The sequence below is a fragment of the Mustela nigripes genome, chromosome 3, assembly GCF_022355385.1.
Source record: "Mustela nigripes isolate SB6536 chromosome 3, MUSNIG.SB6536, whole genome shotgun sequence".
NCBI lineage: Eukaryota > Metazoa > Chordata > Mammalia > Carnivora > Mustelidae > Mustela > Mustela nigripes.
This window is the reverse complement of record NC_081559.1, coordinates 139,926,999-140,142,080: the sequence shown is the minus strand read 5'-3', so window position 1 is coordinate 140,142,080 and position 215,082 is coordinate 139,926,999. Positions and strand designations below refer to the sequence as shown.

Here is a 215,082-nt window from a genome sequence, read left to right as displayed (position 1 = left end):
CCAAAGAAATACAAACTATTATAAGAACATACTATGAGCAACTCTATGCCAATAAAATTGACAATCTGGAAGAAATGGATGCATTTCTAGAAACATATAAACTACCACAACTGAACCAGGAAGAAATAGAAAGCATGAACAGACCCATAACAAGTAAGGAGATTGAAACAGTCATCAAAAATCTCCGAACAAACAAAAGCCCAAGGCCAGACAGCTTCCTGGGAGAATTCTACCAAACATTTAAAGAAGAACTAATTCCTATTCTCCTGAAACTGTTCCAAAAAATAGAAATGGAAGGAAAACTTCCAGACTCATTTTATGAAGCCAGCAACACCTTGATCGAAAACCAGACAAGGTTCCCATCAAAAAAGAGAACTACAGACCAATATTCTTGATGGACACAGATGCGAAAACTCTCACCAAAATACTAGCCAATAGGATTCAACAGTACATTAAAAGGATCATTCACCACGACCAAGTGGGATTTATTCAAGGGCTGTAAGTTTGGTTCAAGATCCAGAAATCAATCAATGTGATACAACACATTAATAAAAGAAAGAACAAGAACCATATGATACTCTCAATAGATGCTGAAAAAGCATTTGAAAAAGTACAGCATCCCTTCCTGATCAAAACTCTTCAACGTGTAGGGATAGAGGGCACATACCTCAATATTATCAAAGCCATCTATGGAAAACCCACCACAAATATTATTCTCAATGGAGAAAAACTGAAAGCTTTTCCGCTAAGGTCAGGAACACGACAGGGATGTCCATTATCACCACTGCTATTCAACATAGTACTAGAGGTCCTAGCCACAGCAATCAGACAACAAAAGGAAATTAAAGGCATCCAAATCGGCAAAGAAGAAGTCAAACTATCACTCTTCGCAGATGATATGATACTATATGTGGAAAACCCAAAAGACTCCACTCCAAAACTGCTAGAACTTGTACAGGAATTCAGTAAAGTGTCAGGATATAAAATCAATGCACAGAAGGCAGTTGCATTTCACTACACCAACAAGACAGAAGAAAGAGAAATTAAGGAGTCAATCCCATCTTCAGTTGCACCCAAAACCATAAGATACCTAGGAATAAACCTAGCCAAGAGGCAAAGAATCTATACTCAGAAAACTATAAAGTACTCATGAAAGAAATTGAGGAAGACACAAAGAAATGGAAAAATGTTCCATGCTCCTAGATTGGAAGAATAAATATTGTGAAAATGTCTAGGCTACCTAAAGCAATCTACACATTTAATGCAATTCCTATCAAAGTACCATCCATCTTTTTCAGAGAAATGGAACAAATAATCCTAAAATTTATATGGAACCAGAAAAGACCTTGAATATCCAAAGGAATATTGAAAAAGAAAGCCAACGTTGGTGGCATCACAATTCCGGACTTCAAGCTCTATTACAAAGCTGTCATCATCAAGACAGCATGGTACTGGCACAAAAACAGACACATAGATCAATAGAACAGAATAGAGAGCCCAGAAATAGACCCTCAACTCTATGGTCAACTAATCTTTGACAAAGCAGGAAAGAATGTCCAATGGAAAAAAGACAGCCTCTTCAATAAATGGTGTTGGGAAAATTGGACAGCCACATGTAGAAAAATGAAATTGGACCATTTCCTTACACCACACACGAAAATAGACTCAAAATGGATGAAGGACCTCAATGTGAGAAAGGAATCCATCAAAATCCTTGAGGAGAACACAGGCAGCAACCTCTTCGACCTCAGCCACAGCAATATCTTCCTAGGAACATCGCCAAAGGCAAGGGAAGCAAGGGCAAAAATGAACTATTGGGATTTCATCAAGATCAAAATCTTTTGCACAACAAAGGAAACAGTTAACAAAACCAAAGGACAACTGACAGAATGGGAGAAGATATTTGCAAACGACATATCAGATAAAGGGCTAGTGTCCAAAATCTATAAAGAACTTAGCAAACTCAACACCCAAGAACAAATAATCCATTCAAGAAATGGGCAGAGGACATGAACAGACATTTCTGCAAAGAAGACATCCAGATGGCCAACAGACATGAAAAAGTGTTCCATATCACTCGGCATCAGGGAAATACAAATGAAAACGACAATGAGATATCACCTCACACCAGTCAGAATGGCTAAAATTAACAAGTCAGGAAATGACAGATGCCCTCAAGGATGCGGAGAAAGGGGAACCCTCCTACACTGTTGGTGGGAATGCAAGCTGGTGCAACCACTCTGGAAAACAACATGGAGGTTCCTCCAAGTGTTGAAAATAGAACTACCCTATGACCCAGCAATAGCACTACTGGGTATTTACCCTAAAGATAAAAATATAGTTATCCGAAGGGGCATGTGCACCAGAATGTTTATAGCAGCAATGTCTACAATAGCCAAACTTTGGAAAGAACCTAGATTTCCATCAACAGATGAATGGATAAAGAAGAAGTGGTATATACAAACAATGGGATACTATGAAGCCATCAAAAGAAATGAAATCTTGCCATTTGCGACGATGTGGTTGGAACTAGAGGGCATCAGGCTTAGTGAAATAAGTCAAGCAGAGAAGGACAACTATCATATGATCTCCCTGATATGAGGAAGTGGCGATGCAACATGGGGGATTAAGGGGGTAGGAGAAGAATAAATGAAACAAGATGGGATTGGGAGGGAGACAAACCATAAGTGACTCTTAATCTCACAAAACAAACTGAGGGTTGCTGGGGGGAGGGGGGTTGAGAGAAGGGGGGTGGGGTTATGGACACTGAGGAGGGTATGTGCTATAGTGAGTGCTGTGAAATGTCTAAACCTGGGGATTCACAGACCTATACCCCTGGGGATAAAAATATATTATATGTTTATTAAAAAAAGAAAAAAAGATTTAACTGAGTAGATCAGAGGTGATATTATTCAGTGTAAGAATCTACAAGAATTAACCATCTACCTTTTATCATAACTGTATCAAGGGCACTTAACAAAATATCTTGTCTAATCAGATATCTAAAATTATTTTCAATTTGAATTTATCAAGTGATAATCATATAACACTCGGGGGTTCAAAATACTATTTCACAAAAATCCGTCATTAAAAACAATTCTAGGGGCGCCTGGGTGGCTCAGTTGTTAAGCATCTGCCTTTGGCTGGGGTCTTGATCCTAGGCCTGGGATCAAGACCTGAATCGGGCTCCTTGCTCAGCTGGAAGCCTGCTTCTCTCTCTCCCACTCTCCCGGCTTGTGTTCCCTCTCTCGCTATGTCTCGCTCTGTCAAATAAATAAATATAATCTTTAAAAATAAATAAAAATGAAAAATAAAACCAATTCTATTTAGATAACATTTTGATGCCAAAACATTTTTTTTAATGTTCTAATACTTTGTTGCATACCATTAATAACATGGAATCTTGGGAAAGTTACTTGATAATAAAATAATCTCTCTGTGAATAATGACATAACTTGCAAATCCAACATTTGTAAACAATTTCTTGAGCCAGAACAAAGGAGATTGGGAAAATATTTCTACTGTTCTAAAGTATTTTTACTTTTTATATTGTGGGGAGTGGATCTTCGACTTTTTGCCCGCCCATACTCTGATATTCTTTTATATATTTGGAGATTTTCCCACCTAATGAGATAGATTCTTAATTCACATCATGTTCTTAAATTCCTTGCTTTATTGCATTTCATTACAGAGAACTGCTTAAATAGAATGAAGAGGAAGAGAAATGTTGATTGTAAGCTAGTTATGGAAGTTCCGATCTGTTTCTACAGATAGAGAGGTTTCTACAGAGCAGTTCCTGATCTTCCACCAGGATTTAAAGTTAACTTTCCTTAATTCCTTTATCTGTTCTTCTCTCCTGGAGCTACATATTTTCCCTACTTTATTTCTGAACATATCTCTTTCAGTAGACTTACCTCCTTAAAGATGGAAAATGATGATTTGATTCATCTTTGTAACTTTCAAACTGCTTATTCTAGTAAATACATAGTAGATACATAGTAGATGTAGATACATGGTAAATGGTAGATAAACATCAAGGCATGAAGTAATAAACGAATGAGGTAATGAAAGGGAGATAAAGATGAGGTGCCTGGGTAGCTTGGTCAGTTGAGCCTGGGACTCTTAATTTAAGCTTGGGTTATGATCTCAGGGTTATGAGATTGAGCCCTGCATCAGAATCCATGCTGAGTGCTGAATTTGCTTGAGATTGTCTCTCTTCCTCTCTGCTCCTATACTCTCTGTTTATAAAAGAAAGAAAGAAAGAGAGAGAGAGAGAGAGAGAGAAAGAAAGGAAAGAAGGAAGGAAGGAAGGAAGGAAGGAAGGAAGGAAGGAAGGAAAGAGAGATACAAGAGAGATACAACTCATGTATCTGGGGTTTGGTTGTAAACATATTCTCTAATGCTGTTTGACCCTCACTGCTGGGAGGGTGACTTAACTGATTATGCCTTTCCTTTTTCAAAAGTAGTCCAGTGTTAAAGGGAATCTCTTGCCATTGGTGGAAAGTTTTTCTGTGTAGAGAGATAATCAAACATCCCTAAAATTAAGCACCCTTAGAATCAAATATCAGGGGAGCCTAGGTGACTCAGTCAGTTAAGCAGCTGCCTTCGGCTCAGGTCATGATCCCAGGGTCCTGGGATCAAGCCACATGTCAGTCTCCCTGCTCAGCACAGAGCCTGTTTCTCCCTCTCCCTCTGCCTGCTGCTCTGCCTACTTGTGCTCTCCCTCTTTCTGTCAAGTAAATAAATAAAATCTAAAAAAACAATAAATAAATAAAGAATCAAATATCAGTACAACTGATAGTATGATTACAAACTTTTGAGGAACTGACAATATGGTAAACTTAAAATAAGAACAGAGATGGAAGCCAAGTGTTTGAATTTAAAAAACAAAAACAAAAACTGCAAAACACATGTTCCAGTGATTTAATTAGATCTATTTATAAGTGACCTAAAATCATTTGAAATGCTTGCAATAACATTCAAATAATCACTTAAAATATTACGCACCATATTATTTACATTTGTATTTTAGGAGATAAATGGAATTTTATCTGTATTTCTCCAGATATTTCAGAGAATTTTTCTTTCAGCTTTTAATTTATGAATGCGAAATGCAGATTGCACTACTGAAACAATAGACAACTTCCCCGCTTATTGTATATTACCTATATGTGTATTCAGTTTAATGAAAGACAAACCCTATGACAGGCATTGCTGTTGTCTACTCCAAATCAATCTTCCTTCTTCTTAGCCCTGATTTGGTTCAGGAATCTATCCCATCTACAGAGTCATTACACCTCTAGGGAAGGTCCTCATCCTAAGCATGCTTAAATTAGTTGTGATTAAAACTGTAGATTAATTCTGATTGTCCATTTACTTTACCAGAGGTAAGAGAAGTCATAAAATTTTATAAAATTTTGATCAATGAGGCAGGAGGGAAAATAATCTAGATGGCTTCCTTGCTCTTAAAAAGAGCTACAGAGAAAGAAATCATCTGTTTCTTTTGAGGAGCATGCAAACATCAACACTGTCTTGCGATCATTGGGAAAAAACTGACACACTGAAGAAAGTGAAATGGGAAGTTTAAAAAGAATAAATTTTAGACGCACCTGGGTGGCTTAGTGGGTTAAAGCCTCTGCCTTTGCCTCAGGTCGTGATCCCAGAGTCCTGGGATCGAGCCCCGCATCGGGCTCTCTGTTCAGCAGGGAGCTTGCTCCCTCCTCTCTCTCTGCCTGCCTCTCTGCCTACTTGTGAGCTCTGTCTGTCAAATAAATAAATAAAATCTTAAAAAAAAAAAACAACAAATTTTTTTAAAATTGTGATTGAATCACTGAAGTAACTAAACCTATAGTTGCCCCAATTTGTTACATGTTTCTTATAATTTATGAGATTTTTGTCATTGTTGTGATTTTCACTAATTGCAGACAAAAGCTTTCTCCCAATCTTTATGTTATATACCTACTAAGAAATATGATATTTGAGGTAGAATGAGTGGGGAAAGAAAAAATATAAATTTCACTCGATTTATTTTACTGAATAAAATTCCTGAATTTTATTTTCCATAATGGTAATCAAATTTTTCATAATCACTTTCTTCTTTGACATGATTAATGTAAATTTTAATATATTCACTTAAAGAAACTTAAAATTACATTTTAAAAGCTTGACATTGTGGAACCTACGTGGCAAGGTTGGTTAAGCAACCGACTTTTGTTTGGGGCTCAAGTTGTGATCTCAGGCTAGTGAGATCAAGCCCCAGGTGGGGCTCTATAATCATGGTGGAGTCTGCCTGAGATTCTCTCTCTCTCCCCCAATTCCCTGGCTACACACACACACACACACACACACACACTTACGCTCTCTCTTCCTCTCTCTCTAAAATAAATAAGTAATTTTTTTAAAAAAAATTTGACATGTTCCACAAAACTATAAAATACGTTTGTTTTGCTCTTGGACACCAAAAAATACAATCTGATCATTTTTTCCATAGTATTTGTAATCTATTTTTTATTTAGTCATTAGTTATAATGTTCTGATCTGTCTTGTTATTATCAGAGTTTCTTTCTTTTTTTTAATTTAAAAAGAAATTCTGGTTCTGTGAAAAGTTTAATTTATTAAAACATAATAAATGTACATCTAACTTTAACCACAATTTATGAAAATGTACAAAAATTAGATATGCTGTTTGACATTTATAGTATCAGGCTTTGCAAGTATCACATTTAAAACATACCTACTACAATTCTATTTATCATCTTCTATATAATGTATATGTTCTATTTTCAAGAGATAGGTGTATGTAATTTTAATGTCAACCTCAGAATCACCAAAAAGTACCCTGGCAATCAGTGGAAAGGTTTAATAGGTTTTCTGTCTTGTTCTTAATTTGCTGAAATTACAAAATCAATACTTTCAGTTGTAGCTGCAGTTACCCGTTTTACTGCTTTAAGATAAAGTCTACAAGAAAGTAACCTTCACTTTCAATTTGTAGCTCAGAACATCAGGTTGTTCTTGGCCACTAGTTAAATAGCTTGTTCTCTGCCATCCTATATAAGATATTCCAAATGTGTTGTGGTTCCATTTCCAAGAAGATACATACTAAAAGGAACTGTGATTAATACAGAACAAGCAGAAATTAAAAGTTTTACGCTTTCCTTCTTCCCCTTTCTCTTCACAACATACTGATGCCCCTTTATTTCTTGAGCTCAAGCTTTAAGCTCATCTGAATTCTTACTATGCCTTCCAACTCTGAATCTTAGATTGGCATCAAATGTCCACAAACACTTTCCATCCAAATAAGAAATAGTCTCATTCTGTCTGAACCTGGTTTTACCCTTAAGATTTTTGTTACAAAAACACACTCCTGCCACTTTTAAGATAAGGAAATTCTTCCAGTCAGAGTCAGGTTAATACAAAGTAGACAAGTAAGTACATTTCTATGATTTTAGTTTGAAAAAAATATGATAGATCCAACAGTCACTTTAAAATGTCATACATATTGGAAGTGACAAAGGGATTTTGAGTATTAAAGCTATTAATTTTTTTTGTTGTAATAAGTCTCAATAAACATGGACAAAATCACTACTGAAATGCTGGTTTTATAATGTTTATCACATAGTCTTCATGTACACTGTTTTTCATTCTAAGACCTACACTCTATGTATAAAAGGAGTAAGAATTTGGAGTGCTTAACTCAAATGATTTTTTTTTTCAGGCTTGAAATTCAGGAATGTTCTGTTTCAGGCTATTTAGTAGAAAAGGAAAAAAATTCCAGAAAGAAGTGAAGATTCCTCCAACTTTGGCTACAAACACATGAGGTTTTGTTGTTTCACCAGTTCATGACCACTCTATCTGAACTACAAAAATAATAATCATATCCTATTTTAATTAATCGGTTTACATGTTGATCTGTTTTAATAGACTATAGTTCTTTAAGGAAAATAGTGTCTTATTCATCTAGCACAAAACTCTTTAACACAAAGCCCTCAGTATGTTCTCTGTAATACTAGGAAAGAACTCTTAAAAACTTGAATTAGAATTGAAGTCATGATAAACTTCTCATAAACCTAACGTATAAAAACTAATAATAATTTAAGATTGCCACTTCTAATTCTATTGAAGCAGGAGACTGAAGATGGAAAGCCCTGTCATAGAACATATGACACAAGTACATCATTTTATTTCATTATTATAGTTTGGACAGTGATTCTTAGAGTATGGCTTTTGATCCATTGGTGAGTTCTGAAATTGATTTAGTAGGTAGAATCCAGCATTATTTGTCTCCATAGGATGGGATGGAATGGAATGGAATAAAACAATAGAATGGAACAGAAAAGAAAAAAATAGAATTCAGTAAAGTAGAATAGAAAATTTCAAGGTGTACATGCTAAAGGTGATTATCATTACACTTCTGTAACAACTCGTAATCACTCATATATTTTTCTATGTACTAGTTGCAATTTAAAATTTATTTTTAACTAAGGGCAGTGGTCCAAAAAGCTTAGGAAAAAATGTAGTTAGAATGTGAGTTTGGCTCTTCTGTTAGCGCAGATAATTTTGGTTTTCACCCCAAAGGCATTTGTTTATCTCTCATCTAAAGGTCTGGAAGTAAACAATCCAGGACTAACATGGCATCTCCACAGGATCAGTTCCTGTGCTCCTCCTACTTTGTTGTCTTGCTGTCTCTGGAGAATTGCCCTCAACCATGTGATCCAAGATGGCTCACTTCCATGTCCACATTTCAATCGTTAAGAGAGAAAAGAGGGAAATAACAGAGCACAACTCAAAGTTGTCCACAGTTTTTTATTCACAGCAGATGCTATATGTAGTTCCAAGAGAGACTGGGAAATATGATCTATATTTTGGGCAGCCAGAGAGCTAGCAAAACCCCAGAGTTTAATTACTGTGTAAGATGGAGAGAGAGAAATTTGGGCACAGAGAGCAGTCTTGTCACATTTATGTTTGGTAGACAGAAAAGAAGGACATGACACAACTCAGATTTTACTATATCCAACCAGTTGTATCAGCCTAGAAATTCAACCCTGCCTTGGCTTCTCTTGCTTTACTCTCCTTTGATCTCCTGGTTAGTTTTTATTAAGAATACCATGTTTGGGGAAGCAACCTCTAAGATGGCCCTCAATGTTCCATACCTCCTGGTATTTATGCCTTTATGTAATGCCCTCCCACTGAAGGCTAGACATAGTGATTTATTTATGGCCAATAAAATATGGCAGAAATGATAGCATGTCACTTCTAAGATAGGTAATAGAAGAGAGACAAAGGATTCTGTCTCTCTCTCTCTCTCTCTCTCTCTCACTATCAGTTTCTCAATGGTTCACTCTTGGAAAACCATATCATGAGCAGCACTATGGAGAAGCAGTCAAGAACTATTGCCCCCTGCCAACAACCACATAAGTGATCTTGGAAGTAGATTCTCCAATCCCAGTTAAGTCTCTAGAAGTTGCAGCCTTTGCTAACAAGTCCACCATAGTTCCATGAGATACTGTGAACTAGAACCGCCAGCTAAACTGCACCCAAATTCCCTACCTTCAGAAGCTGTCCAAGATAATAAAAGGTTCAAATTTTCTGGCAAATCCACAAAGTGAGTCCTAGTTTTGCAAATGTAAACCAGAGATCAAAACAAAAATGACAAAGAAAGAAAAAAGGTGGAAAAAGAAATACAGAGGAGCTTCAGCTCTAAGGAATTAATCTCCTCTACTGAAAATACAAAAAGGTGAGCATGTCAAGCATATACACTGATTTTCTAAATATTCCAACTGCATGCAGATGCAAACGATTATTTTTCTCAAATGTGCATGGATGTCTTTTTATCAGATCTTTAGACACCTGAAAATCTCGAGAACACTTGTTGTTCTCTTTACATTTGAGGAAGGAGTGGATCAGGTTAGATGAAACTGAACCTAGATAGCACCACTGACGTTGTATAAATGGTATTATTTTTAACTGTAAAACAAAGCATGCAGAAAAGTCTTTTTCTGATTTTTGGATTTTTTCTGATTTTCTGATTTTTGGATTATATATGCTATTGAGGCAAATGGACATGACCATGCATTTGTTTTTTAAAAACCAGAATTTCCTTTGAAATATTTAGATATTAGATATGCAAGATATTGTCCATTGTTACTTGACCTCCATTCTCTTTCTTTTTTACATATTTTCCAATAGCACAGAGGCTAAGATGCTAAGAACTCCATAGTCTAGACTCTCTGGCAACTAGGGTTCCATCAGTTAGGTGCTCATGCACGAGATTGAAAGGCACTAATGAGATGAAAGCCACTGTATTTGTTTTTATTGTTACATAACCAACTGCCAAAATATTGAGCAGCTTAAAACAACAAAAATTTGGGGTGCCTGGGGGGCCCAGTCATTAAGCATCTGCTTTCAGCTCAGGTCATGATCCCAGGATCTTGGGATGGAGCCCTGCATCGGGCTCCCAGATCAGTGGGAAGTCTGCTTCTCCCTCTACCACTCTCCCTGTTTGTGTTCCCTCTCTCACTGTCGCTCTCTGTCTCTCTGTGTCAAATAAATAAATAAAATCTTTAAAACACACACACACACATTATCTCACAGTCTCCACGAGTACAGATGAAGCTGCAGATGAACTGAGTTCTCTCACAGTGTTGAGATGGGATACATTCAAGGTGTCGAAGAGAGGTACCTCACCGTATCTTGGCATGATTTAATTAATGAAGTCCTTGCTTTCTCCTGGCTGTCAGCTGAGGGCTGTGGTTAACTCTCAGAGGCTGTCTGCTATCCCCTGCCATGCCACCTCTCCACAATGTTACAACATGGTTGTTTATATTTTCAAGGCCAATATGGCAGCATGAATCTCTCTGCCTTTTTTTTTTTTTTTTAAGATTTTATTTATGTGTTTGAGAAAGAGAGCACAAGTGGGGAAAAGAGCAAAAGGAGAGGGAGAAGCAGACTCCACACTGGGCAGGGAGCCTGACATGTAACTTGATCCCAGTACCCTGAGATCATGACTGAGCTGAAGCAAACACTTAACTGACTGAGTCACCAAGGTTCCTCTCTTTCTGACATTTTTAAGAGCTCACCTGATTTGGTTAGAAGCACCCAGGACAATCTTCCTTTGATTAATTCAAAGTTAACTGATTGGGGTTCTTTATTACATCCCTAAAATCCATTCAGTCTTATAACATAACATAATCATGAGAGAGATATCCCATCATATTTTAAAAGTTCACTCACACCCAAGAGGTGGGGATTACAGGAATTGTACAACATGGGGCTGAGCTCTTATTAGCTGTCTTAGAGTTCTGTCGACTATAGCCAACTACTCTTTGTTTTTTCCTTCTGGCAAGGACCATCATGGAGACATGAATGTTTAGACAAAGTTGTGGTAACCCAACTCAGCATTCCTGTGTCTAACCACTAATTTTGTGAATGTTAAAAGACATTTTATCAGCAGTAGTAATGGCAGCAGGAACAATGTTTTGACTTCTAAAATCCAGTGGATGTGTTATACTCTTCAACACATGTAGCTACACTCTGACTTTCACTACACCACTCCATCCGGAGATCTTATAATACCTGAATTTTAATACTAAATTTCTACTTAGGGATGCCTTTGTGGCTCAGTTGAGCATCTGCATTCAGTTCAGGTCATGATCCCGGGGTCCTGGGATCAAGTCCCACATCAGGCTCTATAAGGAGCCTGCTTCTCCCTCTGCCTACGTCTCTCCCTGCTTGTTCTCTCTCTCTCTCTCTCTCTCTCTCTCTCCCTCCCTCCCTCCCTCCCTCCCTCTCTTTCTCTCTGGCAAATAAATAACTAAAATCTTAAAAAAAAAATTCTACTTAAAATACTCTAATGTTTCTGAATTCTGACCCAAAGCTAGGATGATATATTAACACTGCCGACTTTCCTGAAAAGAGGCAAGCCATGGGGAAGAAAGTAACAAGGGAAAAGGGAAGCCTTATACAGAAGGAGGAAAGAATAGCCCCTCCTTTTAAAGCATGGAGATGCTTAACAGCATTCCTGATGCTTGAAGGAAACTGGCATCTATTGGATGCATAACCATGACCCTAAACCTGTGGGCTATGAGAATTGCTAGGACTAGAAGGTGGTTTTATGATGCTTACAATTATAATTCCTTTTCCTTACACTCACATTCTCAGAGAAGCCTTGATACTCTGACCTCAGATAAATGGTGGAAAATTCAACAAGAATTTGAGAATTTTTTAAAAGAAAGTAGTGAAGGGAAAACAATATTTCCTGTAAGGCTGGACTGGTGGTAATACAGTAGCCTAAGGCTTGCCACAGGTCCATGACTACAGAGGGCTTTTCAGTGGCAGGACAGAAAGAGGCCATTATCCCAGTGAGACTCAGAACCCCAGCAAAAGGCATACTAGAGTACAGGCTGATAGACACCACACAGAACTCCCTCTGGATAAATCAGAGGATAAGGAAATCAAGACAAAGAGGATTCAGGAAATACCACCACAATTTATTGAGGCTTAGTCACATTTTGGCCATACTATACAAACTCCAAAAAATTTTGACTCCTTGAGTTGGACTCAAAACATAGCATTGTTGATCATTTTATTTTTAATAAGCATAAGTCAGAGAATAAGTTCTTCAAAAATGTTGTGATCCATTTGGTCTTTAATTACATTACATTGCCCCCATTGACACTGTGGAGCTATATAACTGCAAAGTACAAGGTCAAATATGGTGGGAGAGTCCTAGTATCCATAATAGTCGCCTACATACTCACATTCAGTGTGGGCACAGCCAGAGGATGTGAGGGAATATCATTCATATGTTCATGTTACAGTATACTGCAAAGGGGATTTTGGCAGGTGTAATTAAGATGTCTAATCAGCTGAGATCATGAAGTGGGAGTCTGTCCTAAGTGGGCTTCATCTAATGAGATTAGCTCTTATAAGGAAGTCTGGAGGTTGGAGGCAAGAGAAATCAGAGAGATTACAAGCAGAATAAGGGTTCAACTTGAGGGAGATTCTCTCCTGCTGACCTTGAAGATGGAGAAACTTTCTGGAAATGAATGCAGGTGGCTTCTGGGAATGAAAAGCAGCATCCAACTAATGAGCAACAAGGCACTGGGACCTCAGTCCTACAGCCTTAGGAAGTCGCTTGTGCCAATGTTGTGAATAAGTTTGGCAGACAACTCAGAACCTCAGAAGAGACCCTCACCCTAGCTAATATCTCCATGGCAGTTCCTTGAGAACCTGAGCAAAGAACTCAGCTATGCTATTCCTAGTCTTCTTATCTATAGAACTGTGAGATGATAAGGGAGTTTTTGCTTTAGACCAAAACATTTTTGGCAATTTGTTACACAGCAGTAGAAAACAAACACAATTATTGTTACTAGTTAATTAAAGAAATTACATTCTTAATATACAGCCACACTGGTGGTGTGGGGATACATATTGATCAGCATCTAGGAGCACCATTTCAACAGAGAATAAAGCAACTACAGGACTTTTAAAAAATAAGTGTTGGGGCACCTGAGTGGCTCAGTGGGTTGAGCCTCTGCCTTCAGCTCAGGTCATGATCCCAGGGTTCTGGGATCGAGTCCCCACATCAGGCTCTCTGCTCAGCAGGGAGCCTGTTTCCCCCTCTCTCTTTCTCTGCCTGTCTCTCTGCCTACTTGTGATCTCTGTCTGTCAAATAAATAAAAAAAATCTTAAAAAAATAAAAATATGCTGAGTGAAATAAGTCAAGCAGAGAGAGTCAATTATCATATGGTTTCACTTATTTGTGGAGCATAACAAAAAGCATTGAGGACATGGGGAGTTAGAGAGAAGGGGGTTGGGGTAAATTGGAACGGGAGGTGAATCACGAGAGACTATGGACTCTGAAAAACAATCTGAGGGGTTTGAAGTGGTGGGGAGGTGGGAGGTCGGGGTACCAGATGGTGGGTATCATAGAGGGCACGGATTGCATGGAGCACTGGGTGTGGTGAAAAAATAATGATACTCTTATACTGAAAAAAATTAAATGAAAAAAATTTTTTAATTAAAAAAAATTTAAAAAAAAATAAATAAATAATAAAAATAAAAAATAAGTGTTCTTTGTGCTGAGGACAAACACGGACTACTGAAAGAGAGTGAGAGTTTGAGAAAAAGAAGCAAAACAGCTTGTGTTAACACTGAATTGCCACCACTCCCCTAAAGAAGGAAGAGAAGTATGTACCTCCACAAGAGAAATATACTAAAATTTCCTGCAGGGTCTGCCTACAAATCTATACACTCTAAAATAAAGTCAACCAATGATGCACATGCACCCAAATGCACAGTTCTCAGAATGAGTCACCTACAGTGACCTTTAGAAACTAAATTGCCCCACTACAAGGACCCATGCCCCCGTTAAGTGTATTCAACTCCCAAGGCTATGAATGACACACCGATATCTCTAGATAATTGAGGGAAATATGCATCACAAAAGAGAGCTATAGAGTAAACACACAAAATAATTGATGTTACAAGAAACAGATTATTCAGAAAATGGATGAATTTGAACCCATGTCATCAGAGAAATGCAAGATACTTTATAAGACAATGATGAGTTGCTTTATCAAATGATTAAGTAAAAGACAAGACAGTCTTTTATAATTAAAAATATGATTACTAAATTGTAAAATTTTTAAAAACAGATATGTGGGCTTAATGATGTCAAAAAATAAAATCAATAAATTATAAGTTAAGGAAATACTCAGAACACAGCAAAATAAAAAGAAGCAGCTATGAAAGGTATTTGGGGAGAAAAAAAGAGCATGAACTCGCTATCCAGGAGGACTACTATTCTCTAATAAGAGTTTCAGAGTTAAGAGCCTTAAAAATAGGGAGAAAGAATCAATTGTGAGAGAAGAAATAATATTTGTAAGCCAAAGAATTCATCAAAATGTGTAAAGAAATAAATGTTCCAAATGTGAATAGAAGTTGATATTTACTAACCATGGTTGAAGACTTTAGCCCAACTCTTCCAGGCATGAGTATATTTCAAGAACAATATAAATATTTTAATTAACAATTAATAGGAGAAATTGCTTACTCCATCTGAGGAGTAAAAAAAGCCTTCATAAGTAACATATAAAAGACAGAACTCAACAAAAGGAATATTAATGAATTATATTTTATGACATTTTAAATGACCATACACTAAAGGATAACATTGAAGTTTTATGAAAAATAGATGTATTACATATTGGAAAAATTATTATTCTCCAGAATTTGTAATGAATTTCTATAAATGAGTAACAACAACAATAAAAGAAAGAACCTATATTGAAAAGACTATAATGGTCAATAAATACTTTAAAAGTCTATAAATCACTAATTAGCAAGTTCATTATTTGTGTTTCGTTTGTTTAGCATTAGATTAGATTAGCAAAAACTAAGTATATACATATATTTATAATATCCAAATATGCAAATGAATTCCCCCCAAGCCTTTGTTATGTCCTCTGACCTGACTCTTAACAGAGGCACTTGCCCATGGATCTGCACTGTCTTGCCCAGCTCCCTACTTGCTTGGTTCAGCCTACTTCCCAGAGTGCTTCCTGCATGGCCTGCTGAATGGCAAGTTGTTCCTCTCTCTTCTAGGACTTGTGAATATAATAAGTCTCTTTCACTTTAATCCCTCTCCGTGGTGTTATTCCACATTCACACCAGACTGATCATCAAAAAATAACATTTTTAAGTAATATAATTATTCCTTACAATTCATATACTTCAGCAGAATAATCAGAAATACTCATAAAAAGCAACTCATAAGGATGTCCACTATAGTTTTGTTTATAATAATGAAAAACTGGAACTCAACATGAGGAACAGCTAACCTAATTATGATTTGTACATATGACAGATAATAAGCTTCTGTTAGAAAGAATGAGGCAGAGCTATGAATACTGGCAAGGAAACATCTCCAAATTATGATGAAAAAGGCAATGTGCAGAATAATTAATGTAAATGACTACATGTACTTTTCAACAAATATTCTTATGTATTTCTCTTTCAATCTCTGTCTCCCTGTTCCTGTATATTTACTATATTACGTTTGTATATTCTACCTCCATAGGAAAAATATGTATTAATTAGTCAATAAGTTAATGATGCTTATTTTGGGGTCAGTGAATGATATCTGGGAAGATGGAAAAAGTATTTATAATTTATTATATAAATTTTATTTTGTTTGAGTTTTAAAAGAAAAATATCTACAAATTGTCCTGCAAATAAAGGCAAATTGCCAAGGTATACATTCGTCCTACCTACTATAGTAGTATTCAATGGAGAGATCTGCCAAGACCAGAAAAGTAGCCAGTAAGCAGGTCCCCAATACCCATTTATTCTTATGCAGCACGTAGAGCTCCATTAAGGCTGTTTATCAGATTCCAGGTGAGAAGTCCTAATAACTCAGGCCATGTGACTTCTTAGTTGCGGAAAACTAAGTAGGGAACTAGTTGCAGAAAACTAAGTAGGGAAAACTCAGCTTCTCACCTGGTCACTCAGGGGATTTATATTTCACTCAAAAGAAATATGGCCTGTCAGAATCTTCAATCCTGCTTTAAACCGAAACCTAACTGATTGCAATTTGGGCCAATAGTAACTGGCCTCTCCTCATTCTAATGAAGCAATGGGGTCCAAGCCTTGCTGTTGCAGCTAAATTATATAGCAAACTGGTTGCAGAATTCACTATATCAGCATTCTTGCCTACAGAAGCAAAAGCTCAAATCTTGAGATTGGGTAAGTTTGGTTGCCTTAAGCATTGAGATGTGACCTATTTCTATGGAGTTTTGTAAAAGGTCATATTCTTTTTTGAAGCTAATCTTCAGGAAGTTAGTCTTGAACAATTGCATTAATTTTTATATATATTACTTGTGTAACTAGTCTATTATGAAAATGTGATTTAGAAGCAAGACAATAATAATTACCTATTGAATTTAGAGAGAGTAAGACCAATGATGAGTAATTAATCTATTCTGAAAATGTGATGTAGAAGCAAGATAGTGCTAATTACCTATTGAATTTAGAGATAGGAAGGCCAATGGTGATCTTGAAGAAGTTGGTGGCATAATAGATAAAAGTCTGATGTCTTGGGAGAAAAAAGTGGATAGTGAATAGGGAATGTATAAAACTATTTTAGAAATATGACTTTGAAGAAGGAGTAAGAAGCAGACGATTCTTACTCAAGGTGTTTGAGTGGATAAGAACAAATCCAGAAAGACCATTTAAATTGTGTATAATGAGGGTGTAGGAGAGGCTGCAGGGTACTTGAGTGGGAGTAAAATGAGAACAGGCCAGAATCATGCAAGGGACGGAATGATCGATGAATGATGATAGTCCATGGACACAGGTGTGGCTGGAAGAAATGTCTCCGGAGAGGAGAATGAATCCCCTTTCCACTGTAGCAAGAAGAAAGGGAGAAAGAAGGTGCAGAGACCTGCATCGTGTAGATTTTTTAATGATGAAAAGTTGAGGGAGGTCCTATCTGACAGCTTCCATTTCACCTGAAAAGTTGAAAGAAATTCATTTTTATTTCTGAAAATCAAAAGAAGAATACTTACTTCGACAAAGAAGGTATCTGAAACAGTTTGCATAGAGAGAAGAAAACCACATGAATGAGGGTAAGAATTGAATTTTCCCAGCACAGTTCCTCGTGAATACAAGTGTCAACAACTTACACTATTGTGTTATTTCCTCAACAATGTGGCCCAGGCTGCATGCAGATGTGGAAAAGAGAGACACTTGGATTGATTCAGAACTGGGAATCTTCCAGTTTTGCGTGAGGGGAAAGCCATGAGCAAATGGTATCCATAGGATTCGGTGCATAGAAAACATTCAGTAAATTGTAACCTCTATGACAATCAGTGGAATGAAGCTTTCCAAAATGATCTATAAACCAGTGTGGCTAGAGTACGAGCCAAAAGGTCAGAAAGGGGGATCTACAGAATTTGATTTCAGGGTTAGAGTTGTTTCAAGGAAGAGCAAAATAGAGTTTGGTCATCAGATACATAGCAAAAGTAGTGGAGGACGGAGAGTTACTGAAGGTGAGGTGGATACTCAGTACTCTTAGAATTCAACTGTGGCACATACAAAAGGTCCAGAACTTGCGTGTGACTATTTCCTACTGTTGTAGGTCTTGGAAATTGGTGACAGAGATCATCATAGTTTTGGTATTCTGGGATTACCTATTGTGTGAGGGCCCTGGATGTGAGGGGTAATGTTTCATCTTGCTCATGCCTTTTTTTCTTATTCTGATGATCTGTAATTTGGTTCCCTTCTCAGGAACAGTAAACTTCTTAGAACATTTGATCAAAGAGCACCATGCCATTTTGAATTCCCTCACACCAGAGTACCACTAATATTTCAGGGCTCAGTATCAGCAGTGGAACTCTTATATCATATCCTTACAAGTAGAATGACTTTATTAGTATAAAAAATGAATGTTAATAATCCATTTCTTCTGAATTCTCAAGGCATTTTATCTGTACTCCCCTCACTAAATTCACATGTGGTATCATAATTTTTGGAGGAGTCTACTTCTCAAGTTATTGTAAAATAAGGCAATTATAGATGTGGCCATATGTTTTTGTATTTTATTTAAACTTAATGAAGTGCTAGGCAAGTTTGGCTCTATGATGTATCAATCTATGTTTGACAAAGTAGGACTATGGGGGGAATACCTTAAATTTTATTAACTTTAATTTCATTTTTTCAGTGTTCCAAGATTCATTATTTATGCAGCACACCCAGTGAAATACCTTAAATTTAAGAGTTTTGAGACACAATGGTCTAGATTTTTCTGCCAAAAATTTACAGCTGTGTAGATAGGACAAAATTCAGTGTACCTTTAAGGTATATAAGACTAGAATCTCTAAGCAGAGAGCCTCGGCAAACCATAAAGTTTTGACAGACACCTTTAAAGACTGGAAGTAATCACATGGATTGACAGTGGTGGTTTTAGACTTGGAGATGACAACAGTGAAAACAGACCAAAAAAATAGAGCTTATTTGTTCTGTTACAAAATTCTGAAGGAAGAGAAGCAGCAATGACAAAATTTATTTTTTAGTGTACCATTTACCATAATTTTAATGGAACCTAAGAATTGACTTGCTTAAAATGTAAACTCAGACTAAATCATCTAATCTTGACAACACTAGAGCCATTTGTTTCAATTCAGGCTGAGAAAAAGTCAAATTGTTTGTCTACAAAATAAACAAGTGCCAACCAATTCCATGACCATCATTCATTCCAGTTTGCTGTGATTGGTTCGTCCATGTTTTCAGCACACTCAGCTCAGCAGGCTCAGACTCCCAAATCTATATTTAATTTAAACAGTGCACCATCACACAGAAATCCTTCAACAACCTGACTACTGTTTAAAAGGAAAAGGAAAAAGCTACTTTTTACCAGAAGCACTTTATTGTTTAAAAGAAATGATAACAATTCCAAATAAAATTTTTTTTTCAATTCAAGAAGAATATTCTTTGACAAAAAGCTCTTTTCTTTCATTCTTCATCTTCACAGAATTAGGAGATGCTTGCATTTTAATTTAGTTTTCATTTAACTTCATGAAGAAAATGTGAGAAAAAGTCCTGCCCAAGATGTGAGAACCAATAGTAGACTTAGTTAAACATTTGAATTTGGATTTTAAAACTGAATCAAAAAGTCTTCGCATTTTTTAAGTGGTCATTTGGTCTATTGTTCATTTCTATTTCCTGGTAGGAAAGAGAGTATAAACTCAGCTATTTGGAGACATTTTAATGAAGGATCTATTAACGGAGGTGTAATTGATTTTCAAGGAACGTAGGAGAGCTGTGGAAGCCGCTCTAGTTCTGAAAAGGCAGTGGGGGCAGAATGACTGGAGCCCAGTGGGAACTGGAGGCACAGAGGGGTTTCTCAAGAGGCACTGAAGCCTTAGGGTCACAGAAGGACAGTCACTGCTGCCCAGAGCAGGAGGGAGCAGATAAAAATACTCACACTTCTCCCCATCACCTCTCCCATGCTTCCATTTCCTACTGACACATCCCATCAGCTGAAAACAACCAAAACTCAGAAAGTAGGGGAGACTGGGTGATGCAAAACCGGTGTCATATCCTAGGGATGAAAGTCAGGAAGTGTGAAGATGGCATCTGGAATACAGGCAGAGAATGACCAGGACAATATCACCACACAATGAGTGGGAGTTTCAGTGCATTATGAAACAGATGATAGCCATTCAAATGCAGACTCTGTCACTTAGTAGTTTTATAGATTTGTGCAACCCCTTTCCCTCCTCTGACCCCCTCCCCAGTTTTCTTTCATAAAGATATCTGCAAAATGTTTGAATTCTTGAAAAAGGATTTTTTTAAAGAAGATTTTATTTATTTGAGAGAGAAATGCACAGGGAGATGAGTAGACCAACAAGCAGACCACGCTGAGCATAGAACCCCAAAAAGGGGGCGGGGAGGGGGTAGTGCTACAGGTGGGGCTCAATCTCACAACCCTGAAATCATGAACCAAGCTGAAACCAAGAGCCAGATGCTTAACTGACCTAGCCACCCAGGTTCTCCTTTAACACAGGATTTTTAAAATCTCCTACCGTTAGATTTTAGAGGTGGGTGAATAGTATTTAAAAAGAAACTAAATACTGACCTCCTGGGGTTAAACACTAAGAAAATAAAAATAACTAAAATGCTCTAGAGATTATATTAGTCGAAGCAAGCACAACTTTGTCAGATATCAGGGCATCAATGACACCATAAACATTTATGAACACATTACTGTAGTATCCCAGGAAAGGGAAAAAAGTAAGCCTGTGGAGCATAAACTTGTCGAAAATTGGGTAATTGTTTAATATTTTATATTACAGAAGTTGAAAAGTGTTTGGGGGACATGCCTTGAGAATTTGGAATGATGGTAGGCACTACAGTGGTATGAAAAACAAAAAACAGTTTAGACCTAATTTCCCTTCAAGAAGATGATAGTGTAGTTGGGGAAAGAAAATATAAAAAGTAAATACCATAAATTTATCATCTGTAATCCAAGAAAGATGACCAAAAGGCTGTGCAGCATAATCTCCTCAATGGATTAGAGAATAACTATGAGAACTGTTCAAATGAACACAGCTGATAGGTAGGCAGGGAAGACAACATTCTAGTTCATGTAATATTACAAGTGTAAGTAATAACACAGATGAGCAGAGGTACCATCAGAAGTAAAATTTTTACTAAAGAGAACAATTTGTTTTAAAAAGAGGCTGAGGTGAGGCTGGACACAATATGCATGAAGGAATGCACGATTAAATTATTCACGACCATAAACAACAAGGCAAGTCATCTCGCTTTCATCTGATAAGCAATTAGGAGCTATGAAATATTTTGGAAATGGATAATAATCTGCTCAGGTGTTTAGTCATGATAACAAAATGGCATGGAGAGCAGAAAACTAGCAGGGAGACAAGTTGAAAGGCAACTGCAGTTGGTCCTAGTGTGTAATAACTTCCAGAATCAATAGAGTAGTAGTGGGAAGAGAAATTTGAGTTATCAGAAAGAAAAAACAATGATTTAATTTAACAACTAGGAAAGAAGAGGAAAACGGAGGAGTCAAAGACGATCCTAACCCTTCTGAGTTGGGAAGATCATGTTAGCGTTCTTTAGATGCCACTTTTGGAGAGGCATTTTAGAGGTAAACACAAATTCAGTCTTAACTAAAGACATTCAGTGATAAGTATGCATGAAATTTAGAAAAGTAAGTTCAGATTTTAAGAGACAAGGAGCATCTAAATGTACACGGTGTGGACAGACAGCATGGACATGCTATTTGAAACAATAAGATGACAAGTGGAAAGTGTGGAGGGAGAGGAAGTGCAGAGATGAACAGGGCAGGCACAGTCCATGCAGAGCAATGCTAAACACGTGTTTTTTGATGATCTGGACAATGCACCAAACGAACTTCTAGACGGGTCTGATAAAATCCTGATCTCGGCTAGAACACAGGCTCTACCGAAGAAGGTAACGGATGATTACTATAGCATCTACAATTTTGCAAATGTAGTGGACTGTGCATTCTAGCTGTAGAATTTGGGGCTTCTAACGAAATTATTATTATTTATCAAATTTAAACAGACAACCTAAGGCTTCCTAGGTGAGGCAGATGAATGAATATTGTAACTGTAGTTCTTAAGTATATAATTGAAATAAATACATTGATTTCCAAAGAAAAGCTATATTTTAATAAATGTAACATGGGATATCAGTGGCAAGGTTATCCCTTGGTACATTAAGTTGAACCACATGAAAATGCAAAGAGCCCAAATAGCTGAACATTAACAATTTTGTATTTTTCACCTATAATTTATATTCATGTATTTAACAGATCTCTAAATTTTAAATTTTAAGTTAAGAATATTATAATAAGCCAAGTAAAATTTTCCCAGTTTTACTTTATTTGTAAAAAATATTCTTTTTTCAACTATATTTAAATACAAAAACAATTTCTATAATAAATTATATTTGACTTGAAGCATAAGAATCATAAATGACTTCTAATACAGAACAGAAAAATGAAGATTTGGTAACTATTTTTAAATTTAAACAAAATGTGCAATTTAACAAGTAGTAAAAGCAGAGATACAACTTTGTCCACTTAACATTGTGTCCACCTCAATCTTATTAACATGATTATTACAAACTGTATTATACTCTGTATTCTGTGGACACAAAGCCAGTTTATTTAAATGTATTGAATTACTAAACAAAGGAACAAAAATGACTTCTAAAATATTGATCTATTTTTAAAGTAGATTGGACAGTTCAGTGTGAGCACATCATGAAGCTTAGGACAAAACGGATTTTCTTCTTTCAGGGCAGACGCTATCATAACGTACCTGCTAAATGCATGCATTTGATATAAGAAAATTATGGTAATGTGACATTCCTACTACATGATGGAATATTCTTTTAGATAGTGAAACATATTAATAACACACATGATAGAGTTCTTTTGGTTCTTGACATTTAGAACCAAATTTTTCAAAGATTGTCCTTATTACGTATGTATGTAGTTAAGTATAAACACACCACGCATAAAAACAAATGCCTTTGCTTCAATAGTTTGGCACAAGTCAACAGGTGATCACAATTCTCCAGTTCCTTTAAATACAAAGTCTTTAAAGAAAAACAAATGAAAACATTTTTGAGAAATTATTTGCACTGACATAACCTTTTGAGATAAGGCTGTCTTCCTTTGTGATAAAAGTATTTGGGACAAATAGAAGGGTAAAGGACTACTCAAATTATAACACAACATTGTCTTCTGTTAAAAGCATGTAACAAAACATTTACTAGGAAAGTGTATGATTGTATATAGTCATGAATACTCATTGGCCTTTGTATGCAGACTTAGCTAATATATATGCATGCATGTATATATAGATATATATATTTAACTTTATTCAACATAGAAATATATATATTACGTGAGTAAAATTAAATGACATACAAAGGAAGTAATTGTAAAAGTTTTCATGTAACGAATCTGACCTCTTTGAGACTGTTGTGAATTTTATGAACTCACTCCACACAAATAAGCCCACTTGCACATATATGAAGCATTCGGCATGTCATTTCAGGACAAATGCACTTCTGGAATCTCATCACGAAACCCTGCATCTGCTGCTTAAATTCTATGACTTCGCAACCTTGTTGTCTTTGTAGATTTGTTTTAGATGGCATTGTTACTTTTTAAAATAAAATGTTAAATTGCCTCATGTAAACGATTTTTATGTATTCATCATTAATACTGATTACAAATTGCCAAGAGGCAACTAGAGTATAATAACAGAGAAGCCCAGGGGCACCTGGGTGGCCCAGTCATTTAAGTGGCCAATTCTTGTTTTCGGCTCAGCTCAAGATCCCAGGGTCCTGGGATCCAGTGCTACATTGGGTTCCATGCTCAGCAGGGAGTCTGCTTAAAGATTTTCTCTCTCTCTCATTCTGCCCCTTAACTCTCTCACTTTCTCTCTCTTTCAAATAAATAAATAGGTCTTAGAAAATAAATAAATAACACAGAAGCCCAATTCTGGAAATCAGACTGCCTACACATATGAATCTCACCTCTCCCAGTACTGGGTTCATCACTAAGTCATTTGACTTCTCTGTGCCTCAACTACCTCATCTTCCAGCCATAAGTAAAAAAAATCATAAACCATGTTAAGCATGTAAAATTACAAAAAAAAAAAAAAAAAAAAAAAGCCCTTAAAAGTGTGCCTGGTACTTGAAAACATCAATCATGGAGAACAATGACTATTTTCTAAAGTCTATCCCTTAAAGTATTGATATGGTTGCTGCTCTGTGTCTTCTACTTTAGCCATTTTCTGAATTATCTTTCTCATATTTTATTGCACCCCATTCCTCTAATTTATAGGTCATTAAAACTTCTAGTTGTAGTGGTCGGGAAAAAATGGGGTGAATTTCTTTGTTTGCTTTACTTTGCTTTGCTTTGCCAAGTATCATGCTTCCATGAAATGGATTTCATGAACTGAGTATAGTCGTGATGGTAATTGGCATATTCAACTGCTAAATGTGGCAAGGTGAATTAGCCATGTGCCCAATATTATAGATTATGTTCCCTATCCACAAAGGTAAATATGTTTTATAATAAAAAAAGATAAGATACTCTCGGTTATAAAACAGTGACACTCAAGTTTTTCTTTATCTGCTTCTTGGAATTAACAAGTTATTAGAAATTTTAATAATGCTAATGCCAACATTTGATGAAAGCTTGAAATTGGCTACTGGCATTTGATAATTGGCTTACTAATATAAGAAATTAGATAAATGCTACCTTGAATCTTGTGGTAGATTCCACATGATTAATCAGCACAATATGGAAACAATGAGTCTGAAGCCAAACAATTTGGCTTAAACAATATATATTAGGAGCCTGGTACAAAAATCAATCTCTAAACTGGTTCCCATTTTCATTAAAAAAGAATTTTAGTAATACACACGAGTTTAATAGCTCCACAGCATAGATATTTGCTCAGAGAGTGTTATAAAAAGGAAACTAGACTGGAAAATCAGGGCACCACAATCCTGGATAAAGATATCTCGGAAATGTTTTCATTTTCCTAAATCTCAGTTTAGTGCCTTACACTATAAAGTGATATAATTTGACTAGACTTGGGTAGCAAATAGGGGCCAATGTCTATTTTAATCAATTAATGATAACTTCCTAAAGTGCTATGGTAAGACTCATTTTTAGGCTCTATTTTCATCTGGCCAGAGGGAGAAGAATGTCATGGACAAAGATGGAGGTAGTGGTTGCCCCTATGTCCTATTTTTACTAATGCAGAATTATATAGATAAAGAAGCTCCTTAGTAGCTCCAAAAATATGCATTAATTGCCATGGTCATCCTTAAAATTATCTATCATAATACTTTCTGGTCCCCTTGTTTTACAAATAAATTTTAACTATAGCATTCAACTGAAATGTACTTGACCTGATGAATGAATGAGTACAATTCTGTGTTTTAAACAGAAATCTTCTTTTAAAAAAATCCAAATTATCCAAAATGACTTGGTTTATATCACAAGAAAAATACATAAAACTATGCTTTGAAACTTGTTTGTTAGCACAATTGGCATCTGATTCTTCCAAGTAACAGGGCATACATGAATGTGGGTTGTGAACACACTGGAAATGCTGCTGATCCCATAGCTTTTTCAGAGCAGAGGCCATGTCTTAGTTAACTCCGTGTTCCTCCCTAGGGACTGACACATAAACGATCTGCAATAAACATGGGCAGAATCATACTTTTCAACTGTATCCAGTCACTATAGCCTTCAGTTCAAACATATATTGAGCATTCATTTATTCTGGTAAAAAGCAGTGTTAGGTACTGCAATGAAAACTTCTTTTCAAATCAGTTATTCATTCTTTAAGGTCTTTTTTAGGATCAAAAACATGAAATGAAATGTCTTACCATGATTATGATTTCCAATCTCTCACGGTAAAGCACAGTGGAGAGAACATTATATTATAAGGGCCCCTGGCCTCTAGTCCAATAGGCTTCCTATCTTCACGCAGGGCACAGCTTGGATTCCTCAGGAAGTAGGCTTGAAGATGGTGGTTTGTGTGTAGAAGGGTTATCCGTGAATGCCCAAGGGATCAGCCCCTGTGCAAAGGAAAGTGAGCAAGAAACAGTGGGCAAAGGGAGAAGCTGAGCTGTGATGGCTCTCCACGGAGGTTTCACCCCATTTTATGGAAAGTTCTGGAACTGGGGTAAACGTTAAGAGTTGTCCCAAGCTGAGGTTGATTCTCCCATGGTTTTTACTGGCATAAGTCTCTCCAAAAAGGAAATGTGGCCTTGGGTCGCAAGCTTCTGTTCAGCAGAACGAATCTGCTTTGGGGTGGCAGCTGAGGCCTAGTTCCTGCACCACTGGCATCAGGGAAGGAGCCAAGTCCTTCCTTTCTGAAGGGGGCTTGCATCATGTGTCCCTGTCTGCTGTGGTTCTCTCTTAACATAATAGAATTGCCTAAACCCAAGACAGCATAGTCACAAAGACCATCAAATCATATGCTTGGCCATTGTTTCTGAGAATTCTGGGAGAAGGAACATCCGCTGTTAGTTGGTTCTTTGGTATAACAGTCCGTTTGCAAGGCTTGGTGCAGATTGTGGATTGCACTGGGCTACATCTCCAAGATGGCAGGAGGCACGGGGGCTGAATCAAGCCTTCATCCAGCTTAGCCAGGCTTGTCGTGGTGACAGACTGTGTCTGCCCACAGGAAGGAATCGTCTTGCCATCTGTCTGCCATAGGGTCAACATATCCAGCTCTTACAGAAGTGCTGTGTGTTTTAGAAAGGGCTCAGCCTTTACTGCTATTCTCACTTACATATAAACACTGTGAACACATACATAGCCTGTTTTATTCCTTTTCTCTCCTCTTTCAGATGTTAACAATGCTTATGTTGGCAGTGGCGAAAGAATTCCACTTCTGTACTATCAGCCTAATGGGTTGCATATTGTCAGGAACTACTATTTAGCAACATATACATTACATAAGACCTTTCTTATTTATACCTCCACACAAAACAATGCCAGAAGAGATGAGGCAGCCTAGAATGAGTTTCATTAATCAACTTAAGCATTCTGAGCTGTTGTCTGGTTTTGAGAACACCTGACAATTTCCAGTGCTCAATTCCACAGGCTTAGGAATTTATAAAGTAAAATTTTGCAGGAAAAATATTAAGTGGTTTATTTTTATTTGCATTAAAAAGTCAACATTTTCATGAATCATTCTAAAAGTGTTCCTGTTTAATCGTATTTATTGTCATAAATTTTCATCTGCATTTCTATTTGACATACTGCTGGCTGTATAAATAAAAATAATAATTAAGTAATAATGATCACAAAATAATTCCCAGAATTTTGAAAGTTTACATCTGTGTTCTCATTTGTTTACATATATGAAATTACATACAGAGACAACCCATTTCCAATGTTCAATTCAAATCAAAGAGTATTTAGGTAACAGCGCCACCTATTGCCATAAAGTTAAAGTAACCGTATTTGTTACCATGCCCTTAGCATTTGATTTTACAATTCTTAATTTTTCTGTTTCTGTCTGTTATCCTAAGTTTTCATTTTCATTTCAAACTAATAGATGATTTCAAGTAATATAAATATATGAACGCTTTCAAGAAAAGTACATTTAATAAGATAAATTTATTTGAAGGTTTAAATACAAAATGGGTCAATAACCAATATTAAAATAAAATAATTTAGGTTTAATTTGTTCTCTGTCTTTGAAAGCCAGCATCATAAAAAAGCATGGCATAAATTTGCATTTTAATTAAATTTCATATCAATATCAAACATCAATAATAGGTCTTTGATTTCATCTGTAACAAAATGTACTATAATATATTTAAAATAGATCACTGAAAAAAGGAACTATAATTTCCTCTGCTGTGATAAAAATTGTGACTTTCTTTTCAAAAAAATTGTTCATAGCATTAATTTGGATTTATGTAAAAACATGTAAACTAGTTCATGCATTTTATTTCATTGTTTTTATTTTATAAAATAGTTCAAAATTTACTACACATACACATTCATACAATTAATATCAGTTGCCCATTTTCAAAAACATGTATATGAATATCTTTCTGAATAAACTGAATTTTTAATATGTATAAAAATAAAAGTTTATTTGCTTAATTAATTCTGAAAGACTTCACTCATTTAGATATATTATGATATTTTCTGTTTATTGTATGTTAAACAAACTGCATAAGACTGCATAAATTATAAGACTGTCTAAGAATTAAAAAAAACAATTATTGAACTTTCTAGCAGCAAAGTCATGAATGAAATTAATTTTTTTAAAAAGCAGAATTTTCTTTTAATCTCCCCAAATGAATTGTGGTATGAAGTGGTATTTATAGAGTCTAAAACTTAAAGTTACCTTAGATGAACAAAAGAACAGTTAAATTTTAATATATGCTTCTTGGTTCTTAGGGAACATATCATAAATCATGTATTTCTAAAACCTAATTATATAGATGGTTTTCAAAATTACAATGACTTGAGTTTGTTTATAATCTTTGTAACTTAGATCTAAAAATTATTTCAATTTTTCAATTGTGTCTTTTAATTTTCATATTCAGTTACATTGAGCTGTTTTGTTGATTATATATGTTTATATGAAAAATGGTGATATTCTTGAATCATCTAAAATTGTGCTATTTAAATTCAAAATAAACTTTATGAATGCCATGTACAGTCTGAGTATGCTGAAATATTGAATTAGTTTAGTATCACTGTTCGTATAGCTATGGATATGTTTAGAAGACATTCAAGTTTAGTGAAAATATGACCAATTACATATGTAGGAGAGTAGGAAACATATCTTTTTTTTCTAGGTTCCAAATAATTTATGCTATGTGTAAAAATTTAACAAAACATCTTGCAAAACAGGAATTTTGCTCACAATAGCTAGCACAGTTCTTGGTACACAGTAGGTGTCAAATACTATCTACTCAAGGTTAAAAGAATAAATACAATCACTATGTGGCCTTAGAAGGATCAAAAACTTTTTTTTTTCTCAATTTCAACTCCCCTGTGTATAATTGCTTTTCTTATTTGATGTAATTAATTATTGTAAACACAACTCCCTTTAACTATAGATTGTTTTTCGGAAATATGTTAACCTTACAAGACAACATATATTTTGAGGTCAAAAAAATTGGGGGGACAGATCTGACTATTGTTTCAAAAATCTGTTTCCTACCATATTAAAAAAATACTTTTAAATTGTCAGTTAATGTCTTCACAGACTTTTTAAAATTCCTCATCTTTGGAATAATTATTATATTTCAACTGAAAAAAATAGAAATAACATAAAATAGAAGGATGAGACTAGGGGAACAGTGGAAATGTACCAAACATTTTAAAATATCCTCACCTAGCTCTGTATAAAGCAGTACATAAGAGACACTGCTTAGATAAAACATATATTATTGTCCATAAAAGTAAAGAACATTGATAATATATACCGGAAACAAACAAACACACAAAAACCCTGCTTACTTGAATAAAATAAATACACACGACTGCACATAGGCAGAACCTGATAATTCTTGCAGTCTGAGCGGTTTGGCTTATTTTGTGCTGTCGGAATTAAAACAAGTATTTTGTGTAAAGATCTTCAAAGTGTTGAATTTGAATGTTGGGGTCATGCTTCTTTATATAAGATTGTCATTAAGGTATAATTCAATCTGGAATAAGTACGAACAGAGGTAGGTAATTAGGTCTAATGTTGAATTATTTGTCTTCGCTTCCCCACGTAATTTCCTAAGAATGCAGACGAGGAATGTAAAGATAATGGCTGTCCCCCAACCACTCACATCACCGTTGTTTTTATGTCTTAGCTTGACTAGATCATTGCTTTAAATGAGCATCACAAAACCAATGGAGCTTTAGTCTCTGCGTTACCTTCTCCTCATAATCATTTTCAATTTATTTTTTTCCTTGCATGTCATCATTTTAATGTCAATCTTTCTTTTTCTTTTCAATAAAATGAAATGATTAAGTAATTCTGCCTTTTGCACGATTAAAGATGATGGATAAGCTTGGGTGGATAAATATCAAGGCTCCTAACAGAATCTGTGCACCTCACATGTCCGAATCCTTCCAGCTTGCTCACTGTTAATGACAGGAAAAATTAGCATGTCTCTGGATAGCCTAAGAAGAACCAGAAGATAAGGAAACTGTATCATCTTTTCTTAGTAAAATTTAAATCACTTTCTTTCCTTCCTTTCTTTCTCTCCCTGTATCTCTCTCTCTCTTTCTTTCTTTCTTTTTGTTGTAATTAATCCCTAGCATAAAGAGTAGAATTAAATTATATAGAAGTCTTAACCACAATGCAGGTTCATATAAAACTAAAAAAAAAAAAAAAAAAACAACTAAAAAGTCAGTAGTTGTTAATAATTGCTTAGTAAGTACATAGGTATAAGCCAATATATGATAGAGAGAAAATATTAATGCAAGGATATTTAACAGAATCATTAATGACATAAAATAATGATTGCTCTAAAAGCACTATTTTGGTCATTTCATCATAATGTCTTAAAGGGCAAATACAAATAAAATTAACAGTAATTACTATTTTAGTTTTCAGAACTCCTTTATCTTTTGGTTTTCACAGTTTGCTCAGCCATGTATCAGAAAGAAACTATGACAAGAGAACACATATTACATTGTCATTGCTGCTAGATACAAGAACTGTAATAATGCTAAAAATTTATGTTGGGGCCTCCTGAGATTCAGATTTCTTTTTTTCATGTAATGCTTAAGATCACAATTTATTTTATTTTATTTAAAAATTTTCACAGACTCACCCATAGTTTCCTTAGTCAACCTTAGTTTTATAAAATGAAAACCACTGGTCTCTGAGCAGAGGCCTGGGCTAAGAGTAAAACACGCCCCACATCAGTTTGCCAAACAGGACCACACAACAACATTTCCCGACCTAAGTTTTGTAGACATCTGTATCATGGTAGTCTTGTATCCCTTTTTTGACAGAAGAAATTACTATTCTCTGATTTTTCTTTTTCTTTTTTTTTTCTTTTTTTTTTAGTGTGTTCTGGATGGCAAAATTTGGGCCACAAAATGCTAATTCCTAACCTAACACCATGACAGCAATCACGGCCATCACAAGGATGGAATAAAGAGAACAATCTAACATCCAAGGGTATGAGTTTCTCATCAGTGCCTGGCAGACTGCCGTGAAGGCTTACAGTAATCCCATTGGACAGCCCTGGTTGATGAAGCCTGGGAACAGGCAGCCACAATGTAGGGAGTTCACAATTGCAAGCATTTGTCCATAATTTAAAGCTATACGAGAAGTGGAGAGTATTCATCTGAACAACAAGCTGTAATTTCACTGGAGTAACATTTACACAGTTTTTAACCCATTAACTTCTTCTTCCCTTATGCGCGCTGACTTTCTTGTTTTAAAAAATACCTCTCTCCAAAAGGCAACATGCAAACACCTAACACAAGCTTATCTGTTAAGCCGTGAAAACCTGCCATAAGAATAAAAGCTTTTTGTTTGGAAACAGCATCAGTGAGTGACATTTCTAAATCTAAAACTTGGCAGTTTTTTGATAGTTTCCTCTTATGTGGTGCTTTTAGTACTTGAAATTCGTTTTTAGCATATCACAAGCATATCTAAGCTGGTATTTAGCATTTCTTTTTCTTTCTTTTTTTTTTTTTTAATTTTCATTTGAGCTGGGTCTGACCATGTATTACTTCAGCCTGAGATATTACCAAATGTAATAATTTAAGTAACTCCAGCTTTGCCATTCCCATGAAACTGAGTGTGTGTGTGTGTGTGTGTGTGTGCGCGCGCGCGCACGCAGGCATGTGTGTATGGGTGGGGAGTTCCTCCATGATCTCATGGAAATATATAAACCTTGGCAACTCACATTTTATTTGCTTCTCCTATTACCTCAGAAATCAGGCAACATTTTAAAACAAAGTAACAATGTGGTGGGGCACCTGGGTGGCTCAGTGGGTTAAGCCTCTGCCTTCAGCTCAGGTCATAGTCTCAGGGTCCTGGGATCAAGCCCCACATCCCACATCGGGCTCTCTGCTCAGCAGGGAGCCTGCTTCCCCTCTCTCTCTGGCTGCCTCTCTGCCTACTTGTGATCTCTCTGTCAAATAAATAAATAAAATTTTAAAAAAAGAATGTGGTTTTTTTAAAATATCAAAATACAGAATGATAGTTACTAAATACACAAAGCATTTCTTTTAAGAATACCAGCAGTTAGATTATCTATCAAGTCATTTTAAATAGAAAAGTTTGCCATCATCTAAAGCTCAGAATTGGATAGTTAGTGCTGCTTTCTCTTCTTTATAAAAAAATCTACGATTTTGTCTTTACCTCCCCTTATGTTTTTGCCACAACATCCTCACATGCATACATGTTACTATCAGAGCACATTTTACTTGCTATCCTAGCTTAAAAAAACTACTTCGAGTATCCAGCCTTTACCCAGTTTTGAAGAAAATCTATTTTTATCTCTCTAGCAATAGCTACTTCCTTCTACCACTATTCCTTACCCCATCTTACTCCTTCCATTTGAAACCATCGGGAAGTAGGACACCTGGGTGACTCAGTTGGTTAAGCAGCTGCCTCTTGGTTTTGGCTCAGGTCCTGTGTGATCTCAGTGTCTTGGGAATCAGGCCCCTTGTTGGCCCCAAGTTGGGCTTGGGCTCTGCACTCAGTGGCTGATCTGCTTCAGAATTCTCTTCCACCTGCAGCCCCTCTGCTTGTATGTACTCTCTTCTCTTTCTCCAAAATAAGTAAATCTTTAAAAAAATAAAGTAAAATCATGGGGAAGTCTTATGATAACTAGTATTAGAATCTTTTACACTTTGGTCTCTTGGTTTCAATTCTTTCTCAATAAATTCATTAAAAGCTATAGTAATTTTGGTTGCCTGTTAAGCCAATCATTTTAAGGACATCAAACCTTCCATTTGAAACCAGAACATCATCTATATATTGAAGTAGCAATAAACAGAAAGAAGATCAGCAAACTGTTTAAAAGTTAAATATATGACTGGGGCAAAGATCACATTCTCTACTATCCATCGCTTCAATATCCAAGTACAAGACAAAGGGGAGACAGTCATTAAACCACAGCATGCCCGGTCCCCTCTTCCTCCTGAACCACCGTGCTCTTTTTCTGAAGCTGTCACATACATTGTGGTTATTACACCAATATGTCTGTGACATATGAAGAAGCAATTTTTTATTCATATCTGATTGAGAATTCTCAAGAATAGCCAAGTATTAATGCCAGATGGCTCTAACTGTGGCATTTCTAATTACTCAGCTATTCCCAAATTACCCTTTAGGAGTCAGGCTTATGCCTATAGTTCTCCAAAATCTATTTATTATACCAAAGGTCTTCAACAAATATTTGCACATTATCAAGTTAAATTCAGACTCCTTACCTCAGCACTCACAGCCCCCACTGCTCTTTCTTCCTTTTTAAACTTTGTATTGTAAAATAAGACACAGATTTGGAAAACCACACACAAAAATAGTACTGCTGAGTGAAATATTATAAGGCAAACACTCATGTGATCCCACTCAGGTCCACATACAGGTTTGTCCACCCAGAAGCTCCATGACATGCTTCATTCCAATGGGAGCCATTCTCTCTGCATTTCTTTATGGTTTCATCACCCAAATATGTGTGCAGCCCTTGTCACTATAATACTCTTTCCAAAATTTTAATTTGGTATCTTTTACATATAAAAAAAAAAAAAAAAAACAGGGTGCCTGGGTGGCTCAGTGGGTTAAAGCCTCTGCCTTTGGCTCGGGTCATGATCCCAGGGTCCTGGGATCGAGCCCCGCGTCGGGCTCTCTGCTCAGCGGGGAGCCTGCTTCCTCCTCTCTCTCTACCTGCCTCTCTGCCTACTTGTGATCTCTGTCTGTTAAGTAAATAAATAAAATCTTAAAAAAAAAAAAAAACCCACCTCATAATCCCCTGTTCTCCCCTTTTTTCTATACAATTTTTCGGGTGAAGAACACACAACTGATGGTATCTTCAAGAACCCACAAACACATGACCTGAGTTTAGAGTCTAGATTTGCTGATTGAGTTCTCACCCTGCAATTTAACATTGTCCTCTGTCCTTTAGAGTTCCTGAAAATTGGCAACACTATGCAGAGACGCCATCAGTCTCAGGATTGATTTCTTTGATGGTGTGTTCTTCCAGGAAGAGACACAAAGTACCTATTCATTTTGTAATGTTTGCAGTTTGAAATGCAAAATACTTAGACCCACTCATTTATTAAGGATTGCAAAATAGTGATATTCTAATTCTATCATTTTGTTTTCACTTATTACGCGGAACAATTTCACAAGAAGGCTCTTTAGGACAGCTGATCTTGAAAAGCTGTCTCTCCATTTCCAGAGATGTCTGGATGTCTGGCTTTGGCTTTCAACCAATATAAGTGCAGTGGAATTTATGATGTTTTGTTTAAAACCCTAAACTCTCTGGTGACCCCCCTCCCAACCCTAAGGCCAGTTTATTTACTGAGAGTTTTCAGCTGGCATAACTATTAAGATAGACTGAGTGGTTATGTAACCAGAGGGGTATTAGAGACCCCCTGGAAACTTCCGCCTTGAACTCTTCTGAGACCAAATTCACTGCTCAGAACTTGGTGGTGAATCAAAAGGTGAAGTATATCTGTCCCTGAATAAGAATCATGGAGAGCTTGCACCTGAATGCCTCTTCATCTCAAATGCCTACTAGCATTCTCTTTCTTTTCATTTGACTTTAGATAATAACCTTAAATGAGCATGTTCTCTTTTGAGTCTTAGGAGTCTTTTCAACTATCCAAAACTAAGAAATACTTTCAAAGTCAACTCCTTTCACCTACTAGGTTTTTTTAAAAGATGTATTTAAGGGCGCCTGGGTGCTCAGTCAGTTAAGCAGCTGCCTTCAGCTCAGGTCATGATCTCAGGGTCCTGGGATCAAGTCCCATGTCAGGCTCCCTGCTCATTCTTCTCCCTCTCCCTCTGCCTGCCACTCTGCCTACTTGTGCTCTCTATCTCTCTGTCAAATAAATAAAATATTTAAAAAAAATATTAAAAAAATTTAAAAGATGTATTTATTTATGGGGGGGGGGGTAGAGATAATTCCAAGCAGATGCCCTGCTGAGCCCAGAGGTTGACAATGGGGCTGGATCTCAGATCCCAGATCATGACCTGAGTGAAAACGATCAAAAGTCTCAGGCTTGGGGCCCCTCGGTGGCTCAGTGGGTTAAAGCCTCTGCCTTTGGCTCAGGTCATGATCCCAGGATCCTGGGATAGAGCCCCTCATCGGGCTCTCTGCTCAGCAGGGAGCCTGCTTCCTCCTCTCTCTGCCTGCCTCTCTGCCTACTTGTGATCTCTCTGTCAAATAAATAAAATCTTAATTTTTTTTTTTTTTTTAAGTCTCAGGCTTAACCTACTGAGCTACTTGGACACCCCTCATCTGCTCCTTTTTTATATGATGGTTTAATTCATATGTAAGTACAGGACAAATTTGATTTCTTTCCTTTGATTTAACCACTTTTCAAAGTAGTGAATTGGTTCTGTTATCTTCAACAGGCAATCAATTATGTTTTTTTAAATATATTTTTAAGTTTGTTTAAACATAGTTAACAAGCTTAGATTAATTTCAATGTTTACCCTTTTATTTTCTTTATTTTTTGCTGAGCCTTTAACTACCCTCGTTTTATTAAGAATCAATCAACAGTAAATTATGACTAGTGATTGCAGTTATTTTCAAATATTCACAGGGACCCTGCAAACACCTTTCAGAACTATTAACGACACTTTTGCAAAAACATTTGATGGCAAGACACTTTTCATAAAATGTAATGAAATGATAATGGTGAATGGAGGTAAGATGCTTCAGTTACTTAAAGTGCAGTCAAGGGTTTATCTCCATACGTTCTACTTTGCATTCCCCTTAAGTTCTTCCACTTCTGGTCTGGACATAATCAAAATTATGGCCTACCCTTCCCAATGAGGCCTGTCATCCTGAAAGCATGAGCTTGCATTTGTAGAGTAAGGGTGCCACTGAGGCTAGCTGGGGTGGATATTGGGACGGTACTGAAGCTAGGAAGTAAGGCACACATGGTCAGTGCAGGGTGCCCACCTTGCTACTCATTGGAATGACCTTGGGAACTCCGTAGGTCCTAGAGCTTAGATCTCATCCCTAGAACTTCTGACTCAATTAGTCCAGGGTCTCAATGTTTACCCTTTTAGAAGCTCAATTTCTCTCATTTGTCCCAGTCATCTTTGATGACTGTCATGCTTTTTGGTGTATCAAGATGCTCTAGAGTTATCTTTTGTATTTCTCCTCTGCCTGATTTAGTATCATCCATCAGCACAATCTGTATCCTGGGAATGCTCATTCCTGCTGGGTCAGCCATTGTCTTTAGGTCTTTTCAGTGAACAGAACTAATTAATAAATAAATATTTTAAAATGCTTTAAGAGTTTATACTTCTATTTTGGACTCTAAGTGAGGACTATAGGGTGTTTACTTAGCCTCTTTTATGTATATCTTCTCCAGACTGAATATACAGTGAACTCTAATGGATATTTAGGACGTTTATTTTTAGAAGGAGGGAAGTTACAGATGTTTGGAATATAGAGGATTCACAAAGATCAGGACAATAACCCAGACCTTGTCACAGGTGAGGCTTTACCAACCCTATGTACAAATGAATGGGAATGAGAGTATTGTCTCTGGAACCTAAAAGGATAGACAATTATGTAGAGTCAGTCATCTTGTTAAGAAATATGATCATGGTCATTGGACACAGCCAGTTCAAGAAAAACTTGCAGGGAGGAAGCCAGGAATTATTACTCTGGTCTCACTCTCTTTCCTCCTGATTTCCTTCTCCTGGCAAAATTCATGTTAATCATATTGCTTTAGAACCTGTTTTTTATACTTTCTCTGTTTGTTAATAACTATTCTTCAAAAGCAGTATTTCAATTGCTGAAAGATATTCTGTCACATGTATATCCTGCAAATAATGTACTCAAATAGTAAATATTTAATCACTTTTTCTATTAATTTTCTGTTATTACCAAAATAGTTTTTTCTGCTATTATAAAAAATATATATATGTAGCTAATTGTTTGCATAGGCTTGTAGCTCTACTTTGGGTAATTTGTATAAATACAAATGATATTCCAAACAGTATGTACATTTTTAATATTTGGGGGATATTTTGTAAAATCACTCTCTTGAAATATAGTACAACCTTGCACTTCCTCCAGCAATATTTTTTTTTTCACACCCTGATTAAACATGTGGGCTTTGATGTAAGATTTCCTGGCATCAAAACCTGACTCCACTACTTGCTGGCTGTACAAGTCAAGTTCCTTAACCAGTCTCAGTCTCATTGTTCTATAAATAGAGATGGTAGTTATGGTATCTTCTTATAGGTTAGAAAGAGTAAACAAGATGCTGAATGTCTAAAACAGTGTCTGGCATATAGAAAGCAGTCGATAAATGTCAGTAGGCATTTAACTCTAAAAGCACTTCTTTGCCAATTTGATAAGTACAAAAGTTCCTTATTATTTTAACTTGAATTTCTTTAATAATCAGCTTGGATATTTTTTCACTTCCCTCTAGGTAATTTAGGTTTATTCTTTATGAATTATTTATTTATGCTTTTTACACATTTTTTATTTTGGTGGTAATTATTTTAAATATTAAGAAAGTCATCTATATATTAGAGATAGTTTGTATATTATATATATTTTAAATTATTTTCAGGTTGTCATTTGGGTTTCAGTTGGACATTATAGGTAATTGATTCTGTAAGTTTTTTTAAATGATTTCTGACTGTTGTCATGCTTAGAAAGCCCTCCACAACCCCAAATTACATAAAACAGCTTTAGATTCCACCAAAAAACAGACTCTTAACTATAGAGAATATAGTGATGGTTATCAGAGGGGAGATGGGTGGGGGAGTGGGGGCTAAAGAGGGCTCTTGCTGTGATGAGCACTGAGCACTGGGTGTTAGATGCAAGTGTTGAATCACTAAACAATACACCTGAAACCTAATAAATTGTTTTTCTTTATATAGCTTTTTAGTAATAACAGTATTATATAACTTGTATACCTATGTTTTGAATGCATTGGCAAATAATTTAGATATAAGTTGTGAAATAGGGAATCTAAACCTCATTTTTCCAGATGACTAAGACCTACACTAATAACTTTTTACATACAATATATGATCTTATCCTGGATTGGAACTTTATTTTAGGTGAAATTGTTTATATAAACACAGGTATAACTCAGGGCTTTCTATTGTTTCACTCCTATGCTTATACTTTCTTACACATGTGAGTATATAGTAAGGTGAAGATGCCTTTATAACTCTTATTTTTAGCAATTTAATTGAATATTTTATAAAACAGTATATTTTAAAGTAACTAGGTCATAATTCATTTAAGTTTCCATGAAATAATTTATTGAAAGTCACCAACATTTAAGAGATAAACCCAATAATATTAGACTTCATTGTATGTATTTGGGATAATATTTTATGAAACTTACATTGCCTGTGTGTGTGTGGGGGGGGTGTGTCTGCATGCAGATCAATTCACATGCTGAATATGCTTCATACTGTAGGTTACAACAAAAAAAGAGTAAAAATCACTGCTGTGATAGTATTAATTCTTTCAGATAATACTAGAGTATTTTTTTTCAAGTTCCAATGCCCCCTACCAAAATTTGTCCATATGGATATTTACTGGCATTTTGTTAGGGATCACCATCTTTACAAGGCAGTTTTGTCCAAAGTAGTTTGCAAGACATATCCATTCTCATTACATTTTAGCATTTTTCAACATGTTAAAGAAATCTAATTAGAGCTAATATGGATTTGTCTTCTGTAATTTCTTCTCTGCATCTCCCTGAATTTTGTTCACTGCTAGGCAATGTAATATTCACTCACTGAATTTACAACTTTCCTTTGCATCAAGAAAACCTTATTCCAGAGGTGCTGGGTGGCTTAGCTGGTTAGGCAACAGACTCTTGATTTCAGGTCAGGTCATGATCTCAGGGACCTGAGCTTGAGCCTGGCATCTGGCTCCAAGCTCAGTGTGGAGTCTGCTCCAGATTCTCTCTCCCTCTGCCCTTCCCCCTCTCCATTCCCCCACAGTAACCTTCTCATCGGGCTTATATGTGCACACATTTGTTCTCTTTCTTTCAAATAAATAAATAATCTTTAAAAAAAAAAAAAAAGCTTACTCCTTTAATATGTAGGTAAGAGCCATTTCCCTGCCAAATTAATGGGTAGCATACCCTGGACCATTTTTATCCTGAACTTTAAAATGCAGTTGACATATCACTGAGAGTTACAGGTAGCAATGAAACATTTGTCTACACTAAGAAATTGAAGAGTAAAGCTTTCACATACCACCTGGTGTTATATAAGCCATGATAGGAAAACAATGATAAGATTATAATCTTTTTCAAGCTTATTCAGCATTCATAAATTAATAGTCTCAATTTTAGAGATAGATAAATAAATATAGTTATATATAAAATTCTTTATGGTATCCTTAGCAGCACCAAAACCTCATATCAGCATGTAATATGTGCCTGAAATGTGCTCGGAACTCGACATGCATCACCGTATTTAAACCCAGCCCATGAGGTTTAAATCTCTATTGTACAGCTGACACTTACGAGGTTATAAACTCACCTAAGTACACAAAACTGGAATGTGGCAGATCCAAGGTCATAAAAAAGAGTTGCTCACTCTTGTGCACTACAAAAGGAGCAAGAAAAAGAGTTATCTTATGGATTCCATCGTTTTGGAAGCCAACAGACAGAGAGATTCTTTTTCCCAAGTCCAGAATGTCCTTGCAGCACCTAATGGTCTCACTGAGAGGACTGGTTCCTGATTCTCTCCTAGCCATCCAGCTTCCTTTTGTAGCAGCTGGCCCAAGTTCAATGTCTCTCTTTTTTTCCTTTTTCCTGAATTCCCATTTTTCATTCATGTAACTTTTGAGAGAATAAATGATTCATCTAGTTGTACTTCATATACAAGACAAAGCAAGACAAGTTGAATGTTTTCATTTTTCACTTTGGGGAAAAAAATAAGCTTTTAGTCAAATCAACTTAAGAAACAGCTTGAATTGCAAGATAATACTGCTCCTGTAAGTAATTGCTTATGTGCCTGTCCTATTCATAGTGGAAGAGCTATGATTTATGAACATTTTTATTTAAAGTATAATCTTGGATTTATTCCAAATAATTGTCATCTTTGAAATGTTGTCAACCTTGCTAGCCACAGGGATGCCAGAATTAAAGTATATATCATCTCACCACATGGTCCGCCCATTGGGCTCAAGTACGTTTTTATCCGCCTTTCTTTTATCGCATATTTCCTTGCTTCACATTTATATTTAATCCATTGGCTTCTGTGATTTCTTTTATACCAGAGAGTATGTGAAACACAGGAGAAAATGAGTAGACATATTCACTTAGCAGGAGCTTTCTCCCTGATTCTCTCTCTCTCTCTTTCTGGCTGAAACTCCATTAGGCAAAAGTGCCCCTGGTATTAATCTAAGATGATTAGCTGTGAAGTGGAACACAAAGGCAAGCCTGGGGTGGAGCCATCTGAGGGTAGGAAGACACTTTAGAGCAAAAGGATCAAGAAGAACATGAGTTTAAGAGGAAAACTTTCAAATAATAATAGGCACAGGAAATAATGTTAGCTACAGCTGCAAACCAAATGGGAGAAGAGATCCACCAGGGCAGAGATGAATACCGGCCTCGCAGAAGCTGTGCGGCGAGCCCAGAGACCACCATCGCCATATTGCAGTTCAGTTGTTCGTCCCTCCCCTTCCCTTTCTAAAATTGTCGTAAAATTTTAAGTACTTGTTTTTCCTCCTACATCCCATCCACATCTTACTCCTGTGTCTTGCCTAACTTGCCACTGATGTTGTGTTTAGGCAGCACTGTTTATTGTATATATCATACACTCCCACAAATTAGAAATTACAGACTCTCCCTTGCAATTCTCTTAGGGAATGGATCTAGTTCCAACCAATACTAATTTATCAGCCATGACGCGTTTCACTTCTAGACTCTTAACAAATAAGAGTGTGCCATGTCCATCTTCCCAGGGAAAAGGTCACATTACAACATGTAAGAACACGATGGCTCGCCAATGAAAGAGCATCTCCAAGGACCGGCATCTGCCTTCCCATGAACAATTATTAAAAGTTGTATGTTAGACTTTTGTGGTCCTGAGGTCAATTTGTGCCTAATATAATTTATACATTAAGCTATATTTTATTTTATTCTATTCTATTCTATTTTATGGGGCGAGGTACTGTTATGTATTCACTCAACAAATACACACAGGGAGGAAAAGAAGTCACCGCTCTCATAGAACTATCACTCTAGTGGAGGTAAAATGCAATGTAGTACAATGGTATGATGTTAGCTGATTGTATTTTCTCCAAAATGATCATAGATATGTGTGATTTTTCTTAATTTGTATTTATTTATTTATTTATTTATTTATTTATTTCAGTTTTTCATATGAGTATAGTTGGCACACATGAAGCTACATTTTAACTAATATGTACATTGGTATTCATTTTTAACATACAAATTAAACGGACAGAATGCACGCTGGTCATGTATTAGGAGACTAGGATTTTACTTCCATCCATTCGATGTTCCTTTAAACAATGTGTATAGCGTTTCTACAGTATTTTAAATCATTGTTTCAGATATGCCCTAGGAATAGTCAATAAGAGAGATCCCTGTTCTCAGAAAAATGGTAAGATAAAAATTAGGTAAACAAATAAATTAGTGATGTAATTTTAAAAATTAATGTTTGGTTAAAAACAATGCCAGTATTAGGTAAGAGACCTAGGTTGGGGACTGTTCAACTGAATAGTTAGGGAAGACCTCTTTGTCTTAGAGTCAGACAGAGTGAAATAAAGGAGCTAGTCCAAATATTTCAGAGAAAGGTCTTGGGTATAAATGATTTTAGTGAACTAAGGAAAGGAAAGAAATACAACGTGATTAAACCATCAAAGCATAGTGAACCTGGAAAGAGTAGAAGTATCTGAGGCAAGAGTATGTAGTAAGAATTAGAAATTTTTTTTAAAAATTCTGTATCAGAGAAATTTAAGTAGGGAAACTTATTAATCATGTTTACATTTTCCTAAGTTCATTCTGGGCATCATGCAGATAATGGATATATTTTTAATGCAGAACTGACCGGATCACTAATAAATTAGATGTGCAAAGTGTAGAAATAAAGAGATCAGTAAGAGCTCCTAGGATCCAGATCCATGGTGATACCATTCGCTAAGAAGGAGAAACCTGGGAGAAGTACTTGTTTCCAGATGGGATTTATGATACCAATTACACATCCAAGTGGAGTTGTTTAATAGGAAATGAAATGTAAAAATACAGAGCACCGTGGAAAAGTTACAGTGAGATAAAATTTGGGAATATTTTTATGCAAACTTCATTTAACTTGATTTGATTAAGATCGCTTAGGGAGAAAGCTTCGAGAAGAGTCTGCTGAGGATAGAATCCTGGAATATTCCCGTATCTGGTAATTCAGAGTCTTATTTCCTCAATCTCTTACTCCCCCTCAAAGCAAACTACTCAAAGTTGCTAAAAGCTTTGTCTTGAGAGGATCCAAAGGAGTGATTCTAGTGAAAATTTCAGGTATGGTGGTAAACTATTGGGAGAAATAAAGTCAGTAGAAGAACACTTTTGAAAAATCTATAAATCATGCTGTTTAGGTGGTTGCTCACTCTATCTGCAGCCCAGTCCTAGCTATGAAATAGTTACCTAACTCAGAGAATCCTCATCCTATGGCTCTACATAGGGAAAGTAAGAGCAAATGATCCTTTAATACATACAGGGCATACAATCATAAATTTGAAATAAATTATCACCATGCCACAAATCTTGATTGGGTTTCCACAAATAGCCCACTAGTGAAATATTCACTTGGCTAGTCAAGGAAGTGATAAGGGGGCCACAGAAATGAGTAATTGTTCCAAAAATGATCTGACCTAGTTTGTTACATGGCTTGGGGACATCACTCAAATTTTCTGTCTGTGTTTTGAAGCAAGTGCTTTGAAATGATCAGCAGCATACGTTCCATTTGCCATCTTTGTGGCCTATTTTCACAGAGAAACAACCACCATTGCTTACCAGGTAACACAGGTAGAGTTGTTACTGGTAACAAAAGGGACATTAGGGACAGAAGCAAAAGACGTCACAGTGAAATAATGATGTTCCACTCTTGAAAAGCCATGGCTGAATTCCAGAATACTAGCCATCAGCCTTTCTCTAGCACTGTAAATACTGTATCCTGACAAACCAGAGAAAGTTGCTAAATAAAATGCTTGGATCACAGTCTTAATTAGCGATTTCATGAAGGATCTTGAATTGTTTGAGAAGGAGAAAAATGATTCACTCTATTTTGGTAATTTCTGGAAGTCTCTTATAAATATACTTAGCAAAATTAGACTCACAGAATAGGTGTGGATGGGTTTAATTCGTCATGAGTGATCTTAATGCACAGATTAAGTGTTGCCTACATTGGACTGCAGTGGAGTATGTCGTCACCATTAGCAATTTGAGGAGGAATAAAAACAAAGGAAAAGGGGGCAAGTAGAATACTGTAAGAGGGCAAATGTATCTTCACCTTAGATCAAGCCTTGGCTCTTGGGATCCAGCAGTCTTCAGATTCATATGAAACATAGGATCCTGCTACTCATTGTCCCTTCTCCAAAGTTTTTCACATCCCAACACTCCCAACACGTGCCTAATTTACTTAACGTTCCACGAGACTTACCGTGTTTCTTTTTTAAATTTTATTTCCCAGTTATATGTCTCACTCTGGGGGTTCTCCATTTTCTTCTGCTTTTCCAGCTTGAATCAAGCCAGTTGGGTATTGGGTGACTTTGAGTGTACCAAAGTTTATATCTATTACCAGTCTGAGAAGCCAAGGTAATAACTGGGTTTAGCTTGATGAATATGGTATATCCAGTCACTTTGTCTTGCATTTATATTTAGAATTGTTTTTGTTGTTGTTAGCTCTAGGCCTAACACAGGGCTTAAATTCATGACCCTGAGATCAAAAGTTTATGCTCTACTGACTAAGCAAGCCGGGCACCCCTAGATTTTTGTTTAATTTTGACTGAACTTTTAAATATCAAACACCTTTAGATAGTCATCCAATTAATCAATTTATTTATTAAACATTTATTGAGTACTTATGCTATGCCAGGGATCCCCTTATGATATGCTGGATATAAAGCAGTGAGCAAAATAAATATGCTCTAGCCCACAGGCAATGTGTGGGCTTCTATGGAAGTAGGCACTATACAAAAATTTTTCAATGAAATGAGATGACTGTTATGTACAGAGTGATTCTGGAGCTCAATGTAACTATCATCAGGAGCAAATCAGGTCCTGCAGAAGACCTGTGGGAAAACGAATCCCAGACCATCCCCTGCATAAGACCTGTGGGAAAACGAATCCCAGACCATCCCCTGAATTCTGATTCACACTGATATAAATTCCTGACTTTCAAATAAATTAATATGATTAAATTCTTTGTCTTCAAGGCAGTCTACCAGAGCATCTCTTGACATACCCAATATGTACACCTTGTTTTCCATTCATGTAAATCCTGAATACATAATGTCAGACACAGTAGAAATATCATAGAGTAAGGATTGTCCATTAAAATTAGACATTAATGTAGTTTCAAACCAAATGCTAATCTACACTTTGTTGAAAAAGGTTCTTGAGTCACATTTGAGATCAGCAAGAAGAGGATCACTTCAAGTATAAGTGATGTGAACATAAGAAGAATAACTCTTATTTGCCATCTCTGTGCTACACTGAGCACACCCTTTTGGACTACATGGAGAACACCTCTCCAAGACTGAATTTCTTGATGGTTAGGGCGCTACTCATTTCTGCATTTACCTAGGGGTTTAATCATTGTAAATGGGAAAGCGATTGTAAACAGCCTCCCTCCACTGAGAATTATCACTAGAAAAATTCTTTTGTTATTTAACTCTATCCCCCATTTTTTAAACAAATGGAAGAAAGCTTGTTGGGTGTTTCTTGGAAAATGACCTATTGCTCCACTCTTCATTACCAGGTGATCAAACTGCACCTTCTTAATTCACACGATGTCTCTCACATTCATATATTGATGTCATTATTTTCTAAATTCATACTGCACCTAGAAAAGATGGAAGCACCAAATGCAGAAAAAAAAAAGCTAAATCCATTTGGCAAGGTATGACATATATGCAATAAAGCAGACGCTCTTCTACTTTTTTTTTTTACTGAATTTATCCAACAATTGAAGTACTCATAGGATAAAAATTCATAGAATAGAGAAAAGGAAGAAAAAATATACATTTGTGCTCTAATAAACAACATGCAACTACTTATAAAACCTCCAAGTTCTGATAGTTTTCTCTCCATTAAAAACATTTTATTGGTATGAATGCATAATAATTGAATTTTTCACCTGAACAAAATGGCAAATTATTGCGATGTTTATTCTAATATGATTTTCATCGTTTCTTAAGGAAAAAATGTTTCACAATTTTCTCTTTACCAATACATTTCTTGGGTCTTTCTCCCTCAGTGCACTGTTTGTGCTGAGCAACTTATCATTTCGCATGCTTATTTGGCACTTCCCTAAGAGCTTATAAAAAGCCTTTCAAATAATCATTCAACCAGATTAAAATTTTAGAAGAGAATGCAATCGGTAGTTTTGTTGGGGATAGGGTGAACAACATTAAAAGAAAATTGTTAATGTTGTCTATACCACTTACATTGATTCATGGTGAAAAATGTTTCTTAGTTTATTGCCTCCATCTGAACAGCAAATCTATGTAGAAAATCTGATCAAAGCACACTCTTTAATAATGCATCATGTCTCACTATTGACATTCTTAAGTTGTGTTGACTTTTACAACACTGGTAATGGTAGGAGAAGCCTAACGTTAATAAGTAGACTGATATTTAAAATATATATGCTCCATCTGAGTATTTGGAAAGTCATCTGAATGCTGTCTGAGGTCAAATGAGAAAAAAAAAATCTCTCCCAATGGCTGATGGAATAAATGTAGATGAATGTAGAAGAGTGTTTGTCTCTATGAATTTTCTTCTCATTGAGTAGAAACGTGTTGCTGTGTATCAGAGTTGCACTTTAGCTGTTGGGTACCCAGTGGACTGGTCATGAAGTGGCTGATTTGTGAGTGGTGAGTTTTCTGATTTCAGCACTAGAAAAGGTGTTCCAAGAGTGTTGTCTCCTCGGTCGGTATTCTAATAACCTTTCAGCACTGAATTGAGATAAAGCAATGGACGCCACTAATAGAATTTGCTTCAGGGAGGCCCATGGTGAATTGCTGACTTCACCATGAACTCTAGTGATGTAGGACACTAAAACAAAGCTGTAGTGAAGGAAAGAAAAGTGAATAGAACATAAAGAGGAAATACAATTTTTAAAAAATTATTCTGCATATGCAGAGACTATAAAATGGTATGTGATCTAACATACAACAATTTTCTGCATTCAATCCACTGTCCTCTTGGTTAAATAAGCACTATGGCAATGCACATGTTTCTATGCTGCTTTGCAGTACTTAAGATGGTATTATACATTATAATAAACAAAATGCAGGAATGTCACAGTTGGCTAAATTCCTATCAATTATGAACTTAATTTTTACACACATTTAATACTTATCTCATTTCAGACTTTGCTATACTGAGAAATTTTCTTTTAAAGAAAAATGGTTTATACAGTTCACTTCCTGCCATAATCAAGGTCTTTCTAACCTGATATCTGAAGGTTATGCTTCAGTGAATAATTCAGTAGGTTAGTGAAACTCTGGCAGCAAAGAAAGTGCTAATCTTAGATGGAAGCTGTGAGGGATATTAAGAAACAATTGCAAAAAGTGACATATTTAATAGAGAAAGATTACGCCGTGCTACATCTATTTAATTTGAATTGATAAATTTTGCCAGTATTTTATGAGATGCAGACTAGAAATTATGTGAAACTTCAGAGTGTCACTTGAGTCTAGGAGAGAGAATAAAGACCTTAAAAATATTTTATTGTGATTTGAAAGACTTTTGGACCACTGAAGAGAATTTTGAAGAAACTGAAAATAAATTCACTGTAGGACTCTATTCATTTGAATTAAAAAAATAAAGGATATAGAAGGTGATTGGCCAAAAAATACATAAGGTATGGAATCAAAAAGAAATCGTGTCAGATGAGTCCTTGAAATCAAGGAATTCCTTCTGGACTGTGACTGAATGCAACTGGCTTCTCTCTCCATTTTTCAAGGGAAATGTAGTTGATCTGGCTGAGACAAGTCTGAAATTATGAATAATTGCAAGTGTGAAAATGATAGTGGGCAGTTTGTGGCCTTAATCACTAAATAGATCCGCATACGAACCCATCTTTGACATTTATAATTATCTTTTGCTATGTGTTCGCCTGACAGTATTTCTAAAAAAGAAAGCATAAATTCTTCTAGTGCTTAATCTAGCAGTAGTTAATTTAGGAAATTTAAAATGGAAAATTTATTAACGAATTAACTTGAACAGTATTTATGTGTGGGGAAAGATATCTAGTATAAAACATCTCAGAATCCATTCTCCCTACTCCGAATATATTCCATGAAAAGTAGGATTCCACATCGAATCAGCTTGAGGGAAATACATAGTGTCTCTTCTTTTTGGCTATTCACAATATAATTTAATGAGTTATAATGCCTGAAATGTCTTGCAGGTAAACAAACACAATTTTTAAAAATATATATTAACCAAAAATCATATTGCTTAAACTTTCACTTTCCAATTTTTCTTGACTTCCATATTCAGTCCTCTTCCATATAATTAATACTATTAAGATCCTGCAGAAGGTAGTTTTTGAAAATTTCTCCTTATATTGCTGAACATATATTGTATTGAAATTCCTATGTTTAAGTCACAACCTTCAATATGATGGTATTTCGAGGTGACCCCTTTGGAGACTAACTAGGTTTTAAACAAGATCTTGAGAGTAAAGCCCCTCATGATGAGATTAGTGCCCTCAAAAAGTGGGAGAGATATCAGAGCTCCCTCTCTCTGTGCACACATTCCCAGGAAAGGCCAGGTGACTCACAGCAAGAAGGTAGCTATCTTCAAGCCAAGAAGAAGTCTCTCACCAGAACCCAGTCCTGCTGGTACCCTGATCTTGGACTTCCCGACTCTAGGACTATAAGAGAATAAATGTCTCTTGTTAAACCACCCAATCTATGATATGTTCTCCTAATAGCCCAAACGGACTGAGACAATTGATTTATCATTTCTCATTTTATGTCCCATTTTATTCATATAGTATCCTTGGATGACCAAAGTTTCTTCTCTCCTCAACCCATACAGGGACATACATCGCAATCTTGTAAAAGGTAAGGCCTTTTAAAAGTGGAAAGCACAATGGCCTTGCCATTTTTCTTAACATGCAGGTTTTGCTGCTATGTATCTTGGAATAATTTCCATACGGACCATAGTCTTCTCCCCTAAGGCTTAGTATAGAAACTCTACATTATAAAAATTAACTAAGTCACCTTATATAAAAATTTAGAACAGATTCTGTAGTCAGTAGACAATTAGTGTGTGGTAGGACATCATTATGATCATCGTTACAGCAAATATAAGAGCCAAACCTAACAACTCAACTATTACTAGTACGCATGTGTGTGCTGTAATAATACCACAGCAGCTTTGCAGTACAGCGATATAGCAGGTCGTGTTAGGAAAGAAGTGTGCCGGTTCCCTTTCCTTCCTAGCCCTCTGGCAGATTGAGAGAGGTAACCTTGCCTACCTAGTTACTGTAACAGATGCTGTCAGTGCCTTTTCTCACACCCGTGGACCTTAACCTTTCAGGATGCTCCTGCCAAATTCTGGTCTCCATACTGTGGTCTATGGCCCAAGTATGCCTGAGTGGGCTTTTGATCTTGGACATGGCCCATATGAAGCAGGTTGGACATACTGGTGAAATCAGTTATCTAGCATCCTCATTATTCTTTAAGAAGTGACTCTTAAGGATGTAAGGGCAATCTGGCTGTGACTTTTGTCACCCCATTGATCATTAATGTTGATGCGGCTGATCTGGCTGGTCAGGCCCAGGTTGCCTTCCTCCCTCAGCACTCCATGTGCCTTCTTCCTGAAGTTATATGCTCAAGGGGGTGGTGGGAAGCGGGTGACCTTTCCTGATAGAGGAGGACCAGGGAGCTGATCTTCTATCAAGGGTATAGGAGTAGCTGTACTCCCCTGCTTGAACCTCCAAACAGGCTCTCAAGGTCCATTTGGAGGAGAATGTAGGGTAGTCAAGCTTCCAAGTCTCCAGACACATCCAAATGAGGTGCTGCATGTAACAGCGTGTCTTTCTTGAAGAGAAAGAAAAGGAAGGAAGGAGAGGAGGAAGGGAGGAAGGAAGGAAGGAAGGAAGGAAGGAAGGAAGGAAGGAAGGGAGGGAGGGAAGACTCTTGAAAGTTGAGTATAAATCTCCCAGTTCACTTGCCACTGAGTGGGATAGTTCTGAGATAAGCGCACTTCCAAATTTCCTTGAGGGAATAAACTCACTTCCTTACTTTTCCTTTGGTAAACACCAATTGTTTCATATTCCAAGCATCTATTTGAACTTGTAGCTTTGTCTCAAAGTCTGCTTCTAGGAGAATCTAACTTCAAACAACTGCAGCTCCCTTGGGTGAGTAGGAGGCAGCCCTGATGTAGTTGTGACACACACACACATAAACAGTTTCCTCAAAGCTGCTAATTTTTTGATCTGAAGTCTAGGCTTGTGACTGCAAAATTCTTATGCGTACCAGTTGATTCCATTGCCTTTTCCTGAAAAATCTTCAAGACTTATTTTCTGAGAACATTATAAAAACTACAAAACCAAAAATGAACTAGCTGGGAACTGAATATACACTCTATGCAATGGGAACACCAACTATAATTGACCTTGACTCTGAAATCATTTCAGATCCATGAATTCCACCCGGGGAGAGCTTTACAAATATCCTGAAACTTCTAGGGAAAAACACAAATTTGTATAATCACCTGTGTCTCTGGAACCATACTTCCATTCCAACCTCCTCAATTTATATAAAATTCCTACTCACACAAATTAGCAATAAGTGCAGTGACTTTAGTGAATACTGGCAGAGGTGGGAAATGAGAAATAGTTTGTTCTGTAACAAGAAAGAAGCCATTTTTCTCTCCCAGAGCATTGCACAACTCATTGTCAAAATATTACCTGGCTACTATAGCCTCTGCATTATAGAACATTCTTTACACTGTAACAGATATTACCCTCGCTTTACCTAAAGTCATTCGCTAAAGTATGCATCTCTCATGCCGCAATCTCTCTTCCTTTCTCTTCTCTTTATACCTCCTCTTTGACAACCAAATTATTTGTTGCCTAGACCCTCAGAGATTCACCATCTCCCCCAAAGTCACTGCAAGAAATTTTCCTCTCGAAGAAGAATAATTCTAGTTCTACTTCTATACTGTCTACTTTACATATATAATGTTTATGTTTATGTAAATAGAATAACAACCACCAAAATAATGGGTTTTGTAATTACTTATCTCTTCTCACTCTGCCAGAGTTAATAACTCTAGTTAAATTATAGTGTTCAATACAACTTTAGAAGATAAACAAGTGAATATTGTTTATTAGTTACTCGTTTATTGTATCTGCATGAGAAGCAATACATAATATTGAAATTGAAATTTCAAAGAAATCCATGTATAGAAGAAACTACTTTTAAAAATTCTAATTCAAACTAAAATTGATATGAAGTATTATAAAGAAGTCAGTAATACTTCTGACACGACCAAGTGACATGGCAAGCATTACAAAGGTAGTGTTTGACTGAATGAAATTTCTAAACTATTTCCCTAGGGTAATGGCGATGTTTTTGTTTTTGTTCTTGTTTTCGTTCAGTTCGGGGCTTGAACTCATGACCCTGAGATCATGACATGAGCTGAGATCAAGTGTGGGATGGTTAACTAACTAAGTCAGCCACCCAGGGGCTCCTATGGTATACGGATATATTTAACAAAGAATGGCTGGGGTAGTGTTCATCGTGATTCAGGTTCTATTTTATTTATTTTGAATGTTATATATTTTTAAAAAATATTTGATACTCCTAATTGTACTGTTAAATTTATTTTATCAGAGCTGATATACGAATTTCAATTAGTTGTGACTCTGCACTTCACCAATTGTTCAAAGTTTAAAACTGATCTTATTAGGGAAAGTTACTTTGCCCTACTTATTTTTCTTGTTCAATATGCCATACACACCTTTGCAGAGATACACAGATAGAAGATGGTAGATGATAGGTGGATAGCTAGATAGATAGGTAGAGAGAGAGAGAGAGAGAGAGAATTAGTTTCATCTGTGGTACCCTTTCAATATATTATCTTCCATATTTCTACTTTCAAAATGCCATCTTCTACCCTTCTCTAAAGTGAGTCACCTTCTGCAGTCTACTGTAGATTTGAAATAAAGAGAATAAACCCCAAACTAAGTACTTCCTCAAAGAGGTTTTCCCTTTTCTTATTCCATGGTGATTTATTCTAAGATTCTTATACCGTGGGCCCAAAATTTCTGAAACCATGACTAAAAATGACTTTCATGCTGCTCTACTAAACTTTCGTTAGCTAATAATTTTTGGATACTTATTCAGTTACATTAGATTGCTTCGAAAGTTGGAACAAGAGAGGGTGAAGGTCATAGCCATCCTCCAGAATGCCTCACGGTGTCAGTAGTTATTCATTTACCAAATGTGTATGGAACATTATGCCAAGATTCACATAAATGAAGACCAAATGGATTTTGTTTTACAACAAAAGTAAACTTTATTTTTTACTTCTCCATCTTCAGAGTGAATACAGTAAAGTACCCACACAGATATTAAATATTAAAACATTTATCTTACGTGGACTGAATGAGCCACAGCCTAATTTCAAACTTCGCCATCAGTGCAACTTTTTCAGAGGCTAAAATAATTATGCAAAATCTTCTCCATCTGTGTTTTGCTTCCTAACTTGACTTTTCCAAAATATTTTCCACATATTGGCTAATTTTATCCTCACAGTAAATGGATAGATTATGTCATTGCCCCCGAACTCATCAATGAAGTAATAGACAGATGAGAAAAACACTTGGCCCTTAAGGATAAACATGTTCTTTTCTAAGCTTCCATTCCAGTCCCTCCCATTTTGATTATGTCCCCATCACCCGGTTGGCTATGAACAAACGGTTCTATGGAGAAGTAGTGACTAGGGAACCAGTCATTCAGTTGTAGACTTCAACTATCCAACCATTATCTTAAAGCATCTGTGCTTGCACCTTTGTACCAAGTAAAACACTCTGCCAACACATCTCCCCAATCACTGCTATTGATAGAAAAACAAACAAAAGAATGACCTATCAGACTTTGTCCAAAATATGTGATTCAGTGGCTCTGTTTAGACACCACATAGAAAGGACATTTGTCTTGTAAGATACCAGCCTTTCCACTTCTGCCCTAAATCCTGTAATTTTCACTTACCTTCTATTTCATTTCCTCTCCATCCATCCATCTCCTCACTTCTGCCTTCAAGCGCACCCAAGACATTTACTATTAAAGAAAAAAAATTCAACACTGTAGCTTCCAACTAGTATGTATTTTATTTTTCCTCTCATTGTGTTTTCAAAACTTAACTTTCCACGATCTGTCTCTAGATAAACTTTAAACGATATGTTTTATAAATACTTGAATGTATCTAACATTTCAAATGTATTAAATAGCACTCAGTGAAAAATACATCTTTCTCCCAACAACTGCCCATCCGCTTTTCCTAGAGGCAATCACCCTTTTGCCAGGGTACAGTCCCGAAGGTAGTCTAAAGGCATTTCAGTATATATGTTTATATCCTGATTGTTTTTGACACAATCAATTACATACAATGTGTGTTGTTCCCAGAGTTGGTTTTTTTTCACCTGATATTAATTACATTGAAAGCTGTCACATATCAGTACATATCAAAAGGCCTAGGTTTATTTTCGATGTTTCTTTTATTTGTCTGTTTGCTTATTTGTTTTAATAGCTGCTCTGTTGTCACTGTGTAGGAATACCACAATTTATTTACCTGTTGATGAGGTATCTCAAAGTTTTGATATTTAATAATATGGCAAAGGCTATACTCTGTAGACATCATTGCTCACATGGGCAAGTAGTACATGTACCAGATAAATATCTAGGCTTAAAATTTCTTATTTAAAAATAGAAAACAGGTGCCCCTGGGTGGCTCAGTCAGTTAAGTGTCTGCCTTTGGCTCAGGTTATGATCCCAGTCTTCTGGTATTGAGTCCCGCATTGTGCTCCTTTTCTCCCTTTGCCTGCCACTCCCCCCTGCTTGTGCTTTCTTTCTATCTCTCTGAAAATAAAATAAAATAAAATAAAGTCTTAAAAAAAATAAAAACAGGGTGCCTGGGTGGCTCAGTGGGTTAAAGCCTCTGCCTTCGGCTCAGGTCATGATCCCAGGGTCCTGGGATGGAGTCCCGCATCAGGCTCTCTGCTCAGGGGGGCGCCTGCTTCCCTTCCTGTCTCTTTGCTTGCCTCTCTGCCTACTTGTGATCTCTGGTGTCAAATAAATAAATAAAATCTTTAAAAAAATTTTTAAAAATAAAATAAAATAAAAAAATAAAAACAGAACAAAAAATTCTTTTAATCTTTTCTCCCAGTGTACTACTGAGTTATTCTATGCTTTAGTCAAAACAAATGACTCACTAATTACTCATCTTCACAACCTTCTTGCTTGCCTGCCTTTCTACTGATACTCATTTTGTGCCCTTTTCTTTATTTGCCCTGACCACAAATGCCACAAATCTAGGTTATCTTCTTTTTAGGTAACCAGACTTCCCCTGCTTCCTGAACCGTTCTCTAATCCTTCATTCATTGAGAGCACCCCCTTGCTTCCTGAGACCTCCGTGAACCCTTGTTGGCAATGAACTCTCATGATGACTTACTAGCCTCGACTTTATAATGTAGTCATTTGTATTAACACTTCAGTTCCCATCTGGTCTTTCAGAGGGCAGGCTATACCTTTTCTGTTTGCTTGTTCCTTAGTTGCACTTGAAACAGATCTGTATATTTAATAGACTCAATAAATGTTGGATGAATATTCACATTATTAAACAAATGAATGAAAATGAATGGTCATACATATTGGGTTTAGATATGGATTTCCTTGTAGTATTTGAGAACAAACATATTCTTCATGAAGAAGGATCTCTCTGACTCATCATGGCTTGAGGAAGTGTTGCTTTCTCTGCATCCCCTCCGTTGTCTGTTTTTTTTTAAAGATTTTATTTATTTATTTATTTGTGAGAAAGGGAGAGAGAGAAAATAGCAGTTGGGTGAGGGGTAGAGGGAGAAGCAGATTCACTGTCAAGGTAGAAGCCTTACATGGGGCTCAATCCCCAGACTCTGGGATCATGACCTTAGCTGAAGACAAATGCTTAACCAACTGAGCCACCCAGGTGTCCCATTATTTTAGGGTCTATATTCTACTGGGGTTTGGGAAAAAACCCTGGGTCTCATGTAAAGCAAACTACAGAGGTTCTGATTAGTTCTGTGAGAATTCTACAATTAAGAGAACTGCTATCATAAGGCACTGCTAACCTCCTTTGCTAGACCCACTGTACAAATAACAGAATGTGAAATCTTATGAGGTAAAGCTCTGTCATTCCAAATAGACAGCCCATGGAGACTACTTTCTTAGCTCTGACTCAAAGGATCGGGTCAATTGTGCAATCTTCTAAGTATTAGGAAGGTTTCAAAAAACAAGTTTAGACATTCTCAAATTTTGTAGGAAAAAAAGATTATTCAAAATGTGGTTTATAGGGTATTGTAGTATAGAAAAAAGACCGATGAATTATAAATTATAATGAGGGGATCTTGTCCTAATTTTACTCCTTTCTCACATTGTCCCGGCCCTTTTCCTCTCTGTCCTCCATCTTCTCATTGAATAAATAACGATTTAGCTAGAAAATGTGAAGGTCCATTTAAGTCCTAATGATCTATTTAGGAGTGGGAGCTCTGCAGATAGAAAACCTGCCTCCCAGATACAGTTCTACCATTTCGTGCTAAGTGAGTCTTGGCAAGTTATTTAAGTCTCTGAGTCTCTGTTGCCTTATTTTATTTTATTTTTTTATTTGGAGCTAATGATGCCTACTTTACACAGTTATTTTGGGGTTCAAATAAAATAAAATAAGGAAAAACAGTTATAAATTTAAAGTTATTCAAATATAGCTCTTATAACAGTATCATTATTTCCTTCTCAATTATGAATAGAGACAATTTTCATTCATATTGCAGTGTTTTTTAGGTAGCATATGTGGTGAATAAGCCTGATGGGATTTTTTGATGATAATGATCAATTTCCACAACTTCTGCACTATTTTATGTATAAGATTTAAAATTTTGAGAAAGTCACATTGTCTTTTATCCAGAAGCTTTCAAGGCTTCTGGGAAACAAACAAAAAATTGGAGACAGAAATACATGATAATATAAAAGTGTCAAATACCGTGCAGGAAAATTTGAAAATAAGCCAACTAATGTCAAGATGTGTTAGACATTTCCAGATTCCATATAGTCGCTGCCATCATCGTCATCATTATCACCATCATCATCATCTTCGGTAACATTTTACATTTGAGCTCCAGATGTGCTCGCTTCGGCAGCACATATACATTTGAGCTCCAGACATTTTCTTAAGGATTTTGCATGAATTAACTCAATTAAGATTGAAATCAGGTATATATCATTTTAATTTTGCTGGTGAAATTATGAGGAATATCTTCTTTGATAGAAGTCACATTAGTGATATCATCATTTTAGTTCCCCAGAATCCATTTTATAATCTGAGATTATGAGTGTAAACTACCTAGCTCTTGATTTGCTGAATCACAAAAAGCACAACTTAATAGTAAGAATTAGTCCAAGTTCACAGAAATGAAATTCAGTCTTGACACTTTCTGGTTACTCCTATGTTTTCAAATATAACATGAAAGGAATGAAAAGAGAGAGAGTATGTGTTTGTGTGAGATGAGAGGTCTACAAAGCAGAAGAAAACATTAGGAAAAATTACTTGAAGGTTCATGATGATTTTTGTCCCTTTAAGATAAATTAAAGAACCACTCTTTTGAAATTATCATTGCTGAGGAAGATGAATATTGATGTTGATTGCAGTTTGGGGACCATTATCAATGATAATAGTGGAGTCAGTACCAACACAGTATTAGCACGTAGCATTAATGCATGAAGGTATTTCTAAGCATCAAAAATGTAAACAGGATGTGTTATCCAGTTACTTTCTTTTTTTTTTTTCTTTGACTATTTGCATGTCTTAAGACTGCCAAAAAAAAAAGGAGAAAATATTGAAGAGATGTTCATTATAAAGTCCACGTGCCTATTCTGAAACAGGTATAGTATGTAATTGTTTTTTGTTTCTTTATCCAAGTGAGAAAATTGACACTATTTGTCTTTCTGAAGATTTATTTTATTTGGTTATAGAATGCAACATTTTCAAAATCAGTAACATTTGTCTGTCTTCCAGTTAAGAACTAAATGAAAAGTCTAAAATCGTCAACATTATTATTGCACTAATGCTACCAACTGGAAGCAATTTGAAATTTTGAGAAACTAACTTGCCTTAAATGCTTTGGGCTTAAATAGCTTTTAGAATCTAAGGTCAATTATATCACTGATTTTAACAACATGGATTGGTCAAAGACTCAAATTGGTAAAGGTTGTGTTTCACTGAGCATGATTTATTTACTTTCCATATACAAAATTCTATTTTATTTTAAAAATAACAGGCTGCTTGACATATGGCCGGTTAAAGTTACCGTGAGCATGGTAATACAGAATGAAAGGACCATCCACACAGATAACCACAGAGGAGAGAAAACTATTTCCTCAAACCTCAAAGACATTGAATTCATTTACATATGATCAAATGTACTTAATGGGCTTAAACAATTTACCCAAGCAAAACAATTGAGTTTCCTTTGCTTTTGTGTGTTTGTTTGTAGGGGACTTTGGTATAGATGCCTTCATTTACAAATGAACCTTTGTATGTGTATGCCACAAGAGATGAGAAGTGGTATTGTCGGAGAGATCCTTGAACTTTAGGATTCTATTTCTTGGGAAGGGAGAAAGAAATCCTGTCCCCCAAGTGTTAGTTGTTGTGCTTGGTAACTCAGAGCTTCACATTAAACTTGCTCTTGAAATCTTGCCATCCCTTGATTTAAGGCAGTTATAAGTCCTTTGTTTTAAGCCTGGTTTGTTCTTAACCAGGAAAGAACATCCTTCTGCCTGAAGAATTTAAAAGTCCTGGTTTCCTGGAAAGCACTTGAATAAGATTCACAGGAAACATTCTGTTCTCTAGCAAAATAAGAAAGAAGGAGGAAATAAAATGCTTAGATTTCTAACAGTATGTAATTAATATTTTCCCATGAAACAAGCATCCACATGAAAGACCAAAACAGAAAGGAGTCCTCTTAAGAGTACTTCTTTTATTTCTTGCTTTTTAAAATAAATTTCTTAACTGTGTATGTTTATAGAATATGCATAAGTGACATAAATTGCATTATATAAAAATGCTAATATAAATTTAGGTATGTGCATATGTATATGTAATTTCTCTATATCTACCCATCTAGATGGATGTGTTATCCATATGGATAGATATACATAAAAAGAGAGGGATCGAGAGAAAAAAGAGGAGAAGAGTGAGAAGAAAGCAAATAGAAGGAAAAAGGAGAGGAGACAGACCTTTATGACTCGGGGATCTTGCAGGATCTGGTAACCACTTCATTTGCTTTCATACCCTTTGCTTCCTAGCAGTCATAGAGCTAAGTGGAGCATTCTTAACTGACTCAGAAAAAAGGAAAATCTCCTATCTCTTTTCTAACCCCTCCAATTAAATCCCTGCCAACAACCTGTACTTAGTCTCAAAGCATCTGTACATAATGCTGGGGATTACATTTAACTCTACTCTGGAATTGTGAATATTCATTCAACTGTATTTTCCCATAGATAGAAGGAGATTATAAAAACAAAATCAATTCAATCAGTAGTCTTTATTTTAGAATCTGTAATAAAACACAAAAACAAAAAAAGGAAATGTAGATGGATATAAAATAATATTCAAGAAAACTATAGGCCCACATAAGAGTATTATGAAGCAACAATTAGGGTGTGCATGTTCAAATTGTGAAAATGAATATTTCTTTCATAGAGCGTCATAAATGTTCAGGTTGTTCTAAACCTAAAAAAAATATATAATTTTATCTCCACCTAGTGGATACTGATGGTAAAGCAGGGATAAAAAATAAAATCTAAGGAATTCCCACGGTATAATAGCAAAGCAGGTTTGCCATAAAAATCTTGGAAATGGACACCAAATTGGTTTATGATATCTTGAGGAATTCTAAGGGATACGAGGGTACCTGTATGTTTTATTATTATTATTTTTTTAAATCTGGGACTGGATTATTCTCTCTAGATGTTAGAAAATAGTCCCTGCTCCTCATTTTGGGCAAGGGGTCTTGGCTGGGCAACATTAAACCAACTTTATGGTTTGCACATTAGAACAGTGTATTGCAACTTATCTTATATAGGAAAACATGAACTCTAAATAGGATTGAGATTGCTTTATTTGATTTGGTGGCTATTTGGGTGGGCATTGCCTCAAATTTTTGTCTAGAGAAAATAAAGAATTTGATGACAAACATTGGGAGCTGAAGGGAATTCTCCATAAAATTAAAAAAAAAAAATGAAAGAAAGAGATCCTTAGATTTCATTAAGGATCTGCTTCTTAGACATTATTTTGACGGTTATGAAGGAAAAGCTGAACATTCAGGCATACCCATCTAATATCAAAGATTTAAGTAGGGGTTATTTGGTCTAACTTAATTTCCCTAAAAACAAAAACAAAAACACATTTTTTTAACCAGCAAAAGCATTTTTACCCAAAGAGGAAATGAAAAATTTTATTTTGGCTTTCTCCTTTAAGTGTTCCAGGGAATGTTATAAATATTTAAAAGCTGTGATTTACGGCTGTAAGATCGAGAAGTAGTGGACTGAGGTAATCTGCACCATGTAATATATTTAGCACAATAATGTTCATCACAAAGACAGATTTCTGGAGTATGTGTTGAGGGGAGGGTAAAATGCACTTCCTGGAAAGCCAAAGAATAGATGGCATTAAAATACCATGATTTCTGAACACTAAAAAAATGTACACTAAAATCAATCATTGCTAGAAAACCAAGATCATTGGTGGTTTTTAAAAAACTAAGGAAGGACCCAAACTAAGAAAGACTTAAAAAATCAAAAATATTGTTTTAAAAATATAGGAAGAGAAAAAAGAAAAGAAAGAATTTTTTAGCATTGAACAGTGAAAACTATTGGTACCTATAGATTTTTTATGATATAGAGGGATGAAGACTGATAATTGAGTAGATCTCTACACATGTAGGAAGATACATTAATACTAGCAAACATTATTCAAGAATACAAAAATTATACCACTTAAGCTGTAATTACACATAGAAAGTAAAATAAAATAGCAGCAGAAAAATAAATAAAATTCCAAAATAATCCAGCAACAGATCCTGAAGATTTGTTTTGCTTGTGCTTTGTTGGTTTCTTCATATTGCTCTTTGTTTTTTGGGGTTTCATTTCTCAAAATTCTTATATACTACTTATTCCATTCTTTTCATTTAGAAATGTTGTGGCACATGAGTGGTTATTTCAAAGGTCAGGTTTTCTAAAACATACTTTCATTGGATAGTTTCAAATAAAACTAAAATAAAACTTCCTATCCAATTCTATTTTTCCTTTGATTGAAAGTTAATTTATAAATCCATACTATCCACCATCCTATTTATTTTTTGCTATTTCTCACAATCCTTTCCTGGCTTTCTATTTAGAAAAGGTTTTGGGTATCATTTTCACAATGTTAGCACATTTAATTTCTCGCTACTTTATTCTATTATTTTCAAAATTAGCATTAAAAACAATTTTCTAATTTAGTGAAACATTTTTTAAGAATCTTGAAAATGTTAATAAAGATTCCTCTTTTAAAACACTGTAATTGACAAATATTATCTCCAAAATCCAAAATTGAGTTATGCATATCAATATTTAGTATAATTTTTCTGGCCTATGTCATGATAGCCGAGAAAGCTAATTTAATCTCATAGTTGCTTTCTGTGTGTAATAACAGCAATGAAACTCTTTCCTATTTATCCCTGCACATGTTTTTGAAATTTTTCCTAGGCCTTCTCATTTCTTGTGAAACTAAATATAGACACTATGGCTGCTGTTGTCCTTCTACTAAAGATTTAAATTTAAGAAATAATAAATGCCTGTCTAGACAACCCTAAAATTGTTTTAGTTACTGATGTATGGATGACTGATAAATGTCATCTTTTCTGCCTGCAGTGCATTTTGAATCTACTCTACTGACATTTGTCTATAGCTGACCTGTGTCTACATTTTAGATTTACATGAAACGTTTAAGTTTTACAACTCTTAACTTTCAATTTCATTGTTCCTACTCTACATCCAATACAATAAAACAATTAGATCCTCTGCCATGTTTCTTCTTTCTCACATGGATATTTTTAATTAAACCAGCAGGGAAGATTGTAATCAAACGAAAGGCAACGGAATTTACTTCATCCCTTACCTAGTGAAACAATTATTAAATTCCCTAGCTTCATATTTCTCATACCGATAAAATTAAATCTGCAGCTCAGCTAGGAAAGGCAAAAGGGAAAAAAAAAAAAAAAAAGGCAGTTCCAAGTAATCAAAGTCTATAGGTCTTCAGAACAATAATGCAAAATATATAACTCTGTTGTCTGGGAAATTGTTAGCTTACTCCTGTAGATATCATATCAGTTTTCCTCATTTTCACTTTATTGGGAAGTGTTCCTATATTTTACACATAATAACAGAACAGTAGCCCTTAGAAATGTGGTTATAAGACCTAATTAGGTTATTCCTGAACAATGTTTTTATAGAATAATGGCTTACCTTGAGTTGACCCACGAGTCTACTGAAAGAAATAGTTTTCTTGGCTTATGTTATATTATGAACAAGAAATTATCAAGAGCATGAATACGAAGAAGAGTTTTTCAGGCTGTATGTCTATGAGTCTTTGTTAGACATCTCATTACCCTGATACACTGTGACATGTGACATTCTTACTTTTCACCCTTTGCACTATTTACAATGCTGGAGAAGTTAAGAAATTTATGTAAAAAACAATCATCCTTATATGGAGAAAATAATTTAATTCCTAGCCAATAAAGAAACAAAGGCTGAGTGGCTATAGAAGTGATCACTTCAGGAACATGAACAATGATTGCTGACAGCCTTCCATCTGATTTAGGTTTGCACTAGACATTTAGCTGGCAATGGTCAGTGAAGATGTTCTTTCCATGTACGTATTTCGTTTAAAGAGCTTATCTCAAATGTATCAGTATTTGTTTCCATCACTTGGCTGTGAGATTAAGATCAGAAAACATAACGTTTATAGCCATCAAATACTTGACTTAGGTAGGCACTCAAAGAATGTTAAATGAATTAATGAATTAATTAATATTAAGAGAATGAAGACCCATAGGGGTAGGTTAAATGTTGATATTGTTACTGAATCCAGACTCTGTCATCTTTAACATTAAAATATCAAAAATGCTTGTTAATTTTCTGTAGGATCCTATAAAGAAACCTGAAAGTCATAAATGAGATTAAGCAGCAGATAAAAGCACAAAGACCCTGAAAACAAAGGGAGAAAAACGTTCTAAGTGAAAACTGTGTGAGATGAGAATACTGGATGAGATAGAAAGAAGAAAGATTACACGATTAAGATGGATATGATTTTACAACATTTTGATTATGAATTGAAGGTTTAAACTATGCTAATGAAGGAACTTAATGAAAATTAGGCTCTCCTAACTTCATGATTTTCCTTTATGATTTATTTTGTTTGGATTTAAAAATGAATCCATTTTCTGTGAGGAATGCAGACTCTAATTTATGAAGTGATTTATATGGGCAGATGCAGACGACGTTGACTGAAACTGGTATTTGGTCAGGGATCCAGGAAATGGAGTTAGATCTGTGGTAAATGTGACTAGAGTCAATGCAAATTTTACAGACAATATAATTAGTAAGATGATAATGATTTTTGAAAGCAATTTACAAAGATAAACTATGCTATCTTGTACTGTTTGGAATATGGATATGGATATAGGAAATCAAGAATAGAGTGCAAAAAAGTAAAAGGAAATCTCAGGGGGAAAAAAACGAATATTCCCCAAAGAGGATATAATAAAAGAAATTTTTAAAATGTAGGTGAATCCAGTATTACTCTCCTTAAAGGGATTATTACTATCTTCATTAATTTCCTTAGTTATTATTTTTCATCAATTTCTTACTTATTCTCTACTAGTTAACATAAATGGAACGTAGAAAAGAAGTCCCTACAGTCTGAATAGGTAATTAATAAATAAGAAGATAAAGTCAATAAATTTATCCAGAATGCACTACAGAGAGATTAAAACAAAAAAATATAAACAAGACTTTGAAATATCATGCCCAGAATGCAAAGATACTAGAAATACCCAACAGATGATATAAGTTTAACTTTTGATATGGCGGAATAAGTTTTCAGTGGACTGATCTCCCTACAGCTATTTACTGTTATAAACTCTGGGCAAAATACCATGAAACAACCACCTTATGGGTTTAAAGAGTGAACAAAAGCAAGCCTGTTTAGGATGAGATCAGAGACTTGGAAATAGAAACTCTCAAGGGGTGATTGCCTGTCCTTGTGGCTTTAGCCTGAGGGCAGGCTGAACTAGCAGTGGGGCATAGCTCCTAGAGAATTTCTGCCATCTTTCTGGCCTCAGGAAAAGGAAGACAGGACAACTAGAGAAAGCCAGAAAGCAAGGGAAGAATCTGCACAAGAGAGATCCAAAAAAAGGGAACCCACTTCTCTATATAAAAATCTGTTCCAGTCCTAGACTCTAGACCCAGCATATAAGAAGTCCATAAACCTCCCAGCTAATGTAAATGCTCAAACTGAGCTGCCCACAGCAGTTGGAAGAGAGTTTGCTGTTTGAGTCTAACCACATTAGATGACAAATCAAAAGTGTCATCTTTTTTTGGAGGAAGCTAACAGAATCCAGAGACTCTACAACCTAATATTCAAAATGCAAATAATGCAATCCCAAATTGTTGAATACACAAAAAACTCAAGAACCATGATTTGTTCCAAAGACAGAAGATAATCAACAGCAACGACTGTGACATGGCACACATGTTTGTACAAGAAGAGGATTTTAAAGCAGCTGACATAGCTCTGCCACGTTGTTCTAAAATTTCAGAATAAACTCACTTAAATAATATTCACTGAGCTCGTACATGATACCAGTCACTGTGTACAATAAAGCAAAAAGAAATAGCTGGTCTGTTTTTTCAAAGAACTCATGACACAGTGGTAAGTCGAGAGAGTGTCCTACTGTTTAAGGGTGAGTGGCTCTGAGTGTATCTGTTTAACAGAGGGCAAAAATGTCAACAGAGTTGAGTTGTTGAGGTGTGATGCAGCTGAAGTCCTAAAAATGGGAGTGGGACGCGGAGAGTGGTCCCACTTCAGAGGGTACTGAAGAACGCAAAGGCTGTAGTATCAAAGGGAAATGGTAGAGACAGGAAAATTCACATACAGATAGATAGGATAGATAGATGAACCGTGGAATTGATCAGGTCCTCTGGTGTTAACTGCTGAACCTTTCTTATGAAAATTGATAAAACCAATGAGTTGTGGCTCTCAAGAATGTCTCTGTTGTGATTCTGGGCAAGGTCCTCACATTCTGTTATTCTGCCTTTCGGTCATCTAACTGATTTCTGTCTGCCTCTCCTGTAATAATACCAGTAAAATACACTTGCAGAGAATTATTTTCTAAGTTTATATATGTTCAACAGTAATTTTTTAAAACTAAAACATTTGTTATAGACAGTATTTCCAAAGCTCCAGCCATTCTGTTTCTCCTCACTATGTACACTTGTCTGTAAGTTCCAAGTCCCAGTGTGCTGGTTGTGGATGACTAGGACTTCCCGGGAAAGCCTTCGTCTAGGTGCTGATGCGGGGACAGAATTTCAGAGTCCTCCATGCCTCTCAGCAGTTTGTGAACAGCTGCTCCTACTGATGCTGTTTGGAAAAAACTAACGGGGAAATCCTATCCTTGCATTTTGCTTTGCGTGACCTACATTTCTCCTAATGGCTCTGATCTGATAAAATCGTCCAAATATTACATAGGGGTTAACTATTTATCCCTGTGAATATGCAAGTTAACCGAATCTTCTTTAGAGCGCATAGCACAAATATAAATACCACTTTTTTCCAGACCAGACAAATATCCCCCCACAGCTCTCCGGAAAGAACTAGAGGCAATTGCATATGAACTGAACAGTGGTCAGTCTTCAGTCAGATATTTAATTCACTATAAAAAGATGACTTTTTCTTCTTTTTTTGCTGATTTAGCCTGCAGAGGTAAAGTTATAGTTTATTCAGAGGATGTTTATCCTGTATTAAAAGATGGAAGTGATAAGAAGATAAACAGAGCAAAGGAGAAATATGGTATGCACTTTTCTTGCTGATTTATTTTTATTGCTTTGGGTTTCATCATTTGCTTGGTTGTGTTATAAGGTAAGTAATTACTTAAAACAGTGGGAATGGGGTATCTGTTCATTGCTCCCTCTGATTCTGCAGTGATCGGGGATGTCCTAAGACAGTGGGTACCCTAAGATGGCTCATAACCTGAGAGTCCAAATAAATATTGCCAGACCACTGTTTTACATTTGTTTAAATAAGGAAGATGCTGGGATCTATAGGAAGAAGAAGGGGAAACAAAGAATTGTTTGTGGAATACTCTAATGCTTTGAGGAATGTACCTCCAAACTCCAAGCTCCAAAGGTACACTTTTTCACTTAGCAGAAGACTAGAATTTCCTAAGAAAAGACGCTAACGTAACCGTTGGTGAGGAGCCAAAGCTCGTCCTAAGTATTCCATCTTCCCACAATTGACAGAACTTCCCGTGAAGAAAGTTAAGGAAATACAGTTTTCTTCAGCCTCTTACATTTCTGGTCATGTTTAAGCATCTAGAGAACATTGAGTAATTCCCATACTGCTCCTCCCATTAAACCAGTTCCCATATTTTCAGCATTAAGCCTAGTTGTCTGACCTCTTTGACAAATATTACTTCTATGTCTCATAAGCATAAATATGACGACTTTTTAAAAAGCTTCTTTACTTGCTCAATATACACACGGGCATTAAAAAACATTAGACAGCTACGAGTTAAGCTTATATTTGTCAGTTTTCTCTCTTTCTTGTCTCTCTCGCTCTCTCTCCCTCTCTCTGCCTCTCTGTCTCTATCTATCCTTTTTCTCTTTCAGCAATCTCTTCTTCTTCTTCTTCTTCTTCTTTTTTTTTTTTCTTACACAAAGCCCTGTGTCAGAGCACCTTTCCCCGGCTTCAGTGTTATATGCTAATCCTCTCAGTAAGATTTGTCCCAGCCTTACCTACTCCCTTGAGACTTACCTTTTGGTATTATGTGCCTTTGGAATAATAGTCATGGATCTGATGAATAATGATGCAATAGGATATGTGTAAGTTCCTCGATAATTTATTTGTATTGTTGAATTGATTGATGTAAATTTTCGACCAGGTCCACAGTGTTTTGTTTTATTTTGTTTTTTTCTTCTAATGGGTAGAACATTTCAGATCTCTTAAGTACACCAAGTAGAAAATTTGCAAATACTTCCTTAAGTAATTATTTATCTAGGTAATGAGAATTAAAAAACCTGTCAGATATCTCTATATAAATGCTGGTAGGCTATGATTAAGAATCATCTGTGGATACCATTTACTGTCTTTGTGCTCTGGGAAAATCATAAAGCCTCTCTAAGTCTCAGTGTCCTCACTGTAAAATGGATATTAATGGTACCTACTTCACAGAAGGGTTTGAGTCAAAGGGGAAAAAATAACGTACATAAAGTACTTAGTACAGCATGTGAGAAATAAAAGATTTATAATAAATATTATCTACGATTGCTGTTGTCTTAAGTCATCATGAAAATAATCAAGATCTCCTTGGTTTTATGGCCTAATTTAATATATTCTGTATTCAGATATTACAGAATACAGAAACAGAAGAATTTAAAATGACATAATCTTTAAAATATCTCCAAACTCTAGGGTCTAATGACTCTATAATTCATACAAGTATGAATTACCCTTGTGAATAAGCTTCCAGTCAAATACAACTCTAAATACAATATTATTAATTTTTTTTTTTTTTAGTTTTCTCTTTTTCTTTGTAGATGTTTAATGGAGACGTGATGAAACTCAAAAACAATGAGATTCTAGGGTCAATTTTCTTAGTTTTACTTGAATATTAGATAAAACAAATGTGGGGGTACCTGTTTATTGATGCTGAGAAAATGAAACTAAAATCACCATTGAAACAAATAGAGGTCGATGATTTCCCCATCAGGTTAGATGACATCATTGTTAAAGATCATTTCTTTGGGGATGTGTTTGCTGTCGAGTCCTATTGACATCAGGGAAGATGCCTTCATTATCTGGTTGCCCTGACTGAATGCTCATGCCGTGAAACTTAGAAAATGTTTCTGCCAGTACACAGCAACAATTTGATGATTTTAATGTTTTTGCTCTTTCAAAACTCAGATTTTTTTTTTTTTTTTCCCTAAATGGCCAAAGGCGGTAATGCCAGACAGGCTGTCCGATTATTTGGTTTAAAAATCAAACTAAACTCCTAAGTCCAGTTATCATCTTTTTGACAGATTTTGAAACAGAGCACCAGAGCTACACTACAAACTGTCAAAAAAAAAGTTGTGTTTCAATTCTATAGCTTCCCCAAGGCCTGGTTACCATTTGGTATTCTTAAGTTACTTATTGAATTTTCACTCAAGTAGTGTGGGTTTCTGAGAATTGTCAAGCTGTTCTATTAGGAAGAAAAGTTCGTTTGTAGAATGGCAATGTAAACATGGCTAAACTAGAGTTATGTCAATTCACTAATTTTTACTTCTCATAGGAATATATGTCATATTTGAACATGATTGTCACTCGGCTCAGAACGATCAATTTCTAGAGAGTTCTTGGTGCAATGAATACAGATAAAAGAGGGCCGGGGTTTAGTTTTATGCCAAATTTAAATATTTTGTTTCAAATTAGTATGTATATTATAAAATGGTTATACAAATTATATTAATGGGATCTAGGTGTTCTCTAAAAAAGAGGAACCTTTGGAATACATTTTCCCCCCTCAAAAAATAAATGAGTGACAGTAGATATTTTGCTTTACACATTCTTGACATATTTCACTTCAGGGCATTATTTATAGTTTCCTATATTCCTTTCAAAATGGAAACATTATGGAAATACCAATTATTAATGGCCCTGGAAATTCAAGTAATTTGTAGATTATGAGTAATCTAGATACAAGTGAAAGAAAGCAGGCCAAATTTCCATGTATGTGGCTAAACATTTGTTTATTAATGAGTCAGGTGTTTCTGGGTTTTGTTTGTTTTGTTTTAATAGTTTCTTTTTTAAAAAAAGATTTTATTTATTTAGCCGACAGAGAGAGAGAGAGAGAGAATACTGCAGGGGGAGACGTAGGCAGAGGGAAAGGGAGGTGCAGTCTTTCTGCTAAGCAGAGAGCCCAATCCATCCCACAACCCTGAGATCATGACCTGAGCCAAAAGCAGACGCTTAACCCTCTGAGCCACCCAGGTACCCCTTGTTTTGTTTTTTTAAAGAACAAGAATCCGGGGGCGCCTGGGTGGCTCAGTGGTTAAGCCATTGCCTTCAGCTCAGGTCATGATCTCAGGGTCCTGGGATCGAGTCCCGCATCGGGCTCTCTGCTCAGCAGGGAGCCTGCTTCCTCCTCTCTCTCTCTCTGCCTGCCTCTCTGCCTACTTGTGATTTCTCTCTGTCAAATAAATAAATAAAATCTTAAAAAAAAAAAAAAGAACAAGAATCCGATAGATTTTTAGATGTTCATTTTAGAAAATATATAGCATAATCTTCTCAGTTTACAGATATGAGGAAAATGTACCAAAGAAGGAGTGAACTTACTCATGGTCCTATCTACAGCATCCCACCAGCTGTTCTGTATGGTTGGCCATGAGCTCATGCTGCCAGAATGTAATCATTTATTTCATTCCAATTTTGTTCCCTCATACCAATGCATCCAGCGGTAAGGATAACTAAGAAGAGTTCTGATAACCATTCACCAAACACGACTTTCCAAAGACTCTCCTTTTATTTTGAAATATCTTGCAAAGAATGGAAAGCCAATTTGAGACAGGTCTACCATCTGAAACTTCGATCTCTCTAAGATAGAAGGATTACTAGGAGACAAATTAATGCTCCAGTGTTCTTTTAAGCAAATTTGGTGATAAATGAGGTGGGAAAGATACAATGGGAAAGGGAAATATTTCGTACTTTAAGGATGGAAAGTTGGACTTTGGTGGACATAGATTCTTCATCTTTGGCTCAAATGTACCCCAGCCAGCAGAAGCTTCCCTGCCTTATTATTTTTGTATATTTGCATCTGTCTACATGTCTACAAAAATAGAAAAAATAAAGAGGAGAATAAAATTAATCATAGTGAGTTTCATCTTTACTCTGTATGTAATTCATTTCTCATAGCATTTTTGATATTGCTGTTAATTCTTAATTTCAAAGTTGTTGGGTTTTATATAGATCATGAGCTCAATACCCATAATATCCTCTTCTCCTCCTTAAGTATTTAGATGTGTCTCCAAAATTCTACAACTTTATACTATGTTCCCTGACAGCAAAATGCAGTGATAGAAAAAAAAACAATTACCTGGAGTGCTGTGTGGTTACTACTATATTAATATTTCCTGTTATTTTTATTCAGGTTCATGAATGATGTACTGTGCAGCTTGCTTGATATTCAATGATATTCTGACTATTCTAATTAAAATGTCTCTGTCCAAATAAACATTATGAAACATATAGTAACTTTACATTACATGCAAATGGGTTGAGATGATTTTTTTTATACCATTTGCTAAGGTATACTTTATTATTTGGATTTAAAAAAAAAGGTTTTGCTATATTGTGATCATTGTGACCATTTTATGAAATCCTCCAGAACCTCTTTGACTGGTTTTGACCATTCTGTCAGGAAAGGAATGGGAGACATGAGACAAAACAAAGGAAGAGTGTTTGATATTTCATTCTATCACCAGCAGGCTAATTTGCAATTTTCAGAGTCTATAGCCCAACATTTCCTGTCTGCCACATACAGATAGAAATATGACACATAATGCATATATTCTAATTCCAGAAATTGAGAAGTAAAATTAATTATTTTTAATTTGTCTTTCTTAAAAGATAGCAATAAAATACAGCAATATCATAGTGTCATGCAATTTTTAAACTTATAACAAAAATCAGTTTTTATCCGTCTCCCCTCATTTGTCAAAATCTTGCCAGTCAGATTATTAAAGGATGTCATGACACTATTGAATAATTTAATTTTGTGTGCTGCATAAAGTAAATATCCAAAATACTCAGTAATTCAAACTCATATAATACATGCTGCTTTCAAAAACCTTTGCTGTGTAAAATATGTTTTCTCCTTAATAGTTGCTCTCTGTCTCACTTTCTCTCTCCCCCACTCTCTCTTTACATCAGCAGAATATGTACTGTTTTAAAGAGCAAACTCTATTTTTTCATCATAGCTTGGCAGTGTCTGTAACTTTTAATTATTTAAAATTCCTAATCTTTGGAGACAAAGTTTGCTTTTGCAAATGACTGTGTGGAAGATTATATAATTCTCTGTATTGTTCTTTCATTATTAATTTTAGCAGGGCATTTGCTTTGCTTTGCTTTTCTGAGTGGGTTATGGCAGAGCTTGAAGTCTGCTCAGTTGCAAGGGTGCCCTGTAGCAGTTCATATTTATTTCACTTGAAAAAAAAACGAAAATACGTTTTGAGGCTGTACAAAACATTAAGCTAAAACAAGCAGAAGCTGATCTGGTTTGAAAAATGAAAAGCAAAAACAAGATTTGGAAAATTCTCTGTGGTGTCACTTGATGATATGAGGTAGGTAGGAGTTTGAGAGAACAGTCAAGATGGTGCTGGCAAGTTTTGTATCCTTTAGAGGAAAATAGCTAGGATATAGCTGGATCCTTTTGCCTGGACAAAAGGTGTTGTGTTCAGGCAGTAGCCAGGGTGACAAGACAGCTCACAGGGAATTCCCAGCACATAGGCACTGTGCTTCAGGGGATGACTGACAACCAGGGTCAAACATACAAGTCTAAACAAGGCAGCAAGATGGCTACCAGGCAGGACTTTGAACATGTACAGTAACAACTAAAAAGTTGTAAGGCTGAGAGTTTGTGCAAAGCTGTATTTTTCATAGGAGTTTGTGGAATTATTAGCAGTTTCTTCCATGTGGATTGGAAAAGGGTAACTGAAGGTGCAGCAGCTAACTGGGATGGTTGGTCATATACTGAAGGGGAACAAAAGCTTTTCACATTTTTGAATACCCCAAATCTAAATCTAATCATTTAGTCTCAATTCCTTATGTGGGCATCCTTGTCTTGTTCTTGATCTTAGCATGATGTAATATATAATATCAGAATACTCTAATATTGTAGTATGGTAATATTCTAATATGTAATATAAGAAAGAAAAAAATAAACTAAGCCCAAAGTTAGCATAAAAAAGGAAATAACCATATTCAAAAAATAAATAAAATTGAGACCAGAAAACAAACAATCAAAAAAAAAATCAATGAAGTTAAGACATTTTTTTTGAAAAGATAAAAAACAAACAGACTAATCTTTACTAGAGTAAGAAAGAAAAGAGAAGACTCAAATAAATAAAATCAGGAACAAAAGAGACATTACAAATAATAATGAAGATACAAAGTATCTAGAAAATACTATGAGCAATTACATACCCACAAATTGGATAAACTAGAAAAAAAAGTGCATAAAGTGCTGGAAACAAACACCCTACCAAAACTGAATCATGAAAAAATAGAAAGCCTGAACAAATAAAAAATGAGCAAGGAGATTCAATCAGTAATCAGAAACTTCCCAAGAAAGTGAAGTCTAGGATCTGATTACTTTACTGGTAAATTCTACCAAACATTTAAAGAAGACTTAATGCCAAAGATTTTAAAGGTCTTCCAAAAAACTGAAAAGGAGAGAACAATACAAAACTCATTGTATGAGGTCAGCATTACCCTTATACAAAAGTCAGACAAGGAACCATAAGAAAGAAAATTACAAGTAAATATCCCTTATCAGTATAGATGTAAAAATCCTCAAAATGCTAACAAACAGAATTGAACAGCATAGTTTAAGAAGCATGCACCATGACCAGTGGGATTATCAAGTAGGATTTATTCCTGGAATGTAAGGAAAGTTGAACATAGAAACATCAATGAATATGAGACACCATATTAGTAGGACGAACCATAAAAATCACATGATCACATCAACAGGTGCAGAAAATGCATTTGACAATATCCAACATTTTTCATGTAAAAAAACTCTTAATACATTAGGTATAGAAGAAATATAATAATATATATGCTCAATGTAACAAAGACCATATAGAATAAGCCCATAGCTTACATTATGTTAAGATCAGGAACAAGACAAAGATGCTTGTTCTTGTCACTTCTGTTCGACGTAGTACTAGAGGTCTGTTTAGACTTCCCAAATTCAGAAAGTGGAAGAGTGAGAGGGAAAGAGAAAGGAAAGAGGAGGGAGGGAGGGAGGGAGAATGGAAAGAAGGGAGGGGAATGAAAGATATCCGAACTGGAAAGCAAAGTAAAATTATTTGTGTTTGCATATAACATGATCTTGTATATAGAGAACCTGAAAAAACTCCACCCAAAACTGTTGGGACTGATACATTAATTCAGTACACTGGCAGGATAAGAACAATATTACAAAGCTATGGTAACTAAAACAGAATGGTACTGGCATTAAAAAAGACACATGGATCAATAGAACGGAGTCAGAGTCCAGATATATATATATATATATATATATATATATATATATATTCAGCAAATTTTTGACAAGGTTGCGAAGAATTCAATAGGGAAATACCCAATAAATGGTATGGGAAAAACTGGATGTCCACATGCAAAAGGAAACTGGATCCCTAGCTACACCATTCCCAAAAATTAACTCATAATGTGTTAAAGACTTAAATGTAAGACCTGAAACCATAAAACCCCTAAAGGAAAACAGAGAAGATGCTTCTTGAAATTGGTTTCGCAAAGATTTTTTAGAGAGACACCAAAAACATAGGCAACAAAACAGAAAAATAAACAGGTAGGATTACATCAAACTAAAAAGGTTCTACATAGGGAAGGAAACAACTGACAAAATGAAAAGGCAACCTACAGTATGGAAGAAAATATTTACCAACCATGTATCTGATAAAGGGTTAGTATCTAAAATATATAAGGAGCTTACACAACACAAAAGCAAAGAATCTGATTTTTAAAATGGGCAAAGGACCTGAATAGACATTTTTCCAAAGAAGATATAAAAATGACCAATAGGCACCTAAATGATTCTCAGTACCGCAAATCACTGTAAATCAAATGAAATGTAAATCAAAACCATAATGAAATATCATCTTGCAGTCATAAGGATGGCTTTTATCAAAAGACAATAGATACAAGGCCTGGTAAGGACTGGAGAAAAGGAAACTTCTGTATTTAAATGGTGGCAATGTAGAATGGTCTTCCACTATAAAAGTAGAACTGACATTTTTCAAAAATTAAAATAGAACTACTATATGATCCAACAATCTTTTCCCAGGTATATATCTAGAGGAAATAAAAACAGTGTTTCAAAAAGATATCTCCAGTCCCATGTTCATTGTAGCATTATTCACAATAACCAAAATATGTAAAACAATTTATTTCCATTGGTAATGAGTGGACAAAGTAGATGTGTTATATACACACAATGGAATATTATGCGACCATGAAATTGAAGTCCTGCCACTTACAACAATGTGGGTAAAGCTAGAGGTCAAGGATGAATCATATCATGCTAAGTGAAATTAACCAGACAGAGAAGGACAAATAGTGTATAATCTCACTTTTATGTGGAAGGAAGGAAGGAAGGAAGGAAGGAAGGAAGGAAGGAAGGAAAGAAAGAAAGAAAGAAAGAAAGAAAGAAAGAAAGAAAGAAAGAAAGAAAGAAAGAAAGAAAGAAAGAAAGAAAGAATGAATAGTGGATCTTATAGAAACAAATGGTGGTTACCAGGACCTGAAGATGGGAAAGAAGAGTGAAGGGAGATGGGGAGATGCTAGACAGAGTTCAAGCTCTGGGGTTCTATGGTACAACATGGTGATTATAGTTAATAATAGTGTGTGGTATACTTGAAATTTGCTAAAAGAATAGACCTTAAGCATTCTCACTACACATACATACACCTAAAAAGTTAAGTATGTATGAGGAATGGGTGTGGTAATCATTTTGCAAAATATATATATGTCAAATCATCACATTATATACTTTAAATAGATAAAGCTTTGTCAATTACACCTCAATAAAACTGAAAAATAAAGAAAACTATATCTGAATAACATTACCATCCAAAGCAACAAGAGAACACAGAAGACTAGTGATTTTAGAAAGTCATAAACCAGTAAATGACGACCACAGGGCTTCAGAATAAAAGAAAAATTATCTTTGTAGGTACTTTTTAATAGCAAAGATTGGATACATTTAGTTACTAAATAAAAGCCTTTTAACTCGTTGGTACTTTTTGAATATCTGACATAAAAGGCAGCGAAGTCTATTAAAAATATTCTCTATGAAAACATGTCTTGGTTAGCTGATTGAAGACACAGTGAATCTAAAAATTTTCACTAAAATACTCTGCCAATAAAACAACAAAAAAAATTATTCTAACATCCAAATTAACTTAACATTTCTTCTCCTTGGTTTTCTGCTTCCATCCACAAGTTTTAGTGAAGTTTCTCAGTAAGTTGATAACCTTAGTACATTTACTTCTCTACGGAAATGCAGCTACTAAAAGAACATTTTTTGTTTGCTTCAATTTTGTTTTGGGTACACTTTGGAAACATCTGTGAGGTATATAGAGGGATACCTGTTAGCTAACTCAAAGTTCCAAGAAAACTATATCTAACTCTGAAGAACATGATACATTGGGATGGAGGAGACATTTCTATGACTACGTAATTTAAAATGCTCTTCTTGGTTTCTCAAAGAGTATCTAAAAAATAAAGTTCTAGCTACTTATAACATGTCTTTGGTTATGAGTTATAAGGTATCCCACGGAAATATTTCAAGGGATGTTTACTAAGTTCTAATACTTCTAAACTGACAAAAATCCTTACAAAGGAAAATTCAAATCAGACCCCCTCACTCCTTAAGATTAGAGCTGAGTTAACATTTGAGATTTTGTTTTCTCCTACTTCTTATGTTTGAATTATTGTCACTCTTAGTTGTTTTCACTGATAGGCTTTATTAGTTTATCTAACTGCTTTTTTTTTAACAATTTTTTTTAAGATTTTATTTATTTATTTGACAGAGAAATCACAAGTAGATGGAGAGGCAGGCAGAGAGAGAGGAGGAAGCAGGCTCCCTGCTGAGCAGAGAGCCCGATGCGGGACTCGATCCCAGGACCCTAAGAACATGACCTGAGCCGAAGGCAGCGGCTTAAACCACTGAGCCACCCAGCCGCCCTCATCTAACTGCTTTTGATGGAAAAATAACGTTGTGACAAAGTCATTGAAGCCAGCAGTCAGACCTTTCCATAGTGTGGATACATTATCTCCTCAAGGATCTCTACAAACGTTGTATGAAGTAAGATTGAAAATAATTCTCTCATTTGTAATATCCCATTGCCTGCCTTTACTTTTTTTTTTCATTTTTTAAAAAAGATTTTATTTATTTATTTGAGAGACAGAGAACACAACTAGGCAGAAAAGCAGGCAGAGAGAGAGAGAGGAAGCAGGCTCCCTGATGAGCAGAGAGCCTGATGCGGGGCTCAATCCCAGGACCCTGGGATCATGACCTGAGCCGAAGGCAGAGGCTTTAACCCACTGAGCCACCCAGGGACCCCTGTCTGCCTTTTCTTATTAAGCATTTTAACATTAATTTTGTGCTTCACTTTTTCCTGTCAAGGTCTTCTCTGTCTCTCTTTGTGTCTCATAAACTAATCACAATGACCATTCACACATTAACAGAACTGAATTCACTTCCAAATGTCTATGGGTAGGATAGTCAATACCATTGGAGTCCTCCTGCCTTTTTCTGTGCTAGGATCAATAGTCATATTGAAGGTATTTTTTTCTGCATTTGGTTGGAAATAAAATTTTAACTCTGCCTTTTATCAGGTTGTTATCATTCCCTCTAGTTAATTATCACTCTACAGTTTAAATCAAGCGTTTATCTGATATTTTCAAATTTCCTTTTATCACCTAAATTATGTATAAAATTTTGGGTTGTCGTCACACATACCTTAGTACGGGCCCACCAAGTTCATGGAATTTTCAAAGATTTTAGTTGGTTGACTTTTATCAATGTCTTACGTAACAGGCAGGAATAATTAACACAATTATTAAGGGAAATGATTAGCCATCTGATCACAAGCTTGATTAGCCATCTGATCACATGCTGAATGTAATAATTTTCCTCATACACAAATACCCAAAAATACCCCACAAGTTATTATTCTAACATACAAATTAGCTTCAGGTTTCCTCTTACTAAGGTTTTGTTTTAAAAAGTTGAAACTGCAGGTTAGTAGGCAGCAAATATTACTATCAATGATAATGAGTTCTTAAGAATTTACTGAGGATATGAATAATGAAGACAATAAATGAGAGGAAAGAGAAATATTTCTGTACTCAATTTTGCTGAGAACTTTTTAATGATTTATATACTACCATATGAGCTTTATTTGGGGGGGGGTCCATGTATGAACTATTAATGGTAGCCACATTTTTTAAAAATATAACAATCTCATGGACAATGTTATTTCTTCCATTGGAACTCAAACCATTAAATCCATTACCCATTTTTGTTTCCTTGTCAATGCAATCTGTCTCTTTGCTTTGCCCCTATTAATGCCACATTGAAAAATTGAATCTGTTCCGTAAGTTAGTCTCTAACCTCTTTTATTATTTGAAAGAGAGTTTAGTGCTTGGAAACTTGCTCAGGGAAATAGAATTCCCTTCTTAAAATTTTCCACAGCACAAACATCAGTATTGCAAGCATGTTCACCAGTAAGCCCCTGGCCTGCTTTTAAAGAATTGCTGAACAAAATGACTGAGGTCAATATGGGGCCTCTCAGAGGCTCAGCTAATTCATATGTTACAGGTGATGCTGATCCCTTCAGACTGAGAAAAGCCACTGCTTTCCTAGGCCCATTGTATGTGGGAGGTATAGGAATGGTGGGGAGCAAAGGGAGATGGTCTGGTCTATGTGCTTTCTGGACCTAAAGAGAAAAAAACCTTAATAAAAAACCATAATAAACTCAGTTTCAGATGCCTTAAAAGCACATTCCTTTTCTAGTCCCAGGCTTGATTTTTAAAAATATTAAATTATTTTATCACTTGACAAAATTATTGATCATTACTAAATGTAACTTACACATATTGGATCAGCTAGGATAATTTATTTATTTATTTATTTATTTTTATTTTTTTTAAGATTTTTATTTATTTATTTGATAGACAGAGGGAGATCACAAGTAGGCAGAGAGGCAGGCAGAGAGAGAGGGGGAAGCAGGCTCCCCGCTGAGCAAGGAGCCCGACGTGGGGCTCGATCCCAGGACCCTGAGATCATGACCTGAGCTGAAGGCAGAGGCTTAAACCACTGAACCACCCAGGCGCCCCTAGAATAATTTAATAAGTGCTCAGTATTGAACATGTACTATGAATGAGGTCATCTAAAAAACACGTCAAGGGTTTCTTGTTTGTTTGTTTTTTTGTTTTTTTGTCTTCAGATGTATGGCAAAAAGATAAGACTAGCATATTTCAACCATCTGAGCTGCGCTGGACTCTGGGCCTTCTCAACTCAGTGAGACCACTTGGCCCTGCTTTGGAGTCCTCCCCCTACCTCATACAGGGTTTGGCTGTTTTCTCCACACACAAAAAACAAGGTAATTGTAGGAATCCCATGATTTTTTTCCTTTTCTAAGGGATCATGATCCTGAACTTTCATCTCTCCAATGTCTGAAAACAGTAGTTGCATTTACTTCACCCAGTTTTCTGTTTTTATTTTTATTTTTATTTTTATTTTTTTACAGTAGAAGAGAAAGTCCGTTCTCATGGACTTCCCCAGGACAAGAAGCAGAAATCCCTACCTACATTTTTGAATTATAAACTTTCTAATTGCAGTGTAGCCCACATATTTAAAAAGTGTACAAATCATAAACACAGAAACTAAGTTTATTAAAAGAGACCTCCATGTATGTAGCACCCAGATTAAAAACAAAACATTACCAATAGCCCTCTGCATGCCCCTTTCAACCGCTATAACCACTATTTTGACCTCTAACACCATTGCCTGTTTTTCCCTTTTATTTATAGTACATACTCTTGCGCTTGACTTGTTTTACTCGGTGTTATGTTTTTGTGATTAACTATGTTATTGCATGTCATTCATTTATCTTTTTGTTGCAGAATATTCCAGACTGTTCCTTCTACTTACCACAACTAGGCAATCTCTGGTATGAAGCTATTACTAGTGGTGCTGCTGTAACCATTCCCAAAGAGCTTGTTTCAAGAACATAAGACCATACGCAGTTACATATCGCTCTAGAAATTAAACTCTTGGGCCATCAGGCATACGTTCATTTAACAACATACATACTGAAAAATAACTGTCTTCTGGGGCACCTGGGTGGCTCAGTTGGTTAAGGAGCTGCTTTCAGTTCAGGTCATGATCTTGGGGTCCTGAGATCGAGCCCCAGCTTGGGCTCCCTCTCAGAGGGAAGACTGCTTCTTCCTCTGCCCTTCCTTCCTGCTCATGCTCTCTTCACTCTCTCACTCACTCTTTCTTGAATAAATAAATCAAGTCTTTAAAAAAAGTGTCTTCCTCCTCTTTTCATTCTTTTCCTTCCCCTCTTTCTTCTTCTCTTTTGATTAGTGCTGCATTCACGAAGTTCACTACTACTGTAGATTCACCACAGAGCAGTATGGTAAGAATTAAAACCTGAACACTCTTGGGTCTGCCAATCTACACCTTAGTGTATCCTTCTTCTCCACTTTTTCTCAGAAATATTTTTAGTACTCATTATATTGGTCTTGCATGTATTCCATTTAATTTTTTCTTCTTAAATTTTGATATTCCTGTAAATGGTATTTTTTTATTTTATTTCCCAACTGTTACTTGATAGTATACAGAAATAATTTCTTTTTTTCCCTCTTTCTTTATAGTCTTTATGTCATTTATTTCTTTTTCTTACTTTAGTGAACTGGATTTAACTTCCAGTACGATTTGAACAGAAGTAGGGAGAGTAGATATTTTCGACCAACTCCTCAAAAGGAAAATGACTTTTTATCACAGTACTTCAGGTTGAAGAAGTTCCACCTTTGCTGTCATTTTCTGAGAGTTTGGAAATTAATTTGACCAGTTTTTCTCTGTATCTATTGATATTATTAGATGAGTTTCTTCCTTTATTCTGTTAATGTGCCAAATTATATTTATTGAGCGTTAAAACAACCTTGCATTTTCAGGATAAATTGCTCCTCATCATGATATATTATCCCTCAAATATATTGTCAGATTTCATTTGATAATATTTTGTTGAGTATTTTTTCATCTGTGTTCATGAAAACTATATGTCTGTCAGCTTTTTTACTTAAACTGTCCTTTTCAAAATTAGGTCTCAAGGTTATTCTGGCTTCAGAAGGAAATTGGAAGAATTTTGATCTCATTTATTTTCTAAAAAGGTGTGTATGAAGTCAGTCATATTTATACTTTAATGCTTAATAGAATTTGTCACTGAAGCCATCTGGGCCTGGGAGAAGGTTTTACATTAAGAATTTAATTTTGGGGGGGCACCTGGGTGGCTCAGTGGGTTGAGCCTCTGCCTTTGGCTCAGGTCATGGTCTCGGGGTCCTGGGATCGAGCCCTGCGTTGGGCTCTCTTCTCGGCGGGAAGTCTGCTTCCCCCTCTCTCTCTGCCTGCCTCTCTGCCTACTTGTGATCTCTCCCTGTCAAACAAATAAATAAAAATTAAAAAAAAAAAAAGAACTCAATTGTTTTGATGAATATGTTTACTTAATTTTTATAGTTTTTCTTATGTCTATTACAGAAATTTTAAAAAGAAATATCCATTTCTTATATATTTTTGTATATACCCATAAATTGTTAATGATTTTCTGTTATACTTTAATGTATGAAGAAGTTATATTGGTGATTACTCTTTCTTCCCTTATGCAGGTGATTCGTGTTCTCTCATTTTTTCTTGATTATTCTTTAGGGGTCTATCAATATCACAAATGTTTCTAAGAACAAGTTTTTACATATATTAATTTTCTCTAATATGTATCTTATTTTATTGATTTTTCCCCTCTAATATTTGTTATGTTTTCTAATTATTTTGGATTTATCTTATTTTTCTAGCTTCTTAGGTAGCAAGGGTACATCCTCGATGTTTTTCAACATCTGTTTTATAAAACAAGTGTTTAAAACTATAACTTTTCTTCTAAGCACTGCTGTAGCTACATTCCACAAGTTTGGGCATGCTATCTTTCATCAAGTTTTAGTACAAATGCATTCTGATTCTCCTTGTGATTTCTTCTTTAACCCAAGGGTTATAGTACCATACTGCTTAACTTTAAATATCTGTGACTTCCTAGATATGCTAATTTTATTGGTTTTTAATTTGATTTTGTTGGAGTCAGAAATCATATCCTATATGATTTCAGAAATTTGAAAATTATCAAGACATATTTATGGTACCACATAATGTTTATCTTTGTGAATGGTCCATCTGGTTTTGAAGAGTGCCTAATCTAGTTATTTGGTGTAATATGTCTCAATTAAATAAAATTAGATGATAATTTTGTTTACATCCCTTATATCCTTACTGATCTTATTTCTCAATAGATTTTTGTCTCGTATCAATTACTAAAACATGAGTATATAACTCCTCTAGTTTTGGCTGTGAATTTGTCCATTTCCTTCTTTGGTTATCAATTTATTGCATATAATTTTTATCTACAATATTAAATAATGCAGATTTATCATTGTGTCCTTGATTGAGTCTATAATATTATAAAAATTTCCCTGATATTAACATAGCCGATAATTTTTTCTTACTGAACTTTTAAAGAATAATTCTATCCTTTACTTTTAGTATACCTGTGGCTTTATATTTAAAGTATAACAATATACAGTTGAATCTTGCTCTATATTCAGGCCGAGCATCTCTGACTTTAAAAGTTTAGTTAATTTATATTTAAGGCTATTATTGATAGGTCTGTGTTTGTTTACCATCTTGTATCCGTTCTTCTTTTTTTTTTTTAATTTATCCTGTATGCTTTTTCCCTCTTTACCTCATTTCTACTTTATGATAGATTAATTCAGTATTTTTAAGTATTCCATTTTATCTCTATCATTTTATTTACAGCTCTTTTTAGCACTTTTTTGTGGTTGTTCTAGAGATAAGCAAGTGCTGGCTGTGTACAATACCTCTGAAGTTGAATGTCTGTCTTTTAATCAGTGAACTCAACAAATATTTGTTTATGTAAGCTTCATTCTGTGTTACTCTATTAGCAGTACAAGGATGAATAAACTGGACATGATTTCTTGTCTCATATAGCTTACACTCTAAATGGGGGAGAGGGGGAGACAGAGGAGGTGGACAAACAAATAGTAAAATGATTGTTAGTTGAGATACATTGTACCGATAATAGGAAAGGTAACTCAGGGGACGGAGTCAGGAAAAGCCTCTCTGAAGAGGTGACACAGAGTTGACACGTGAATTATTAACAATACGTTAACCATGTGAAGAGTATTCTGAACAGAGAAAACAGCATGGCCAAAAGCCTTAAATATCACTAACCAAAATGGTCCAATTTTACAATTTCCTAAGGTGGTGGTCTGTGCCAAATAAAGGAAAAAAAAATGGCTCTTTCAAATCCTATTTTAAACAAACCAAAATATCTTCACTTGCATGAATTGTAATTTCATTTATTAAAACGTAACTGTAACTGTCTTCTTTTTTATACTTATTGCTACTGAATTTTTTTTTTTTTAAAGCTGTTAAAATGCACAAGTTGGAGAACTAATTTTGTGGTTCTTCAGGTGGTCTCCTAGGGAAGACTGTTCTTGTATCTGACCTTATCTGAATCCACCTGGGAGACAGGAGGCAGTCTTAGCCCCAGAGTGAATTGCTGTGAATACTTGGCCGATCTCAAAATTCATGTGTGACCAGCACTCTGAGTTTTCTGTAATTACAGAAAATTCTCAACCTGTAGGAATTAACTTAGAGTGATTCTCATTTATAGCACTCTCGCAATTGCACCTGTGTAATAATTTATGGCACTTAGGGCAGCAAGAGCACAGACGATGTCACACAGACTGTCTGGATCTTAAAGATTGCCACATAAAATTTGAACCCATGGAGTGTGTACTTGGGGTCATTCTAGCTACCTGGTTCAGGTGCACCATTAATTCTCAAATGAGATGAACCACTTCCTTGCATATCTACTATTCCCTTTTTAGCTACATGTTTTTCCCATAATAATAGAGATATGTATTAAAGTAGATATTGTATATCCCTTTTAATTGTTGTCTATAGTGTCAAAAAGCTTTTTGTTATACAATATGCAAATAATTGGTTTTCATTTCATAGTTCAATGATTAGGGTTCTACTTAGGTTTATAAAATGTTGGTCAGTAGATCCTTGGCTAGCTTATGTAATTTCCTATTGCAGTGCTTTACCACAATATGAAAAAAGCACTGTCATTTTAGACTACCATATAAAAAAAGGGAATATGCAATATTTTTAAGAATTCCTGTATATATTCAAGTTATGATCAATACCAGTTTCTTTCTTTTTATTTTTAAAGATTTTATTTATTCATTGACACAGAGAGATCACAAGTAGGCAGAGAGGCAGGCAGAGAGAGAGAGAGGAGGAAGCAGGCTCCCCGCGGAGCAGAGAACCCGATGCGGGACTCGATCCCAGGACCCCGAGATCATGACCTGAGCCGAAGACAGCAGCTTAACCCACTGAGCCACCCAGGCGCCCCTCAATACCAGTTTCTGAGGCTCACATTTTAACTTGAGACTTTATTTAACTGGTTAAAAAAATGGATTTATTCATCTACCTTCTTGAAATTCTTGAAATATATGACAGCATTATTAAAATGTTTTTATCATAAATTGAATGAAAAAGAACATTATTTTCTAAGATGATATTTTAAAGAGAATTTTCTCCAAAACATGTCCTAAGAAACTAGGGGAAGAAATAGGTGTTACAATATACTGAAGACAACTGTCTAATACTTGCATTAGATCATGATTTTGAACTAAACATTACAACAATCATAATAAAAAATTATTGATTTTTTAATCTGTACTCTCAGGCCTCATGTGTGCATCTATTAATGGTTGTGAATATTTTTTAGTATTTACTAAGCCTCAGATTCCATGATAACCACATTTAACACTTTCTCAATTTATCCTTATCATAGCCTACCTGATGTTAACAGCATAATTACTTTTTTGTTTATGTCTGTTTTGTTTTATTTTGTTAAAAGTGGAGAAAATTGACACTCAGGAAGAACTTGCAAATAATTTTACAGATATTACACGCTAGAGCCCACATTTGAATCTAGCCTGAGCCTAAACTCTTAATCTCTCTGGTACACTGCATCCTAACTTATCTCTTGTCTGTTATAAATATTAATAACTTGTCAATCTTCTTCACTATATTTCAAACCCTTTAAGAACAAAAATGTGTTTCCTTCATTTTTACATTTCTGACCAAATTCAGCTTAGTACATTAGTTCATTCCGTGAGTCCAATGTGTCTAAAATAAATATTTATGCAGTATTAAGTAGGCTTTATTTTAAAATTCCCCTTAATTTTATTTTTATTCAAGAATGAACACAATATATTTGACAGTAAAAATATTTTTTGTATGTTGGTAAAAGAATGTAGAGGCAATTCTATGGCAGTTCTATAAGATACATAATACTTTAATTATACTGTAGAGATGCTGTCGTGCTGTGTGTCTTGTGATGGCATTAGAGGTCATTTCAGATTTTCTTTTTTTAGACAAAGCAAACCAACCCTAGCTTAAGATCAGTATTTTCTTACACACACACCACTACACGTTTTGATTTGTGTTTCTGAACTTATTCATCTGCCAGATAACTGCTCATTAGATCTTTACATTTATATTTAAATTGAATTATTATGCAGTACAAGGGCACCAATGGCTTATAAATAAAATAATCAATAATATAACCTAATTTTACCTCTCTCTTCTACTGTCATTATCTTAGGGTGAATGAGCTTTACATGTTTTTCCTAGATTACCAATGTATTAGGTCCACATCATTCCATAGCTTAAAAAAATAAACAGGCAATATTGCAACTGTCTACTAACCAGCCTGTTGTCTTAATGTTTAGTATAAGCAGGTGATTGACTTGTGTGAATTACAATTTAGATTAAATGAGTACAAACTCCTACTATAATAAAAAACCCTTTGTGTTCTGATGCTGTTTTGCCATTTAAATATAATACATTTTGTGTGGCAAAATATCTTTTTAACAAAGTTCATGTTTTAAAACACGAAAAATAAGTTTATGAAATCAGACTTTAAAATGTCTCTGAAAAAGATTATAGGCTAATAATACAGAGATTAAGTGATAATGTTTTACTTACTAAAAACGGGTTTTTTTTTTACTATTTTTACTTTTAAAAGTTAATGTGATAAACTGTCTTACAGAAATAGTTACCATTATCTAAAAATAATCCATTAAATAATAAGTAAATATATTATTTTATCTTCAGCTCTTTTCTTTCTTGAACTTGACTAACAAAAAAGCATTCATAGTTGTGACTAATTTCTTGTCTTATTTAGAAACCACTATTGATCACCTAATAATTGTGAAGAGTGCTGTTGGATCTTGGGAATGCAAAATGCCACCAACCTGTACTTGGCCATCACTCTAACTGACAATAAACAAGAATTAAAGCCTTGAAATAAATGCTATAAATAGCAGTATAAACAACAAACAGTAAGACATATAAGCAAGTCCTTAATTTACCTGAGAAGGTTGCAAAGTAACAGAAGGGTGAAGGTGTTATCTTAACTACATCTTATAGGACAAGCAGGTCCTTGGGAGGACCAAGAAAAGAAGGAAACATCAGAAAAAAAAAAAAAAAAGAAAAGAAAAAAAAATTGCCTGTGAAAAGGGGAAACCACAAGTTTGTTATCAGAAATCTTCCATTACAGAAACCTTAACTATCATAACTTTCTCTTTTTTATTTTTAGGGGAAGGGGACAGAGGCAGAGGGAGAGAGAGAATCCCAGGCAGGCTCCAGGCCAGCACAGAGCCCAATTTGGGCTCGTCTCATCACCTGAAACGGAATCAAGAGGCAGTTGTTTTGGGCGCCTCGGTGGCTCAGTGGGTTAAGCCGCTGCCTTCGGCTTGGGTCATGATCCCGTGGTCCTGGAATCGAGTCCCATATGGGGCTCTCTGCTCAGTGGGGGTCCTGCTTCCCTCTCTCTCTCTCTCTGCCTGCCTCTCTGTCTACTTGTGATCTCTGTCTGTCAAATAAACAAATAAAATCTAAAAAAAAAAAAAAAAAAGAGTCAGTTGCTTAACTGGCTGAGGCACCGAGGTGCTGCTATGTAACTTTTTCTAATGGAAACTCTGATCTGACCAGTTTCTTCATGTCCTAGTAATTACTATCTCCATGCATTTGTAAGTTGACTTCATTAACACTTTTCATGCCCCCTTTTCCTCCTTGTGCACACCTTAATTGGTGCCTTAATTTTTCTGAAGATAAATTTCAGAAACGTTTCATAGTTTTCAGCAGCTCAACATAAATAATTCTCATTAGATTTTTTCTAAGTTTGACATCTGATGGTATTGCAATCTCTACTTCATAAATCTGATTTTTACCAATTTCATTCTTGATGATACTGTAATCTGTATGTGTGATTAATTTCATTTTGCAGTTGCCTAAATGAATCTAAATGAATTTTGTAAGTTTTTTCAGGTTGCATTCCCTAGGAATCAGACTTTGAGATTAGCAGGGAGGATATTCTGAAAGGAGGCACAGAGGCCAACTTTGGCAGAGCAGAAGTTGTGGTGCCTACTCAGTAAAGATGGCCCCGCCATAATGATTGATGTTCAAATGGTAACCCAATCATGCATTTAAATATGTTGCATTGTCTTTTCGTTATAGCAGCCAATTATTTTTCCAGTATTTTTTTTCCGATAGTTCGCAGTTATATTCATAAAAGTTATTGGCCTGTATGTTTCTTTGTATTCCCTCCATTTTTCTCGGGTAATTTAATCAAAGATTTCATCTAACTTATTTGTCATTTCAGAGCACTAGCAACCGGATTTATTACAAATTGTGTATTTTTTCTTGTTATATTTGTTTGGACTCTCTTGTTTATATATTATTTCCTACAGCACTAATTATGTTTATTTCTTGTTCTTTTTGTAATTTTTAAATAATATAGTGCATTTCACTTTTGTGAACTTTATTGCGATGTAATTTATATACAGTAAAATACACACATTTAAATGTAAAGCTTGGCAAATTTTGACAGATATGACCACCAAAATCATGCTGCAAATCCTCTTCCCCCAAATCCCCAATGTCCTCCTGCCTCTTTGAAATCAGGTTCAAACTCAAGCAATAGTTGATTTGCTTTCTCACACTATAGAATAGTTTGCTATTTTTTTTTAAAGATTTTATTTATTTATTTGACAGAGAGAGATCACAAGTAGGCAGAGAGGCAGGCAGAGAGAGAGAGGGAAGCAGGCTCCCCGCCAAGCAGAGAGCCTGATGCGGGACTCGATCCCAGGACCCTGAGATCATGACCTGAGCCAAAGGCAGAGGCTTAACCCACTGAGCCACCCAGGCACCCTGCTATTTTTTTTTTTTTTTGATGGTATATACTTTTGTCCAGTTTCATTTGCCCATCATGTTTATGAGATTTGTCTGTTTTGTAACATGTATCAGTAATTCACCTTTTAATTTCTGTATTGATTTAATCTCAGTGTGAATATAACACAATTTATTTCCCCATTGACAATTTTCCGACATTTAGTTTGCTTCTAGTTTTCAGCTCTACTGAATAAAAAACTTTGCACAAGTCTTTATCTGACATTTATTTTCATTTCTTTTGGGTAATACCAAAGACTGGTATTTCAGGCTAAAATATGGCAACTGCATGTTTAACCCAGGTAAGAATATGAAAATTCTTTTCAAAGTAGCTGTACCATTGTACATACCCAATACCAAGTCTGGAAAAAGTCTTACTGTGTCTGCTTCCAATAATCATATATATTGGTATATATTTGGTAGCATTCTATTTGGTACCAAATTTGGTACTCTCACATTCATCCAGAATACAGGTATCTCTTTTTACTTCCTTTCAATGAAAATGTTTCTTCTCCAACTTGACTCATTTTCCATTTAGCAGAGGGATCTATTTCAAAAAATCAATTTGGATCACGTTCTGCCCTACTTAAAACCAGTTGGTGAATCACGTCGATACAGTTACACTAAAATCTAACATACTTAGCATGGGTCATTAGGAACCGTGTCATCTGCCCTCTGTCCCCCTTCACACTCTCAGGTTTTGACGCTAATGTTCTTGTTCACTGTTTACCTAATGTTCTTGTTCTTGTTTACCTATAGTCTTCTTTTAGCTTTTTTCTGAGAGCTCTCTCCGGATCTGTAAGTAAACTCATCTGGGAAACTCTCAGAACATCCAGTTGGACTACAAAGTAATGATTGGTTCTCTATAATTATTTGTATGACTTTAGCTTAATGTTTTCCCTCCTCAAAATTCCTCCCAGGAATTTCAGAGCTCCAGTGGCCACAAATTTGTGGCAAAGTGTAGGGATTTAATATATATATATTGGATAACCCATAAATGTTGCTTACGAGATCACTTTGTAAATTATGTACTAAAGTATTATGAAAGAATTATGTAATAAAGACACAGATGAACTTTTAATCTAATCTAAAAATAATTATATTGCACTAGGTAATTTTTTTAAACTGTGAAACTTCATGAGGTATCTAAGTTTTGGCATATATCTCCCATATTATTTTTAGTTGTCCGTTTCCTTTAATTTTTTTTTAAACTACTTTTTCACCAAACTATTCAACTTTTCTTTTTTTCTACAATGGTATATTTTATGAATTCTATTTTAGTTTGGTTAATGGTTATCTGTAAATTTTTAATTATATTTATTTTCTGAAGTATCAAGAAGAAATACTCACACATGTATGTATTTGTACCATTATTTGCAACTTGTGTAAAATTAGAGCTACTGTACAGTGTCTTCCTTCCTTTTACCTGTCCCTGTATTCCTTTGAAGCTTCTAGTACTTTTTTGTTTTAATGGACAAACTTTGTATTTTTCTAAATAACTATTTCTCTAAATAAGGGACCAAACTGGTTATAAGAAATGGAGTGCTTGGCTACCATGGTCATGGCAGCAAAGTTCACTGACTTCTTCAGTAATTGTTTATTTTCAGTTTCCATATCTGGGTAGGTAAATAGAATTCCCTTTGTCTCTCCTCTCCAGTTGCATCCTCCTCACCCAAGGTGTTGCCTTCTGCTTAGATATGCCTATGTATTCACAACTTCTATTACCTGTGCCTGTAAGAAAGAACCTGGAGTGTTGGGGAGGGGATGGTGGGAAGGATACATTGTGGGGGGAAGTTCACCATTGAGCTGAGTCCCTTCTTTCTTATAATTATTATAGTACTCTGAAGTTAGGATCTCTCTCTCTCTTCTGTAACTGAATACAACTCTCCCAATTTGGAAATTGCTGTGGCCCAGACCCTCTTTCAGTATGAATCCATCTGCCTCAAGGTAAATCAGGTGAATCACACTATGAGCCCCCAGCAGTGGGTCACTACTGTAGCTCCTTATGCCCTTTGATTTGATTTTCATTGACTGTCAACATTCTCTTCTCTTGGTCTTAGGCTCTCCTGTTACAACTTTGACATTTTTGAGGGCTCTATTTGTGGAATTTCGTATCACTTTCACAGACGTACCATTATGCTTGTGGTTAATCACGGACAAGTCTGCCTTTCTTTTACTCTGATGACATCTGCCTCATATTTGCAGAAAAAGAACTGAAAATTTCAGGACATGTATAGATTTTTTCTTACTTTTAAAGTCTTTCTCTGGGCAGTTCAGCAACATCTTGAAGGGAAGGAAGGAACGTAAATTTAAAAAATTTGCTCAAATGCCCAAGTTAAAATAGATGTCAATTTGCACTCGAGTATAGAGTCCAATAAAACTTATTATTAATACATGCAACGTTTTTCCTTTATTCTAAATTGCAATCCTCCTGTGACTGAAAGCAAGACTCTTCTTTGTCTTCTGAATTTCTCTATAAAATTAGAGTATATTTCTTATATTATCCACAAAAATATAAAAATTGTTTCATATTTTAAAACAAGGTAGGCATTTATTTAAGTAATAACTAGTAAATAAGGAAAAAAAATTGATTTTTAAAAAGTTAGGAGAATGTGGCATGAGTCGAATGTTGGCAGAGAGAGAGGGTCTAAAACTGAAAAAATGTGATACAAACCAATGCTTTCAAACTATGGAGAAAAATACCAGATAAAATAGCTACAATATTTGAGTGTTTTACTGAAAGACAGAATGTGGGGAAGAGGGCAGTGGTCAAATGGGAGTACTTCAGGTGTTCACAATAAACCTTAAGTATAATTAATGTTTTTAAATGATGTAGGCATATAACCCTGATAAAAGTAGAAATTTCACAAAAGAGTAGAATTTCCATAAAAGAGTAGAATTTCATAAAAACAAAATTTACTGGTCTTCACATTTTAAGAAATTTTACAAAGAAGCTTTAAATATGAACGAGGACAATGGCAATTAAAACATCTAGGTTAGGGCGCCTGGGTGGCTCAGAGGGTTAAGCCTCTGCCTTCGGCTCAGGTCATGATCTCAGGGTCCTGGGATAGAGTCCCGCATTGGGCTCTCTGCTCAGCAGGGAGCCTGCTTCCTTCTCTCACTCTCTATCTGCCTGCCTCTCTGCCTACTTGTGATCTCTGTCTGTCAAATAAATAAAATCTTTAAAAAAAAAAATCTTAAAAAAAAAAACATCTAGGTTAAAAGGTATTGCCGGAGTATATGTAAGCCATGCTCACCTATTTATTTTAATTACTGTCACAAAACTGTCAAAAAAAAAAACCACATAGTAACGTCCAGATATGAATATTCTCCCTTTCATTAGCATCCAATTCTACAATTATTTAGAAATTGCTAATTAATTTTGCTCCAGCTTTGAAAAACCAGTATTGGTGAACTCCTTATGAATTTAATTAAATGTCCAAATAAAAGATACTATCAGGGGCGCCTGGGTGGCCCAGTGGGTTAAGCCGCTGCCTTCGGCTCAGGTCATGATCTCAGGGTCCTGAGATCGAGGCCCGCATCGGGCTCTCTGCTCAGCAGGGAGTCTGCTTCCCTCTCTCTCTCTGCCTGCCTCTCCATCTACTTGTGATTTCTCTCTGTCAAATAAATAAATAAAATCTTTAAAAAAAAAAAAAAAAAAAAAAAAAAAAGATACTATCAGTATCTCTAAAATTACAAAATCATTTTAAACAGTAATGAAGCAACCCTACTTCAGTTTTTTTTCTCAATTTTTATTTAGAAAGTCCAGTGAAACAACATATCACAGTTTGGAAATATTTTAATCTCACTATAATTTAACACTTACAAAATTTAATAAGTTTTGATTTTCAACAATAAAATTTATAAAAATAATTTTACATTTATAAAATGAATCACTATTTCACAATAAATTATTCATATTTATTACCTGAAAAAAAGTTTTGTGCTATATAAAAGCAGTAAGTTTCATTATCAATATTTTGAAAATATGCTGAAAACTTCAGTTCCTCTTTGCCCAGCATTTTTGGCAGTTAAGTATACAAAAATATTATATTTAAAATTCCCTGAACATAGTTATTAAAACAAAACTGTTAGCAATAATTTCTAAAACAAAGTTGTTTAGTAAGTATATGCAGATAAGTTAAAGGGCTTGCTAAGAATGAATTTTATGTTTTATATTTTAAAGATTTTTTAAATATCTATTAAGAGAACAGCACAAAAAGTTAAACTGAAGTCTACAAAAGACATTTGTATTTTTAAAGATGAAAAGCACAAAACTGAGACGCTAAGTAAATTCCCACAAAATAAGAGTTAAGTAAACTTTCCTCTTCCCTCATTCATTTTCAAAGATGCATTTGACAGTTTTCCAGTACCAGCTATTGAAGGAATTTTGATTTTATTTAAATCAATAATACCTTCTAATAAATCATTTCCCACTCTGAGTTAGTAAGTTAGTTAACATCAACAGAACCCTCTTCTTTATAGAATTAAGTGGGGATTATGAAATTTCAGAAATTTTGAGGTTCTGTAAAAATCACTGAATTCAGGTTGGGACACTGTTTTTTAGATCACTGATAATTACTCAACCAGTTTTTCCCTGCTTCTGAATAAATGTATGGTGTGTGTATGGTGTGTGAGAGAGAGAGGTCACTGTTTCCTGAGGTGGACCAACATTAACTGTTTTAAATAAGCTTCAGCTTTAAATCAAATAGGGTTTCCAATGAACTATACTCCTCAGTCCACTGGATTTTTGAAAATCTGCCGAGTCAGTGATTTGGATGCGTTTGTTTTCATCATAACCTATCTGGGATTCTATCTTTTTTTTTTTAAATTTGTTTTCAAATTTTTCTTTTTGGTGGGGGCGAAGACATGAAAACTACAACAGTGGTTTCTTATTCATGCTGCAACAAATTTACACTCATGGATTACATGTGAGTATGTGCTAAGGTAATAGGATGGACAGTATTCAGCATCTCTCAATTGTATACATTTGAAGACCATAGTGAGAAGCTCACATTTTTCATTCCATCTCAAAGATTTATTCTCATTAAAGTCAAGCAGACCTGGGCGTGAAGCTGGTGGCTCTCCTACTCCTCAGGTTTATGAATGTTTGTTACCTGTGAGTCTTAGGTGTGACAACACACGGGTGACAGATGGGGGTTTGTCTCCTAATAGCACTCTCCCTGACTGGTGCAGTTTAGTGGGTGCAAGGCTTGCCACCTAAAGGCTGCTCTCCCAGCCTTGCTGGGAACTGGATGTGGACATATGCTAAGTTCTAGTCAATGGTGACTACTTCTAGATTGTTTCAGGAGAGAAAATCAATGTCTCTCTTGGTTGAGCCACTATTTTAAGGGTTTCATTTTTTTTTTTTCTTAAACCATTTTTTTCTGTATCCTAACTGGTAAAACAAACATGTTTTACCCAGGATACATCTTCAAATAAAGCAGATTATAAGGAATAGCCAGTCATCCTTGGAATGGCTTTTTATGATTTCTTAAGGTAAAGATGGGCATATTTAACTGTGGGCCAGAAAGATGCTTTTTAGCCATGGGATACCCACAAGCGATCCTTCTTCAAAGAAGTATTTCCTGTTCTGGAGCAACTGCTTGGCAAGTTTAAAATTGATAAAAAAAAACAAAACAAAAACAACAAAAAACCTTGGTTCATTGTACATTAATCTGGAGTTGCTGATCTACTGCTCTGGTCAAAAAAGACCACTTAGTTCTGCATCACATCACCACGAAGCAATTATTTACAGATTTAAATTAATATCAAGACAACAAATGAAAGCAGTCCATAAGATTCAATTAGTTCAGGAACAGTGCAAGGGAAGTTGGAAAAATACACTATACAAACATATGGAAATTCAGATATACACTGCTTGCACCAGAAAATTCTAAACAATACGGACAACAAACAAAAGGAGCCTATAAACAAAAAACCCAGGATCCCATCTTACAACAGCACCATAAAGAAGCCTTGGCTCAAAGTTTGCCAAAAGTACTATCCTGAGTTATGTCAAGACCAACAAGTTTTCACATTTACGCAGTGCCATTCAGGAGTAAACACACTCTCACAATTGCTTTTGTTTGGAGAGAGGCTGGTGTGATATCACTGAAGCTTGGTTGGCGGCTATTTTGTACTGTTCTTGTCCAGAGCCCTGTGGTGGGGAGGGAAGCGGGGTCTCAGGAGTTGCTAAAAGAGAAGCAGAGAATTTGATGTGAGGGTGACCCAGCAAGTACTGTGTGACACCAATATACATTATTTTATATTGGAGATACTTTTATTTTTATTTTTTGGAGATATTTTTTTAAAAGATAATAGATAAAGTAGGATTATCTAATACATTAGGAGCTCCTTGAAGACCTATTGGAGTTGCACTGCCTTCTGAACTCTAGGATAGCATTCAAATGGAATAGAGCATGCTTGCACATCTTTTTTTGTTTTTTCCAAGATTTTTAAATTTATATATTTAAGAGAGAGACAGAGATAGCTAGAGAGGGAGCAGGAGTGAGGAAGAGAAGGAGAAGCAGGCTCCCTGCTGAGTAGCGAGACTGACATGGGGCTGAATCCTAGGACCCTAGGATCATGACCTGAGCTGAAGGCAGACACTTAAACGACTGAGCCACTCAGGCGTCCCATACTTGAACGTTTAATTTTTTTTTAAAGATTTTATTTATTTTCATTTGACAGAGAGAGATCACAAGTAGGCAGAGAGGCAGTCAGAGAGAGAGAGAAGAAGAAGCAGGCTCCCTGCTGAGGAGAGAGCCTGATGCGGGACTTGATCCCAGGACGCTGAGATCATGACCTGAGCCGAAGGCAGAGGCTTAACCCACTGGGCCACCCAGGCGCCCCTGAACATTTTAATGGTCACTTAATAGTCCCTTTAAAATCACTTCCCGCCTTTTTTAACAGCATTTATGAGCATTTCATTCTCTTACAGACACAGCAGGAAAAAAAGTCAACAAAAACAATTAAAAGGCTATTTTTTTTCAAATCTTAGAAAATGTCACAGTTTTTGCAATAAAAAATGCACATAAAATAAAATATATTTGGTTTGGATTCCACTAACTCAAAATATTAGATGACATTACAACTTAAGATACTTTTCAAGTGCTTTGAAACCTATATCATAGGTAAGAGCATCTGAAAAATACCAACTTTTTTGCTTCAAAATTATTCTGTTACACTGAGCTCATCTGTCCCTTCCCCATCAATGCAAAGAACCAGCCCAAGTAACTGAAAAACAAAGTTACAGCTTGAATACTTCATTGCGTAGAATAGTATGTCCTACCATTGCAAACTTTTACTATATTGTAAAAGAATCTAGGAACTATCCAGGCCTTTAATTTTTAAAAACCTGAAATATTTTAACATTCACATTTATTACCATTCCACATATTTAACAGAACAAGTAGAAAATGTTTTATGATCATACTGAGGAACTGCAAACTTTATAGATTTTTCTCCCCAAAATAGCTTTTAAAAATTCTACACAAAAACAAGAAAAGTTCCCTTTTGCCTCAATATGGCTTAGCAATTACTTAGAACCAACATCTTTAGGTATAGTTTAATTGACAAAAGGATAACCATATTTGTTTTAAAAAATTATTTCTGGATATTTGGGATGAATCTAAGACTACAATGGTCTGCTCTAAAAGGCCAGAAAAGTACACGTGAGCTTAAATTTCTGTGTGCGTATTTGAGGTTTTGCTTTGTATGAAACAAATGATTCTTATAAACATTATGCTGAAAGATGAAAAATAGAATGTGATTTTAAAAACATTAGAGTCAGTAAATATGCTTTTAAAAATACTAGAAAACTAGCATTTAAAAAGTAAAAGATTCAACCACCAGCAGAATTGTTAAACTTTCTTGCCAGTTGATGCCGACAATGTTTAATATGCTGTTAATGTGTTTTATTTTCTGAGTTTATGAATAACTCATCTCTAAGAGAGATGGTAATGGGCTTCCCTCTCTGCTCTTGACTATGAAATGAAAACGGTAACATATGCTGTGCAAGGATGGTCCCAAATTAATGTCTTTCAAGTACATTTATAGCCACAGGTTATACCTTTTCTGTAATTTGTGTGTGTGTGTGTGTATACATATATATATATATGTATATATATATATATAAAATAACAATTTTACTTCTGCCTCTATCATATATTTAAAGAACTTTGTGTTTCAGACACAATTTACACATAGGTTTCCCAGTACTTGTATCTAAGTGATAGCAGTGGTAATAAGTATTTCTGTGGCCTCTACTTTTCATATCACTAGGTAGCAGTGAGATCATATGCAGTGAATTGTTACATTTCATTGAACATTTCCATGAAACCACAATGTAACTAGTTATTAAGGGCTGCTGTAAAGTCAGTAGGTAATACCAGTATGCATCATAATTACATGACAATAACTCATGGAATCTCAGTGAGTTAGTTGGTTTCGTGTTAAGAGGTTATACATCCGGGCACCTGGGTGGCTCAGTTAGTTAAGTGTCTTCCTTCAGCTCAGGTCATGATCCTAGGGTCCTGGGAGGGAGATGGAGTCCTACATGGGGGTGGGGGGGGTGTCCTGGCTCAGCAGGGAGTCTGCTTGTCCCTCTTCCTCTACCACTCCCATATGTTTGTGCTTTCTTTCTCTCTCTCTAATAAATAGATAAAAATCCTTAAAAAAAAAAAAAAAGAGATACATCCAAGGCAAATCTGATTACTTAGTATAAATTCAGACACAATTCTAGAAAGTTTGTCAAACAGAGGTTTTTATCTCTGAGGTAGCTTAAAAATTAGAATTTTTGTTAAATCTGCAACACTATCAGATGAACTCAGCTACTAACCCTTACTATTCATACAATCATTTTAGTTCCAAAGAGCTTTCCCAGAGGCCTCACTCTGCACAAATCTGACATGCACAAATTTCAGTTATCACAGCTTGGGTAAACAGACCGGTCCTGTAAAAACATGGTTCAAATTTCAGCGAGCTCGGGAACTCACAACTAACTGTGAGTAACTTGATACATAGAAACTTCCCCGTTAACTCTCTGGTCTACGTTACTTAGCTCAATAACAGATGTGCATTATGATCAGTGACCAATCACATCACATCTTTAAGTTTGTCTGTGACTGGTCACTGAATACATTTTATTCAGTTCGTGTACTGACAACTTTAATTGTGTAGTTGCGTTGCCTCCTTGTCTCCTAGTGATACATTCTCATATTTACCACTTAGCAAAAAGTGGTAAAGCAAAATTGGCAAAAGAAAAAAAGAAAAAAGAAAGAAAAAGAAACAAAAAGTGATTATGCTAGAAGTGAATGGAGCATGGATGGAGTCAGACAAGAATTAGCTGCCCCTGGGAATGCAGATGTTGTTGCTGTTTGAGTCTCTAAACCTGCATTCTAGAGCTTAGTGAAGGAGAACTGATGGACATTAGTGAAGAAACTGATTGTGCTGAAAAGGATGATGATGTCTCTGAGGAAGTGAAACCTGTTCAAAAACAAAACAAACAAACAGAAAAACTTCACATTCAATGGATTCTCAGAGACAGTTCAGAGATGGAAAGTGCAATGGAAAATGTTGGAAGCCGATCCAAACTTCCAAAACAGTAAAATTCATCAAGGCATAAAAAAGATGCTCACTTCCACTTGCAAGTTAGAGGAGGAGAGAAGGTGGCCAGCACTGTTTGAGCTACACTTTGTAATTTTTTTGAAGACTTTATTTCTTTATTTTAAAGAGGGAGAGCACACACGAGTGATGGGGAGGAGCAGAGGGAGGAGAAACCAACTCCCCACTGAGCCGGATTCTGGGATCAAGACCTGAGCTGAAGACACACACTGAACCGACTGAGCCACCCAGGCGCCCCTACACTTCATAAATGTTTTAACAATGTTTATATTACACTGAACTAAATAAATCTCAGGATTTTTATTTTTTAATTTCTCACAATATTTATAACCTGTAGTTAAGAGGGTTCTTAAAGTTTTGGCAAACAGTTTTAAAGGTCACAAGCAAACTATAATTTTCCTATTGATTATTAAGATTTCTTTGCATGGGTCCAGCTTGCACAGTCCTTCTTACAGTCCTGCATGATCAGGGAATACCAGAACTGCCCTTACATCCTGGTGTACTTTGGAAGCATTTACGTGCTCACATCCTACTTTAGGGAGTAAGGTCGGGCCTAAAGAGAGTAAGTGAATTGCTGAATGTCAGAATCTCCCACAGTTGAGTCCTAGAGAGGAAATGGTACCTAATTTTTTTGCAATTTCTGGATACTGACAGATTCTTTCCCCAAATCCCACTTTTCCTCAGACAATTAAGTTTAATAGTATCACAGTGGAAAACCAACTGAGGGTTGCTGGGGGAGGGGGTTCGGGAGAGAGTGGTGGGGTTATGGACATTGGGGAGGGTATGTGCTATGGTGAGTGCTGTGAAGTATGTGAACCTGGTGATTCCCAGACCTGTACCCCTGGGGCTAATAATACATTATATGTTTATAAAAAAATAAAAAATTAAAAAAAAAAGTATCACGGTTGAAAAGTGGCCCAGATACTTACAGATCTGGTCCGTATGAACCAGCGTTGACATGGGACCTAAAAGTATAGTTTGTCCAGTTAATGGATCTTGAGACAAATGTGGGTGCATGGGATGATGGAGATGACTAGCGTCATTGGAAGCACCTACAGAAGATAAAAAGATGCTTACATCAGTGAAATTTAATCAGGGACACCAGCAAGTTTACCTTGCAACAAATGTTCTGATTGACAGCTTGAATATTGCTATTTTGGCAAAGTGCTTTTTGGGATTTCAAAAAGAAATTAATAGAACTGCTGCCATATTAAGGACAATGTCAGCTTTCACTGTGCATTGGTAGATTAATGTTGTATCACATTATGTTGTATATTAATAATGGACCTTATGTGCCGTTTCCTGGAATCATTAGGTTTGCTGCCTGTTGTTAAGGCAATTCCAAGAATCACTTACCTCAAGTTTATAGTATTTGGGATCACACTAATAGCATAAACAACTTTTATTTCAGAAAGATGTCATTAGGAACACATTAAGTACCAGAAAACTAAAGCTAAAATAAAATAAAATAAAGTGATTTTACAAGGAAATTTAATCTAGATCAGAGCACAAAATAAATGATTTCTTAACTCATTCCTGACATTTATTGCCTCAACGAAATCTCATTTTTCCCTTTTTGTTGTGTTATGTCAATTAATTATTTCAGGAGCAAAGTGTTTATTTTTCAGGTTTTTACTATGAATATTTTTAGGTTATGTTGCAATGCTGGTATCCTTGAGCTTTCAAAGGAGTCAAGGCTTAAAAATATACAATCCAACCCCAAGGAGTACTAAAAATAGGAAGTGTATTTCTACTTACCATATTTGAAAGAATAAAATCTAAGGCAAGAGGAACTGTATAGCATAAAGATGGTGGACACTAGTAAGAATGAGGATTTCAATACGTTCAAGTATTTTTGTCTCCATCCAGTGGGTTCTGCAGACTTTCTAAATGTAAAAAACTGAGTTCTATATGTCACAGGCAAAAAATCAGTAGGTCAACCTTGTACAGAGTGGGATGCCCAGAAATAAAATGGAAATTCCTAAATGTACTCACCACCCAGTAACATTTCTTGAAGTAGATTGTCGATTTTAACCATCCCAAAAAGCTTCACGAACTGTATTTGCTCAATCATTTGCCAAGTGATGCTCTGCAGTGTGGGCAGGAGCAGAAGCAGCTCTCCAAACCTCCCCCGGGAGTCGTACTGCCGGTCGTTGATGTAGTCCTCCAAACTGAGCTGCACTTGGAACCGCATGTTCTTAATCTTCACCGGATCACTCAGCCCTTTTGCGTCTAATAAAGGAAGAAAAGAGTGATCTAAAGATTAAATCTTACTAGAGTGTGAGAGTAAACAGTCTAATATGAAATAACAGTTTAGTTTTCATTATCGTTGTTTTTTAATGGAATTCTGAAAACAAACCTGGATCAAAAAATACGATTGCCTTCAAACAAGCGTATTCGTTGTCATCTATCTGAATTTCTTGAAATGGTCGTACCAGCTCGTCTAGAACCCGGTTGGCCACACGGCTGATCTCAACTTCACTGCTGTTACGGTGAATTACATAGTTGTTCCCTGGGGGGAGGGAAAAAAAAAAAAAGGTCAGCCACCCCCCCAAAAAAGACCGTCAGATATGATTTAATTTTTTACACATCAATGTTTTATATAGTTCTTCTCTTGAAGGAGTAGTAATAGTACTTCCTCTCAGCAGTGTTAGGTCAGTTATGTTAGAAAAACTTAAGAACACGTCAAGGATCAATGACATTGATAATATGATCACATGCATTTTAACAGCCTCAGTCACTAGTGATAACATAAAAGTACAGACCAATAACAAGCTAATAATTGACAAGGGAGAAACAAAATTATAATGATTAGCTTTCCACTATGTCAGTTATCTCTTAGTGTCTTACTCATTAAAGAGTGTAACACAAAACCTAAAGAAACTTCCTTGTTTACACTGGATAAAAATAGGACTCCTTTAGTGGTCTAGGTATATGTAGCTGTCATACCTCTCGAGACACGATTTTAACAAGTCTAAGTAGATGAATTCTAGAAAGTTCCTGAAATTGGATAGAGACTAGACGACCTACTCCCTAAGGACGCTCTAATTTCAAAATCTCTGGCTATAATGACAATAATGACAATAATGACAAAAGCTCCTAACAAAACAGCTAGGTTGCTATTTTCTGGTTTTGTAAAAAGCAGAATATTCTGAATTCTTTCACTGCAGGCAAGATAATCTTCAGTGTAACAACATGTGCCAAAGAACTCGAAAAATGTAACCCTGTTCCTCTTAAGAAAAGTCAGTTTATTTAATTATTCACGGTAAAACAATTTAGAACTAGGTAGCAAAGACATTTGGGTTTTTAGGTATATTGTATTCAAATCTATATTGAGAACAGTATAAGAGCAGTCTTCTAAATACAAGAGAGTATTTAACAGAATCTAGGAACATAGTCTCTAAGTCACATTATGCAGTTTAGAATCCTGGCTCTATCCCTCACTAGGTTTGTAACTTTAAGTAAGCTTTCTCTGCAGGCATTTCTCCACCTACAGAATAACAATACCTATCCCTCAGGGTCATCATGAGGATTACATGAGATAGTGTGTGTTTACATGTAAAGCACGAAGAGATATGCATCTTACATAGTGTGTCCTCAGCAAATATTAGCTATCGTTATAGTACATTCAATTTATTTCTATTTTGGGACATAATATCTATCACAAAAATAGAATAAACAATCTGGTCACCATTTCATACAGCCAGAGAGAGGTGGAGGTAATAATCATTCCAGGGACCTCAACTCTTTCAGTAGGAAACCTAATTTAAAAGGTAAGTAAGGTATGGGGGATTGGAACAATTACTTAAGGAAAACAAGAGCTTTCCCTTCGTGACTTATCCCTTGTTCAACCTGCCATTCTACTTTTGCCTCTTCCAGCACTGCTACTTAACTAACAGAATTCTCAGACACAGTCACCAAATTATTTTTTTTAACTCAGGATTTTGCATCGTACTGTTAGCCACGATATCCTAGGAAATAAACATGTTCCTTCACGTGTATTAAACAATATAATTACAAGTATTAAGTAGACACTGAAGGAGTGTGAAACAACACTGAGACTCCAATAAAGTGGTCACACAGATCACTAACTCTTTGTCCTGTAATGATTTAAACATAATTCAATATTATGTTTATTGAGCAACAGCTCACTTTTATTTTTAAATTTTTCTCCTTCAGTGTCATTGAGAAATTATTGACATATATCACTGTATAAGTTTAAGGCGTACAGCACAATGACTGGATTTACATATATTGTGAAATAATTATCATGATAGTTTCAGCTCATGTCCATTTTCTCATCGATACAATAAAAAGAGAAGGAAACAAAATCCCCTTGTGATGAGAATGCTTAGAATTTACTCTCTTCACAATTTGCCCACATATTATACAGCAAGTGTTTATAGTCCCCACGTTGTTTGCTGTATCCTTAGTATTTATTTAACTTCCAACTGGAAGTTTGTACCTTGTAACCACGTTCTCCAATTCTTATTTTTAGATCTCAATGCACCCTGAATGTCTCAATGCCCTCTAAACTTCCTTGCAATCAAGTCAAGGAAAGATAGGGCCTTGAGTGAGGACACAATCAATTAAATCTAATTTGTAAAGTAAGAGTACCATTAGACAGTGTCTATGAATTCTTGGTACATACAGAATAGACCCTGTATAAGAATGAAGCATGCATAATTTCTTCTTAAATTTAAAAAAAAAAAAAAAACCTTACCCAAAAGCAAAATATCTTTATACACCATGGATCTCTTCGTAGCTCCAAGCAGTAAATGTTCCCCTGCGTGAGCTCTCAACAGTGCTACCTTAATGAAAAATTTCAAATTTAACAATTAATTATAAAATATGATGATTAGAAGATGGTATAATATGTATCTGATTAATTCAGAGTTCTTCAAGCCTGGGATCTTTTTGTTGTTGTTGTTTTAATAAACTGTAATATTCATTGAGACCTGCCATCATTAAGCTTTCTATTTTTCTATTTTACCATGTCAACAGAGTTTTACTTTTCAAAAATCTAGAACTTCCAAGTCAGCAGAAAGGAAACAAACCACCACCAACAACAACAAAAAGCAGAAAGAAAAGTATTTTAGGATGAAAAAGAATCAAACAAAGCAGAGTTCAAATCCTGGCTTGGTCATGTACTATCTGTTCAACCTTAGATAAGCTCACCAGTATGCTCATCTCCAACTTAATGTATGTCTTCCCATTCCACTCCAGTTATTCCCCAACTCATTCCATTCTATCTTATAGAATTTATCCCCACCTAGAATTGACTTACTCATAATCTGTATATTTTTTATTGTCTGTCTCTCCCAAATAGAGTGCAAACTTTATGAGAATAGTGCTCAATCTGTTTTTTTATTGCCAAATCCTCACAGTTCCTAAAACTGAAATGTAGTCTTACTAAGTATTTGTTTGATGAATTTTCTGAGTGAATTTCACTGATCTAGGGTCAGTTTTAAAAACTGTTAAGTGGAGATAATAACATTTATGCCAGAGCTCCTGAGAGGACTAAATAAACTAATGTAATATATAATGCAATTGAAAGCTACTTCTATTAGTGACTTAACCACAATGGACATTTGCCAATCCATGGCTATTAATGTTATATTGTTAGTATTCAAGTGTCCTTTGGTAAATACAAACTCTTTCTGGCAGGTTACTGGATTTTAATTTTCCAATTTTAAAATCACTGTCTTCATACACAAGTCAGCAACTTTTAAAGAGGAGTGATAATAAAAGTATAAAACTGATAAATAACATAACCCTACTTATATGGCTTGAGGTGAGACACACACGTATGTTTTAGCAATTTAGCATTATTCATTCTGAAATAACCTTCCGAGCCAAGCTATCTTTATGATATGTCAATAACCCTGACTCACACCAGGAAGGCAGTTACAGAACATTTTAAGAATGATTTCAGATTTCATAGCACTTTTTTTTTTTTTGGTGAAATGCTGTCTTAGAAATATAACTGCTGACTTCCTATGATCACTTTTCATTCTGGTTGTGTAAATATTTTGCCCTTCCTGGATTTTTTAAACAACATGCACCTTTCCCTTTGTTTCTTTGTTTTTGCGTGTTAGTGGTAAAGGGCACTGATCAGAAGATATAAAAATATATGTTAGGTATACATACGATGGTTTACTCAATGTGACAGAATAAAAATTTTCCAACTACTGGCATCTACAAAATATTATTAACTACCTATATGGAAGCATTCAAAATGAATCTGAAGTTAATAATCTAGTTTTCATAGACTACAAAATTAAAATTCTTAGCTATTAATTAAAATGTCTTCGGTATATTACAAAATATGAAAATATATGTAATAGGAAAAGATTATTATATCTGAATTCTATCTCTCTGTATATTTCAGAGTATGATTCTAGAGATACTTTTTGCCAGATATATTCTTTTTATATAGTGAATGCTAGAATAAAATTGACAACATGAAAGGCAAAATTTTACGTTAACTGAATAAAGTGCCTACAAAGACACCAACACAACCTATGTGGTTTCTGTCTATGAGTGGTCTGGTATTTCAGTAAAAACTAAAGCTTTTTAAACTCTAGGAGGGAAGAATCCTGTCTTCCTCAACTTCACCCAATAAAGAAATCTGCAGGACCCCTAAAATAGAAGTTAAATAGATGTGCCTTTTGAGAGAACAAGGTGAACGGACAAGAAAACCAATCTTTTTCTCATAACTGAATCTTTGTTAAATATGGTCAATCTACTATAAACATAATTTAAAAAACACAAAAACATAGCCAAGTTCGAAAAAAATTCCAAAAGCATTCATGACATCTTTTAACTATACCTGGTCATCCAGTGGCAACTCACAGAAGGCAGGAATATATTTAGCCCATTCCACCAAGACGAGGAGCTGTTGTTTCATGGACTCACAGACATCACCGATACTTGCAATCTTCTTAACATTTATGTCAGTGCTTGAGCCAGGGCTGGAGACTGAGATCTAGCATGAAGATCACATTAATTTACCATGTAAAATAATAATGAGCAGTATTTCTCTTTTTTCTATGACTGCAACAAGTACACAGCTTTGAAATGGGCATTCTCTTTGCCACAGTATCTTGAGATACACAGAACATTTTAAAATTGAGACAAACATACCTATCAGTACGAGCTAAATTGTAAACATTCACTGCACAGCACTATGTTCTGGGAGCAGTGCCTCTTTTTACAGGCAAAACCATAAAATAAGTTACTCAACTTCCAGGATATCCCTAATTCAAAATGACTATGCAAAAAGATATGCCACAGTCACATGAACATGCTCTGTGATTTAATTTTTATGGGAAAAAAAAAAACGTTTCCAGTGGATACAGTTTACCAAACAGGAAAAATGATTTAGAAGAGAAGCCAGAACTAGCAATGTTGCTGCATGACACGGAAACCCACCAAAGTAAAATTAAGAAACCAACTTTTGACTCAGCAACACTGAGAAACTTAACCTGTACTGAAAAATTTTTCAATTATATATAATTTTGAACTATATAAAATATAAGTGGTTTTAAGATGTTTTTCTGCTAAAATTGCTTTCTAAAAGTTCTTATAAACTTAATTTTTGAACATATGTGTGTGTGTGTGCGTGTGCGTGCTGTGTGTCTATCTATGCGTATGTCTATTTCTTCACAGCCTCCTAAGCCATTCTGCAAACGCTCTATAGGATCATTAAGTAATCAAGGATTGATGATAATGGAGATGTTAGTCTCATCATACCACCCTCGTGCTATCAAAAATGAAAGTAGTTGCACTGACTCATTATAGAACCTGATTAATAGTTAGCTATTTCATAATTTTTTATAATAGAAAAATATCATTAACTTTTCTCATGGGGCAATGGTAAAATAAACTGTCTTCAAAAGGTTTTCTTATTAGATTTTTTTTTTTTTACATTGACCAGTTTATCATAAAAAATACAATTCAGGAAAAGCCAAATGGAAAAGATGCATAGAACAAGGTAGGTAGGTAGGGGTGTGGAGTGGTGGAGAGCTTCCATGCCCTCTGCGGGGAAATCACTTTTCCAAAACATTGATGTGTTCACCAACCTGTTTGTTGTTCAAGAGTTTTTATAACCCAGTCTTCAGCCCCCTCTCTTCACAGATAGCCAGTGGGTGGGGTTGAAATTTCCAATCCTTGAATCCCAATTTGGTCCTTCTGGGACCCACCCTATGTCACCTCATTAGCATAAACTCTGGAGAGGTCTGTTGGAGATTTTATGACTAACAAAAGGCTCTCTTATCACTCAGGAAATTGCAAGGATTTTAGGTCTTCTTCTTCTTTTTTTTCTTTTTTTAAAGTAGGCTCCACGCCCAGTGTGGAGCCCAACATGGGCCTTGAGTTCACAATCTTGAGATTATGACCTGAACTGAGATCAAGAGTCAGATGTTCAACCAGAGCCACCCAGACGCCCTTCTTCGTTTGATTCTAAATGATTTATTTTTAGGTATATAACTAATGACAAATAATTTTAAACTTTGGAACTGATATTCTCATTCCAGAAATTTAAGATAATAAACTCCTTCTCCATTGGTTTCTGGATTCTGGCTCTTCCCTTAAATACTTGTTTCCAAAACGGATGCCAAGGTGGATTCTTTAGTTCAGAAACCATTTTCAAAGAAGGAAGCCCTGAGGATAGGTCTCAACCAAGCTTCCCAAAAGTCACAGTAACTGATTTTACAGACGTAATCAGTAAAGCAAGCTCCTGTCCCCAGAGGATTGTGCTATGCATTCAGTATTATAAACCAACCTTGTAAACAAACTTTCATTTAACAACATTAGACTGAAATACATTGCATTTTTCTGTTTAAAAATAGGAAGTTGTCCAGGAAGAGTCAAAATTAAGTCAACATTTCACCTAATATTTTCAAAGTAAAACTGTAGTTCATTTTAGAAGTGAGCCCATTTAAATGAACTTAGATTATTTTTGAATTACGCCTAAGTAGACATTTGATTCTGTTGGACAGGACTGGGTGCTGGAGTGCCGCAGGTACCTGGCGAGACCGAATTTCTGCTTGAGCCAGTGTGTTAATGGAGGGGATGTTGCTGCCATCAAATGTGCTTCTTCTGGTGCTTATTCTATCCCGTTCATTTTGCACAGCTAGGAGAGAAAAATCACAGTATTCATTGGCCAATTCTTTTCACTACATGTCAGGAAATACAGTTTTAAATTCAAAAGTAATAGTATAAAAAGAAAGAAGGGTTTACGGGGCAGAGAGGAAACCATGGTATGACTGAGGCTATTTTTTATTCTGCACCACTTTTAAAAAGAAGGCCAAGCCTATCATTAGATCTCATAAAATACTGCCTTTTGAAACTTCGTGATCGTAGGCGTGCCAGAAAGTGTTGGGTCAGTCAAGTCAGTTCAACCATGCAGTATCTGTGATAGGATGGTTTTTCCATTCTCTCAACGTTAATAAAACTGTAAGATAAGTAGAGGAAGAGTATCGCCTGTGAGATTGCCGAAGGCAAAGAGTATATCCACCATCAGAAGATAGGAATCACAGATTTTGAAATTTCCGTTTTTTGTTTTTTTTTTTTTTTCTCAAACACTAGGAGAAATGGAAAATGAATTTTATTTAGGAAAGGTGATTTTAAGCTTGCAATCTCATGATCTCTTATGAAACAATGTGCTTGGGACAGTAAACAATAATAAAGCAAAAGTTGCAGGAAGGGGTGTCTCCTGAGGAGACTAACTAAGGTTTGAACATCAGCATTTTGGAAGGGCGAAGACATTAAGTATCAAATAAAAAGCTTCTAGGAGAGAGCTAGATCTACTTGTTTCAGAAAGGAAAGGGAAAGTAATGTGTGTTTCTGAATTCCTTATTGAAAACAAGACTTTATTTTATTTATTTATTTTTTAAACATTTTAGTTATTTAGTTGACAGAGAGAAAGCACAAGTAGGGGGTGTAGCAAGCAGAGGCAGAGGGAGAGGAAGAAGGAGGCGCCTTGCTGAGGGGAAGCCTAGTGTGGGGCTTGATCCCAGGACCCTGGATCATGACCTGAGCTTAAGGCAGATGCTTAACTGACTGAGCCACCCAGGCTCCCCGAAAACTACGTTTTTAAATGTAAGGAAGAGTGAGAGAGAGAGAGTATTACCTTGTATATTTGTCATATAAGAATAATATAAGTCAAATATCAATGTTAGATTTTTTACTTTTTTTTTTTTTTAAAGATTTATTTATTTATTTTGAGAGAGAGTGAGTGAGTGTAGAAGTAGGAAGGGCAGAGGGAGAAAAAGAGTGACTCTCAAGGAGACACCATGCTTTGGCTCTGACATGGAACCAAAACTCAGAGTCCAATGCTAAACTGACTGAGCCATCGAGGTGCCTCTCAACGTTAGGTTTTAAAACTTAGGAGTAAATATATCTTCAGTTAACCAAAAAGAATGAAAACAAGGCCTATCGCCCCTAAATTACTTAGATCAATGCTCTACCCTGTTCTGCTGGAGAGAGAAGATATAAAACTACTAGAATTTTTAATTAAATTATTCTTTTATTAAAGAGATGCACCAATTTCTATGCCAAAAGCTACTATCTACCCCATACTTACTATTAGCCATGAAGTCATTAATTTGGAAGAGAAAATACTGGACTTGGCTTTTAAGAGTGAGTAGTGTTGAAGCTGGGAATGAATCATTAATATTTTATCTTAAAATCATATTTACTGGTAGCTTACTCTTTTTTCCCCACAGAAATGATCATTGATTTTCAGCCTAAACTGACTCATATGGAAATGCATATGTGGAGATAAAAAATTAAAATGTAAGCTATGCTTTAGTGAATTTCATTTACATGATCAATCCTCAGAAACATACCAAAAGATATTGTGAACATTTGTAATCTTACTGCTATCATTTTTAAAAAATATTTTGTTTATTTATTTGACAGAAAGAGATCACAAGTAGGAAGAGAGGCAGGCGGGGTTGTGGGGGGAGAAGCAGGCTCCCCACTGAGCAGAGAGCCTGATGAGGGGCTTGATCACAGGACCCTGAGATCATGACCTGAGCTGAAGGCAGAGGCTTAACCCACTGAGCCAGCCAGGCACCCCACTGCTATAATTTTTAACATAAAACCATGTTTATATAGGATTCTATCCAACTAACCTTGGTATTATGTTATTACTGTAAATAAGAGAAATATATCTTCAAAAGTTACTTCCTAATCTATTTAGAAAAAACTAATGCATTATTCTATGAATGGTAGGAGACATAATTTAACTATTTTTTAAAGTAATTTTCTTTCAAAACCTGTGAATTTTTAAAGGAAATAGAGGATTTTTGACTTCCTTATACTTATGTAGGAGTAGTGCTGGGGTTCAAATAGAAATAAATGAAACTGATTGACAAACTATGTAATAAATCCTAAAAACTACTAAATATTGACATTAGAAATAAGTCATTTTATAATGACAAAGTGCTTCTCCTTTAATTTTGTAAACTTTATTTTGCCTTCTTTTGGAGACTAGTAATCCAAATGAAACCAATGGAATTTAGGTCTCTTTAAAAATATTATGACAGAGAAAAAACTAGCTATGTTCAAGGTAAGTTTGATATACTTTACATTTCTGTAGTATTTAACTTGATTTTTTTTTTATGGTTTGTGAAATAGTTCTGAAAAATATTTCTTGGTATGTAATAGGCATAAGCATGTGAACTGATAAGCATAAAATACTGCAGTGGTTATCTACTGCCAAATGTCTACATGTGTTCAACAGATTTGTTTCCAAATTAACCACAGTTAGAATGCAGAATAATATAATCAGATTATTTACTACATTTGAAATGAAATTAAGAAACAGAGTATGTGGTCCACTGTCTCTGTTCCTCAATGGAATATAAGCTCCCTGAAAGGAAGGACTCTTTTATCTGTTATGTTTACCACTGAAGCCTTAGCATCTGCAACAGTTTTTAGAAAGAAGTGCTCAATAAATATTTGCTAAATAAATAAATCAATGAATAAAAAGTTAATATTCAATCAATGTTTATGAGATAAAGATATTCAATTATTATTGACAATAAATGTGTGTTTAAAAGGTTTATACTTTCAACCTATTAAGAGATTTTGCCATTTCTCTTTTGAACAGGGTATCGGGATATTATTTAGATAATACTTCTCTTTCCAGGTATAACCCAGTAGCAGAGGTACTAGTGTCTGGAATCAGACAATCATCAAAGACTGGGTGTCAGTGTCCTTGGGTAAATTCTTAAACTTAGGGAATTAGAGATTTCTCACTGAAGAAAATCAGAATTCACTTGAAAAAGTTATGTGAATGCATGAGGATGTATGTGTATAACAATTTCCACCAACAGTTATCATTATTATACTATGTATTATTACCTTCTTTTTTCATTCCTGCTCTGAAACACTTTCTTAATCGACAATATCTGCATTGATTCCTTTTGTCCTTGTCAACAACACATTGCCGACTGAACCTAGAATATCAAAGATATATTAATTTGCAGAAAATTGTTTATGAAACAAAAAACAAAAACAAAAACAAACACACACAGATAAACAGATAAACAGACCTTGTGTATATATGGTCAAATTTGGCCCAACAGGAAGAATGTGTGAGAACAGTTACCTGCAACTTTTCCAGTCTAATGGTCAGCACATATGTGGAAATACAAGCCTCACTTCTCATGCAGTCTTTATAACAAAATAAAACTGAATGATATTTGACTTTTCACCAGTATACACACTATACATTATCACTCCTATCCTGAGTTGGGAAAGCCAAACCTCGTTTAAAAATCCTTGGCATGTGAATTCTAATCGCTTATTGCTAAATGATTTCAGTGTAATGGAGAATATATCAGAACTTCATTCCTCTGCACTTTCATGCTTTTCTCTTTTAAATATCCTTCTATTAATTTTAAATGTGCCTCAAATGCAACCGAAATTTACTCTAACTGCCAAACTACATATCCAGAGGTGAAAACAACACTTAAAGTATGGTCTCTGCATAATTAGGTGCTATCTCACAACCACTAAAATGACTATAATCAGGGAAAAAAAGAAAAAAAAACAGACAATAACAAGTGTCAATGAGGACGTGGAAAAACTGTAACCCTCATACACAGCTTCTGTAATATAAAATGATGCAGCTGTTTGGCCAAAAGTTCGGCAGTTTTTAAAGAAAAGTTAGACATTACAGTTAGCATATGACCCAGCAGTTCCACTCCTAGGTATATACACAAAAGAAATGAAAACATATGTTCGCTCAGAAATATGCACACAAATGTCCAAACTGCCATGATTCCTAACAGTCAAAATAAAGGGACAACCCAAAAATCCATCAGCTGATGAACAGATAGATAAAATATGGTACACCTACACAATGGATATTATTGTCTGGCAATGAATGGGAATGGAGTACTGATACATGGTACAACATGGGTGAACCCTGAAAACATATTCGAAGTGAAAGAAGTCAAGCATACCTGAGAGATACTGCTGTTTTGGTTTCAGGCCACCACAATAAAGCTAGTATCATCATTAAGTGAGTCAAATGAAATTTCTTGGTTTCCCAGTGTATATTAAAGTTATGTTTACACTATACCATAATCTACAAAGTGTGCAACAGCATAGTCTAAAATACCAATGTAATACCTTAATTAAAAATATTTTATTGCTAAAAACTGCCAACCATTATCTGAATGTTCCAGGAGTTATAACCACACTGATCACAGATCATCATAACAAATATAATAATAATAATGAAAAAGTTTGAAATATTGCAAGAATTACCCACTGTGACTCACAGACACAAAGTGAGCAAATACTGATTGGAAAATGGCACCGAAAGACTTGCTCAACACAGGGTTGCCACAAACCTTCAATTTGTCAAAAAAAAAAAAAAAAAATGCAATGTCTGTGAAGCGCAGTGAAGTGAGGTGTGCTTGTAATTTAATTTCTATCAAAATGTCCTGAAGAAACAAATCTATAGAAACAGAAAGTGCATTAATCATTGCCTATCATTGGAGGGGAGGGAGTTAAGGGAAATGGGGAGCAACAGCTTAAGGGAGGAGGTCTCTTTACAGGGTGATGAAAATGTTTTAAGTTGGTTGTAGTGATGGTTGCACAACTCTGTGAACATACTCAAAACCTGAATTAAACACTTAAGAAAATTAAAATGTATGATCTCTGGAATTAAATGTGAGCTTGATGTCCAGTCCACCATTCACTCCTGATGGAACACGTGAGGATGTTATTTAAGATTCCCAAATTAATTTACACTGCCAAATTGGAAGGACTTTCAGCAAAAAGTTGTGTGCATGTAGGGTAAATATAAATCATAGACTTTGGAGCAAATATCAATCATCTAGTAAAATAATAGTATTTCTTCCAAATTGTGTCATAAAATTACCCACATCCATATGTATTGGTATATTACTGATTATTTGTAATAATACCAATACCATTGATATTGATATTGTATCAAAGTACACTGATGATACAATGTACACTGTATCAGTATTACAAATATCAATTTGTAATAATTGGTATGTTACTGATTATTAATGATGGGAATAAAAGAACCTACTGATGATCTACAAAAGAAGATAGTTCTTCTCAAAATGATGGGTAGCCACTTTGAGCTGACTGAATATAAAATCTACTATAAAAGAACTGAGCTGGAAGAGAGGTATTTTTAGGATGAAGAAAAAGAACTGTTCACTTGGGAATTCATGGCTTCAGGAGAAGGAATCCAATTACCAATAAATAAAAGAGGAAAATACAACTAACTAACATTAATGCAAAAATTGAATAAACATATTGAGCACCTTTTGGGTACAAGATCCTGGTGTAGGGATTAAACAAAGGAATATGACCTGTCTCCTCCATTCGAGGAAACTATAATCTAACAGAGTACACATACAAGTTTACAAACAGCCATAATAAAGAAAACACGATGTGAAAAATATTGAAACAATTTAAAAGTGGTTTAGAGGGAAAGCCCAACTTCAATGGGACAGAAGAGCTAAAATAGAAATAAAATTTGTACATCTGAGGAAATGGATAAATTTGAGACCAGCAAAATCCGAGCTTAAAAAACCTTTACATTCCTACACCTTCATTATTATAATAAGTATTTTCCAAATGGAAAATCACAGCATTTTTTGAATACCAAAATATGTAAAGAAGGCTAAGTTGGCAGCAATACTCATGATGAGAAGGTGTGAGTCGCCAAACTGTACATGTGGTGGGAATATTTTTTAATTCCAAAAGTTGTATGGGAACACTCCTTTCTCACTTGAAGAAATCTTGAAAGCCAATGGTGCTGATATTTTGATTCCTAAAAGTCTTTGTTGAATTTAGTTGTTTGAATCACACTATTTTTCATATATACGTATTTCATCTTTAACAGAACATATGACTCAAAATATATTGTTTACATGTTATGTTGTGTTTATTATCACTGTTAATTTTGTAAATTTTGTAAAATCACTGAATATTTAATGTAATCATAGAGAAAATGTTTTTAATGAGGGAATCTACATGGTTTTTTTTTTATATCTAGAGCTTTAATGTACATAAAAGCAAGACTCATGTAAATATACTTTTTTGTTTATCAAGAAGATTTACTTTTTTTTTTTAACCAACTTTAAGCCCTCCTGGAAAAATTACTAGACAACATTAGTTAGGTATTTGGAGAGTTATACATTAGCTTTTTCCAGACCCTAGAAATCAAATGGCGTCATATTGTAAGGGAGATTAACTTTTTCCTAAATGTCCAGTTTGTTCATAAAATAACACAGCAATCCTATACATGCTACTCATCAGTAGAGCAAACATTGATATTTTTATGTTAGCATCAGTCACTTTTTTAATAGTCCATATTTCATACAGATGTAATCTACATTCCAGAACTGTCATTCTGAAGATTCAAGGTGGAGTATCTAATCCTAACTTGTACTACAATGTTCACTAGATATTTTTGAAGCTTACTAGAAATATGTGACATATACAATAGAGTTAAATATATTTTGGACAAAACATTGAATTCAATGGCAAAATTGTGGCATGAGAAATACACTTAAAATTTTAAGACTGAAAATTTAAGCTCACTCACTGACTTTGACAAGCTACCAAAATCATCCACACTTTTATAATTGTGTTTGAAAGACTCAGGAAGTAGAGATGTTAAAAAGAAAATCAAGATGCAGAAAAACTCCCAGATTGTGAAACCATTTAAATACAGATTTAAATAGGTCCACTGGTATATGAACATGTGGTAAAACAATAAAGAACAAAAGAAAAGACAAACACCACATTTCAGACAGTAGCTACTCTGGGAGGGAGGACAGAAACAGAAACCGATAGAGGAGGTGTGTTCACTAAAGGCTTCGACTATATTGTCTAGGTTGGATGATAAGTATGTGGATTTTTTTATATGTTTTATAAGTCTAAAATGTTTCATAAAAAAGAACCACCTGTAGGAATGCATCCTGCATACACACCCACATACCCATACTTTTTTTTTTTTAAGATTTTATTTATTTATTTGACAGACAGAGATTACAAGTAGGCAGAGAGGCAGGCAGAGAGAGAGGAGGAAGCAGGCTCCCTGCTGAGCAGAGAGCCCGATGTGGGCTCGATCCCAGGACCCTGGGATCATGACCTGAGCTGAAGGCAGAGACTTTAACCCACTGGGCCACCCAGGCACCCCCCACATACCCATACTTTAAACACAGCTTACAGATTTTTTTTTTTCCATACAGACTTTGTATGAAAATTCTGACTTCTTAAAAGATTTTATTTATTTATTTATTTATTTGAGAGAGCGAGCGAGCGAGAGAATAAGAGAATAAGTGAGGGAAGGGGGAGAGGGAGAGACATAAGCAGACTCCATGCTGGGTGGGGAGCTGGACTCTGAGCACAATCTCAAGACCCCAAGATCACGACCTGAGCTGAAATTAAGAGTCAGATGCTAACTGACTAAACCACACGGGTGCTCCCAAAGCCCTGATTTTATCCCTTACTTCTTGCACGCCATTTTGAAATGCCTCTAAAGATAACTTTCTCAAAAGGAGCATCTCAAGTACCTGCAGGAATAAACATGACTCTTGCGTATGCTGCGTCTGAAGAAGCCCTTACACCCATCACAGCTTGATGCTCCGTAATGCTTTCCTGTTGCTCGGTCCCCACATATGGCACATAGGCAGTTGACACCATTGTCTGTGGTATTCATACTTGTTGTCTCTGGAGCAGAGCTATCTGTTAAGAAAAAGCAGAGTAGCCTTCAAGTTAATACTAAGTATTTCTTATTTATATTACCCTACTAATTATTCACAGGCTCAAAACAGTCCATTTCCTTGACCTCTTGGAGCACACTAGTGCTCTCCTTTTAACCACTGGCCACTTCTGCCAGTTTCCATTCCAGTCTTCCCTCACATATTTCTGAAGATTAAATTTCGGGATACCATAGGTCTAAGTCCCCCCAAATATACTCTTTCCTAGGGAAAACCCATTTGGTCCCATGATGTTAAATATCATGTATATGAGAGAAAAATCCCCAGATTTTCTCTCTAGCCCTGATGTCATCTGTGGGTATCAGTCTGAAATGCCCAAATACCTTTTTAACTACTTCACTTTAAAGTTTAATAGGAGGGGCGTCTGGGTGGCTCAGAGGGTTAAGCCTCTGCCTTTGGCTCAGGTCATGGTCCCAGGATCCTGGGATCGAGCCCCATACCCAGCTCTCTGCTCAGCAGGGAGCCTGCTTCTCCCTCTCTCTCTGCCTGCCTCTGCCTACTTATGATCTCCGCCTGTTAAATAAATAAATAAATAAATAATCTAAAAAAAAAAAAAAGTTTAATAGGAATTGCCAATTAATGTATCAAAACACAACTCTTCTATTTTCCCCCTTAAATTTGTTCTTCCTTCAATCTTCCCTAGTCATTCAGTCAATGGTTCCATCCAGTACCTTGGGCCAATAACCTGGTGGTCTTCATTGGATTCTCACCGTCATTGTTCATATCTAATCTAAGTCCATATTTGAAATACATATCGAATTCACAACTTTTCACCCTTTTACCGTGCTCACCCTTACCCAATCGACTATACTCTTTCCCCTACATTACTGCAATAGGCTCTTATCTAATTTTTCTGTTTCCACCCTTGCTCCCCTACTGTTTATTACCCCAAAGTGCTCTTGGAACAAGAAATTCACATCATTATTAGTCTTCTGTCCCTAACCCTCAGAAACAGAATAAAGCCTGTGCTTCTCAGGCTTGCTTTAAAGCCTTGTGTGTCAAAGCCCCCTCCCACCTCTCTGACTCCATTACTTGGTACTACTTTCCATCCTGTTCACTCTTCAACAATGTCGCCTTTTTAACCTCCTTCGAGTTGGCAGCTTCCATCTCTGAATCTTCACCTTTGCTACTCCTGCCTCGAAGGAAAGTTCTTCCTCAAGGATGTTTTTGAACTGGTGGTCTGATTTCTGCTCCAGTCTCTGTCTATGAACTATTCTCTGAACACATCTAAGAGTCCTCCTTCATCTGCCCTCCAAGGAGAATCTAGAACCCTAATTATTTTTTTTAATAACTACTTCATTCTTAAAAATTATGTACTAGTCTGTTCATTTACCACCCCCTTTCCCTACAGCATATAAACTTAATGATGTTAGAGAACTTAGATCTGTCTAAATTCTAACATAACAACTCATCATATCTTGAATATAACAAAAGATAAAATTAAAGTCTGTCATGTGTCAATTATATTCTGTGAAAACACATATATTCTGCTTACTAATACTTCTGACAGACATTACCATATATAATTTCGTCAAGGAAAACCTTAATGAGAGTATGTTTAAGGGTTAATCATGTGATGTTATGGAGTTTAACGTGAGGAATTTTTCTTTTTGGTAACATAAACAAAATTGGTTTAGAAATAAGACAGAAGTGTTAGAATTGATTATATTCTAGATTTATGGAAACGGGAAAAAAATTCAGCCCTAGCTTCCAGTTTAAAGTCAAACTTACATATTGTTAACAACATTATTACAAAACAAGGTAGACAACGCAAAAGTCAGTTGTGTTACATATTTATGCTAAATCTGTCCTTATTTAGTAATACACAGTCTTTTAAAAAATCATGATTCTCTGGAGACAAATATACTATTAAATATCTTTAATCAAATCTAAACCTAAGGAATAAAAATGGTGATTTCCCAAGATTTGCACTAAGGGTTTCTTTTAATTCTCTTCGTGCTAAAATTTCAGAATTTATCTTCTAAGGATTAAAAAAATCTTCCCACTAATAAGCTGTTGTTTATTATAAATATAATGAGATTAGCAGTTGTAAAACTGAAGAGCATAGCAGAACGTTGCCCTATCCTGAGTAGAAGATACATTCTCAATCCCGAACTATACCACACACACACACACACACACACACACACACACACACACATTTTTCAAAGTATACATAATTACTAGATTTGAGGTGTTCTGACAATTATAAGTAATCTTGGACAAGACATTTACTTGGGAAAAACCTAAATACAAAGTCAACAATAAACTATATTATATAAAGACCTGAACTCTAAGCAATCCATGCCTTATTTGAAGTTAAAAAGTTACAGTACATAAATACCAAGAGATTTGTGAGGCTAAACATTAGCTTGTCAAGTAGTAGAGTTATAATATAAGCCTTTATTTCCTTTCATACTGGGTTCAGTGCAAAACTTAGAGTAATTTTAAATGAAGTTTCTCATCAACAGCCATTGAGAACTGAAACGACAGGAGGAGGCAACCAGTAAAAGCCTCCAGAGTTCTGTATGTCATTTTAAATACCGCATAGAAAATGTACTTCACAGCCAGTCTGCCAACGTTACTTACCACTGGGATTTACAGTAAATAAAGTAACTTCTGAAACTGTTCTTTTTACCTTAACTGGCCTATGACAGAATTCTGAGGTCACTTTGTTACGCGAAACTAGACTTTTAAAGACTCAACATAAATGAACCATAACAGTATTAACTTAAATTTTGTGAGGAAATGCAGATACATAGTCTTAAAAGCCAAGCCCTGGATTCTTCAGCAAGGAGATACAGAGCGACCACCTGGGAAGCTCCGTTCTTACCCCTCCCATTATACCTGCTTTCCTTTATGTCTACAAGTAGATGAGGACTCACCATTGGAATTATACAGAATCTGCATAGTTTCAAACTCCAAAGTTGTGTAAGTTGGGTCCAATACTTCACTGTAATTTGCCATCTCCATGTCCAGTATCGGTTCTGATACCCTCATCATTGACTTAGAAACACACATACAAGTGCCACCACAGGCCAGCGTGTGTGATGGCTGCTGGGCTTTCAATCTGTGAGTGATAATCCAAAGTTAACTGTTACTGTTAACAGTGACTTACGTGGGAGGAGCTGTAAAACTGTAAACTCCTCTGCAGGCCATATTCTGCTCACTTCTTTCTCTTTTATGGCATACGAAAGCAATTCCTTGTGATAATCTTGGAATGCTTCATGGAATCACCTTATCTGAAGTGCTTAGTGGACGAATATGATTTCCTAAATTGATTCCCAGTAGACAATAAATGATGTCATTAAGTAGTTAAAAATAGAAAAGAGAATCTCTCGGGTTTCAAGTATTTGTAACATGATTTATGCCATGCAAGGGGCTGAAATCACATACCACATGTTCTAAAAAATGGGATTTTACTGTTATAAATCTGATGCCTAGACTGTAAGTTAACACTTAACATAAGCACTTAACAATTTCCATTTTTCTTACTGTACAATAGAGCTAACTTTGTTTATGTTGGGGTAAAACATCTATAATTTGAAATGACAAGGATTTGTGATAAATTACAGTAGTAGCCTGGACATAACCCTAATACGGCTGGACATATTCTCCTTAACTATCTACTTAGGAATCTGTGTCCCTTGAATGTTTGTAAACTTCCCAAGGACACAACTACTATAGTTGCTAGCACGTTGTAGGCATTTTATAAAAATAGCTACATGAGTAAGTTTTCATTTCTTTTGACTTCTGATGCTTACTACATTCTAGGCACTGAACTGAAATAGAATTATCCTTAACATGTGTGGACCTATCCATTCCCATCATCAACCTCTAATACCTAGCATCTATATAGCACAGTACACCTTTTACACGCACACGTGGCAAGGGACATTTAGAATTTGGGGAACATTTAGAAGATAGGATTCAATGATTATATTTTACTTCTGAGAATACATTTATTGATTTTATCTTCCAAGAAAGCCACATTTACATTATAAAGTCAGAATCTCATTTCCTATGCTTGTTAAAAACTATGGCAAAGTAATAGTTCTTATTCAATTTCTTAATACCATAAACCTTGTGAATATTGTATGTTAGAAAATTGTTACATTTTTCATAGGAAGCCCAGCCTCTTAAAATATACTCAAAACAATGTGAAGAATTTGTGAAGAAAATAGTGGAGTCATTTTAGCAATCAGATTCACTAATTAACTCAACAGTGATCACTGAATAGTTCACTTGCCTTCATATTCTGTAGCACTCCTAATTGCGAGGATTGTATCTGAGGGATACATTTTAGGGACTTGATTCTCTTTAGTGAAGGCTAACTGTATTTATTCATTTTGGGAGATGTGGACAGCAAGAGAATCCCGTGGTTTTCGTTCGCATGAATTAGTTCTCACTTGTGAAGAAGTAACACAGACATGTTTCCTGTGTGAACCAAGGCAGTGAATTGTGCATAGCTCACAGTCTTTCTCATCTATGTGGTAACTAAATAAGGCTGAGGAATATCACCCATAAAGGTGTCCCAAAAGAAGGAAAAGAAGAAAAGAGAAAGGCAGAGAGTCATTCATTTACAGAACTCAAAACACTAAGAAAAATGTGGATATAGCTCAGAAGAACAGTGCTGTCATAGTTTATTGTTCTACTCCATCCTGCATCCCCCGGGGGGGGGGGGGCATCACTATTGGGCCAGGGCATTTTCCTTGAAGGGGGAAGGAGCTACACTTCATCCCAGCACAGATCCTCAAGCAGTCACTAGCAATTAATCAGAGCTGGCTTTCAAGATGAAACCTGTTTCCCATCCATGTTATTGTAAATTATTTTTTTTTCATTCTATAGAGTAAAAACTTGAGAATTTCCAGAAGATAAAGCAGATCCAAATAGCAGGCATATCACCTCAAGTGGGTAGTTTGTCTTCCTAATGATACTCAGATGTGGAAACACCCACAGCATCCAGTCAGGTTCAGTCCAGTGAAGAGAAAACTCTTTATGTTCTATATTCTTGAATAAATTACAAAGTACAGTAGAAGACTTCTTGTCTTAAGTGCCAGGATTGGTAATTCACTGAACTCATTCGGCAAATAAAATAATTAGAACAGAAAATTGTGAAAATGGTGTATCCGTTCTTAATAGCGTTTTCGACTTAAATGTATAAAATGCTGCTGTTTTGTTGGCTAACCAAGACTTCTTATTCGAGTAAGTACTCACTGCTTGTGATTTCTTACTAAATTTTTTGTTTGTATAAATCTCATACACTGCCTTTGATGTCTATTTTTATTTTTTAATTGAGGAAAAAGTCAAAGCTATCAGTAAAACCTAAATGCAGAAGCCTTTTAAAATTTTATACTTTTTAAAAATACTTTATATATTTTCATCCACTTGCTTTTATCCACTTCCAAAGTATCCACTAGGTTTTTGTTGGGAAAAAAAAAATCTCTTTTAATACTCAGGCTTCAGTAAATTATGCAATGTTTAACTAGAAGGTGATGAAATAAGAAGAGCAAATGACATAACCATGCTACATAACAAATACAATTGACCTTTGATAACTATATACAGTTGGTCAGATGGTCAGGGGACACTGCAACACTTTTCCCAATAGCCAAGATGGAAAAAATATAAGTGTCCACAAATGGATGGACAGAGAAAGTGTGCCATACAATGAAATACTATTCAGCCTTAAAAAGGAATAAACTATTGATACACACTACACCATAGATAAACCTTCAAAACGTTATGCTAAATAAAATAAGCCAGTCACAGAAAGAGCTACTACATGATTACACCAATATGAGAAATCTATAGTCAAACCTACAGATTCAATGAGAAGAACTATGGTTGCCAGGGGCCAGGAGGATGGAGAAATGGGGAGTGATTAATTAAAAAGTATAAAATTTCAGTTAAGCAAGAGGAATAAGCTATAGATAATCATACAGCATCCTAACTGTCAATAATATTATACTGTAAGTTAAAAATTTGTTAAAAGAGTAGATGTTAAATGTTCTTACTAAATTAAAATAAAATAGATTTATGAAGAAAATCATGGGGAAATGATCTACCTTAGCAGTAATCAGAAAAAATGTAGAATAGAACAGTTAATGGTACAAACAAAAAAAGGTGCCTACTACTTAAGGAAGTCAACCTACTCTGAAAACTAATGAGTATGTTCCACAAAAGGAAGTTCAAAACCCGAGTTAACTCAGGGAGTTGGCTAAAGGGAGATTAGAGTTTTTCTTGTATTGATTTTAACATGAGATAGCTTCTTAATTACTTTCGTATATGACCAATACCTCTTCTCTACTTCCAAAATTAATTAGGCTAAATTGAGAATATTTTTATTTGCTTAAAAAAAAGTAGGAAAAGGACAGCAAGATGGATGTGAAAGAAAAGAAAAAAAAAAGGAAAAGAAGAAAAGGTCACAGAGAAAAAGTTTTAGTCATGGTTACTTTTGGATTTTTAATTATGCATCATAATCTGAGGAAGTATCACATTCTTTAGTATTTTTTGTGTTTTTTATGCTATAGTGATTGTGGAATATTCATAATTTAGGATATGTGATTTTTGGAAACGTGCATAGCATAATTGAACAAAATAAAATTATATAATTTAATTGTATAAACCTTAGCTACATAAAACATTTATGGTATTTGTTTGCATATTTTCACATTAAAATTCAGGTATTTTCGGGAAAAAGACAGATGGACACCACACAGGGAGTCTTTCATTATTGCTTTACCAAGTACTTCTTATGGGTAAAATTCATTAAGGCTACATTAGATTAAAAGCTTAAGTAGTTATTAAGAGAACTATATTAATTTTATGCCTAGGTGATAGAGAAATAATTATCCTTAAATAAATGGAACTTACTAAACCCTATATTCAGCATAAATTTATGAGTACTTTTAAGCTTATTTCTAAAGGTTTAATTGGGAAAAACATCAAAAATTCATGCTAATTCCTAAGATAGTAATTTATAGTAAGTAGCATATATTTGCTAACGTAGAATTATATTAACTTAATCTAGATCCAAAAATATAGTACATGTGATAAACTATGACCTACTGAAAATCTCCCTTAACAGAGGTCACTTTGTAGTATATGTTCTGTAAGCTGAGCAAAATGTTAGTGTTATCATGGTTTGTGGGCCAAGATGTACCTTCTTAGCCCCAGTGTAGGGTAGTTCACTCCAGAGAGAAAAACACTATTAGTTGTAGATAAAAAGTCAATATTAAAAAGCATAACTAATATTCCTGAAAAATGTTTCTCTTAGAGCAATGGTTTTCTAAACCGACATGTGAAATATTTATTTAAATTTCTTTAGAGCAACATAAATGAAAACTATATGGTGTTTAAAGAAGACAAGAACTCAGTTCACTATTGACTATCCAAGATAATAGCAGAAACATTTCTATCTTATCTGTAAGACTATTAAGTCTGTTAAATTGTTCTATATTTCATATTTAATTTAATCATTCCTTCATAGCATGTTTTAAAATAGAAAACAGGCTAATAAAAACCAAGGTTATTTTCATAAAAAGTATTTTTGTTTTATTAACAGGTTTTCTATTTTAAATTATGAAAAATAATTTTCACGAAAATAATCTGGAATGTTAATATCAATATTAAAACATTTCATTTTAAAGTTAGAGTTAATAAACTTTTTCCTGTAATCTGATTTCTTTGAGGTTAATTTTCATTACCAAAAATAACATATTAACCCCAAAAGCACATTAGTAGTTTCTCTTGTTTCCATATTCTACCTTTTCAAGTATGAAGATTAAATAAATGTGATCCCTAAAAGTTAGATGAAGAATAAAAACTATCCACATCAATGGATAGTTTTCAATGTAAGGAAACCATTAAGTGGAGAATTAAGGATTCATTTAAAGCAAAGCTACTTTTCACTTTTCAAAAATAACTTCATTAAAAAAAAAAAAGCATTATTTTCCTTGCTGCCACTGTCTTGACCTAATTATCATTCCTCTGGAAATAGAAATTTTGTCTCTTCTCACACTTTAATGAGAGAAACAAGCATATTAAAAAATTAAAACAAACGAAAATAGACATTTTAATCGTCAAAGCAAGTTGCTATTACTGACGTGCAAAGAAAGAAGTTTGGCACTGGCTGTAATGATGGGATTCTATTTTCAAAGAGCTTCATAATTCCTTTCTTAAAGTCCAGATTATATAGCATTTTTATATAAACCAAAACAATTCTCCTTGTCTTTTCTTTCTTCTTTTTCTGATGATCATGCAATGATCGGAATGACCACATGACTTGCCTAATCAGTCATTCCCAACATTAAAAAATGTCCACTATTATTATTTCTGGAACACACCTCTATCCTAAAATTGATGAAAAATTTTCACACTTAAACTGAGCTTCTATAGATTTTGTTTACATATTATTATAATTCTCTGTGAATAAGTATAATTATCCATAGCTCACTGTTCAATTTACATTGCTCTTTAATTCATGACTATAGCCCAAGGAAGCAACTGTAAATCTTTATTTTAGATTCACCATTTATCTGATCAATGCAAATAACTCCCATCACTACTAAAAAGTGCCATTTTATAGAAAAATCTAAGTACACTGCACAGAGATAAACAGCATCTTATGAAATAGCTGAATTTGTTTAAAAATATGTTACTATTCTTTATAATATGCACAACTGTCTCAAATATTCATATTATTTCCTTTTTTCTCATTAAAAGATCAGATTATTTAAAAGCAGTTATATAAATAAATGTAAAGCCTAAAACTAAAGAGTAGAGACTGTATTAGCATGAAATCAGTTACTGTTAGGATAGACCAAGGGGTACTGCACAGCCCAGACATAAATGTAACCAAGAAAACATTCTGAGGAACAGGGGAGAAGTGATAGGAGAAATCTGCATATATTAAACCTGCCTTCAAGGTCAGTTGCCTTGTGATTCAAAACAGACTCTCCTTTTCAGGAGATAAGGAGCTGATTAGTACTAAATTATTAACTGAAATATAGATTATACTGGTAAGGAAAATAAAAAAAGTCTGGATATAAGGAACGTTAGGATTCGACAGTCACTTATTTCTGCATTGCCTTTTTACAATGGGTATTACCATTGTTGCCACTGCAAACTCAGCGAAGTTAGTCAGAATATTCAAGATTGTGGTGGCACTCTGATACCAAAGTTGCTGCATTATGCAAAATGAAGAGAAGGAAGTTGTCAGTTTGGGTCAGTACCTATTTCAAGTATGTTCTGAAGAGGTATAATATTTAATAAAAATAGCAGCAGTTTTACTATGCTGAGTGCAGTTAGATTTGAACATTTTGAACAAATGTACTATGACTGTAAATTTACTATCTTGGAGCCCAATCTATCCATCCAGATATCCATCCATCCATCCACCCCTACCTCTATATAAATATGTAAGTTACTGTTTCTTCATTCAAAAAATGTCGTAACACACCATACACACATAAATGCATGCTCTTTCAAGCTTTTTTATATACACAGGAAGAACATATTAATGTGGCTTCTTTTTTTTAAAGATTTTATTTATTTATTTGACAGACAGAGATCACAAGTAAGCATAGAGGCAGGCAGAGAGAGAGAGAGAGGGAAGCAGGCTCCCTGCTGAGCAGAGAGCCTGCTTTGGGGCTCGATCCCAGGACCCTGAGATCATGACTTGAGCCGAAGGCAGAGGCTTTAACCCACTGAGCCACCCAGGCACCCAGGCGCCTTAACATGACACTTAATTTAGAGAAAACTAAGTAATATTTGCCTCTCCATTTAATAAAGGTAGTTATACTAAATTTATTTCACCTCCTTTTAAATAGATTTCTTTTTGAAAAAAGGAACTGATTTTTTGAATATACCATAATGAAGTGTTCCTTTTGGAATAAAAGCACAGGACCAAATTAAAATGATTTTAACAGGTAAGCTCGTGGCTTTTAGCAAACTATTATTTCAAAATTAAAGTAACAGGCTATTATCGCTCTCAAGTAATTTGTACTTGTTTAATGTTTAACTTATACATTAGGCCAGTGATTCAGAAATTTTGCTGCACAATAGAATCATCTGGAAAAGTTCTAAAGACCAGAAGGCCCAAGTTGCATCATATGTTAATTAAATCAGAACATAGGATGGAGTCAGGTATCAGAGTTTTTTTTTTTTTTAATATTTTATGTATTTATTTGATAGAGAGAGAGATCACAGACAGGCAAAGAGAGAGGAAGGGAAGCAGGCTTCCCGCTAAACAGAGAGCCCGAAGCGGGGCTCGATCCCAGGACCCTGGGATCATGACCTGAGCCGAAGGCAGAGGCTTTAATCCACTGAGCCACCCAGGTGCCCCAATATCAGAGTTTTAAAAGATTTGTAAGTGATTCCAATGTGCAATGAAGTCTAGAAACCACTGCTTTCAGCTGTAAGTTACTCTTTATTCACTATTCATTCAAGTTACTCTTTATTCATTATTGTATCTCTAGGGCCTAGAATATTGTCTGTCACATGAGGAGTCTGCCACACTCCCCAAATACTTACTGAATGTATTAACAAAATACATATGTGAATAATTAACTTTGAGACAGGAGAGAATTTACATTGAACATGTAAGTATATTTTGTATGCCAAGAACTTTTCTAGTCACTGAGTATTTTCACATGAACAAAGAAAATCCCTGCCCTCATGAAACTTATAATCACATAATAATAATAATAAATAATAAACTTATAATCACATAATAATAATAAATAATAACAACAGCAGTAGCAATAATAATAACAATTTATATCTTTATAAAGAGATGAATAATGAAAACCACTTTCCACTGGATCCACAAAGCTGGACTGAAAAATGTAAATCTGTTTACCTGCAAAGAGGTATAAACCCTCCTATTCACTGATTCTTCAGTGACTGTCTTATTTTACACAGTTGTGTTCTCTTAGGAATTTCAGAGGGACAATACTGCAAAAACTGAATTGGGAAATAGAACCTCTGCTCCTAGGAGAAATAGAGGGTTAAGTACCTGTGAGCCTCTGACCAGATTTTTATCAGCCAATTTGCAACCTTGGTTTATGTGGGTTTCTGTTTTAAGACCCCTCATATTCATTAACATTGAACTTGTAGCCAACAGCATTATTAACTCATGCCTGAACGAAGCTTATCTAAAACATATTTTTCAGAGTTCTTGCATTAGGAACACTAGACAGTACTTTAGTACTACACTTAGGAGTCATTTTAAATAGCAAAATCACCAAACAAAACAAAACAAAACACACACAAATGAGAAAACCATGGCATTAAATATGTTGCGAAAAGGACATTTACTGGTATGAGAGCTGAAAGAAGAAGGCAGAGCATTGCCTTGCATGATCTCAACTGGGCACAACCTATTGAGCAACTCATACTTTTCACCAGTCAGCAGATCCAAGAATGCCTGCAAATGGACCTTGAGTATTGATTTTGAGGTTAGAAATATACAGTAGTAAGCAGGCATATTTGCAATCACGGAACCTGCAAATAATGAAGAACCACCATACATATGTATATGTGTTACTGAGATTTTCAATATGCAATAAAAGGCAAGATATTCATTGGCTGTGTAACATATTAATTATACATTGAAACAAAGAAAATTTCCTGAGAATTACAAAGTCCTTTGTAGTCTTTCATATATATATATATATTTCTTAAATTATATATATATAATTAATATAATTATAATATAATATAATTATGTAATTATATATGTAATTAAATAAATATATAAATTTCTTAGATTAAATTTTTAAAAAGCTATGCGACTATGTTTCTGTTATAGATATTTGGGCTTAAATGTAAAGAAACAACTGGTATGTATTAATAAATCCTTTCCCTTTTAGGTTTGTCCATTTTTGTTGATATAATCTCTTAATGTTTGTTATTTGCTACAAGAAACCAAATAATAACCTTTCAATTCTAGAACCCTAAAAGTAAGAAACCTAATTCTAAATATCTTTAGTAAGAAAAAAAAAAAAATTCAGCCTGATGCACCTGGGTGGCATAGTTGGTTAAGCGTCTCGCCCTTGGTTTTGGCTCAGGTCGAGCCCAGAATCAGGGTCCATGCTCAGCTTGGAGTTTACTCAACTGTTTCTCTCCCTCTCCCTTGTGCCCTTGCCCCCAATATAGATAAATAAATCTTTTTTAAAAAGTCAGCCAGTAATTTCACTGTGATACTGGAATATGATAGTAAATGGAATGTTTGTTCAGGTAAATACTGTTACACTAACATTAATGAGGGTAATTTCACTTTTCAGTGATTAATATGCATCATGATAGCAGAAATATTTTCTTCTAACTGTTCTCCCTCCAGCTGTGGAAAGGAAAATGAAAAAGAACAACCAAATTAAGGTTAGAAACATAGGCCTCTGGAAAAATTTAAACAATGAATATCTGTAAAATTTAAATAAATGAGTATTTGTATCAGAATACTGGGGGCAAAGATTGTTTTGATTAAGTGTTAAGAGCACATCATAATAATTTTATGGTATTACCACTGTATTTTAAAATGAGTAAAAACTAATATCAAGTAGAAAAACTATACAGTAAAACTATATAGTATCTGATCTATTTTTCACAGAGCTGAAGCTTATACAGTTTTGATAGAACTCTTGAAGAGAAATAAATTTCTAGAAGCACACTGTGAAGGCTTGGACAGGGTCCAGAAGGGGCTCAGACAAGTGACGTCCTTTGAAACTGAAGTTTCATTAGCTTCCCTTGAAATCTAACCCCGACTTACCAAATACAATAACTGTTTTTATTTAAATTTATATTATCCTGATTTCTCCTTTACCTGTGGGGCAACTCCCTCTTTTTCTCTTCCTTATCTACCTCATAAATGCTCATTTTTTAGCTTGCTGCTCTTCTATTTTCTTTCAGAATCTCATGCACTTAAAATTACCATCACTATTTAGAAAAATAATTCCAAATTTTTTTGAATTTTTTATTAATTATTTTTATTAACATGTAATGTATTATTTGTCCCAGGGGTACAAGTCTGTGAATCATCAGGCTTACACACTTCACAGCACTCACCATATCCAAATTTTTATTACAATGAGTACTCCACTACAAAATGTAATTTTATATCCTCGGTGTTTTTTACGTAAATTCTATGCCCACCGTGGGCACAGAGATCATGACCCTGAGATCAACAGTCACATTCTCTACCAATTGAGCCAGGCAGTTTTTGATTAATCCTTTCACCTTAGAAAGCTTTCAGTCATATTCAGTAAATTTTCCACAGTATTCTAAGTGAGGGCCAAAAACTTCAATCTGGTTACTGTGAAGTAGCGAGCCAGGTGAGCCTACAGAACTAGCTGGTTTAGAGGTGAAATGTCAGGTGCCTCCATCCAAGCCTTTCCAGGTTTCAGAGGTAGTTTGGAGATGATAACATTTGTCTGTTAAGGCTGAAATATTACTGGAGCAGATTCTGGATATTGTCGTTGGTTAAAATTACATCAAGAGTATCAGAATTGCCAAAAAATATTATCCCCGAACTCTTATTATTGTGAAACAGGTCATTGCACGTTATATACATATACACAGATATACATATACACATAAAGTTTTATATATAAAGTGGAACCATTTACTTGGAGGAAACAAAAAGCTTTCCTTTCTGATTTTGTTGACTTTATCTTAGTATAATTATTCTTCCAGTAATATCACATATACACACACACAATCTTAACAATGAACAGCAAATTTTGTCCCCTTTAATCTTATCAATTCAATGACCAAGTCAGGTTTATCCTAAGTAACACATTTCTCATTTATCCCTACCTATTCATTCCCAGTCTTCCTAATTCAAGATGCAATCACTTCCTGTGTGAGCTATTGCAACAGCTCCCAATCTTTCACTTGCTCCCTCCTCTCCCTCATTCATTTTACTATGTATATTCTATTCTGATATATAGGCAACTGTTTCTAAAATATGCATTTTATAATGTTAACATTCTGATACAAAAAAGTATGACTCTAACGACTTAAAAAGCATATAACATGGACATAAATATATAATGTAGGTTTTCAAAACTACTCACTATACAACACTAAATAATGATACATTTCTCAAGACAATCATTTTAATCAGACAGACTGATCTTGTAATTGAGTCTTTTCTCCTCATGGGGGATGATGAGGTTGGGTATGTAATTATAGAACGTTTTGAGTTTTGACTGACATTTCCTTTCATTGTCTCCAAACTCAGCACCTCTTTCCAGAGTTATAATCTTACCTAGTCATTTATATTTTTTATTGTACCTAGTATAATACTATGCATATAATACATGTAACATAAAATTTTATTTAATGAATATATTAATAGAAAGTCAATCCACATGAAATGTGTATATATCATTGGTTTCAAAAAGGTGCTCATATCTCTGTATTCAAACTCTAATCTGTGGCTACAAGGGATTGTAAAGTTGCAAAAATTTATCAAGCTATGCTAATGTATCTATTATACTTCAATAAGGAGTATAAAAATTAATCTGCTGGAAGATTGTATCTTAAGGAAGTGTTACTATTTCTAGCAGTTTAAGGTAGTCCACATAAAGTGTCTTCTGTTAAATGTTTTCACTATATAGACAGCAGACCATTAAGAATATTCTTAGAAGTGACAATTATTGACAGTTTTATGAAAATTACAGAAGAGCAAATAGACAGTTATTTTTTTCTGGTCAGTTATAATCAATTTATTTTGTTAATGAAATGTCTTGGGAACCTTTTTACTAAGTTTAGTACACGCTTCAGTATTATGGATTTGGGAGAGGTTTTAAAAAAAAATCCATTGACTCTCTTTACTATAAAAAGAAAAAAAAAACTTCAACTCTCCAGTTCCTGATATACTACTAGTTTCTTATATACTGACACTGCACATATGAGCTTTCCCTACATTCAATGTACTCAAAGAAGATTCACATAGATACCTCTCCACTTTTTTATTTATTGTTCATTACTAGGGTCCAGAATATTGGGACAATTAGTTTATTATATATATAGCAATGGGATCAACGTGTTTTATTTGTAAAACTGAGGGAAGAAGAAAATGAATTTTTTTCTTCCTACGAAAAGAAGCCATTGCAGTAATGGGATTTGGGGCTACTTAGAGAGCCTACCAGAAAATGATGAAGATATAATGTTCAAATCCTTGATTCTAGAAGGCTGAATTAACATCTAGGAAAAGCATGAGGGAGAAGAAATTCATCATCCTGTGGATTCAAGGGGTTATTTATTCTTTTGCATCTTTGACAGAAAGCTGGAATTCAAATCAGGTCTTTCTGGTTCCAACGGCTTTCCCTTCTTTTATATCATCTATTTTGTGTTCTTCTTCAATTTACATTATCTACTTATTTGAAGACAAGAGCCAAACTCCAGTGAAAATATTTCCATTATATAGGCATGGCATAATTCCAGTTTTACATTAACTTATACGAAGTATCATTATTGAAAAAAAAAAGAAATACCACTTTTGAAACAACACTTCACTAAAATTTAGGAAAATTACCTAAAATTAGGGAAAAAATTAGGAAAATTATCAAACTATAGCAGTGGTTCTCAGTGAAGGGTAATTTTGCCAGCCCAGGGAAAGATCTGAAGATGTCTGGAGACATTTTAGGCTGTAACAACTGGGAGAGAGAGAAGGGGAAGTGATACTAGTATCTAGTGGGTACAGGCCAGAGATGCTACAAATCCCTAACAATGACTGAGTGCTGATGGCTCAGAGCAAAGAATTAATAGGTCAAATGTCAGTTATGCTAACGTTGGGAAATCTCAACCTATAAAATTAAAGATATTTTAAATGAGAATCAAGAGTAAAAATGTATTTAAGCTTTCTGAAAATCACAACGCTCGACCATGATCATACGCTTGATCTTTTTGGAAATTATAAAGAACTGCTCAATCATTATTTATTTATTTGAACTTATTACTAGAAAATAAATGTTCATATAAATATATTGTGGTTTACCTATATAGACACAGCCTCTTATGCATCATCGTAACCCCAGTATCTCCATAGTCTGGTAGTAATACATACATAAAAAGTTTGTTTAATAGGGGCACCCAGTGGCTGAGATGGTTTATTATCTGCCTTCCACACAGGTCATGATCTCTGGGTCCCAGGATTGAGTCCTGCCCCGGGATCCCTGCTCGGCGGGGCCTCTGCTTCTCTCTGTCCCTCTCCCTCTCCCCACAGCTTGTGCTCCCCCTCTCTCACATGAATAGAGAACACCTTAAAAAAAAAAAGTTTGTTTAATAAGTGAACTAATATACTAGCATAGCAATTGTACTTCCCAGGCAGAATCTTTTACAAAGAAGTCTAACAAATACAGCTTATTTTATTTTATTTTTCCATTGAGAAAGAGCTTTGTTGCCTCCAAAGTTAATTTTAATAACCAATTACTGGGAAGGGAGATATACAACAGCAGGAGATAGACGTGAACTATAACTTTATAATAAACATACAACGACATTTTAGAAGACGGTTTTCATTCAAAAGATAATGACTGTGTGTTTTAATGTTGTTAAAAATATGCTTTTAATATATTCTTTTTGAATTTTCTATTTGTGTGTTTCCTCAAGTGCACTGTCAGCCCGATAGTCACTTATACTCAGTTTTGTGTAATATCTTTGCTGTTTTAGCTGTCAGGTCTTACACTCTACAGTTTGGCAATCTCATCTTTTCTCATGGTTGCAACTATGTGTGTGTGTGTGTGTATGAATATATAATATATAAACATATAGATATAAATAAGAATAGGCAGAGAGAGACAGAGACAGACAGGGATACAGTCAGACTAACTAACACAGGCCTGTTCCCTCATCCAGCCTCACCTTGGTTGTCTCTCAGGTTGTCTCTCATGTCGAACTCAACATGCCCTAAATGGAAACTGTCTTCACAAATTACCTACATACTCCCAAGTCCAGACTACTTCTTCAGCATTCTCTTACCCTATAAATGGCATGCACCATCATCAGCTCAGAAGCCCCAAATAAATTAAGTTTTACCAAGTTCTCTCCTTTTTTTTTTTTTTTAAGGTCTTATTTATTTATTTGACAGACAGAGATCACAAGCAGGCAGAGAGGCAGGCAGAGAGAGAGGAGGAAGCAGGCTCCCTGCTGAGCAGAGAGCCCGATGCAGGGCTCGATCCCAGGACACTGGGATCATGACCTGAGCTGAAGGCAGAGTTTTTAACCCACTAAGCCACCCAGGCACCCAAGTTCTCTCCTTCTTCCCGGATCTTCAGCTACTCAATAATCAATTCCTATCACATTTACTTCAAAATCAGCTCTTGAAGCCATACAACTTCATTCTATCCTTTTTATGCTGGTGGTCATGGAAGTGTGTAGTCTAGCGAATCTGCTCTGGGAGGCACAGTCACTGACTAATGGCCACAGCGGCTGCCCCTCTGAATCTCCTATAATGATCCTTAGTGAGGTCATGTTCCCCGTAACCACTGTTTTACACCATACACAAAAATTAACTCAACGCCGACGAAACACTTGAACATGAGCCCTGAAACCATAAAGCTCCTCAAAGAAAACACAGACTGTAAGCTTCTCGGCATAGGTCTTGGTGATGATTTTCTTTATCCAGCACTAGAAGCAAAAGCAATGAAAGTAAAAATAAACAAGTGGGACCATTTCAAATTAAAAATTCTGCACAACAGAGGAAACCACCTAGAAAATGAAAAGGCAATCTACTGAATGGAAGAAAATATTTGCAAATCATAATCTGATAAGGGGCTAATATTCAAAATATATAAAGAGGCTAATATTCAAAATATAAAAAGAACTCATAAAATTCAATAATGAAAAACAAACAATCCAATCAAAAAATGGGCAAATGATCTGAAAAGACGCTTTTCAGAGAAGGCATACAGACAGCCAATGAATAAATGAAAAGACGTTCAACCTCATTAATCATCAGAGAAATGCAAATAAAACCCCAAGGAGCTATTACATCAGATCTGTTAGAATGGCTATTATCAGGGCACCTGGGTGGCTGAGTGGGTTGAGCCTCTGCCTTCAGCTCAGGTCATGATCTCAGAGTCCTGGGATCTAGTCCCGCATCGAGCTCTCTGCTCCGCAGGGGAGCCTGCTTCCTCTTCTCTCTGCCTACTTGTGATCTCTGTCTGTTAAATAAATAAGATCTTTAAAAAAAAAAAAAAAAAAAAAAAAAAGAATGGCTACTATCAAAAAGACAAGAAATAACAAGTGTTGGTGATTACGTTGAGAAAAGGAAACCTTTGTGCACTGTTGGTAGAAATGTAAATTTGTATAGCCACTGTGGGAAATGTCATGAAGGTTTCTCAAAAAATAAAAAATAGAACTATTATATCATCCAGCAGTTCCACTTCTGGACATTTATCCAAAGAAAACAAAAAAACTAATCTGAAAAAGAGATACCCACTCCTAGGTTCACTGCAGCATTATCTACAATTGCCAAGATATGGAAACAACTTAAATGTCCATTGATAGATGAGTGGATACAGAAATTGTCAGATATGTGTGTGTGTATGTGTGTGTGTGTGTGTGTGTGTGTGTGTGTGTAGAATAAAATATTATTCAGCCATAAAAAAGGAATGAAATCTGCAATTTGTGAGGGCATTATGCTAAGCAAAATGAGTGAGACAGAGAAAAACAAGTATTGTATATTCTCTCCTATATGCGGAATCTAAAAAAGGAAACAAAACAAAAGACCAAGCTCATAGACATAGAAAAGAAACTAGTGGTTGCCATTGGCAGGGGGTTGGAGAAACGGGGGAACTGTTCTGTTTTTATTTTGTTTCAGGTTAAATAAATTAAAATTTAAAAAAGTCTTCAATGATTTCCTACTGCTCTTAAAATGGAGTCGCATTCCTCTACATGGATTACAAGACACTTAAAACTCAGTGCTGGTCTTCCTCCTCAACTTCATCTTTTTTCACTCACCCCCCCCTCTATGCTTCAGTATTAATGGACTTCCTCAGTTTAGGTGTTGTCTCCATGCCTATTTACATGGTTACAGCTTCTCTCTTTCCCTCATCACACTGTTCTTCCAGTATCAGATCAACATTTGTTATTGTAATTACTTTGGGTTGTGTTTTCAGCTAGACTCCAAGCTCTTGGGAAACTGGTACTTTTGTCTTCTTACAGCTGTATAACTAATACCTGAAAAAAATGGGTTTTCAATAAACAATTTTTAATTAATTGAATAACTTTTATTTTTTTATTTTTTATAAACATATATTTTTATCCCCAGGGGTACAGGTCTGTGAATCGCCAGGTTTACACACTTCATAGCACTCACCAAAACACATACCCTCCCCAATGTCCATAACCCCACCCCCCTTCTCCCAACCCCTGGGGATCTAACTTCCTTTCAATTTGGATTTAAATAAACAGTTTTATAGGGGTGCCTGGGTGGCTTATTGGGTTAAGCCTCTGCCTTTGGTTCGGTCATGATCTCAGGGTCCTGGAATAGAGCCCCTATATTGGGCTCTCTGCTCAGCAGGGAGCCTGCTTCCCCCCCTCTCTCTGCCTACTTGTGATTTCTCTCTCTCTTTCAAATAAATAAATAAAATCTTTTAAAAAACACACTTTTATATATATGTATGCTAATTTATATAAAACTATCTTCATATTTATATTAATATTTATATAAGAAATATACAATTCATATTTTATATATACACATATATATACACACACATACACACGCAGTAAATCCCTGTGAAAAACATATCCTATTTGAATTTATATTTGGCTCCAAATGGTTCCAGCCCTCTCTCCAGCCCTTTTCTCAAACAGTGTCTGAAAATTCTTGCTGGGGAGGGAAGGTAGAATAGATGTTCTACCCTAACCTTCTTACTTCACAGGAGAATGAATTTTCTTACCTATACATGAGAGTTTCCCTCTGGTCTCTCCATTTGTTACAATTTTCTCTCTGTATATTCCTGCCACTAACACCATCACCATAGCCTAATAACAATATTGTTTAACATCAATATGGTTAGTCCCTCATTCATTTTTGTCCTTTTTTTTTTTTTCAAAATTACTATCTCATCCTGTTTATGTTTGTAATGTTAAAATTAACTTTAGAATCCTTTTGACAAGTTTTACCCAAACTGTAAATCAATTTAAAAGCTTTCTTTACATTTTAGTTGTCTTACCCCCAAACCTGGTAATTCCATTTATTACTTATTATGTTTTATTTTAAAGCACTTAAATATATAATTATCTTACACTTGACACACCTCTGTTCACAATTATTTCCAAATACCATGTATTTTAAAAACGTATTACTAAATTTTAATGGAATTAGGTAATACTTTTTGAACCAGTTTTGAAATTTTATTAAAAATATTAAAGTTTTATAAAATATATTTGTAAAAAGACAATACTTATCACTTTCCTTGTATTTTTAATTATAAAAGTGTTATAAGATTGATCATAAAAACAGGAAATTTTATAATCCATGTAAATTAAAATTTAAAAGTCAATTCTTCTGCTTCCCAATTTTATTCCCCGGTGATAGAATTATAGAGACAAAGATTGTAATAAAATAGGTAGGAAGGCAAGTGATGGGTGATATAAAATTGGTAATTATTTATCATTTCTATAGATCTATATATAAATTAAACATATATTTCATGAACACTCATTCTCCTATACAACATACATATATACATGTAGAATTTTCTATACATGTAATCATTTCATATGCCTACAGAAATTTTTAGCCCAAATAAAACTAATGTGCAACCATCGAGACATGAATATAATTCCACATTGATACACGGAGACCTATCTCATTTTTAATCACCAAATAAAATTATTTTTGCCAAAAAGATATCTCAGAAGTTCCCACCTAAGTTCCTGTGTAGCCCGGCATCCTATCAAAAAATTGGCAAAACTGAATGGGGAAAATAATCCTTGCAGATTATCTCTTGATATTATATAAGAGGAGAAAAGTCAAATGCGGAAAAAAAAAACGTACGCAAGCAGCATATTCGGAAAATATTTAGGAACTATAATGAAGTGTTAGTGAGCCAGTTCAATCACAAAACCTACTAAACCTGGAATTAAAAAGGTCAAAGGGAATGATATTCTAGTAATCAAGATATATGCTCCCTTGTAGGAATTAAAGGATATGAGAATGAGGTGGCTTGTTAATTATTTTCTCTGATTAGGTTACCTATTTATCCCCATGTACATTTAAATATTAATCAGAGATCCACTTTAGTACAGTGTTATTCAAAAGGATAAAATGAGGGAAGAGTTCAAGTACAAGATAAACAGGCACTTAAAATGGAAGATAAGAGTTCCCTGCGTGCAGAATCTAGTATTTAATAACTACTAAAGATGCTTGTAAAGCTTACGACAGATTTTATTTTTGCTACTTTTAACTTTTGTATTTATGAAATTAGTATTTGTTTGAACTTCCAAACTCAAGGTTTTTATATAAAAATCACTGAATCTACTTTCAGACCTACTTAACGTTCAGGCTACACAGTTTTTAATACATTAGAAGATATGTATGCTGTGGTGGAAAGAAAGGGCACAACTGCCTGTAATAGATACCTAATCTTGAATTACTTACATAATCACTTTTAAAATCAGCTTCACATTTTTAAAATGCAGAACACTTTCATTTTCATTAAGAAAAATCACTAAATTAACCAATTTGAAAAGTGCAATTTTACCTCCAAGAACCTTAAAACTCTAGGGATGTCTATTCCCAATTTAAAAAAATAATAATTAAAATGAACCGTGTTAGTTATTACAAACAGACTGTCAAGGGTCATTCCACTTAAATCATTGAGGAGTAAGCAGAGTTAATTATTTAGAGTCTGTGTATCTACAAAATATTTAAAATGTAACAGAGTTAAATGAATTCATCACATTCTTCTTCAGATAATTTTTAAATTAGTTTAACATGCCGCAAGAATCCCCAAATACATATACTTGCAACTCTTGTATCATGTACTTTCTGCAACCCTTCTATTACGGAGGTTGCAATATATTCTCCCCAGCATAAGGCATGTCTGTGTTTGTTTGTGAGTAACAGGACAGAGCAACACACTCAAAAAGACAGCCAGGTAAAATAATGCTCTTACATATTTTGCTTTAACTTTGTATTTTAGTGAATGAATACAATTTCAAAACATGGTTTTTGAGTTCCAAACTTCTGAAACTTTGGACTACTTATCTTGTGCTGAAAAAGGGATTAAAGAATTAGATAAAAAGAGAAGCCAACTCATGGTGGACCATAGATAATCCTAAATTCATTTGGAAATTCCAAAGGTGTATTTGGGAGCAAGAAATGGGTAGTATAAATCAATCAGAAAAAATCAGCTAGCGTGGAGCTTAGAGACATCTTAGACTAACGCTTCATTCATGCTTGAGGAAACCAAAAGGTTAAGTGACTTGTCAAAGGTTCACCAGTAAGTTAGCAGAAGAATCGGATTCAGCAATCAGTAACCACATCAAATATTTAGCGGGTAAAATCAGTACACCCCCAGACTAACATCTTTTTAGAAAATGTCACTCTACAAAAACAAGAGACCTTCTTTCTTGTTTTGTTTTTTATTTAAATTCTAATTCCTTCTTTCTAAATCCTAATAAGTTACCAATAAAATTCTCTGGAAAGAAAATTACTCGGTGATCATCATAGTAAGTATTAAGCATTGATTATATCCCAGATTCTGATAAAATTACTATAATAACTTTCATCAGTGAATGGAATGACAGAATATCTGCCTTCCTTTCCACTCATAACCCACCAAATATAATTGGTGTGATTCAAAATCACAATACAGAGTCTGGCAGACAAGAGACTCGAACTAGCTTCCACAATTCATAATTCACTGCGTAAGATCTCAGGATTATTTATATGTAAGTAATAAGAGATCATTTAAGTTTGTAATAGAAATATCAAAAACCTAATAAATAAACAGTCATCAGGAGAACATAAATAGACAATTTGGACAAAGGGAAATGTAAATAGGTAACTAATACATGGGAAAATGCCCAAATTGGGTAATATTCAAAGGACATTCATCTCAAAATATAATTTAATGCCTAGTAAATTAGCTTATTTGGTAAATGACAACACTTTAGGCAGATAACCAATATGATTCATACAATGCTGATAACCATGTAAACCGCCTTCCCCCAAACATGTATATGCATACTAACATGTATATATCAAAAGCTATTAAAATGCTTATACATTTGCCCTAATAATGCCGGGTCTAAGAATGTGTCTTTCTTGAGATTTGATAACCAGAACTACCCTGCATTTATTATTATTATTATTATTATGTTCCATTAGCCAGCATATAATATATCATTAGTTTTTGATGTAGTGTTCAGCGATTCATCAATTGCCTATAACACCCAGTGCTCACCACTGCACTGGTATTTTAAAAGCAGAAATGCTATCGTTTAATATAAAGAATAAGGTTATATTTTCGTCTTCTTTCCTGATCATGCCTAGAATTTTACTGGCCTTTAGGATTATGGAGGCAACTCAGGCTCATGTATTCTGAAAATATTCTACAATGGTTCCTAGATCGTTAAATCATCTGGAACTTTGCATTTATTGACTTTGAACTAGTTTCTATCCATAGCAAAGGATTACAGCTTGTGATGACATGATTTTCCCATATGTTCCCATACACTCCACTGGCACACCCATAGCTATCAACAATTTCCTTTCTATCCCACTCAAAAATTAATTTCCTAATTCAGGAGAGTGAGAGGATCTTTACAGGTACAGCAATGATTTAGTTCTAACATAAACAATCTTCTAACTTTGGTCAAGAATTAAACAAATTACTCACAAAACACATAATAATTTTAACTCATCAGCTTGTCATGGCACCATGAGTAGGAAACCCTGATCTAGATCAGCTGCTACTGTGAGAATATCTTGACATCCTCTCACTGGAAGCCAAACCCTTGGTACATTCAATCATTCTGAGGTACTACTATTGCTAATAAAAGTATTATATAGCATTTATCAGATGATTCCTCTTTGCCAGGCCTGGTGTTACTTTACATTCTGTATTTATTCAATACCTACAGCAGTTCTGCAGGTGACTACCATTTTTATTTTTATTTTATGAGAACACTGAGGTATAGACAGTTTAATTGCCCAAAATGAATTCAGTAACAAATCAAACACACATACAGAGCTACAGAATGTCAAAGCTCGTTCTCTAAACTCATTCTCTAAACCAATGCTTTTCATTACCACGTGAAATTTCTTCAAATGTTTGAGAATTATTTAACTATAAAGCTTTCTTTTTGGAAAGTAATCTTCCCTTCCTTCCAGATTCCCAAATTGCCCTTCCTAGTGGCTCTACCACTATTTTTGAGTTATTGTGGGTCTGTCCAGAGAAAAATCTATGCATTCAAACACTGTGTGTGTGTAGTACTAATATATAATTAATAGGGACACCTAGGTGGCTCAGTTGGTTAAGTGTCTGCCTTTGGCTCAGGTCATGATCCCAGGGACTTAACTTGAGAGCAAAGGGCTCCTTACTTAGCCAGGAGCCTGCTTCTCCCTCGGTCTGCCATTCCCCCTGCTTGTGCTCTCTTTCTCTGACAAATAAATAAAACCCTTAAAAAAATAAAAATAGTAATTTACATTATGTCCTACAAATGTCTTTTTTGCTTGAGAATATATCCAGGAAATGTTTCCAAATCATCCTCTAGTGGATAATCACTCATCCAATGGACAATCAGGTTTTCCCCAGGGGTTTCCTTTTATAAATAATGTTATCATGAACAACCAGAAACATCTTTCCTAACAATGTGTGTTTTTGTAGAGACAAGCAGAGACTCTTTTTTTTTAAGAGATGAGGTCAAATTACTTCAAAGTGATTCCAATAATTTACATTCACTCCAACACTATATGGTTAACAGAATACCTCACAATCTCCTCAAATATTATCACTTTTATTTTTGCTAACCTGAACACTAGAAATATGGTTATTGTTTACATTTGCATTTCTTTAATTATTTATATAGACCAGGTATTGTACATACATACACGCATGTATACACTATTAAATTTTATAAATATGTATGTATATACATATTAATGAATATATATTTTATATATGTATATTTACAATTCAATGGTTTTAATAATATTCAAAAGGTTGTACAACTTTCATCACTATCTAATTCCAGAACATTTTTATCAGACCCCAAAAAACTCGTACTTATTAGCAGTCCTTGGAAACCACTAATTATGATTTTCCCATTCTGGACATTTCACATGAATGGAATTACACAATATTTGTGTGTTTGCTTTCAATTAGCATGTTTCCATGATACATCCATGTTGTAGCACGTATCAGTCCTTCATTCCTTTTATGATTTAACAATACTCTATATAATGGCTATTTCCCATTTTGTTTATTCATCCATCTGCTGATGAAAATTTGAATTGTTTCCACTTTTTATTAAGAATAATGATGCTATGAACATTGATATATGAATTTTTTGTGTGGATATATATTTTAAATTCTCTCGGGTACATACCTGGGAATGGAGTGGTATGGTAACTATACATTTACTTACTGAGAACTGCCAAACTTTTTCCCAGAGCAGCTGCAACTTTTTGCATCCATCGAGTAATGTGTATGAGGTTTCAATTTTTCCACATCTTTGTCAACACTTGCTATTGCCTTTTTCATTATAGCCATCATAGTGGGTGTGAATTCTATCTCATTGTTGTTCTAAATTGCATTTCCCTAATGACTAATGACAATGAACTTTTCATATTCTTATTGGCTATTTACATAAGTTCTTTGCAGAAACATCTATTCAAACCCTTTGCCCATTTGTAATTGGCTTTTGTATGATATACTGCAATATAAGAGTTCTTTATTCTGAATATGAGATCCTTATCAGATATTTGACTTGCAAATACTATCTCCCATTCTGTGGGTTAACCCTTTCAATTTCTTGTGGTCCTTTGAAGCGCAAGTTTTTTGATTCTGGTTAAGTCCAATTTATTTTTCACTGTTAGTGGTTGTTTTGTTTTTTCTTCTCTTCTGTCGGTGCTTTCACTGACCAATCCAAGATCATGAAGAGGTAAAGCTATGTTTTCCTCTGATAGTTTTATGGTTTTGGCTCTTATATATAGGGCATTTATCATTTTAAGTTAATTTTGGATACAGTGTTAGGCAGGGTTTCAACTTCGTTCTTTTGCATATGTATTTCCAAATGTCCCTACACCATTTGTTGAAGCAACAATTCTTTTCCCACTAAATTGTCTAGGTGTCCTTGTCAAAATCAATTGACCATAAATGTATGGTTTTTATCTGGACTCTCACTCTTTTTCACTGATCTATATGCTATTTTTATGCCAGTATCTACTCTTCTTTTTTTCTTTTAACATTTTTAAAATTCAAGTATAATTAATATGTTGTGTTGTATTAATTTCAGGGGTACAATATAATGTTCAATAATCTATACATTCCTCATCAAGATAATATTCTTAATCCCCTCTATTTCACCCACCTCCCCTCTGGTGACCCCTCTGATTTATTCTCTGTACTTAAGAGTCTGGTTGTTTTGTTTTGTTTTGTTTGGGTCTCTTTTTTCTTTGTTTTGTTGTGTAAATTCCACATTTGCATGAAATCATATGGTACTTGCCTTTCTCTGATTTATTTTACTTAGCTTTATACCCTCCCCTCTAGGTCTACCTGCAAGATTTTATTCTTTTATATGGCTGAGTAATATTCTACTATATATATATATATATATACCACATCTTCTTTATCCATTACTGTAGCTTTGTAGTAAGTTTTGAAGTCAGAAAGCGTGGGTCCTCCTATGTCCCTTTTTTCAAGATTGTTTCATCTATTCTAGGTCCCTTTCATTTTCTTTCTTTCTTTTTTTTTTTTTTAAAGATTTTATTTATTTATTTGACAGAAAGGGATCACAAGTAGGCAGAGAGCCAGGCAGAGAGAGAGGGAGAAGCAGGCTCCCCGCTGAGTAGAAAGCCCGACGTGGGGCTCTATTCCAGGACCCTGAGATCATGACCTGAGCCGACGGCAGAGGCTTAACCCACTGAGCCACTCAAGCACCTGGTCCCTTCCATTTTCATATGAATTTTAGAATCACCTTGTCTAGTTCTGCCAAAAAAAAAAAAAAAAACTGGAATGTATTACAATTATGTTGAATCACTAGACCCATTTGATCCATCTTAATAATATTAAGTCTTCTTAACTATGAACATGGGATGTTTTTCCACTTATTCAGTTTTCTTCAATTTCTTGTAATCACGCATTAGAGTTTTTAGTGTACATGTCTTAACTGTTTTGTTTAATTTACTCTATATTTATTCTTTTCAATGCTATAGTTAACAGAACTGTTTTCTTAATTTCATTTTTGGTTTGTTCAGTGCTGGTGCAACTTATTTCTTTTTAATTGGCCCTATGTTCTGTAGCCCTATTTAATTTACAATGCTCTAATAACTTTTTGGGGATTCCTTGGAATTGTCTATATACAATATCATGATCTGCAAACTGAGATCATTTTACTTCTTTTTCAGTCTGAATACATTTTTTTTCTTTCCCTTTCTTTTCTTTTACTTTTTTCCTTTGTTTGTTTTCCTATTTGTCCTAGCTAGAAGCTCCAATAAAATGTTAAGTAGAAGTCTCAAACACATACATCCTTCCCCTGTTCCTGATATTTAGGGAAAAGTTTCAGTCTTCAAGCATTAAATGTGGTGACAGATGTGGGCTTTTCATAGATGCATTTTATAAGGTGGAGGAACTTCACTTCTATTTCTAGATTGTTAAATGTTTTTAACAAGAAATGGTGTTGGGATTTGTCAAGAGCTTTTTCTATGTCTACTGGGATAATCATGTGGCTTTTATCCTTTACCCTTTCATATGCATTGTCTGTAGTTGATTTTTGTACAGTAGATGAATGTTGCATTTCTGAGATAAATCTTACTGGGTTATGATGAATCATCTTTTTTTATGTTGTCTATTTGGTTTGCTAGTAGTTTGCTGAAGATTTTTTTTATCTCTTCGTTGAGTTACTGGTCTATAGTTTTCTTGTGATACCTGTTTAGCTTTGTTAGTAAAATTCTGAACTCACAGAATAAATTCAGAAAGGTTCCCTCCTCTTCAGTTTTTGGAAGCATTTTCCAAGGATTTGTGTTAATTCTTCTACATATGCTTGTCAGAATTCATCATTGAAGCCATCTGATTGTGGGCCTTTCTTTATGGAAAGTTTTTGATTACTGATTCAATTTTTTATTTATTGTAAGTCTTCTCAGATCTTGACTCACTTTGTATAGTTAATATCTTTCTAGGGATTTATTTACTTTATCTAGTTTATTAAATTTGTTGGCATATAATTGTTCATAGTGGGGTTTCATTGTTGTTTTCCTCTCTTATTTGTTATCTTGACACAGAAGATCTAAAAGGCTGATAAAGTTTTGAATAGTATACTCCAAAAAAAAAATAATAATCGTAATTAGGAAAATATAATTCTCTCAGAAAAATTTAATTTATAGACATTGTTGTCTGAATAAGAGTCTATATGCATCTATGGCATTAAGCATGATTTTCCTAAGAGTTATATATTGATGATTGATGCTCTAAGTAATTATATGATGGAATTTAAGGATCCTATTGGTTCCCAAATGTCTTAGTGTTCGCCTGCAGTATGAATAATTAAAATTTCTTTTGAAATTTTCAGTGAGACCTCCTTTAATATGTATACTTAAAAAATTAAAATGTACTTTTTTGGAAAATTTTGTATCTAAAAACAGACACCAGGCTAATATTAAATGCAATTAAGCTTAGTTTCTCAATTGATTTGCCATATCACAGGATAATCTTCTTTTAATAAAACAGTAATTTAAGGAATCCTATGAATAAATTCAAACACGGAGTAGCAAAAGCTAGAAACACAAAAATATCTGGAGAGATTCAATGCTGTAGTGAAAACGAAGATACCTAGGAAGATCAGGGAGCAACCAGAAGGAAAATAGATTTGATAATAGTAATTAAGATGAAATAAAGATTTTCTGCCCTGAATTTATAATGATGTGCTCCTCTTCAATAGCTATAGGAAACAATGCTATCTTTGCCTCTGTGTTATTTATTAGGTATAGTATTTACTAAGGTTTAGTCCTCTTTTAATTTCTCTACTATGTCCACAGTTTGGACTTCTTTCTATAAGAAATCAGATATTATGTCCTATGCCGAATAAAGTTAAATATGTTTTTCTAAAAAAAGATTTTATTTATTCATTTGAGAGAGAGAAAGAAAGCACTAGTCGGGGGTGGGGAGGCAAATGGAGAGGGAGAAAAGCAAACTCCCCACTGAGCAGGGAGCCCAAGGACCTGACATGGGGCTTGGATCCCAGGATCCAGAGATCATGACCTGAGCTGGAAGCGATGCCTAGTCATCTGAGCCACCCAGGTGCCCCTAAAGTTAAATATGTTTTAACAACACACAGCACACAAACACGAAAGCATTTCTTTCTGCCAATAAAGGGAACAGATTTTGTTTTACAATAGTTTTTTAATGTACCTAAGGAACTTTGGATGGCTTTAATATAGATTCAAATAAAAAGACAGCTCTGTTTACTTCTCAGTCATTAAACCCTTCTCATCTACAGAGCATTTACATACCCATTCAAATCTAGTAGCAAGCAAGCAAAGGGCTATGGATTCGACTTAACCAGGCTATTCTGGATCATAGGTCGCTAGAACCAAGGACATGTACTTTCTACAACAAAATTCATACTTGTTGATAAGACAACATGTCAAAATCTAGTAGACACTATTTTAGATTTTCCCTAAAACTGCAATTCTCATAACCACAAAATATTATGCTGGTTATCTGAGACAAGCAAAACTTTTCCTACACTTATTTTAATGTCATTTACACATGTAGTAATGATTTATTTGATACTGCTCCATTTTAATATAATTTCCACATGACATTGTTTCTATGTTTTCTGTGTCTTTTCCTTACTTTTCTAATTGCAGTAACATTAAGTCTGTTAATTTTTGTGAAACAAAAGCCAAACATTGTAAGAACTCTTTCATGACAGTTATGAACTGTTACAAGATCAGTTTTGAATTTTGCAGGGGAGGTTCTCCCTTTTTATAAATTAAATGGTAATAACAGGTACAATCTTAAAAATATAATCTGTGTCAGTCACACAACTATGAATAAAATGAGAATAAATTCATTTCACTCCAAAATCACTGCCCTTCCCACTTCTTCTATGATACGCATCTCATTCTATCCTTGATTTTTGTTATCTGATGACATACACTAGCTTTCTACTGGATCATAATTATTCTTTGATGGAAATGAAACTACATGAAACTATGTTGTTTCCTTACCACCAAAAAATTACCTTGTACATAACTGCCAGGCCATAATTTATAATTAAATAAAAACTACTATTGTCACTTTCTAAGGTAGATGTTCATTGTTAAACTAAAACATTTTTCTATGATTTTATATTTGAATGCATGTTTATTTCTACATATGCTGAGTTAAATGACATTATCTTAAATTTGGCCCTTTCAAATATTACATTTTACCACCATTTGTTCATTCAAAAAAAATTAATGGCCACTTTTATGTTCTAGGCACTAATCTAGGCAGTAATTTCAAGGATTAATAAGTCAGAGTACCTGCACTTGATAAAACTGTTTCTAAATACACATGATTCATGATATCTGAATGTACAGTCTTTATTTATTACATTCAATAAAAACAAATTCAATCTGTAGCAGTATTCTCAATGGTCACAAATTAAAGCCCAATTTATGCAACTACAATAAAAACCTTATTAATGTTCGTCTCATTATTTTAGGCAATAAAGATGACTTAAATTTTCACTTACCTACCACATGATTTTTCCTTAGTCTCCTTCTACATTGTCAGCTGTGTGAGTGTGTGTGTGTGTACTGGAAAGACAGGGAATGCTTTTTCCTCACTTCCTGCAAAAATACTTTGTCTGACTTTATTATATCACTTATTTTCATGCTGTCTGTTAATTTATTGACTACATGTTCATAGACTCATTGCACTCTGGTTTTTATAAAAAGGTTCAGTGTTTTATAAGACTTGGATTTCCCACAATTTTTTCAAAAAGTATGTACTCGATGAATTTTCATGATTGAATTCAAAGTTTATAATCATTTCGTTAGCAACCCTAATATTACCATGTATCAATGGATGCTGTTTGGAAACCTCACTTTTGTTAAATATTAATATGGTGATGACAGCCATTCTATTATTTGGCACTGATGTCTATGTCCGCAAATCCGCCTGAAGTAGGAAATGTAGTAACAGAGACAATAAAAGAATACATACTCCTAATTACCTGGGACAAATTTTCAAATTTCTTTTGGAAATGAAGCGCAATAAAAACATAATCAGGCTTAAAGAAATTAGTAGCAAAGAATTGATTTTCACGCAAACAACTCAACATTTTTAATATGCTTGTTTATTTTTTAACAATAGAAATATAAATAGATATACATGTTTTCACATGTATTTTAATATTTTATTATTCACATATATCTGAATATATGTGTATGTATATATATATGTGTATATTGTATGTATGTTTTTAATGTTTTAAATCATGTCCCAGCTCTTTTCTGTCATGCATCTCTGTCATGCATGCAGATAGTAAGTCTGCAGGCTACCACCTGTTTTTTGTGTCAAATCAGTCTTATTCAGAGAAATGCCCCCACCTCTCCTGACTCAAAAAGGAAATAGGCAGAGATTGCTTAGGATGGGTAGTTATTCTCTCACTTTTTATCAAGAGAAATCGGCCCCACTGCTTACTAACCAAAGATAGAAAATTTCTTCCTGGCCTTCCTCATGTGGTTACCGTGAGGATGAAGGAGCCACAATATGTGAGGTTACCTGGGACTGAGAGAACAACTCAGAACCAATCACGTAACCATACGGGCTTTGGTTCTTCTCTGCAAAATGAGGTTAAGATTAATCTCATAAAATCATTTTGAAAAATAAATGAAATAAATTATGTGAGAGCTTTATGTAATCTCTGAAGTAGTGTGGTAAAGTCAGTTATTAATAGACGACAGTAGGATATATATGTAAGATGTTGCACAACATAGAGGATTACTAGAAAGCTCTAGTTCAGTGCTGGAATGTGGATTTTATCTGAAAATACTCTGACTTAACCAGCTTTTCAGTTTTCCTTTTAATCTTTCATTATGTAGCTACTGAAGGGACAGTAAAAGAATCTTCCTACATGTTTCTAGCTCTAGAATAGTTTTATAATAAATAATTACTTAACCAAATAGGATGGTATCTAACCTAGGATAATGGTTAGGGTGATTCATAGTTACCAGGGTCAAAAGACTTTGGAAAGAAAAGAAACAAAGTGGGAGTGGGAACTCTAGGGATAGATTACGGGAAGGCGGCATTTTTAGCGGAACCTTGAAACATTGAAACAGTTTTAAGAAACAAGTATTTCAAGCCAGAAGTAAAGTATGAAAATAGGTATAGACAACTCGTTTTAAAAGCAACTGCCAGGGGCACCTGGGTGGCTCAGTGGGTTAAGCCTCTGCCTTCGGCTCAGGTCATGGTCTCAGAGTCCTGGGATCAAGCCCCGCATTGGGCTCTCTGCTCAGCGGGGAGCCTGCTTCCCCCTCTCTCTCTGCTTGTCTCTCTGCCTGCCTCTCTGCCTACTTGGGATCTCTCTCTCTCTCTGTCAAATAAATAAAATCTTAAAAAAAAAAAAAAAAGCAACTGCCATTAAAGTATGCAGGGAAAGAATGAAACAAGGTCATAACAATATATCTTGACATAAAATGGTGGACAAGAAAATCAGCATTGCCCTAGACCAAACTTTGCCTGGAAAGAGTATCACTGAAACACGCTTGACATGTATGGCTACAATGGTCTCATTCTCTAAAGATAGCTTTCTGGTTTCCAGCTTTGCTTTTCCTGTGCACTCTCTTGCCCACAGCAGTCTGTCTGGAAATAGTTGGCTTCCTCTGCTTATAAATCTTCATAATGGATCAAAACGTGTGTCTTTCAATGGATTTGTATTCCTGATTTCATTGCGAATTACAGTGATCTTACAAGTATGTTTTTATCCTCCTTAAATTTCTATAGTTAGAAAAAATTTTCTAAAAGATGTTATGGTTTCAATGTACCATTATTTGCTACATATTTTCTTTATTATCAGCAATATCTATTGGTATTACATAAAAATATAAACATCCTAAAATTAAATTCTTTAGCAAAAATTATGTACCACTTATATCATAACCATGATAGATATCTAATATGTGCTTGTGCTAATACTCTATATTACCACATTTATTCTTCCAATAACCTTCTGGGTTGTTATCATTATTATTGTTGTTTTATTTTACCGAAGAATCTAGTACGTACAAAACCTAATTTACTTTCCTCAAGTCACAGAAGCTCATAAATGATGGAGATGACATTGAGAAGTCCACACTTTACAAACATAATCAAGTGAATTTTAAGGAATGGATGGGATGAGAAGCTTCTTGAATTCCCAACCTATAAGGGATGCTACCTACAGTAACTCCAGCCCCGAGTCACAAAGTAAATAGTGGTCTTGAGCCTAACAGTGTAGGAAACCAGGGAGAAAGGAAGGAAGAAACTCATATTGTCAAGCACAAAGCTTTTATGTTGAGTATTTTTATATGTGTGTATATGATCTTAGTCAGCTCAAGGTAGGCAGTCACAGTCTTCAAACTGCCCGGTTTACAGACATAACAGTCTGTTTTTTATTATCCATATTGCGAACATTAAAAATTTTATGGTACACAGAATCACAAAAGAAAACTGAAGTAAGAAGAGAGTAATTTTTAAAAAAGGATCTGCAAATTTTTTCAGAACATTGATTCTACTATATCAGTGTATGTGAATTAAATGTGTATCTGATCTGATAAACAATTTTTACTTATAAAAACTATTTCCTCCAACATTAAATAAATGGCCTCCAAATATTTTCAACTTTTTAAATTTGAAAATGTGCTACTTAATTGTCCATGCAAAGTTCCAAATTGCCAGCCTGTCCAGGGCTCAGTGGGGAACATACGCATATAAGCATTTATGACAATTTGTAGACAACCTATCAGCCATAAGAATGACAAAGGTATGGTCATAATATGGTAGAACTAGTCATATTTCCAACATAAAGTAGTAAGAAAAACTTATAGGAAGGTGTGGTCAGTATACACTGGGACCTTTCAATATAAATGAGACCTTCGAAATCACAAGCAAGTCAGACAAGAAGAAAAGAGGTCTTTACAAGGTGTCAAGTAATAAATAATTTACAAAGCAATTTAGAAACCTCAGCAGTCACCACTTACAAGGCTGTGGTAGGGAACGGAGTCTATATTTGTAGAGAAGAGTAGAATCAATACAAGGAGTAAGCTGTCAGTTTTTTCTATAGTGTCAATATCTCAGACTGGCTGCTTTCACTGGTGCTCCTGTGGAAACAATTTCCAAAAGTATACTATTGAGTGACATGCTGCATGGATTAAATGATTTACTTTAATCCCCTAACTGCATGTTGAAAGACCAATAGCCCAAAAGGAATACTAGAAAGCCTGAGGACAAAGCAACCTATAATAACAGTGTGATTTTGGAATGGTTTATTCTTAAGAAAGCCCTAGTGCCACAGCTAGTTCCATGCAGAACAACAAGTAAAAATGAGAAGTGGCCACAATAGACTTATAATATCTGGCTACCAGGAGGATCATTCACAATATTGAGAGATCTGATTAAACAGATTTATTGGTCATCTTTCCCTTTTGTAAGTCATCAAATAAAATGGTGATTTCATCTTGAAACAGCAATGAGCAGTCTAAACTCCTTTTTAGTCAGTATGTATGTGATAAGATTCAATAACAATTTTTGAAGTGTGTCTTATAAAACTAAAACGTGGTTTTAGCACTAAGTAATTAGGCATAAGAAGTTCTTATCTCATTAAATCAGAAGGTCATAAAATTAAATTGACTGGTAAGTATAGAGCAATGGGCAGGTTCAGAGCTCATCTCTAGCCAAGGAGGTAGGTTTTTAAAAGGTGGCTGTCCAACCCCATTACTATGCAATTTTGACCTTTTAAATTAAGAGAAGATGGGTTCAATTGAGTTCTAGTTCCTTCCAGTACTAACAATTCTATTATTATAAACACTATTACTGTTCAGATTCCTCATTTGTGAACTACTGAGGTGTGCGGAAAGGCACCAAACCGTTGGAATAGAGAAGTAGTAAAATGCAAATATAAGAATAAATTTCTTTTTCTGCCATTCAGAAACATTTGTATAACATTTACAAGGTGGAAGAGATGTAGAAGCTATTGCTCATGCAGCAACGGGAAGCAAATATATGCCTGAGCTTTACCATACGGAAGTTTCTATAAAGCCCTCTGCTGTTTTCCTGGAACCCAGCCACCTTGATGTTGGAGATAGCTTCATCAGTGACGGCAGCTCCCTCGCTCCAAAGTTAGCAGTGAACATGAAAGCTAATAGCCTTCTTTTCTGAATTTTGTTTCTGTAGGTTTTCCAATGGTGTTGTGAGCTCTGTGTTTCTAGAATTTAATTCCTTCCTTCTTCAAATTCCTAGAGTGGTTTCTGCCTTTCTGACCAAAGCATAAATAAGACACAGTATTTTAGTATCTTTTAATAGATGAGAACCATCACAACACATATATACCACTTAAAGTCAGAGGAAACAGAACAAGAAAGGATATCAAAGACACTGAGATAAAGTCCACCAGGAATGGATGATCCATACTGTCTCCATTTAAATTTCAGTCCTATCTGTACCATGAAGAATTCAGTATATTAATCCTTAAGATTCCTAATGCTTAAGGGGAGCCTGGGTGGCTCAGTGGGTTAAGGCCTCTGCTTTTGGCTCAGGTCATGATCCCAGGGTCCTAGGATCGAGCCCCGCATCGGGCTCTCTGCTCCGCACAGAGCCTGCTTCCTCCTCTCTCTCCCTGCCTGCCTCTCTTGCCTACTTGTAATCTCTGTCTATCAAATAAATAAAATCTTAAAAAATAATAATAATTTAAAAAAAAAGATTCCTAATGCTTAAGACTTCTAAAATTGCATGATTCTAAGCTATTGTCCCAAATGTCCAAATGGTCAGTTTTGTCAAATTATATATAACAGAAGCAATTTCTAAACTCCCTGTTAAGTGGTCCTTAGTGAGGAATACCATTGTGCTAGGGTCGGAGGACATAAAGAGAGAAAACACGCTTTCTAGACTTAAGGAGTCTTAACTATTTGTGGAGAGAAAAACTGGTAAGAATAATTAGCATGAATAACTGCAATTACATTATTCTGACTCTAGTTACTTCTGAAATTCAGAGGACAAGTCATAATTGAAGATTTGAATGATCAAGGATATTAGCTCTAAGCTAGACTTTACAGAAGGTGTAAATTTTGACTGGTGAACAAAAGAAAAGATTTGGGGGTCAAAGGAAATCGAGTAATAGATGTTTGAAAGAATGTGTGAGAAATGTCATTGGATCTTTAGAGTGGGATCATATTATGGAGGTTTAAAGGGAGCTAGGCAGAAATTTTCAGATTTGTTTCCATGAATGATTGGAAGCCATTAAATGTTCAGAAAGCAGTTTACAGATAAAAAGATCAAAAAATGATCAATACACATCTATCTTGGAAGTCTTCAATGTGGCAGGTCCTGGAGCTAAGAACACGTTATAAATAAAATAAATAAAAAGAACAGTTGATCCACACATGCAATTATGTGCAAAAGAACAGCCTGTTTGTGAGTTGGCAAAAGAAGCCTGTCCCAAGGTAAACATAATCATGAAGGAAATTAAAGATTTTGAAACTGAGTTTTAAAGCACTGATATCATTCAGAAAAGAGTGAGGGAAGAAACAAGTGGGTTACTAAGTTTTGTCGTATTTTAAATTGTTGGGATGTTAAATAAGATTTTTAAAGTACTCAGTTTTTGAATTCACTTTTGGAGAGGGAATTTTCAAAATCAAATTTAAAATTTTAAGCCTAGAAAAGGTTTTTAAATTTTTGTTTGTCGTTTGCTTGAATTTGGCCAGGTTCCATCTATAAGGAAACACACTGATTTCTGCAAATAAACCATAGCAAATTATTACTAATTTAACTAAAGTACACAATACCATTAGGCAAGGACTATTGTTTAAGTGCACTTGTCTTCCCTCTCAAAGCTTAGCTCACTCCTCTGTAGATAACACAAACTCAACATGCATATGATCAGTGAAGGAAGAATGGAAAGCCAAGCCAAGTTATTTAAATCTAGTTGTTAAAATATATTAAAATTACTGTCAATGTCCAGAAAGAAATTATGCTGGGGTCCCTTCAAGAGGGACAATTAGAGCTTTACTTTAAGAGAGCTAAAGGGAAAATAATTTGGCAAAGTTGGTCTTTAAGAACAATGTGCAAAGGAAGAACAATCAGGTTCATCTGTAAGGTCAAGGTCAACAAGTCCAATGTAATCACCAAGAAACAACAGCTAGAAATTAAGAATCCAGCTAGGGTACAGTCCGTTCACTCATCATTCATTCATTCATTCAAGGCAGGTAAATCATATGTAAGAATAGGCCCTGTATAATCACATAGGATTCATACCTGATTCTTTGGACCCAGAGTATAATGAATGCGCAGCTGAAGTAGACTTATATGGAGCCATCAGCTATCACAATCATCAGGATCCAGGTGTAGGCAGCATGACCTAACTTCATGCCTATCAAATGGTATATTCCAAGATACTTTATCCTTCCCTGTTAAAAGTATTTAACAAACTAGAGTGGTAGGAACCTGTTGTTATTCATAGTCCTTGCTCATTCATATCTATTTCAAGAGCAGGAACAGTCAAGATAATAATCATGGGGAGGGAAGTCAAAAGTATGGTGAAAATTACAGAAATAAATTTTAAATTATGTTACCTTGGTGGGTTCCAGGAACAAAAAGAACTTCTGAAAGCTAAGTTTACATTGAATACTAATGTTTATAATAAATAAAATGTGTGTCTTTAAAACTTGATGTTATAAATTTGATTGCTAGCAGTGTAAGAGAAAATCAGAAGAGGTGAAAGGCATATTATGAAGAAATAGGTTTAACCAGCTCAATACATTAATTATTTCAATGATACAGACTTAATGTGGTTTCCTGTTCTGCGGCCTTAGATTTTACACAGAATTTCAAATCGAAATTTTAAAAATGTATTTTAAAGGTTGACTTTGGATTATATTAACCAGAAAAGTTGGTCAGCTGTTAGTTTTAACACCAAATCACAAGAGAGTTATCAACTCTGCAATACACAGAACTCTGATGTTCTCTTTCACAAAGTCTATTTACTCAGTGTTAATTCTTCGGGATTTGGTGCCAAAGAAATAGACTTGAGATCTAGACTCACCAGTTGAGGGTGAATAGATTTTAATAATTGTCTTTTTTTTTTTTAAAGATTTTATTTATTTATTTGAGAGAGAGACAGAGGAAGTATACATAGAGGGAGAGGGAGAAGCAGGCACCCTACTGAACAGGGAGTCCAATCTGGGCTCGATCCCAGGACCCCGTGATCATTATTTGAGCCAAAGGCAGATCTTCATTGACTAAGTCACCCAAGTGCCCCATGACTGTCTTTATTTTTATAGAAAATGATAAATACATGGTATAGAAAATTTGAAGAATATAGAAGAGTATGCAAAAAAACACATAGCAATTCTACCACTATTTTCATGTATCATTATTAATAAATAGGAAATTGGTGATATATTGCCATATTTGACCTACAAATATAAACATTTAATATAGTTCAGTAAGATATAGTTTTCTTATTAGTTGTATTAGTTATGCAAACACGCAATCAGAGGCTAAAAGCTTGGGCACTATAATTAAAGATACCAGAGTTTAAATTTAAGCTGTCCTACTTACTTGCTATATAACTTTGGATGCTTTTCTCCTAGATTTAGTTTCTTTATCCATAAAATGTGACCAAAATGTTCCTTACTCCACACCATTTTTGTGGGGTCTCAATAAGATTACATGAAAAGTTCTCAGCATAGTGTCTTGTATTCATTCATTCATTCACTCATTTATTCAGGTATTTACTGAATTCATTTTATGTCCCAGTCTCTGTGCCAGGTATTTGAGCAAACAAGTCTGACACAGTTACTGCTCAATTAAGCTTAGAGTCTACTAAGAGAGACAGATATTCAAAAGATAATATAAGGTGATTAACTATAATCATAAAAAGTATTATGAAGTAAAATTTAAGTGTTACAAGAATTACGTAACTGGTGGAGCATACCTAGTCTAAAGTGACTCTGAAGGTCAGCAAATGCTTTCCTGAGAAAGTAACATTTAATCAGGGACCTGAAGGAGGAGTAACCAGGCAAAGAAGTGGACCAAGAGAATTCCAGAGAAGACCCTGAGATCCTGAGATGGGTAGAAGCCTAGCACATTGGAGCAGTTAGGCTCAGGACTCAAGAGGTATGTTTCCATAACTGTGATAATGTGCATTGTATATTGTATATCCTGCTCTTTTCACTGACCATTACTTGTGAACATTTTCTGATATAACAACTGTAAATATTTATGCACCCAACACAGAAGCACCCAAATACATAAAACAGTAACAAACATAAAGGAACTCATTGATAATAATGCAATAATAGTAGGGGATGTTAACGCCTCACTTACATCAGCAAACAGATCATTTAAACAGAAAATCAACAAGGAAACAATGGCTTTGAATGACACACTGAAACAGATGGATTTAACAGATATATTCAGAACATTTCATCTTAAACAGCAGAATACACATTCTTTTCAAGTGCACATGGAACCTTCTCAAGAACAGATCACATATTATTAGTCCAGAAAACAAGGCTTGAAAAATTCAAAAAGACTGAAGTCTAACATGCATCTCTTCTGACCACAATGCTATGAAACTAAAAGTGAACCACAAGAAAAAATGTGGAAAAACCACAAATACATGGAGGTTAATTAACATGCTACTAAACGATGAATGGGTCAACCAAGAAATTAAAGAAGAAATTAAAAAGTACACAAAAACATATGAAAATGAAAACACAATGGTCCAAAACCTTTGGAATGCAGCAAAAGAGGTTTAAGAGGGAATTTATATAAATGCGGGCCTACCTCAAGAAGCAAGAATAATTTCAAATAAATGACCTAACCTTATACCTAAAAGAGCCAGAAAAACAACAACAAACAAAACCTAAAACCATCAGAAGGAGGGAAATAATAAAGAGTAGAAATAAATGATATTGAAACTAAAAAAAAAAAAAAAAAAACAAAAAACAAACAAACAAAAAAACCCAGTAGAACAGATCAGTGAAACCAGGAGCTGGTTCGTTGAAAAAAATTAGTAAAATTGATAAAACTCTAGCTAGACTTACCAAGAAAAAGAGAAAGGACCAAATAAATAAAATCACAAATGAGAGAGGAGAAATACCAATACCATAAAAATACAATTAATTATAAGAGAATGTTATGAAAAACTATATGCCAATGAATTATACAGCCTGGCCAAAATGGATAACTTTCGAGAAACATATAAACAACCAAAACGGCAACAGGAAGAAACAGAAAGTTTGAACAGACTGATAACCAGCAAAGAAATGGATTCAGTAATCAAAAAACTCCCAAAAAACAAAAGTCCAGGACCAGATGCCTTCACAGGTGAATTCTACCAAACATTTTAAAGAAGAGTTAATACTTATGCTTCTCTAACTATTCCAAAATATAGAAAAAGAAAGAAAAACTTCCAAGTTCATTCAATGAGGTCAGAATTTCCCTGAGACCATAAAGAGATAAACATACCACTAAAAAAGAGAACTACAGGCCAATATCCAGATGAACACCGATGCAAAAATCCTCAACAAAATACTAGTAAAAAAGATTCCAATAATGCATTAAAATAATCATTCATCACGATCAAGTGGGATTTATTCCTAGGTTACAAGGGTGGCTTAATATTTGCAAATCAATCAACATGATATATCACAATAACAGAAAGGATAAAGATCCATATAATCATTTCAGTAGAAGCAGAAAAAGCAATTGACAAAGTACAACTCCATTCATGATAAAGACCCTCAACAAAGCAGGTTGAGAAAAAACATATCACAACATAATAAAGGCCATCCATGAAAAACCCACAGCTAACATCATCCTTAATGGGGAAAAACTGAGAGATTTACCCCTAAGGTCAGGAACAAGATAAAGATGCCCATGCTGATCACTTTTATTCAACATACTACTGGAAGTCCTAGCCTCAGCAATCAGACAACAAAAAGAAAAGACATCCAAACTGGTAAGAAAGAAGTAAAACTTTCACTATTTGCAGATGACATACTATATACAGAAAACTCCAAAGACGGAACCAAAAAAATGCTAGAACAAATAAATGAATTCAGAAGGGGGTGGGATTATGGACATTGGGGAGGGTATGTGCTTTGGTGGGTGCTGTGAAGTGTGTAAACCTGGTGATTCACAGACCTGTACCCCTGGGGATAAAAATATATGTTTATAAAAAATAAAAAATTAAAATAAATTAAAAAAAAAAAAAAACGGAAAAGGAGGCAAAAAAAAAAAAAAAAATACAATCCAACTTACATTTGCACCAAAAGCAGTAAGTTACCTAGGAACAAACCTAACCAAAGAGGTGAAGACTGTACTCTAAACAGTATAGAACACTGATGAAAGAAACTGATGCTAAAATAAAGAAATGGAAAAACATCCCATGCTCAGGGATTGGAAGAACAAATACTGTTAAAATGTTTAAAATATGCAAAGCAATCTACACGTTTAATATAATCCCTATCAAAATATTAACAGCATTTTTTTCACAGATCTAGAACAACACTAAAATTTATATGGAACCAAAAAAGACTCTGAATAGTCAAAGCAATTTTGGAAAGAAAATCAAAGCTGGAGGCATCACAATTCTCGACTTCAATTTATATTACAAAGCTGTAGTGATCAAAATAGTATGGTAGTGGCACAAAAACAGGCACTTAAGTCAGTAGAACAGAACAGAAAACCCACAAGTAGACTCAAACTTATATGGTCAAGTAATCTTCAAAAAAGCAGGAAAGAATATCCAATGGGAAAAAGACAGTCTCTTCAATAAATGGTGCTGGGAAAACTAGATAGCAGCATAAAAAGAAAGAAACTGGACCACTTTCTTATACTATGCACAAAAATAATTCAAAATAATTCAAAGACCTAAATGTGATACCTGAAACCATCAAAATTCTAGAAGAGAACACAGGCAGTAATTTCTCTGACATCAGCCATAGTAACCAGATATGTCTCCTGAAGCAAGGGAAACAAAAGCAAAAATAAACTATTGGAACTACATCAAAATGAAAAGCTCTGCACAGAGAAGGAAACAATCAACAAAACTAAAAGGCAACCAGTGCAATGGAAGGAAATATCTGCAAATAGCATATCTGAAAAGGAGTTAGTATCCAAAATATATAAAGAATTTGAACAACTCAACATACAAAAAACGAATAATCCAATTTAAAAATGGGCAGAAGACATGAGCAGACATTTTTCCAAAGAAAAAATATAGGTGGCTAGCAAACACATGAAAAGATGATCGACATCACTCACCATCAGGGAAATGCAAATCAAAACTACAAAAGAGTATCACCTCACACCTGTCAGAATGGCTAAAGTCAATAGAAGAAACAACAGATGTTGGCAAGGATATGGAGGAAAAACGAACTGTCTTACACTTTCGATGGAAATGCAAATTGGTAGAGCCACTGTAGAAAACAGTGTGGATGCTTTTCGAGAAGTTAAGAATAGAACTACCCTACGATCCAGCAACCACACTACTAGATATTTACCACAAAAATATAAAAACACTAATTTTTAAAGGGATACGTGCACCCCAATGTTTATAGCAGCATTATTTATAATAACCACATTACAGATTCAGCCCAAGTGTCCATCGATTGATGAGTGGATAAAGAAGATGTGAGGCATATATCTATATATTTATATATGCATATACACACAAATATATATACATCTATACAATGGGGTATTATTTAGCCATAAGAAGGAAGAAATTTTGCCATTTGCAATGACATGGATGAAGCTAGAGAGTATTATGCTAAGTGAAATAAACCAGAGAAAGACATTAACAGAAAGATAATGAATCACTACATTGTACTAAAACTAATAATACACTGTATACTAATGAACTGGTATTTAAGGAAAAAAATTTAAAAAAATAATGTAAAAATAATCTGTGAGATTTTCCCATGTTACTAAAAAACACACCTTGTCACGCAGGTTTAATGCTTATCATGAAGATATATAATTAACCATTCTCTTATTTAATAATTTGATTTGTTTCTAATAATTTCTACTTTAAGAAATGCTGAGATTAAAAATTCAAATTTACCTGAGATTATTGTCCCACAATGATATATTGGGTCAAAAAGAAAAATATTATCAGTTTTGCCAAAATTTTATTTCATTACAAGAATAAAAGATTTACATTCCGAAAGCTGTCATTCACTGGCTTCCTTAACTTTAGTCTTTCTTAACCTAACTTTTGAATCTTTACTAGTATCTGTAATAACACTACTAATACAATACTACTACTAAGACTAGGGTAGTTATAATTCAATGAAGTATTTCATATGAAAATGTCTTCTGCATAGAAAATTGTGTTAAGTTGGTTTTTCTTCTCATCATTGTTGTTAGTTATTATTGACCAAGTATATTAACAAACGGAAATAGTTCTAAGCAAATATAACTAGTAATATAATATTACTAAGAACTTAGCCTGTTTAGTCCTGCAATCGATCTTTATGATAAATCTTAAAGGAAAATATCTGGTATATACTTAGTTTAAAAATATTATCTGTACTTTCTTTTTAAATACTAGCTGCCTCCGTGTGTTTAAAGAGAATAGACTTATCACTGAATAAGCTTAGCTTTAGATCAAGGATACTGAACTTCAATGAAAAATTGCCGACTATACTTTCTTAGGGAGAAAAGAGAGAGGAGTAAGCTGAACAATTTACAGTGTGAGGCCGCTTGGTGAGATGCAGGGGGCAGTGTAACAAAGGCTGAGGAAAGAAATGGCAGAACTGTAAGAGTCTGTGCAGGGCGGGGCCCTCCACCGGAGGGAATTTCCGCGGGGAAAATAGGTGGATTACCCTTTCTATAATAAATGATCATCTCTGTCTACTTTGTTAACAGGACTATTAGAAAGAAAAGGTACTGAGTAGTGCAGAGAACTCTGAACTACCAAAACTACTTAAAGAATTACATTTGTGCTGGAAAGAAAATGTGAACTTCTCTTGGCTGATTTATTAAAATAAAATCAAGAGAAATTTTATTCAAATTATTTGAAATAAATGAATATATATTTTAATAAATCATCACCTTTTTTTAGAAATATAATCAATCTTATACTTAGTTTCGTAGAGTGCAAGATGATAAACAACTGGTGATTTCCTCATAATCGAAAAGCTGTCATCTTATCATAAACGCATCATTCCAAACTTTTTTTTGTTTGTGCATGTTAAGTTCATAGGTCATTGAGTTCAGAAGTGCTCAAGCATCCCTCCGAAATGCCCAGTCACTACTGAATACTCTGTTATTTAGTCATAAACAGAATAAGATTAGATTATTCGTTTAACTAGAATATGAAAGCTAATTGGGAATTATTTCAAATAGGAAACAATCATAAAACACTAGTATAAATCTAATATAAACACTATCACTGTTATATGAGGATTAAAATATGAGTGCTTGAAATTTTGTTTAGATAGTTTAAAATCAAAACTATTTTGATGAGAATAAGTAAAGTGTGATCACTGGCAGATCAATATTTAAAAGAATATAAACTTGTCAGTATTCTGGCATATTCTACTTTATTTAGTAAGTACTAAAGTTGCTCAGGAAAAGTGACAAGAAAGAAAACTATCTCCTTTGAGATTAACAGAAGAAGCTGGCACTAAAACCCTCCTCAATTTTTTTTTTTAAGATTTTATTTATTTATTTGACATAGATCACAAGTAGGCAGAGAGGCAGGCAGAGAGAGAGGAGGAAGCAGGCTCCCTGCTGAGCAGAGAGCCCAATGCGGGGCTCCATCCCAGGACCCTGAGATCATGACCTGAGCCCAAGGCAGAGGCTTAACCCACTGAGCCACCAAGGCGCCCCACCCCTCCTCAATTTTCAGATGAGACTATTCTTCTAGGCAACTGACCAAGCCATCTGCCTCTTACTTAACTATAGTCATTCTGTGAAACGTCCCTTTTCTTGTTCTGGAAGGTATTTACATTATACTGCAGAGCATAGAGTAGGAAACACTGAGGTGAAGAGCAAAGATTTTACCTTTAAACATGAACCCCACTTATAATTTTATCATTCTGAGGATATTGTCATATTGTTCTTGACAGTGAAGCTTGACCTGGTTTTAAATAATATCATAATTTTACTCAGGCCTATATAAAAAGGCTGTTCCAGTAATACACACTAAATTTTGTTGTTGAACAAAGGTATAAACACATAGATCATGCTCATGTTAAGGAATGAAGACGTACATGCATGTGCGGTTCAGAGCTGTACATAATGGGCCATCGTACATTTTTTGTTATTGTTATTCTGGCATTATTTGGTTTCTATTTTTTAATGTAAATTTCCAAAAGCTAAAACTTTCGTAAGACCTTTAGGTGTATATTCTGTTTTACTGAAATGCAATTTGGTACTATTGATCTTAAATTTCCCTGTGGACAGTCTCCAGGAAGTCCATTAAGGCTCTGACCCCTCCTGATGACACACATGCTCTCCAGGGGGTGCCCTATCATTGCATCATTATCTTTCATTCATCCCTATACTCTTGCTATCCCTACAGGAATTAGAGACGAAGCTTTTCAAAGACATAAAAACCATGATAGAATGCGGAACAGGTAAGTGCCTCATAAAGAAATATGCTAACATACTGTTACTAAAATTCCAAGGAAGGAGAGTTTTTCCCTGGTGTATGAAGTCTATTCATCAGAGAGATGGCCATAGAGTTGGATCTTGAAAAACAACTGGAACTGCCACTGGTACAAATGGGTAGGTGAGTATCCCCCGAAAAATCTAGAATATAAAGCACTGGTAATTTGTGTGTCTAATTCTAGCCCAGGAATTAGAACAGAAGAAATGGATCAGAAAATATTAAAGATGGAAGGATTTCCAGATGTAATCTAGTCCAGGAGCTTTTCAAATCTTTATTTTAAGGGAGCATCTTTTAAATAAATATCAAGCACGCAACCAAAAGGTAAAATACAAAGTCAATTATGTGGGAAACTAAAGTACTCCAGATCTGCTGGACTTGGCAGAGCACTGTTTGAAAGCCAACAACCTAATTCCAACCCTTGATGAGAGAATGAGATCCAGAGAAAGGATGTTACTCACTCAAGATCAGTTTTGGGATTGGAGACCAGGCATCCTCTACTCTGCGGTAGTATGTATAACACTATGTATTACCTCAGCTATTTTAGGGTAAGGTTCAAGAAATAAAGTAAAATATTATTCTGGTATCACACCTAGATACGAGGCAACAAATAGTCGTGAACAGTTTCCCGCTCTCCAGCTGAGTTTGTATTTTAAATGCTATCTTTATTATTCACACTTAATTTCCCTGTTTTCATGTAAAACTGAAAATCATATCAAAGACCTGTATTTGCATATTCAAGTGCAGTCATGGAGAATTTTGCCAGAGCTGCCTGCTTCGCTCTCCTTGGCACTTCCAGCCTGGGTTCCATCATGGCGGCACACATGGACCATCAGTATGTGTCCCTTTCAAAAAAGGGAAGGCTATTTTTCCCAGGTTCAGATTTAATGCACTGCACATGGTAGGTATTTTCCAGTGTGTGTTACTAGTTCTAGATAAACTTTTAAAACTATTTTGATTAATAACATAATTACCTTACATATAACATAAACAAGCCAAATATTACCTATTAGGCAATTAAGCATCCATTCAGTAATAATTATACTGTTCTTAAATAGCAGAGGATTTTTTTTCAAAAACAAAATTCTTACCTAAACACCAAAAAATATCTAAACTTTACTCAGAATTGAGAAAGTGTATGTTTCCATTTTTTTCAGTTTATGGTGAAGTGCTCCTTCATGTTCATACCTCATGGTAGTTAAACAAATATAGGACACTTGTTATATTCCCTCTTGTTACCTAGTTTCTAATAAACAAAAAGTTTTTTTAACCACTAAGTACTCACACAGCATAGCAATTTCTTTATACAAAACACACATACACACACACATACACTATTAAAAACAAGAGACAGGACCTCATAAATGACAGAGCCTGGTATTATTTTCCAGACTGACTTTATCTCTGATTTTTTACTGTGCTGTGAATAAGCGTAGCGCTCTAAAGACAGTCTCCGAAAGTTTAAATCCTGGCTCTACTACTTATTAGTTACGTGACCTCAGGGAAATGTACCTGAATTCTTTTTGTCTCAATTTCTATGTGTAAAAATGAAATAATATCTCACATATAACTGAGAAGTAAGTATGTTAATACATGTGAATCATTTAGGATTGTAACTGACATCATAAAATTCTCAGTGTGAGTTATTATTTGTCTGGAACTATAAACAAATGAAGGAGTCACACACTTGTTTTTTTCAAAGAAGGCAGAAGAAAATCCAGATATTCCATATGGATTATGAGACTAAAAAAAAAAAAAAAAACAAAAAAGAGGTATAGATTTTTAGAATTTTTAAGCTATGCAAGAAATAAAAAAAAGCTTTAATTAACTTGCAGGAAATATAGCCCACCTCTTTTTTGGTGTATGTAACTGCTGACTGTTAAAGGTAATCATTTCTATTTTTTTAGGTAAAACAATCATTTGCCTTCATTCATGAGCAAAACTAGGAAGATAATCTAAGAGGCTGATCTCTCTCTTACAAAGGGTTGAAGCTTTGGCAGGACAATTCCAGAGCTGTACTGAAAGAAGAGTTCTGTGCCTTAACATGTACGATGGGCCAATTCTGAGCAAGGCATTTTGCAAGGCCCTTTTATAATTTAATCCTAACCAGACCCTACACTAAGATGTATTATTGTCCTCAGTTTTATAGATGAGAAAACTGAGACTCAAAAGGTGTAGTAACTTCAGCAGGGACATGTAACACTGACAAGTGACAAGACCAAGATTCTAACCTAAATTTATTTGATACCAAATGCATTCTCAGATCACTGCATCGCACTTGGGGACTCCAGAGTCTAACAAGACACTTTATTTAGTTTTTACAGTGGGCTCCATTAGCTACTCCATTCCCAGATTCAACATCTAGCTCTTACTTTGCTATAAATTTTACTATCTTCACTGACAGAAAAAGATTGGTTAAAAAAAAAAATCCACTCTAAGATACTTGGGATTTCAGAATCTATATAATGACAAGTTTTAGGACTTTATTGTCTATAGAAGTATTATTAGAGCTCTCATATCCAGGAGTTCCCTTTAAAGGTTTTTATCCTCTGTCTCCAGAATCATTTGAATTTCAAAATTATTTGAATTTATATGAAATTATAAATCATGAGAATTTGTTTTCATAATTTTTACAAAGGTGTAAATTGTAATACAAAGAAATGCAAGGTCTAGCAGAATAATAAACACTAGATTTTGGTTTTATTTAACTTGGACATAAATCCTATTTAGAATATTTATATACTTGGAAAATAGGCGTTTCTTGCTTAGGTATCCTTTGACCTTACACTCCAAATTTGGTCACCAGAATTAACTGTTCTTCCACTCTCATACATGTAAAGAAACTTTAATTCTAAATATACAGGATTCAACTGATAGATATGGAATAATTCTCCATAGTGTGATTTTAATAAATAGTCTAGCACTAAAAGTCATGATTCAAAAATTAACCTAAGAATCCCTTCAAAATCTCCAGGTAGGCTTTGACCACAGGGAACACATTCATGTGTCAAGTGAAATGGCTTTTCCTTTTTCACTTTAGGATAATCTAAAAAAAAAAAAAAAAAAAAAAAAAAAAACAACCCAAAATATTTACAATACCTGAAGCCAAACTGGCAAATGCCTCTATTTCACATGACAAACTCTAGTAGAGGCATTATCAATAAAAAATGACAAGATGCTAATAAAAAGAGTAGAATAAGGAGTTTACTTAATTCTAAAGCTAAATATTAAATCTTTAGTTTTATTTTGAAACAGGTAGGTTTTTATTTTGAAACAGATTAAGTAAACCAAAACAACAACTACTACATGAAGTGAAACTTTTATGCTTAATTTTCAAGTCAGATCTATTCATATTAGGAATGTTAATATTTTGGTCAGGGGCATTTACTTGTCTAAAGACTCTTCAAGTCTTTTTCTGTGGAACTGGAGCTGTCTCTTTATCTCACAACACTGATTTATTTTCCTAGCTCTAGAAGGGGTGAGGGACTTACCTGGTTGGGAAATTTGGAAAGGCTAAACTGGGATGGTGCATCACTCCATCTAGGCCCACCGAAAGTTACACAGAAAGAAATTCTCAAAAAAAAGGGACATGAATAAATTACATGAATATATGCAAATTACAAAATAAATTACAGTATATGCAAAAGCAAAACATAAAACAAATTTTAAAATTTGTGCTTCATTACACATTATTTCCTCACAAATGCTAAACCACACAACCCTGTCAATTTTGCCAGTAAGTTCAGCAAGTGTAAAAGCAACATAGCCTGATACTGAAGTTGACAGTAAAACATATACTTTAACTCAGAAGTTCAACAGTTTGCTTTGGAAATTGAAAGCAGATTAGAAAGTCATAAACAAATTACCACTTATAAACACTTAACATATATTTTAGTTTCTTCTCTATACTAAAAAATTTTATTTCTATGGTTTGTTGTAAATGAAAAATAAGACTTGGAACTGGCCATTTTGTCCTTGGCATTTTAAAATAAATAACAATAAATAAATAAAATCTCTTTGAAGCCTTAGGTTTCCAGTGCTCATCAATATAACTGATCTAAGGGCTATTAGTGGCTCATAAAATAAGCAAGCTCAATAAAATAATCATAAACTTACATGTTTATTTAGTTCTGAGACTTAAGTGCTGGACCTTTGTACCTGACTGTGCCTGGAGACAGGTTCATTACACACACACACACACACACACAAAACACACATGCACTCATGCTCTCTTAATTATATAAAATCACAAAACCATGTTTATGGAACACCTATGATGCCATCATCTCTTTCCTTCAGTAAATAACAAAGGGGCATTATTTAGTTTCATTTTCTAAATAAATAAGTCAAGTAATGGCTTTTTATTTAAATTGTAATTATTTATAATTCTTGACCTCTAAGTTTCCTCGGAATGGCAGATAAACCAAATTTTTTAAGAAAGCTTGACTAATGTGAACATATTTTAACACTCTAATAATATTTCTAGCTTTCTGAACTTGCTTTACCATTATCAAATTCATTTTAAGTAATTTTTAAGAATCAGGAAATCCAAAACTTGAAATTGTATTTTCATACAATACTCCTCTCCTAACTTCCTAATTTACCACATAAATGGAAATGTTAACAAGTTTGTAATTTCTCAAATGGCAGTAGTGTCCTAGACATATTTGGGGTGAATAAAGCGTATGATTCCTACACAGCAAATAAAATGTTTTTACACAAGAAATGTCTCTTGTTAGTAACAGAAAATTAGTAAAGTAATAAGATATCCTTGATTTAGTTGTCCCTGTCCACTTTCTTTAAGCTTCTATTGCCTACAATCAGTATCCCTGGTATTGTTGAAAGTGAGACATTTCTGTCTGCACTGGGAATAAAATGGAAAGAGCAAACAAGTCCCTGCCCTCATGGAACTGGCAGAGTCCATCCCAAGAGAATCATCATCCGTGTTCCTCTTTTCTTGAAGTATTTACCTATTCCATCCATTTCATAGCTGTATCATACTACCTTACATTTCATCTTTGTTTTTAAGATTTTATTTATTTATTTGACAGACAGAGATCACAAGTAGGCAGAGAGGCAGGCAGAGAAAGAGGGGGAAGCAGACTCCCTGCTGAGCAGAGAGACGGAAGTGGGGCTCGATCCCAGGACCCTGAGATCATGACCTGAGCCGAAGGCAGAGGCTTTAACCCACTGAGCCACCCAGGCGCCCCACACTTCATCTTTTTAATCTAAATTCCATCTCCATAAATCAACTATTATCCTTCAAGAGAAGAATCTTAAATATACACATTTGCCCTCTGTACCTTCACTTAGTAAGGGGAACAATAGGGTAAAGTGAAAACACAGTGAATTCTAGCCTTAGCTCACCACTTACCCACTTTGCAAGTTTAGGCCAGTCACTTAACTTCTCTCAAGCTCAGTTTCCTCATCTGTAAAGTGAAGGGGATGGCCTGTATCAGTGGTTTTCAAATTCTACTGGGAAAAGTTTTCAGGATTAAAGGGAGGTCCTACAGCATGAGAGGAAGGGTCTTCACTCAAAAGAGGCAAATGGAGGCTTGGAACCCCTTCTCCTTCCTCAACTGCAGCTTACAAATTTGTTGTAAAGAGAAAAATCTTGATGCTAAAAAATGTTTTAATTATTCCATCTCAAGGTTTTGCAATCACGTACTTCATCTTCTCTGCCACACAAGCTGAGGTGGAGGAAGAAGAATAGGATAGGAAGAAATGAGGTAGTAAAAAGGGAGGAAGGAAGACAAATTATTTTTAATAGAGTTTAAGTACTACTATATTTCAAAAAATTGTGTTAGGAACAGCATGTATGTTTCCTTATTTTTTCTATTAACAACTTCACAAGATAGGAATTATTAGGCCCATTTACACATGAGAAAAATACAGCTCAAGGTTAGATAACTTGATCAAGTACTACAATTAAGAAGCAGTAAGGCCAGAATGTTCTCTTTCTGTTATCCCAAGATCCCCTTAAAAAAAAACCTAACAAGGACATTACATTTGCTTTTTGCTCTGGTTTTTTTTTTTTTTTTTTATGTTTCCTATATTTCACCTTAATCCTCGCAACATTGAGGAGTAAAGCTCTGCATTATTCTTATTTTGCCAATTAGGAAACCAAGTTTCTAAGAAATGGAAGTGATCTGCCCAATACCAAAATAATTCAACGGGAGCAAGGATGGAATTAAATACCTGAATTCGTATTCTGTGTTCTTCCGAAACACCAAATTTTCTCCTTTAAAAGAAAGAAAGAGAAATAGGGAAACAGTAAAAGGGAAGAAGGCAGAACAGCGGGGACAAGTGGAGAATTATAATTCCACTGCTTATTTAAGAGGGCTAGGGAGTGGGACGCCTGGGTGGCTCAGTTGGTTAAGCAGCTGCCTTCGGCTCAGGTCATGATCCCGGCGTCCTGGGATCGAGTCCCACATCGGGCTCCTTGCCCCGCGGGGAGCCTGCCTCTCCCTCTGACTCTGCCTGCCTCTCTGCCTGTGCTCTCTCTCTCTGACAAATAAATAAATAAAATCTTTAAAAAAAAAAAAAAAAAAAAAAAAAAAGAGGGCTAGGGAGTTAAATGAGATAATTTAATGGAAAGCACCTTGAAAAATCTGAAATACTCTATCAATATAAGTCATTATTATTATTATTTATTCAAACAATGTATACTGAAGTCGACATCTGATATTTTTGTAAAATTCCATGTGGTAACTGCAAATATAAAAGAGCTATATAATGAACTAATTGCTTAGACATACCACAGAAACTCATATAAAAGAAGGACAATCTGACACTCTTGAGATTATGATACAACAGTTGGTTATATATGCCTGCTTTCTGCTCGTGATATACAGTCCCTACTGGCAGTAGAATAATTCAAATTTTCAATTTTTCTTGAATTTCATCACAAACTTAATCAAAAGCATGGAAGTCAGTATTTTAATATCCTTGCACCATGTGAAAAATAATAGCATGCTCTACTACTGAACTCTTAGAGCATTTTTTATTTTGATTGTCTTCCCATTATACTGAGAGATTGTCAGGACCTTATCAGGAAGATCATCCAAACAAACTAGAACATTATTAAGGTTCCAGCAGTGCAGTAACTCACTGAATGTATGAGTGATTAAAAGCCATACAGTTGTGACAAGGACCATAAGGAGATCAGACAAAAGAGTTACATGTCTTTAAAAGAAAAAAAAAAAAAAAAGACTAGAATGATTTAACCCTTTGTATCTTTTACCAGTATTAAAACTGCAGCATTATTTGATCAATTTTTAAAGCCTTATGTGACTGAATTCCTTATGGCAATTAATTTCCAAAGGTCAAAACAGAGGAAAATAGGATCAACAAACAATTACAACATAACTATCACCTTTCCGCAGAGCCAGCATTCCAAAAAATGATATTTAACAAAACAAGATGTCCTGACACTAGTAAAATGCTACCACTTTTGGATATTATCATTGAGGATAGTTAAACTTTTTTTGATTCATTGAGATATTTGGACTTAGAAACATATTCCCATTGCACTTAACATTCACAAAACTATTAATTAAATGCCTCCTATTTGCCAGACATTGCACTGTTCACTGTAAGTAAGGCATTATGTGGGAATAGATGCTCCTGGGAGGAATGAACAGTCTAGGGTGAGAGAGAAAATGCTAAATTAATTTTTACAATGGGATGTAATTGAAAAAATGCCTCTGCCACGTTGTTAAATGAAGCCGACTGACCTTTAAAACAAAAGAATACCAAAGTATTAATGCATTCTCCTAAGCAGGGAACAGTGATTACTATAGATTTTATTTTCTTCTTTATAAGTCACCTGATTTTTGTAAGAATTTTCTTATACATTTATAATCAAAAGTAAAGGATCCAAGAGAGAAATTCTTTAAGGGTATTTGGGTAGAATGCTATTAAAAACCCCAGGAAAAGAACACTGACTGAGAGTCAGGCAAAGGCTAAGAGCAAAAGTGACAACTGAACTGACTTACTGAGTGTAGAAGACAGTGGATGATAGCTGGAGTAGTAACAGAATCATCTAGAAGAGGAAAAAGTTTTAAAGACAGCATTCCACAGAGTTTGAGCGATGAATGGAGAGGAGATGGAAACTGAATGTTCCTCGGGAGAGAAAAATATTGAGACCAAGCTCTAAAGAGCTATAGATCCTGTCCTAAAGACATTCAGATTTTATCCTGTAGTCAACGTGGAGCCAGAGCTCTAGCAGTTGAAGCTTCTGACATGGGACATTCTCAGATTCCTCTTTTCCAAGATGGCTCTGACTCCAAATGTCTGTGAGGTAAAACTCTTGGTTGGAGACGAAAAATTCTAATGGAATTAAAGTTGAGTCCACAGATTTGAAAGGCCATTGAGCTGGAGCTGACAGGACCTGTCCACCAAGTGGATGGATGGGTGAGAAAGAAGAAAAGCCAGCAGATAACTTGGAGAGATCTGAAGATTGGCAATTGCGCAGCAGCAGGATTAGGGGAATGAAGAATTAATGAAATGACTGATGTATGTTGAGGAATATTCACTGGACAGTTTGTACACAGGTCTTCTATTCACAGGAGAGACCGAGGCCCTTTGTCCTCTGATTTTCACCACCATTATAATAAAGTAACTACTTACATATTATTAACAAGTAAACAAGTAACATTTTTAATCTTACAAATGAAATTTTTAAAAAAAGCCTGAAGAAGTTTCTAATAATGGCAGAATAAACAGAAAGTCATAAACTTCAAGAATACTCATATTCATATACTTTCCTTCTGATATAATTGGACTATTGTCCCAATTATTCAGTTTCTTACACTAGGATTATATATCCACACCCTGTGCTCGGCAATTTTATAGCGCCTGCACTGTGAGTGGAAGATACTTCCCCATCCCACTAATGTTGAGCTTGGCCATGAAAATGCTTTAACTAATGAAACATTAGTGGACATGATGTAACAGAACTTTTCATGGCTTGGCTTGTTCTCTTGTGTACCTGTGATCTGCTGCAAAAAGAATATGCCATTCCACCTCCTGCTCCTTCCAACAGAACTTCAGGCCTGAAATATAATCAGAGGCCTGTAATATAGCTCAAATCCAAAGGATCCTAGCCTACATCAGCCCTATTACACCCTTGAGAGTATAAAAATAAAGTAACAATTAGCCACTGAGCATTTTATGGCTTCTTCTTGTCATGCAGCATGAGTGTAGCAACAGCTGACTAACACAGGTTTTCCTTTACCTCAGAGTAAAGAAAACAGAGGTATGTTTTTATTTTTCGTTAAGACTCGTTTTCTATAAAAGCATAATGTACTTGTAAAATGTATATATAATGTTTTTGTGCAGAAAACCCCAAAGTTGAAGATGGTATCAACAGTTGACTCCAAAAACCAAGGTCTTTGCAAATTTACCAGTAAAGTTACATCATTTCAACGAAAATTCATGCATGATTTTTAGTGAATATTAATAAGCCCATTGTAAACATCTATGTAGTTTTCAGAAGAATAAGAACAGCTAAGACAATCTTGAAGACAATATTTTATTTGCTTTTATGCATGTATGGTATATTTTATAGTTTAAAAATATTAAAATAAATAATAGAAATAGTTACAGAGCTGAAAAGAGATCTTAGAGTTTAAACATATAATAACCAAAGCACAAAATGTAAAGAACAAATGTAGAAAGAGAATAATAATAAGAAATAAGAGTCAAGACAAAGAATATTAATCTAGGAGGTCCAACTAATAGAAATGAGAATGAGAAAATTTTAAAAAATGGGAAAGAAGTAATCATTTAAAAAAACTTAGAAAACATCCCCAAATTAAAGCAGAATAGAAGTTTCAAAACTGGAAACCTGAGATCCCTAAGGGGGATCTCAAGTCCAAGAATGAAAAAAGGCCCACACTCATATCCTTTTGAAATTTTCTAACTCTGTGCGTCGTGAGATTTTCAAAAGCATATAGAGCTCCACAAGGGATGTTTTGGGGAGGAAGAAAATCTGAGACAACATTAGACTTTGAGGGTGAAAAAAATATGGATAATATAAGAGGAGGGAACAAAAAGAAACATAATTTGAAATTTCAGGGTTAAAAACAAACCTGTCTGAAAAAGTTAAAGCCCAGATATAAAGTAAATGTTAATTTAGAATATAGTCAAACAATTGAGTTTAGTAATAATAGGCAAAAATAATAATAATAAACAAGAAGTAAGAGAATCCATTTGAAGACAGTAAACTTTTTTCCCACCACATCCTAGGTTTCTGGCGTGAACCTATACCCAAGCAGAAGAGTATCCTATGTGCCTCAGCATTAGATAGTACTTGTGGAGAGTTAACACAGCTTACATATTTCCAACCTTTACAGTCAATATATAGAAAAAAAAAGAAAGAAAGAAAAAGGATGACTTGGTGGTGGTTATAGGAAAATATAAATACAAGCAAGCTTAGAGATGACCAAAGTAAGCCACAGGAGGAAGGAAAAGTTGAGGAAATGAGTATTAGCAGTAATAACTTATCTTAAAAAATTAAGAACACAGACCTGCTGAAAAACAGAAATGAATTTTTAACCACATTATTTCAAGTTATAAAAGTAATCAATAAAAGAACAAAATGAAACATATAAATGTCAAATACTGAAAATAAGGGCTAGGAAAGATGGGGTAATAATTTAAGGGGGACATATCCTCAAGTTTCAGAGCAGGAGTCAAGGAGACTGCTTTAAAGTTGACAAGCATGTGATCAAGAATTACAGAGTAGCACTCCCAACAGAAAAGAACTGAAAACCAACAGTTAGGAGTTGCCCTGAGAATTTGATGAGAATGAAAGAATGACGAGGCAGGGAGAGTTCTTCTTATTGTAACCGTCCTGTAAGAAGAGATTGCAATTAATTTTTAAAAAAATGATTTTTAAGACTGACTCACAATTCATGTCCCATAAAACTACCAGCTGTAAATTTGGAATAGCAACAGATAATAAAAAAAAAACTTCCATCTTAAAAAAATAAGTACCTAAAATGGAATGAGAAAAAGAGAATGAATTAATTCAAATGCCCAAATTTAACACTGTTAGGAAAAAAAAAATGCAGGCATGAATATGAATGCGAGTATAAATATGAAAGGGAAAAAGGAGGGAATACTGAGTACCATATTATTATCTGTTCAATAAAAATAAGGCCTGTGCAGAATGTAAACATACTTAGAAAACAAACAGTTTTTGCATGTTTAATCATTATCACTCAGTACTTGGGCCATTTGCATGCAGCCTGTACTATTTGACCACTTCTCTTTGTTATTTTCTAAAGGAGAAGAAACAAGCATTTGTGTTAAACACCTACCAGTTAAGTGTTTAAATACGTTTTTATTTGTTCTAAGGAATAATATTTGATGTAATTTTACCACCATATCAACGCTAAAGAAATAGCACTAAGAGATTAGATTTTTTTTTTTTAGGATTTTTATTTACTTATTTGACAGACAGAGATCACAAGTAGGCAGAGAGGCAGACACACAGAGAGAGAGAGAGAGAGAGGAGGAAGCAGGCTCCCTGCCAAGCAGAGAGCCGGATGTGGGGCTCGATCCCAGGACCCTGGGATCATGACCTGAGCTGAAGGCAGAGGCTTTAACCCACTGAGCCACCCTGACCCCTAAGAGATTAGATTTATCTAAGGTTAGAAAACGATAGAGCAAGGGTTTATCTGGATCCTAAACTACTTCTCTTATATTATACTACTATAGTCTTTTTAGTGATTATTAATCTTACTGACTTATATTTGGTCTACTAAATTATAATATCAAAATATTAATCTTAGAATACACACAAAACTGGGGCACCAGGGTGGTGCAGTGGCTAACAGTCATGATCCCAGGGTCCTGAGATGGGACTATGCATTGGGTTTCCTGCTCTGCGGGGAGCCTGCTTCTCCCTCTCCATCTGCCTGCCATTCCCCCTGCTTGTGCTCACTCTCTCTCTCTGTCAGATAAATAAATAAAATCTTAAAAAAAAAAATACACACACAACTGTACTGTTTAACTGTATCTTCCTTAGCTTCTGTGGTAGGCAAAATAATGGCCTTCCAAAAATGTCCTAATACTTGGAAGCTCTAAGTATGTTACTTTACATGGCAAAAGTGACTTGGAATATATGATTAAGTTGAGAATCTTAAAATAGGGAGAATATCCTGAATAAGCCAGGTGGGCCAAACGCAATCAGAAGGGTCCTTAGAAGATGGAGTAGGGAGTTAGAGGAGTCAGAAAAGAAGATGTCCTAACAGAAACAGAGGTCAGAATGATGGGATTGTTAGCTTTGAAGATGGAAGACAGAAGAAGGGGCCATGAGCCAAGGAGTAGAGAAAAACTCTTAGAAGCTGGAAAAGGCAAGGAAATGGATTCTCCACCAGAGTCTCCAGAGCAATGCAGCCCTCCTGACTTCTTAAATTCAGTCCAAGGAGACTCCTTTGGGATTTCTTGTGTTATAAAATAGCATCATGTATAATTATATGTGTTATTTCAAGCCACTCCATTTGTGGTAATTTGTTATAGCAGAAATAGTAAACGAATCTAGAATCGGCTTTAGAATCAGAAAGATCTGGGTTTAAGTCTTATTTCTGCTATGGTTTGGGGTAAGATTCTAAACCTCTATGAACTTCTATCTCTTTATCCACAAATCTGAAATTATAAAAAGCAAGTAGGGTGATCATTCATCTATAGTTAGAGCTCATTAATGGGTAAATACTATTATTAGGTACCAGCTATAGAAGAAAAATAAAATCTCTAAGAAAAAAAAAAAGGTTAAGATCAGTTTTTTTTTGCTTCCCAATGCCCAAAGTTAGCTAGCCAGTGATTCTTCATAACATACAGGCTACAAGTTGAAATATGAAGGAGGAAAACTGCTCCAATATTGAAACCACTTCATGATTTGAGCTCATTCACTGTACTCCTTTAATATCTAGCCTCTTTGGGGAAGAGGCAATATCCTTGACTGGCTATAAATTTATGAGTGTAGTTGCTTTTATGGCTCTGAATGTAATAGAACTTAAGTAAATACTGATAAGTTCTCTATTCTTCTGAGAAGTTTCCACCCACATAATATTGTCCTATCATTGGAAATCCCCACAGTTTTGATAAGAACGAAAGCAAGAACTCTTTTTTATATAATACTTGTCAATTAGAATCAGAACAACATTCATCATTTTAGTAGGAAAGGCTAGGTGATTTTTTTTAAAAAACCCACTTGAAGTCGGTATAATGAAATTTTATTTTTATTGTCTTTTGAGCACTTCAGCTGGTTCTTGGGAGGTTAATGTTGACTTTCAAGTTTATTTTTTTCAAGCATCCCTTAACATGGTTTGCATTTATAGATTAAATGGTAAACTGGATTAAAGGAAATAAGTATTTTCTGTCACCACAGTCTCCCCACATAAACTGACTATATTTGAAGACCATGTTCGTCTTTTCAATATAGGGATAGGTACTGCCTTCATTAACTAGGCCTGTAGGGAATTATAGTAACTCTTTGAAACCATTTAGATACTAGTTGTTTTTCAGGAATTCTTTGTGTTCACAGTGTATTTGAAGAGATTTTTTCCTCAGACACAATGAATTACGTTTTCTATGTATTGTATCATAACACTGCATGAGTTAATTACTATCCAAGGGGCCTCACAATCAGGAAAACTCTCACTGAAAACCATAATCACTCTAAAAAGTGTAGAATGTGACAAAGGAAAAATAATTTACTACATAATTCCCCCTATTTAGTTTTTTCACTGGTATGTACATCCCTTTAAGACATGATCTATGTTTTCTGAAAAACCACTCTTTAGGGAACCATAAATAATAGTAATAGTAATTATTATAAGAATAATTATTATTGAATAGAATTACTCAATAGAATTCTATTGAATAGGATGATGATGATGATGATGATGATGATGATTTTAAGTAGGCTCCACACCCATTGTGGAGCTCAATGTGGGCTTGAACTCAGGACTGACTGAAATCAAGATGTGAGCTGGGACCAAGAGTTGGATACTTAACCGAGTGAATCACCCAAGCGCCCCCAGGGAACCATTATTTATATAAACTAAAAGAAGATCTTACAGATTTTACATGTTTATTTAGCTTTGGACTAAATAAACTTTTGCTTTGGGTATTTCCTATCTGTAATGTGATAATGACTATTAGAACTCACCAAACAGAAAAGTCCCCATATCTTGTATGAAGCTAATAGATGTTCATTAAACACTTACAGAGTTTCATATATATATGACAGTATACATATATACATACACACACACATTTATGAGTTAACATTCCAGAAATGGGGAGCTTTTCCAGACTGCTTCAGCATTCTGAAGATAATTGCCTGTCCATGCTAACATGGACCATTCGTGTCTGGATCACTCCAATGGATAGGAGGTGTTATGGGCTGATTATCCGTTTCCCCAAAATGTGGGTGTTGAAATTGTAATCCCCATTTGATTGTATTTAGAAGTGAGGCCTTTGGAAGGTAACCACTAGGTCATGAAGGTGGGGTCCTCTTGAATGAAATTAGTGTCCTTAGAAGAACAGAGCAGAGAGCTAGTTTGTTCTTTTTCTACCACGTGAGGATACATCAAGAAGTCAGCTATCCACAACCCAGAAGAGGGCTTTCACCAAAACCTGACCATACTGGCACCATGATCCTGGACTTCCAGCTTCTAGAACTGTAAGAAATAACTGTTTGTTGCTTAAGCCAACCAGTCACTGGAAATTTGTTAGAGCGGCTTGAACGAAGACAGGAGGTATGAATAAACAAGTATATGATTAAATGCATAAATGAATAAACACTTCCTGAAGGAACATATGTATGAATTAGTTACTTGATTTTACACAAGGACATAGCAGAGTTTACTTCTCTTTGCTTACACAAAGCCAAAGTACACAGTTCATTTATAAACACCAATACACAAGCAACATTTTGAAGTGAAGACTAGAATAAATATTTTATTACCCAGAATCCTATCACCTAAAAAAAACTATATTTTTTTCATGTTCCTATTAGTTACCGGATAATATTTTATATCATCTATCCATTTGGCACTGAGAAATAAGAATATTTTTTCTACATAATGAGAACAACCCAGGTACAAGTTTAAAATACTGCACATATATTAGGTTTCATATTCTTGACAGGCCACAGTGATCTCTCCTTCCTAAAAACTCATGACACTTTAAGAATTTCCTACTGACAAGGGATATAGCCATATATTGTTACAAGACATACTTGGTATTATTATTTAGCCTGCACTCTATTCAATTTTATATGTCATTTGCCCAGCTACGATGAAGCTCCTTCCTATTAGGAAATAGATATTATGTCTCTTTATAATTCCACCCTGGCTAGAAGAGTGAGGAAGATGATGGGTAGGCAGACAGACTGCTGAATGAATGTCAAACAGATGGAGTCGTTATAAGTGAATAAAAAACAAATGAAAAAATTAAAATGCCTAATACTTTATATTGTATTTTGAATATAGTTACCATAGCTTGTTTCATAATTTTAACCACCTATGATAGAAACCATTACTATCCCTTAAAATATATATTTTAAGATAATCAACATTTTTTCATTAATATCATATCTGTTCAATATGTAGATAAAAAATCAGAAAACCATTAGGAAAATGGGTGCAAGAGTGATTATCATTATTCTCCTTAGCTTTCACTTTTGATTTAAAAAGCATTCGCGTGAGATTAAAACTGTTCTTAACTTTCACCTAGTTCCAACGCTGAAGCAATATGAACTCTGCCCCTGGAATGCCGACCTGTAAGTGGCGGTTATTGCTTCTTCCAATGAAGGTGTAAATTCGATTAAGTAAATGTACCTGTATCAGGCATTCAGGAAATGAAGAAGGAAGACACAATTCCTCAGCCTTCACGGAGCTTACGGGATAGTGCAGACATGTACATATGCATATCTAATTGTCAAAATCAGAACAAGTTTTTTGTTTGTTTTTGTTTTGTTGTTTCTTCTTGTTGAGTTTTGTTTGTTTGTTTTTGGTCTCCAGTGGATTCCTGTTCCCTTTGGGAAAATGACTTGGGGTGTCTCTTTGTTCTCAGGATTTTTCTCATTTTGACAATTATTCCTCTGTTATAAGTAGATAAAGGCTAGCCCTCTAAATACAAACATTGGTCTTTTTTCATGGGATTATTTTCTTCTTTTCTCATTTCCTTTGTTGGGGTACACATTTTCCTCCCACCCTTAATACAAGACTTGGTCTTTAACTTTATCTTCTTTACTTATATACGCATTAATTCAGGGACCTCATGAACCACAGGGGCTGCTACTATTATTACTATTATTACCTCCCAAAGTTAGATTTCTAATCCTAACCACATAAAGATTTTATTTATTTATTTGACAGACGGAGATCACAAGTAAGCAGAGAGAGGGTGGGGGGGGCGTGGAGAAGCAGCCTCCCTGCTGAGCAGAGAGCCCAATGCGGGACTCAATCACAGGACCCTGGGATCATGACCTGAACTGAAGGTAAATGTTTTAACCCACTGACCCACCCAGTTGCCCCTCCCCAGCCTAGTCTTAAAACACAACTTAACAGCTCATTATATTCTCCTTAAAATTAGTATCATTCTCTAATTTGTCCTTTACTGAGAATGGCCATCATCTAACTCCTGGTAATACACAAATATATATGAATGTGTATAAACACACGTGCACTTGTAAGTATGCATGTATTCTTACAAAGTATTTATAGATTTATTTTTTTTTAAGGTATAGCATTCTATATACTACATCTGTCACAAACTCAATTTTATAATTCCTCAGGAAGGAGAACCTAATTTCTGCAACTCCTATGGCAAGTTTTTCTTTTCTTAAAAATTTTAACTACCTAACGATGAATGCTTCCTTACTGGTCATTCCTCTCAATTAATTAATCATCCTGTCCTGAATCCAACCTAATGCTGATGCCAGGCTCCTCATGAAGCCACTTAGCGCCCATGAGCTCAGGGCCATCTCTCAAGCTTACACCTCAGCCCACTTTGACCACCAATCTAATTTCACCTACAGATGTTCTTTCTAACCACTCCTACCAGCAAATCAAGCCCTTACTCCATCAGATCTTAGATCCTGCCTTCTCATTTCCAGAAAGGAGCCTACTCTCCCCTGTAGTAAAGCTCCTAAGAGTAAATACCCCTTTGCTGAGCAAGACCTGAGCAACCACCAACCCTACTTCCACCACTCCTTCACCCCAGATGTTCCACATACCTTCTCAGAGGTGTTCTCTAGTGCAACCAGAAGACCCACCTCTTAGATTCAATCTTACATGTCATGCTCCACGAAAGTTTCAACCTAAGAGATTACCTCTTTCCTCAAATAACTCACAGTAAAAATCTAAGAGAATGGCTTTAAAGTCACATAAACCCAGATTCTAATTCTGGCTCTGTTACTTGTCTCATTCTGGACATCCTCAGTTTCTTCACTTAAAGAAAGATTTACTTCAGGAGTATATTGAGGGATAAGCATAAAATATATACCCCATGGTGGGCACCAACTTTCCTTCTATCTTTTTTTTAGATGTTATTTATTTATTTGACAAAGAGAGAGATATCACAAGTAGGCATAGAGACCAGCAGAGAGAGGAAGGGAAGCAGGCTCCCCGCTGAGCAGAGAGCCCGATGCGGGGCTCGATCCTAGGACCCTGAGATCATGACCCAAGCAGAAGGCAGAGGCTTAAACCCACTGAGCCACCAGGCACCCCCTTCCCTTCTATCTTAAGGCCAAGAAAGAAGATCATACAAAGCTGCCTGATAAATCAAGGCTACCTTACTATGCTAAAAAAGGGGAAGACTGGCAGGAGTTAATACACATCCTCATCTCATTTTCTCTTGGGTGAAAACTGACGCACATGTATTCTCTTTACAACTAGCCTGCAGACTAGTCCATTGTTATTAATATGGAGACTTGGAACCTGCTCTGAATACTTGGTAAATGACTAAATTAATTAGTCAATGGATCTGTTCCAGATATATCAGACTTGATAAATATTTTAAAAAAATAACTGGTTAAAACAGATTCTTTATTCCCACATGGCTTTTATATAGAGTGTTAATTTTACCTTCACAATACCAGGAACATATTTCAGTCCATCTTGGTAAGAACTATAATTCTTACACTTTCTAAGGAAATTTTGAAGTCAATTCTTTATATTCTTTCTTTTTTTTTTTTTTTTTAGAAAGAGAGAGAGCACATGTGAGCAGCAAGTGGTGAGGGAAGACAGAAGGAGAGGGAGAGAGAGAATCTTAAACAGGCTCCCTGCCCAGGGTGTTATGCTCCACTTTAAAAAAAAAAAAAAAAAAAAAAAAAAAGGAATTAGGCCTGAAAATATCCCAGATAAGATAGAACAGCAAATAAACTTGAAATGAAAATTAAGTAATTTAATAAAACACAGAAAGATTTATATTTTTCATAGGGCTATGCTTTCAAGGAAAAAGATTTTTAAAAAATCTTGGGGCCTCTGGTTAGCTTGGTTGATTAAGTATCCGACTCTTGATTTCAGCTCAACTCATGATCTCAAGCCCCAAGTCAGGCTCCACATGCAGCTTAAGATTCTCTCTCTTCCTCTCCTTCTTCCCTTCCCCTGCCAAAAAATCTCAAGTATATAAATCAACAAATTCTTATAGTAACCCCATAAGTCCCTTCTTGAGTTGTGTTATTTATCATACCACCCTCAAATATTTGTAATCTCATTCTTTTTTTTTTTAAACATTTATTTTATTTATTTATTTGACCGACAGAGATCACAATTCAGCGAGAGGCAGGCAAAGAGAGAGGAGGAAGCAAGCTCCCGGCAGAGCAGAGAGCCCAATGCAGGGCTCCATCCCAGGACCCTGAGATCATGACCTGAGCTGAAGGCAGCGGCTTAATCCACTGAGCCACCCAAGCGCCCCTGTAATCTCATTCTTAGTAGATGCTCAATGTATTCTATATTAACGCTATACATTTCTATTTCCTCAAAATGTTTATGTTGAATTTTGAATAATTTAACTAAGATCTTATACAGAAAATAAGATCTCCAAAGTGTAGAAAAAAAGCCTTTTAGATACATGAAGCTCTGGACAGGTTTGTAAAATTTTGTGTACTTCTAGACAAAGAAGTCCCGGATAAGGAGTGCATTTTATGGTTCCCATAATCACTTGGTCAATAATTCACTAGATAAAAAGGTCCATACAACTCATTGTAACTGGTTCTGACTTAGAATACCTAATTCCACAGAACTATAACCATATTCTGTTAAGGCATTTTTTTCTTCTGTTTTGATTTAGTTTTTTGAAGATGAGATTAAATCAATTTGAATACAAAAAATATGCAAACACTGCAACTACTATTATTATTTTTTAAGATTTATTTATTTATGGGGGGAGGGGCAGAGGGAGTTTGCTCAAGCACACTCAGCATAGAGCACTATGCCTGACATGGGGCTTGATCCCACATCCCATGAGATCATGACCAGAGCTGAAACCAAGAGTTGGATGCTAATGGACTGAGCCACCCCGGCATCCCTAAAACTACTAGTCTTTTAAAAACAGCAGTAACTTACTGAATTCCATTGTGTTAATTCAGTTGTGTTAATAGAGCATCATGGTTATTTATTAAAATCTTTTTAACATCCTGCTCAAAAATATAAAGGCAATTACCACTTTTATGAGCTTTTCAGTTATTTCAAGAATTCAATGACATTGTGGATGTGTCTGCAAGATGAAACGTAGAACTGAAATAATTTATCAAGATAAATGTTACTAAAACATTTTCTTTAATTATTTGCACATTTCATTTTGCTACTCTTTAAGATAAATTATCCAGAAAATTATAGTTCTCTATGTTCATGTGTAACAAAAAACACCAGGTTCTACTAAATGATTTAATTGTTCCCTAGAGTACAAATACTTTAACATTGCTTACCACATTGACTGTCATTGTTGGATATGTGTATAATTAAAAATACCAACATTTTATGAAACTTAATTTTTAATTATTAATCACTTCTATGCACCTAGAAGCAATGTTATTACCAAAAAAAAAAAAGATAAAATAAATAAAACAACTCTAAATTAAGAAGGATGGAAGAGTTATATGAAACATATCACTTTTTTAAAAAGTTCACAGATTTTATGTTCTCAAAAACTACATTTTGTGTTCTCAAATAGTGTACTCTGGCATCCATTTCTTAGGAAGTCAATCTCCTAAAAAGTTTATGTTTTACTGTTTCGAGGGTTGGTATATTTAATTTGAAAGATGAGTTATTTTTTTGGGTTTTGAAAAGATAGAAAAATGTTTTAAGGACTATGTTATCTGCATAAAAAGCATGGGTGTGGGAACAACAGGGAAGGACTCAAGACCTATATTTCATTTTTTATATGTGGTTGACAACCTTATTCCCTAAAAAATGCTAATGTTTTTAGTGATATACATATATACAAGTATTTCTACGTAGTTTGAATTTTTTTTTAAATTTTATTTAGTTAACATATAGTGCAATATTGGTTTCCAGAGTAGAATTCAGTGATTCATCACTTACATACAATAGCCTGGGTTCATCAAAAAAAAGTGCCCTCCTTAATAGTTTCCTTTTTTTTTTTTTAAAGATTTTATTCATTTACTTGAGAGACAGAGTGAGAGAGAGCACAAGAAGGAGAGAGCTGCAAAGGGAGAGGGAGAAGCAGTCTCCCATGGAGTAAGGAGCCCAATGAGGGGCTCAATCCCAGGACCCTGGGATCATGATCTGAGCGAAAGGCAGACAGTTAACCAACTGAGCTACCCAGGTTCCCAATAGTTTGATTCTTAATAGCAGCATTTTCTTATACAATTCCTTTCATTCACTCAAAAAATAGGTGTTTGATGATGCAATAGACTAAGTTCTCTCCTATGCACTGCATCTAGAGAAGTGTGTAAAGAAGATAAAGTCCCGGCTTTCCTGACCTCATTCTTGCAAGCAAGAGGGGCACTATAAAAAAATATATATCAAAATATCAATGACTGCTAAGTACAATGAAGAGAGATAAAAAAAGATGAGATGATAGAATGAGCAGAGCTATTATTGATAGGCTGATTAGGTAAGAGCTCTCTAAGAATTTAATGTTTAGGAAAAGACCTAGCAAAAATAACTGGGGAGTAGAGGGTTTCTGTGGAGGGCACAGAAGGAGCAAGACCAAAGCACCAACAATCTCATATTCTGGAAAGTTTAGGTAGGCCAATGTGATTGGAGAATGACAGGGTTGGTCAAAATGTACTAGCCAATGTACTAAAGACTTACTACACATGTTACTTAATGTTCAGTACCATCACATGTGATATACATTATTTTCCTCATTTAAAAAAAAAAACACATAAAACATTAAGATCAGAAATATGAAGTAAGGCAGATCAATCACTTAATTCCTAGAACCCAAGTCAATGTTAGTAGTTCCTGTGCTATTTCATTTCCAGCAAGGAACAACACAGCCACAACCTATAGTCCTGGACCAGGGAATTAGACTGAAGATACTAGAACAGGCTGGTGGTATAGGGTATAGAAAGCTTAAATTCAAGAGGCCTGACATTATTGCTACCCTACTGCGAGCAATCATTTAATTCCTCAATGTTCCCTCTGAACATTAAAATCCCAATATAATCATTCATTTCTTTATTAATCACTCTGAACATATCTATTAAAGGCCTAATATAGAGTAGGCAATATGATTAAGAATTACAACAAATAATAATTTTATGTGCCTTCAGAGATCCCTCTTTCAAGTGGAAAGCAAACCTAAGGACATATCATTCCAAGATAATATAAGTTCAATAAATACGCAGAAAAAGTGCTATGAAAATATAAAGCCAGGAAATATGGGGAATAAAGATGCATGATCACACTGGGCCTCTAATATTTTATTCAGTCATTGCATAACATTCTATGTATCTTGTGAGAAAACAATATTGCATAAATTCCCATCATAAAGTCTAAAAATTTTTTGGCAGACATGGGCTATACTAGGTTCTTCTGTCTCTCTCTCCTGTAACAATCCCTGTAATTTTAAATTAGTTTTCTAATAATGAGCCATATGCTCAAAAATCTTCACAGGTCATGAATTTCTTCACTGATAACAATAATAATGGATGGAAATAATTTAACCTAGGTATAGAAGTATGGCCTACTACTAAAAAATGAAACATTACATAGGAAAATAATGCATATTCTTCTTTCTTTGAATACTTAAGAAATAAAGTCAGGTTTTTCAGAATAATTTTAGAGGAAAAAAACTTGAAAAGCTCAAACTTCTATAAATGGTGACATGTGTCTTCTTTAACAACTACTCTGGATACTTTACAGCTGCAAATTTAGCTTTCGAAGGTTTGAATAAGCCCAAGAATAAGAAAGGAGCTCGACCAGTGATAAGCTATGTGCAGAGACTCCTATGATGAAACTCTAGATAAGGGAATAATTGTAGATGCAGGTCACTGAACTCCAGGATGAATTAAGCTGAACCCAATAACTCTACCTTAAAGCGCTGGGGTCATTCTCTATACAGTATATGCCATCCCTTGTAAGGAATTAAAATACTACTTTTCTAATAGCGTGCTGGTGAAACAAAGAAAACACATAGAACTCTAAGAAATGAATCAGAAAATAAAATTTTTGATGAATTCAGAAGTTAAATGTTGAATTTTAGGTTGCATCTATGACATAAACAAACTTACCACTGTTCCAAATGGAAACAAGGAAAGTTAGTTCCTACAGTCTGCACCCTCCTCTACCTGAGACAATATATCATAAAGATGGAATCATTTAATTCCTCAATGTTATTATCATTCTAATAGAGTCAGTAAAATCAAATGTTTTAACATAAATGCTTTGTTAAAAGAGGTTTATGATTACTTCAAAATTACTAAATAGCAAATCTTCCACTGAATATTAAAATCCAATTTGACTGGTCATAGTTAACCCTTGTTACAGCGACCAGTAGCCCAAATTTGCACAGGGTGACAGTCTCTAACTATTGCCCCAGCATAATTAATAACAGCTTCCCTTGCTACTCTCAAGTCTCCTGATTTGCAAGGTAAGTTATGTTTGGAATACTATCACCTTTCTTAAGACTTAAAATAGTGTGATGGTGCACCTGGCTGCCTCAGTTGGTGAAGCATGTGACTCTTGATCTTAGGGTTGTGAGTTCAAACCTCACGTTGGGCAAAGAGCTTACATTAAAAATATATACATATTGTGACAAAGAATAACTAAATTTAATATCAGAGAGAAAAAGGGTAAAAAGCTGGAATTTACTTCTTCTGAAATAACATTTGATGGACCATTTCAAATGTTTTTTGTGTCCCTGATCCATTCACTCTATTGTCAACTAAAACTGAATGTTCAGTTAATTAAGCTGAGAACTTATTGGTACTATGCTACCCACTAAAATAAAAAGTGCTTCAGAAATATGCCCTTCCTGGCAGAAAATAAAACCAAAAAGAAAATAAAGTGGCCTACCAACGGGCATATAGGACTGAAAGCTAACAAATAGAAATACAAAAGCAGCCACATAAAGGACATGCATATACCATACATTCTCATTTCCAAAGTAAACCTGAAAATAATCTAATGTCATAGAGTTCTTCATTACAGTAATGCTAAGACAAGTAACTTTTATTTTAGTTACTAACACTATTGGTATTTTCATTTTAGATACCAGAAAACTGGATAATGCCATTAAAATCATGAGGTCAGTAAGTAGGAAAGCCTGAGATTCAGCACCCCTGCTCTCTGTCATGATTTCCAATGATCCTGGTATTAATTCTACAATGGTCCTGGCGAACTCACTGAATGCAGGCACCTTATATATTTTATCCCAGAACACCTTAAACCAAATTTTTGTGTTGTCATGATCAAATCCTTATACTGAACTCAGTATGCAATGATGACCTCCTCTCCTTCAGAGACATTAAGATATGGATATTAATTTTTGAATTTTATTTTCCACATTTTTCTGATTGAAATTGGAACAAATGTATAGAATTCATGTGAACTAGAAGCTTTGTAATTCTGAGACTTTCCATTCAGGAATATCTTCCTATTTATTTAGATCTCTTTACAAGTTTTTCAAAAAGTCCTATTTTTAGTCTTACATATTTATAATTTTAGTAATTTATTATGAAACCTCTGATACATACAAAACAACATCTAGTATCTGCTCAATTTACTAATAATGAAACAAATATCCATATGTCCAGTACTTAGTTTATGAAGTAGAACATGCACCATCACTTTGAAGGCCCCTGGATACCATTCCTTGATTGAACTCCACTCTTAGAGTTAATTACTATCCTATGCTAATAATTCCTTATAGTACTTTGAGTCTTACCAGATATCTGTAAATTAATAACAATGTGTTATTTAGTTATTTCTGTTTGGGTCTTTATAGAAATGAAAATATTATTATTATATATATTTCTTTGATTTTATTTTTAAAACTGAACTTTGTGTTTATGAGATTTAAGTTGATAGAGGAGTGATTTATTTTCTCTGTTTTATAATACATTACCATGTGAACATAGCACAATGCATTTATCCATTTCACTGCTGACAGACATTTGGGGTATTTCCAATATTTACTTTTAGAAACAGTGCTGCCATAAATATTCTAGTATATGTTTCTAGTGCACATATCAACACGTGGTTTGTGGACTCAAGCCAGTCCATGAATTGTTTGTTTTAAGTCCATGATAGGATAAATACAGAAATGGGGGTAAGCATTTAAAAGCTTTAATAGTAACTGGATTTTGTTTTAATATTTGAGCTAGAATCAGTCAACTCATCTCATTTAATAGGGCTTCACCAGTCTGATGGTTTGAACTCATGTAAGTCACACTACGGCAAAAACCACATACGAGTTATGTGTAGTTACAATCGTGATATTTTAAAGATATTTACAGATTGGCAACTGTAATCCAAAAATGTATGAAAGTTGGATAAAATTTAAATACATATACATTTTATAAATATCTGTACATTCTTTTCATTTGTAAATAAGCCTTTTTTTTAAGATTTTATTTTTCTTTATTTGACAGAAAAAGAAGAGCAAAGAGCCAAAGGATCACTCAGACTACCAAAATCACCTCCCTTTAAAACTGCTTCACTCTTTAAATGACAGTCAGTAATTCCTGTTTAAATCCCACTGGCTGGAACTAGATGACTAAGAAACAGTTTACAACTATCCATTATAGGAAGGTATCTTTGGTAGCCAGATTACCAAGCAAAATGTGTGTGGGGTTTTGCTAATAAGTATTAGGAAATTGAAGTTCACTGTGTAATAAGCTACTTCAGAACTTAGTGGTTTAAAATGATAATTATTATGTCTTAGACTTCTAGGGGAGGGCGTGGCGGGCAGCTCTGACACGATTCAGCTGCGTCTGGAGGATCTACACTGGTCTCGTGCTCTTGTCTAGGACATCAGCTGGGATGGCTGAGTCTTCTTCTCTTCTCATGTGACCTCTAGTTGCTCAGGAGGTCAGGCCTTCTTCCCATGGTGGTCTGAGAGTTCCCAGAAGCAAAGGAAGGCAAGCCCCAACACGCTAGTTTTTTTCTTCTTTTAAAAATTTCATCCATTTATTTGACGAAAAGAGAGACAGCAAGAGATGGAACACAAGCAAGGGGAGTGGGAGAGGGAGAAGCAGGCTTCCCGATGAGCAAGAAGCCTGATGTGGGGCTCCATCCCAGGACCCTAGGATCATGACCTGAGTTGAAGGCAGATGCCCAACAACTGAGTCACCCAGGTGCCCCAATAAGCCCGTTTTTAAAATTTATCATTTAACATTATAGCCAAATTAGAGTAGTAAAATTTGTGTAATTTATTTTAATGCCTAATTTATTGATAGCAACGTAAGCTTCAACTGATTTTTTGTTAAGACAAAACATACCTTCAAGAATGTAGTAGTACCCATAAGCAAAATAAAAGACAAAAGAAGTGATTCCAAATAAATCGAAACTAAAATATTAAAACTACCTCTGTGTTCAACCTAAGATGTTGGCTGTATATACTGTGATGCATTCACACAATGGAGAATTATGTAAAAGAATGAGGAAGGTCTTTGAGAAATGAAAGAAAATCTCAAGAGAATGTCATGGGGGCTGGGGGGGAGAATCAAAATGCAGAAAGCATATATAATAACCCCATTTGTTAAACTGATATATATTCTAAACACAGCAAAAAAAAAAAAAAAAATTCCAGTGAATTTGGTTTACATGAGAGTTGTATAGAGTGGAAGGAATACAGGAGCGGGCATGGCTTCTGTAAAGGATCTCTTTTTATATATAATTTTTACTTTTGAAAGCATAGCATTCATATTAGAAAAATAAAATAATTAAAATAAAATAATTAAAAACAAGAAGCAAAACACAAACACAAAAAACCCTGAAAGCGTGGTGAAACAAATGCAGTTAAATTGTATTTCGAATGAGCATCGTAACTATAAGGGAGGAGAAAGAGAGAAGGGGAAGAGGAGAGGGAACAGGGCGAAAAGGAAACAGAGTGGGAAGGATTGAAAGCGGAAAATTTCAAAACTAGGATTCCTTTGTCCTGGATATCATTCGGGAAGCCCTGGCCTGAGGTACACTTAGCAGTGGAGCTGCTGGCTCACAGTTCTTGCTGAATTTTACAATTAATCCCACACCGTTTTCTGAAGCATGGTACATCTACAGCATCTGCCAGTTCTAGTTGCTCAGTAATGCTGGTATTGCCATTTAATCCTGGATAGAAAGGGAGATGTAACACTCACAGCGGTTTCAATTTGCCTTTCCAGTGATACAGGTTAGTGTCAGCATATTTACAAATTTTTCTTGCTTATTTGACTTCTTTTCTATGAAATGACTTCGTCTTATCCCCACTTTTTCATTGGTTGCTTGTCTTCTTCTCATTAGCTCACCACGTTTTTATATTTTAGATTCTAAATTCTGTTGATCATGGGCAATGCAAACATTTTATTCCAGCTTAGAACTGTCATTTCACTACTCTCCCAGGGCCTTTTGATGGAGGAAGTCCTGAATTTGAATGAAGGGAAATTTATCAAACTATCTCTAGGGTTGTGCTTCTTTTTAAACGTAATCCATTCATAGGAAGAGATCAAAAACATTCTATTATGTCCCCTTTCAAATTTAAGTTATTAAGCCAACTGGAATTGATTTTTATGTGAAGTGTGAGGTGGGGTCTAGTTTTATCTTTTCCATATTAATTGCTAATTTTCCCACCATATTTTGCCAGGAGACTAGGCTCCCTCTACGGATTTGCAATACTAAGGGAACAAGTTTCCATGTATGTGTGGGTTGCTCACTAGCTAAGCACTCTGTTCCAGCACTCTATTCCTGAACTAGCACATTGTGATAATTATAATAGGTTTAAAATAGATCTTGATATTTGATAGGCTAAGAGGTGCTTCCTTGTACTACTTTTTCAGTAGTGAATTAGCAGTTCTTGTCCTTTTGATCCACCGTATGAATGTTAAAATGAGGCAGTCAGCTTAATGAAAAGTCTTGTTGAGACTTGATAGGAGTTGCATTAAATCATGCAACAATTTGAGGAAAATGTTCATTTTAAAAATAGTGTGGTCTCCATTTATTTGGATGTATTTTAAGGTTTTTCAAAACAATTTTATAATTTCCATAAAAAATTTGCATGATTTTCATTATTCTTAGATACCTTATAATTCATGTTGCTATTAAAATAGCTAACATTTTCCAAGTTAAAATATTAACTAAATATTACTAAATTAACTAAATATTGTTAATATATGGAATTGTACTTGAATTTTGTTGGGGCACCTAAGTGGGCTCAGTTGGGTCATGATCTTGGGGGTCATTAGACTGAGGGTGCGGACTCTCAACAGGCTCCTCACTCAGCAGGGAGTCTGCCTGAAATTCTCTTTCTCTCCTTCTCCCTCTCCCTCTCACCCTCCCCTTCTCATTCATTCTCTCTCTAAAGAAATAAATAAATCTTTTAAAAAATTACTAATAATTTGTAGATTTTATTCCTAATAGGGAATCAAGTCATCTATATATCAAATCAAAATTTATTTCCTCTCATAGCTTAATAACTTTCTTCCCATTCCCTTCCACCTCCCCTCCCTCCCTCTCTCACACATTATCATTTCTGGAATATCTTATTGGTTATACAGATGATGCCTAACCATTGGGATAAGAGACTAAACAAAGCCCTGACTACCAGGAAGCAAGGATCACTAGGGGGTCATCTCAGAGGCTGGCTACCACATGGAACATTTTTTAAATTTTTCTTTATCTTCTATTTTAAAAATAAACTTTTTAAAATTTTGTTGGTTATCAATTATTTGGCATATCTTTCCCAATTTTTATTTTCAACATTTTCTTTATTTTTCAGTTTAGGAGCTTTTCTATTAACAACAGAACTGGGATTTGTTTTGTTTTGTTTTCTGCCCAATAATCTCTTTTAACTGGAATTTTTAATCCATCCCTATTTATAATGATCACTGCTGTGTTTGGATTTGTCTCTACCATCTACTTCTACCTTCTGTTCTTTGTTAACTTTTTTTTTTTTTGGTCTTTCTTCATCTTGATCAATGTTCAGTGATTTTGCTATACTATATTAAAGTGTTCTGTTGGAGGGCCTGGGTGGCTCAGTAGGTTAAAAGCCTCTGCCTTCGGCTCAGGTCATGATCTCAGGGTCCTGGGTTCGAGCCCCAAATCGGGCTCTCTGCTCAGCAGGGAGCCTGCTTCCCCCTTTCTCTCTGCCAGCCTCTCTGCCTACTTGTGATCTCTGTCAAATAAATAAATAAAATCTGGGAAAAAAAAAGTGTTCTGTTGATTATACTATACTGTATTACTGTCCTGAGATTTGTTTTGCTTTGTGAATATGAAGATTGATGTCTTTCATCAATTCAAAATCTGTTTCAGCCATCATCACTTTAACTATTGTGTCACCCCTATTTTCTCTCTTCCCTCCATCTGGCTGTCCAATTAGATATATGTGACATTTTATCTTTTTATCTTCCACATCTCTTAAAGTCTCTTTCATATTTCCTAGCTGTCTCTCTGTTCTATATTCTTTGTATTTTCTTTAGATCTTTTATCTCAAAAAATTCCCATTTCAGCTGTGTTTCCTCTGTTACATAACCCATAAAATGAATTTCAACTATCATTTGCTATTTTTTTTAATCTCTCAAACTACTGTTTGGTTCTTTTTTTCAAATGTATGCTTGCTTTTAGTCTTTGTCTTGGCTGTATTTTAGATAAACTGTATTATTTTTAAACATATTAAATATAATTAATTTATATTTTGTAAGTGAAAGTTACAGTAGCTACAATCTTTTTGAGTTTCTTGGTGTTTATCTTCTGAATAAATTTATGCTTTGTTCTTCCTTATTTAGTGCTGATTTTTAATACGATCTCATGCCCTTTGAAATTTTATCTTTAAGAATTATTTAAGGCCTTGACTTAAAGAGCTTTTCTTTTTGTGGGATTTTTGCTTGCTTCTGCAAAGTATTTGGGGAAATTATCAACCTTAAAGCTGAAATTTATTTTTCAATGTGAATTTGAATTACGTGAGGGTGAAGTTAGGAATTCGCTTCAGGTAAAACTTTCCTATGCTTACACTGCACGCAGAACCAAGACCAAGAAAAGTAACTATTCCTATTCTCCATCAAGAGCATATACATCCTCTCTCCCCCACCTCCTTCGTATCTGTTCTGCTTGTTTAACTGAACTCACAGTAAGAGTTTCCTTCCAGAGATCCTAATTATACAGAGGGTTTTCTAGTACAATCTAACCAATTTTTGCCTGCCAAAGCTATTTTCTGTTTATCAAAAATGTTCTCAAATCCTAAACTGTATACTATGAAGAACTGCCAAATATCCCAGAAAGAACATCTGTTTCAGGGCTTGCTAACTTCTCTTGATTTGTGATTTTGTGGTATTCATGTACTCTTAAAATTCCCTTTACTTTCCCACCAACTGAGCTATACAATTAAATAATCTTACTTAAAAATAATTTTGGGGGGGCACCTGGGTGGCTCAGTGGGTTAAACCTCTGCCTTCGGCTCAGGTCATGATCTCAGGGTCTTGGGATCAAGCCCCGCATTGGGTTCTCTGCTCAGTGGGGAGCCTGTTTCCCTGCCTACTTGTGAGCTCTCTCTCTCTCTCTGTCAAATAAATCTTAAAAAATTTCAAAAAATAGATTTCTCAAAAACTATATTCTGTTGGCATTTTGGGGTTTTACTAATGGGAAGATTTCTCTAGTTACACAGTCCACCGTACTATCAGATATTAAAGGGAAGAATGACTATATTTCTGGTTTGAAGAAAATAATGAAACGTTAGGATTCTAGCCATATGTCTTAGACTCAGAAAGGCCCTAATTTGCCTTCCCTATTCAAAGGGGACAGACAGCACAGAGCTACTTTTCAATCATTACACCTATACGAAATTCTCAAACAAGCCTAACATTAGACACCACTTGCTTCATTACTGAGAAAGGATATTATTTTAGCCTGGTGAGCAGTAAAGAACCGATAATCCTCTAATATGTTAAAGGGTGAGTCAGAGATTCCAATAGTAGAAGGAAGAGGTGATGACTGGAAATTGAAATGCAGAGAGAAAGAGACAAAAAAGACTTCCTTTATATTCATGTCTGTCTGTACTCTAAAAAAGGAGAGAGAAAAAATTGGGTCTTCTACCATATGGAATATTCAGTTCAAGACGTAACGCAAACCGTATAGAAACACACTTGAAAGAAGGCCTAAGTTAAATCAGTATCTGTGCTCAGAAGTCTAATATACCCACATTTAATTTGTACAAATATGAGCCAAGTAGAGTCCCTTTAACCGATGGTCTTCTTCCTCTGTTCCCTCTCTCAGTTAAAGAGTACCACCAACCATTCATTTACGCAAGCTAGCAACTTAGAAACCATTCTTGAGGTATCTCTTACTTTCTCCCCAAATCCACTTCATTACCAAATCCCCTACATTTTGTCCTCAAAAGTTTTCTAAATCATCTGTATCTTCTCATCCCCTCTACCAGTACCTTCATCCGAGCCTTCATAATGTGTTACCTGGACTACTAAACTGGTCGCTCAGCCAGTCTCCCCACTTGCCCCTACCTTTGCCCCTACCCAGCTGCAGCCACAGAGAGATACTCAAAATGTCAATCTGTTCACATCATCTCCCTACTTCAAACATCTCTACAGCTTCTCATCATTCTGGGAGAAGACAAAAGTCTTAATATTAACCATCAGATCCACGTTGTGATCCCACCTACCTCTCGAATAATATTCTTCCCAATACTTGTTTCTCTCTTTGCACCAATACATTGTCCTTCTTTCTTTTCTTCATTCACACTGCTCCTTCCTGCACCACAAAGCCTAGATCAGTTTCCCTACAACAAATACTCTTACCTTTCTTCCTTCTTTTCCAAGTGAGTTTCCACTCTTTATTTAGATATTAGCTCAATTCTCACTTTCTCACTGAAACTCCTTCTGCACTTCCTTGATTAGTTCATATCACCTACTGCAAAGCCTTATGGCGCCATGTACTTCTTATTCAATAAACCTAGAGTAATTGCAATTATTGAATTAATGTCTACCTTTACTCTAGCTGAAAGCTCCATGAATACAAAGATATTACCTAACATACTCATGCCCCTAAGAAGCAGTTTATTTCGTTAAATTGTAAAATATATCAGAAAAGGAAGCATGCATATAATGTACTTGTACAGGTTAAATATTAATAATAAATGAAACACTGAATACCATTACCCAAGTAAAGAAAGAGCACATTGAAAGCCTGCAGAAGCCTCATTTATGCCTTTCTACAGTCATACATCCACCTGCCAGATACATGACCAAATAATTAACCATTAACATGAAGTTTTGATCAATATTCCCACTCTTCCCTTCACAGAATATAATTAAGTACATTCATATTTATGTATTATGTACAAAAGTGTTTAGATTTTCTAGTTTTTGAAAACATAGAGAAGAAATCATACTCAACATGTCTCTCTCTGATTTGCTTGTTTCACTCAATGATATGTGTCCGAGATTCAACCATGTTGATGATGTACCTCAGGTTCATTCATTCTTACACCCATATAACGTTCTACTGAATGAGTGGAAAGCAACGTCTTACTTTTGCTCTAGTGACAGACCCTGGGATAGTCTGTTGATTTCTGCATCAGGTGTTGCAGCACCTGACTCCTCAGACGTATGTGCAAGTGCTCGGCTAGGGTTTATAGCTAGGAAAAGAACTGCGGCTTGACATGCTACACAAACCTTCAGAGATCAGTTCAATTCATAAATTGTGAATTATATTTTTTGCTATACATATGTATTTATTGAAGTACTATATAAATTTTCTTCATTTTCTACATTTTTAATATACCTGTTATCTAAATCAAAGAATATGCTTTTGAAAATTTTTACCTTTTTCATTAATACAGTCATTTATTCAACAAATATTTACTGAGACACTCCTTATGTATCAGATACTATAGTAGATACCACAGTATTCTTCATTTTTTTTTAATAGTTATTCCGACAGTTAAGAGTCTGGATGCTTTTAGATGCTTATAACACCACACCCCACTCATGGTCTTCAGAAGATCAGGTTCATTCAGATACCAAGAACCAGAGTGAGAGCATACGTGAAAACATACCTGTGAAGAGCCAGTATGGGGTACATTGTCATTTGTTGGTAAAACTGTCCTTTAAAAAAAAAAAACACACATCCTATTGCTTTACTTCCAATGTAATAACAGTGTCTTTAAATGTTCCATCCCAACTTTTTTTTTTCCCCAAAAGTAAAGGCACTTACATAACCATATGGAAAGGAACATACAAATTTAAAATGTTTAAATCTGATGTTTGTCTTGTTTTTAAAATAAATCATTCTATTTCTCCCCCACCTCGTCACGACCCCCAAACCTGGAAATGGCTTCACATGATGGAGTTCTAACAGGTCACTATTACTCCTGAGGACTAAAATAAACATTAACATAGTTTGATCAGTGGCAGAGAGTTTCATAGTAATTAGCCCATCATTATCACTTCCCAACTACTCTTTTCACTTTACACCCTTTTATCTTCCAATAAATAAGAATTGCAATAATGGAAACATTGTCTGGTCTGCAGTTCAATGATATAATTAAGCTTCAACACCGGGCTATAATTTGGGTGTCCCAGAGAGAAGATATTTATTGCCAACACACCCTGACAAATATAAAAGCTGCTTAATGACTATGCAGGAAAGCCAGTGTTAAAGGAATTTTTTGTGCTTACTTCCTGGTTGAGAGGTGTAAGAGAGGATATAAAAAATTCATCCATTTATTCAAGGGAATTTTTACCATAATATGAGCAGAAGATCTAATTCATAAGAATAGTTTAAATTCTTTAAAACTTATTGTTTTCATAACCTTACTTAAATGAAAAGCATGTTTTCAAAATCATATTCACTAATACACAGTAAAGCTCAGGATTTGTGTGCGTGGTGTTTGCATGTGCTGTGCTTACCTAAATTATTTACATGAACTCTATCTTAAACACAGTGCAAAGGTATGGTTCCATGAGGCTCATTAACATAAACAAATACCTACCTGTCAGTTGGTAGTGTGTGCTCAGTACTTACTAAATGGGAGGTGATACACATGAGCAAATTCCATGAGAAGTAGAAGTGAAAGGTGTCTGTAGCCAAAGCAGTTATAATAGTTGTATGCCAATTACATCTCAATTTAAAAAATAGTTATCACTATTTTTGTTGTTGTAAGAAAAGTTTAACTGTTTAGGAATGTATTTATGTGGACTAATATAGTTCCATGTATGATAGATGTGTACAGAAAGAAAGGGAATCATCTAAGACAGATCTAACTTGCTAAGTTTTGCCATGAATGAAACACAGTTTCTAAATACAACTTTGTTACTGCTTTCCTAAACTATTTATTCTCTCCCCTTTTGTATGATGAGTATAATTTTCTTACCAATATATAATACAGAAATATGTGTACTGGTATTTTAAATTGATTTTAAACCATAAAAAATTAATATTAGCTAAATATATGTATCCTCTATGATCCAGTAATTTGTTCTTGAGAATAATATATCCATTAAAAATTGGGGCTCAGGTCCAACAAAAGACATGCGAAATATGTTCGAGGCAGCTTTATTTGTAATAGCCCCAAACTGGAAACAATTCAAATGTCCATGGACAGTAGACCAAGTAAACTCACTGCTGTTTATACATTCAATGGCATACTGCAGAAAAATAAAAAAGAATTAGCTACTAATATATACAGCAACACAGTTAATAGGCAAATTTAACCTGTGTGTAAGTAGGAGCATAATGATATTTTTTTAGGAAACTGGAAATACTCTGGGTGTCAATGGTTACATTTTACATAAGTAAACCTTTGAGTGTATGCTTAAGAACAGTTAAAACTCTATAAAAATATCCTCAGTTAAAAACAAAAGCAATACAACAATATGTGTCAAAAGCTAAAGAAGGCTGACTTATTGACTTACTGAATTAGTAGTAGGGGGAAAAAAATCAATCTGTTTTAAAAAGCTGTGTTCATGTACAAACATGAACAAAATTATGAATAGGAAAAAAATTAAAATCAACCTATACAACAATAGGAAAACAGGTGATTGTGTTATTTCAGTTTAATGGAATTTTATGTGATATTACAAAAATAATTTCAAAAATTTCTCTAATAAGAAAAAAACTTAATTAAAAAAAATCAGTGAAAAAATTCAAATACAAATTACTCATGGTGAATAACTGAAACGAAAGCATGCCCATAAACACTTATATAAAAGACTAGGTAGAAATGTACAAAAAAGAAACTTGTGTGTGCTGAATAAGTACTTGTGTGTGCTGAGTAAGTACTTATTATTCAATTTTCATTTTAAAAAAATTCTCTGAAGCTGTTATAATTCTCCTCTAATAACGGTAAGAACATGTATAAATATATTCAATATTTCAAGAACTAATTAATGTAAAATGTTACCAAGGGGCAGAAAGGGGATTACACGTCAGATAAAGTAAATGACATAGGGAAGACATAGAAGAAAGCAAAAGTACTAAATTATGCAAAAGGAAAAAATTCTAAGCAAAAAATTCAAATGGCTGTGTAGTTGGGTATAGATTTGTAGAACAGAAAACCAAGGAAGAGAGAATCCTGCCTTAAAAGAACAAACTAAGCCAGCTGAGTATCCGGTAAGAGTTTAAGCAGGTAAGTGTTTCAGAATACCATCTCTGCTATTAACTAGCTGTATAATGTCCCTCTAAAAACAAGAACAATAATAACGGAATCATTGGGTTGTTATCCTCATTACTAAACGAGTTAAGGCAGGTGAAACATTTAGAACAATGCCTGCCAATAATAAGTACTCAATTAATATTAGATAATACAACAGGAAAATTAAAGCTTGCAGAAGAAATAAAGATTAATTTCATTTGACTTTTTTCTAAATTTAGCCTTTAAATATTTTCAAGCTCACCACTTTATCAAAGTTATATTTAGTTTGGTAATGATTTTTCTCATTACTCAGAATTCAACATTAATTTTATCTAGTATTCGCAGAGGCCAGATTCACACAGTGGCAGCTTTGTAGAAATTCAACATGATATAGTAGGTATATAAGCAATATATAAACATATAAACAATAGTACTTGTTTCCATGTGAGCCTCACAGCTGATTTTTAAAATCTGGAATGTAGTGGCATTAAATTGCTAGAAACAGATAAATAAATTACAGCCAGGATATATTAGGCTTGTGGTTGAGTATTCAACAGAGCTATTATTGCTTCAATAAAAGTCTATCATCTAGACCTAGAATACAGACTCCGTTCCCCACCCCTCAAAGCAAAAGTGACAGAACAAGAATAAGACACAATAAGATACTGTCATGAGGGAGCTCGTACAGCACACCCCCACCCCCCATCTCAGAGGCATTTCTTCAACAATTTCCTGTTCTGAAATTTGTTATATGTTTCTCTCTTTCCTCCCCTTTTATGGTTCTTTTGCTCCTCTATTCTCCATATGAATGGTATGAATGGACAGGTAATGTCCTCCATTGATCATCACCAACCCCCCAACAAAGGAACACGCACATACACACATACAAACAAAAGTAGTGGTTTCCAAGGTCTTCATTATGAAGCACAGGAAGAAATGAAAGGTGCTGCTCAGGACAATCCTGACAGGCACGGTGCCTGAGGGCAGAGGAGTGATCTGGCCCCTTAACAGTCCTCATCAGCTGCAGCAGCAACACCTGGAGGCATACTGGAAATGCAGATTCCCATCTCTAACCAAGAGTCAGAATCTCTGGTGGTCCCCAAAATCTGCAGGGTTATGAGCTCTCAGGTGATTCTGATGCCCACTCAATTTTAAAAATCACTTGTAAATGCCATTCCATATAAACCGCCTCGCAACTAAATCTTACAAGGAGTAGAAAGTCTAGCAGTGCCATTAACTCTCTGGTGTAAACTAACCCTTGTTAACTCGATTTATCTTCAAACATAATTAAGACAGAAATGATAGGTTTTAGACAGAAATGATAGGTTTTTCATTTTCATAAATGTCAGAAAATATTTTTCCACAAAATGATGAAAAAGTCTTCGAAAACAGAAATCTAACATATCTAATCTGAAAAAAACAATTCAAAGTTATATTGTCCCAAAATTAAATCAAAAATCATCCCAGACGTTGAAAGAGTGGTATACTGAATCTCATTTGAATCACCATTGGATCCTCACTGAACAACACGATAGCCACTGGCCACATGTGGCTACTGAGCACTTGAACTGGGATGAATGGAAACTGAAATGTGCTGTAAACATAAAAATGTACTAGATTTTGAAGGCTTAATAAGAAAAACAATGTAAACCATATCCTTAACAATTTTTATGTTTATATTGAGTCACATGGAAATGACTGCATTTTTGACATACTGGGTTAAATAAATGAGATAATGACAATTATTTTCCCTTGTTCCAACCAGCAGTTACTAATAATCATATCTTAATCCAAACAAAAAAATTATGTCATGAAATATAAGGTTTCAAGTTATTAAAGAAATTTTCAAGAGTCAAGAATGTGTCAGACCTTTTTGACTTTATAAAATATTTAGCATTTCCGTTCTTCTCTTGCTCTCCTGGCTTTTGTTTTCTCCCTCTTTACAATGTCCACTCAAGTCGCTGCTTGCTGAGACGTCTCAGCCAGCCGGGCTGATGTGATCATCTCCAAACAACAATAACAATAACTACAGAAGAACACACAAATCCGAGGAAATGCCTAGAACCCTCTCTGTGGAGGTGACATTTAAACTGAGAAGGAAAGGATGAAAACATTCAGGTCGTGTTTATGTGTGGGAGGCTGGGGTGGGTTTGGAAGGAGTTTTGAATGAAAAGGGCAAAGTTGTGAAAAATAACTTGGCCTTTTTTTTTTTTTTTTTTTGAGAACTGAGAAAACGTGAATGTGACCAGAGGTAAGAGAGTGACCAGGGGAAGCCAGAACATCAAATGCCTCAGAGGCTGCAACAAAGGGTCTGGCCTTTATTCCAGGCACCATGGGCAACCAACTGGATGGACTCAGACAGGGGGTGATAGGTTCTTAGTTATGTTTTAAGATCACCATTGAAGGGAACACTATGGAAACTGAAAGAACAGTTAATGGGCAGCTGGAGTTGTCCAGGTGTGCAATGACTATGCCTTGGATGACACAGCAGCAGAGAAGGAAGAGGTTATGGAAACTGCAAGGCTCTTTCGGAAGTGATATTGGTAGATCTCTAATTCACTGACAAATTAGACCGGGTGTGTAAGGAAAAGGCAGAAAAAGAAGAACTCCTGGCTTATGGTTTAAGCAAAAAATTGAGTTTTTTTGTTTGGTTGGTTTTTTGTTTTGTTTTGTTTGTCTGGTTTTTTTTCTTTTTTTTTTTAAGATTTTATTTATTCATTTGACAGACAGAGATCACAAGTAGGCAGAGAGGCAGGCAGAGAGAGGAAGAAGCAGGCTCCTTCGGAGCGGAGAGCCTGATGCAGGGCTCAATCCCAGGACCCTGGGATCATGACCCGAGCCGAAGGCAGAGGCTTTAACCCACTGAGCCAACCAGGCGCCCCTGTTTGTCTGTTTTAAATATCAACTTCCAGGATCATAAGAGAAAATTAAAACTCATGGAGATGAAAAGAAATGGTATTTCCATTCATTTAGTAACTGCCACATACTAGAAAATGATGCTGGGTGGTTTCTTCTACGTTTTTGTCCAACTTAAGTTTTTCAGGAGCCCTATGAAAGTAGGTAACATTCCTCTAGATGAGAGACAGGCAAACTAAAGCACAAACAAGTTAAGTTACTTGTCAAGAGTCACTCAGTAGTAGCTCAGTCTACTGTCTAATTCCCTCTGTCTTAAATGCTTTACACATACCACCCCATACCAAGACTGATAATTTTCTCTAAATCAATGACCTACTGTTCCTAAGATATTTATTACAAGATGGCTGAAGACATACTGCAACCAATCTTCCACAATTTTACAACAGACCCACTGGAGTAAGCACACTGCTCCAAACACTGTGATTTTCAATTATACTGTTAGTAAAACAAAAGTGTTTGTGAGGATGAATCGGAGTGCTTTTATTGCAAGCTGAGCTGTCAGGATTCTACCTGAGAAACTCTGAAACTATCTGTTTAATGCATCACTTCAAATGCAGAAACTCCCCTTTGCACCTGAAAGGCCTTGTGTGTTTGTTTATCTAAACACCAGGGGAAACAGGACGCCGCCCTGGACAGATAGGATGCTGCCATGGATAGACGGGATGTGCAGCTCTGGGTAGGAGGCATGCAGCCATGGAAAGCGTCGCTCAGAACAGGCCTGGCATTTGGGTACTTACACTACCAGCATCAATGGTGCTTTGCTGTATGTCTCTTTCCCGTTAATTCCAGAAATACATAGTTTATCAGTCCTTGAATTATTGTATATATTCCTTTGTATATCTAATGCTTCTTACCAGCGCTTCTAAACTACAGTGAGGTATGTATGTCTTATATGAGGTCTTAGACACAGCAGAGAGTAAAATCTGAAAGACATATTTAAAATGCTCCTCCAAAGTGCAAACACAGTATCTATCTGCCCTATTTTGGAGTTCAGCTTGATTTGGCATTGCTCTTTAACTTCTCATAGTCTCAGTGACACAAATAAACATTCATACCCACTGAATCTTCCTCTACTGCTACTTAATCAAAACACGGCACCAGTTACTCAAAGGCCAAGACAGGGAAATAGTAGTATGTACACATGCAGCATATAGAAATAATCTTGAAAAATAACAGACTTACTATTCATAGTCTAGATTATTCAGAGAAGATTCATCTTTCTATGTATTATTCAGTGATTCCAGATGGTATCCTCAAGCCGTATCATTTTTTTGCCATTTGTCCTGATCAGACCGGTCAAAAGGGAGGATGCATGAAAGCAATAATGACAGTGTGGATGGGGGTGAGTTTTAAGAGAGAAGAAGGCTTTCTAGATATCAACATGAATGGTTTGGGTTTTGGACTAAGTTGATTTAACTTACAGTCTAAAATAAATACATGCATGAACCACAAGGAAGATTTAAGTGTGTAAAACTGTAGTAAGACTAACTCACTTCATGGTTACCCTGCTGTTACGTGATGAATTGTGCCCTCCCCCTACTCTAACCCCCAACCCTAACCCCCAATACCTCAAAATATGATTGTACTTACGATAAGGTCCTTAAAGAGTAATCAAGGTAAAATATGGATGGGCCCTAACATAAAACTGGTGTCCTTAGAAAAGGAGATTAGGATATAGACATTCACAAAAGGAAAATCAAGACACAGGAGAAAATGGCCATCTCTAAGCCAAGAGAGAGGTCTCAGAAGAAACCAAACATGCAAACACCTTGATCTTGGACATCTAGGCCCCACAACTATGAGAAAATCAATTTCTGTTGTTAAAACCCCCAGTATTTTGTGAAGGCAGCCCTAGCATACTACCAACACCTATGTTAAAAAATACTTTATTCATTAATTTTCTTCAAGTAGAAAAAAAAATTTTTTTGAGATAAGTTCTGTATACTTTCCCAGTATCTGGAATATACTATATCAAAAAGAAGAGCTATATAAACTCTTGGTGTATATATTTCTATAGAAATTGATTTATATAATTCTTTATTATATGTATTATCAGTATCCAGGAAAAAGCAGTTTGTATATTCCAACATTTACCATAAACCAGTTTGAATGAGAATTATTTTTGTATTTATTTCTCCAACTATTTTGCTAGTTCCTAAACTCTAGGGATTCTATTTATTCCTTATACTACTTAAGCCACTACATGTTTTGTACATAATATTTACTCAAAAAACTCTTGCCTAATTACAACCCTTTTTTTGTTTTTTTTTTTTTAAAACAATTCTTTTTTTTTTTTTTTTTTTTTTTTTTTAAGATTTTTATTTATTTATTTGACAGAGAGAGATCACAAGCAGGCAGAGAGGCAGGCAGAGAGAGAGGAGGAAGCAGGCTCCCCACTGAGCAGAGAGCCCGATGTGGGCCTCGATCCCAGGACCCTGAGATCATGACCTGAGCCGAAGGCAGCGGCTTAACCCACTGAGCCACCCAGGCGCCCTAATTACAACCCTTTTTAATGAAGGATACATTTTTATCATAGCAACTTATTTCAAATATACAAGTTATCAATTCAATTTCACAAAACAAAATGTCAGGTTTTGGACTCACGTATAAGGAAAAATATGTGCTTTATATAGGTAGAAAATGACAATGTTACTCAAAACTGTTTTAGGCTTATATAAAAGAACTATGTATTATGCATGCATATTGTTTACTCTTCTTTATAATTTAAGTGTTTAATGCAGTTTGAGGACATATATCAAAAATACTCTACTCAGATAACAATTACTCTACAAGTTGTACAAGTTTCAACTTTCTGGAACCAATGCATAATAGAAGAAAAATTCATAAGCCATGTGGTAACAGAAAGTAGTTCAGTATATACTATATATGCTAGGTACACATATCCTTACATTTACTATTTAACATATCCATAATTTCAGGTATCAGGATTCTTTGTCCAGAAAGAAGCTGATCAACTAAACTAAGAAAGGAAAATCATCTTTTAAACACTCTAGGCCTTTTAAATTGTAAGCCTTCCTTCTTAAGAAGTTTCATTATCAAATAATCATAATTTAAGAGACTTTTCAACTAATACTTATCCCTAACACCTGAAGAGAAGATAATAATGTACACACAATTACAATTAAGTTAATATTCAAAATGCTTCAACTCACTGTGCAAAACTAGTTAAAATTCTGAAAGTCCACCCCTTAAAAGCCTCAGGTTTTACGTCATCAAACATGTGCCTATTATAATTGTTATCCCTGCTTTTAATAAATTATCTACAATTAAAAGCTCCAGCTTAGTGTTGTACAATCTATTCCAGCTTGATTCAGGCATCAGTCCACCAAGGTGTTTGTCTACATATGCAGTTATTAGTAGGTTACCTTAACCTGAGAGATGCTCAGATGAGTCCAGTGAAATCAGTGACACGCTTCATATGAATAAGGATGGGACACAAAATATGAGGAAACTAAAATTACTTTATTTCATTATTAGCCTGAAAAGATACTGTGAAAACTGAGAGGAAATCAACTATGTAACATCTCTGTAAGAAGAGGAATCTAAACTCTGGAGGCGAACAGCCTTGATTCACCCCTGATGCTTACATTTAACTAGCGGTGCAGTCTCAGCTACGTCTTTCCCTCTTTGCCTCATTGCCTCAGTTTCCTCATCTGCACAATGGAGATAGTAATAGTCTATACCTTATGGTGTTAGTGTAAAGACTAAATGATTTACATGAAGCACTGAGAGCCCAGTGCACAGAAAATATTTAATAAATGGTCACTAGTCATGGTAGTTAATGGTCATAGTAAGTTATGGGTATGTGTTTATATCTATATGCATGTATATGAAACCTAAGAAGCAGGATAAATATATAGAAATATTAACATGATATAGAGAGGATGCAAATGAGCAAGTGATCTCAGTATTTGTCTCATGTCCGATTCTATATTGGATACTTTAAATAACGTCTCATTTAGCTTTTTTTTTTTTTTTTTTTTTTTAAAGTAGGTTCTCTATGCCCAGCATGGGGATTAAATTCATGACCTGGAGATCAAGAGTCCCATGCTCTACCAAATGATCCAGCCAGCCGCACCTCGTTTAACCAACACACTGTGCACATGAGCAAGGCGGGGCTCAGATCACTTGGCTAACATCCTCATAGCCTTACAGGTTTGAGTCAAGTCTGTTTGACCTGATAGACTGGATCCTCTTTCCATTGCCCCAAACTACCTAAATCACATACATTTGATGAGAAGGGCTTTGCAATATACTTCAAAAGACCCTGTGGCATTCCAGATTAATCAGTAAGAAAACAGCAGTCCCATGCTAAATCTGCATAGATATATTTCACAGTACCTGAGCAGTTTTTAAAGTGATTTTGAAATGATTACACAGAAGATATACAGGTAACACAGCAATGTGTATGGACACACTAAACATAATTATTAATTTGCTTTTACATACTTGGTAAGAGGGTATCTGAATATGAGTATTTGAGAGTATGAATATTTCTTTACCATGAAAAGAAGCCACAGAAATTAAAGATGGATGAAATTTCCAAAAAAGGAGCAAATGTGGAAATTGGAAATGTCAAAACTTCCAAGAGAGAAAAGAGAAAGAAAGAAAGAAAGCAGACATAAATTGTGAGCTTGTTCACCACGTAATTTTTTTCATGTTTCTAAGGTTGATCAAAGGGTGCATGTCAGTGATATGGGAAAACAAGTCAGGGTCCTGAACAGGACAAAAGAAACCAAATATACTGAACCAAAGAATTATGTTAAAAAACTTCCTGTTGTCTTTGAATTTCTCAAGAGAATTTTTTTAAAAATTAAAATTAAAGAAAAAAAAACAACTGGGTCATCCTATATGTTTCTTTAGCAAATTAACAAATACATATAATTTTATTTTATTCATCTAGAATCAGCTTACAAATAAAGGACAACTAAAAACATTCAGAGTCTACAAAATCCTCTGAGATTCTGGAATTTTTGTACCACACTGACTGTGAATTGTCATTTTCAAAGTATAACTATACTCCCAAACCTTTACCAGGGTCTACTACACCATTTCCCAGAACTCAGCAGGACTCTATCCCCTGCCCTGCTGGGAGAGTGTACTCCTTACAGACCAACACAACTATCACTCTTGCATCACACATTAAATTCAGACACACACACACACACACACACACACGCACGCACACACACACTCACTAAAAAGACATTGGCTCAAAATCCAAAAACCCATATTTAATTCTGGCTGCACATGCTTCCAAGTCTTTTTCTTCCCATGGCTGTCAAAGGACTTAAATAAAATAGGGTAGGGGAAAACACCACAAATCATACATATAAAAGAATTCTATAAACTGTAAAGCAAGTATTAGAATCATTATTATTATTATTATACTGATATTTATTAATGTTAGTGCTCACAAAAAAAAAGTCTAAATTCCACAGCATGGCATAAAAAAGTGTCTATGTTCAGACCGCTTCCTATTTTTATAAACTTACTTCCACCACCTTTTCCTCTATTACCACACATCGGGGTCTCATAAAGTCATTAAACTAACTTTAATGACTGAAATATCATTTACTGTCTTCTTCTTTTAGTCAAATCCTAGCCCTTATATAAAAATAAATTCATATGGAGGAGAATAAACTTCTATCTGATAAAGGACTTGTAGCTATACTATATACAGAACTCTTACAATTTGATAATAAGAAAACAACTCAATTTTTAAAAGGTGGGTAGACAACCCATGAGAGACTGTGGACTCTGAGAAACAAACTGAGGGTTTTGGAGGGTTTGGGGTGGGGGTTGCTGGGTGACCCTGGTGGTGGGTATTAAGGAGGGCACGGGTTGCATGGAGCACTGGGTGTGGTGCATAAACAATGAATTTTGGATCACTGAAAAAGAATAAAATTAAATTAAATTTTTAAAAAATTTAGAAAACACACACACACACACACACACACACACACACACACACACAAACACACACATACAAAAGGTAGATGGAGATGCATAGGGTTTTAACAAAACTTCACCAAAGAAAATACATGCATGTACATAACCTCATGAAAAAATGCTCAGATTCATTAGTCATTAGGGAAATGCAAATTAAAACCACAAAAAGATCTCATTACATAACTTTTAGAATGTTTAAAATTAAAAGACTGGGCATACCAAGTGTTGGTAAGAATGTAAAGAAACGAGAACTACTGGTGGCAACATAAAGTGGTATAATCAGGAACGAGTTTGACAGTTTCTTCCATAGAATCCAGCCATCATACTTCTCAGTAATTATGGGTGACCTCTGAACAACACAGGGGTTAGGGACACTGACTCCACACACACACACAGTTGAAAATCCACATCTGACTTTTGACTTCCCAAAACCTAACTACTTAGAGTCTACTGTTGACTGGAAGTCTTACCAATAGCATAAACCATCGATTTACAGACAGTTTGTATGTTATATGTATTAAATACTAGATTCTTAAAATAAAGGAAGCTAGAGAAAAGAAAATGTTATTAAGAAAATCAGGGGCTCCTGGGAGGCTCAGTGGGTTAAGCCTCTGCCTTCAGCTCAGGTCATGATCTCAGGGTCCTGGGACTGAGCCCTGCATTGGGCTCTCTGCTCAGCAAGAAGTCAGCTTCCCCCTCTCTCTCTCTGCCTGCCTCTCTGACTACTTGTGAACTCTGTCAAATAAATAAATAAAATCTTTAAAAAAGAAGAAGAAAATCATATGGAGGAGTAAATATATTTATAGTACCATACCGTATTTATTATTTTAAAAATCCACCAAAAAAGTGGGTCTGTGCAGTTCAACAACAACCCATGTTGTTCAAAGGTCAACTGTATACAACACAAATGAAAGGATATGTCCACACAAAGATCTTGTACAAGAATGTTCACAGTCCCTTTATTTGCAAAAGCCAAAACTGAAACAAAAATGACACACTCCAAATGTTCATCAACAGGTCAACGAATAAACAAACTGTAGCATATCTTTGCAGTGTCATGCTATTCAAAAAGCAAGCAAACAAACAGAGAAGCACTGATAAATGCAACAAAATGAATGACTCTTAAAATAATTATGCTAAGTGAGAGGACCCAGACCCAAAGGAATACTGTGTGATCTCACAGATATAAAATTCTAGAAAATACAAACTAATGTGCAAGGGCAGAAAGTCTATCAGTGGTTATCTGAGTAAGGAGCAGGAGGCAGGGTTTACAAAGGAGCCTGAAGAAACCTTTAGGGGTGTTAGCTATATTTATTACCTTTATGGTGATTGTTTCACTAGTATAAATATGTCAAAACTTTTCAAATCGTGCTCTTTAAATATGTGCAATTTATTCTGTCGATTGTACTTCATGTATCCGTTTTTTAAAAAAGAAATAAGCTACTGATACATAAACTTAGACAGTGGGATCTCAAAATTATTATGCTGAGAAAAAGGAGGACACGAAGGTTTATATGATACTATCTTATTTATATATTATTCTGGAAAAAGCAATACTGGAAACAGAAATCACATCAGTGGTTGCTGCAGAGAGGTGGAAGGGGCTACCTGCTCAATGGCACAAGGGAATTTGGCGTAAAGTGGGCACAGAAATGTTCTACATCTTCATCGTGGTACTGGTTGTATGACTGCATACATTTGTCAAAAATCACTGAAGAGACACCTGGGTGACTCAGTTGGTTAAGTGACTGCCTTCAGCTCAGGTCATGATCCCAAGGTCCTGGGATAGAGTCCTGCATCAGGCTCCCTGCTCAGCAGGAAGTCTGCTTCTCCCTCTGCCTGCTGTTCATCCTGCTTGTGCGTGCTCTCTCTCTCTCTCTCTCTCTCTCTCTGACAAATAAATAAATAAATAAAGTCTTAAAAAAAATGTACGTTTGGATGGATTTTATGCAATGTAAATTCTATCTCAATATAATTCTCAATGTAATTTTTTCTCAATTTCAAATAAATTATATCCTTCTTGACTTAAAAATAAAGAAATCATTGTCATATCTTGTATAATTTACTCCAAGAAAATTTAGTGGACCTTTTGGTAGGTTTCTATAATCCTCCAATACTCAACATTTGCACTTACACAGTAATAGTTTTTTTATTCATAATTCCAACCAGACATGAAAAATTTAGGAATCATTTCTAGTCACTGCTTTAGCCCCAATAGAGAATACAGTGCTTGAAAATTAGGTTTTTAACAAGCATTTTAATTCCACTGTTGGTATTTCACCTTCCTTCTCTATTCTAGTTGTTTGATTCAGTAAACACACTTTCATTAAGCTTCAGCTAAATGCCCAGCTGAAGAAGTGGGCAAGAACAAAACAGTTCCTACCCTCAGAAGCCCAACAGTCAGCTTGGGAGAATGATCAGCAAACATCCAACCCCAAGCTAGACAAGACAAACTAGTAACTTGTCTTGTCAGGGAAGCAACAAGATATAAGGAAATTGATATATTGGGATCAGGAGTCAGGAAATATTTTAAAGGTTTTTTGTTTTGTTTTGGTTTGGTTTTTTTAAGCAAAGACCTGCAAGATAAGTTGAAGTTGGCTAGAATGATGGGGGGTGGGGATGAGATGATGTTGGTGGTGGCTAAGAGTGTCAGAAGGAATAGAAACCATACTTTGAAGGCACCAAGCACAGTGCGTTTGAGGAACTAAGAGATTTATTCCAGCTGAAGAGTAAAGTAAGGGATCTCAAGAAAAGAGAGATGAAGCTTTAAATGGACATCATGGACCAATTCATCTGGCACTTCACGCTAAGGGCATTCAGAAGTTAACAAGTTGTTTTAAATGGGGGGGAAAAAAAACAAACAAACAATGATCCAATCTATCTCCTCTACATCTCCCCACCTGTTCTCTGGGAAACTGACTGGAGGCTGGCAAGACTAGGAAAGGAGAACAGTTGGTTGTTGCAAAACTTTGGATTAGAAAAACTAATTATATTGTTGAAAATTAGCCCCAAATAGGGAAATAATATTCTCCCTATCTCCGCAACCCCCGCCCAACAATCTGACTCAAATGCTGCCAGTCCATCTTAGGGGAAAAAAAGAAGGAGAACTTTCATAACCCAAACTATTTCTAGATTTTGGGTGGCTCCCCATTGCCTAGAGGACATAGCTCAATATTTGGCATCGAGTCACCATCTGGCCCAGTGTTCCTTCTCCACATCATCCCTTGCTATGCCATCTACTCCAACTGTAACCACCTCTGCCCCAAATGCCTTTCGGACATGGAAAAGATCCTTGTTCAACAACATCTAATCAGAAAATCATTAACTCCTCTCTAGGCTACTCAAGTTAAGTGTATTCTATGTGTTTCCATTTTCCATGGTATTTCTACGGTTTTGGGTTTTTTTTTTTTTTTTAAGATGTTAATTATTTGACAGAGAGAGATCACAAGTAGGCAGAGAGGCAGGCAGAGAGAGAGAGAGAGTGGGAAGCAGGCTCCCTGCTGAGCAGAGAGCTCGATGCCGGGCTCAATCCCAGGACAGGGATCATGACCTGAGCAGAAGGCAGAGGCTTAACCCACTGAGCCACCCAGGCACCCCGGTATTTCTATGTTTTATACTAATAGAACAGTTGTCACCTTACATTATAGATGATTATATGTATTGGTCTTCTAAGTAGATTATTTTGTTTGAGGGCAGAGACACTATTCATATTTGTATTCTAGACATCTAGTACAGTATATATAACTTAATTTGTGCTAAATTAATATGTAGCAACTTTATGTGCAACTTACAGCCATGATGTCTGAAACAAGAAAGCACAAAACAAATGAACAAACAGTGGGACAGATATCATAATCTTAAGTAAGCTAAAAGCACAAGCAAAATACAACACAGTGTGTGACCTAGAGGAACAATACTCAAAGATTCAAAATTTTTAAAAACATACTAAATTACTGGGCCCAGATGACATTATTAGCCAATACTTTAAATGAGACAGGGACACACTACCTAGGTGTTTATGATGACTTTTTGCTATCACAGATAAATGTGGTTCTTCTATATTTGAAATAGAATATAGAGAAAGTATCAAACATTCAACAAGTAAAATGCTTAATATAAATAATACAATAATTAATACACATATACTTTGTGAGTAATGACTATTATTCTCATAAACTCAGGCAAGAAACAATAACTTACTTGGGGATACACAGCTGGCAGAGAGAAAGGCTGAGATTGTGCCCAGATTTCAATGATCCAAAGCCCATGTTCTAACCATTCAACATACTCAGGGCAATCTTTAACACTGTTTAGCTGAAAAGCCCCCATGAAGTCAGGAGCTATGTCTATCTGATACATTTGAGGCCCATTAGAGGGCTTAGGCAGGTCTCTAGAGCTCCATAAACTCTTGAAGATATATGTAATTTGTTTGTGTATGTAAATACAATTTCTCTAGAGAGAGGGTCAATAAAAACAGGTGACACTTATTAACAACTTACTATAAATCAAGTAGTATTTTAGATACATTATCTCATTCTATCAAAACAATAGCAGCAACACAGAATACATACTGGGTACTTAATATATGCCAAATCATTGTTCTAATGTTTTCATGTATTAACATATATATAATCATCATACCAATTTTATGAGATACGTATTATAACTCTATACACTTCAAAAATTAGGCTGGTGGACTTTATAAGTCCCTTAACCTCGGCTCCCCTTTTAGTAAATGGTGGGACAGGGATAGAAACATCTCTGTATGACAACAAAGCCTCCTTTCTTGGCTTATATGCCATGAGCTGGTCATCCTCAAAGACCTTCGTGTCCTTCAAGTCCTTCAAAATGTTAAGAAAAGTCACAAAATAGAAAAAAAAAAAAGGAACTTCTTATACATTTTCCAGAAAACCATCTTGATAAACCCAATGGTTTTCATGCCAACACATCAGAGACTAATTTTCCCATGCATGGAGATTGTATTAAATATATGTATTATTACAATATCATGTATTATATACGTATTAAGTGTAAGTTAGGGAGTACAGGCAATAAGGCAGATTTGTTCTTGATGGTATATCCATAATGAACGGGCAAGATAGACTGACTTACAAAGGGACTTACTTATAAGCAAATGTGTTTATACACAGCTTCGATATATCAGGAGGAGGGTTGCTGTGAGCTCTTACAGACATTCTGTGCCTTCCCTAGGGAACACTCAGACAAGACTAAGGGAATATAGCTTGGGCTGGGGGAGCGGGGGATGAAGATTTCAGTTCTCACTTCCCCCTTAGTTGGTCACCCTTGTGCAATGAGCAACCTGATGACCAGCAGACATGGTTACTCTCCTGGCCTAGAGCCATGGTGCCTGGATTTGAATCTCCAGTTTTATCACCTGTAGATGTGTAATTTCAGTAGAGTTTTTACATTTCTCTATGCTTTATTTTTCCCTCATCTGGGAATAGGAAAATTATTGATATGAACTGTAGAAATTTGTTTAAAGAATCTAGAAGAAAAAAATGCATGTAAATGGCTTGAAATAGTTCAGCATGTATTAAGAATTCAGTAAATATTAGCTATATATATATATACACACACATACATGTATTTGTGTGTGTGTGTATATATATATATATATATTTATATATATGTATACATATATATTATATATTATATATATATATATAAAATATTCCTAAATAGGTTGTCCAACTGTAAGAGTAAGCCATACTTGAAGGATTCCTTGTGTCTGTGTAAGCTTATTACTAGCAATAGGGGACAATTCCTACATGGAGGGTGAACAGAAGTGATTCTACACAAAGGTATCATTGTATACCAAGTTACTTTGTTTGCATCTATAGCTTACGGATCTAAAGCTAAGACATCTCATTTAAAACTGTGTTTTCATTCCCAAGTGTGTGGAATCCTCTTTTATGAAGGTGGCAAACACAGAAGTCAAGAGCCAAAAATCACAACAGCAAACACTAGGTACATACACGTTTGTAACATAGAAATTCTCACTTATCATGTACCAGTACCTCTAGCCATTTAGTAAATGGATAGATAGTAACAAATGCAATGGCATCCTTTACAAGCTCAAAATGAGATGGTATTTTGAAATGCATGTAATTCCCTTTCTATTTTACTCTTTTTTAAAAATTTACTTTATTTATTTATTTGAGAGAGTGCATGGGGGCGGGGGATGGGCAGAGGAAGGGAGGGAATTGTAAGCAGGTTCCACACTCAGCAAAGAGCCCAACATGGGGCTCAATCTCACAACCCTAAGATCACGACCTAAGCTGAAATCAAGAGTCTAGGCTTAACCAAGTGAGCCACCTAGGCACCCCTCTACTTTATTATATTTTTAAAACAAAATTCTCAAGCTCTCTAAGTCAGATTTTCCAAGACAGGTTTATATAATTTCCAAATTATAAAACTCCAACAATGACAAATCACTTTTTCAATCAGACTGGCAACACTTTAAACACATCAATATCATCCAGTGTTGGCAAGAACATGGTAAATACACTGTAGGTACTTAAGAAGGTTCCTTGCAATACCTATAGAATTTAAAGTGAATATCCCCCTAGAGCCAGCAATTCTCTTCCCAGAATAAATCTATCTTCTTGAAAAGATAATGTACATAGACATTTACTACATCACTATTTGTAAGGTCAAGATTTCAGTCCTCACTTCCTCCTCAGCTGGTCACCCCTGGGCAGTGAGTCATCCTATGAACTAGTGAATATTCTGGGAGATACTGGCTGGTTATGTTGGGTAGATATATTAAAACAAACAAACAAACAAACAAAAAACTTCATATACTGACAGAGAAATATTTGATAAATATTAAATGAAAAATAAATTTCAGAACACTGGTAGAATATGAGCCATTAACATTTTTTTTAAAATAATGAAAGGAAAATTTCTGTGGTTACGTAGGTGAAGGGAAACAAACCATGCCACCAATGGTGGTTACACACATGAAGTAAAACAGGGAAGGCGGTTCACTTTCTATTTTACCATAGTATTCATGTTCTTTATTACTTTTGGAATTCACAGAAATAACAAAAATTTTCAAAGAAATGGGGCACACAAAAGCAAAATTATTTGCATGTGGGTATTAAAAAAAAATCTTAGCAACCACCAAAATTTGCGCTATTCCATATGCTTAGAATCACAGCTACAGAATAAAAGTCTTGTAAGATCTTAATATTCGTATGTAGTAAAAGTGGTGATGTGTTACCTTCATAAAGCATGCTGAGAAAAATTCTATATTTGTGGCCCGCAAGTGGAACTTAAGGAGAAATGGAAAGAAGAGAACAACGGCTCTCAATTTCCATTCCACTTTTATTTTTAAGATTTTCTTTAATGTAATCTCTACACCCAACATGGGGATCGAACTCACGAACCCCAAGCCCAAGAGTCACATCCTCTATGAACTCAGCCAGCCAGGCGGCCTTTTACTTCATTTTGAAAAGAGACAAATGGGTAGTTCACCACCAACCACTCTTAGCGCCCTCTCCTCCACTCTCTCCTACAAATAGAACCAAGGAGGAGTCAACTCCGCCACTAACTTCAAACACAATAAATTAGATCAGGTGGCTTCAGGAGGAGTCCACAGAGGACGAAAAGAGGAAGGTGTGGTGAGAGGGTGGGGACAGCAGGATTATTATGTAAAAATAGTGATAGCTGGAGAGGAAGAATAGTTTAACAATGAATAAATGTTTGTGGAGGAGAGAGAAGATACCTGAAAAACGAATGGCAAAGTGGGAAAAGGAACAAAACAGAAACAGGAAATGTTGCTATCAATGAGGTGGTCAGCTTTCAGGACATCCCTTTAGGTCTAGAACTTCTGCATTCTGTACCCTCTAGCCCTTGGTGTCAAATCAAAGTTTACCTTAGATTGCAGGCTGGAGAGGGGTCCTTTGACTCTATTTTGGGCAAGACTCATGAACAGGCGGATCAGGTGGGAAGCGCATATATTCAATTCAAAGATCTTATCGGGTGTTGGCTTATTCCCCTTAGACAGGGAATGATTTTGCTTAACTGGTGCATTGTTCAAACAAGCTTCTAAGGGACATCTCTTTCCCAAGGAAGCTAAAACGGTTTAAATAGAACTGTATATATTTATGTAACTATTACATACACATACATAGTTTGCTTCTCAAATAATACTGCAGCAGCGTCACGGAAGATACCCAGTCCCAAAACGTCTTTGTGGGAGAACGGACAGAAGCTGAGCAGGGGGCTGGGGTGATGCTCCAGGACCAAGCATCTCCCCCACGAAACCTCCCCGGCCCGTAGATATCCATATGCCATGGCCTTGCCCCAGACCACAAACAAAACAAAACAAAACTCCACCAAAGCCCCCAGAAACCCGGCCACCACGTGACCCACCGACGGCACCAACGCTTTCTCGCCCCAACAAATCCAACTTTTATTTTACTTTTCCTGGGCGAACGGCCTGCGCATGCCCCCCACTGCCTCTCCCGCAGCCCTTTCTTCTTCGCTCCACCGCAGGCTGTGGGAGGCCTCGGGGTATCTACTTTCATCCCTGCCCCGCGCAGGAATCCTAAGGCTCAGCCCCTCGCGGCCGGGCGGGGGCCCCCCCTCCTTCAGCAGCCCGAGGGGCGCCGAGACTCCTCCTGCTGCCCGACACCGGCCGGGAGCGGTGGACTCCGGCTCAGCCCGCAGCGCGCCCCGCGGGCCGAGGAACTTACCTGCGCGGAGGCGCTCCCGGAGCTCCCGCGTCGGTCAGCTGCGCCGCAGCCGCCGCATCTCCCGGCAGCAGGTCCCACCCCCCCCCCCAGCACCCACCCCAGCAGCGGTGTCCTGCGCCGCACTTTTCCCAGCTTGGGAAGTTGGCCGAAAGCGCGGAGGTGGGAGGTGGGAGGTAGGGGTGGGAGGTGGGGGTGGGGCTGGGTGATCGGGGAGAGGAGGCTTAAGGATTTTGTTTGTTTGTTTGTTTGTTTGCCTGGATCTCTAGCGAAGACTTTTGACCATATGCCGGAGAGTATTAGTTTTGCTCAATGGCGACGGGGCAGCGGCCTGACTCTCACAGAACGATCGATTTACTAAACAAACTGAAACGTGGGTGGGGATGTTAAACAGTAACCAGCAGCCTCAATGAAAACTGAAAGCAGCGAGGCCGCCGCCGCCTCAGCGCGCTCGTTTCCCTGTTCCCAAGGCCCCAGGACGACCGGCGGGCGGGCGGGCCAGCGAGTCCCAAACCCCGGTCTCCCGCTGACCCGGGCAGCGGCTCTCCAGGGCCTCCCCGAGGCCGCCAGGCGGTATCTGCCGCGCGCCACATGCCCAGATTCCCACCATCAGGGCGAGGCCCTCCGAGGCTTGACCATTCGGAGCCCTCTCCCCGCTCCCGCACCAGAGGAGCCCCGCCAGGTTCCGTGTCGGCGGCCTGAGGCCACGAGCTGCCCGCAACGCGGGCACCGTCAGCTCCCCCGGGTCACGCCTCGTCTAGGGCGGTGTCGACCCCGAGGCAGTACGTTTGCACCAGCCTCGGTGGAGAATGCAGATACAATCCCGAGCCACCGAGGTCCAGAAAAGGGCCGGAAGTATTATTAAAGGGAATGGAATCGGTTCCTAGGGACAGCGCCGCGGCCACACCGCTAGGGGAAGCCGCAACCATTTCATTAAACTGCACCTTGGCCGCCGGGGTTACCTCCTTCCCTGATGCTCCTGACCACCGAGAGCTCTAGGAAGAAGTGGTGGTCGAGTTTCCCTTCCCCTGCAACCCAGCCACCTGTGGCTTCAGTCATTAAGTACTTCTTTACATATGTATCTGATGGAAAGCTTTCTTTCTCCTAGGCTCCTTCCCAAGCCTTAGACTTCAAGAAATGATGCTCAAACCCGGTCCTGAAGCGCTGGTCATCTGGACCAGGCTTTTGTTAATCAGGCAATATAGCCTAGAAGCTGTGGCTTTTAAAAACATCTCAACAATTTAACTTGGTGGTGTCGGGAATGAATGACTTCGGGTCAAACAAGTAATTATCCTCATGAGATAAATAGTTACTTAATCCGTAAGGTTTTTCTTTTCCGACCAGGGGTTGGCGGGTATTTTAAGACTGTAATAACAATGCCAGGGAGATCAAAGAGCTAGTTTTTTTTTTTTTTTCTTTTAGATCGGGCTTACTGAACTTTCTCAGTTTCCTTCTTCTGAATCTCTTGCTGAAAGGTCGTTCTCGAGATCAGAACAAAGTAGAGAAATCATATACTATTTTCTTTGAATCGACCTTCTTAAGCAAAACACATACTTTGGGACCCTGTTACCCACGAGGTCTGCAAACTGAGTCACGAAATCGGCCTCTGTCCACCGTGGGCTCCAGGAAACCCTCCTGGGAGTTGAGGCGGAAGAGTAACGATTAACGGGTTATGCTTATTCAACAGATCTTTCACAGGTGTGTTGTTTAAAGATCACCTGTGGACATTCTCCTTAAAACTATTTCCAGATCCTTAGGAAAGGTGTTCATATTATACGCCAAAATATAGATATAATTCCCATAAAACGTTAAAAATCTGAAGACAAATTTTCCTTCCCCATTCACCGAAGCGTTAATGCTACCTGACATCTGTTGTTCCCAGCAGAGAAACCACATTTTAGTCCAAGAGTCCCCATTTACTTCACTGTTAACAATTTACAACGTCAGTGGGCTCGGTTTTGGGTGATCAGTTCATCGTCGATGCGTGGTAGAGTCACTGATCTACCAGGAATTGATCATCAACATGTTCTGCGTTCAAAATTATTTTGAAACCAGATGTAGAACTTTTGCCAGAGAATTTTGTCGCCACAAGGATATTGACTAACGATGAGAGAAATGACAGTGCAATCCAGGAAGTATAAACTGTTAAGACTTAGTTATTATTTAAATCACGGTGTTTAATTTAGAAAAATCTCCAAGAGTTTATGTAACACCGCCAAATCTCCTTGGTCCATGGCTTGGAGAGGGTGGTTTCAGATGACTAAGCAAACAAACAAAAAAGGGACATTAAGAACTAAAGAAAGGTATGAGGCGCTGGATCGGCAGTTTTTTACTAGATCAACCAATGCCAACTGACAAAGCTTTAGAGCATCACTTTTATTTTTTCTGAAACTAATTTATTACAATTCTTCATGGCATGGGTTTATGATGCTGAAAATGAAAAATGTGTTCTACAGAGATTGTGCCCTGATGCACTGCGCAGGGAGGTGTGTGGGGGGTACACAACGAGAAAGAAGAGATAAGGATAAATTTTTAGGGAAAGGTTCTCAATAAAAAAGTTCTGTTTCAATATTTTCAATATATAGTGTTTAAGGGTGAAGTATATACATATGTATTTGTCATATCTACTCTTTAAACCTAAAACTAAATAGAAAATGTAGAGTCAAAACCCTTTTACTTCATTTTCCTGTTAAATGTCTCATTTAGGCTGTTCTTTCCCTTTCTGCTTTGAGCATCTTTTTTACACCGTTTTTT

The 215,082-nt window shown here is 35.3% G+C and overlaps 1 protein-coding gene across 2 annotated transcripts; it reads right to left on the bottom strand.

The window, feature by feature from the left end:
• Nucleotides 1-90,199: 90,199 nt before the first annotated feature.
• On the bottom strand, nucleotides 90,200-212,417 carry HNF4G (hepatocyte nuclear factor 4 gamma). Of its 2 annotated transcripts, none has more exons than XM_059394748.1 (10): nucleotides 212,332-212,417; nucleotides 113,183-113,354; nucleotides 108,471-108,565; nucleotides 105,125-105,231; nucleotides 102,928-103,083; nucleotides 100,819-100,906; nucleotides 98,455-98,607; nucleotides 98,091-98,327; nucleotides 97,025-97,147; nucleotides 90,200-92,663 (listed from the first exon to the last, which is right to left on the bottom strand). In XM_059394748.1, the coding sequence occupies exons 2-10, from the start codon at nucleotides 113,326-113,328 to the stop codon at nucleotides 92,542-92,544; spliced, it is 1,227 nt and encodes a 408-aa protein (XP_059250731.1). In that variant the 5' UTR covers nucleotides 113,329-113,354; nucleotides 212,332-212,417; the 3' UTR covers nucleotides 90,200-92,541. The 2 variants fall into 2 exon arrangements, with proteins under 2 accessions (XP_059250731.1, XP_059250729.1); XM_059394746.1 differs by lacking the exon at nucleotides 212,332-212,417 and adding an exon at nucleotides 116,275-116,443.
• Nucleotides 212,418-215,082: the final 2,665 nt, after the last annotated feature.

Bases quoted from the DNA above. Each gene is read 5' to 3' on its own strand.
- HNF4G (XM_059394746.1), bottom strand. From the start codon at position 116,410: ATGTGTGTTTCTAAGTCAATGATGAGGGTATCAGAACCGATACTGGAC. The intron at 108,566-113,182 runs GTACTTGAGATG...TTGATATTCTAG, and splicing joins AGTCATGTTTATTCCTGCAG to GTTCAGTCGGCAATGTGTTG. The intron at 92,664-97,024 runs GTAAGTATCTGG...CTTCTCTTTTAG, and splicing joins GGTTCATACGGACCAGATCT to CAACTCCTGAGACCCCGCTT.